Raw genomic sequence first — 288,358 nt, 5'->3', positions numbered from 1 at the left:
AGTGTTTCATTGGGCCATGCTGCCTATCAGCATGTGTTCAGAGAATCCCAGCATTGCACAACTATGGCTTCTGTGGTGGGAATGTTCCATGTAAAAGAATTGATAAAACCTGTCATTATCAGACACCAGGAGGCCTTTATTAGACCCTGAATGCAGATGGTTTCAAGAAATTAGTTGTTCTGTGCGATGCTGGAATTAATTACAATGGTATGTTGATGTCTGAGTTGTTCTAATGTAACAAATGCAACTTTTTTGTTCTTATCTAATTAAAACCAACACGGAATGTCAAATGTGAAAGGTCACACCCTATTCTATCTTTCATGTGGAGTACCACTGTAATAAGAATGATAGATTTGGATCATCATTGTTTGACGTACTTGTAAAGCAGAGTGTCCTGATTCAGAATCACCATTTACTATAAGCCTTAAGCTATACGTACATGTAGTCAGTGGTGGGATTCAGCCAGTTTGCATCACTTCAGCAGAACCAGTAGCTAATTTTTTGTTGCCCAGGCCTAGAATGGACTTCTGGAAGCAGCATCCACACAGAGAACCAGTTGTTCACATATTTGAATCCCACCACTGCATGCAATCTAAATATGGATTTGGAACTGAAATCCATTGATATCTGTAGAATTTATAATCAGGAAAATTTATTTAAAACATTTTAAATAAAATTACTTAAAAAACTTAAAATGTCATCTTAACAACCAAAAATACAAATCATAGCTGATGAAAATGATATTCATGCTGTTAGATATTAAAAAAAATCACTATGTGCTAATACTGGTTTTCAGAGATATGTAACCTTGAATTACAATATATCCTATTCCACAATTACCAGCTAATAGGGCATTTATGATGTCAAGGTTTATAGGGAATTCATAAATTTAAAAAAGTACTTTGAAAAATGTCACTTATATTTTTTTCTGCCCATTTTCATTTAATAGAAAATAAACTACTTTTTCCCCATTTTCAAAGAAAGTTTTTTTTAAAAAATATCTTAGAAGTTGACCAAAGACTTTATGGTAATATCTTGTGTATCACTGACTGTGTCATTTGTCCAATGGATTAGAACTTTACTTCCTAATTTTTTTTCTTAAAACAAAGGGAAGTCATCAGGAAGAATTGTTTTTATGAGCCTTTTTCAGATCCAAAATTAGAAGACGCCAAGGAAGCTACACTGTGATGGAAATAAGTTCCATAAAAAGAAGCAAAACCAGCATCCTCGGACTCCTTTCAATAATAAAAAATCTCAAAAGCACCATAAAAATAATTCATAAGTGCTTTGAATCATTTTGCAGTAGTAAAAAAGTATCTTTGGGACAATTGGAAAACAGATTTTATCACAATATTAGGTGAATAACACATTCTGGATAGTTATCTATCATAGCATAATTGCATTCTATCCAAAGTAATTTCCTATTGCAAAATAGTCAAGATGAAATTGTCCTATAAAAAAGTTGAAGCTGAGCAAAATGTCCTACTGTTAAGAGCGATGGCATGCTGTATTCTCTGGACTCAGCAATTTCACCTTATGGATAATTCTCTCTATATATATCACCATGGCATCATTCTATTGATTACACCATGTCACCTCTTATGGCTGAGATCAACTATGTGGTTATTTGCAGGAGGTTAGAGGATCCATTTTTCTTTTCACAATGTTAAAGCATGTCAGAAATATAGTGGAAATATCTTTTCAACAAATAAGTACAATACATACCAAAAACCTCTTTTCAGTCCAAATATAAAACAGAAAAGAAAAATATTCTAGGTAATTTGCTATATAGTTTAGAAGAAATACAATTTGACCTCAGCAAAATTACAACAGAAAACGTTTGCTACACAGAAATTGTAACTACTTTCAGGCTAACAGATAGTAGGATATATTATCAGATGTGCACATTAAAATGGCAAATATGTGCATGCACTCTCTTAAACACAACAATTCTGTTTGAAAACAAAAGATGAGGTCAGGTATGATAATAAATCATCTCAAATACATAAGGTTATCCATTGTTTAAGGGAATATTAAATATTATAAGGACAGTAAGATTTGCAAGTTCTATTGTATTGATATATTACATGACAAACACTGGCAGGATGATTGGTGGTTGAGAGTGATTTGCACCCAAAGATATGGGCATCTGCAGCAATCTGCAGATGACGAAACACATTGTAACAGGATAATACTTGTTCTCTTATTTTATTTAGGTACCACCTAACTCTAGACTAATTTTGGACAGGTCATAGTATAGAAATACAATAGGAAAAAAAGCTGTAAACAAGGCACAAATCCAGCCAACAGCATAGAACATAAACTGTACAATACATCTAAGCAAGGAAGTCTAGCCATCCTAATGCAGAGACTGTGAGAAATTTGGCACTAGTACTAAAAGAAGAGAATTTGCATGATGATGTATGTTTTAAAATATTCTCCCTTGCCTTCCACTTTGGTACCCATGTCATCAGAAAACACTGAAAGAATAGCTTGAATATATAAATCTTGTTTAATGTACCAATCCACCTCCCAACTATAGAGCATTGCAGCAGTTGACTACATGGTAAGAAGCATAGGGCAGCATAGCTATTAAATGATTGATTGATTGAATGAATGAATGAATGAATGAATGAATGAATGAATGAATGAGTGAGTGAGTGAATGAGCAAGCAAACCTACATAGTGTGTACTCAGCTATGAAGTGAATTAGGTAGGGAAATTATGACCTGGACCACAAATCATGCTGAAGTTTTATTGGTTGTGTAAACATATTAGCAATGTTCATAAGTTATGCTACATCTTATTAGGTAAGGGGCTGATAACATTAAGTTTTGGCAAACCTTTTTTTTCCCTGTGAAAGAAGTTTCTTCTGCTCTTATGTACTTTTATAGCATTTGAAAATGTATTTTGGAACCATTTTGTCAGCTTTCTAAAGTTGATAGTGTCCAATGGAGGAAATGGCCTTCTCTTGGGATGAAAATGAGATAACAGGAAACCAAGGAAGCTGCAGATTGCCAGACAAATCAATGATGGAAAAATAAAGACAGAATATTTACCAAAACTCCTTTTGGCTATTAAGGAGCATTATACTCCACACATACACAAAAATCATGAACATTCTATTTTCTTCTGAAATATCTAAAGCCCAAATTATATTTTATGAAATGAAATGTATACGGTACGGGAAAATGTTGTAGATTTTTTTCAGCAGGGGTGAATTCAGCCAATGAGGGGGGCAAGGTCACCTCAGGGTGTAATGGCTAAGCCAGAACTGAGAGATATGTTCTGCAAGACTTTGGGCTCCTCCACAGCTCCTCCACAGCTATTGTGCCATAAATCTTTTTGCCCAGCTACTTAGCCAACGACTCTGAAAAATGTCATTGGAAATGATCCATGCAACATTTTCTCATCTACAGTGATTAGTAAATAGTTCTCAATTATTCCTGTGGAGGAGGAATATGCCTGGCAAATACCATTTTAATAGAGAGATAATGTGGATTTTTCAGTCATTATTCTTTCCTTTACATTTCACTATAGAAATAATGCTGAAAATTTCCCATAAAAAGACAATATGATTTCACACCCAGCTCCATATTATTTTCCTGTAAATCAGACACATAATACATAATTTATCTCCCTCCCTTTGACGCTGAAAGTATCAATACATTAGGGAGTGTAAGTTATCTGCCTAAATTCTCTATGCAAATTTTGCCCTAGGTAAGCATTTCTTTTTTCTTTTTCTTTTTTCTTTTTTTAAAAAAACACTTATTTACACATAGCCCACTGAGAGTAGCCTAATCAGAATTGACACCAAGGCCCATTTTCTTTTCCTATTTCTATGCAAAATCTTAACTGTTTTTTAGGAATACATTTTGTTATAGAAATGCAGATTCATAAGGCAGACTAGACTTTGTTGTTGACTATTCTCCATGAGACATCTCTAGTACCTCTGCAGCTTCAGCTTCTTTCAAATGAAGGAAGTAATGATATAAGAAAGTTGAGTTTAAGAGGATTCAGGATTGTGTACATTTCAAATGGCAATGCTAAATATTTGTGTTGCATGAATGTAAGTGTAGGTTGGGCTGAGAGAGAATGACTCGCCCAAAGTCACTTAGCTTGTTTTCATGCCTAAGGCAGAAATGACTTAGAAGTCATGGTCTCCTAGTTTCTAGTCTGATGCCTTAACCATAGACTAAACTGGATCACTAATTTTTAATTTGAGTATTGATATTATAATGTTAAAGGGACACGGTGGCTCAGTGCGTTAGGATGCTGAGCTTGTCAATCAGAAAGTCGGCAGTTTGGTGGGTCAAATCCTGAGTGCCGCGTAATAGAGTGAGCGCCTGTTACTCGTCCCAACTTCTGCCAACCTAGCAGTTCGAAAGCACGTAAAAATGCAAGTAGAAAAATAAGGACCACTACAGTGGGAAGGTAACAGCGTTCCATGCGCCTTTGGCATCTAGTCATGCCGGCCACATGACCGTGGAGATGTCCTCAGACAAGCACTGGCTCTTTGGCATTGAAATGGAGATGAACACTGGCCCCTAGAGTTGGAAATGACTAGCATGCATGTGCGAGGGAACCTTTACCTTTTACCTATTATAACGTAGGGGATACGATGGTTCATCAATTAAAGATACTGAGCTTGTCAGCTTTCCAGCTGACAGCTCAAGTTTGATACCCAAGTACTGTGCAATGGGATGAGCTCCCTTTATTTGTCCCAGCTCCTGCCCACCTAGCAGTTTGAAAGCATGAGAATGCAAGGAAATAAATAGGTACCACTTTGGTGGGAAAGTAACAGCATTCCATGTTTCTTGGCATATAGTCATGCTGGTCACATGACCACAGAAATGTCTTTGGACAACACTGTCTCCCTGGGTTAAGAAATGTCGATCAGCACTGCCCCCTAGAGCTGGAAACAACTGGATAGGAGAAATCTTTACCTTTATTATAACGAAGTATTTTTGAGTGTATCTTCTAAACATTTATGTCATGCTTCAACATATAATTTGTGTATATAGTGTTGTTGCTGTCTACCCCCAAATACCAATCTTTATTGTTTGGAAGCTGACCCAACTTTTAAGACTCATCTACCCATGAACCATCAGTCCCAGAACAAGTGCATCCTGGGAAACCAGACTCCCATTTCCTTTAGCATTTGGAAGGAAACAGAAGCATCAGGAAAAATCCAGTCTAATCTGTGGCACATGTTCATCTGAGGGCAAAATCTACATCCTATACACACAGCGTCGCTGGTGAGTTTTAGATTTATCTGTATTTGTTAATTGTTATGCTCATCAGCAACTCAACACTGCTTATTTTGTTTTTTGCGTTCTCATTGTATGTATTTCTATTTTTCCCAGTTTCACCCATTCTGTTCTTTTAATTAAGCATCCAGTTCTATGCACACCATTTGTTTTTTGGAGGATAGGTTGGTTTAGCTGCATATCAAGCTGCACACAGAGTGACATGTAGTGAGGACATGTTATCAGTACAACTGTAAGTATTAAAATGCTTACCACATAACTATTTTCCAGCTTTTATTTTTACTATACTGCTAAAGAAGTGTGCAATTTATATGATAGACCAATTTACTGTGATCAGTTATTCAGGAATTTAAGATTACTCAGATAAAACTTAGTTCTCTTGTAAATCAGCCCACACATTCTGTGTCATCATAGAGTCTCTTAAAATCGCTTAACTTATTCATTTTTTTTTCTCTTAATGTATAGTATGTTCCCAACTTACAACAACCTGTAAAGAAAGAAATATTGTAACTAATTCAAAATCGTCTAATGAGCTTTGTGGTTGAATAGGACTGAATGACTTTCCCATCATAGGCCAATCATAGCCTCAGATACTGTAAGCCATTCCAAGAGTCTCTATGATGACACAATTTGTGGGGTTAATATATGCACAAGTGTCTCCTATCCATAAAATGAATACATTTTTAAGCATACTTGCATTAATTCAACACAAATATTTAGCATATTTTCCATTTAAAAAGTACACTGAGTAATGTGGAAAAATTTCTGGCTTTTAAAAATTGACTTTTAAGAAAACATTTGGAAGATGGAAAGATGTTACAGGAACTGTTAACAGATAAGTTATTAATAAAGAACATGCCTTGCATATAGAGAGGCCTATGTGAAAACCACAGTATCTGGGGGCTTAGACAAGGAAACACTCCAACTAAAGTTCTGGCAAGGAATTATTAATCAGCGCCAGAATTACTGAGTTAGCTAGACCAGTTTATTTTTTTTTATTTTTTTTATTCCATTTATATCCCGCCCTTCTCCAAAGAATCAGGGCGGCTTACAAACTTAGCAGTAGCCTTCATTCTATGTATAAGCCTGCTTATTAGGGCTTTCACACACATCCCAAGCGGCATTATTACAAAGTCAGCTTAATTGCCCCCAACAATCTGGGTCCTCCTTATGACTTCATTTTAAGATGAATCAGTTTTCCAAGGATTTTGTGTTTTTGAAAAAGGTACTTAATTATCACCTGGCATCTGTCAATTCATACTGGCAAATATTCCCCAGATTATTTTAAACAAATTGATTATTGTTACTTTTGTTCAATTGAAAGGGGAAAAATCATAAAGCTAAGCTGACCAAGTCACATTGGGTGAACTTTTGCAGAAGATCCAGGTCTGGTAGACAGCACAGGTCTTTCTCTCTTACCTATTCTTCCCTGAAAATGCTCTCCAGAAAATTTTCTATAAAATAACTAATTTAGGAGACACACAAGTGTTGAGAACATGAACCTTCATCCTAAAATAACTGTGAGTTATAAAATATAAAATGGGGACTGCTTCAAGTGAATGCTTTTCATGTAATGTTTAACTCTGCTTGATAAAAAAAAGTCTGACATCTGTTTCTTTTCTGAAGAAGTCTTGTGATTCCTTTTTTTTCCCTGAGTACAAAACACAACATTGTTTTGTTTGTGCCAAGTGGCAATTCCCACCAGACTCCTTGCCTTTCTGATTTTGGATTCTCAAATACGTTTTAAACTAAGATCATGAAGTGAAAATAGTTATTTTGCAAAAGAACCATTAGCAAAAATTGTATTTATAATAATGTTTCAAGTCCCATATAAATGCCAGAGGCTATCTTAGAAAATAAAATGGTGGGTTTTATGTTTAAGTTCCAACCCAGTGCTTTGTTTGAAATTATGCCCAGTATCTAACAAGAAAAGAAATGAGAAGAAAATAAATAAACCTGGGTTGGCAGAAAGTAAAATAAGTGACTTAAAGAGATTAATGTGACCAAAATGTCTTCCAGTAAATGCATATTAAATGAGATTCCTTCCCATTGAAGCAGCCAGTTTTTAAAGTGCCCTCAACATTCCAAAACATGGCCTGAGATGGTTGGAAATCCCACATACTGTATATTTCATTAAAGGTCGAAGTGAACATTACAGCAGATTTAAGAACTAAACCAGGCATGTCAAACTGCCGGCCTGCGGGCCAGATGAATCATGCTGAAACCACACCCACCCCATTGCCGGCAATAGGGAAAAAGTCCCGATATGTCATGCGATGTCATGTGATGTTACAAATTTGACATGCCTGAACTAGACCATCTCTTCCTTACATTAATTCATTATAATAAATAAGGCCTCGATAACTTTTTTAGGGTGTTGCTATATGTCCTTTTGCATATTATTGCCACATGATAATTTAAACTATTACATTCTCACCACATTTGTATGCATATATATAGTAGGCATATTTAACACCTGCTGAGATTTATACCCAGGTAAGTCTCAGAGTCATATGTGGCAGAGAAGAAGTCCTAACAGCCCCCTTTCCCAGCTGCTAGGTAATTGTAATTTTAACTTTGATGTTTGTGTGTGTGTTTGTGTGTGTGTCTTTGAGACAGTATAGTATTTGGCAACTGCCTGGACTCTTCCCTAAAGTTTTTTTGGCAAGAGTATAGAAGTATTTTTTACAGCCTTCTTCCTATGGTTTAAGGAGCGTGACTAATCCAAGATCATCCAGTGAGTTTTATGTCTGAAATTGGATTAGATCTTATGGTCTCCCAGTTTCCTACTTTGGTGGTTTAACCTACATCTTTCTATGTCTATGGACATTCTCAGTCATCCAGGTCACGATTGTCCCAAAGGTGCTTTTTCAAGAGGCAACTGGATTTTCTTGTTCTTTTTTGAAGATGTTTCTTCAGCTAAATTGTTGAGCTGAAGAAGCTTCTTAGATGAGAAGTGAAGTCTTCAAAGAAAAACAAGGGAGTCCAGCTGCCTCTTGAAAAAGCACCTTTAGGACTTCATCTGTCTAGCAATGACACAAGGAAGAAAATATCAAATTCAAAGGGAATATTCATGTTATGTATGTTTAACTATTTTATTTTTAATTAATCTTAATGTACATTAAATCAAATTTAGTTTTTAATCTTGTCTTTTTCTATATTCTGGGCTGCCACTTTGCTGTAGCCAATAGCCGCCCAAAGGCTGGACAATGAAAATAATTGTATATAGCATTGTTATAACATGCACACACATGCACACACACACATAATTGGCACAATGATCAACTTTCTTTTCACTTTTTTTAAAAAAATATATATATAACAGAACAAAGCACGGAGTTTAAATTCTCAAACTGGAAAAATATATCAGGAAAAGGTGGTGATGCTTAACATAATATTTTCTATATGGATACAAAAGATCCAGCAATCAGCATCTAATTAACCTATGGTGCTTGCTTCTGGAAGAGAATGTAGAAGAAAGCATTAGGTTTATACATGAATTGCATTTACAGTTAATCTGCACAGGATAAATCTATGTAGTATTATGATAATATAAGTATTACATTTCAAGGCTATCACATTTGCTAGCTAGATTGAAAATAAATCGCAGCTTACATATGTTTTTCAGAATTTATTTTAGTATATATTGAGAACATTAAAATGATTGATTCATATCTTTCTTGAAGAACTTTTTTTTCCTTTTTTTGGTCACAAATATTAAGACCTATACTTATAACTAAAGAGTTAAACATAGATATTTCTGTGCCCAAAACAGATTAGGGATTTGTATGAATGCTTTTGAAATTACATTTTATTTTCCAGTTGAATCAAATAGATTCTTTTTTAGCAAATTCTTTTTCTTTTTACATTTTACAATGTTGTGTACCTCGTCACTGATGTTTTGAGCATAAACTTGCTATTATGTCTGAGAAATTTGTAAACAGAGGTAAAAGACTTGGTGGTTAGGAGAAATAGCAGTTGTAGGGATTTAAAGGCTTTTAGATTCCAAAGTAAATACAGCCCCAAAATAAAATAAAATAAAATAAATAAAAATAATAAAATAAAATAAAATAATAAATAAATAAATAAATAAATAAATAAATAAATAAATAAATAAATAAATAAAATAAAATAATAAAATAAAATAAAATAAAATAAAATAATAAAATAAAATAAAATAAAAAAATAAAATAAAAAAATAAAATAAAATAAAATAAAATAATAAAATAAAATACCTTAAAGGCAACACAGAGAAAACCAGTATTATTTTTATCTAGAACTACATGTATTCTGAAGTTATGACAAGGCTCATAACTTCACTATCACTGTTTGTGTCATGCCTTCTTCAGTACTGGTTGGGAAAAAAACAATAAAAGAAAACAAATTTTTTAAGCATTTTAAGCATATTTATTTGTACAGTACTTAGCTGTATGTATAAAGGACTACATCACTGGGCAGGCACATCATATCCATCATATTCCAAATACTAATGAAATATTAGTATACAAATACAAATATTCCCAATATTAATGAAATTGTTTCTAATAAATCATCATCATCCATCATCCGCTTACTTCTGGCAGCTGTTGATTTGAAACATCCTGCATAAAGCAATTGATATGATAAACATTTACCTGAGAGATTCATTTGTGATGCAGCAGAATGAACTTCGACAGAAAATAAGCCTGTAGGTACAATTGCTGATTTCCAGGGAGCCAGAATTTTGCACTATCAAGGTCCTTCCTTCCTTGGATAGAACCAAAGGTATGTTCAGACATAGGCACAAAAACTTTGCTCCTGCAGAGTCACATGCATGTATGCATGTGCATCAATAAGGTTTATCCAGAGCACTCATGAAGTTGAAGACATCTAATAGTCTGTGCAAAGGATGGAAACTTTTCTTTGGTGGAACCCTGTTTAAGGATTATGGGTGGAGCATTTTCTATGAGGCACGTCCTTACTAAATGGAGTTCAACCATAGATGATATTATGCCTTCCCAATATCAAGAGATCTTTCTCTTTAACCTAGTCTTTTAAAATGGTTTTATGGATTCTTTCTGCAGTTTGATTCTCTTGCTCTCATCTAAAGCTAAAGGTAAAGGTTACCCCACACATGCGTGCTAGTCGTTTCCGACTCTAGGGGCCAGTGCTCATCTCCGTTTCAAAGCCGAAGAGCCAGCGTTTATCCGAGGACATCTCCGTGGTTGTGGCGCACGGAACGCTGTTACCTTCCCACCGTAGTGGTCCCTGTTTTTCTACTTGCATTTTTACGTGCTTTCAAATTGCTAGGTTGGCAGAAGCTGGAACGAGTAACAGGCACTCACTCTGTTACGCGGCACTCGGGATTCAACCCGCCCAACTGCCGACCTTCTGATCGACAAGCTCAGCGTCCTAACCCACTGAGCCACCGCATCCCTCCTGCTCTCATCTAGTGATATACAAAATAAGAAGATGTGCTAATTTTAATTTGACTTTCTTATCAAAACAATCTGCCCTGGGGCAAAAATAGTTTTTTTTATTAGTATGTACATTTGAGCCAGAGTTAATTCCTGGTGACTGCCTGTACTAGTTAGTCCCTGCAGTTTTCTTGACAAGATTTCAGAAGTGGTTTCCTATTGCCTCATGGTATAAGAAAATTACTGGCCCAAAATCACCCAACTGTCTTTGTGTCTAATACAAGAGTAGAACACCCTGTTTTTTGCGGGTACCTTAACCACTGCCCCAAACTGGCTACCTATTATTAATTTTTTGTCTTGTTTTATGCTTTCAAATCATTCTAGCAACTTCCTGGATTATTCCCTGCAGTTTTCCTGGCAAGATTTCAAAAGTCATTTTATGGACTACGTTACCTAGCTGGTTTTGTGCCTAATGTGGGACTATTACTAAGTATGTTATCATGCAGCAATGTATATAAAAAGGTAGAAGGTTTTCATGTTAACTTGATGGATTCAGAACAATAGTTTAAACTATTTTTGAAATAACATCATTTCATTAACACTTTCTGTAAGCCCCTTACTATATTTTGTGTGCCAGGATCTTGGATTACTCTTGGAGTCTCAGTGTTTTGGCTCACATTCTTGAACATCTCTCTTTGTCATACACTGAATTCTGTCTCACAACATCTGCCTTCTGCTTCTTTTTATTATTCTGTAATAAAGACAGAGAAGTTTTTTTTCCCCCTTCTCAAGTGCAAACATATACAAGGTTGTACAGATGCATGTACTGTTTTATCAATCCTCTCCCTTGTGGTCTTGATAAAGATGCCCTGAATGTTTAACTAAAACTGTTGTAAAATAATGTAAAGAACATGGAAAAAACTCATTATCTGCTAAATTAATTAATAGCAAATAAGTTTGCTTCAAGGTAGGGGAATACTGTATACTACCTAAAAGACAGAGGGCAAAAGAAATTCATTTAATGGCTCGCTGCAGGCTTCAATCCTGACCACTAGATGGAAGCACTAGACTGTGCTAATAATTCCATGGAAAAATACTTCAAAAGAGAAATAGAAAAAGAATGTACACACACTTGGTGTTCGCTGAACTGATAGCTTTGGCCAAAGACAAACTGCTCCGGTTAGTGGCTGTCACTGTCCATAAGAAAACATTTAGAAGATACGAGGAGATGAGGAAAAACAGAGCCACACTGAAGCCAAGCTATACAGTAGAACTACGAGAGTTGCTTACAAAATCTTAAGACAGAACAAATAATGAAAGCCCATTGCTTTCAACTTATGAACTTGAATCCATCCTTTGAAGGGCCCTTCTCAAAGAGCTCTCAAAGCTCTTATTCAGATAAAAAGGAGTCTGCCCTTTTAAAAAAGCTTTCCAAGTATTAATTTGTAACATACAACTTTTTATAACACTACTCATAAACTAAGTCAGATCTGAATTCATTACAAGGCCATGTGACCCTTTGGTGTAACAAAATGAAATGTCAAGCATTGTTCCCAATATATTTGAAAATGATGTTGTTATGGCCCAATGAATTGTACAAGTGGCTGAGAATTCTCTCTGTTATTTATTATGACATCCCATTCATTTTGTTTTCCTTGTAGTTTCAAGTAAAGAGAAAAGATACGTGGGTGGCATGCACCATTATATTGGAGGTCACTAAATCTATAAGTCACACACAAAGCTATTTTCCTCTCATAATATTAGATCTCCAAATTACCAAATTAAAATTTACACTAAATTCAGGAGATTTAATAGTATGTCAGAATGACCTTAGCAGACAGGGGCAAAGGTGCTGCCTAAAGAATGATCAGGTAAGAGAGGGCATTGCCAGCAGCTGCATAATGGTCAGAGAAGAAACTAAAAAAAAAAATCTCCTGGTTTCAGAGTTGTACTTTCAGACTCACAACATTCTGTAAATGTAGCCTTACAATAAAGTCATATTTCCTGTCTGACCTGCCTCAGAAGGCTGGCATCAGTATCACATAACTTTTCTAGACTTAGATGTTCATGGTACTATTTTGACAGGTGGGCATGGCTAAGATGAACTGTCAAAGAAGAAAAAGAGGCATTTGTTTATCTTGACCTTTGATCTAAATTGAGAAATTGTGAAGATTGTACCCCTGAGTAGTCTAGAAATTATGCTAACAAATTTCAGCAGCACACCACCAAGAAGTAGCATAAAGGGGATTATACGCAATTAATTAGAGCTAACACTTAAAACCTCACTAAGCTTCTCAAACCCTAAACTCCTCAACACTTTCCCATATCAGTGACATTATTGTCCCACCTACAAGTGTCCTAGGTCATAAATATAAATTGAAAACAAGGATGCATAGTCTCAAATAAAAAGGTACCCTGTGCATCCAATTTAGCATGTGTGAGAGAGGTGAACAGTTTAACTAGCAAGGGTCACATGGAATAAGAGCATGGAAGAAACAAGGATTGTTTGTTAAGGATAGATATATAGAAGCTTAGTAAATGGTGGTGCATAAACTAGATTTAGCCTTTTCTTTTCATGAATTTAATTGATTTGCAGAAAATACACATAGTGATCTTCCTCTCTGCTGAAAGAATTCAGCAGCTCTTCTGGAATCATTCTGTTGCACAAGAAGGAAAAAAGCTGGTATATATTGCCAGATTTGGCATACTCAGCATTTATATTTATTTTCAATAGTCGTTTATTGGAAGCAAAAAGCCTTAAAAATATCAAGGCATTGTAGGAGGAAAAAGAAAAAAAAATCCATAATAAAGGGAAAACACAAAAACATTAATATGATCTTAATATTAAAACAGCAATAAACTCCAGCTTATTTTGAAACATAGAATTAAAAACTTTTCCAAAATTCTCTTTTAATAGGGCTCAATTTTGGAAGAAAGAGTACTTCACATTTGGAGTTATCTATATACAGTATCTGACAGCCAGGCCCTTGAACTAAGCTAAGTAACATTAAAAGGTAAAGGTTCCCCTGCACATGTGTGCTAATCGTTTCCAACTCTAGGGGTCAGTGCTCATCTCTGTTTCAAAGCCGAAGAACCAGCGTTTGTCTGAGGACGTCTCCGTGGTCATGTGGCCGGCATGACTAGATGCCAAAGGCGCACAGAACGCTCTTACCTTCCCACCATAGTGGTCTCTATTTTTCTACTTGCATTTTTACATGCTTTCGAACTGCTAGGTTGGCAGAAGCTGGGATGAGTAACAGGTGCTCACTCTGTTACACGGCACTCGGGATTTGACCTGTCAAACTGCCAATCTTCTGATCGACAAGCTCAGCGTCCTAACCCACTGAGCCACCGCGTCCCTTAAGTAACATTATGTAGATACTAATATCTGGGGACTGTCTTTCAAATAACAAGGTCAGTTGTTATTTAAAATTTGAAGAGAGGTGGGCTGCATGGCATTCTCCAGATATTTGATTTACATTCTCATAAGTCCAAGTTGTTGTCCAAGATATCTGTTGTCCATCTTGTTTTCAAACTTTAAAAGACTAATAAAGAATTCTGTGCAGATCTTTTAATGTCAGAATGATATTAATATATTTCCCACAGATGACTTTCCATACTCTAGACCTCTACCAATAAAGAACATACAACATCACAACTTGTTCCACTGAGAGGAAGTTCCTCTTCCTGTCTAGTCTTAGCCTCTTGGTTCTGATTCTGCTCTCTGACACAATAAAGAATAAGTCAATTTCTTCTCCTGTGTGATAGTGATTCAGATATTTGAAGACTTAGTTATCTTTTCTATAAGCTAAAACTATCTAGATATTTTAAGCTTTTATCCTAAGGATTGGTTTCCATACACTTTATCCAGTGATAGCCCTCTTCTGAACTTGCTGGAATCTAATTATTCTATTAATTTATTTAAACAATTTATATGGTCACCCTTTTCTCTAAACTGGAAATGTACAAGGTTAAACCAACAACAGTCATAATTTCCAGAGACACAGCCCAACACCATCATCACCTTCACCATCACCACTACCACTGCCATCATCCAACAGAGCTCACCTAACTATCCAGCCCACACATGTAGGGTACAGCCAGCTCTTAAAGTTTTATAAAAAGTGAACAGATTGGGCTATCTGGAACTTGAGAGGGAAGCTGTTCCATAGGACCACTAGCTGTTTAACCGGTGGGTTTTACTGCCTTTTTTAGAATTGTAGTCCTGAGAGCTATGTTCAGTATTCTCAAAGAGGTTTAACCAGGGCAGGATACTAACAATTACCTCACATGATCTGTTCAAGACAGTATTTGCACTTTTCGCTGCTGCATCACACTGCAGTTCATGTTTAACTTTTGGTTGACAGGGATATATGACTGTGAAATCAGGTCTTCCTATACTACACTTAGGCCTGACATTCTTTTTCCGACTCAGATGTGAGTAGGGAAAGTATAAAGTGTTACACTTCTGCTTTTTGAAGATCATCCTATTCATTTCACCTCACTGCTTAAGTCTGTCTTGATCTTTAATCTTTTACTTTTCATCTAAAGTAATAGCCACCCCTATTACTTTTTGTGACCCTAATTTTATGGTAGCTGCAAACTTTGTAAGATTCCTCTCAGGCAAGCCACTGATAAATGTACAACCAAAATGGACCCATGTTACAGCCTTGTGGCACTTTCTATTCAATATTTCCATTCAGGTTAAAGTGGAACCATTAATGAGCACACATTGGGTACAGTCATTGAAAAGAGCCATGAGTCTAACTGTAGTATCATCTAATCCATATTTTACCATTTTATTTGATAGGGTCTCTTATGAGAGACACTATCAAATATTTTGCTATGGTCCATTTCCATTTGCTGCAATTCTCAGAACCTGAAATGTTTTTCAAGAGCATTTGTGCGAATGTACACTTTCATGTCAGGACCAACTAAAGTTCCAAAGAAATCTGAGATCTGAAACAGTTCCAAGCTTTGAACATGATCTTTCAGAAGAATTGTGCTTCTTTTTAAATCACATTAATTAATGAAACCTAAGCCAGACTTTATGTTACATAAACAGTAAATTGTACACATTACTACATCTAGGACTAATAAATGCATGATATTCATTTTAACTTGAAAGCATGTTTATAAGCCACAAATAGAACATTTTTTCTCAAGCTTTTCCAGGGTAAAGTTGCCCTTATTTCATTTGCAAGTCATATAGATATGTGACCCCCATTTTTTAAAAATGTTATCAATAAATATTTTTTTCAAGAGCCTTGGTAACTTAAGATCCTTGAATACCCCTTAGAGGTATCCAAGTTATTATTGGCCTTTGTTTGCTTGCACAAGTCTAAGTCTATTAATTTCTGACAAGTTACAAACAACTTTACTTTCTGTTTGTCCTCTATTTGCTATAACTTTGATCCTAAAAGTGAAGGAGTACGGACTGTTATTATTTAATATTTGCTTTTTAAAAAAGCCAATTATCTGACAGCATCAGATATCTTTCTGGAAGACAGCGCTATGTCTCCTGTGATGGTATGTGGGAATGACCTTGAGAGATGGGGTGAAGAAACAGAATCAAGGAAAAGGTTAGATAAAAGGCAACTTAACCAGAAGCAGGAATGGGGGTGGTAGAAGTGGCTCAGAAAGGACCCTCCCTAGATTCTTGGGCTCTGAAGTGTAATGTGTAATGGGTGGCAAAATGTATTATCAATCTCCCAAATAGACCAAACAGACCAAATAGGAAAAACAACAAGATGAGCTAAATCTACTTTGTTGTAAGGCTATAATAACAGAATATTGCAAGTTTGAGAGTATAAATCTCCCACTGTCTTTTTTAACCACTTGAATTGTCAGGATGGATCCTTTCTAAATTTCTTTCTCTACCTGTTACTCAGCTGCAGTCTCTTTCCCTTTGTATCTGATCATTCCTGCTTAGGTAGTATCTTTTCCTTCCAAGGTCATCCTCACCTTTCATTTCAAACTTTCAAGATTCTATTAATGTTGTAGAAGTAGTATTTGGCTATGTTTCCATCTGTTCTACTTCCCCAAAGCTCCCTCTGAGTCTAATAAAGTCAAGACTTTTATCTTTAAAAGGGTAATGCTGCTGGTAGTTATTAAGTTCAGCAAAACTATTGATTGCCAATATTAATTGATGGATCCCAATATTGGTTAATTATCTCTCTCTTTCACACACATGCACATATGCATCGGTCATACACTTCTGATCTTTCATAACTGTTCTGCCATTTTAAAAAGTGATAAAAATCCAATTAGTTTGCTGAGCATTACAAATATTTTTTATGCTATAAATTTCTGTGTTAACTTGCTTGACTCCCTATCATGACTTAGTTGTTCACAATTTAGCTGAAAATATACATTTTTTCCAGGGAAAAAATATATGCTTTCTTCAGCACTTTGACTCTTTTGACTTAATTCTCAGAAATAAGTTATGGGAGAAATTGAACTGCTCCACTGATCTAGTGTCTACTAGCTCTAATTATAGAATTTGTAAGAACAATACACTGCAGTTCTTTATGGTCCTTAGGGATATGCCTTATGAGCCATAGTGGCTCAGTGGTTAGAATGCAGTAGTGCAGGCTACTTCTTCTGACTGCCGGCTACCTGCAATTTGGCAGTTCAATTCTCACTGACTCAAGGTGGATTCAGCCTTCCATCCTTCTGAGGTCAGTAAAAATGAGAACCCAGATGGTTGGGGGCAATATTCTGACTTTGTAAACCACTTAGAGAGGGCTGTAAAGCACTGTAAAGTGGTATATAAGTGCTATTGCTATAGACCCCTGCTCCAATTCCAGTTCAAAGAGGGATAAAACAGGGCTGTTTGTTAACTTCTAATCTGTTTAGTTTAGTTTAGTTTTAGTTTTTATTAAATTTTTATACCGCCCTTCTCCCAAGGGACTCAGGGCGGTGAACAGGGCATATGATAAAAGTACAAAACTACAAAAGTTAAAATAGAATTAAATTAATGCCCAAGATAAAACAATAAAATATACAAATATTTATGTTGAATATCTACATAAATCTAATAGTACAAACTCTGTCAGACCAGATTTTTTTTAAAAAAATTCTCCTTCACAAACTAAAAATAATATTTTGGTTTTATTTTGTGCAGATGATGTAACTATTTTCTCTTTGCCTTTAGTGTGTCTAAGAAGGTATCATTTCTGCAGATGAAACAGGCATTATAAATCATGATAAAACAAAAGTATTATATTCAGAAAGACCTATTATCCATCAATATTCATGGACAATAGCTGGTATTAGTCAGTTCAAATCCTTTAAATTTCTTAATGGGCCTTTCTTCTTGCATCTACATTTTAGAAAGATAAATTTATTGATATCTTCAAAAATCCAAAGTCTTGCAAATGCCCTTTTGGTGCAATTTCTTTTTTGAGCTACCTGATCTATGGGGTGTCACTATGGTATAATCTTCTATGAAACTGTTCAGTCCAAATTTCTAAAGATACCCAACTGTGTTTCTAATCTCCTACTCATGGTTAGAAATGATCTGCTGCCATCAGCATAATTACAACACCAAGTCAATGATATCCCTTTGAAGAAACAACATTTTGGGTCATGTCTTATGTGCTAAAATGAATCATTGGCTGTATCCTCTTAAATGATGTTGCTTCTACCTAATTATGACAAACATTTAAATGATACACATTCTTTGATGTGATGACTTCTAGTTATGTCACAACTGTCTCTGTGGAGTTTTTTTTGCAATACATTATGAAACTCTTAAGACTTGTGGATTTCTGAGTTCATTGGGGATTTCTTTTTGGTCCCTGATGTTTAACAATTAATAAGTATTCTAGTATGCTCTTAGTTATTAATTATAGCCAATGGGGTGCCTTGAGGTGACAAAGTTTTCTTAAGCCCCATTGCTGTTAGTAGACATGTATCAAAATATTTGACTGAGCAGTTCATCAAATGGCTTCCACCCATTTGGATCAGTCAAACAGAGAAGCTGGGAGTTACTCTTAAATTCCAGGACTAAATGCTTGGTCATACTATTCTACAAATTAATTTCCAATGGCAGATCCACTGCTAGTTTTCTGTTACAAATGACTCCTTGAGTCTTAGTAATAGAGTGGCAAAGGATCAGGCAGGGAGCAAATTACTAACAGTTCAAGAATAACTTTACTCAAAGGGAAGACTTTTTATTGTTAAAGGAATTTTCCTGTCACTAAAATCCTTGCTCTTTCAATTAGTAATTGTAATTTCTAAGGGAGAATTTACAACATTTTTAAAACTACTTATGGACTTGTGGCTCCATTCCTTAAATTTTGGCTCAAACACCCATTTTGTCCCATTTCCATAAAACAGCTTCTAAACTTTAATGTTTAATTCATCTAAACATTCATTGAAAGTCTGTTAGATTGTATATTTTGTAATTATTTTATCTCCAAAAACACTCTTCTAAACATTCAGTATATGTGTTCTTCTTCTTCAGTATATGCCATCCATTGCAATGTAAAAAATATATTTCAGGCAGAGTCTACTTTTTAATCTCTAGACAAGTGTTAAAAATATTATGTCTCCTTAAGTTACTAATTCACATTTGGAGATGAGATAACAAATCTCAGAACAATTCTCTTTAATAAATGGGAATAAGGGAGGGAGCCACCTGTCTTTTAACGATTACTTCCTGGCATGAAGTTCTCATTTTACACAAGGTGAAAGTAGTTCTGTAAAATGCATCAAGTTGGCAGCTAAGCCTAGGCAGTTTTCTAAAGTAGAGACTAGTGGCATCTAAAATTATCCATCACTATCAATTGTCAGACATTGACAATAGGAGACAATAGGAAATTTTGGCATTATGACATATTCCAGAAATGTACATTACTCACAATGGTAACCTCATATTTAGTTTCTAATGAGATTTAAGCCCATTTGAAAATATAATTCTACTTCATATATAGCTACAATTTTCTCCTTAATACTGTTTTATTGCCTCCTTCTTTTCTACTATTCTTTGGCCTCCTCCTCCTCCTCCTCCTCCTCCTCCTCCTCCTCCTCCTCCTCCTCCTCCTCCTCCTCCTTCTTCTCTCTCTCTCTCTCTCTCTCTCTCTCTCTCTCTCTCTCTCTCTCTCTCTCTCTCTTCTCTCTCTCTCTCTCTCTCTCTCTCTCTCTCTCTCTCTCTCTCTCTCTCTCTGCAAGAATTCTGCCATCAGTGCTTAAAATGCATGATCCATGTTCTTCCAGGAAATTTTACTGAAAATCAAATTAAGTCTATTCAATTATTCTAGAACTACTCCTAATTTAATGGCTTGTGGGCTGAAGCCCAAGTCATTTCATTTCAGCCCAATCTTTACTGAGTCCTGCATCATGTTACCAAATATTTTATGACCTTGTTTTTTAATGTGTTTTCATGCAAAAGATCAGTCAAAATAGAAAATACTGCCTGTTGCCCCTTGAGACATTAAATAATCTAAGAAACAAAGGAATGATAAACTTCATCATAATTATTCAGAAACTCAATAGAATTATAATGCTGCAGTCCAATTTGGCCAACTAAGGTTAGGCACATCTGTCTGTTTGCTACATAACTTTCTCATTTTTAGCGTAACGTTTCTCACCTATGTGTTGTATTAGAATGCAGGTCCTCTTGTAGTCATGAAAATACATATGAACATACACATTTCTGCCTAACACTTTCTTTAATTTAGACAGTTTTGCAACAGACTTCCACAAATTTAAACTTTTGATTGAAATTTTTCTGATGTATATATTTTATACATTATTATCATAAGGTATTTCCATCTGGATGCATTTTTATCAGATAAGTGTATCACAACCTTCATAAAAGTATGAAACTTGAATTACAACTGCCTACCAGTGTGTGTATTAGTTCAGGAAGGGTGAATGTGAACAGTTTGTATTAAAATCTGAAGAAAATGGAGTTTTTTTCTGACCCATTCTCAACTTTATCACAAAACTGGCACATCAAGATTGGCAAACAAGAATTTTAATCTTAATAGCTGAATATATATAATACCACATTTCTATATTAAGCTCCTTTATGCCTAGATTATTAGAACTCCTATATATAATTATGTTTCAGATAATATATTTATTACTCTATGGGTCAAAAATATTAGTATCAGTATTTCTAAGAGCTGCAGGTTCAACAAAGGTGGAAAAATTAATTGGCAAAAAGCAATGCTGTATATAGTAGCTAAGATGTTGAACTTGGCCTAAAGAGGTCTAGGATCAAATCCCTATAGAACAACAAATTCAATAATTCTACTGCATGTTCCTCATCCATATTTCAGCACTGGTTTCAGCAAAAATGGATGATCTTTGGTTGACAACAGAATGAAAAAGGTATCGTATGAGTATTTGTATTTATTGTTATTTCCTATTTTTTTTAAGAAAAATTGTTTTTCTCTGAGATAAATATAGTAGTATCTCCATCACATTGCTAATGGGAAGAAAAGGGATTTAGATATAATAGGTTGCATACAAAAACCAGAAGAATCTATGAAAAAGTCAAAAATGAACCAGGGACTTTCTAGTACACAATTTACATAACACATAAGTCCATCTGCAATGGCTTTTGCTCTGTTATCTTTCTTGGCATGATATTACACAGTAAACATTGTAGTAAACATTGATATTGATCTTAGCTAGGAACTCCTTTTCAACATTTAGTTTACTGACCGGGAATGGTAGCTATTTTTCTTTAGCTCCTAAAGTTGGTTTTAGAACTATGTCTTAACTGTTGCTTAAATTCTATTCTAAAAGATTTTTTGAAGAATAATAAAAGTAAATGTCTAAAGGTTTACTCCCAGAGGAACAAATGAATTTCTATTGGCAGTTCTGGAAAGAGAAAGATGAGATTTTTTGTGATATTTATGAATGCTAGAGCATGAAGGTGAGCAGTTCATATGGAGAATTTGAACCTGACTGATCCCTGAGTACATCCTTGGATCGTGGCACTTCTGCAAATAATAAAAAGAGGCATCTTAAATGTAAACTTTCAGTATTCCCGTCTGCATTGTCACCTCTAATTATTTTTCATATTCTGCAATTTTCAGTTCAAATCTTCTGTTACCCCAAACTACGTTCTGCTTTTTAGTTCATTCATTTAAGTGGACTTTTACTGGATATTCTTGCATTTAATAATTTGTACAGTCTGTGATTACTTTAGATGCAAATGCTCTTCACTTATGGGTTACATAATCTAATAAAAGTTATTGATTATTAACTAAGAATATACAGTAGTGAAATGAGACCCATGAAAAGAACATGGTGTATTTATTCACAAGTTCAAGCATTTTATCTCTAAATAAACATTCTTAATATCTATGTTTTGATCACTACTCATTTCTATGTGCTTGCATACAGTCAAAACACAGTTATTATATCCACTTTGAATTAAATTTAAGCCAGATCTTATAGTTTGTTACCTAAACATGAAGCCTCACTAAATAACTTCTCCTCATCCCCTATTCTGCCTAAAAAAATGAACTTGCCTAGAGTTTAACTCTTGGTAACTGCATTCAGAAGGGCTCTTGGTAGAATAATAAAAGAGGTTTCCTGTTATCTCATTTTATTTTTTATCTACCCAATTTATCCAACAGCCCTGGAAAGATCAGGTGGTCTCCCATACTAAGTACTAACTTAGTTGCAATTTATATTTTTTTATTACTTGGTCTACTTTATGGTCTCACCAAGTTTTGGCTTGCAGGCAAATGGTATTTCTTGAAGATCTTCCAGTGCACCATTCTTGCTTCTTTGCTATGCTGATGTTTGTAGTCAGTCTATGCAATCTTCTTGCAGCAGCAGCTAACTAGTAGCCTTCAGCATCTTTGCAGAGGTGGCATTTCTATTTGTTTTTAAGGCTTGGTCTTGGGCAGCCAGAATTAGCCTGTCTGTTTCTTCCTTCAATTTTTCTGCTTTTAGCCATTGTGGGGTCTTGTTGTTATCTGCCTGATTTGCTATTTTCAATGTACTGGTTTTTTAATACTTTTCTTTCCATGTTTCTTTTCTGTTCTTAATTTTGTTTTTCTTACAGTCCAGTTTGGTCTCTTCAGTACTCAAGAAGCCTTCATGGTATATTAGCTTTAATGCATCTTCTTCACTGTCCTTTGGACATTATTCCAATGCCATTATTTTCTTCTTCAGCTGACTGTTATACTTGCAATATTCTATGCCCACTTATTTTCCCTTGGTAAGTAGAATCTGTCAACATTGCCATATGTATGAAGGGCACAATTCACTTTCTTGTTTTCCTATCCAGGGCTTTTAGTTCTAAAAACTGATCCTTCTAATTTAGTGTTATTTACTTTTCCTATAGTTGCTCTTCAGTTTTGAAATTGACTGTTCTAGATCATCTGACTTTGATTTAGATATGTCATGGATTGGACCTTAGTCTTTCTACATGTAAAGTAGGTGTTTCATTTCTGATCAACATAGGATTGCTTGAATTCACTATCGGCTCAGGAATTATACCTCTGTACCATCTCACTATCTGACTTTATTAAGATATTTATATTCATAAGCATGCTTAAAAAAGAAGTGTTGGTGTAAGTAGGAGTTAAATTAATGAAGGTTATTAGTGTAGAGTGTTTTGCGAGGAAAAAAAGATGGGGGGAAGACAATAATGTCCTAAGGGCTCCTTCTGTTTCCCATAATGTTTAAAACATGTGTAAATGTGTTCATATTCCAAATATAAAATGAACTCTTAATACTAGAAATTTTCTATAATGACTGCTGTCCTTCCACCACAGGTGGGGTGCTATTTAATCATTACATTAACAAAGACAAAAGTCACGCTTCTAGATAGTACAAGCTCTTCCTCAGCTCCCCAAGCATTTGCACTCCTAAGACTGTTCTTGAAACAAGCATAGTTTTCCTTTGTGTCTCCTCATGCTTAAGTGGAACAAGTGCCTTTGCACTCACTGGTTAATTGGAATTACCTACTACAAAAATGCATCTCTTTTTCTTGTCCCTTGGTTCTGGGTAGAGGATAGAAAATCTGTTTGAGTTTCCCAAAGCTGACCCTTTAATTGAGTGAACAAGGATTTTGTAGAGTTTTTTTGTGTTTTGTTTTTAAATAAGCAATTTTGTACTTGCAAGTTTTTAATTTCCCACAAGGCAAAACATTTCCAACTATATACAAATTCTGGCTACAGAAACTGAGAACAAAAACCTCTATACCTTGTAAACAATTCCATGGTGGTTGCTTCTGTGCTGCAAGATAATCTTGGTTTGGGTAATATTAATTCTAGTTGTTAAATCAATTATTAAAGTGATAGGAGACTGCAAATTCTAGTTCTGTCCATTTATATTCAACTTATCTACTTTTCACCCATCTTCCTTGTCCAAGAAGTCTTAAAAATAATAAAAAATAAGCCATTTTTATAATATAAAACAATTTATGATAAAATTGGCTTGTTTTTATTATTTTTAAGACTTATTGGGCAAGGAATATGGGTGCAAAATAGATACATTGAATTTAAATGCACAGATCTAGAATTGGTAGAAGTGCTTTGCAGTCTTCTATCACTTTAATAATGGACTTAACAGCTATAATTAGCATGGACCCAATACTAATTCCCTCTTAACAAAGCCACATATGGCTTATTCACAAGCACGCACACAATGGTGGCTTTGCAACACTTATTGTAGATGTATGCATTCAGACCCTCATAAATTTTAATGTGTCAGTACTGTCAGATTTGCGTCCTTAATGCATTAGATAAAAATATTATTGAAGGAAATGAGCCTATCCTTATAATGAAGATTATGATTTAAAAAGTTGTTGTTGCTAAGAATGGCAAGGTTACAATGAAATTTCAAAATTTGAAATGTTTGCTTCAAGAGCAATGTATCACCTTAGCCCCATTTACATTTAACTAGACTAAAAAGAGGTTATAGTGTTTGGTGCTAATTTAACCTAATTCAGTCAATCTTGTGATGAGATCATGGAAAGTAAAGTAAATGGAGGTATACACCACTATTCGCTTGCAAATCAAACATAAATATATATATATATATATATATATATATATATATATATATATATATATATAATAGTTAACATATCACACACACACACACACACACACACACACACACACACACACACACACACATATATATATATATATATATATATATATATATATATATATATATATATATATATATATATATATATATATGTTTTCTGAGGTTTTCGCGGGTGCCTGTATGTGGATCCTTGGTTTTTCGGGTTTTTCCCCGCGTAGAATTAAAGGTGTAGGCGCAACGTTTCGATGGAATCCCATCCATCATCATCAGGCTTCTGTTTCCTTCTTCTGGGAGAAGCATGTGGCTGTTTGTTCCTCTTTTTTAAACTGCCAGAGGGGGTGTGTTCTGTGGAGGTGTGCTCTGATATATATATATATATATATATATTAAAGGGAACACTTAACACAATGTATTGTATTTAATAGTAGGATGTCTTATCTTGTGTTCCCTTTATTTTTCTGAGCAGTATATATATAAAATGAAACTTTCCTTAATAGACTTTTTCAGTTTTACTTTACTTTACTATGGCCACACAGGGTTGAAGTGCAGAGTGAAAAATGGTCAGAGAGGGATGAATCTGTCCATTTATGATTGCACTGATCCTTCTGCATTTTTAATAATTTTTTAAAAAATATTCCAGTTTAGAAAGATGTTCCTATGAAGCACTTGGGAGGAATCTGAAAATGGCTCTCTTTGATTGGTTGGGTCATTACAATTGTGTTCTACGGATGCATAGGGTTGAATAAGGTGTCCAGGGGAGTTACTGAATTGGTCAGTAATTTTCTATGAGTTATCTCATTATCAATTTATCCTGTATCAATGTAGATTAGTACATATATAGGATTTTTATTTCATTCTAAAAACAAATATTTATTGAAAATATAAAATAAATATTTTGCATAGTTGCAGATACTGTATTAGACTGACAGGTCATGCAAATAATCCAGAAAGAAATGGATGAGACCAAGACAAAATTTTATTTTATCTTTGTCTTAGCCTTTTTGAAAACATAGATTAGAATTCTATGGAAGTTCCTATCAACTGTATCAAAATTTAATATGTATATTAAAAATAAATATAAACTATCTATCTATCTATCTATCTGATTCAGATTTTACTTTTGGGGAATTTTGCAATGTAATTCTCCATTTAAAAACAAAATTATATGTAGGCAAAATTATACTGTATGTGAAAAATACTTTTCAAACTATATGTATGTATATTATATACAAAAATGAAAGGGAAAATGGGAAAAAATATACTCTCTAGAAATTGTTTATTTTCAGTCATATTTTTAATGTACATTTTTTTACATTAATGAATGTGATTAATTTGCAGTAAAACATCTTAATCTAACAGAAAACAAAACTGACAAATATATTTATTTTTGCTTCTTTGTGTTGATAGATATGCGTTTTGAAAATGTACAAGGAATCATAATTATATAAAAATTTACACAGCTAAATTAAAATGATAAACTTTACCTAGAATATGTACAGTGTACTATAAAATCTCTTTGAATTACAGCACTTGATGCCATCCCATGAAGGAGCTCCATATGAACAACTGGCAAGTAGAGTTGCAGATCAAAAGCTTTAGATGTGCTTTTAATCTTTTCACTTAAATTGAGGATAAAAAGTAGAAGAAACCTTTCATCAGTTAAAGGTATAAACTAATTAGGTTCAAAACAGGAGCTGAAAGTTTATGAAGGAGGTTATTTTCAATTTGATAGTTCAAATAAGGCATTATAGAGGCAATTTCGTCCATCAACTACAGTACTGAGGGATAAATGCTAGATTTATCTATAGGTAGCAGCAAACCTCTAAGCAATTAGCATAAATTAGGATTATTCTATTTGCATGTATTTGCCAAACTTTTGGTTTAGCATGCATTTGTTTATAAATCTATTGTTCCCATTTTCTATATTTAAAACATTATCATGAAATTTTATAGAAGAATATATGCCACGTTTTTAAAAAAAGTTTTTTTAAAAAATTATGTTCATAGTTTATGGATATGCAGATATTGAAAGAATGTGAAATTTGGCAGATAACTAATTTTCTGTCTGTACATTCAAGTTGAAATTTGGAATTCAGCTCATTTTAGAATTTGGAAAAGCAGCATTTTCCTGACAATGCCAAACCAGGTGGATCAAAGTTTGCAATAGCATCCACTATGGTTATATGAGAGCCACAACACTTAGAGAAAGCAAAAAAGAAATATGTTGTAAACACATTCAAACTTAAGAAAGGCTAGGCAACGACTGATGCCAATCACCACATCATACTGATCAGCATTTGAGTCAGTTTTCAATGGCAATGAAACTGAAGACAGTGCAGAATCCTTCAGTTATATGCAATCTCTTTCTTCTTCCCCATTCCCCAGTTCTGCTGTGCTGCCTCATCATGTCATGTGTTCAGGGAATATAAGTAAACAACATCTGAAGTGTACTGTATGTCAAGAATATATATTCCCAGGAGGATCATTGAAAGTATTCAAAGGTCATACAATCATATGACTGGAAGGGACCTCTGAGGTCTTCTAATTCAACCGCCTGCTCCTCCTATATAAGGAGTCTTATATAGAGCCATGGTGGCGCAAAGGTTAGAATGCAGTCCTGCAGGCTAATTCTGCTGCTTGCTGACTGCTGTTCAGCAGTTTGATTCTCTCTGGTTCAGTGTTGACCCAGCCTTCCATCCTTTGAAATCGGTAAAATGAGGACCCAGATTAAGGGTAAACCACTTAGAGAGGACTGCATGTACTGTGAAGCAATATATAAATTTAACTGCTATTGCTATTGTTATACCATCCCAGTCAAATGCTTGTCCAGTTTAATTCTGAAAACCTCCAATGACTGAGCACCCAAAATGTGAGGAGGCAAGCTATTCCATTGATTAATTGTTCTCCTTAATTTCCCCCCCCCCCTTATCTCTAGCCTGTCTTTGGCAAGCTTCCATCCATTACTTCTTGTCCTGGCCTTTGGTGCCCTAAAGAAACGTTTTCCCAGTTGCCCAGTTAAAGGAAGTAGACACTTAATAGCAGCAATGTAGGAAAATGCTAAGGTGGATGATCATTTCAGTGACAATGGCTAAGGTATTAATTCATGCTGTAGAGAGGGAAATGGCAAACGGTTCCCTTATTTTAACCAAAATACCCCATCGATAGGAACTATAAAATGATTATGAAATAGTGCTAGATCATGGACTCCTCAGTTCAGATGACAATCAACATATTACAGAGGAAGAGCTAAGGATCTTTTGGACTACTAACAGTGTTTATGATATGATAAATGTCTTTGAGACATTTAGTTGCTGTTGCTGCTATGCAGGAAAAGACAGAATCACAGTGGGACATGAAACAAGAAGTATGATCACAGGAAAGCTCAGTACAGTAAGATGAGATGAAACAACTGCAAATTGACATCTTGGGCATTAGGAAATTAAAATGGATTGAAATTGGACTCTTTCAGGCAAAAGACCACTCTGTTTACTATTCAAGACATAAAAAACAAAGAAAGAATGACATTGCTTTTATGGTAGAGCATATTGCAATAGTCAAGACAGGAGGTGACTTAGACCATGAGTGACCATGAATAGGGATTGTTGATCCAAGAAAGGGTGTAACTAGCACACAACCCAGTTTGCACAAAGGCCTTCCTGGCCACAATTGTCACCTGCTCTTTGAGCAAGAGTCATGAGTCCAGGAGAACCCTCAGATTACATACTGTGTCTGCTTAGGGCAGTGCCACTCCATCCAAGAACAAAGATGGCAATTCTCCATGGACTTAAAAATCCCAAACCCAGAGCCACTTGGTCTTGCCAGGGTTCATTTTCAACCTGTTGCTGCCCATCCAGTCCCTAACAGCCTCCAGACACTTGAAGCTGTTACAGCATTACTTAACTCATCATGGTCTGAGAGATGAGGTGGTAATCTAGGGGTTCTCCTGGATTCATGACTTCTGCTCACAGAGCAGATGGCAGTTGTGGCCAGGATGGCCATTGTGCAAGCTGAGGCCCCACTTGGCTGGGGGCCTCAGTCAAGATGCTTCAGGTGAAAGTGATTGGCGCTGTGACAGAAGGCACACTCATGCTCCACATGCTGCTCATTTTCTCTATTTAAGTGTTGTAATTTTTACTATCTCTGTATTTATAACTGTATTATACTATATATTTCAGTTCTATTACACCGCAAGCTGTCCAGAGTTGCTTTCAATGGTGACATGGATGGCACAATAAACAAACAGACAAATAAATGGTGTATATTGAAATACTTCACAATTTAGGCACCAACATCCAGGATATGTTCCCTACTTGCAAGAACGTCTAGTGCTAGAAAATGAACCTAGACTAACAGAAGATGATAGCAATTTTAAAAACTGGAGGAAGAAAATAGCCAAAAATGCAAAATGCAAGCTCTAGAAATAAAACGGGCAAGGAGCACAATGACTGCAATTAAAATTACAGACCAAATTAAAAACAACAGGCTCAACAAACAGCCTTAGACTTGACAATGGAAATAAATAGATTTCTTTTATCTATCAATTACCAACAGTAAAGAAACAAGCAGCCTATAGACCAGACATGTCAATCTGCCAGCCCATAGGCCGGATGCATCATACTGTAACCACGCCCACCCCATTGCTGACAATGGGGAAAAAGTTGTGATACGTTGTGCGACGTCACATGACATTGCGAATTTGACATGGCTGCTATAGACCAATGACTGGGACTTGATGTAGTCACTGTGAAGTTTTGAAAAAAGATGTTCAGATGTGTTTATCCTACGAAGAATAATATGATTAATCAAAAGTATTCCCTGTTACATCACGTAAAACTAAAAGTTGGACTTGGAAGAAGCAAGGTGCTTTTAAATTTTATTATAGGGGAAAACAATTAAAAATACCTTGTGTATCCAAGAAAACATATAGAATATTAGACAAATGAATTCAGAGTTTTCACATTAGGCTCAAATTATCATAACTTGGGGATATTTTGCAAAGTTATGGGTCTAATAGAGAACTCTCTAATGCTGGGAAAGATGGAAGAAAAGATGATGACTAGTAGCAAGGTGGATAGAGTCAGTTCCATTATTGGCAATGGGTGTATTTTGGAAGATATGAAGGACCAGATTAGGGACAGTGTTGTGGAGAAAATCCATCTAAAAGATTACAGAGTCAACATCAACTTCATAGCACATTTTACATCTATATGTCTAGGTCTAGATCTAGATCTTGATCTTCCTTTCTATATTTCCTCAGTCTAATTTTTTTCCTGGCTTTTTATTAAGTAGGGATAGTGACAATAGACTGGGAAGAAATAGGTGATTTTTGAAGTAGAACTGAATATGATTTTTTTATCCTTTTTACCCTGATCATATGAATAAAATGCAATGAAAGAAACATGTCCCTAAAACCAAGTATTTCAGGATTCATTCTTGGGCAGGAAAGAAAATGTTAGAAAAAAACGAACAGCTTAAATCTGAAAGCTGTTATTGTACTGTATGCTTGCATGCATATGTGTGTCTGTGTGCGTACATGCATAAATATTCACACATTTTCTCCGTCCACAATTTTAAACCAAAGAAAAATGAATAAGGATAGAGACTTCTTGATTATTGCTTTGAGAATTAATTGGAAAACATTCATGGACATTATACAGAACAGGATTGAATTTGAAATGTAATTTATTTATCAGCCTTTTTACATGCAATCAAATAGAATTCATTTTGTATTGTAATCTCTCGTTTTATTCCATCCATAGCTATTATTTTCACAAACTGGCATCTTTAAATACGATTATCACATGTTCCCTTCATTTTAAACATTACAGGCCTTGAGTACAATCTGTTTAACTGTATGAGTGCTAGAATCAAAATAAAGCTTCTTCCTTCTCTCACATGTGAACAATTTGAAGACTATATAAAAGTAATATTTGAAGCCCACCTCATTAAAATATACAGAAATAATACTATTAGTCATTTACAGTAGGTGTTAAAAACAGCCAAATGTATATAGTTTGAACAAGATCCTCCCTCCCTCTCTTCCATTCAAACGTCCTTCCTTCCATCACAAACTCCTATGCAGCCACTTCCAATTTCTTAGCTAATGTGCATAAAATGAAAAAAAAAAATAGGTCACTGATACATGGAGCACCAAATGAGCTTTTTGAAAGGCAACTGGACTTTCTTGGTTTTTTCCTTTGAAAATATTTCACTTCTTGGATGAAAAGTGAAACATTTTCAAAGGAAAAAAAATCGAGAAAGTCCAGTTGCTTAAAAAAACAAAACATGTTTGGGATAAACATGATCTGGATGATTTAGAATCTCCGTAGACACTGATACATGGAGTTACTATAATACTCCAATGACAAAAAAGTCATTTACATGAGTAATTTTTACAGAATTTATTTAAGGAGTAACTTGTGCTATTTTATTCATTTTATTTTATTGTACTCATGGATAAGTGAAGCTTATTTATCTATAGTTTCCACATCTGTTAGAAAGGTAGTTGTTTTAATCCTGTAAATTATGAAAAAAAAGACACACAGCTTGGATTTTTCCATGAACCTGCCAAAGACTTCAGTGAATTCCAATGACTTTCATCATTCCCAGCAGGTTGTCTGCTGGTGAATGGGATTCCCAGGAACAGAAGGAGTGTCAGCACTTTCTTGTTTGTTTTCAATAAATTGTTAACTACACTATACCACTGTGGTTTATTTCCTTGTCTAAACATTGTAAAATGTATATTTGCAGATGTGTATATTTCTGTTTATTGAAATAATGGCGACACCCTCTCCAATTTTAATACTACAATAATATTTGTATCTATGACATAAAATGTACACGTTTTAATATCATTATGACTTGAATATTTAGTATTACCTTTTCTTCGTAAGTATTTTTAGAGATATTATTTCTCTTTTTCCTAAATATACTGTTTAACCCTTTTAATAGATCACGGTAAAATCAAGAAACAAATTAATATGTCTCCTACTTTTTAAAATATATTTGCAAACTCTTTCTGCAGCTTCTGGTTGGTTGACAATCCCAATAAAATCCTTCATATTTGTTTTTTCTTGTTAATGTTTATCAATAAACCTGATTTTAATTTTGTTAGTTGGTTTCCATATTGCTTTTAAATACTTTTTCTGACTTGAATTTGCCTACTGAAATTATTAGCCTGCACTGAATTACCATTTATTTCCCCCAGCATCAAATGAACTAAATACAACCCCTCTCCCAGCTGGCACATACAATCTGTATAATGCAATGTACAACTCTGCCAATTTTGTGAAAAGCTCCTGATTCTCCAAATCACAGCCAGAAAACACTTTTAATAGAAACTCAATGAATTTGCTTTTACAGCAGGGATTTCTCTTGGTATATGAAAAAAAACTGGGGAATTTTTAGATTGGGGAAAAGGTTGTTTTTAGTAATTTAAATTACTAAATTTTATAATTTAGTTTCTTCTGATTTTAAGTAGAGTGAGTAGAAGCAATGGGAGTTTGATGCTCTCTTTGGAAATTCAGAGGAAGAATATTGATGAGGGATCTATCTATCTATCTATCTGTCTGTCTGTCTGTCTGTCTGTCTGTCTGTCTATCTATCTATCTATCTATCTATCTATCTATCTATCTATCTATCTATCTATCTATCTATCTATCTATCTATCTATTATCTCAACGGTTTCTAGTGGTAAAGTGAAAGGAGCCTTGATTGGCTCATTATATTCATTTTGTTTTTCAGTGTTGAAGGTTAGCAAAAGTTGAAACAATCAAATATTATATTTAAATTTATTTTTTTAAGGTTATGGGGATGAAATGGTGCAAAACCTCTGTGTGAAAATGCTACCATTAATAAAGGTATTTTTCTTGACTTGCAAATCTAAGACTTCCTAAGTGCCTGCTGCTGATCCTTTACACAAGATCAGCAGCAGGCAATTTCAGTGGAAGGAAAGGACATTATATTAAAAAAGGGGACAATGAGATCCCTGGCAGATGAGATGTTGAGAACAGGGAGAGCTATAGCATGGTATAAGCCTAGACCACATGCCATTAGGGTTAGAAGAACAAAATCTGAAGCTAATCCCAGGGAAGGGAAAATATCTGAAGCACTTATTCATTTTAGCTCTGCATACTGTACCTACAAACCTGTCTATATAATCATGAGCACCTGAATAAAACGGTCTGAACCAAACAGTTTTATTGAATTCACAAACAAAGAACGTTCTCTTGGAGATCAGAATACCAGCTTGTACTGAGACTTAGAAGAATTACCTTCAGGCAATTTTCAGTAACTATGGAATGAGAAATTCATGTGGATAATGAATGCATGTTGAATTGATTCCTCAAAGATTAGATTCTAGATAAAGATGGAAGGGAAAAGTATGTGAAAGCAGGCATTTGTCCAAAACAGAGAAAAGATACATGAGAAAAGAAATTGTTAAGAATCAATGGTTTTATAGGATATATAATTTTTAAATAAAAAAAGAATTTGGCAGCTGTAAGTGAATGTTTTGGGACTTGAAATCTGGGAAGTAAGAATAGGGAGGGGTTTGCAAAATCTGGATCAAACAGAGTTTGAGCAGAGCAGAGGATAAAGAACTGGAATGGAAAAGAACAGGTGACAATATATCAGAACATCTCATGTGTAAAAGCAGTGTTTATGAAACCAACAGTTGACCTATTTATCTGAACTCTAAGGAAATTTTTCATGGTTCATGATGGAATTTACATCATGATGTTGGCAGACTTATTAAAATCAGGCCTAGACTATTCCATAATTTTTTTTTAAAAAAAATCAAAATTATACATAACTGAAGAAAATAATTTGCACACTAAGGATCTAATAGGTCTCAATTTAGGTATATATTAATGTCAGTTTTCCTTTTTTAAATTTTACTAAATAGGTACAAAAATGATATGCTATGTCATCTAATAGTTATCTTTCATTTTAACAAATAATTGAATACATATACATATGAACGTGCATATATATAATTAACTATTAATTATACATACAAATGGATAGTTAAGGTAAATATAACTTTGACTTGGTGGTGGAAATATATTTTATTATTTCTTTTATTTTATTTATAAAATTTATTTGCCACTCATCTCGTATCCAATGACTTTACATTTTACAACATAAAAACATTGAAAAACATTAAAATCATCCATTGTAAAAAAGCCCACTGATAAAACCATGGAGACAAGATGACAAAGGGAGCCAGACACTCCCAGGGGGTAGGGAAGTGGCATTGAATGTTAGTCAACCACCTCTAGTATGAATCTCCCCCATTGGGTCCCCAAGCCATCTGGCAGAGCAGGTCTTAAGGCTCTTTCAAAACATCAGGAGGATGGGAGCCAATCTCATCTCAGGAGGTAAGATATTCCAGAGGGCAGGAGCCATGGCAGAGAAGATTCTTCTCCTGGATCCCACAGGCAAAATTCCTTGGCTGATGGGATCTGCAGTATGCCCTCTCTACTAATGCAGGTGGGGCAGGCCAGACCCATTGGAGTGAGATGGTTTCTCAAGTAAACTGGACACATGTCATGCAAACCTTTAAAGTGATGACCAACACCTTGAATTGCATCCAGAAGCAGACCACAAATTGTGAAGCAGTGATGTAACATAGGCCACTCTAGCGGCCCTAAAACTGTTTGCACTTTCACATTTTGTGCTAGTTCTAACTTCTGAATGTTCTTCAAGGCTAGCCTCATGTAGAGTGTATTACAATAGTCCAGACATGAAATGACTAGAGCTTCAGTGATTGAGCATAGGGACTACTGATCCAGGAAAGGCCACAACTGGAACACAAATCAAAGTTGTGCAAAGAGTCTCCTAACATGATTGCCACTTGTTCTTTGAGCAGGAATTCTGAGTCCAGCAGAACCATAAAGTTGTGGACTGGGTCTGTCTGGTCACCCCATCCAGAACTACAGATGTTAAAGTCCTGGATAATGAACTCCATGTATCCATCATCACATGGTCTTGCCAGGGTGTAGCCAAAGCCTGTTATCTCTCATTCAGCCTGCCCCCCCTATATCACCAGAGGACAAGATGGCAACCATTGCATCACTTGGGTCACCAGGAGTGATACAGTATACAGAGCTGAATATCATCAGCATACTGATGATATGTCAACCCATGGTGACAGATAATCTCACCCAGTGGCTTCATGTGAAAGAGGAGAGGAGAGGGTAGTGAGCCCTGTGGGCCCACCCCCACAAAACAGCATCCATGGGTTGGATCTCTCACTTCTTATTAACAATTATTTAGACAGTCCCTGGAGAAAGGAGCTGAATCAGTCCAAGATTGTGCTACCCAGACCCCACCCCCATAGCCGGCCCAAAAGGATATCATGACTGATGGTATCAAAAACCACTGAGAGGTTAAGGAGATCATCAGACATCATCAACAAGCATGACCAATGCTTTTCCTGTCCTATAACTGGCCTAAATCCTGACCGAAAGGAATCCAGACAATCAATTTTACCAAGGAAACTCTGAAGCTGTCAGGCCACCATCTTTTTCACAACCTTCCATAAAAGGGAAAACTGGACAGAAATTGTCCAGGCAGGTGGGATTAAATGATGGGTTTTGGAGGAGGGGACAAACCAGGGCCTCCTTAAAAGGAGTAATGTATTAATCACTACTTGAACCCACCTGTTAGTCACTGTTCTAGAGGCTTTCACCATCCAGTAGGAACAAAGAGCTGTCTATCTACTGACAGGTTAGATAAATATAAATAGCTGCCTTATATTATCAACATTTCAGCTCTAGGTTTTGTGGGAAGTTGCCTGGCCCAGAAAAGGAATTATTAAAAGGGCAGAATATATTTCCCTAAAGGATTTTAAAAGCAGAAATCAACCCTGCCCCCAAGTTTCTCTGTCCCAAGCAGAAACCAAGTCTGCAGGAATGCAGATGTGATAATCTTGTCAGTAAACTGGGATTAGGAAGAAAGATCTCTAGAGCCAACATCAGCCACAGCCACAGAGAACCAGGGGACATAATAGGATTAACCCACCACCATCAAGAATACCAGAAAGGCACACCCAGACTCAGGTCAGAATACGTGACACAGGAAATACAAAGCCTGAAACAGGAAATAACTCCAAACAAAAGAGTCCAGGGGGTATAAAACTCACTCCCTACATGTGTTCAGTCCTTTTTCTGATGGAACCATTTTTCTGTCTGGCTTTCCTCTGCAATAAACTGTAACCTTCTTCCTAAAGCAGTCACCATGTTGTTTATCCCCAGCTTGGATGGAACCATGATGAAGACTTTTCTTCCTACAGTTTATATGTACTATAAAGTATTTGAGCAACAGATGTTTAAGTACACAGTATACGATGTTCTAAAAAATGATGTGTCAGGAAAAAAAAGTAAGATCTGTGTTCAGTAACAATCCTACTTAATCTAAGTATAACCAGATTTGATCTTACGAACTTTAATGAGCCACCATAGGAAAGTTTGATTTAACAATTTTTATTAGAGAGTGGAAAAGTCTGGTCATTCTTTCACTATGTTATTATTTCTCATGGATGTACAATATTATGAGACTGAAGTTTATGTTTGCATGACTCTCTAATATCTACTGTCACCTATTCCCAGTGAACCATAAACCTGAATACTTTATTTTAAGAACATTGACAAAAGTTGGGATCATATGAGCAGAAGAGTAATGTCAGGAAGCCAATTTTCTACAAGAAAAAAATTGGGTGGAAAAATAGATATATTTTATTTAGATAAGGGGCACCTTTCTGATGGAGCATGAGAATTAATATGGCATATAATTATTATCTGTCTGTCTGTCTGTCTCTTAGGTCCATCATGCTGAAGGCAGTTCTAGTCCAAAGGCTTGAAGTTGCAATATAAAGGACTTTTGACTAAATTGTTTGTAAGAAATCCATGAATATTAATATTTGATATTATAACAGATTGAAACAGCTTTCTTTGAATAGAAAAAATAAAATACGAAATAATTTTCTGAAAGTGATACTATTGTCGTAATGCAAAATTTTCATTGAACAGGGGATTATCATATAAGATTTTCTTCCTAAGCAAATAATTATATGACTTTCATTGCTCAGGATTCTTTTATATTTTATATTCTTTTACTATTGTTTTTGTCTATATAGGAAAAAGGGTCCAACAGAGTTTAATGAAGAATTTAAAATATTAATAGCCTCTGAGATATTTAAACATACAACTACACTATAATAAAATTTCTCACACTATGCATTTTAATAGATTATTACAATTATAACTATAACTTAAAAAAGCAAAAAGCTGTTTTAAATGCAAGTCAGTAGACAACTAATCACTTTTTAAAAGTAATAATTACATAAATATTTTCTATGGCAAAATTCTATGGCAAAATTTTCAAAATGAATACTGGTTTGTTCTGTAAAATTATGGGTGAATATTACTTCTTTTAGGTATGGATTTTTACAGTGACCAGGCACTCGTGAAAAGTCAGCAGGGGTAATGTTTCATTAATTCCATGACACAGTTCATAGTTCAAACATTTTATGAGGTGAAGCTAGATAATGGAAACATACTGGAGAGGAGGCTTAGTGGCATTATCATGAACGATGCTGTCTTTTGTTCCCAGAAATCTTAGAAGACAGAAGAACTATACAATGGAGACAGGATGGAGAACATAGCATTTTGTCACAGATGGATTTCTTCTCTTAAAACACCTCTCTTTCTCAACATGAATTCAGTTTTTATGATTGAATTCATTATAACTAAGCAAAATCATTAGAGCATCCTCAGCTCCAAAAAAAGAAGTATGAGATTAGCCATGGAAGGTTTAAAAAGAGATACAAAAATAAGTTGCCTAGTAATTAAGCAATCTTGATTATTTTCCTGCTGTCAGTTCATTATTGGGTCAAAATTATTTTTTCTTTGAAATCCATTTGTAAATTAATTTGGCTCTTGTCAGTCTGCCTGTTTACCCATCTGGTTTATGTAATACCCATTGGCGGCAATTAACAAGACAGGAAGCATTGCAAGAACATTTGTCTTCCAAACTTCCTTTTATTGCTGTATGTTTTCTCTCTCCAACAACAAACAAAGCTCACATCAATGTCTGGGTTCAAAATAAAATTTCAGTTCTAAATTCCACTGTGTTGAATTACATTACTCAGAATATAAAGTATGGGGTATATGCAGAATGACATACTTCACAGTGTATTGACAGTCTAATGAAACACAGCATCTTTCTCAGTTTTACATATGTGGTTATTGTAAAGATAAAATAGGAAATGGGAGTGGCAAATAATGAGTACCACTGTTAGCAGTATTAAATCCTTTTGTAGGAATTCGGTGTAATAAAAAATAGTTGGGCAGTGTTGAGCTTCAGGGTTTAATGACCATGATCCAGACAATAGATTTCTTATTGTTTCATTGCCAACTGTGGCTGACATCTTCAGAGGAAAGGTGATCTTCTGTGCCAGAATAATAATATATGCATCCCATAAATATATAAATAACAAAACAAACCTGTTGAAAACTGTGACTTTTGAAATAATAGATAAGTTATGACGAGTCCAACAGATTTCTTAGGCAAATCCTTTTTGCTGTCTAAAGCCCATAAAGACAGATGAAAAGCTATGCAAAAGTACCCAGATCTCTATTAAATAATGGTATGCTTGAATTTCATTTTCAGTGCTACCTTCCTCTCTTATAGCACTTACACATTAAAGTTTATACTACTTGCTATCTCTATCTTTATAAAAACTTCTACCTTTGATTAATTATTGAATCCCTACTGCTGTGGCTTTTACATTCTTCAGTTCTATTTTGGAAGCTTCAGAGCTTGCATGGATAACTGGCTCCACTACAAAATTTGATGGGTCCATATATGAGATTTTGTTTCTTTACACTCATCCTTCTCTTGCAACCTAATTTGCTTTGATAGTAACATAATTCTGTTGTTAGATACCATGAGTAATTTGCTGTATCATCTTCTTCATCATAATGCCTTTACTTTATACGAAACTTCAGAAACATATTTATGAACTATGCTGCCCCCTCCATCACTCAGTCCTGAATTCTGTTGGTTTTTAATGGAGGGAGGGAGGGAGGGAGGGAGGGAGGGAGGGAGGGAGAGAGAGAGAGAGAGAGAGAGAGAGAGAGAGAGAGAGAGAGAGAGAGAGAGAGAGAGAGAGATGTACATTATATGTATATTTTATGGATGTATAACTGAGATTCTAGAAATTTGGAATCAGATTACTCCTGATTCATGAATCACATCTGCACTATTAAGAATTTAAGACAGGTTTAAGAATAGATAGACCATTTCAAGTAACAATTACTTTCCAAAATATCTGTACTTGGATGTTTTGAAGAAAACAATAAAAGTAGAGTTACATATTTTTTTTTAAAAAAGAAGATTTTGACATTTTCTCTTTTTCATTCTGTCCATCCTACCTACAAAAAACAGTGGCATTTATACAAAACATTTTCTGCAAATGGCTTTCATTTTCTCCCATTAACCTATCCCTGATTCCATGGAATTATCTATTGATGATTAGATGAAATTTCTTGGAAAAAAGAAGAAATAATTAAGATTAACCATGTGACTCCAGACAGCCATTCTTTATGAGTAGATCACAGGAAATGCTATTTTACAATTGGCTTTTAAATTGAGTGGCTGGGAGTTGAGGATTTCATCAAGTACACACTTGTAAAACCTTTTAAGAACACAAATCTGCACCAAGTCTCATTTATTAATCACATTTTAGATTTTTTTATTGTATTGCAAAGGTTAAGACCCTTTATATTGGCAATTCATCAGATGAGTTGCCTTTTCCTTAGAGAAAGAGAATTTAAATTTGATTTTGAAAGTTTGGAAACATTATTTTTTGATCATACAGTAAAATGTACTTAAATTTTACTTAAGTAAAATGTACTTTTGCAAAGCTAACACTAGATTAAGGGTCCAGATAGATTTGGAATTATAGATCTGAACTATAGAATAATAATTTTCATGGGGAATGTGATTATTTGAAGGATTATTTAAAAAGTTGAAGGTTGGACACTAGAGGGATCTAGATAATAATAAATTTATTTGATTTACAAAGAAAAGAATGGAACATAAATCTTAAATAGAGGTTTTTGAATATAGGTTTGCAAAAATACTTGATAAGATGGTCAGAGGACTACAGCAACTACCCCAAAGTTAATACCAGGTTATTTAAGTCAAGAAGAGTTAAAAAATCTTGAAAAGTCAAAAAGTGTTAAAATTTTTCATAGTGACTTTTGAAATCAATATATTACACTAGATAGATGATATATGGATGAGAGAGAGAGAGAGAGAGAGAGAGAGAGAGAGAGAGAGAGAGAGAGAGAGAGAGAGAGAGAGAGAGAGAGAGTCAGACAGACAGACATATTTCAAATGATGTCTACTTCAGCTGCAAGGATATATTTGACATAATATTGGAGAAGACATATTTTGCTGACAACATCAAACTCGGAAGCTAAGCTTGGATAATAGCCATAATGGAGAAATTAAGAGCATCTATGCAGATTACAATTTTAAGTAACATATGTTTCCCTTATATATCAGCTAAGCATATTTGGACATTTAAATTATGGTTTCTAAGGGAAAATAAAAATGGAATACATGAAAGGGCTGAAATATAAATCAGAAATATTTCCTAATTGGTGGCAATCAACAGCCTTGATTTCCTTCCTTCCTTCCTTTCTTCCTTCCTTCCTTCCTTCCTTCCTTCCTTCCTTCCTTCCTTCCTTCCTTCCTTCCTTTCTTTCTTTCTTTCTTTCTTTCTTTCTTTCTTTCTTTCTTTCTTTCTTTCTTTCTTTCTTTCCTCCTACTTTAATTTTATTCTTAAAAAAGAATTCATTGCATGTTCTAATTTCATAACTTTACTGTATGATCTAAAGCAGGGGTGTCAAACTGCCGGCCCGTGGGTCAGATGTGCCACGCAGAAGCCCCACCCACCCCATTGCCGGCAATGGCAAAATAGCCCTGATACGTCACACAACATCATGTGACATTGCACGTTTGACATGTCTGATATAAAGTGTATTGCTTATTATTTATGATGTTTATATTCTGCATAGAATTTCATAGTTTTGGAGGAATCAGGGAATTTTAGACGTATTTAATTATCGGATATGGGAAAAAAAACAAAAACAAGTTCATCTTTTCCAAAATGGCAGTGCCTTTCTTGGCTAAAGCTACTTCAGCACTTGAAAGTGTTGGGGTTTTGGAAGTGAATAAGCCATCCAGTTTGAATGACTATTTAATAATTGAGACAACAAAGCGGAGTTGTAATGCTAAACTGCTACAGTATATGACTGTTAAGCCGTATTGGATATGAAGATAGTGAGAGAGGAACTGCTGATAAAACTGGTTGGGAGAATCTGCATTACTTTGGATTACTTTGGTGGAAAGAGTCAGCAGCAAAAAGGCTGGTGGTTGTTCTGTACCAGCCTGCTACCGGCCCTGCAGAAAAGGCAGGGACAACCCCTTTTACAAGAAGGCAAGAGGCTGGAATTATGCCTGCCAAATTTATTGCTACAAAAACAAATAGAACAAGACACGAACCAAGAAACAGGAGCTTTTCAAGCGATTGCCTTCAGCAAACCAGCCCTCCCACGCATTCCCCCTTAAATACAGTTCAGGGCGTGGCTTCTCTCTGCCTCCTTCCGAGGAGCCCCATTGCCTTCCTCTGTTTACTCCTGATTGACTGCCTCCTGCGTCGGGCGTCCTTGAACAGGGCCAGCTGTGGGTCATCTTCATCCACGCTGTCAGGCTCACACAGCTGGGTCTGCGTCGTGACCAGATGAGAGGGGCCTGGCTGAGGGCTCTCATCAAGCTGTCCAATCCCCTCAGCAAGCTCTTCAACACCCCCCTCCTCCTCCTCCTCTGAGTCATCCGACCCAACTGCCAAACCCACAGGCTGACCCTGAATCACAACAGTGGTTTGCATGGAAGTGAGATGTCTGGAGATGTTGTGAGGAGGGAAGGAAATATCTGGTGGTGGAGTCAGTGTTGTGCTCAGCATTTTGGGCAGCAGATGCAGAAGTGGGTGGCAGCTTTTGCAGTAAGGAAGTTTCCTTCCAGCTCTTCAGAAGAGGAGATATTGCAACCAAAAGAGGAAACATGGCAAACATGGAGGACTAACAACTAGGCTAAAAGTTAAATCATATAGAGTGCCACTACCATCTATTTTGTTTGCTATTGCTCGCTTCTTAGAGCCAAAAATGGATTACATGAGGCTAGATTTAATAACAAACTGGGAGGTGAGAAATTGCTGTGTCATCGTTGCAACAGAAACTTGGTTAAAGCACTCTGTTTGCTTTGTGGGGTTGTCAACATTTTGGCTGGAGAAGAGTTTTGCTCTTAGTGGCAAATTCCATGGAGGGGAGGGGGTATCTGTTTTTATATAAATGACAGGTGGTGGTCTCAAGTCTGTGCTCCCCTGATGCGGAGCTTTTGATTATGAAATGTGAACCTTTCTATCTCGTCTAGGAAACTTTCTGTTATCAGTATCACAGCTGTGTATATTTCTCCGTGTGCAGATAGAGATGAGGCCCTGAATGTTCTTTATCATACCATCAGTGACTTACAAACTATTTACTTGAAGGGTGCTTTTATTGTAGTGGGTAATTTTAATCAACTTGATTTGAAAGCTACTCTTCCCCATTCACATCAATTTGTGGACTTTGCAACCAGAGGGGGGAATACACTGGATCTTGATTATTCTAACATCAAGAATGTATTCAAATACCCCCCCACCCTTGCCTGGGCTCTTCTGACCATCTCTCAGTGCTGCTTATTCCAGGATATAAGCCTTTATTACTCAGAGAGAAACCAACAGTGAAGCAGGTGAGGGTTTGGGTGGAGGGCGCTATAGAAGTATTACAAGATTGCTTTGAGGGCACAGATTAGGAATGTTTAAATAAGTGGCAACAGACAACCAACATATATATGTAGAGGAGTATGCCACCATGCTTGCATGTATTCAAAAGTGCATCTGTGTCCTTAAAAATATTGTTATGAGGGCTAATGAAACACCATGGATGACATATGAGGTTCGCAAGATGTTTAAAACACAGAATGTGGCTTTTAAATTTGGTGACATGCTGGCAGTACAGTCAGAGCTAATTTGAAAAGCACCATAAAAAGAGCAAAGCAAGCCCATTGTCAGAAAGTTCAGAACTTTTCTTAGGACCCTACAAACACCAGGTATATGTGGCAAGGCATCCAGGCCGTTACAGTCTATAAGGTGGCTCCATCGTGTTGTAAGGGCAACACAGATATTTTAAATGAGCTGAACAGATTTTTTGAAAGATTTGAGGCCTCATATAGCACCCCTACAAGGAAATCTGTGCCCCATCTTGACGAGCAAGTGCTTAGCTTTGATATTATTTCTGTCCAGAGGACATTGCAGAAAGTTAAAATTTGGAAGGCAGCAGACCCAGATAATAAAGCGTGTTCTGAAGGAATCTCAGGGATTTTTTTTACATTTTATGCTGTTTTTAAATATTGTTAGCTGTCCAGTCATTTGTTTTGAGATGGGTAGCCATATAAATTGATGAGTGAATTATTTAATTATTATTGTTTAATTAAAAATGTTCAGAACAAAGCTGCTAGCTATGGCATCCTCAATTACTAATCTAGAAGAAACATAAAATATAAACTACAATTTATTTTTGGTTGCATCAGAGGCCTTCAATGGATTTGAAGCCTTGGTAAATGGTGTCCCCAAGGAGCAGTAGCTAAGACCATATAAAGCAGACATGTCAAACACAAGGCCCAGGGGCCGGATCTGGCCCGCGAAGTGGTTTCATGTGGCCTGCGAAGCCATTCTGGAAACAGTGAGGGAACGGCCCCCACTGCCTTGGCCCTGGCCCAGAGACCCTCCTTCTGCCAGAGACCCTCAGATCTGTCCCACTCCTGCCCAGGCCCCCATAGGCACCCTTGATGCAAATGATGTAGAGCTGGCCATGCCCACCCAGTAGGCCATGCCCACCCTGGCCATACCTACCCGGCCCCCTGAGGGCAACCGCAATGCTGATGCGGCCCTCAATAAAATTGAGTTTGACACGCCTGATATAAAGTAATTTTATGTAAGGAATCTGTGATTAAACGGAGTAAATAAGAATGATGCTAAGTGTAATGTATTGGGTTTTTTTTGCTTGTACTGATTCACGTGCCTGTTTAAATGCTGCTTAATGGTTATTCAATGGTGTGTCTGTGTAACAGCTATGGACCAAACCAGACTTGTTGTCTCCAGGAATATCATTGGTAGATTTGGGGCGGGAACAGGTTCCTTTAAACCTATTGGCCACCACCTAGTGGGCAACCATATAAGTAGCTGCACAACAGCCACTGTTTCCGTTCTGTTCTGCTTGATAAACTTTTCGCAAAGGAAACTCTCTCGCTCCAAGAAGCTTTGAAAGAGGTCATGGCGGACGAAGCTGCGCCGGGGCCATGAAGGCGTTGCGGCCCACCAAAAGCACATGAAGAAGCCGTCCACCATGAGGATGCCGAGCAATGAGAAGATGTCAGCTCTGACCATGATGTCGACAAGATTCAACAACACCAAGACAAGGAACAGAGACCCCCTTACAAGGCAGTTCCCTTCCTTCGATGTTTGGGCTATGGTGGCCACCACCAACAAGCAGACTGCAGATTCAAAACAGTCATGTGTCGGGCCAGTGGGAAATCCGGCCACATCACAGCCATCTGTAGAGGTCGCCAGAAGGACTGCCAACCAGACGAGCCATTTAGGAGAGGTACCGGGTCACTGGGGCAGCATAGAGTAGGGTTCTGCTCCAGCCACAGGAGTGTCTGCTGCACAGGAGCTCACCATCCCCTTAAAGAAAAACTTTGACTACAAGTCAAGCTGCAAGGCTATCCTTGCAGGATGGAACTGGACACTGGTTCAGCTGTATCCATTATTTCTCTTGAGACTTTCCGGTTCGTGTGCAGCTGCAACAAGAGGTGGGCCAAGCTGTCTGATATTATTTTAACAGACTTCCAGAATTCCCAAGTATCCATCAAGGGCGAGGCCACTTTGACCATCAAATTCAAGGGGTTTTTGGGCCCCCTAGATGTCGTTGTGGTGGAGGGCCAGAGAATAAGCCTCATTGGGCTCAATTGGTTTGATGCACTGGACATTCAAGTAACAGTTTGCACCCTGACTGAGTAGCAGCAGACACTGCATGCCCAAAGGAACCAAGGGGGTTGCAAGTGGGTGATTTGGTGTGGGCTTGGAATTATGGACATGAGGCTTTGTGTGTGCCTGCTAAAATTGTTAAGATCTCAGGACCCCTCTCCTATGAGGTGGTCCTGGAAGGGGGGCAAGTCATTCGCTGACGTATTGATCAGCTGCGATGGCAGTTTGCTGAACAGTCACTAACCAACAGCCACTGTTTCAGTTCTGATCTGCTTGACTCCAATAAAGCATGTTTCTGTTTGGAACCTTCCATCTCGCTTATTGCCTGCAAAGAACCGGCTACACAACACTATGATTCATGATACTACTATCCCTATCTTCTACAGCTCATTTTGTTACTATCCATAACTACTTCATTTCCTTGTCCATCATCAGTATTCACTCTTTGTGTCACAGCTTCTCCTTGCCAGCCTTATTCTTTAATTGTATTAGGAAGACAAGGAAGGTTATTGTCCACTGTATTTTCTGTTTTCATTATTAATTCTGCAAAGGACAGAAGCAGACATTTGAAGTGGAGCTTTAGATCAGATGTGATATCTATTGAGGGAGGGGGGCTGAAGTATTTAATTGGCTGTATTATCACAAAACACAACTAAGGACTAATTAACAGGGGCATGTTTAGTAAAAAAAAAATCCAAGGTGGAGTGTTACTATTCTGAGCAAACAATTAACATTACCACTCTTCCTTTCTATATTTAAATATGTTCCATACGCACATTTGCATGCCAACATCCTTTGTTCCTTTTGACTTATAGCTTTCTTACTGAGATTACTCTCCTGCTAAAAACCTCAGTGAGTTTCCCCATCCTCTGTCACCTTAAATTACCCATTCTAGACCCAATAAAGATATTGTAATACACTTTGACAAAAATGCTCAATTCTAGACTTAGAAAAACCTTTCTTAGCATTGTGGGTGTCTCTGGAAGTTTGGTGTAGGGTTAAGGTAGCAAGCTAGAAACCAGGAAACTGAATTCTAGAACTGCCTTCGACATGAATAGTGGTTAGTGTTAAAAAAAATCAGAAAAAAGATGAAATGGAACTCTCTCTCTCTCTCTCTCTCTCTCTCTCTCTCTCTCTCTCTCTCTCTCTCTCTCTCTCTCTCTCTCTCTCTCTCTCTCCCTCCCTCCCTCCCTCCCTCCCCCTCTCTCTTTTCTCCCAAAGGATTTTGGTTCCTTTTTTTGTCTTTGACATTTCTTCATCACTTCTAATCTCTTTATTTGCTACCAGCACTCACTTCATAATACTTTTATGTATCCCTTTCCCCCACCCCCTGTTTCTTCCCATCTGGCCAAATGAGCTTCTTGTGTTTTCTTAGCTTTGCTTGTTCCTTGTCAAATCTAAACCTTTAATACATGCTTATCCTTTTTACTCAAGGTATTAGGAAATTGTATCTTGAGATCTGACACATTATGTAAATGTGTTAGGGGAAAAAATCCATTAATAATGTCACATATTGCCCCAAAGTAGTTTTGGACAGATTCTGTAAGCATTGCCATTGAGGCAATCATTTCAAATGCTCTTAATGTTTAATGAATGTCAACAATAAGATTACAATGTGACATAGGAACAGGGGAAGACTTAAGGCCACATCAGCTCAAAGCTGATTAGCACTGTGAAGACTATAGAGGTAAGGAACTTCCCAATGCCAAGCAAACTTTGAGACTTGCTAAAAGGAAAGTTTTCAATGTCAGACTTAATTTGCCAGAACTATTTTTCACAAGACAATGGGTTGTATATGTACAACTTATTCCAAGAAATTGCATTACTATAAGACAGATATTCATAAAATTTGCATATTTCTTTACATTGGATGCAGTTACCTCTTAATGGCTATGGCTGCAAAATATTTTTCTTTCTTTCTCTTTCTTTTAAGGTAAGAACTGTTCAACAGTGAAAACAAATGCCTAGCGAAGTAGTGAGTTCCCTTTTACTGGATATGTTCAAGCTGAGGCTAAGCAACCATTTGTTGGAGATATTATTTGGATTCATACTGAACAGGAATTGAACTAGCTGGCTTAAATGATCTGTACAAACTGTGATTCTGTTCTGGAAGCTAAATCTTTGGCCATGTTTCTATAAATTCTAGATAAATGAAAATGATTATTTTGTTACATAATTCAAGACTTGCAATACGTACGCCAACATTAATTTATTTACACAACCTGAAAAGTTTTCTTCACATATGAAAGAGTCTTCCTCTTCCTTCTCTGTCTCATTTTCAGAGTCCTTTAGATAAAAAAAAATCTGCAGAATCTGTTTTATTAATAAATTTCACTTTACTTACCTCACTGGAAGTGTTCACCTCTAAAGATTTAATTACATTTACTTGGAATCTGGTAGACTAGGGTAGCTATAGAACTTTGGAGAATAAAACAGGACACTAAGGCATATTCCTTAGCTGCTAACTTAAAATTAAAGTATGTACTTAGAATTTTAATGGAATTACTTTGGCATTGGGAAAACAAAAACAAAACACTAAAGATCTTGTAAAGTGAAAGCTTATGGGGAAAATTACAGAAATAATATGTGGCCCGGTATAGGCATATTATTGTGTATAATACAGTATACAGTACATGGGCATATAACGCCCAATATCGAAGGGGGACTGATATATCCCCATTCCCAACCTTGGGCAAAGTTTTCCTCAATTTCTTACTGAAAATGAAATGGGATCAGTACAAGTTATACAGCTAGAGATAGTAATCGGCCATGTGCAGTGACTGATTCTTAATGCCATAAAATCAGTGGATTTGGAAATTCTATTGTCTTGATAGTAGAGGCCAGTCTATATAGAATAAAATAACAAACAAAACTATCTTCCTTTGTTATTTTAAAGTATATTTAAGGATACTACTGCTTATGTGTTTTTTTTCTTTATGGACATAGAAACAATGTGTTCTGCAATCTGGTACCCAAGAAGACTTTTAAATTCCTGCACTGATGTTGATCTGAGCTATCCCAAACCTGAGTTATATCAAGCCTTTCTTCAACAAGTGGGAAATGGAAGTATTCAAGAATCAGCATATAGTAAGGAAAACTTTGTTATTCCAAAAGACCTTCAAGACCTAGCTTTGTTATCAGTCCAGAGTTCTTAGGGAATCAAAGACTTGCTTAGATGGTTCCAATATTCAGGAGCCATTCTTATGTTCTTTTTGGCTATGGTTTTTATCTTTGAGTTTTATGATACTTATATTAGTAAACATCTTATTTCATCTCATCATCTCATCTCGTCTCATCTCATCTCATCTCATCTCATCTCATCTCATCTTGCCTTGCCTTGCCCTGCCTCACCTCACCTCACCTCACCTCACCTCACCTCACCTCACCTCACCTCACCTCACACATTAAAAATGAAATTTAGTTGTTTGCTCTCAAGTGTACATATACACAATACACATTTAAAAGATACTATATGCAACATATGCATAGACCTACACACTTGCATATAAGTAACATATAAATTTTAATCACTGTCCATCTTGAAACACCAGAGACTTGATGATTTCCAATGTTCACTTTATTAGGCAAGGAAGACAGAATGAAAGCTAACTCTGAAACTATGGTGGGAAACATATAATTAAAAGAATAAAACTTTCCCTCCCCTCTCTGACAGTTCAGGTCATATTGTCCAATAAATCTTCCAGCAATTAATGTGAGAAGAAACTTTGGTCTGTGAAAACATTATCTCAATGGTTTCAGCTCTCACGTTGATACGGACCACCTGTGAATCCAAACTCTTCCTTCTCCCTCCTCCATAATTGTTGGAAAACTAGCAGCACTACAGTGATCCAAAAGATAGTAAGGTTCATAGCTTGACAATGCAATTAACTATACAGGGGAAAGCTAATTTAAAAGATCAGGAGAAATAAGATCATCTCTATAGTAAGTCATGTTGGTCTTCTTCTTCTTCTTCTTCTTCTTCTTCTTCTTCTTCTTCTTCTTCTTCTTCTTCTTCTTCATTTTCTTCTTCCTCCTCCTCCTCCTCCTCCTCCTCCTCCTCCTCCTCCTCCTCCCAAGGAAAGTAAATATATTATTAATATGTTGTCAGTAATGTTGTTTTTTCCAGCTTTCAAATATATGCTTTAAATATACTAAATGACCTAAGAGTTCATGGGCTTGGGAATGCCCTTAGAATTAGATGACTGAAACAATAAAAGAACCCATACAAAATCAAAATCAATGTCAAACACATCATACTGTGCTTCTCAAGGCTGCCAGATTAGCTGAAAATCCATGCCTTTTGAGTTTTTATGCCTCTATGCTCTTTAGAAATATGAATATAGCTGTTCTGGTGATAACTGCTTGTCAGACATAATTCCTAGGTCTTTGAATACAAACTTGAAATAGGTATTGGTTCTCAATTTCATTTCTGCCAATGATTCCCTCACATGATTAGATATGTCATTCTTGGCTTACTCTACTTCTTCAGCCTTTTCCATATGTATGGTAGGATTAGCAATATTCTTCCCTTTGCAAATTGAGAGATTTATCTGAAAAGTATTGCTTTCATATGGAGAACAGATGGAATGAAGTGAGCAGATGGTTGGTTGTGGACCATGCCAATGCAATCCTATGGCATGCAATTTCTTCTTCTGAACAAGAACAATTTGATGATGGAAAGAATCCAAAGAAGGGAATTGTTTTGACCTGATTAGCCTATCATTGTGTCACACCAGGCTATAAATTGTCCTTGGCTGTAAACAGCAATGAATTTTACTGAAGTACTTGATACGTTTCATAGCAAAGGTGATGGGGGAGAATTTGCCAACTGTGCCATTTTGTTTACAGCAATCAGCCAAGGTTATCACCAGAAACAGACTGATCAAGATGTATGTACCGTGGCTTGCCAATCAATATGTATGGAGACAGGATGTCTTCAGATTGCTTATGAGAACAGTTTGTGTATACTGATTGCTATAATATCTGGCTGCCAATCTGTTAAAGATATTTAGTAATCATAAGACTACAGTATCCCACTTCACAAATAACAGCTCAGAACATTTTTTTTCCTGACTTGACTTTGTACCACCAAATGCTATTTTTCAAGGGAGAAGAGGAATAAATGACAGTTGGGAATACAGTTAAAAGATAAAACAAAGATGTGAACTTTTTCAAACCAAGTAAACAAGATTAGGCTAAGGGTTAAGGAAATAAACATGTACACACAAATATCCTCACACACCTAAAAACAGAATCATAGATAGATGATAGATAGATAGATAGATAGATAGATAGATAGATAGATAGATAGATAGATACATAGATAGATAGATACATAGATAGATCTGCAGTGTTTAAAAATAAACAAAATGATCAGTTGATCTAAAATATAGCACTATAGCTGCAATGAACATTTGAGTTCTTATATTAAATCTTATGTTTTTGGTAATATTCTGAGTGTTAGTTTTAACTCTAAATGGCATAAATTAAAATAACTAAAGGGCCACTGCCTGCCTCATGAAGCAGCTCTTTCAGTCCTGAACACAAACTGTTCTTTGTCTGCCCTTGACTTGGAGACTGTAAAAGTTATTAACAATTTTGTTGTCGTGTTTATTGTTATGTATTGGGCTCAGTTGTAACACCACGTGGTTAGCTGGAGCAGCTAATGGCTCTCCAGCAGCTCAGACTCCCCGTCTCCAGAGCTGCTATTGGCTGCCCCTAGGTGGCAATGGGTTGCTTCAAACCTATTGGCTACCACCTAGGGGCCAGGCTATAACTTGCTGCAGGCTGCAGCCCAATTATCAGTTCAGATCCTGCAAGCAATAAACCATGAGCTTTGTTGAACTCACTTGCCTTGTCTCCTTTCCTGCGCGAAGAACGCACTACACAACACTGATGACAAAGGTGGGATCCTGCTTCTCCAAAAGAGCTGAAGTTCACTAGGGGAGAGGCAGCTCACGTCTGGAGGGAAAAGGCATTTCCCCTCCCTACGGTCGGCTAGCAAGCCACGCTCACAACCACATGCTCAGCGGATTCAGTCCCTGGGCCTTGGAGAAGCAGGATTGAAAACCGCAGGAACCAGCCAAAGACAGAATGCCGAAAGTCAGAAGACTATGCGAATTTGATGTCAAGCATCCAGAGGGATGGCCTTCCTACTTGTCCCAGGTAGAAAACTACCTCCAGGCAAGCCAAGTCACAGAAGATGGGTTGAAGGCTGCCACACTGCTCTGTGTGTGCAGCCCAGCCACATTTGACCTGGCCGAAAACCTCTTCACCCCGATGTTGCTGGAGTCAGTTTCCTACGTGGACCTCAAGAAAAAGCTGGGAGAGCATTTCCAGCTGAAGATGTCGGTGATTGCTTTGCGTTTCAAGTTTGAACAGCGAATGCAGCAGCCCGGTGAAACAGCATCAGAATACATCACGGCCTTGAGGCAGGCTACATGCCTCTGTAAATTTTCCAACGTAGAGGAGCGACTGCGAGACCGGCTTGTCTGCGGCCTATGGAACCAAATGTTCCAGCAAAAACTTTTTGCCAGACCTTCATCGAAGCCCAAGATGAAGTAATGGCAGACGAAGCTGCCGGGGATGCAGTCCAAACGGTCCAGCCCGCCAAAATGACAAAACAAGATGAAACAGTCCACCACGAGGACGCCACATGCTTAGAGGAATCTTTGGAGGAAGAAGATCCTGAAGTCAACAAGCTTCACAAGCAACCCGACACACAGCACTGCAGCAGGAAACAGCAAGAGAACACTTACAAGGCAGTTCTCTTACTTAGATGTAAAGGTTGCGGTGGCAGCCACCAACGCACTGATTGCAGATTCCGGTCAGCCACATGTAGGGCCTGTGGCAAAACAGGCCACATCACAGCAGTTTGCAGAACTCACCAGAGGGATCAGCCACCCAAATACCAGGCGGAAGATCTGACCAGAAGAGGTACCACGGCCCAGGGTCCATTTAGTGTGGGGTTTTGTAGAAGCTGTAGAAGTGTATGCTGCACTGGGGCCCAACACCCCCTCAAACCTAAACTCAAACTGCAGATAGAGCTACAAGGAGTTCCTTGTAAAATGGAGTTGGACTCTGGCTCTGCTATCTCCATTATTTCCCTGGACACCTTCAATTTTGTGTGCAGTCGCAGTAGAAAATGGGCCAAACTAAGGCCCTCCAACATAATTTTAACTGACTTTCAAAATGCTCAAGTCAAAGTTAAGGGGGAAGCCACCTTGGCCGTAAAATTTATATATATATATAAATTTGCTGACATAAAATATTTGTCTTTCTCTGTGCATATACATATGCAGGCATGCATGTACGTCTGAACAATGTCAGAAAATTACTGTTCTCCCTTCTATTTCAATCTTTTAAAAACCTAGGCAAAGAAAGAAATTGGATGAAACTAGAAGTTTAATAGGAATTTAGATGTGTGTGTTTGGGTGTGTGTCTTCACACCTACATGCACCCACCCACCTACCCACACATCATTGTTGAATCCTGATGATTGCATGGACTAGTGCGTACAACTTTTTGGCAAGATTTTCAGAAGCTGTTTGTTATTACCTTTTTCTTAGGATTGAATGATTAGTTCAAAGTTATCCAGCTGACTTTGTATCTCATGTAGAGATAGAACTTACAGCCCCAGTTTCTGGTCTGGTGCCTTAACCTCTACACAAAACTGGCTCTTTCAGTAGGAATATATGCGACTCATATGTAAAATGGCAATCTGATGCAAAAAAATATATTTTTAAGGGAATTTATTAAATTAATTACCACTTATAAGCATGGTAGAACACTTATCTCAGATGCATTGACTAAGACAGAAATGTGAATAATATAGACTTAAATTTAGTTTTGATTGCCCTGTCATGTGCCAATTAAGATTTTAAAAGCAGTGTCAGAAGTCATGAGCTTAAGGAGAAGGATTCATTTTAGGTGCAATTTCCACTACTGAGTATTTTAAGGTTAATCTTGTCATTATGACTTTGTAAAAGAAAAACTATTACCATAGCAACAGTCAACAAATTGGCCTTGGAGCACTATCACTTCACCATCGAGGTCATTGAGGAATAAATTGGCTTTTCAAAATATGAGAAGACTGACCTTCAAATAAAAATTTCAAGGCCTACATAATAGCCATACAAAAGGGAACAAATATGAAAGACACAAATATGAAAATAATTTTCAGTAGTCATTCTATAGGGACGTCCTCTCTGAAAAGGAAAATAACTCATATGACTTCTGCTGGATTTTGTGCTTTCTCTTTTCAAAATAGGAAATACAATCACACAGTCTTGCTTTTATTATTATTGCTTAGATCACTTGTGGAATTCCAGTCCCCAATGTTAAAATTTACTGTTTTCATTTTGTTGGAAATAATGTAATGATAGAATTTCTACTTTGCATGAAGAAGATACTAGGATCAATCCCTAGTACGTCTGAACAATGGGAGATTCTTGAATAAAACCCTCAAGAATCACTGCCAACTTCTGAAATAGTTCTGAATACACTGAAACCACCTTGTGGTTCTTTGAACAAATACTTATTTTGTTTCTATTAATTATTTTTTTTTATCCTTGAAAAATATCTCATGATATTACTGCACGATGGAATGAAGCAGAAACTATTAAAACTGCATTTTTTTTCTTATCAATTTTCCTAAAAACTTGATTAAACAAAATTGCTTTTAAAATTATTTCAAAAGAGTAGAGAATTCAACAGAAATTTTCATGGGTGGAATATGAAGTTTTCAGATCTACTGAGAGATAAGTGGATAAAATCAGTATAAACATTATCTCTGCATATACATCTTTCAGGACTCAGCAGTATCTCTGGTAATCTCTGCTTCAGTTAAAACCCAAGGGGAGGTATATAATAAGAATACTTCTCCCATAAGTTGTTTTCCAGTAGCAACTGTAGACATCATTATGGTAAATCCAATGCTTGCAGAGTCAAATCAGATACATTATCCATCTATTTTTTTTTCTTCTGAAATGCTTTATAGGAAATTTGGCTAGTTCCTGCTCTCCTAATCTTCAAGAATTAGCAAGGTCCACAATGGGAGTCAATGGTGGAAAAGAATGGTCCTTTTTAAAATCAACACTACTGTTACTTCCATTAGGCTATATATACAATTCTGCTTTGAGGTGATTTCATGAAGTATTAAAATAGCATAGTTCTTCTCATTAGACAGATCTCCTTTATACAGTTTTTTTTTATTAAAAAAATTCTTTCTGCATGAAGGATATCACTTTCATTTCACTGAATCCATTCCTAAATCCCAATAGATGTTTAGCTGCATCTCATTCACTTTTCTATGCATATTTGAGATAGTCATCTATGGATTCTTGTTGTCTGATTCTTCCACCTTTGGAGAATGATACATTTTCTGGTATGACTTTCCTTTTAGGACATCCAGATAAACCTGCTGACATCAAGAGGTAAAGAACTGAAAAGGAAGAGCATGCTGATTTGGATCTCTCTTAATGATTATAAAATGGAAAGTGATAAAGTTGGGTTTTCTTCTGAATCTCTTTTAATGCAATTTGTGGAAACTGCTTCATTCTTTAATGGAAACCTGAATAAAATACTTAAATTATTCAATAGAAAACATATGCAATATGTAGCATAGGAAAAGGAATATGTTACTGCTCTACATGTACAATATATTTATTTATTTATCTATCTATTTATTTATTTATTTATTTATTTATTTATTTATTTATTTATTTATTTATTTATTTATTTGGTTTATATACCGCCCTTCTCCCAAAGGACTCAGGGCGGTGTACAGGGCAACAAAAATAAGAATACCGGATACAAGATTTAAAGTTAAATGATTGTGCCCAATGTAGTAGGTTAGTTAAAATAATGTTAAAACCCAAACCCATCAGGCCAGGCCGGCTTGTTCGAATAGATAATGGGATGATCTACAAACATAAAAATGAATTTTCTGGTGTTCAACATGTTCAGAGTGGGATGTACATAGAGAAAGCTTCTCTCTAAAATTTGCTAAAATTTCAGGAAGGATATATAAAAAATGTAATGTTGAGACTAAGTTATTTATAATTCAATGAAACTACAGAAGTGGAGGTTTCTCTTCTCTTATGTAAAATGCACCATTTTCTTAAGCAGATATATTAGCCATAGTTATGTCTATATAACTATGCATAAATGTGCACACATAATATTTACAATCATTAGAGTCCTATATGGAAAACGAAATGCCAGATGTTAAAGCTGGTTTTAGAAAAGTACATTGACACTTTTGAACTTTGATGTCGGAAAGGACTCCAGAGAATACCATGCGTAGCCACAAAAACAAACAAATCAAAGAAATCAAGCCAGAGTTTTCACTGAAAAGAAAAATGACCGGCTTCAAGTTATCCTACTTTGGACACATTATGTGAAGACCTAACTCTCTGGAGAAGACCGTAATGATGGAAGGGGAAGGAGAAAAAAAAAACAAGTGATCAACAGCAAATTGGATGGACTTAACTACAGTGAGACCTGAAAGTTCAGGTTAGGGATGGATTGTCAAGGAAAAAAAAATCTATGTGGTTGTTAAGAGTCAAGATCAACCTGATGGCACACAATCCATCAAAAAGCGCATACACATCCACATTACAATTTTTTGATTTTCATTAATACTGTAGGTTAATACAGGCTACAATTGTAGAAAACATGGTTACGTAAAAATGTATAGGGCTAATAGTCTTGAAATAACAGCAACATAATTGGGTCTGTTCAAAAATTAAAGTCCAGGAAAACATTGGTGTAATTTACAACTTTGTTCATGCTTAGAATCTAATTAAAATTTCATCTTGCTTGATACATATTAACAGTAATATAGGATACATTGCTGGAACTATGATGAAAAATGGATTTAAAAAGCTGTCATTTTGTTTTACCAGGTACTTTTATTCTGAATAGAGTCCCATGATTCACCCAGACATGATAAAGGGTTCTTAGCAGCAGTTTCTCTTTGTCAACATTGTTAATGTTTAGCCCTTGGGTATGTTACAGTAGTTTCCTATCAGATAATTATTCTCTAAATTATTCAGCCAGCTACTGGGTACAGAATGGCAATGTTTTCAAACCTTAATATAATTTTCCATTTATAACCCTCTCTTTATCTCACAGGATCCAAAACAATTTTCCAGGTCTGTACAAGATAAACATTTACAGCTAAAAACAAGTTTTCTCTTTTGGCAGCTACTGGAAACTACCTACCTACAGAACCTGGAGTATAGCAAAGATTCTTTGATTTTATGTTATAAAGACCTCAGGATAGCAATACAAATATACTTTCTAGTATGTGTGCAACTTCCTGAAAATGAGATTTGTTCAGTCACAGGTCTCTTATGTATAAATTCAATCCTGGTATCTAAAAGGTGGATAAAACTCTAATGTAAGAAATGGGATGGCACTGCCAGGCAGTGTTGAAAATACTTGGCTAGATGTATTAGTGGTCTGACTCAGTAGCTGTTCTTATCCAAAACTCTGAAAAGTGTATGCTCAGAGATTATAGAAGAGATCCCAAGAATTGATTCAAATTATATAAGATGTCTCTAAATCAGAGTAAAAGATCTAGTCTAGTCTTGATGTAGTCCAGAATTATATTTCTCATGCTCATAACTCAAATGCTTCTGTTTATGGTTGGATAGATTGATTCCACAATGTGAACACCCACAAGTGTTTAGTGTCATATTGTCTTACATGTAAAATCTGTGGAAGGTATAGGCAGTGTCAGTTTATTAAAAAGTTCTGCAATAGTTGAACAACATGTTTAGTTCTATTTTTAGCATGCATTCCTGCTGGAGCAGTCCAATTCTAAATGAAAATGTAATCAAACATCCTGTTTCTCATATTGTATGACTTGTTGTTGTTGTTGTTAGTTGCAAAGTCGTGTCCGACCCATCGCGACCCCATGGACAATGTTCCTCCAGGCTTTCCTGTCCTCTACCATCTTCTGGAGTCCATTTAAGCTCACGCCTACTGCTTCAGTAACTCCATCCAGCCACCTCATTCTCTGTCGTCCCCTTCTTCTATTGCCCTCAATCTTTCCTAGCATTAGGCTCTTCTCCAGTGAGTCCTTCCTCCTCATTAGGTGGCCAAAGTATTTGAGTTTTAGCTTCAGGATATGGCCTTCTAAAGAGCAGTCAGGGTTGATCTCCTCTAGGACTGACCGGTTTGATCGCCTTGCAGTCCAAGGAATTCGCAGGAGTCTTCTCCAGCACCATAGTTCAAAGGCTTCAATTCTTTGGCGCTCAACCTTTCTTATGGTCCAGCTTTCACTGCCATACATTGCAACTGGGAAGACCATAGCCTTGACTATACGCACTTTTGTTGACAGGGTGATGTCTCTGCTTTTTAGTGTGCTGTCTAGATTTGCCATGGCTTTCCTCCCAAGGAGCAAGCGTCTTTTAATTTCTTGGCTACAGTCCCCATCTGCAGTGATCTTGGAGCCCAGGAAAATAAAATCTGTCACTACCTCCGTTTCTTCCCCATCTATTTGCCAGGAATTGAGAGGGCCAGATGCCATGATCTTGGTTTTGTTAATGTTTAGTTTCAACCCAAGTTTTGCACTCTCCTTCTTCACCCGCAACAAGAGGCTTTTTAATTCTTCTTCACTTTCTGCCATTAGAGTGGTATCATCTGCATATCTTAGGTTGTTGATGTTTCTTCCGGCAATCTTAATTCCAACTTTTGATTAATCTAGCCCTGCCTTTCTCATGATGTGCTCTGCATATAAGTTAAATAGGCAAGCCGACAGTATACAGCCTTGCCAGATTTCTTTCCCAATTTTGAACCAATCAGTGGTTCTGTGTCCAGTTCTCACTGTTGCTTCTTGGCCCGCATATAGGTTTCTCAAGAGACAAATAAGATGTTCTGGTACTCCCATCTCTTTAAGGACTTGCCAGAGTTTGTTATGATCCACACAATCAAAGGCTTTAGCATAGTCAATGAAGCAGAAGTAGATGTTTTTCTGGAACTCTCTAGCTTTCTCCATGATCCAGTGTATGTTGGCAATTTGAGATCAAATTGTATGACTAGTCAGATAGAATTACATATGAACATAAACTTTTGGTTCTCAAAGTACTGTTCAGGTATAAAAGGGTATAAAGATGTGCAACATTCACTTCTGTAAGTGATACACAATGATTAAGCCACAAATTGGTCAGAACTTTCATAAATATGGTTAGCTTGTTTCTATTCATTTGCTCCCTCTCTTAGCTGACACTAATAACATGGTTAGATACATTAGATAAAATGAGATCTGGATCTAGGATTCTGGTCTAGACTAGCTTCAATTCTTATTTTTAAATCCTATGATTTGTCAATAATGTGCAGAAGGAACAAAGCCTTGTTGAGGTAGGCTATTTGAGTGTCTTATAACTTCATCCTAAATAATCCTCACTGTAGAATTGTGCTTTCTGTTGGCAGTGAGATGAATACCTTCCCATATATGTTTTCGTCCATCTGAGTGTGGTCCTCCAATTCCATGCTGCATTTCACAGAGTCTTTGAAAACAATACAGATATGCCAACAAGATGGATGTTTGGCAACACAAGGGCATATCTCTTATGAGCTCCCATTTCCTTTCGCTGCAAATGCCATTCCTGACATTAAAAAAGGGCAATGCAAAGTAAGTAGTGGAGCAGAGACTTTAACTTTTGCCATCTGAAAAGGTCACCTATCTTCTCATTCTCCCCACTTGTGTTTTTTTTTCTCATTCCACAGAGCACTGAACACACAGTTATTTGCTCTCAAAAACATTCCTGTCTTTTGAAGTTAAAATTGCTACCCTACCAATGTGATGGTTATCTGAAAACTGAACTCAGCTACCCATTTCAGAAACTGGAGATAATTCAACCTAATGTCATCAGTTTGTGAAGACTGTGATGGAGAGAGCATCAGGTGGAGAAGACAAAGGAAATAAAAATAATGGCTAAGTAAGAAACAGTCTTCCAACAGTTGATGCTCCAGTATTTCCTTTGTTCCATTTCAATTCTTAACACTCCATCATTCCTTTATTCTCAATCCTTCTTTAGAGCTTTGGAGCAAACAGAAGTCTTGCTGTGTTTAACAAAAAAAAAATCACTAATTTTTTCCTCTTGCAGTCTCCTGCTGCTCTGAAATCATTCAAGTCAGTAATTTAGTGGCCCACATCAATCCCTCCTCTCTCTCTCTCTCTCTCTCTCTCTCTCTCTCATGATAAAGAACAGAAAAAATGTTTCCTTCATAACTGTAGATATGAATTGATGCAAAAGCATGCACTTTCCACAAGTGCCTTGATAAGTTTTACTAATGGAGCATTTCTTCCAGCCTCTATTCATTCAATGGAAAATGAGTCTCATTGTTGGTGTTTTCCATTCTGAAGCTTGAAGAACTTATGAAGGAGCATGAATGTTTGGTCTAAACAATCTTCACACAGGCACAGAAAAAGAAAAGTATGCAGTATTAGCTTCTGAAATAACAGACTATGATAAAGCTTCAAGATTTGTCAGGTTTTTCATGAATATTTGTAGCCTGACATGTTTTTCAGCTTTTTTCTTAAAAGAACAATGAATTATGTCCATCTCTCATGGTTAGAAAACAAAGGCAATCTTCCCTTCCCATAGTAATAGAAACAGCAGACAAAACCAGCAGATTATTTTTTTTTAGTTCAATGGGATCTCATGGATTTACAGGTAAGATATAGTATGTTTCATTAATTTTGAAGCAGACACATGCACATTTTGCATCATGTTTATTCAGTCTTCAGATAATTTTCTAAACATGGGCCACCCAGATTGTCCTTCCTAAGTTTGTTCTATATTTTTGCTGAGTTCTTCTTAAAATATGAAACAAAGAACTGGATTTATTTATTTATTTATTTATTTAATTAAATTTTTATACCGCCCTTCTCCCGAAGGACTCAGGGCGGTGAACAGGACATATCTTAAAACTACAAAAGTACAAAAGTTAAAAAAAGAATTAAATTATTGCCCACAATAAAAACAATAAATATATATATATAAATATTAAAACCCTAAGTAATTCCCCATCAGGTCAGGCCAGCTTGTTCAAATAAATGGGTCTTTAACCCGCGCCGGAAGTTGTTATTAAGTTATTAAGTTATTATTATTAAGTTGTTAAGACTAAATCTGGGCATTGCACAATAAAATAGTAGTATTATTTTCATGGTTTGGAATCTATGCATCTGTTGATGCAATTTAAAACTCCATTTGTTTTTTTCATACCTATTCATGTGCAACTTGTAATGAATTTCCATTACAAATCTGACAAATACCATTACCAACAGTCTTTCCTGTCCTAGTCTGATGCATATGACTTTTTGTTTGTTTGTTTCCAAAGCGAAGATGTCTGCACATTTCTCTTTTTAGCTATCCCACCAATTTGTGTCATCTGTAAATCCTTATAAATATTCTTTCCACATTTTCATCCAAATTATTAATTGATAAGGATGTGCAGAGTACCTCTTGAGCTAACAAGAGCGTGCACAGAAAAAGGGGATACTGAGAGTAGTCAAGTTTATGCAGCAACCACACAAATGCACTGAGGTGTGTTAAAAACTTTACTTGTGGAGTAATACAATAGCACAGTCTAAGATAAAACAGTCCAGGTCATACACAAGTAAAGAGATCATAGCAAATAACAATAGTCCAAGGAGTATCCAATTCAGAGTCTTCTCACCAGACCGTAAGTCAAAACACAGTTCTTCAGGTTTAGCAAACAGTAGCAAACCAACAAACCACAATAATCAGCAAGTAACAACAAACATTACAGAGAGAATAACACAGAGAAATAAGCTATGTCTCTAGCTCCCTCTTATGGCTGTTGGAAAACCAGTGTTGGCCAATCATCACACATTTAAAGTGATACAATATAGTTTCTATTACAACAACACAATCATAGTTTATATATATATTGCCAACCCAACCAGTTAGGCCATAGTCATCTACCTAACATTCTCCCCTTTGGGTAGGACAATATATTGCTCTTTACAACCTTATGCCATAACTTTCACAACAAGCTTTGTGCTTAATTGCACCCTGAGCTTTGGTAAAATGATCTGCAATGTTATCGTCGGTTGCACAGTATTCCAACTGTATTAGTTTATCTTTTACACACTGTCTGACATTTAAGTATCGTAAGAGTATGCATAGATTGTGTTCTGATGGCTGCATTCGTTGCCATCTTGATTGCGGATTGATTATCCTCATAAATGAGGATTGGATTCTCTACAGTTAGTCCCATGTCCCTTAACACTTGTGTATAGCATAGTAGTTCAGTACACAAAATAGACTAACAGGAAAATTCAGCTTCCATTGTGGACAGACTGATATGTTTCTGCCTAATGGATTTCCATTCTATTAGCGAATTACCTAACATTATCACCAAACCTGATTATGATTTCCAAGTAGTTACATCAGTAGCAAAACTTGCATCTGCATAAGCAGTTAAAACCAAATCACGATTAGGTTCCAAATATAATGAGTAATGTATGGTTTGTTTTAGATATCTTAACATCCGCTTCGCTGCCTGCCAGTGCCTAACAGTAGGTTCAGCATTATATCTAGCTAGTTGGTTTACACTATATGAAATATCTGGCCTAGACCAATTACCTAGATATGAGAGACTACCAATCAAAGATTGATACACCAATTTGTCAAATGCAGGACTTGCTACATTAGCATGTTTAAAGTACTGTGACATTGGAGTCTTTGCAGGCTTACAGAGCTCCATGTTGTATCACTTCAGCAGTTGGCTTTCCCTCCTGTGATATCTTGTAACCTTTATCAGTCTTCACAATATCCAGACCTAAATAGTGATTAATTTCTCCTAGGTTTCTAATTCTGAACTTCTTTTGCAATTGTGAAACAATCTTAGTTGCTTCCTGTTCAGCCTTAGTAACAATTGCTATGTCGTCAGTAAATAGCAACAACAAAGAAATTACACCATTATTTTCTTTCTTAAACAAACATGGATCTGCGATGCTGGCAACAAAGCCCATTGCAGCTAACTCATTGACAATACACTTGTTCCATTCATATCCTGATTGTTTCAAGCCATAAAGACTCTTCTTTAGTTTCCAACAATCAGTTGTTCCATTGGTTTTTACACCTAGTGGTTTTGTAAGATAGACAGTGTGTTGTAAGGGCACATGCAGATATGCTGTTTCTACATCTACATGGTTTATTTTGCACTGATTCTTAGCTGCCCAAACCAATGCTGCTCTCAACGTAGTAGCCCTCAGACTAGGTGCAAACACTTCATAATCCTTGTCTGACTGAGCAAATCCTTGAGCAACTAAACATGCCTTATGGGTAACAGTCCCATCTACACCCTTATTCAGTTTATAGACCCACTTGCAACCAATTGCACGCTCTCCTGGTGGAAGTTTAATGTTTTCATATACATTAGATCCTGCAAGGATTTTAACTCCTTCTCCATTGCTGCCTTCCATGCACTCTGATCCTTTGCGGGATACAGTTTAATCTTGTCAAAGTTAGAAGGCTCTATATTCACCTGACACACAATACTAGCTTCATATCTATCAGGTGGACGCCTATCACGAGTCGAGCATTTAGGCAGTACAAGACTTGGTGTTGGACTCTCATCTTCTACCTCATCTACCTCCCCTATCGAGTCCTCCTCTTTAACAGTTACAGAGGGTTCATCATCATGTCTTTTTTCAATATCAGGGGTGTCACTAAACACGAGTGGATCAACACCAACACTTTCCTGCTCTAGTTTACTCCAACCAACATGTTCTAGAAACTTAGCACTAGCACTACAGTACACATTAGTGGTACCTTGTTCCCAAAACCTAAAAGACCTATGGTTGGACTCATAGCCAACAAAAAACAATTGCCTTGCTCTATGTTGTCCCTTTCGCCTCAGTTGCGCTGGAATATGAACCCATGCTGGGGCTCCAAATGTGTGTAAGTAACCTAGATCAGGTTTCCTACCATGCCAGCATGTATATGGTAGTTCACCGTTTGTAGAATTAACCACAACGTTTAAGACGTGGTTAGCATACATTGTTGCCTCTCCCCATAGTTTTCCGGGTAAACCAGAATCAGACAACATTGTTCTAGCCATAGCCTGCAACGTTTGCCCTCTTCGCTCAACAAATGTGTTGTGTTGTGGTCTGTAAGGGGCTGAACGCTTGTGTTCAATGCCAGCTGTCTGTAACATAGCTATGAAACACGTATTGGTAAACTCAGTACCATTATCCGTTACAAGGCAAAGAACCTTACATTTCATATTCCTTTCTGCAAACTTCAGCCAGTTTGAAAAATGCTGAAATGTGTCTGCTTTGGTTTTCATTAAGTAACAAAAACCATAACGCGAATAATGATCCATGATACTCAAGATATAGCAGGCTCCATCAAGACTAGGTTTCATAGGGCCAATGATATCTGCAAACACTACCTCTAAAGGTACAGTGGTCTTAAAACCATTAGTTCTGTTTGCAGGGGTTACCTTGCTTTTCTCTTGGCTACACGCATTACAGTTCAAATACTTTTGACACGGTTTCAGTTTTATCCCTTTAGCCAATTCAACAGTCTTACGTAGCATTTTGAAATTCACATGCCCTAAACGTCTATGAAGCAGATGGATACACTCATCATGTGGCTTTTTGTTATCATAGACTGAACTTGCATTAGCCATAATTGCTGGCTTGTCAGTGAGAACAAATGGATTGTTCTCCAGGTTAGCAGTAACACTAGTACCATTCCTTTCGATAATACATTTATCTCCCCTAAATGTTACTACAAACCCAGCTTTCAACAATGCCTTAATGGATAGCAAGCTAAACCTCAGTTTAGGCACATATAACATGGGTAAATGCTCATTAATACACAAACAGTATGAGGAGTAAAGGATCAAGAATTGATTCTTGTAGTACCCACTTAATACCTCTGTCCAATTTGATGAGGAATCATTGAAGACTACTTTTTGAGTATTATTTTAAAGCCAGTTAGATATCTACTTATGTAGCATCTTCCACTCCATGCTTAACTAGCTTGCTAATCAAAATACTTTTGCAAATGTTTTAATGAAACCAAGAAATATTCCATTAACAGCATTACAATCCTCTATTAAGGAAAAGTTACAAGGTTAACCTGGCAAAGATTACCTCTTGAGAATTCCATGTTGGGTTCTGATAATTACTATAAGGTCTTCAATATCATGCTGATTGATATCTTTTAACTTATACTCATTTTACATCTTTTTACCATAAGTAAAAAAAATGCCTTCAATCTTCTGGTACCTCACCAGTTCTCCTGGAATTTTAAATTTTAAATTGACAATGCTTTGGCATTATCATAGGTTCTTTTGGTATTCTAGCATACAATTCATATGATGCTGAAAATTTAAAGTTATTCAAAGTAAAGAGGTATTTCATTATCATCCTGCCCCTTTTTTCCTGTTCATCACATTTTACTAATAATAATCATAATAGTAAAGTTGGAAGGGACTTGGAGTTCATCTAGTCCAATCCCCTGCTCAGGCAGGAAACCCTGTACCATTTCAGACAAATGGCTGTCCAGTCTCTTCTTAAAAACTTACAGTGTTGGAGCATTCACAGCTTCTGGAGGCAGGTTGTTCCACTGGTTAATTGTTCTTACTGTCAGGAAGTTTCTCCTTAGTTCTAGGTTGCTTCTCTGCTTGATTAGTTTCCATCCATTGCTTCTTGTCCTGTCTTCAGGCGCTTTGGAGAACAGCTTGACTCCCTCTTCTTTGTAGCAGCCCCTGAGATATTGGAACACTGCTATCATGTCCCCCCTCACCCTTCTCTTCATTAAACTAGACATACCCAATTCCAGCAACTGTTCCTTATATGTTTTAGCCTCCAGTCCCTTAATCATCTTTGTTGCTCTTCTCTGTACTCTTTCTAGAATCTCAACATCTTTTTTACATTGTGGTGACCAAAACTTTGATTTGAACTCGTCTAGGCTTACCATTATCATTCCTATCCCACCTATCAGAATATGTACCATTTTGTTGGTGAACACTGAGTTAAAATAGAGAATTAATGGCTCTGCCTCTTCCTTATTACTTCTTTGCCATCTTTATTAAGCAACTTGTATATGATCTCTTCCCTTCCCTCCACCATTTTTCTCATTCTTAGCATTATAGTTTAATTGTGGGGTTTCAGTTTTCCGAAACTGTCTCTACAATTCCAGGGATTCCTATGCTGTTATTTGATGATATAGCTCTTTCTATTTTCTTCATTTTTTTTGCTTCTTGCTTAGTTACATTGGCATCCTCTTCTGCCTTTTATTTTCCATTTATTAAATCTCTAGACAGATAGCTGATTCTCTCATGAACCAAATTAATTCCATCACAAATAAAACTAGAGACTACGGTCATATTCCAGGATTAATAAGATTGAATTAAAAATAAAATAAAATACTTCGTGTTACCCTTTCATGTTCTGGAAAATATGTAAAGATAGCAAATCCGGCCCCTAGAGTCGGAAACGACTAGCACGCATGTGCGGGGGAAGCTTTACCTATATATATATATATATATATATATATATATATATATATATATATATATATATATATATATATATATATGGATCTTTGGTTATTCGGGTTTTTCCCCGCGTAGAACTAAAGGTGTAGGGGCGACGTTTCAACGGAATCCCATCCATCATCATCAGGCTTGTGGCTTCTGCTTCCTTCTTCTGGGAGAAGCATGTGGCTGTTTGTTCCTCTTTTTTAAACTGCCAGAGGGGTGTGTTCTGTGGGTGGAGGTGTGCTCTGATTGGGTGGGGGAGTAAGTGTGTTCTGATTGGGTGGGAGTGTGTTTTGAATGGTGGGTGTGTTCTGATTGGGTGGGGGTGTGTTTTGAGCCCATCCACTCAAAACACATCCCCACCCAATCAGAACACAGCCCCCATTCAAAACACACTCCCACCCAATCAGAACACAGCTAAGCCCCCACCCAATCAGAGCACACCTCCACCCCATCAGAACACAGCCAAGCCTCCACCCACAGAACACACCCCCTCTGGCAGTTTAAAAAAGAAGAAAAAACAGCCACTATCACACACTTCTCCCAGAAGAACGAAGCTGAAGTCACCAGCCTGAGGATGACGGATGAGATTTCGTCGAAACATTGCCCTGATACCTCCAATTCTACATGGGGAAAAACCCGAATGACCAAAGATCTACACACACACACACACACACACACACACACACACACATCTCCTTAGAATTTATGTTCTGTTGTTTTTTTCATTTTGCATTCTTTTCTTTTTAATGAAATGTTTATATTAACTCCTATCCTGACACTTGGTTTTAGCTTCCCAGAGCATAATAATATATTATACAGTCTAGAAATTAATCAAGCAGTAAATATAAGATGTTCTTATTTACTAGCCTACCAAACAATCATACAGCTCAGAATAGTAGGCTATACAAGGTTATTTTCTATATTTTAATCTGCAGAAGCCATTGAATTCATGGTTATGTCTTATACAATAGGAAGAGGAAACTTGGCTTTTCATATTGCAACCTCAGACCCAGGCCATACAGCCAGCACATCCTGCAGTTAAAGTCTTTAGGGACTGCCAGAGATCCCTATGAATGGCCAAATCATTACATTCAAATCTTGCACTTGACCATATACAAAAAAAATCCTTGAAATCTTTCTTCTGTGGTAACTCCGAATCTTAAAAGCTCAAAATAATTTCCTTTTTGTAACTAGTTTTACTGTGCTCCTCAAGGACATTAACAGGAGGAGAGAGAGAGAGAGAGAGAGAGAGAGAGAGAGAGAGAGAGAGAGAGAGAGAGAGAGAGAGAGAGAGAGAGAGAGAGAGAGAGAGAGAGAGAGAATCATGACATAAAGGCCAGCTTCCATTAGACTCCTAATTGTTTTCATTGCTACACTCTTGTGTTATAAAGTACAGTAAGCACAATAAAGGGGAAGGAATAAAATTGCCTTTAGATAGTTAACTTCCAAATTTGTAAACAGTGATTGCTAGTACAGATTTGCCTTTATGTATGCATAAGCACAGACAGATGTCTATTAACCCTGTGTGGTTTGTTTTTGTTGCACAATTAAACCTTTATCCATCTCAAGAACCATGCAAACCACTCTATCTCTCCATTACCTTGATACATTATCTCTTATTGTTACTCAGAAGCCACAACTTGGACAATGTAGATTCTGGGATCCTTTATTGCAGAAAATTCACAATTAGCTATTTGTCACCCAGGAAAAAGCTTCTTATTATTCTACAAGAGAACCAGAAATCAGTGGGAAAAATGAAGAAAATGAGAGAAAGAACAGGTTGCTCATAGTTTGATATAGTGTATAATAATTTGTGTGAATATATAATTGTAAAAGTTCTGTGATCTCTGTGTAGGCATATTGGGCATATTGTGTGGCATATGGATGCCTTTGCCCATGAATAGTATAACTAGATGAGCACCTCACCAGCTGAGAGGTACATATATTTAGAATAATCTTAAGAATCTCCATTGCCTGATAATAACTGTAAAGATTATTTAGTTATTTCACAATTAAATATTTCACACTTCTTCCTATGAAAATAATAGTACATCATTATTTAAAAAAACTTATGAAAAATACATTTTAGAGGAATATAAATGCTAATAAATTTAATATAGATTGAATATTCCTGGGGTATTCTCTAGAACATGTTTGTGTGTTATGTGTGTTTACACATATACATATAAGTACATACTTATTGCTGCAAGGATGGGGAATCATCAAATGAAATAGTCAGAAATTAATGTAAAATAGAAGAAAGCATAAGTTACTTTTAGTTGTTACTTAGAAAAAAGTTGTTGGATGTGATACCAACTTGGGCTTCATACTGTGCACAAATAGAGAGATCTCCTCTTATTCATTAAACAATCCTGATTTTTTCTCCCTGACTTTGGCATGAACCACAAAGAAATCAAACTGTTTTTAAAAGTCACATGGTTCAAAGTTTCAAAGCTGTTGGCACTGTTCTTTTGCCCATAGTAACTCCTAAACCTAGTAAATACATGCTAAGGGCAAAATCATCTCATGCTGAATTTTATTCCTAGAATTGACAAGTAATCCTAGCCATCATATTCCAAGAGGAAAAATATCCACGGTTGAGAAATTGAAAGATAAAAAGGACAAGTAAAAAAAGTGCAAAGAGGGGCACATAACTAAGGCAGAATATCAGCAAATAGCCCATGCCTGCAAAGATGAAGTGAGGAAAGCTAAGGCTCAAAATGAACTAAGGCTTGCGGCCAAAGTAAAAAATAACAAAAAAGCTTATTTCAACATGTAAAAAACAAGAAAAAAATTAAGGAAATGATTGGTCCATTAGTGGAGGAAAGTGGCAAGAAGGTGACGAGCAACAGGGAGAAAGAAGACTTGATTTTTGCATCTGTCTTTACACAAAGGGAAAAAAAAGTCCAACCTATCAAAAACAGTACCATAAAAAACAGATTAGAAACACAGGTTAAGATAGGCAAGAAAATGGTAAGTGAGCACCTGCCCAGCCTAGATGAATTCAAATCACCAGGACCAGATGGATTACACCCCAAGGTTCACAAGGAACTGGCAGATGTGATCTCAGAACCACTGAACTATATTTTTCAAAGATCCTGGAGCACTGGGGACCTACAAGTGGACTACCAGGGGAAAAAATAGATCCAGGAAACTACAGATCTATCAGCCTGACCTCAATACCTGGGAAGATTCTGGAAAAGATAATCAAACAACAAATCAGCAAACACCTAGAGGCAAACAAAGTGATTACTAAAAGCCAACATGGGTTTCTCAAAAACAGATCATGCCAGACAAATCTTATTGCATTCTTGGACCAAGTGACAAGATTAGTGGACCAGAGGAATGCTGTGGATATAATTTACTTGGACTTCAGTAACACATTTGATAAAGTAGATCACAACCTACTACTTGATAAGATAGAAAAATGTGGGTTAGACAGCATCATCACCAGATGGATTCATAGCTGGTTGACCAGCCATACTCGGCATGTGGTCCTCAATGGAACTGCATCTACATGGAGGGAAGTGTGCAGTGGGGTGCCCCAGGGCTCTGTTCTGAGCCCAGTGCTCTTCAACATCTTCATCAACAATTTGGACAAGGGGATGGATGGGGAATTCATCAAATTTGCAGACAACACCAAGCTGGCAGGAACAGCCAACAGTCCAGAAGATAGGCTTAAGGAAAAGAAGGAACTGGACAGACTTGAACACTGGGCGCTATCTAACAAAATGAAATTCAATGGGGAAAAAAGTAAGGTTCTACATTTAGGCAAGAAAAACCAAATATACAGGTATAGTATTGTATAGGTGGTACCTTGCTCAATAGTAACTGTGAGAGGGATCTTTGAGTCCTAGTGGACAATCACTTAAACATGAGCCAGCAGTGTGCTGCAAAAAAAAGCCAACACAGTGCTAGGCTGCATTAACAGAGGGATAGAATCAAGATCACGTGAAGTGTTAATACCACTTTACAATGCCTTGGTAAGGCCACATTTGGAATACTGAATCTAGTTTTGGTCACCATGATGTAAAAAAGATGTCGAGACTCTAGAAAGAGTACAGAGAAGAGCAACAAAGATGATTAGGGGACTGGAAGCTAAAACATATATAACGAACAGTTGCTGGAATTGGGTATGTCTAGTTTAATGAAGAGAAGGATGAAGGGGGACAGATAGCAGTGTTCCAATATCTCAGGAGCTGCCACAAAGAAGAGGGAGTCAAACTGTTCTCCAAAGCACCTGAAGGCAGGACAAGAAGCAATGGATAGAAACTAATCAAGGAGAGAAGCAACCTAGAACTAAGGAGAAACTTCCTGACATTTAGAACAATTAACCAGTGGAACAACCTGCCTCCAGAAGCAGTGAATGCTCCAACACTGGAAGTTTTTAAGAGAGACTTTGTCTGAAATGGTACAGGGTTTCCTGCCTGAGCAGGGGGTTGGACTAGATGATCTACAAGGTCCCTTCCAAATAATAATAATAATAATAATAATAATAATAATAATAATAATAATAATAATAATAATAATAATAATAATAATAATAATAATAATAATATCATCATCAATGGATGTCCATGGCCTTACATGTATTTTGGAGGAATTATAAAGAAAATTAAATGATGAAAGTTTGCATCATGACAACATGGCACTGTTTTGTCATTTTGGTGTCATTGTCAATTAGGAATGGTCAGTTAGGTGTAGTTTCCTGTGTTTTCTGCCTCTGATAGGACACTAAGACCAAGGGAACTGATAACAGATCCTGATACTAGGGTTTTTAGCTGTATAGCTAAGCACTAAGGACAGTAGAGTGATTGCCTGAAACCCTCATTATTAAATGTCTAGATATATCTTTCTTCCAAAGACACAGGACTTTTAAGGCACAATCCTTGCTTTGCACTAACGGATCACTTTCTACATTTTGTCCTGTTCTGTCCGTAATGTTATGGATTGCTTGTGACTTCTGATTTCCTGCTAGCAATTTTAGCTTCATCTCATATTCTCTCTCTCTCTCTCTCTCTCTCTCTCTCTCTCTCTCTCTCTCTCTCTCTCTCTCTCTCTCTCTCTCTCTCTCTCTCTCTCTCTCTCTCTCTCTCCCACCCCTCTTTTGGCTTCCACAATTTTTCTAGTGAAAATCTGAATTGTCAAAGTATTCCTCTAATGTTTTGTTCTTTAGATTTTAATTTTGATGTGTCAGTTTATGTAGCCTGCAATTTTTATCCTTTTATCTTTAATTGTCTTCAACATCTTTTCCTGAAAAAAATGAGTTTTCACATTTAAATAAATGAACAGTTATTACCCAAGCTCAGCAAAATAAACTAATAAACAAAACCCATGAGGCTTCAGTTTTAGATTATATGTGTCGAGTTTCCAATGTATGGGCTTTTCAAGTGACTCTGAGGCATTGTTTACCTTAAAAGTCCTTTATTAGCCTAATACACTGGCAAATGCTTGCTCAAAGGAAGCTGGAATCTGAAATCTCTGCCCCCTTGCACAATATATTAAAACACAATTCTCCACCTTCCTAATTTTGTCATTAATCATATTCTCCATTTAAATAATCAGTTTCCCTTCTGTTAGAAAACCGCCAAGCTTTTATCTTCTTTAATATCAGATGGCCTTGAGGAACAATCCTCCTCTTCCCCCCTCCCAACCTTAATCCAATCTCTTAAAGCAATACACAAGTTTAACATATGAAATGGCTACTCCATCTCTTGTCAAGCAATAACATTCGATGTTAGCAGCATTGACAATATAGTGGTCAGTTCCAGGAACACTTAAATCCAGCTATTCTTTCTAGCCCATACTTGGCTGTGTCATTTCTGCAGCTATACTTTCAGATCATGCTTCCTAATTTGCTGCTTACCCTCATCTGCTGCAAACCCAAACTTGACTTATTGCTTATTTCCTCTTTTTTTAGTGGGTCTATGGATTGATATATGGACTACTTTTATTTGCTTACTTATTTTGGTATCCATAAATGTTAACATATTAAAATCACTCTGGGAAGAGTAATTTGTTTTCTTCCATGAAAGAAATGTACAGCGTCCTGAACCTATTGAATTTTCTGCAGAGGATCTTTTATGTGTTAGTGTTGGTTATCTGTTTTTGGTGTATCTTTCTGTTTTTGAATTTAATCTGCATAGGGAATGATATGCATTTGTATTATCAATGCATCTTCTGCCAGAGTAGCAGAAAATGCATGATGCAGTTTCTCAAACATTTCAATTCTTTCCTTCTCATATGTCACTCATACAATAATGATCAATATAGCAGTTATATGCTGGAAACTAATAACATAACCACTATTTTTTAAGATGGTATGACTGCAGTGGGAATCAAAGATTGCCATGAATACAAATAAGTTAATATGCCTGAAGGCTACATTTTGGGTAATCTTTGATGAATAAGTGATCTCTGCGTTGCCTGGAAGGGAAATATGCAGAGCGTGCTGCTGTGACTGGACTTTGGATGGATTACTTCTGCTCTCTTCAAGGAGCACGACTGATTATTCTCAATAATAAGACCCTAATATGTAGAAGTAGTATTATTCTAAATGAGGAGTGATTATTTGAATCTATTGTTTGAATACTGTAAGACAAAATCCAGCCTGTCATCTTGATCCAACAATCTAAGTTACAAAACTTCTCTGCTATGCAATTTCCTCAAAGTGTGGGGTTAAAATTAATAAAGGTAAAGGTAAAGGTTCCCCCGCACATGCGTGCTAGTCGTTTCCAACTCTAGGGGCCGGTGCTCATCCCCGTTTCAAAGCCGAAGAGCCAGCGCTTGTCCAAGGACGTCTCCGTGGTCATGTGGCTGGCATGACTAGATGCCAAAGGCGAACGGAATGCTGTTACCTTCCCACCGTAGTGGTCCCTATTTTTCTACTTGCATTTTTACCTGCTTTCGAACTGCTAGGTTGGCAGAAGCTGGGACGAGTAACAGGCGCTCACTCTGCTACGCGGCACTCGGGATTCGACCCGCCAAACTGCCGACCTTCTGATCGACAAGCTCAGTGTCCTAACCCACTGAGCCACCGCGTCCCTACTTAAAATTAAATTAGCATATTAATTCTAACCCTAATCCCTCCCAAAAATGTAAATCTAGATTCAGAGGATAAAAAATAGCTCTAGCCATTGGCCAATATACATTTTCTAGGCATGCTATAGGAAAGGTAGAAGTTGATCAACTCCAGGCTCTCTTGAATGAAACTGATTTTTCTAAATCTATTTCAATTACTATCTATATTAGGCACTTGTCCCCTAATATAGATGGTAATTGAAATGCAATTTAAAATGCAGTTTTTGCCCTATAAAGATATAAATAACTTAGGACCATGTTACCTAATTATATTTTTCTACCTGAGTCTTAAGATCGTCTGATGAGATCCTTTTCCAAGTTCCCTCTACGTGGGGAACAGCTTTTTCCATTCTCAAAAAGAATTGACTGGTGCTCAGTTTTGTCACATTTTGGCAGCCTGGGAAGACTTTTTAAAATTTTCCCAGGGTTTAAATTTGATTCTGAATTGGACTGAATGTTTTTTTTTTAATTCTTAGGTTTTGAAGACCTACTGTGCTGCTGCCTACTTTATATGGCATTTTATTTTGCATTGTTAAAATTTCATCATGTATCTTCTTTTAGCAAGATTATATTTTAGTGTGTTTTATTGCAATCTGACCAGACAGCTTTGGCAATTGGGTGATCCTTGGACATGACAATTCTTTGTACAGTTTGCATAGCTTCCTTTGGTTGCTGATTGTTGGTCTGCCTCCCGTTGTGGGTTATTGGTTGTTTGTTTTTGGTTGTTATTCTTTTGTACCAGTTAAGTATACTTTCTATTCATATAATAGAATGTTAAAGGTTTGTTCTTGGATTGAGGAGACCAACGTTCACTTTTCCATGGAGACTGACATCTACAGTATCTTATTTCAAATTTATCTGTACTCTTAGTCAGTTTATAACTTTTTATAAATTAAAATCATCCTTTTAAAGTTAACTCACTGGTGCCATAAAACTTTGTGGATCGAAAGTTCCTAACAGCTGAAAAGCAGTTAACAACCAATTTCAAAAAGTAACCAAAAAAGTGAAGAAGTGCAAAAATCACATAAAGGAAACAAAAGAATAAATATATAACAGCTGTATCGTGTTTCCCATTGCTAATAAATAAAAAATAACAATAAAATCAGACAGAATGGGTTTTTTTTTATGATTTAAGAAAAGAAAAGCCAACTGCTCTGTACAATGCAGTCATTACATTCAGTTAAACAAAAGGCATGTTACTAAGAATATTTATTTATTTACTTAATTACTTATATTGCTGCATTATGTGCTGCTCCAATCCAAGAAGTCTAAAGTGGTTTATTTTTTTTTTTAATTTTAATTCCATTTATATCCCGCCCTTCTCCGAAGACTCAGGGCGGCTTACAAGCTTAGCGGTAGCCTTCATTCTATGTATATGCCTGCTTATTAGGGCTTTCACAGACACCTCCAAGCGGCATTATTACAAAGTCAGCTTAATTGCCCCCAACAATCTGGGTCCTCATTTTACCTACCTCGAAAGGATGGAAGGCTGAGTCAACCTTGAGCCTGGTGGGATGCGAACCTGCACTAATTGCAGGCAGCTGGTGTTACTTAAGGAGGCATTAGCCCACTGCTCCACCAAGGCTCTTGTTTACCCACATCACATGTAAGTTAGGGAAATAAAAGAAATCTATCTTGGATTTATATGGAAGAGGATTTATGAAAGTTGTCAATTCTTCTTGCCCATTCTCTGCCTATCTATGAATGCATGCAGAAATTTAAACAAAACAGTTTTGACTGAAACAATGGTAATAATCTTAAGTAAGTCTTAAAGGACACCTTTGAGGAAAATATATCAAAGGAGCCTCAAAAGAATGGGGGGCTCTGAATGCACTTTAGAGACTGAGTTTTCAATATCATCATAGAAGACTTCAGGAAGAAAAAAACTGATAAACTTGTAAACTGAAGCAACTTTTGGGAACTAAAATGCGCAACATAGACAGCTTTACTAGCCATTGAAGATGAAATATTGGCAAAAGGGTATAGAAAGGGTATTTAGTGATCTTAACATTGATTAGGCAATATTTGCACATGTCAAGGTTAGAAATGGTCAGCATCTGAGAAAGAGTGCTAAGAAGAATTGGATTGGTGTAGGGTATTATCATCACTCACTATGGAGTACCTTTAGTGGGGCTGAAGATATATTTTATTTATTTGTTTATCAAATGTATATGCCAGTTATCTCACAGTGTGTAGCAACACTGACATAGTTTTCAAAATTCTGGATTTAGAAACAGTGTATAAGAGTAAAAGTAAAATAGTGCACACATGGATGTAGCCTAGATCATAATATGGATACATTTACATGTTAAATTTAACTAGGTCTGAGAGTTGAATTTCTGAAAAAAAATCTTACTTGCACATTCAAAACATTGTCCTTCTGGAGGGATGTAAACTGGTTACATCAATATGGAGAGAAGTTCAAAGCAGTAAATTGGGCTTGAAAGGTTGAAATGAAACAGCTTTTGCTATATTCTATGAGTAGGTTGGATAAAGATGGGGAAAAGGGGTTTTTAATCTGGAATGCTGGTTTACCCTACCACTCTTTCAAGCCTTGAACAAAAATTGGTAGAAGCCCCCTCGCTGGATTATCTGATCTTTGTATTTTCTTGCTTAGATAGAAAACGTCTTGATCTTGAGGTGGAGAACATTTCTGAATTAGTCCTTAAAAACTGAGATAAGAATAAGCATAAATTCTGGATCTTTTAAAATTTTATGTATATTTAGGAGTCATTGAGACATAAAAGGAATCTTCAGATAAATGATCCATCTAATCCAGTATAGTCTGCTGGTCAATAGTTTTCAGGTCAATAGTTCTTTTTTATTTTTAGTCAAGAGGTCAAAGGAAGAAGCACGTGTCTTTTGAATGAAAATAATATGCTTTACCTGTATGCCAAGAACCCTTATCTCAACAATACAGTGCACAGAAAGAGGCAAAGTACACAAAAAATGCCACTTAGATACTGTGGCATTTCACTATCTTCCATTGTGAAACATGACAGTAAAGCCAAAAGCCTTCACAGAGTTAAACAAATTTAAGTAGCTGTTTCTTATTTTCTGGCATGTAGAAAATGTCCAGTGTGTTTAGTCATTTGCTCAGCTTTCATATCAAACTCAGGAGTGAATTGCCTCACTTAGTAGAGTTATATTTGGAGGCTGGACATATGTTTCCCATTACATTATTGGGTGTATTTTGACTATTTTTTTTCTCCTATGTTTTGAGTTGTGCTTCTTTCAGTTGGATTGAGAAAGAGTGACTGGCACAACATCATTCACCCAGCTGGTTTCCATGCCTGATGGAAGATTATAACTCGTGGTCTCTCAGTTTCCAGTCTAGCACTTTAACCATAGCAATAAATCTGTGTTCATTTTAAAAGAATTTATCCAATCATTTTATTTCTGTTGGAAATAAAGCACATACAGTTACAGCAAAGAGAAAGATGTTTGTGATGCATGTGATTGAAACAAATACTGTGTTACTCCTATAATGCAGTTGGTGATAGTCTACTGTGACAATTCAAAATATCTGAAAATGTCAAAATGAGAAAGCTCTGTCTTTTCTGAAGTTGCTAAAGACTGAGTTAAATACCTAAGTAACATTATTAGCTACATAAATGAACAATAGCATTTAACGGCTATTTTATTTTCTCATACAAAACTCCAACTGTGAGGTGAGATTACTAAAATAATCCATAGATGCTCAATGAAAATAATCAAGGTTCAACACCTCTCTAATAAAATCAATTTTACATTAAATTGTGCTACCTGTTGCAGAAATCTAGGTCTATAGAAGTGTTTTATTTAGTTAATATATTTAACACTTATAATGTTAAACTTATTGTCTTGTTCACTCAAATGATCTTAAATTTGGTCAGCAAGCAAGAAGAAGCAAAACATCAGATGACTTCTGTGATGCTTTCTTAATTCATTTAATATCTTTCTGAGTAGATTCCTACTTTCAGAGATTGATGTGGGAGAGGATGTTTATAAATACTTCCCCCAGGTTTTGAAATGACCTTGGGAACTGTGCTTAGTCCCCAGTCTGTCAGTATTTAGAAAGTCTGTAAATTTTGAAATGCTACAATTATTTTAAAGCTTGTATATATTATATATTTGCTCTTTCAAGTTCTGTTAAATGCCTTGATTACTCACCAGAATAAAAAGTGGTGATATTAAGTAAATAGTAGAGAAAACTCCAACAGGGTCTCTGCTACTTCACTGTTTTGTTTTGTTTTTAAATTTTCTTATTTCACTTCATTTCCAAGTGGCTTAATTATCTCAGTTCTCAGCAGAAATCAGCTGAAAATACAATTACACAAAACCTTTATGAAACCATAAAAACAATACATAAATAAATACAACAATAACACTAACAATAGGTAAAAGCAAAGAGATAAGTAATAACAAAGAGAAGCCACTCCAAAAATCTGAGAAATCAGTTCTCAGCTAATGAACCTGCAACTGTGCGGAGAAACCCAAAGTACATATTAGCCATAGCAGATCTCCATCCCTTACTGAAAAGAACTATGTGTTCTACTGCAGATTTGAAAGTAAATCACCATCTACCGCTACCTATCCCACCTCAGATATAACAACAGTAGACAATTCCCCTATACTTATCTCAATTCCTCCACACTATCCACCTCTCGTAATCTTAGAGTTTCAGAAGGTTGTAGGTGATACAATAATCATTGGCCTCAATTGAGATGGTTATGAGTCTACATACAGATGGGAGATTGACCAACTGGCCCTGTGGTGCAGCTATAACAATTTGGAGCTGTATAGATGGTAGTGGATTTTATGAGAAGCCCTTCTCTTTTACCACCTCTTACCGTTTGACAGCACAGGAGCAGCTGTAGAGTCCTTCACATTTTTGGGGTTATATAATCTCCCAGGACTTGAAATGGACTCTTAATATTAGAGCCATCATTAAAAGGATCAGCAAAGAAAGTTCTTCAACTCAAGAAATTCAGACTGCCCCAGGAGTTGTTTTACAGAGTTTTACAGAGGAATTATTGAGTCTGTCATATGTACTTCTGTAACTATCTGGCTTGGTACAGCAACAAACAGGACAGGTACATACTCCAGTGGACAGTTAAGACTGCAGAAAGAAAAATTGCAACCAGTCTGCCATACATAGAAGACCTGTATATTGAGCAGGTCAGAAGGAGGACTGAGAAGATATCTGCAGACTCCTCACATCCTGGACATACTATTTTTCCCTGAAAATAAGACCCAACCGGAAAATAAGCTCTAGCATGATTTTTCAGATGCTCGTAATATAAGCTCCATCCCCAAAATAAGCCCCAGTTAAAATCATCAGCCAGACTGACACATTTAGTACCATATTTTCCCAAATATAAGCCCTAACCAGAAAATAAGCCCTAATGCAAAAATTAATATAAGATCCGGTCTTATTTTCATGGAAACATGACAATCTGTTCCAACTTCTCCCCAGATTTTTCCCCTTGAGCCATCACTCTGCTGAACAGCTAATTTTCACAGTGCTGTCTAATATCTTTGTCTAATGTCTCCATGTAGTATGGCTGTAGTATTATCATTGTGTCATTATATTTTTACTACCCCCTCTTGTTGGTATTATTATTAAATATAAATATTATATAAATAAAATTATTCTTATTATTATTATTATTATTAATAATAATAATAATAATAATAATAATAATAATAATAATAATAATATCATTATTCTGTTCCTTTGCATGTACACTGAGAGCTTCTGCACTGGTGTGTATAATCATACTTGGCCAAATAAAATATCCTATCCTATCCTATCCTATTCCATCCCATCCCATCCCATCCCATCCCATCCCATCCCATCCCATCCCATCCCATCCTATCCTATCCTATCCTATCCCATCCTATCCTATCCTATCATTTATTTATCTGGTTAATTAGGATTTTTGGAAAAAGAAAATAATGTATGAATAAAAGACAGCCCACTGCTATTAAAACTCTTTTGTAAAATAGCTTTTTACAACCCAAAGTGTAACTTGTAGGATTAGCAGAACTCGGGTGTAAGAGGTAGAGTAACAGTTCTGGGAGGGAGGGAGGGAGGGAGGGAGGGAGGGAGGAAGGAAGGAAGGAAGGAAGGAAGGAAGGAAGGAAGGAAGGAAGGAAGGAAGGGCATTCTTGGTAAAACTGTGAACAGTCCAGTAATGAAACTAACTACCAAAGAAAGCTGTTTACACTCTTTCATTGAATGTGCTCAAGAAAAGGTTGTTTAGCTATCTGTTGCAGATGCTTTAACACTGATCATTGCACTGAGATTTCAGTTGGATGCATCATAAATGTGTTGTTTTAAGTTAATGATTCTGCTAAAAACATCATTATATTATGTCTGTCAGTTTGAATGAAAGCAGAAAGTTACAATATTACCATACCATTTTTTTCTTCCAAAAAATGAGAAGAGAAAGAGTGGTCCTCCTAATGGATGTTCTCTTATGCCTACAGTACATTTCCTCCTCTCAGATATTTCATTTGCAAAATACCATACCCCCAGTGCTTTTTTTGTAAAAGAAAAAGGTGCCGGAACTCACACATGTCATACAACCCACCTTGCCTACCCTACAAGGTTCCATCCAAAAAAGGTGCCGGAACTCCGTTCTGAGCATTCTATGAGAAAAAAAGCCCTGCATACCCCCATAGTTATATGAAACTATGTAGAAATGACAAAAAAATAAACTTTTTAAAAAATATAAAAACATTTTTATTTTTTTTAAAAAAACAACTTATCTCAGGCTTTAATAGAGAGCTGTGGATGGCAATTTCTTTCTCTTGCTCTATGTGTGTATGCAGGCAACTGCTTATAAGGCTTTTATTCTCAAAATCAAAGAAGGTAGGTGCTGTTATTTGCCTTGGAATGAAGCTACCTGCCTTCACCTCCGAAGTCATAATTATTTTAACTATTGTAGGAATTCTTATACATTGAAAGTTTTTCCTGCTGTGGGCCAAAATACAGGAATGTACTTGTACGGTACCTATGCTGTGCTTCTCTCTTTGTTACCTCCCACCTTCTTCCCAGGCTGAGATAATTAGCTCCAACCTAAGAAAACATCAATATTTTATTTTTAATAAGCTGGGCAGACTCAATTATCCCAGTAGGTAATTCATAAGTAGAATTTTAAAGTGTAGCTAAAACTTTGATGGATACAGAACCAGAGCTATAATGGAGGATTTCTGACAAATGGACTAATGTGTTTTGGCAAGAAAACTATATTCACAGGTAAAACAAACTGCATCACTGATTTCACAGACTGTATGATGGCATAATTGCCAACATACGCTGGATCATGGAGAAAGCTAGGGAGTTCCAGAAAAACATCTACTTCTGCTTCATTGACTATGCTAAAGCCTTTGATTGTGTGGATCATAACAAACTGTGGCAAGTCCTTAAAGAGATGGGTGTACCAGACCAACTTATTTGTCTCTTGAGAAACCTATATGCGGGTCAAGAAGCAACAGTGAGAACTGGACACGGAACCACTGATTGGTTCAAAATTGGGAAAGGAGTCCGGCAAGGATGTATACTGTCGCCCTGCCTATTTAACTTATATGCAGAGCACATCATGAGAAAGGCAGGGCTAGATGAATCAAAAGTTGGAATTAAGATTGCCGGAAGAAATATCAACAACCTGAGATACGCAGATGATACCACTCTAATGGCAGAAAGTGAAGAAGAACTAAAGAGCCTCTTGTTGCGGGTGAAGAAGGAGAGTGCAAAACTTGGGTTGAAACTTAACATTAAGAAAACCAAGATCATGGCATCTGGCCCTCTCAATTCCTGGCAAATAGACGGGGAAGAAATGGAAGTAGTGACAGATTTTATTTTTCTGGGCTTCAAGATCACTGCAGATGGGGACTGTAGCCAAGAAATCAAAAGACGCTTGCTCCTGGGGAGGAAAGCCATGGCAAATCTAGACAGCACACTAAAAAGCAGAGACATTACCCTGTCAACAAAAGTGCGTATAGTCAAGGCTATGGTCTTCCCAGTTGCAATGTATGGCAGTGAAAGTTGGACCATAAGAAAGGCTGAGCGCCAAAGAATTGAGGCCTTTGAACTGTGGTGCTGGAGAAGACTCCTGCGAGTCCCTTGGACCGCAAGGCGATCAAACCGGTCAGTCCTAGAGGAGATCAATCCTGACTGCTCTTTAGAAGGCCAGATCCTGAAGCTAAAACTCAAGTACTTTGGCCACCTAATGAGAAGGAAGGACTCACTGGAGAAGAGCCTAATGCTGGGAAAGATCGAGGGCAATAGAAGAAGGGGACGACAGAGAATGAGGTGGCTGGATGGAGTCACTGAAGCAGTAGGCGTGAGCTTAAATGGACTCCAGAAGATGGTAGAGGACAGGAAGGCCTGGAGGAATGTTGTCCATAGGGTCGCGATGGGTCGGACACGACTTCGCAGCTAACAACAACAACAACAACAATGATGGCATATTGTTATCAGTGCTGAAAGGGTATACCAATATATCAATATGGGAAGCAAAATAAAGAGTATATCTTATTTAGGACCGATGACAACCAGATGCTGTAAGATAAAATAACTAATGATGGCTAACAACACTCCGTTTAAAATTGGCGAAGTATTTTGAAAGTTTTTGGAGAACATCTGGAAAAAAACCCCAGATTTTGTCTGGCTCATAAGGCTGGGAAAAAAATGATTTTAGGATTGTTGTGCAACTAGCTGATTGCTAGAGGCAAGTGAGGAAGTGAGCAGACCAGTCTCTTGCAGGGATAGACTGAATGACGGATTATTTGGGTGAAATCAGCTAGGATGTATTGAAGTAAACAGTTTGAGAGATCACTAAAATTCAATAATGTCTTTTAACATTTAAGGGATACCAATAATTAGGTCCATGCTATTTTCATTTGTTTGATTATTTGCAAGAATCTATTAAGTTTACAGTAGGGACGCGGTGGCTCAGTGGGTTAGGACGCTGAGCTTGTCGATCGGAAGGTCGGCAGTTTGGCGGGTCGAATCCCGAGTGCCGCGTAACAGAGTGAGCGCCTGTTACTCGTCCCAGCTTCTGCCAACCTAGCAGTTCGAAAGCACGTAAAAATGCAAGTAGAAAAATAGGGACCATTACGGTGGGAAGGTAACAGCGTTCCGTGCGCCTTTGGCGTCTAGTCATGCCGGCCACATGACCACGGAGATGTCCTCAGACAAGCGCTGGCTCTTCGGCTTTGAAACGGAGATGAGCACCGGCCCCTAGAGTCGGAAACGACTAGCACGCATGTGCGGGGGAACCTTTACCTTTACCTTTATTAAGTTTACATGAAAAGTAAAGTGATTGCTGTACAGACTATGAAATAATTATCTGTATTAGTTTTAATTATTTGAAAAAAGTGGAAATGATGTACTTTATCAAAGGCCAGTATTGCTTTATGTTGACTTTTCACCTTCATCCACAATGATAATATTTGTTTTCATTGTAGTCAGAGCTCCCTTTTTTGTCATAATCAGTTATGTTATGTCTTTCTCTTAATTCCCTGATATATTTTTTTTGGTCATTCCTGGACCCAAGAATAAGTTCCTTATATGGAACTGTGATGACTCCCCTGGAAGCTTCCCCAGTTATCTATCCAGTTGTCAGCTAGGAGGAAGATGAACTAGTTCCAGGCAATCTGGAGGAGAATTGGTTAATAGGTCCAAGTAGCCATCTGAGAGGGATTTGGCTCAAGTTACAGCTGCAGCAGGATAGCCCTGACGCTTCAGATGAAGAAAGCATGCAGCTGCAGCCAGTCTTCTGCACCTGATCAGTAGGGCATAAAAAGGCAGGAGCAGAGAAGGTCAGCCAGATTACTCTTGAGGAGAAAGCCTTGCCCTTCTTATGGGCTGCATCAGAAGCTGTCTATTTAGTACAGCAGACAGATGGAAGTGATGCTGGGAACAATGTGTCATTTCCTAGTTGTGTGTTTTCTGGTTGTTGTGATTCTTGCATTGTTTTGGATTGACATCTTGCCTTGACTTGGATTGTGTCATGTGAACTCTGGACTTTTCTTGCCTTGTGAACAACCTTATATTGTGGATTTAATTTTGCCTGGTGGGTTTATTTTGTTTGGGAAATTTTCAAGTCACTTGTGGACTCATTGGCCATTGCTTTGTGGACTAGCATTGGTCTGTTTGTGGCTGAACTTAATTGAGACAGTTCTGGGTTTTTGGTGAAGGGAGTTGTGGGAGAATATTAATAAACCCAGTTTTGTGTGTCTGTCTGTGTGTGTGTGTGTGTGTGTGAGTGAGTGAGTGAGTGAGTGAGCGGGACAGCACAGGAACTTATAGAAGATTATTTTGATACATGTATATTTTTTCATGTTACCATACTCAGTTGTCCAAAATTCTCTTGCCTTTGAAATGGCACCTTTCTTATATTTTACAACTTGCAGCTCTAAAGAAATATGTGCTGGTTCTCTTTTACTTCTTTTAAAAACTTTTGGCGTGATACTTTTTTTTCTTGTCCCAGAATAAAAACAAGTTTGTCTTGAATGAATGCACATCCTTCCCCATTTATCTCCTCTTCTTGTACTTTTTTCTCTATTCTTAACTGTGGTAAGTTTTTTTACCTTCAAGAGGCGAACAGAGGATAAATTGTATATAGCTAATATGAGGTAGAAGAAATTTTATTCAATTCAAAGTAAAAAGAAAATATTTCATAACATTTTTATGTATGCGGTATGTTTGCAATGATTTATTTTTAAAGTGGAGAAAGGGTGAGGGTGAATTCTTGTCTCTCACTGTATATATTTCTTTAGTTTCCATACTTCACTTAAATCCCAATGGAAAATATAATGAGAGAACACTTTCCATTAGGCCTGTTTACCTCTTAGGAAGAACTATTGATTCAGCTCTTGAGAAGCTGTTGATGATTTCTCCTTCTCCAGTTTTTTTGTCTGAAATTGACAATATTGAAAAGCCATTTGTACCTGGTTCTATTTAAAGTACAATATATACAGAAACTTGTGTTCACAGAGAAGTCATTATTTCTGCATGAGAATATAATATTTCTGTAGTGGGATTTTTTTTTCCATCCCTTTAGATGATTCTGTGACCATTGTGGAATCTTTGGTACTCTCAAGTGTTTATTTGCTTGCAGACATTTTGTTACCAGTCTAGGTAACATCTTCAGTACTAGAAGAAATTACAGTTTGAAGATGTTACTTGGTTACAGTTCATCCCTGAAGTACATATATTCTCATCTATTGATCTGTGACCATTTTGTAACACAGGTAATTGGATATATTCAAGAGGTTTTTAGTATGCTACTATAATATCTAATAGACAGATTAGAAGGAAAAATCATGTGTCTCACTTACTTTGGCCATGTCATGTGGGGGAACTCACTGGGAAAAGCAATTATGTTTGGAAAAGTTAAGGATAACTGTTAAAGAACATGGTGGCTGGACACCAGACAGTGCATGGAAAAACTCAAAGAAATAGTGCAAGATCAGAAGATGTGGAGAGACCTGGCCCATAGAGTCAGACATGCCTGAACAGATATCATCATCATCATCATCATCATCATCATCATCATCATCATCATCATCATCAATACAGCAACACCATCATCCAGATTATTCCTACATGAATACATGAGTTTATCTAATACATCAGACCAATGCTCAACCTAATGTACATATCTCCATTCTGAATGACATTAAATCTCTACAGTGCCTGGTAAATTTTTCTTCATAATTACTACCACTGGATCAATGCTGAAGATTAAAGTGGAAAACTGTTTATGTGACTCTGAAATCTGGATGGCTCTTACTCCATGATATCCAGGAAGCCTTTAAAGATATAGCTATTTTCCCACATTCTGGGGAACAGAAAAAATTGAATCGATGCTGGATGACTTTTCTTTGGCTATATGTGATTTATGAAGTTATTCATGATTCTTTTTTGTGTTTACTTTTAATTGTAAAGCATCTTGGTTATTCTGATTATTTAGGCCTATAAACTGTATAAATAAACAAATAGTATTATTTTAACTATAGCTGTTATTTATCTGGCAACAAGTTTGGATACCTCCTTTGAATAAGCCAAACTTTCTTCTGCAACAAGTTTAATTTTAAAACAATCTTGTATCTAGAAAGATTAAATGAATGTTTGTATGGCATTTTGGAAATGTGCTTTCAGAAAATGAAAATGGAGATAAAGTGGGCATACTATCCTGTTTTGTACATCCTTATGAGGAAAGGCAACACAAAATAAGCTGAAGGAATATGGCTGTGCATAGTTCAAAAATGATTAGAAAGAAATGCACCAGACTTTACGTGCAAGTGTGAAATTGAGTATGGCTACTTCAACTTGTTAAAGGTAAAGTTAAGACAAATATACATTTTTTCCTAGGCTTGTAAGGAAAGTGTAAGAAGAGAGACTGCTTTAATGAATAATGCAGAAATATAGAGAAGTGTACAGAAGCTCACATGAGGTCTGGAGAACTTGTGATCAATTGTGAAAGTATGCAGAGCCCCAACAGAGAGTTTTTAAATATGTTTTGTAAGTGACTGTATTTGCCATAGGAGACATTTATCAACTAGTTCAACTTTCTCTGTCCACAACATGCTCTTAAAATTTGAAATGTGTCTACTGTTTTTGTTTGTGTGATCTGGCTTGACTTACAGTACAATTTAATATTCATCTACATGAAGTTATTACATATTCACAGTCTGATTTCTAGTAGTTAGATTGGCATCAGAAGGAGAATTGGTCATGCATGTGTTGTTTGGGAACTGTACTGTATGTTTTAAGCAAATAAATTGGAGTATTTGTGACTACTTGGTAGTAGAAAAGAGATACAGGACATTCCAGCTTTGCTATTATCTATATCATCAGGATATTTGCAGCCCATGTATGCCTTAGGGCATTTAGCTTTTGGTTGCTGTACCTCTGCAGAAAGGATGTAAAGCTTTTTTCAGAGATTCTTTGCCAATATTTATCAAAAAAAGATAGGTTACAAAAAACTTAGCAGCTAGATTGTTTTATTCCTTAGAATTCATTTTATGTTCCTGGTTGCTAAGATGGAGTCTTTTTCAATCTCATGTTCACAGAATCCTTGTAAAGATGTAAGGAGACAATTATTGTAATTGATAAAGGAAAAACATCTGGTTGGTTTACATTTTAATTTGCCTACCTTGATAATGACTTTTTTTGGGATTTATAGAAGAACTTTGCTAAAGCTTTAAAGGAGGCTTTGGGAGCAGAAAAATAAAAAATAAATTGAAGAGAGATCAAATCTTACAACATTTAAAAGACACAATATAAAGTTTATATGTTTAACCAAGGTTAACAAAACATATATAAAGGTAAAGGTTCCCCCGCACATGCGTGCTAGTCGTTTCCGACTCTAGGGGCCGGTGCTCATCTCCGTTTCAAAGCCGAAGAGCCAACGCTTGTCCGAGGACGTCTCCATGGTCATGTGGCTGGCATGACTAGACGCCAAAGGCGCATGGAACGCTGTTACCTTCCCACCGTAGTGGTCCCTATTTTTCTACTTGCATTTTTACGTGCTTTCGAACTGCTAGGTTGGCAGAAGCTGGGACGAGTAACAGGCGCTCACACTGTTACGCAGCACTCGGGATTCAACCCACCAAACTGCCGACCTTCTGATCGACAAGCTCAGCGTCCTAACCCACTGAGCCATATATGATTAGAATTTAGAATTTTTTTCTTTAACATAACATAGATCATTGTAAAACAGAATGTTGTCTGGGTAACATTTGTAAAACAATCTTTAACAATTAATTTCTATAATCTATATTCCATCTGTTAATTTCATTTGATTTCCCGTATCCCTAACGTATCGTTCCTCGCAGAGCATTATATTGAAACAATTTTATTTGTTTAAACAACAGTTAAAAATATAGCTTCAATAATCCTATATGTCGTTTTAGTTGCCTTATCATGAATCCTGTCACTATATTTTTTTCAGCTTATTTTCTCCCCAAACAAAAATATTTACAAATAACAATGTTTTTTTTTAACACTCAGCTATATTTACGTTGATGGATTTCATTTTTTCCCCCTTCATGCAGACCCTCTCGTACTTTTATATTTCCCAATCAATGAGTAAAAATATTTTTAAAAAGACAACAAAAAACAAGGACAGCTTATTTCGCCCTCAACATTCTAAATGCTCTTACAGATAACAATCATTTCAACATTCAGCTATATTTACATTTATAAATTTAATTCTGTTTTTTTCCATATAGACCCTCTATGCTTTTATATTTCTTAATAAAGAAACAAAAAAGAGACAAATACAGAGTTAAAAAGAGAAAAAAATAGAGAAAAAGAGGAAGAGATATACATTTCTTCCAATTCAATATACATCCATTCCCTCAATTTCCACTCTTCTCAACCTATGCTAAAAATATATTTAATCTATTTAAGCTTTAAAATTTCTAATCATCTAGTCCTCTAAAACTCATTTAAAACATATCATTTATATTTTATTCCTGTTTAAATCATTTCAACTTAGAAGAATAAAACAAAAAAGGAAAAGGAAAAAAAAAGACACAATTATATTAATTAAGAGGAAGAAAGAGAAAAACAAACAAACAAAAAAGTTTCCCTCTAAGAGTATATATTTTAAAATTTCCCCATTGTTCAACCATATTCAAACAAATGTTTCTTTTTAAAGTATTCTTTCTGGTAAAATCCATCTCTTAAAATATTTCCCATTTGAATTAAGTCATGATTTTTTATTTTATATAGTTCCATCCTCCAGCCTCTTTTCTCAGAGTTACAGTTAATCATCTCTGCTATCTTTTCCTGAGGAAGTTCTTGAAGTGAGGTTAAGTTGAAAATAAATTGGTTCATACTCTCAAGGTTCTTCTGCATTATCTTGTAGTTTAAAGTCATTGTCCTTTGGAAGTGTTGCTGCTTATCTAATGTTTCCTTTTGTAAAGTAAGTGTTTCAATTCTCTCTGCTATGTTTTTCCTGAGAAGTTTCTTGGAGTGAAATTAAGTTGAGAAAAGTTGATTCATACTCTCGAAATTATTCTGAATCTCTATGTAGTTTAAAGTCATTGTCCTTTGAAATTGTTGTCACTCATCGCATGTTTCTTTTAGTAATGTATTCATTGCTTCAACTGTGTTACTGTTTACACAGGTGCATTCTAAGAGTTTAAGAGTTCAAAGACAAAGGAAAAGAAGGAAAAAGAAAAGAAATCCTCATCCACCAGCAGGTGTCAGCATTTACTCATTTATCATGTATTTAGTTGTTTTCCTTCTCCAAGTAGTAAAAAAGTCACCACCAAACAAAAGGGAAGGAACGAAATCTCTCTCCCCCTTTTTCTTTGGAGATCTTATCTTGGGGATTTCTTCTTCAGGAAAAGTAGGAAGGATATAGAAAATCAATATTCTTACCCAGATTCAAGCATGCTGTTTATTATTTGCTTGTTTGATCGCTTTTGACTTCCCATTGGTATTTCAGCTATGACTGGACATGATGTTAGCCAGCCTTTTCTTCTGTTGGTTTTTGGGAGGGTTCTCCTGGGCTATTTGGAAAGACTGCTGTCTCTCCTAGGTCCCTGGAATTTCCTTCCTTCAGTCCACCCCTCCAGGGTGGATTCTGGCCCCTTAGGGTCCCCAACAAAAAAAAAAAAATCAGCTGGAGGATCAAGTTCTCCAACTGCCCCATTGAAACTGGAACAGGAAGTCCTTCTCCCTGCTGTTTAATTTTGGGCTGCTAACATGAGATAACAAGAGGACATCTTCATTTAAAATAAGCTTCTGCATTTTTAAAAGGTTCTGTGTTAACTTCCTCAAAACTGTTTTTTTAGTACTATCACAGCACTAAGAAACTGATTGAAATAATGTCTGAGGTTAAAATTTCACCTTTTCCCCTGTTTTTTTTTAAATTATTATTTTGTCATAAACTTTAAAAAGAAAATCTCTGTTCTATTTCATAATAATAATTCTGTGCCAATCATAGAGCATATCTAAAATTGTATGCCCTTGAAAACCACCCCAAATCAGCTGATACAAAATTCAGCTGCCCACATGCTTTCTGGACATCTCTCCTCTGAGTCGTGTAATGGACACTATCAGGTTTCTGGATGCAATGGAAACCATTACCACCTATAATATCTTTTTTGAAGGTGCATAGGAATGCAAGAGAAATCATGGTGTGTTGGCTTCACAAGACAAACCCCACATTATATTGGAATGCAAGCCCTGCCCCTTTTTTCATGCAACAATGCTTTCATCAGATGACAAAAAAATGAATTTCTATGAACAGCACTGTGTAAACCTACATAGCTCAGGGTCTGGCTGTCTATGAAACCACCTGTCCCTGGCAGTGTGCCTACCTGGACCAAGTGAACAGAGAATGCATATTGAAGGCCAGACCTATCAAACAATAAAATGAGAGAATTTTTTTTTAAAAAAATGAGCATTCTTTGTGGAAGCGTTTTTGTTTTGGAACAGCTTGTCTCCTTAAGGCAACAATGATCCTCCACCCTCATAGCCTTCCAGAAACTTATAAAAATGTGTCCCCACCCCCCAGATTTAACTTTTAAAATTAATGATTGCAAACGGGAATATTGTTTAGTTCTTTCTCTGTTTTAATTTATTTTTGCATTGGCATTCTTAATGCTGCTTCAGCACCCTGCCTAAAGACTTTGAGACTAAAGCAGTTTATAAGTTTCTGAAATAAGTAAGATATTGGAGTTTTCTATTCTCCAGTTCAATCCTCTGAGAATTTATTGATGGGCAACATAATACAAGCACAAAGAAATATTAAGGCAAGTACATGATCACATTTCTTTTCATGCTGGGATAATCAGTTTGTATGTACCTACATACACATCTACATTTGAGATTGATTGATTAAATCAATAAAAAAAAGAATGTTGATGCAGAAAGGGATATTTATTCAATTGTTCTTTGATTTAATATGTGTGCATATATAGTGATGCATATCAATGTTAAAGAAATACTGAATAATGTATATGTGTGTGCATGTATGTATGAATATAAAAACACACAAACACATTCATATATAGATTGAAAAATACAGGAAATTATAGTAAAGAGCATTCTGAACAAACTCTGCAAAAAAGAAAGATATCAGAATGAGATAATTCTATTTCAGACCAAAACAAAACCAGTAATTGAACATTATAAGCTCAAAAATCTGTAAGGAATTTTATATTGGGAAAATATCATGAGCATCTCTTCAATACATTAAATCTTCAAAATAATGTCACAAGTTTAAACCTACAGTTTATGTTTTAAACATGCTTTTGTGGTCTGTTGCTTATCAGAGGGCCTTTGAATATTTTCTTATGATTTTAATCTGGAAATTTTTTATTAGCTAGGACATTTTAATTTTTTGGTCCAACAGAATAAGAGATAATTATGCATATAGGATAAACATTCAAAATATGTGGGTGAATCTGCTATATTTTAATATGAAGGTCTATTGAACATGATTGCAAAGCTGCCTACTTTCACGATTCCTTCCTGGTTTGGTTCCTAGCCATTGCAAGAGGAAAGTGGCATATACAAGCATGAATGGTACAGTATTTTTCAGATATTTGTTCTAAATAAGTAGAACTCCCTAAGACTTGATTGATTGATTATATGTCATTGAGACAGTGTTGGTACGTAGATATCTCCATGACAGTCCATTCCTATCCTGGTCTTTTAGGACTTCCATCAGGGTACCTATTGCTAACTAAATCCATCCACCTCGCTACTAGTCATCCTCTGCTTCTCATCCCTTTGAGCTTTCCCAGCATTAGAACCTTCTCCAGAGAACTAGGTCTTCACATAATGTATCTGAAATAAGATAATTTGAGCCTATTCATTTGTGCCCCTAGTGCTTTTTCTTGGCTGTATTTTGATAGTTTAAGCTAGCTAAAGCTAGCTTTATTTATTTATTTATTGAAGGTGGATTTAATTAATGTATTATGTTACCCCTAACAGCAAGTTATGAACAAATAAAATATGGACAATAATGTAAGAAATAATATATTTTAAAAACAAATTAGCATGTTTTGCAGAATATGTTTCTGAAAAGTGGTTGGATTCTATTCATACTATCACAGCTTTTTTGGAGGAAAATTTAAACTAAATAATGGGGATAGTGAGTTAATTGATACAGTACATCACTGTCCCCGGCAATCTAAGAAAATAGGGGAAGCCAGGCACCACACAAGTTATGCAGCAAGTAAACACAGCGTCAGTCATAAAGGACTCAAATGTCTATACACTAATGCACAGAGTATGAACAGTAAGCAGGGTGAACTAGAAATCCAGGTAAATGAGGGCAGATATGATATTGTTGCCATTACGGAAATATGGTGGGACGAAACCTACCAATGGAACACACAGCTTTAAACTATTTAAAAGAAACAGACTAAACAAAAGAGGAGGAGGAGTTGCTCTTTATATAAGAAATAACCTTATCTCTACAGAAATAGAGCACAACAATGACGAAAACTGTAAACCTGAAAGCATTTGGGTCAATATAAAAGGGGGAAAAATGACATTGCCATGGTGTATACTATAGGCCGCCCAACCAAGCAGAGGAAATAGATGAAGTTTTTGCTAGTCAGCTAACTAAGGTATGTAAGAAGCACATCACAATAGTAATGGGGGACTTTAATTACCCTGATATCAACTGGGAGACAAACTCTGCACCAAGTGGAAGATCAAACAGATTCCTGTCAAACCTAGCAGACAACTTTCTCTCCCAAAAAGTAGAGAAGGGAACTAGGGGATTAGCCATATTGGATTTAATTCTCACTAACAGAGATGAAATGATAGAAGGTGTCGAAGCCACAGGAACCTTGGGGGGAAGTGATCATGCAATATTGGAATTCAACATTCTGGAGGCACAAGCAATAGAACACAGCCAAACTAGAGTCTTGGACTTTAAAAGAGCTAATTTCAATAAACTTAGAGAGACCATGGGAAGAATTCCATGGATGAGAATCCTAAAGGGGAAAACAACTCAAGAAGCTTGGGAAATTTTGAAAAGTGAGATAATAAAGGCCCAGTCTAGTACAATACCAACAAAGAAGAAAAATAACAGCTCTCAAAAGAAACCAGCATGGCTGCATAAAGAACTCTCTGATAAATTGAAAGATAAAAAGGACAAGCATAGGAATTGGAAAGAGGGGCACATAACTAAGTCAGAATATCAGCAAATAGCCCATGCCTGCAAAGATGAAGTGAGGAAAGCTAAGGCTCAAAATGAACTAAGGCTTGCGACCAAAGTCAAAAATAACAAAAAAAGCTTCTTTCAACATATAAAAAACAAGAAAAAAGTTAAGGAAATGATTGGTCCATTAGTGGGGGAAAGTGGCAAGAAGGTGACAAGCAATAGGGAGAAAGCAGAACTATTTAATTTGTTTTTTGCATCTGTCTTTACACAAAGGGAAAAAACAGTCCAACCTACCCAAACCAGTGCCATAAAAAACAGAATAGAAATACAAGTTAAGATAGGCAAGAAAATGGTAAGTGAGCACCTGTCCAGCCTAGATGAGTTCAAATCACCAGGACCAGATGGATTACACCTCAAAGTTCTCAAGGAACTGGCAGATGTGATCTCAGAACCACTGAACTATATTTTTCAAAGATCCTGGAGCACTGGGGAACTACCAGAGGACTGGAAGAGAGCTGATGTAGTTCCCATCTTCAAAAAAGGGGAAAAAATAGATCCAGAAAACTACAGACCTATCAGCCTGACCTCAATACCTGGGAAGATTCTGGAAAAAATAATCAAACAACAAATCAGCGAACACCTTGATGCAAACAAAGTCATCACTAAAAGTCAACATGGGTTTGTCAAAAACAGATCATGCCAGACAAATCTTATTACATTCTTTGACCAAGTGACAAAATTAGTAGACCAGAGAAACGCTGTAGATATAATTTACTTGGACTTCAGTAAGGCATTTGATAAAGTAGATCACAACCTACTACTTGATAAGATAGAAAAATGTGGGTTAGATAGCATTACCACCAGATGGATTTGTAGCTGGCTGACAGGCCATACTCAGCGTGTGGTCCTCAATGGAACCGCATCTACATGGAAGGAAGTGTGTAGTGGGGTGCCCCAGGGCTCTGTTCTGGGCCCAGTGCTCTTCAATATCTTCATTAATGATTTGGATGAGGGGATAGATGGGGAACTCATCAAATTTGCAGACGACACCAAGCTGGCAGGAATAGCCAATACTCCAGAAGATAGGCTTAAAATACAGGAGGATCTGGACAAACACTGGGCGCTATCTAACAAAATGAAATTCAATGGTGAAAAAAGTAAGGTTCTACATTTAGGCAGGAAAAATCAAATGCACAGATATAGTATAGGTGGTACCTTGCTCAATAGTAGTAACTGTGAGAGGGATCTCAGAGTCTTAGTAGACAATCACTTCAATATGAGCCAGCAGTGTGCTGCAGCTGCCAAAAAAGCCAACACAGTGCTAGGCTGCATTAACAGAGGGATAGAATCAAGATCACGTGAAGTACTAATACCACTTTACAATGCTTTGGTAAGGCCACACCTGGAATACTGCATCCAGTTTTGGTCACCACGATGTAAAAAAGATGTCGAGACTCTAAAAAGGGTACAGAGAAGAGCAACCAAGATGATTAGGGGGCTGGAGGCTAAAACATATAGGGAACGGTTGCTGGAATTGGGTATGTGTAGTTTAATGAAGAGAAGGGTGAGGAGTGACATGATAGCAGTGTTCCAATATCTCAGGGGCTGCCACAAAGAAGAGGGAGTCAAGCTATTCTCCAAAGCACCTGAAAGCAGGACAAGAAGCAACGGATGGAAACTAGTCAAGGAGAGAAGCAACCTAGAACTAAGGAGAAACTTCCTGACAGTTAGAACAATTAACCAGTGGAACAACCTGCCTCCAGAGGTGGTGAATGCTCCAACACTGGAGGTTTTTAAGAAGAGACTGGACAGCCATTTGCCTGAAATGGTATAGGGTTTCCTGCCTGAGCAGGGGGTTGGACTAGATGACCTCCAAGGTCCCTTCCAACTTTATATTATTATTATTATTATTATTATTATTATTATTATTATTATTATTATTATTATTATTATTATTATTATTATTATTATTATATTATTATTATTATTATTATTATTATCATCTGGTATCTTCAGATATCATTTTTGAGGAAAGGAGTATGTGCTAATATATGGCACTTGTGTTTGAATTATCTGAAGAAGAATCAAGATATTTTGTAAATATCAGCCAATTGTGTAATATACTGCCACCTAAAACTTCAGAATGTGCAAAACTCTAATCCTTATCTGTGGTGGAAAATAATACAATGACCAGGACTAATATCTCTGCTCTGATATATGTTTAGAGAGAATGCCTGAAGCTGTCTCTATTCAATCAACAGCTCTTAGGCAGACTTCCAAATTGGGGAAACCAACCATTAAGGAAGGAACAGATGCAGAACAATGCCTCCACTCCCAATGCCTGAAGTTAGTCCAGATGTTTGCTGTTATTGAAGGTCACTGAAAGCTGAAAACAACCAGCATAGGGACATTGCCCTCCATCTTCATATAGATGATCAACTAAAGTCCCTGCTAGGAACCAAACAGATTTATATTGGAACAGGTTATCCAAATGATCTCAGCCCTGCATACGAAATAGGTAGCAATTATTTATATTTGAACCTCAAAGTGATCTGTCCATGACAAAGGACAGATGATTGTATCTTCCACATACAGATCATAAAGCCAAGTGCATGGAGATAAAGAACAAATCTAACATTCAACCATCCTTGTGATCAGGAACTGAGGTAACTTGTGATAAGCACATATCATAGAGGCAATGAACTCCTGACCTTTTATACACTACACCTACCCACAAGGAGATTGAAGTGCACCAGTACTAATATAGAATGGGTCTCCATTACACGCTCATAAGTAGGAATTCAGGAAAGATCCCAAAGGGATCTTTGGGAGTAACCAATGCATCAGAAGAACCCCTGTTATTTAATAAAATACTGATGACTGTCATAAACTCTCAGTGATATCCAGTGATAAAATAAATATAAAACCAAAATATTGTACAGTTAAAATAGCAGTTAAAAGAAGAAACCCATTTTGATTTCTGAGTTCAGCTTGAATTCATTGATATTACTGTCATTAACTTAAGGTTGATTGTGATGTGTGATCTGATCATCATCATCTCAAAAGGTTCTGATTAGACTATTACCCAGCTCTCAAACATTTGAAAATTTGCAAAAAATATCTCTTGAAGAATTTAGTTTTATTTCTATACATATTTAACAACTCTCCAGCATGTTGAACTTTAATTTCCAACATTTCTCATGAGTCCAGGGACATTAACAGATTTAGTTCTACCAATTGATAGTAGATTAATTACAGTTTCCTTAATTTTGCAATCAATCTCAGGCTGATTAAGAATCTATTAGAAGCATAAAGCAAATGATTGAAATGGAATGAAGACTATCTTAAATTGCTTTTGGATGACTCCTCCAAGATCATCTCCATGGCTCCCAACAAGTATGTTGGATTGGAGATGCAAGTTAGTAAGAAGGGATTGATCACAATGCTGAAAGTACATCATTCATAGCCTATGGCCTGGGAACAAACTTTCTTAACATATGGGAGCTGATTATGATCAATTTCTAGCAACCAAAAACAGGATCAAGTTCAAGTTCTAAAAGCATACCCAAATATTACTCTTTACCAGCTTGTATATGTTGACATTTCTTTCATACTCCAGAAAGATGGTGAAAAGAGCAGGTGCCATGATGGAGTGTCTTCATAGTTACATGGTTGAACAGAATGTCAAAACAATGCTTGGGCATTGGCACTTAACTCGATTGAGTTTGGACTTGTTTTTGAACCTGGCTTTGGACAAGTTTGGGTTGTTCAGGCCTAAAGGAGTGCTCTGAAGGACAGGACATGCTTGTTGCACTGGCCACACCAACTATGCTGGCTGCACTTTCCATGCCTGTGGATCTAATAGCAGTTATAAAGGTGGCCCTTCTTTGTACTGCATGTTAGTTGCTGCTAGCACCTCTCCCCTGAAAAGAGGCAGATGAGGGGGTATCAACAGCTGTGCTGTAGGGACAGTTGGAGGACCTTGTTTGGCTGCTGGGATGGGTGGGCTAGTATTTTTCTGGCCAGCTGAAATCAAAGACTTGGCATTTTTTCTGGCTGGTTGGCAACTTTGAGGGACTCTGCTGCAGGCCAATGATGGTGATCCTCTGCACATTGCAATGTTGAAGGAATTTCATGGCTGCTGGAAGCTGCATCCTGGCAGCTCTATCTCTGAGAGGTAAATTAAAACACTGAGAGATGGAGGTGCTGGTGCTATGGTGGTATGGGGGGGGGAAGATAACAGTAGAGTGGCAGCTAGGTTGCCTATGATGGTGGATTGTGAATTTTCTCATTCTCCTCTCTGGTTGGGCAAAATTGAAAGGCAGCCCTTGCTCAGTTGGTGAGAGCAGCAGGGGAAAGCAACTAAGAATAAGAATATATTTGTGAATGTGTGTGAATGTGTTTGTGGGTTGAATGGGAGAAGTGGTCACTGAGTACCCTGATAGCACTGAGAGTTCAGTGAAACTAAAGTGCCTTGGAGTACCTGGATTCCCCTCCTTGAGATAGATGGAATTTTTGGAATTGGTGGTCCCTGGACTTGGGAAGTTAGAGGGCTAGATTGGAAGATGGTGTTGCCTTTGAGGGAGCAATAACTTGGGCCAAACTATTATGGTGATGATGAGCATTGAAAGATATGGCAGGAGAAAGGAAGTTCTTGGAGAACAAGGGACTAATGTCTTATACTAGTTTCATGTTACTTAATCTCAGCCCCGTACATGGTCAACAAACCTTAAATGGCTCGGGTTTTTGGCTGCTGCTTCAAAATGCCAAGTCAGTCTGCAAGGCCTCCCTTACTTTTTATTTAATTGTTAATGAGAGGACCAACATGGCATATATTGGTGAGAGCTTGCTGGGTGCAGAAGGAAGGTGGTTCCTTTGAAGATATACCCACCTTTTTTTGAGTGTGGCATCAGCCAAGATGTCAGAGCAAGATGAAAAAGTGGCAATTATCATCTAGGAAACTCTTATATTTTTTTGGGGGGGTTATACCACATGTTGCTAAATATGAGACTATATTCATTAAGTTTGGCTCTTGGAACCAGTTGGCTCTGTTGCTGTTGTACCAGCCTCCCTGCTTCATAGTAACCTTGACTCTGGATTGGCAGTGGAATTACCCAGACTTGGGAGATTTCAATTTGTCTTCTCTAAGTGAGGTCTAAGGCAACTCAGGAGTTCATGGCCACTATGATGGCTATGTGACCTTTCATGGATCCCATCTCTCCAGTTCATGGAAAAATTAATGAAGATGAAATAAGAGATGTCTAGAACATCACTGCTGTTACGGTGGGAAGGTAACAGCATTCTGTGTGCCTTTGGCATCTAGTCATGCCGGCCACATGACCACAGAAGACGTACTCGGACAAGTGCTGGCTCTTCGGCTTTGAAACAGAGATGAGCACCGGCCCCCAGAGTTGGAAACGACTAGCACGCATGTGCGGGGGAACCTTTACCTTTACCTTTAGAACATCACTGGCATTCAACAGGTATTGAACCTGATTGAATATGGATTAAAGCAGCTATTAGGGCCTACCTTGTGGCAGTAAGGAAAGCAAAATATGGATACTTTGTCCTTACTATGTTTGCAGATAGTTGTCCTTCACCTCTGTTTCTGATGACACATGCTCTCTTATAAAGAGGGGGCTCAGAGAAATGCTTGCAGGGGTTGTGGAAAATTGTTCAGCATCTGTCAGACAAATTAACTTGCTGTTAGACACTGATCTTATGGAATTCAGGAAAAGACACTTGGGGAGAAATTTTGCCCAGGAAGCTGGAATAGTTTGATTCTGTTGGGTCTGAAGAACTGGAAAAGACTATGAGGTCATCTTCCTTCTATGCCCTTCCTAGCTTTTTAAAGTAGTCTCTCTCTCTCTCTCTCTCTCTCTCTCTCTCTCTCTCTCTCTCTCTCTCTCTCTCTCTCTCTCTCTCTCTCTCTCTCTGTTATGAGAGTTCTAACAGTTGTAAATTGTCTGAGTGAAGAAACTATTCATTTAATTCTTCAGGAGGTCTTGATTTGCTCCCTTCTCAAGAAGCCATTTCTGGGGCCCACTGTACTGGTCAATTTTCATCCATTATCTTTGCTTCCCCTTTTTGGAAGGTGGTTGAGAAAATAGTTGTGCAACAATTTCAGAGGACCTTGTATGAAGCGAATTATCTAGATTCTTTTCAGTCAAGATTAAGACCCAAGAATGAGATGGAGATGGCATTTGTCATCTTTTTGGATGATCTCTGTCAGAGGTAGGTCTTGTGCATCCATTCTTCCCTACCTGATCTCTTGGTAGTTTTCTTTGGTATCTTTCTGGATCAACCCAAAAGAATGGAGGTTGGCAACATTGTATTGTGCTGCTTTGCCTGTTTTCTTTGAGGTCAATTCTAGTAGGTGTTGACTAGAGGCAACGTATCCTGCCTCGCTCCCTACTATGTGGAGTGCTATAGGTTTTGGTGTCCTCTCTGCTCCTAATCAATAGCTATATGAGACCATTGGGTGAGTTCATCCATCACATGAGATGGGATATCATCAATATGCTGATTGTACACAGTTATATACCTCTAACCCTATTGAATTAAGCTACTTGGCAGATTTGGCAGAAGAGACAAACTATGTGTCGCATTTGCTAAGGACCTTCTCTGCCATGGTGTCTGCTTTATGGAATATACACCTCCCCAAAGACAGACTGGCTCCATCTCTGCTGATTTTCTGGAGATCTCTCAAGTCCTAATTAAGCCATTAGGCCTAGGGCTCCCTGGGGACCAGTGATGTACTGAGGTAGCTCCATTGTTATTAATATCTGATTTTCTCCTTTAGCCCTTATGATTTTTATTTTTTAAAAAATAATAGTATTTACGTGTGTGTGTGTTTGTGTGTGTGTGTATGTATGTATAAAACTGCTTTATGGTCTTGTGGTACATTTTCATGAGTTGGGTGGCTACATACATTTGATGTCTAAATAAATAAACATTAGATGTCAGTACTGATATGCTTCCATCACCAATGACACTGTGATCTCTAATTTTGGGTTGATAGACTACCAATTCAGAAAGTCAGAAAAATGCTAGGCACCAAATATCCATGTGGAGCAAGTACATTGTCAAACAACAACACAAACATAATCAAATAGTCTAAAGGCAATAATGAAATTCTGCTCATTAATTCCTAACACCAATGACAAATAAGAGATTCCACCCTGTGTAGTTTATAACTGCATTACCCACTGACTACCTGCAATATATCTTTATATTCAAAGAACTAACTAGATTAAAAGAATGCAATCTACATAGCTGATAAATAACACAGCCAGACTCCACTTTCAAAGGCAATCAGGCAGTGGCTTTGCAATAAATTAAGAAAAATGGCAAGTACACAAAAATGTATTGAACATGAGGAAACCACTTAACACTTTAGGTTGTGGAGGGGTAGCAAAAGAGAAAATCTGTAAAGGAAGAAAAAAAAAGAATTGGAAAGTAAACTGTACTAGGTATTTTAATAATTACTACCTCTGAAGCTAACATCCACTCAAAGCTGATTATAACCAAATTGTGGGGGCACTTTTAGCAATGACTAGAAGCATGAAATTAGGCACAGCAAGGGTTGTTAAATTGTGCCTAACAAATTTAAATAATACAAATGACTGAAAGAAGGCTATCTTATTACAGCCGATGAATGTTATTTGTCCAATCTAGGCTAAAGGTAGGTAACTTTGTTGTCTTCTTAGGCCACATGTGGAAGCAAGGGAGCTGCACTTATTTATTCATATATGCTGACTTTTACTTAAGGTAAAGGAAAAGGTAAAGGTTCCCCCGCACATGCGTGCTAGTCATTTCCGACTCTAGGGGCCGGTGTTCATCTCCGTTTCAAAGCCGAAGAGCCAGCGGTTGCCCGAGGACGTCTCCGTGGTCATGTGGCTGGCATGGCTAGACACCAAAGGCGCACAGAACACTGTTATCTTCCCACTGTAGTGGTCCCTATTTTTCTACTTGCATTTTACGTGCTTGCGAACTGCTAGGTTGGCAGAAGCTGGGATGAGTAACAGGCGCTCACTCTGTTACGCAGCACTCAGGATTCGACCAGACCTTCTGATCGACAAGCTCAGCGTCCTAACCCACTGAGCCACCGTGTCCCCTTACTTTTACTAATACACACCCAATTTATAGTATACAACCTTTATTCATGTGACACATTTTATATAGGGGAATAACAGTTTAATCCTGGTTCTTTAGAAATCAAGATTTTGCTATCAGCACTACTAATACCAAAGGAGAAAGAAGAATGACTCCACCATTATATACCAGCTTCGTCTCCCCAGGACTGAACCGCCAACCATCTTATTGTTGAGATTTTTAGGAGTTATCACAGAATCTTCCCTGAAAACCTGCTAATAATTTCAAGAGATATTCAGATAACAGCTCCTTTTGTATTTGCCCAGAAATGCTCTCTGATTTCCAGGATGGCTTCAAATATTTTCAGAGTCTGAGAAGCTCTGCTAACAATCATATTTCAAATGCATCAACAAAGAGGGCAAAGTGAAATGGCAAGGAAGAGAATTATAGATACCCATGGTGAGAGATTTGAGATCTAGTTTGGTGTAGTGGTTAAGGCATACAATGCAAAGATTTATGAGTTGTAGTCCCATCTTATTCACAAAGATGACCTTAGATCAGTCTCTCTTTCTCAGCGCTAGGAAGAAAGTAATGGCAAATCACTTCTGAAATCTTGCCAAGAAAACTGAATTGACTACTCTAGGCAATCATCAGGAGTCAACACTGACTGGAAGGCATGCACAACAAAGGCAAATTATTAAGCAATCCTTATCTCTCCCCTTGTGATTTTTGGACAGGCTCCAGTTTATCAGAAATTTAGGCTGACAAATTATCCATAATTTGCTCCTTTTGAATAGTTATGTCAGAAGTGGAAATGAAAATGTCTTCATGAAAATATATTTTACTGTTAAACTACAGTTCTTCCTTTAAATATCCTAAATAAGCATTCATATCCACATTTTGAATACTCATAACTCAAAAGTTTTTAATCTGTCAATTATTAAGCCAAACCAGCCATTTTTATTTCCATTTATGCCTGAAGTCCATTAGGTTTGTTAATGATGTACATGTTGTGTTGTATCCTGCAGAGTTTTAAATGCCTCAAGCAACAGTGTTTTCATGGTGCCTCATGAGAAGTATTATTGTCTAATACATCTCACTGACATGATCAGGACATTTTTTTACCCCAGAGTTAGCCAATACCATATATGCAGTAACTACAGAATATTTTAGTTATGTTTCTGGATATGAGACCAAGTGTGATGTAGAGATGAAGGTGCTGAACTAGAAGTAGGCAGATTTGGATTCTAGTCTTCTCATAGGCATGGAAACCAGCTGGGTGGTTTTTGTACCAAGTGCTGAATTGAAGGCTTAGAGTGGAAAGTTAAAAAAAAAAACAACTATCAAACTTCACTGGATCAACATGGTAATTATAGACCCTTCTGTGGGTAATTATTATGATTCTGTAAAAAGCAATTCATACTGCACTGGAGTATTTATATGACAGACAGCCTACTAGGACTAGATTCCAAATCTCACTATTTCAAGTCCAAGGGTCATGTAAAGTTCATCTTTACATGACACTTGGTCTCATACATGCATCCAGTTACATAACTAAAATGTTTTGTAATTATATATTGGGGACGGGTTTTTCCCCACATAGAATTGAAGGTATAAGAGCAACGTTTCGACGAAATCTCATCCATCATCCTCAGGCTGGTGGCTTCAGCTTCGTTCTTCTGGGAGAAGTGTGTGGTAGTGGCTGTTTGTTCCTCTTTTTTAAACTGCCAGAGGGGGTGTGTTATGTGGGTGGAGGTGTGCTCTGATTGGGTGGGGGGTTAGCTGTGTTCTGATTGGGTGGGGGTGTGTTTTGAATGGGGGCTGTGTTCTGATTGGGTGGGGTGTGTTTTGAGTGGATGGGCTGGTCTCAGTTGCCAGTCTTAGAGCTGAACTGGTGATTTGTGCTGCTTTTGTTCAGCTCCGTGTTTGTGGTGGTGCCATGTTTTTATAGTGGGTGTCAGTTTGCATATTGTGTGGTTTGGAGGGGTTTAAAGTGGCTGATGTTGCAGCTGTAGTTAGGTTTCTGTTTTGTGGTTATGTGTCGTTATCGTTGTGGGTTCGGATTTGCTTTTTGAATGGTTGTGTGGTGGTGTATATATATTTATTATTTAGATTTATATACCACCCTTATATATATTCCTGGAGAATTTAAATTCCAAATATACAGTTAGGAATAAAATCTTATCATTATTAAATGTATGACATATTCTTAGTCTTGCATTTAAGTTAGGCTGCCTAACTTAAATTCTGAATGATAAGCATTAAAAATGATCTTTCTCCCAACTCCATCCCAAAATATCAACTTTGTCATATATGTTACTAAGCTTAAAGTGTACTATTCCCCAAATCTAGGAATTATTTTATTTTATGAAGAATATGGTTTAATGAAGAGAGAAAACTGAATAGAAGATAATAATTTCATATTTTTCCCCACTGAAAATAATTCTTCAATCAGAACAAAACTGCAGAATGACCATTTCAAAGCTTTCACATTGATAGTAATGATTGGAATAAATAAAAGAATGCAAGCTGTGACTTCAAATAACCTTGTCAAAGCCATGGCAGAATGTTGATGGTGTGTAATACAACTAATGACACTATTATCAATTGAACATAATGATACCATTAATGCAATTCGATATTATGGCACATTTTTGAGTCTTGGAAGCCCCAGTGGGTCTGCTATCTTTATCAGCCTGACATCAAACTCCATCAAAATGAACTAGATGGATACCTGCCTAATTTCCACAATGCTTCTCAGCATTTCTATTTCAGCATTGCAGAATTATGAAGCAACATTCAGCTAGGCCTGAAACCAATCATTGTGTGTTTTTATACTGGTATTTATTTGTTGCTGGAGTTAAAAAAGGCCATTGTCAACTATGTAAAACAGTTTCCTCAGTATACGAGGCTGGAAAGTGGAACTGTATTCCCATTACTACTGCTCTTGAGTTTTCTTTCTTGCTGTACTTCTAATCCAGCTATGGAAAACCATATTCTCATTATATGATACTATTTAGAGTGAAAGTAGTATGGAAATACAAGTTCCATATAGTATGTAATTAGAAATAATTATTTGAAGAAAAAAACAAATAAATGGTTTAAAGCAGCATCAAATAATTGGAACAAATATGGGATAAACTGTTCTTAACTCTTTAATATAAGGATACATTCACATGTTGGCTTTTTGAAGAGCCTCTAGGATAACAACAATTCAGGCAATTTATTGTATATTTCTAATGTATTCATGATGCAGTCTTCTCTGTGGTCAAATATCTTTGTTAAATATTGTGCTTTCACCAGTGATGGGATTCAGCCAGTTTGCACCACTTTGGCAGAACCGGTAGCTAATATTTTGTTGCCCAGCCCCAGAATGGACTTTCGGAAGCGGCATCCACACAGAGAACCAGTTCATATTTGAATCCCACCACTGGCTTCCACTATAAAAATTAATGTACTAAAATGTTCAAACTTCTTTTTGTTTGGTTGGTAGAATGCCTATATACATCCAGGTATTTATAAAGCAATTGATATTGTGGCAGTTCAAGGTTATGTATTTTTTTATATGCAAATCTTTTTTCCCATTTATGCCACTTTATGTTTCACACATTTCCATAATAGCAGTTATCTAATTTTTCATGGTTAAGGTTAAGGTTTTCTAAATTATATTATGCACATTAACTTGAGTATCAGCATAACTATTTATCTTTACTCATATAAACATAGAGATATATGGCTTCTTTACTTTTAACCATCATTCAATATATGCATACATTGCTTTCTGGGTGACCAGTGTACTACTGACACCTAGTCAAACTTCAATTTATTATGGTTTGGGCAGTTCAACCTATCAATATCACAATTTAATATTGCTTTTTACAATAGATGAGCCTGAATTATTAGAAACTGAATTGATCTTCAAGGCTAAGTTCTGCTAGACCTAAGTCACATAACAGATTAATTTAGATAATGAATTAATCTTTTTCTTGCTTTACATAATACAATGAGCCATAAACTAGCCATAAACTAACAGACCAAATTTACATGTTCTAAAGCAGAAAAAAAGTTAACACTGATCCATTTAGCCTGCAGCCACCACAGTAGGTCTACATTATGTAACATTACTTTTTCGTTGTAATAGGTGAATATTAAGAATGACTGAGAGCTTGTTCTTTCCATAATTCAGATGAAGTGAGAAGTTCTTAAACTGTGATCCAAAGTCTCTAGATTTGATAACAATATATGGAGCATCCTTATTAAAAAAACCAGTGTACACATATGGAGGGGGAAAAAGACATTTTTATAATGCATCTTTGGATGGAAACAGTCCATATTCCCACATCTTCCATTTTCATTAGATTGGCTTAAGCCTTGTCTTCTTCTCAACCTTATTTCCTATTTAAACATTCACAATTTGGAGTTATGAAAAATGTCAACTGATCAATCATCTTTTTTTTTCTTAAAGTGTTTACAGACCAGCTTGGTATTTTACCACAGGCCTGGAAAAAAATATAGCTTGCCAGATATTGCTGAACTTCAATTCCTATCAGTCATAGTCAGTACAGATAATAATGAGGGATGATAGAAGTTGCAGGTCACACATCCCTGTTTAAGAGGGTGTCATGCTATTGTTTATCATAATTCTTTAATTTACATGTTGACTACTCAGCTTGCTGTTTCATTGGTGCCATATTAGAAGAAGTTCCCCCCCACACATTCTATTCCAGAACATCTGTAAGTGCAATATCTTCTGAAGGAAGTCCATGCTTTTTTATTTTATAAAATAGATTCAATATAATTTGTTGGAAAACTTTGACTGCATTGATTATAGCTCTCTGTATTACCCAAATGTAGTACTTCTTTAGCTACTCTTCTTGGTAATAGAAGTGAGATTTTATATGTATGTATGTATGTATGTATTCTGCTGTATGGCAGTTTTTTCCAACAAATCTTCACATACTCTCTCCTATAATTCCTTTCTCCTTCAATAATTTTCTAATGCAAAGTTGTTCCAACAAAGTACACAGGCATTGCTACTCTACTTTATTCCTGTTGAAAATCAGGATAATACATCTCAACATCTAAGATGGCAAAGGTTGAAAGAGAAAAATAGAGAAAGGCAGTACTGGCTACAAAACATTACTTTGCATTACTTAAATATTAAATGAGCACTTTGTTCCTGTTGCTAGGCAATAGATTGGTCTGTGGACAATGAGAGAGAAAGAGAGAGAAGTAGTCATTGAATACTAGGATATTATTCTGGAATTATTCTCAGGAAGGAAGGTTTTTTCAATTGGCAATCAGTTTTATCTTATGCTTCAAAGAGCTCCCCACATGTGTGGGGTCAGGAGTAAGCAGTCAACCATCAAAACAAAAAAATAAAATTAATAAAAATTAATAACATAGAAAATTATCTAAAAGAAAAACTCAAAATTACCCACACTTCTAAAATGTTTCTGTGCTGATATGTTCCTAGAAAGTCTGAACCTGGTTTCATAACATAAATGAGCATGATTTCAAAAGTTGATTTCAAAGGCATAGGGCAAACTAAAGCTTCAGTCTTTAGAAGCCAGTTAAGGCATTACACTGATCACTCTTTAACAGTGGCTTCTGAGCTTAGCAAAATGCAAGTGATGTCATTGACTATTGATGACTGAACCACTGACAGGTTGTATGGGTTTTGCCATTGATTCCAATGTTAAGGTAAGCTTTAGCTATAGGCATTTGCAGGAGGCATAAGAAGGTGAGCATGAAAAAAATTATAATATTGCAAATTCAAATTCTTGTGTATTTGCATGTGACAAAAAAAACTTGTATCATGATGTTATAACACAGACTTTGTCATTTTGGTATCAGTGTGGTTAGGAACTGATTACATTACTATATCTTTAGTAATGTTTAAATTGCTTGTATCTAAAATTTGGGGAACAATTTCATCAGGACCATAGCACAATCCCAGTAGAAATGGTTCACCCTTGTATTGTCTTAGGCTTGCAGACCATAGATAAATATGGGCAATTTTCAATGGGATTTGTACCACAGCACAGAAATCTGTAACTCTTCCCCATGCATTATTTTCTTCAATAGGGTTGTTCCATGAACCTACATGTAAAGAAACAGACAAAACAGATGCAGTTCCTAAGGTTGAGTTTCAGATACTGTAGTTTGTCCTTAGCATAACTGGGTTCTTTTTTTATTCATTCCAGACACCATTTTATGCATTTCAAAGGAAGGCCTATCAAAATTTCCTGATAGCTGCTATTTTTTCTTCAACAACTCCATAAACAATTCCAACCACCGCAAAGGACCTCTCCAACAATGTTTCCCAATCTTGTAGTTAGGCTAGTATTTTTTTTTCATTATGCCACTGTCAAGACCACCATATGCTTAAAAAAATCATTGATATTTCCCCTAAATTACCAGATGTCCTCCACCCTCTTTACTGTAACAGAGAATTGAGCTGTTATGGTCTTTTTAATGCAAACTGTTAAGAAAACAAATGTCTATACAGATGTGTGACCTATCATTATTACATCAATGTAATGCATTGTTACCATTTCAAAGGCTTGAATGTTCTTTCTCCATAAAGAAAAACAGGATATTCCTTTTGAGCATCAAGTATTGTAAAGAAGTACTGTTGCCACTTACCTAGGAGAAAAGAAACAAAAGAAAACAAGAATGTATTAGAGAACAAAGGATGTCAAAGTGAAGGCATTGTGCTTTTTATTGCATAATTTCCTTTCTTTTTTCTTGAAGTATCTGCCCCATTCTCCCTTCTGATTGTTTGTACACTCATATGAGAGATTTAGCCTTGATTATTTTCTAATTCATAGATTTGCTGCTGCTTGTAATTATTGCAGAAAAGAGAAAAACATATTGTTCCATGTTATTCGATAGTTCACACATTGGGAATGTGTGTTATTACGTAATTTCCTTTCTTTTAGACTGAAGTATTTGCACCAATCTATCTTCAAAATCTGTGTATAATCACAAAATATATTAAGTCTTGATTGTTTCCTATTTCATAGACTTGCTTCTGCTTGTGATTGTTGCAAAAAGAACTAAAATATATTGCCCTGCACCAATGGATATTTCACACTGTGAGATGGATTTTAGATCTAGTTTTCCAGTAATTTTCTTGGATGTTCAGACACTAGTAGCAGTCACAAATATATTTTCTAGCTTAGATTAAAATGCAGGTTATATATCTTCCCAGAGAATTCTTATGTCCAAGTATTGGTGAAAAACTTTTCTATGATATAAGCCTACCTAACCTCTTTTGTTGTTGTTGTTGTTAGCTGTGAAGTCGTGTCCGACCCATCGCGACCAATGTTTGTTTGTTTGTTTTTTCCAGTCTGTCAGCAAAATGCCTTACCTGCTGGCATTTTTTGACCCTGTATACCTTCTTTCTTCCATGGCATTTCCTATAATAATATAAACCCATTTTTTTCTTTAAAATTCTCCATGTTGTTACTGGTGTTATTATTTCATGCACCTCTTCTATGATTCCAAAGCCAAATCTGTTTTCCATTGGAGGGTTTTCCTTACCCTTTTTCTATGCCTGTCATCAAATTCCATTAATATTCATGAAATCAGAATGGCACAACTTTCTATTTTTCCACATCAGTATTAAGTGACTTTCTCATAGATGGTTCAATTTCTAATATCTGGATGTGCAGACAACAGAATTTCAATTCCTCACTCTCCCTATTGCTTCAGAAGAGGTTCTCTAATGCTGGTTTATCATTAGGTATGCAGCAACCCAGAAAGGCTTCCATACGCCTATAGATTAAATGCCAACATAACTACAAGCACTCTGTGACTTTCTGTGTGTAGGCTTACTGGTATAAATAGCCCAGAGAGCATCAGGAACTCCACATATCATACTGCATCAAAGGACTTCCATTTACATTTTTGGAATTGCTCCTTTTCTCATGCTATACCTTTTCAGAAAGTTTTTTTTCTTGCAAAACACTAAAAAATGTAAACAATTATTTTTTTATACAAATATATGGATTGTGGCAGAGAAAATTATTTTTGTGGAAGGGAAGGGAATTGTTTTGTTTGTTAGCATACAGCCTGATTACTCAGAAAGGTGGAACCTGCAAATGCTCAGGTATTGAAGAACTTGGAAGCAACCAGGAAAAAAAAACTGGATTGGTTGCTGTTTCAGTTCTATTCATGTACTTGCATCTATTACTATGACTATTGGGACAAATTGGGGAAAAAATGAAATTTTCATTATGTGCTGAAAAGTTTTGTGAAACAAGTGACTAGTTGTTTGGAAGACTTCACAGGTTCTTCCCTTTTAATCTATACTCCTATGCAATCAATATACGTAATCCTTGATTTTCAACATTTTTTGTGACCATTTGAAGTTACAACAGCATTGGGAAAAGGGACTAATGACCAGTTTCCACACTTACAATCATTGCAGCAGCATCATGATCACATGATTGAAATTTGAGCACTTGACAGCTGGTATGTATTTATGACAATGGTACTGTTACAGCTCATGTCACTTAACAATCTCATGATTCAGTTAATAACTGCAGTAATTTACTTAACAACTATGGCAAAAAAGGTTGTAAATGTGACACAATTCATTTAACAACTGTCTTGCTTAGCAACAGAAATCTGAGACCCATTGTGATTCTAAGTCAAGGACAGAGAGAACCAGGTGCATTTATAGAGTTGTCAATTGCAGATGTTGTCAAAGGAAGAAATCATCAGTATTTGCAATGGCTGTTGTGAGGTAGCCAATAAATAACAGAATAACATAACAGAATTGGAGGGGACCTTGGATCCTTCCAACCCTCTGTTCAGGCAGGAAAAAATACCATTTCAGAGAAATTCTAGTGTTGGAGCACCCACAATTGCCAGGAGAAAAATCAACAACCTAAGATATGCAGATGATACCACTCTAATGGCAGAAAGTGAAGAAGAACTAATGAGCCTCTTGTTACAGGTGAAGAAGGAGAGTGCAAAAGTTGGGTTGAAACTAAACATTAAGAAAACCAAAATCACAGCATCCGGCCCTCTCAATTCCTGGCAAATAGATGGGGAAGAAATGGAGGTAGTGACAGATTTTATTTTCCTGGGCTCCAAGATCACTGCAGATGGGAACTGTAGCCAAGAAATTAAAAGACGCTTGCTCCTGGGGAGTAAAGCCATGGCAAATCTAGACAGCACACTAAAAAGCAGAGACATCACCCTGTCAACAAAAGTGTGTATATTCAAGGCTATGGTCTTCCCAGTTGCAATGTATGGCAGTGAAAGCTGGACCATAAGAAAGGCTGAGCGCCAAAGAATTGAGGCCTTTGAACTCTGGTGCTGGAGAAGACTCCTGCGAGTCCTTTGGACTGCAGGGGGATCAAACCGGTCAGTCCTAGAGGAGATCAACCCTGGCTGCTCTTTTCAAACTTTTCAAATAACTTAAAAAGAATAGCCAGCACCCCAGAAGATAAGCTCAGGATCCAAAAAGATCTTGACAGACATGAACTATGGGTCCTATCCAGCAAAATGAAATTTAATGTGGAGAAAAACAAGGTTTTACACTTAGTCAGGAAAAACCAAAGGTACAAGTACAGATTAGGTAAAACCTGGCTCAAGAACAGTAACTGTGAGGGAGACCTTGGAGTGCTAGTGGATGATCACTTAAATATGAGCCAGCAGTGTGCAGCATCAGCCAAAAAAGGTAATACAGTCCTTGGTTGGATAAACAGAGGTATAGAATCAAAATCATGTGAAGTATTAGTACCACTTTATAAAACCTTAGCAAGCCCACACCAGGAATATAGCATCTAGTTTTGGCCACCACATTACAGAAAAGATGTTGAGACTTCGGAAAAAGTGCAGAGAAGAATGATTAGGGTGGTTAAAGGCCTCTAGACTAAAACACATGAAGAATGATTGCAGGAACTAGCTAGTCTAGAGAAAAGAAGGACTATGGGAGACATAATAGCAATATTCCAGTATTTGAGGGGCTGCCACAAAAAATAGGGGGTCAACTTATTTTCTAAAGCAGCAGAAAGCAAGACAATAAACAATGGATGGAAACTAATCAAGGACAGAAGCAACCTGCTTCTGTCCTTGCTAACAGTGACAACAATTATTCAGTGGAACAGCTTGCCTTCAGAAGTTGTACTGTAGGTGCTTCATCACTGGAGGTTTTTAAGAAGAGACTAGAAAGTCACTTGTCTCAAATTGTATAGGGTCTCCTGCTTGAGCAGGGAGTTGGACTGGAAGACCTCCAAAATCCTTCCCAGCTGTATTCTGATTGATTGAAAATGTGTGACCTTCAGTTCTCAGGATTCCCCAGCCAGCATGCTAATAGTGTAAATTTATATATTACTGATATGTCCTATTTAGCAATATATTCATAACAGAAATAGAGTTGGAAGGGACCTTGGAGGTCTTCTAGTCCAACCCCTGTTCAGGCAGAACACCCTATACCATTTCAGACAAATGTTTGTCCAATATCTTGGAGCACTCATAACTTCTGGAGGCAAATTGTTCTACTAATTAATTGTTCTAATTGTCAGAAAATTTCTCCTTAGTTCTAGGTTGGTTCTCTCATTGATTAGTTTCTATCCATTGCTTTTTGTCCTGCCTACAGGTGCTTTGGAGAAAGGTTGACTCCCTCTTCTTTGTGGCAGCACCTTAGATATTAGAACAATGCTATCATTCACCCTTAGTCCTTCTTTTCCTTAGATTAGACATACCCAATTCTCAGATTGAGATATGATATATTTTATATGCATAGCCACAATGTTTCCATGTCCCTTTCCCACTGAAACATACAATGAATTCCTATATTCATATTTAAATCCAGGTGCTGTTGGTGAATATGACATAAATGGCTAGTAAATATTCTGATTAATTAATCTAGTTTGAAAATGTTATAAAGTCATGGAATGAAAATTAAATGCCCAGAATGAGATTAACAGCCTTTATAGTGGTGTTTGTTCCTTGGGATACATTTGTATTCAGTAGGATTAGATGCCATAATGACCAAAGTGAAGAATACAAGTGTGTAAAAAGATTTTAGAGCTCTAGGAAAGCAAAGTGGTCCACAATTCATTGTTTTCCTATAACACCTTTATTTAATTGAAGGAGAGGCAGTGTAGTGATTCCAGTGTCTGATTTTGAATAGATTTGGAAGATGCCGGGTCAATCCATCCTCAGCCAGGAAAGCTCAATGAAGAATTTTGGATCAATCACTTTTTCCCTGTTTAACCTATCTCAAAGGCTTAGGGTTAACATTGTAGGAAATAATAGGAGGAGGGACATCTATATGTGCCACTTTGAACTCCCAGAAGAAAAGTCTGATATAACAAATATTGCCATCATATTCTGATCTCTGTTATTAAATGAAATATTTCTTTATAATGTGCAACATTCCCCAATCAAATTAATATGATGTCAGAATAATAAATCCACTGGCTTCTTTATTTTTCTAAATATTCACTACAACATACATTTCTCCTATTGAATTATGAGCACTTTCACTATTACTCCTGCATATTTCTATTCATATTTTGAGTGGTATTAGTGTTAAACTGAGTATTTCATATATCAGAAATCCATCTGTTGTAAATAAAGAATTCAGTAAAAAATGAATTCAAATATTAATTATGATTGTATGAAGAAGAAGTAAAGAAGAAAGTACATCATTTTGCCTTTATTGAGTATACTGCCAATCAATATCATGGTATGACCTTGAATCCTAGCACAGTCTGGAGAATGTTTGTATGGGAGAGAGAACGGAAGCACATTTCATTTACTTCCTTTACAACATTTATAATTACATTTAGGCAATGGTGGGATTCAAATACCTGAACAACTGCTTGTCTGCATGAAATGCCACTTCCAGAAGTCCATTCTGAGCCGGGGAGGCCTCCACGGACTTCCAGTGGGGTGTCCTGGGCCTGGGAGGCCTCCCCAGCTCAGAACAAACTTCTGGAAGTGGTGTCCATACACTTCCTGTGGCCTGTTTCTGGCCTTGCAAAAAAGGGCTAGGGCATCAGCCGATTTGCTGAAATCCACAAAAAAATTGCTACCAGTTCTATTGAACCAGAGCAAATGGCTGAATCCCACCACTGCATTTAGGCATATGATTTGTATTGTCTCAACAAGCTTAATTCTGTTTAAACTGAGCCAACATTTTGAATTAGATCAAAGCTGATTCACACATACACAGCAAGAATCTCTTCTCATGAGGTGAATCCTTAATTCTACATACCGTATTTTCCGGCGTATAAGACGCCTGGGCGTATAAGACGACCCCCTACATTTTTTGTTAGATTATAGGGTTTGGGCTACACTCACCGTATAAGACTACCCCTCTTCCAACGCACACCAAATAAAAATTAAAAAATATCAGATTTGATTTTAATATGGTAATTTTAATTCAAATGCTTATGACATGCAGGTGCTTAGTAGGAAAACTGTCACTTATAAACATAAGGCTGTTTGTCATCAAACATGTAAACATAAAACAGTGCAAGTGGATTAAATAATAATAATAATAATAATAATAATAATAATAATAATAATAATAATAATAATAAGAAGAAGAAGAAGAAGAAGAAGAAGAAGAAGAAGAAGAAGAAGAAGAAGAAGAAGAAGAAGAAGAAGAAGAAGAAGAAGAAGAAGAAGAAGTAGTTGTTGGAGGGGACCTTGGAGGTCATCTAGTCCAACCCCCTGCTCAGGCAGGAAACCTTATACCATTTCAGACAAATGGCTGTCCAGTCTCTTCTTAAAATCTTCCAGTGTTGGAGCATTCACCACTTCTGGAGGCAGGTTGTTCCACTGGTTAATTGTTCTAACTGTCAGGAAGTTTCTCCTTAGTTCTAGGTTGCTTCTCTCCTTGACTAGTTTCCATCCATTGCTTCTTGTAGTGCTTTCAGGTGCTTTGGAGAATAGCTTGGCTCCCTCTGCTTTGTGGCAGCCCCTGAGATATTGGAACACTGCTATCATGTCACCCCTCACCCTTCTCTTCGTTAAGCTACACATACCCAATTCCAGCAACCGTTCCCTATTTTCCTAATTCACTTTTTCACTTTTCGTAATTCACTCTAAAGCTTTCCCTGTGCAGAGCCTTAAATAACACCAGCTGCCTGCAATTAGTGCAGGTTCGCAATCCACCAGGCTCAAGGTTGACTCAGCTTTCCATCCTTCCAAGGTAGGTAAAATGAGGACCCAGATTGTTGGGGGCAATAAGCTGACTTTGTAATAATGCTGCTTGGGGTGTGTGTGTGAAAGCCCTAATTAACAGGTATATACACAGAATGAAGGCTATTGCTAAGCACATTGATTTGTGCTTTAAATTGTAAGCCACCCTGAGTCTTCGGAGAAGGGCAGGATATAAATGGGATTTAAAAAAAAAAAAAGACCAAATGGGAGATCCGCTCCAGGTTTTCCAGCCAGCCCGCCCACTTCCTGAGTCAAATGTGTCCTTAGAGCTAAGACGCTGCTCTGGCTGCTGCCTTCCCCACCTGCCTTTCAAGTTGGGATATACTACAGCTGCTCTTCAACTTTAGAAGGAAAGACGCCCAGACCCCAGCCTGTAAAAAACCACAGACTGCAGCTTCTTCTCCAATTGGTCCCGCTTTCCCTGCGCAGACTAAATGGGAGATCCGCTCCAGGTTTTCCAGCCAACCCTGTCCCTAAATTTTCAGCACCCGGCGTATAAGACGACCCCTGACTTTTGAGAAGATTTTCATGGGTTAAAAAGTAGTCTTATATGCCAGAAACTACGGTATTCTTTTAATTCATGAAGTGACTTGCTTCTTAAAGAGAACTATGTCCAAAGGCCTAAATCCATACTTACTTATGCTTTCTAAGTTTGTGCATTGTTTCAGACTCTTTTTTTTTTTACATTCTAGCAAGTGGCCCCAGGCCAGAAACTATATTTTCAGAGAGCTTTGATCTTCTGAAGCTTAGGTTCAGAATGCTAAGGAGCCATATCCTTCTTAAAATTCAGAGACTGCAGACTTGTCATCTTCCAATGAGCATTCTTTCACATTGGCATGACATATGATCAAAAATGTCAAATAAGGAATTGGTTGGAAATTATGAAATACTGTGAGATTCAGGAAACATTTTTAAAAATGTTTATAGTAATTTAAAAACCTCTTGTATTTTTGGAAAAGTCATCCAGGTTTATGTTTAGGTTAGGCCTCCAGGTCGTCTGGCCCAAAAAAAACAACATCATGGTTTAGTTTACAAAGCTGTTTTATGCCTAGTGGACCTGTTTGCTCTCTGGTCTGTCTCCCCTGAAATCCTAGGCAAATTGCATGGAAATCTCCAGTGGAAATAGGAAAGTTATCTAAGTGTAGGGTTAGGCCTCCATAGGTTTGACCCAGAAATAAACATCATAGTTCAATTTAGAGAGTTTCTTTATGCTCACTGGACTTGTTTGCTTTCCATTTTTTTGCATAGAAATTTTGGGCACATAACATGGGAAAACCATATTGGAAATGGAAAAATAATCTAGGGTTAGGTTTAGGTTAGTTCCAGTGAGCTCCAATATCACAGTTCAAATTAGAGACCTCTTTATGCCTAGTGGACTTGCTTGTTCTCCGTTCTGTCTCTGTAAAAATCTTAGGCAAATTGCATGGGAAAACCTCTTAGGAAATGGAAAAGTCATCTAGGCTTAGGGTTAGGCCAGGTGTGTCAAACTGCTGGTCCACGGGCCAGAAATGTCACCAGGAAACTATGCCCACCCCATTGCCAGCAATGACAAAAAAGCTCTGATACATTGCATGATGTCATGTGACCTCACGAGTTTGACATGTCGAAGTTAGGCCATCATGAGTTCTGGCCCAATAAAGCAACATCAGTTTTGAGGGCCCTTTTATGCTTTGTGGAACTGTTTGCTTTCCAGTCAGTTAAGGTTAGGGTTACAATAAAATATCTTCTAATTTAAAATACAATGTCATATGGGCACTTATCTTTTTTTTAAAAAAAATCCAGGAGTAACAGTTTATCTAACACTAAGCTATATGGTTACCTGGAAATTAGTGTTTTAACTGTGTTTCCCTAATACATTCCATATAGTCAGAGGTCTCCTATATCAATTTTTCAGAAGAAAAATTGTTCCATGTTAATTGCCAAGTGGTGTTGGCATAATACAAAAAGCTCCAGAGGATGACATTTCAGCAACTGAATAGCTTTCCTGGTGATATTCACTGGCCACTTTCTCAATGACATTTGTTGAGAAAACATTTCTACTGATGAATATCCTTTTTACAATACAAATACTTTGTAAACCGCCCTGAGTCCTACGGGAAAAGGGCGGTATATAAATTCAATAAACTTAAACTTAAAACTTAACTTTTTGTTTTCAGTACACTTAGAAAAGGTAAACTGAAATATTACTTTTAATAATTATGTTTCACTCAATTCTATAATTTGCATGGTCAACTATTGTTACTTTTCTTCCAATAGGAGCAAATGATAAATCTTCACGTTACTGCTTTTATTTTATTTTAGTTACTTCATTTTAATATTGCCTCTCTTTTTTTGGAGCTTCCCAGAGAACATCTGTTCATGGGCAGGCAAATAAATTAAGAAAATACATTCTAAATAATAATATTAAATAATAGGGCAAAAATAATTGTTTTAACTGACATCTAAAAAGGATGGAAATATTGCTTCTAAGCAGTTCTACCAACTGGGACAATATTTAGGCATAGTTTTTCCCATAAGGAACATAACCGGGCAGGGTCAGGGGCCTCCAGCATAAGCCCAACAAGAGGCCCCTGAATAAGTTCTTAGTTAAGTTTTTTGTGGGGTTAGGGAGGGGGGTGGGAGAAGACTATGGTTGCTCGGCGAAGGGGGGCCTTACAACAACCATAGCACAGGCCAGGCCTATGATCGTTCACGAAAGGGAGGAGCGGGGTGCAGTCCCCGACGAAGCCCAGTGGCGAGCTAACGGACAACCAATTCCCAGGACGGTGGGGAACGGCAGAAGGTGCACAAGCAGAGGGCCGTATCGACACCGGGAGGGTAATCCCCGCTTGCTACAAGCGGTGGGACGCTCTGACCCTCTGTACTTTCCCCAAGGACCCGGGAGCGAAGATGTGCAGCTTCCTGAGCTCAGGCTGGTCTACCTAAATGCCAGGTCCGTTGCTAATAAGGCTCCCCTTGTTTGAGACCTAGTGGAGAGTGAGCACGCGGACCTGGCTTGCATCACGGAAACCTGGCTGGGCCCAGAGGGTGGTGTCCCTCTGGTTGACCTCTGCCCGCCTGGTTTCCGGGTGCTGCACCAGCCTCGGGCCCATGGTAGGGGCGGAGGAGTGGCAGTAATCATCAGGGAGACCCTTAGCCCGCGGGAGACCACCGTTGCTCAGATAGTCGGATGTGAGTCTCTCCTTCTGAGATACGGTCCTGGGGCGCAGTTGGGCCTGCTGCTGGCGTACCTTCCACCTAATCGTGCAGCGGCAGCCCTGCCTAAGCTACTCGATGTCCTCTCGGGGTTGGTGGTTGAATTCCCCAAACTCATGGTTTTGGGCGACTTCAACCTACCGTCCCTAGGAGGATCGTCCGAACTAACTCGGGAGTTCATGGCTTCCATGACAGCCATGGACCTGTCGCAAATAATTTCAGGACTGACTCATGAGGGAGGCTACACCCCCGACTTGGTGTTCTTATCTGGACGGTGGCGTGATGATATTGGTGGGGGCTCCCCAACCGTTATGCCCCTGTCATGGACTGATCATCACCTCCTACGGCTAGACTTCCGCTTTGCCACCCCCCGCCGTGGGTGTGCGGAGCCAACCAGATGGTACCGGCCCAGGCGCCTAATGGACCATGATAGGTTCCAGGCAGCGGTTGGGAACCCACCTGCACTCCCTGCTCACAGCTCGGCGGATGCCTTAGTGGAAGCCTGGGAAATGGCAGCCACAGAGGCACTTGACCGAGTTGTACCCCTGCGGCCCCTGACCCGGCGCAGATCCCAGCGAGCCCCATGGTTCACCGCGGAGCTCTGGGAGATGAAGCGTCGGAGACGGGGCCTAGAGAGCCGTTGGAGATCCAGTCGGTCCGAATCCGACCGGTTGCGACTAAGAATCCACACCAGGTCTTATCTCGCAGTGATAAGGGTGGCGAGATCCAATTACTTCTCCACCCTCATCGCATCCGCAGATAATCGCCCGGCTGCCCTGTTCAGAGTGACTCGCTCCCTTCTGAACCAAGAGGTGAGGGAGGAACTCTTACAGGGTCGAGCCGAGGAATTCGGTCAATATCTGTTGGATAAAATTGCTCGGATTCGAACCGGCCTGGACTCCAACTGGGCAGAGTCTGAGGAACAGGACATGGGCAGTCTTGTCGACGTCATCTGGGAGGAATTTGATCCTGTGACTCCAAAGGAAGTGGACAGGATTATGAGGAGGTTGAGCTCCTCCACATGCTTACTGGACCCGTGCCCTTCCTGGCTGGCTTATGCAGCTCGAAAGGCGACACGAGGCTGGTTTCAGGCGGTCATCTCTGCTTCTCTGAGTGAGGGTCACTTCCCCGCCTCCTTGGACCCAGCCTCATTGAATAACTTTCGTCCAGTCTCCAACCTTCGCTTCCTTGCGAAGGTTGTTGAGAGTGTGGAGGCGCATCAGCTTCCTCAGGTCCTGGATGAAGCAGATTATCTAGACCCGTGCCAATCGGGCTTCAGGCCGGGCTACAGCACGGAGACGGCATTGGTCGCTCTGATGAATGATCTCTGGAGGGCCCGGGACAGGGGCCATTCCTCTGTCCTAGTCTTATTAGACCTTTCGGCGGCTTTCGATACCATCGACCATGGTATCTTACTGCGGCGCCTCAGGGGATTAGGAGTGGGGGGCACGGTTCTGCGGTGGTTCTCCTCCTTTCTCCTGGGACGCTCGCAGTCGGTGTTGGCAGGAGGACAGAGGTCGACCCCGAGGCCTCTCGTTTGTGGAGTCCCTCAGGGGTCGGTTCTCTCGCCTCTCCTGTTCAACATCTACATGAAACCGCTAGGTGAGATCATTCGTGGTTTTGGAGTAGGGTACCATCAGTATGCTGATGACACCCAGCTTTTCATCTCAAACCCAAACAACATCAGTGATGCCCTCGACGTGATGTCCCGTTGCCTGGAAGCGGTTCGGGAATGGATGGGGAGAAACAGGCTTCAACTCAACCCGGACAAGACTGAATGGCTGTACATACCAGCATGCCAGGATACTCAGAGCATTCCATCCCTTAACATCGGGGGTGAGTTATTACCCCCTGTTGATAGGGCCCGCAACCTGGGTGTCCTCCTAGACTCACAGCTATCCTTGGAAGAGCACATAGGAGCTGTGACCAGGGGGGCCTTCACTCGGGTTCGACTGGTGCGCCAACTACGACCTTATCTGGACCTGGATGCCTTACGTACAGTCACCCATGCACTTGTGACCTCTCGCCTTGACTACTGTAACGCTCTCTACATGGGGCTGCCCTTGAGAGCCACTCGGAAGCTTCAACTGGTGCAGAGTGCAGCTGCACGAACACTTTTGGGGGCCTCCCGATACTCCCATATCACACCTCTCCTCCGTGAGCTGCACTGGCTTCCGGTTGCCTTCCGAGTAAAATTCAAGGTGCTAATGATGACATACAAAGCCCTACATGGCATGGGTCCGGATTACCTACGGGAGCACCTTCTGCCAACGTCAACACCCCTCCGTCCTGTGCGCTCCCACAGAGAGGGTCTCCTCAGGGTGCCACCGGTCAAAGAATGCCGGCTGGTGGCCCCCAGGGGGAGGGCATTCTCAGTGGGTGCGCCAACCCTCTGGAACTGCCTGCCTACTGAAATCCGGATGGCCCCCGACCTTCGCAGCTTCCGGCGCGACTTAAAAACTTACTTGTTCCAGCAATCCGGCCTGGGCTGATAGCTCTTGGGGTTTCATTTGTTTTACTATTGTTTAATTGTATACCTACCTTCCTCAGTACACCGCCCCGAGTCCCTCGGGAGAAGGGCGGTATATAAAAACAAACAAATAAATAAATAAATAAATAACCACCTTTCTCTGTTAGTCATCCAAATCACCTCCACAATTAACAGCATTCAAACAGAATCTCTACTTGCAGATATATCAGCCTTTACAATCACACTGTAAAACTCTTTAAGGTCGAATTGGCAAGATTTAAAATATTTCTGGATGAACTGGCAATATTCCCTTTTAATAGCCTAGGAAAGTAAAGATCTAGAGAATCAGCTCTAGAAGAGGGACATTCTTCTGCCTGAATATGTTTGGGAACAAGGAAAGCATGAGGATAGCTTAGATCTGTGCACATCTGCTGCACAAATATGATAAGATTATTGCCTCTGAGACTGTTGCAGGCAGTATTCCAAAATTTATTTGATAAAATGAAAGTATTATCTAAGAAAAGGGAATTGCATACTAAGAATTATCTTTAGGCTACAGTGGATTCCCCAAATTTCTTGGGAGACACTGTACCCCACGCTGACTACAATAATGAGCTCCAGAGGGACTTTTGCTCCTGCTTTGCTTATCATGTTCCTGTGACTACATGTTGAAATTCCTTTTATATATTGTGTGCTTTCTTTGTCTGCCCATTGAGTGGGCTGACAGCTGTTACTAGGCTATCACAACACTTCAGAACAAGTCAGCTAGAAAAAAATCACTTCATTCTGAAGAATGCAATATAACCAAAGAAAACTACATATCCAGCACTGGAAAAAATACAGCACTTGTCCAAAGAATTTGAAATTTGAAACAAATCTGCACACAAGTAGAAAGAAGTGAGTTAGAAATGCTGAAGAAAACACCTTCTTCTTTTATCCTTCCTTCCTTCCTTCCTTCCTTCCTTCCTTCCTTCCTTCCTTCCTTCCTTCCTTCCTTCCTTCCTTCCTTCCTTCCTTCCTTCCTTGCAAATTGTGATAGATGAAACCTAGAGTTTTAAAACAGTGTGAAATGCAATGGCCAATAACAGTGTCTTCAGAAATTAAATATTTAAAACATGTTATAGGATTTAAATGACAAGGCTCTGAGTCATACTTGACTGGATAGTGCAAATACAAAATGAGATGACAACCTCCCCTAAAGATCTATGAAATAAATGAACAGGTGGGGTAGAAGGAAACCAAAGCAGACTACAAACACTTATCCAAGGTCACTGTTATTAATTGCTATTGAATCATATAAAACTTTTGAAGCAGTTTAAACATAGATTTGATAAGCAAGCTTTTTTGTAGATAAGAATCAGAGATGGAGAAGCATCAACCCTCCTATGCCCTTGTATAGTTAGTGATAGATAAAGAAGATTCTTTTAATCTCTGCTTTCAGAAAAACAGTATTAAAAACGCTACATCACTCTGTGACCTGGGTTTTTTATTGGCAAGCACCTGCACAGGATCTGATAAGAAATTGAATATTACCTGAGACTAAGCTCTATTGAACAGAATACAAGGCAGCAGTGCCCACAAATGGAAGTGGATGTACAGAAGGCTGAATAATGAAATAAAAATAATTTATGTGTAATACATTGCAGTTTCAGACATAGATGTCCACAAGGGGGCACAGGCAAAGTTGTGAAACATGCAGCATGAGATTTGATCCAAACTGTATCTCTTATGTAATTCTGTGCAGTCTTGATGTGGAAGAATAAAGGGATGGAGCTTACATCATGATAAACACTTTTTCATTTTGGTATCATTATGACTAGAACAGTTACCTATTTTTTGAAATGGGATCCTGAGTTTGTTGAATGGGCACTGAAATCATTTTTTTCTTCCTATTTCTCCTTAAAGAATCCTTCATTTCCCTGAAGATCTGCTGGGGCACAAACCAGAACAATGTAGCAAGCTATAGGGAAAAAGAATCGGCTAGAAATATCATTTCTTCTCTTTGTAGGAAAAAAATGTGTATTTTGAAAAAAAATGGCTCTTGTTCAAATGGACTATGTCCATTTGCAGAAGGTAACAGCGTTCCGTGCACCTTTGGCATCTAGTCATGCCGGCCACATGACCACGGAGACGTCCTCGGACAAGCGCTGGCTCTTCGGCTTTGAAACGGAGATGAGCACTGGCCCCTAGAGTTGGAAACGACTAGCACGCATGTGCGGGGGAACCTTTACCTTTACCTTTACCTTTACTGTTGGATTTAGCTTACATTATTTTTCTGTAATGAATAGGAATGGACAGATTCCATGAATTGGCTCCACATAGTTCTCCAGGCTAGGTTGGTTGCATTCTGATCCATAAGGACTTTTACTAGATTTCATATATTCATAACAAGAATTTGCATAAATTAGTAATATATAAATTTGTTTAAGCTGTTATACAGAATGTTATATGGGATTTTCCTTTTTTTAGCTGCTTTAAAATTCCTCCACTGATTTTAAACTTAGTTTTCCTCATGTGCACTTTTCAATAAGTATCTATATCTATATCTATATATAGATATCTATATGCAGGTTCGCATCCCACCAGGCTCACGTTTGACTCAGCCTTCCATCCTTCTGAGGTAGGTAAAATGAGGACCCAGATTGTTGGGGGCAATTAAGCTGACTTTGTAATAATGCCGCTTGGGGGGGGGGTATGAAAGCCCTAATAAGCAGGCATATACATAGAATGAAGGCTACTGCTAAGCTTGTAAGCCGCCCTGAGTCTTCGGAGAAGGGCGGGATATAAATGGAATTAAAATAAAAATAAATAAATAAATATTCCCCAAATAAGTATTTATATGACTCACACATACCTTGAGTTCTTCTAATGTAAATACTTCTTGTGCTTTTAATATTCTAATATTCCTTTTCTTTATATGTACTTTTCAAAATATATGTCAATAAACAATGTTGTAAATGAACACTGTAAATAAACACTGCTTTACATAGATTTTTGACCAGGACAAATAAAAAGACAGGTGCTGATAGCATTCATGCATTGCTGAATGCAAGCTGCATCAAAGATGGTTTGATGAATTGATCTCATTCATTCCATACAAATCCATCTTGTCTTTTTTTTGTTTTTAACATCTTTATAGGAAATGTCTATTATACATTGCCTTCTGTTCAAAAAAGCAGTTTTCCTTAGAAATATTTGAGCTCAATATATTTTGGATTTTAAATAATGTATTGTTTTACGTTTGTAAAGGTGATTGTGTATGTTCATACATAATGCAGGCCCTGAAATTACGACTCATAAACTCATAAAATTACTGAATACAGTACTTGCTTTTTCCAATTTACCTTTCCCTCAAATTCTCAATCTATTCTTAAATGAGATTATAGAAAAATGAAATAATAATGTAAGTATGGCCATCATTTAGCAACTATAAAGTCTGACTTTATTGTGATAAAAAAAGTGTGTAATATGCCATGGATCAGAAATGTGTACTGTTTTGTTTTGTTTCAGCTGCCCTTTAATTTGATTCCCTTAATTTCCCAGGAAATCATGTCCATGTTCAACTGACTTTCAGGAGTTCTTATGGAAATTGATGGCTAAAAGGCTGTGTAATGACTTTAGTATTTGTCAGGTTATAAATAATAATAGGTATTTAAATTCAAATTTCAATTGCCTCATTCTTGGCATTCTTTCAGACTGTGAGACACACAAAATGCCAGATCTTCTGGAGAGTGAAGGTATTCTTTTGTGATGAGATTGCTGGCTCCCACTTCTGGGGCAGTCACTTGGGGATTGGTGGAGTAATGACACATCTTTCTAACTGCCTTTACCTATTTCAATAAGCATATCTCAGGATATCTCTGACCTTGATGTCAGAAGATACTGTGGAAAAGGTTGTTATACTGTATATCAGGGGGAAAAAACATATACTTCTAGTTGCTGTGTGCATGTGTGCATGTGTGTATTAGATCACGATATTCTATTCCATATATGCGACATGCTGACCACTCACAATAGATCCTCAAGATCTTTGAAACCTTTTCACGTGATAACACCTAACTGCACAATCCAAATATAGTTGTTGATTTATAGCCACTCATTCAGTTACTGTTTGAAATTATGAAAAGTTGAAGTTATGAAGCTTAAAAAAGTGACTTACAGTCAATCCTTGCATTTACAGCCATCACAATGTTTCCATGATCAAAACTTGGGTGCTTTGGCAACCACCATGTATTTACAATGGTTGCAGGATATGACCCAGTGCCATGCAGCAGCCGCCAAAAAAGCTAATAAAATCCTGGGTTGTATAAACAGTGGCATGAAATCAAGATCACATGAAGTAATAGTACTGTTTTATAAAACCCTATAAGACCATATCTGGAATACTGCAGCCAATTGTGGTCACCCTACTACAAAAAAGATGTTGGGGCTTTGGAAAAAGTTCAGAGAAGAGCAATTTAGATGATCAAAGGTCTGAAGACTAAAACATATGAGGAACGATCGCAGGAACTGTGTATAGCTAGTTCAGAGAAAAGAAGAAACAGGGGTGACATGATAGCAGTATTCCAGTACCTGAGGGGCTTCCAGAAAGAAGGGGAGTTAAATTACTCTCCAAAGCACCAGAGGGTAGGACAAGAAACAATGGTTGGAAACTGATCAAAGAGAGAAGCAACCTGGAATTAAGGAGAAACTTCCTGACAGTGAGGACAATTAACCAGTGGAACAGCTTGCCTCCAGAAATCATGGGTGCTCCATCACTGGAGGTTTTAAAGAAGAGGCTAGACAGTCACTTATCTGGTTCTCCTGTTTGAGCAGGCGGCTGGACTTTCCAGCTCTATTCTATTCTATTCTATCTGAGTATCACCTTATCATCATTTGCAGCCTTCCCCTGATGGCTTCTGACAAGCAAAGTCAATAAAAGAAGCAGGATTCAATTAACAATCATCTGATTTGCTTAGCAATTGCAGCAAGGAAAGCTTGCAAAAAAAAAGGCATGGCTCACTTAATGACCGCACTGCTTAGAAACAGAAGTTCTGACCCCAATTTTGGTCATAAACCGAGAATTACCTATATCAGTGGTTTCTACCTTAGTCTCTGCAACCTTATAAAGATTATGTGCTTATTAGATTTAATATTTTCACACTAATAGAAGAAAGGGAGGGAGGGAGGAAGGGAGGGATGTAGGGTGGTAGGGAAAAAATAAAGAGGCCAAGGGCACAATTTTATGAAAATCGTACTGAAGATAATGAATGCAATGCACATTACATTATTACACTGGGACTATATGTTCACAAATTAAATTAATTGATCAATTATGAAATGATTAATACAGATGGAAACTATATGATCAGATTTTAGTCCCTTAGCCCTGCCATACACTTTATATTTGTAATAACACAGAATACTCTCTTTGGTATAGAATTAATCCAAAATATTGTTCACAAATCTGCATAAGGTTTGGTTCTATCAAACAAACAAAAATGTTCATGTGTGTATAATTAGATGCTATCCACATGAAAAGACTTTATGCAATATCTGAATCAGTGGTGGGATTCAAATATGTGAGCAACAGTTTCTTTGTGTGGCTGCTGCTTCCGGAAGTCCATTCTGGACCTGGGCAACAAAAAATTAGCTACCGGTTCTGCCAAAGTGGTACAAACTGGCTGAATTCCACCACTGAACTGAATAGAAAACCCAGTCCAAGCTATTTACTTTCACTCTAGCATCAGACACACCTGAAGAGTACACTTGCTATATTACATGGGTATGAGAATATGAATAGTAAAAGAATACTGCATGCTAGACACAGGGCTATGTCTTGAGTGAACAGAGCAAAACAGTAAATAAACAAGGAATAATAATACGTTGGTGCCTTGGAAATGAATTTTGTAAAATGCTATTGCTTTACTAAGGCATAGTTATTATATACTATTGTTATTTAAAAATAATAATTTATGTTTTTAACTAGTCTTGACTCTTGGCAACTTCCAGGATATCTCCGTGCAGGTTTCCTAGTAGTATTTTTGGAAGTGATTTGTCCCTGTATTCATTGTAAGGCTGAGAGAAAAATGTTTCACATAAAATTACTTAGCTTTTTGTCTAAGACAGGACTAGAACTCAAAGGTTTCTGGTTGGGTACCTTTTATCTTGTACCACACTGGCTCATACAGTATAGCATTACAATAGATAACACAAAAATATTCAAATTATTAAATTCAAATGACTGACTGGGCATAATACATTCTACACCAGTCAATAAATTTAAACTAATCTTCCAATAAAAATTGTCAGAATTTGAAAACTACAGTATAAAATACAGTACAAAATACAGTATTAGGATTTCTAAATTTGCATTGTTTGGATAAATGTGTAGAGCTAAGCAAGCAACAACTTGTTTTTCTGTCATCTTCAACCGAATTTTGCTGACTCAACAGATTTTAGTCATATTTAAATAATTAAACCAAATTTATTACAGCTTTGTAGATGAATTAAGTCTATAAATCTTTTAAGGTTCATCCTACTTCCTAATAACTCTTTTTATTAGCATGATATAAAACAGTTATTAGCATGATAAAACAGTTTAATGAATTAAGAGAATGAAAAATAAAAATTATACTGTCAAAACTTTTGTAATGAAAAATATCCTTATAATCAGCTGGAGCTTTTCCAGTGCAAACTATGAAAAAGATTAAATCAAATTTTGGAGTGCTAATACTATTTGTGTTTTTAGTCAATAAATTTTGAAAGACTAGTATGAGCTGATAGCAACTTTATTATAAAATATATATTTATTTTAAAAGTTTACCTTTGTTCTAAAGGGACTGTTTAAAAAGTAAAGCACATCACCCAGCAAATATACCTTATGCATACCACATTTGTTGATCTCATTTAGTGATAATAGTAATGCATACTGATATACAGTTGCATACTTATATAACTTTATTACAGTCACTGACCAGAATATACAATTGACAATAGATAGAACAAATTAAAATTGGGGCTACCAAAGAAGTGGAGACTTGCTTAGATGGCTTTGTTGTTGAGCTGGCCATTCTTATCGTTCCTGCACCAATGGTTTGTATCTTTGGTTTTCATGATAATTATTAATATGAATTTTTATATTTGTTATTTTTACATTTCATGGCTTTTTAAAATATTGCTTCCCCCCAAAAAAAATAGTGTGATTATTATACATGTATTATCAAGAAGCATTATCACTTTCAGGGCAACAAATTATTTTTTCTCAGGGCTCCAGTTCACAAATTATTTGAAAACTGGAGGATCATTTGAGGAGCAAATCATCTATCAGATAATCCCCTTCCTTCCATTTTATATTAGCCTGTAGTGATAAAATATTCAATCTATTTAAGAATCTAGGATTGGTTTTTTTTAATTTGTTGATATCTCCAAGAGACCCAATTGCTAAATTCACATTTCAGAGAATATAAAAAAACTAAGATTCAGCCTTTAAGAGAACATAACATGTATATTTTTTTAAAAAAAAATAGAACTGTGCTAAATTTTAATAACTTGCATCTAGTAGGTTCAGAAAGATTCAACATTGAGGCCTTTGAACTATGGTGCTGGAGAAGACTCCTGCGAGTCCCTTGGACTGCAAGGCGATCAAACCGGTCAGTCCTAGAGGAGATCAACCCTGACTGCTCTTTAGAAGGCCAGATCCTGAAGCTAAAACTCAAATACTTTGGCCACCTAATGAGAAGGAAGGACTCACTGGAGAAGAGCCTAATGCTGGGAAAGTTTGAGGGCACTAGAAGAAGGGGACGACAGAGAATGAGGTGGCTGGATGGAGTCACTGAAGCAGTAGGCATGAGCTTAAATGGACTCCAGAAGATAGTAGAGGACAGGAAGGCCTGGAGGAACGTTGTCCATAGGGTCGCGATGGGTCGGACACGACTTCGCAACTAACAACAAATTGTCTAGGAGGGGTTTGACTTATCACTCACAGTCACCTACATTTCAAGGAAGATATAACTGCCCAATTAAATTAAAATAAATAAAATCAGAACCTAGAATAAGCTAGCCAGGTACTTTAAATACTATTTCTACAGTAGTATTCTTGTGCGTTACATTGTACACTTAATAAAATGGAGCAGCAACATTCAAAGAATGATGGCATTCATTGACATTTAGCAATCTGACTGAATATTCCTTTAACTTTTCTCAGTATGAGACCTGCAATCTCTTCCAAGCGTCAAATTGAATGCAATATGAGGTCTTGAAGTGCTTGTAGCTCCGATTCTACCCAGCACAAAGGAATAAAGAATCTTACATGGATCTAGACCAAGTGTGTCCAACATTTTGGCTTGCCTGGGTCACATTGAGTAAAGAGGAATTTTTTGGGCTGCATATAAAATATATAATATAGTAACTATCATTAAAAATCACATGATAATGTTAAAAAATATGATCTTGTGGCGATGCATTACTAGCTGTCCTGGGCTGCATGTGACTTGGAAGCCACAGGTTGGACAGATCTGATTTAGACTGAAGTTGGGCACAAGCAGCCTCTTTAAAGTCTTCACCAAATTGTACACCATGTAAGAAATTGCAATAATAATAATAATAATAATAATAATAATAATAATAATAATAATAAGAAGAAGAAGAAGAAGAAGAAGAAGAAGAAGAAGAAGAAGAAGAAGAAGAAGAAGAAGAAGAAGAAGAAGAAGAAGAAGAAGAAGAAGAAGAAGAAGTTGGAAGGGACCTTGGAGGTCATCTAGTCCAACCCCCTGCTAAGGCAGGAAACCCTATACCATTTCAGGCAAATGGCTGTCCAGTCTCTTCTTAAAAATTTCCAGTGTTGGAGCATTCACCACTTCTGGAGGCAGGTTGTTCCACTGATTAATTGTTCTAATTGTCAGGAAATTTCTCCTTAGTTCTAGGTTGCTTCTCTCCTTCACTAGTTTCCGTCCATTGCTTCTTGTCCTGCTCTCAGGTGCTCTGGAGAACAGCCTGGCTCCCTCTTCTTTGTGGCAGCCCCTGAGATATTGGAACACTGCTATCATGTCACCCCTCACCCTTCTCTTCATTAAACTACACATACCCAATTCCAGCAACCGTTCCCTATATGTTTTAGCCTCCAGTCCCCCAATCATCTTTGTTGCTCTTCTCTGTACTCTTTCTAGAGTCTCGACATTTTTTTACATTGTGGTGACCAAAACTGGATGCAGTATTCCAGATGTGGCCTTACCAAGGCATTGTAAAGTGGTATCAGTACTTCACGTGATCTTGATTCTATCCCGCTGTTAATGCAGCCTAGCACTGTGTCGGCTTTTTTGGCAGCTGCAGCACACTGCTGGCTCATATTTAAGTGATTGTCCACTAGGACTCCGAGATCCCTCTCACAGTTACTACTATCGAGCAAGGTCCCTATACTATACCTGTGCATTTGATTTTTCCTGCCTAAATGCAGAACCTTACTTTTTTCACAATTGAATTTCATTTTGTTAGATAGTGCCCAGTATTCGGGTCTGTCCAGATCCTCCTGTATCTTAAGCCTATCGTCTGGAGTATTGGCTATTCCTGCCAGCTTGGTGTCATCTGCAAATTTGATGAGTTCCCCATCTATCCCCTCATCCAAATCATTGATGAAGATGTTGAAGAGCACTGGGCCCAGAACAGAGCCCTGGGGCACCCCACTACACACTTCCTTCCATGTAGATGCAGTTCCATTGAGGACCACACGCTGAGTACGGCCTGTCAGCCAGCTACGAATCCATCTGGTGGTGATGCTATCTAACCCACATTTTTCTATCTTATCAAGTAGTAGGTTGTGATCTACTTTATCAAATGCCTTACTGAAATCCAAGTAAATTATATCTACAGCATTCCTCTGGTCCACTAGTTTTGTCACTTGGTCAAAGAATGCAATAAGGTTTGTCTGGCACAATCTGTTTTTGACAAACCCATGTTGGCTTTTAGTGATAACTTTGTTCGCATCAAGGTGTTTGCTGATTTGTTGTTTGATTATCATTTCCAGAATCTTCCCAGGTATTGAGGTCAGGCTGATAGGTCTGCAATTTCCTGGATCCATTTTTTCCCCTTTTTTGAAGATGGGAACTACATCAGCTCTCTTCCAGTCCTCTGGTAGTTCGCCAGTGCTCCAGGATCTTTGGAAAATATAGTTCAGTGGTTCTGAGATCATGTCTGCCAGTTCCTTGAGAACCTTGGGGTGTAATCCATCTGGTCCTGGTGATTTGAACTCGTCTAGGCTGGACAGGTGCTCACTTACCATTTTCTTGCCTATCTTAACTTGCGTTTCTATTCTGATTTTTATGGCACTGGTTTTGGTAGGTTGGACTGTTTTTTCCCTTTGTGTAAAGACAGATGCAAAAAACGAGTTAAATAGTTCTGCTTTCTCCCTGCTGCTTGTCACCTTCTTGCCACTTTCCCCCACAAATGGACCAATCATTTCCTTAACTTTTTTTCTTGTTTCCTATATGTTGAAAGAAGCTTTTTTTGTTATTTTTTACTTTGGTCGCAAGCCTTAGTTCATTTTGAGCCTTAGCTTCCCTCACTTCATCTTTGCAGGCATGGGCTGTTTGCTGATATTTTGCCTTAGTTATGTGCCCCTCTTTCCACTTCTTATACTTGTCTAAATTTCTATGATTTTTCCCCCCAGCAATTTCACAATGATGAGGTGATAGTAATTTTACTACTGAAAAAACCCATCGGGAAAGTTTCCTCCAGACCTATTGGAAAAGTACCTATAAAATAACAGCTACTGGAATACTGGAAAATTCAGTATTCAGTCATCTCATGGAAAACAATTTATATCCAGCAGAACAAAAAGGAAATTATAAAAAATCCAGAGGAACAAAAGATCAGCTGCTCATTGACAAAATGGTACTTAAAAATGCAAAATGACAAAAAACAAATTTAAATATGGCATAGATTAATTACAAGAAAGCATTTGACTCATTACCCCAGAGTTGGATTAATGTGTGTTTGGAAAACTTTGGAATCAGCAAAAACATCTGTACATTTTTGAAAGCACATATGCAAAAATGGAAAACAGTTCTAACAGCAAATGGGCAGAACATTGGTGAAATCAACATCAGACAAGGAATCTTCCATGGGGACTCACTTTCACCACTACTGTTCAACATCACATTAATTCCATTGACAATAATATTATGAAACACAAAACTGGGATACCACATCTCAAGCAAGCATGGCAAAATAAACCATCTACTATACATGGATGACTTAAAACTGTATGTGAAAAGCCACACTGAACTTGAATCAATACTCAACACAGTTCAACTGTTTAGCAGCAACATCAGAATGGACTTTGGACTTGGAAAATGTGCTATATTATCCATGCAGTGAGGAAAAATGGGAAAAATAGAAGGAATAGAACTGGGAGATGGAAGTATTGTGAAAGCACTAGCAAAGGATGATGGTTACAAATACCTATGCATATTGGAAGCAGATAACATCTTGAATGGAAAAGTCAAAGAGTCAACACAAAAGGAATACATCAGGAGAGTCCGCAAAATACTAAAATCAAAGCTGAATGCTGGAAATATAATTAAAGCCATTAATACATGGGCAGTCCCAGTGATACGCTACCCAGGTGGAATTATCACCTGGACTTTGGCTGAATTGGAACATCTAGACTGGAAAATGCATAAACTTTTGAATATGCACCACACTCTACATCCATGAAGTGACATCGACAGGTTGTACCTGCCAAGACGAATAGGGGGCAGAGAGCTACTGCAAATCCACCAAACTGTAGAAGAAGAAAAATGAAGTTTGAATGACTATGTAAATCAAAGTACAGAAAAATTGCTACAGGCTGTAAAAACAGAGAGCATTATAAAACTAACAGAAACAAAGGCAGAATATAAGGAAAAACAGCTTGATGACAGATTAAATAGATGGAAAACCAAAGCTTTGCATGGACAGCATTTTAAAAATATTGAAGCAAAATGTGATAACAACTTGACATGGGTATGACTTAAGATGGGAACTGTCAAGAAAGAAACAGAAGGCTTAATACTGGCTGCTCAACAACAAACACTACAAACTAATGCCATGAAAGCGAAGATACAAAAATCTACTGACAATCCAAATTGCTGACTTTGCAATGACAAAGTTGAAACTGTTTCACATTTAATATGTGAGTGCAGCAAAATCCCGCAAACTGATTACAAAGCTAGACATGACCGAGTTGCTAAACTAATCCACTGGGTATTGTGTAAAAAATGTCTGAAAAGTCGTGGGAACATAGGGTGGAAAAAGTTGTCGAGAATGAGAGGGTGAAGATCTTGTGGGACTTCCAAATACAGACAGATCATCATTTGGAACCCAACACACCAGATATCACAGTTATAGAGAACTGAAGCGTACAGTTGATTGGTATCACTGTACCAGCAGATGCCATAGTTGAAGAAAAAGAACTGGAAAAAAATTACGAAATACCGCGACCTGGCCATTGAAACTGTGCAATTATGGATGAAATGTGTAACAGTGATACCCATTGTCATTGGGGCACTGGAAATTATGTCCAAAAACTTTGCAAAATACATCAAGAAATCGCAGCTTCCTGCAATAACTCCAGCAAAGCTACAAAAACTGCGCTACTTGGAACATCTAACATTTTAAGGAGATACCTGATTGATACCTAGGATGCTGTCAGCAACCCATGTCAACCATTAGTGCCAGTCAATTTGAGTGTTCAGTTGATTGAGTTTCATGTTTTATGAATAAGTTTTATAATACTAATAATACTAATAATACTAATAATGGTAATGGTAATGGTAATGGTAAGGCTAATGCTAATGCTAATGCTAATAATAATAATAATAATAATAATAATAATAATAATAATAATAATAATAATAATAATAATAATAATAATAATAATAATAATAATTATTATTATTATTATTATTATTATTATTATTATTATTATTATTATTATTATTATTATTATAAATAATATCTAGTCTAACCTCCTGCTCAGGAAGGAAACCCTATACCATTTCAGACAAATGGCTGTCCAGTCTCTTCTTAAAATCTTCCAGTGTTGGAGCATTCACCGCTTCTGGAGTCAGGTTGTTCCACTGGTTAATTGTTCTAACTGTCAGGAAGTTTCTCCTTAGTTCTAAGTTGCTTCTCTCCTTGACTAGTTTCCATCTGTTGCTTCTTGTCCTGCTTTCAGGTGCTTTGGGGAATAACTTGACTCCTTCTTCTTTGTGGCAACCCCTGAATATTGGAACACTGCTATTATGTCACACCTCATCCTTTTCTTCATTCAACTAGACATACCCAATTCTAGCAACCATTCCTTGTATGTTTTAAAATCCAGTCCCCTGATCGTCTTTGTTGCTCTTCTCTGCACTCTTTCTAGAGTCTCAACATCTTTTTTTACATAAAATATATTTTCCTTACAAATACTGTATCTGGTCATATGATAAATATGTGAAAAATATCCCATTCAAAAATCACTTTCTTTTCTTCTTAGTAAGAATTTTGAAAGCAAGGGTTTTTTTCTTCAGAGGGAAGAAAAGAAACACAGAGAGAGAGAGAGAGAGAGAGAGAGAGAGAGAGAGAGAGAGAATACAAAGAGACTTTCTCTGCACAGCCCAAATACAATCAGCACAATGTGGTTATTGACTATGTGTGATAGGGAACCCTGCATAATAGGAACCTAATTACATGAATCATTACAACCATATTCAGCAGAATATTTATTGGGATTTATTCAATACAAATATACAAATATTTTCTGTATTCATTTGAAAGCTGGAAGCAGTGGAAAAATACAAAAGTGCAAAACTATGATGCATATTTTCCCCATAAAATAACTGAAATAGGCATGTTGCTGTTGTATATCCCTCTCAGTTCACAAAAAATAATGAGTGTTGAGTGAGTTGAGTTTTCTTATTTTTGATAGGTAGCCTTTATTAAACTTTTAATACAAGCAGGCAGAGTGGTAGAAAATGTAAACGCAGCAGAAAAGGCCAGCACCATTAATTCTTACAAAAACTGATACAGTATTATGCAACAATATTCTCAATGGTACTGTCCATAGGGTTTTCCAGACACACTGGAGAAGAGCCTAATGCTGGGAAAGATTGAGGGCAAGAGAAGAAGGAGACGACAGAGAATGAGGTGGCTGGATAGAGTCACTGAAGCAGTAGATGTGAGCTTAAATGGACTCCAGAAGATGGTAGAGGACAGGAGGGCCTGAAGGAACGTTGTCCATGGGGTTGCGATGGGTCGGACATGACTTTGCAGCTAACAACAACATTCTCAATGAAGAATAAAAAGCAACACCATGGCCGACAATGGGAATGCTTACAAAAAAGAATACCTTTGCAAATTAAGGGAAACAACATACATGTCCCTCTTAGGCTAATGTATATTTAGATGCAGAATTTTTATCTTCTTTTTAACCATATTCAAATATATGTTTAATCTTTAAATGTTTCATTTAATAAATCCAATTATTTAATCTTTTAAGTCTGTTCAAAACATTTTTATCCTTTGAAATTTTCTCAATATCAATTACACTTAAGTATCTAAAACATTTCCTTTATATAAATCATCCCAACATTTTATATTTCTCAGGTCAAAATAAAGAAAAACGAAAGAAAAATACTATGTTACTTGAGGGGCTCATCCCTCTTAAACTAAAATTCATTTATATCCAAAAATCTTTCCATTTCTTTAACCATATTCAAACAGATGTCTAATTTTTAAATATTCCCTCTGATAAATCCCATCATCTAATTTCTTAATTCTCACTTTAGCCTTTTTTTTGGCCAAACATTTTTCCTGATCAATATGTTCTGCTGAATCAAAGAGTGTTCCCATAGTCTTGTAGATATTGTTGTAGGTACAAAAAGCAAATCAAGTAAAATGTTTTTATGGGAAGGTTTCGCCCCTTCATATTCATTGTAAATCTTTTCCTTTCTTTCTCTCTTAATTTCTCTTATCATTTTTATCTCTCAAGTTCTCATAGTTCTGACAGCTTTTTGTGATCTTAGAGTGTAAGTTATCTTTACCATGTCCAATGTTTCCTGCAATTTCCCCCCCACCTGCATTATGTCATACTTCGTTCTTTAAATATCTTTCCTTTAGTTTATATTCAGTTGTCTGTTTTATCTGCTTGCTCTCTATTTTTATTTTCTGAGAGGGTTTTTTTTGCTGCAAAGTTAAATTGGAGATGTATTCATTTATATTTTCAAAGTTATTTTTAATATGGTTTGAAATTGGTTTGAAATCATTGTTGTTTGAATTAGTTGCAACATAGCATACATCTGGAAAATGTTTGTTTTTTCTTGGTATATTCTTTCTGCAGATTTCTGGTTTTCCATGATAGCCAAAAAGGTTTTCCTTTCTCTGCATAGTTGAATAAGTATTTGTAATCCAGAGGTCATTTTATAATTCTTACTTTGTAGGTAGCCCATTTTTTTTTTCTTTTTTTGTCACAGCTGTTCTCTGTTATTAAGACATTGAAGGTCACCAAAGCAAGTTATCTTTTCCTGGGCTTTGCCAGTTCCCATATTGGAGCAACTACTGTTCTATATTTTCATCCATGACTGGATGTCAGCACCAGTTTGTTTTTCAATTTTCAAAATAAACAATTGCTTTTCTTCTATTTTCATGATTTAAAGAGAAAGTGTTAACAAATTCCACCAATTTCAAACTTATACAAATTTAGGTCTTATATTCATTTCATTTCAGTATATTTCCATCCCCCATAAAAAGTTTAATTCGCCACTTCCATCTGTAAGAGGATGGGACAAAATTTCTCCCTCCTTCTCACTTTTGGAAACTTTTTACTTCTTCGGTTTTTTTTTTATTCTTTCAGGAAATCAATTATCAAGTAGAAGAGATGCTCTTACCCAGATCCAACCACATTGTTTACAGTCAACTTAAAATAGTGCTTTTGGGCTTCAATTGTTTGTGGATTGGGCTATACTCTGGAGTTAAGCTAGCCTTTTTCCTGCTGGTTTCTGGACGGCTTTCCCCAAATGACTGGACCGACTGCCATCTCTCCGCAGTCGATGGGGCTTCCCTCCTTTTTTTCCACCTCTCCAGGGCGACTTCAGGCTCATTTAGGGTCTCCTATCAGGCAGAAATCGGTCGTAGGATGCAGGGCTCCATGATCCCTCAGCTACTTGCGCTACTGCACAAAACTGGAACCCTCTATGTACCACCTATCTTGCTATCCAGAGAAATTCACTATCCAGATTGGGAATTAAGGATATTTTTCTTTGACATCACTAATTTCTATCTCTAATTAATACATGTAATCTGCCATCTCAGTTTTGCAATTGACTTTAAACTGTAGATCTTATGAATAAAACATTTGGCCTAAATTTTGAATGTTTCTATTCCTTAGTTGTTTCCTGCTTTTTAAATGTCTTACTTGATGAAGAGTCTTTTGTATCAGCTTGATTGAATTGGAAAAAATATGGTATGATACTAAGAATGCTGGACTTTTTACTTTTCTATTGTGAACTTACATGTCCATTTCTTTAAAAGTGATATGGAAATAATTAATCCTGATAAATATTTTAAGATGAAGGAACATCTGTTAAAGCATTCAAATTTCATGCAGTTTTGTAGAACTTCCATGAAGCATGAACCCAATGCATGCAGCAAATTCCATTTATTGTGTAAAATTTCCAGATGCCTTTTTCAGCTTTAGAACTAGTTGTGGTTACAACAATCCTATGTTTGATGCATATTCATCTGACACAATCCAGTCATTTTTGTTGTTGTTGTCAGTTGCAAAGTCATGTCCGACCCATTGCGACCCCATGGACAACATTCCTCCAGGCCTTCCTGTCCTCTACCATCTTCTGGAGTCCATTTAAGCTCACGCCTCCTGCTTCAGTGACTCCATCCAGCCACCTCATTCTCTCTTGTCCCCTTCTTCTCTTGCCCTCAATCTTTCCCAGTATAATCCAGTCATTACTTATCTTTAAACAAAAGTCCAAAATCACTTAACAGAGATTAGTTATAAATTATTTATTAAGGAATCTTAGACTTGTATTCTGACTTGCCAGTTTAGAATATATTTGTGTTCTATGACTAATGGGATGAGAAAAACACAGGATTGAAGATAGACTGCCCTGGAGATTTGTGCATTTGTTTGGCTTTCTATTGGTTTATTCCAGATGAATTTCACTTCACTTCACTTACTAACACTGGTTTAACGTGATTTTTAAAAAATCCAGGACGCAAAACCTATTGCAATGTTCATTTCATTATTTTATCTTTCCTCCCCCTCCCTCCAAATTTTATAGACTTCATAATGAAATCTAGAATGTTATGAACAACTAGCATATGAATTCATGATTAAAAATTATACATGCATATCAATATTTCTTCTGTGCTACTTTGCTAGCTGGAAAAGTACATCTCCCTGGGAAGGAAAGGAGAGGATGGAAGATGTTACTCATATAAAGAGTGGTCAGTTGGAAAACTGACTAGAAAAAAGCTTTTTCCTAAAGTAACATAATTTACAACTAAAATGCAGAAGTAGGCAAATCTATTTCCAGCTGATATTGATCAATACCTTCAGCCAAGGTATTTGAATCCATTAAATCAAAGCTGATTTATTTAAGAAATCCCTATCCCAAAATTCATTGAGAAATTTGGAAGGAGAGAATATTGTAGTGATATTTGTGCATATAGAATGACAGACAAACTAAAAGCATGGCAGCACAGATAACAAAGTATATGAAGGAACCAGAAAAAGGCAGCTGTAGACCATAAAAGTAGCTGCTTAAAGAAAGTACAAGGCATCTCCTTCCTTAATGAATATTTATCACAGGCTGCTGCCTATTATCGTTCAAAGAATTTTTATACAGTTCCCATGGCTTTCATCTGTTTTACGTTATAGCTTATCTAACCATGGAAATTACACGCATCAGGTAAATGTTGATTTACATACAAATTGCCTCTAGTAAACTCGCCTTTAAATAAATAAAAAGTTAGAAATATTTTTCTTATTAATTTGTACTTTGCAGAGGGAGAAAAAATCCTACACATGACAACTGCCAATAATTTAATTCATTTGAGAATATCAAACAATTTATGCGGATTTAACTCTGCAGCTTCCTCTCTCTTTTATTTTCAGTAATTTGCTATTTATCCAAAATAGGTACAAGTGAAGGGTTAGGAAGGAAGGAAGGAAGGAAGGAAGGAAGGAAGGAAGGAAGGAAGGAAGGAAAAAAGAAAGAAAGAAAGAAAGAAAGAAAGAAAGAAAGAAAGAAAGAAAGAAAGAAAGAAAGGAAGGAAGGAAGGAAGGAAGGAAGGAAGGAAAAAAGAAAGGAAGGAAGGAAGGAAGGAAGGAAGGAAGGAAGGAAGGAAGGAAGGAAAGAAGGAAGGAAGGAAAGAAGGAAGGAAGGAAAAAAAGAAAGAAAGAAAGAAAGAAAGAAAGAAAGAAAGAAAGAAAGAAAGAAAGAAAGAAAGAGGAAAAGAAAAAAAAGAAAAGCACCACTTCTCATATTGTTTTCTGATTCTGTCATCCTCTATTTCACATGCATAAAAAGCTAATAAAGCTTTTTCAGGCTACTTGACAGTCTGAAAATATTATATGTAGCTCGATTGTGGTAAAGGAGTATTTCTGTCTATGAGAAGGTATCCAGACTTTTGAGAAAAAGGGGAAATATTCAGTTAGGAACTCTGTCTGAACACAACACAAACACAGTGCCCAAATGCAGAAACTGATGTGAAAACTGTGCAGGGGTTATTTTGTTACTGAAGATGCATTTTTTTTTTAAAAAAAAAGGCAAAGGATTATTGTGATGGGAAAAGCCATGCTACAGATAGTGCTTAAGATGTCTAAATTATAATTTTGAACAAGAATATGGAAATACATTACTCCAAATAATAATTTACTTTGGCACTAGCACCCTCTTGAAGAAAATAACATGATTTGAGGTCCTGCTCCTCCTAACTCACAAGATTGGAGCTGTCACAGTTCTTCTACTCAACTGAACCAATTGGTTTCTGTACATGAACTATAAATGGAAGTCATTTTCCTTAAGGTGAAACTCTATTTGATATGATATACAGTGGAACATATCACCTCATCCAAGTCTGTTTCATACTGTAATAGGTTGATAGGGAGGAAAAGGTCTTGGTCTTTATCTGTAATATTTTGGTTATAATATAGTGCATAATCTGGTTCTTTGCCTAAAAAGCAGTGGTTAGACTCAAGCTTTGCTAATTGATGTCTTTCTAGTAATGTTTCATTTTAGGTTGAAGAAATGATTGACATTACCAAACTAAATTTAAATTTAAACTTAAACCAATTTAAATTTAAATTTAATTTCAATTTAAATAGGGTTGTGGAACACATTTAGGTTTCGTGAACCTAGGTCAGTGTTTCATAACCTCTCATTGAAAATTCTAAAGAATACTAAATAAACTAGGGTTAAAAATGCAGTGGCTTGAATACAATGACACATGTAATCCCTAGATGGTGCCCCAAACTCTGAAACTCTCACCAAATTTCAGGATCTTTATGTTTTCCTCCCAGCTCTTAAGAGTTTTTAGGTAAAGATGCCAAATGCTCATGAGATTTCAAGAAGGTTTGGGTGTTGGATGGCCATATAGACAGTAGACACTGCTGGATCATATTATGAACAAAGACATCTAGAAGGCCTTCAAAGTCTCCCAATTCCTGACATAATGAGTGAGGTGATGGTTTGGACATGTGGTCAAAGCTGATGTAGAATCCATCACAAGGCAGGCACTTGCACTGAGCCCAGGTGATTGGCTGCAGCAAAGATGATCAAAAAAGCAATGGATGGATTGTTTGCATGAAGACATGCAAGCTGTAGGCATATGCCCCCCAGTGATGCTGCAAACCAGACAAAGTGGAGTGTGAAATGCAAAACTGCAGACCCTGCAATATGACAGGAATAATGCAAAGAACAAGAGATTTGGAGGGAAAAGCTTCCCCTTCCCCCAGGAAAAAGGCAAGTATATTTTGTCTCAGTTTTTTATTATACTGTCTTCATTTCATCCATGTCCAATGAAAATTTGTACACCTTTTTATGTACATTGCATTAAACAGAGGACTTTTGTACTGAGCTTCTCTAATATACTTTTTGCATATGATTTTCCTTATTATAAAGCATTTTATGGATACTTTCCCCAATACATACCTTTCTGAGTGCATTCAAATTATATTTGTCTGCATGAACATTAGTACTCTTTTTCCTTTAGCTACAAATTCAGTAAGTATGGAATTGGATAAATCTGCTTGAAAATCCAAACTAAAAAGCTGAACTAATTTCCCTGACATCCCAAATTGCAACTATATTACTATAAAAGGTCCCTTTCACTTCATTTATTTCTCTCAATTTAAACTCTGAAGTTGCTTTTCTTTATTAGAAACAGGACAAGATGTTTTTTAGCTCATTCATTTGTTTCTCATTATCTTTGGCTTCCACTTGGTACCTCAGTTATCTTGAATAACAAAGCCACGTTACAACAGCACACATTCACTTTACAAGAAATAATTGTTACCGCTGTTGTGACATTCCTTGATTAATCCCATGGTGCTGCCCCTACTTTTGGCTTAAAGTAGAAAGCAGTACTTAAAAAAAAGCACTTCTCTATCTCATGTTGATTTGATGTTTAATCAGTTAATCACTGAAGACAAGCTCATATTTTTGCACTAGATCTCACACTTTGCTGTGTCTTACATAGAAATATTGTTGATCATTTCTGGCATTCCTTTAAGGGCTTATTCTAATGCTCTGCTGATAGTTGGCACCTGGACACCACCCCTCTTTTGCTAACATCTGTTCTAAGAGTTGGAAATTCTGAAAGTTGTGATATTAATTTTGGAGGAAAAAAGTTTATTCTCCTTTCTTCTTCTTTCCATCTTTCTGTAAAAGAGGAAGAAGAGGAAATCTTTGCACATTTTGTCTGTATCTTTTGTTCTGTTGAACTTCATTTATATGTCACTTTCACTGGAAAAGATACACAACAATTATGAAAATTCCAAAGAACACTATTTTTTTTACAGACTTATTGTGAGGGAAATTTTCTTTCATAGTTTTTCTAAATTCATTAATTGTGTTTCCTGTGGAAGTCAGAGAAGGGCTGAGTCATGTTTGATAAGCTTCAGAAACTGAAACAAGTTAAAATCAAAATTAATTACTTGCACAGCTGTCTTTTCCAACTTCTAAAGAGTAAATAGTTTTTGTTTGCAAACTAGAATTTATCAGCATAGCCAATGTTTATTTCAAACTAATCACCTTTTTCATATGAAATGGCACATGCACAACACTATCATCATATAAATGTTGTCATATATACCTACACCTAAAAAGTATATAAGTTTCGGGATTTGTGTGAAGATGTTCTCACACAATTGACATTATTTGCTTTCTCATAGATCAGGGGTGTCAAACTGCCAGCCTGTGGGCTGGTTGCATTATGCAGAGGCCGTGCCCAGCCCAGCTCCGGCAATGCAAAAAAAAATATAATCACAATACATTGCAACACATCACATGACGTGCAAGTTTGACGCCCCTTCCATAGATTCCCAGCTTAGCAACTTCTAAGTGGCTACTAAACAATGGCAAAATCAGTCATTTTTCAAGTTGTTCTGCTGATGATGTAAGGGTAATGGCAGTAGCAAAACCAGCAGATGTGGTGCGTGCAGAAAGAATATACTGAATAGTTACGGTAGTCATTGTGGCAGAATATTGGTGAAGGCTGGAAAATTGGAGGCTGGAGAAGGAAATGGTGATGGATAACCACATCCTACAATACATTGTACATCCTCCATATCCTAGAACAGATGTATAAGAACTGCAGCCCAAGGGCTTCATTCATCTGCTATCAATCTTTTCACATCTTATTAAGTCTTTTCCTCTTTTTTGTGTATTTTTTGGCTGAATATTTGGAGATGGAGTGTTAAATGGGTGCATAAAGTGTGCCAGAGGATTTAGGCAGCTGTAACTTCCAAAAACACAGAACCTATGAGGGGTCCTTGGTGCTCTCTGAGCTTGCTTGTTTTTTTTCCCCAGACATTCCATTTCCCAAACTAGGTGACATCATGATGTTACACTACACTGATGATGTTACCTAGTTTGAGTAGTGAAATGTCTGTCAGAAAATAAACAAATTCAGAGAGCATCAAGCACCTCTCATGTCAAGAGAGAGAGAGAGAGAGAGAGAGAGAGAGAGAGAGAGAGAGAGAGAGAGAGAGAGAGAGAGAGAGAGAGAGAGAGAGAGAGAGAGAGAGAGAGAGAGAGAGAGAGAGAGAGAGAGAGAGAGAGAGAGAGAGAGAGAGAGATATGTAAAAATTTACATTTTGGTATTGCAATAAAAATACATAAAACCATCCAAGGTCCAAATACAGCATGTGACAAATTGATACAAAAACATTTCAGTGCAGCAAAGTAAACAGAGCAATTCTAAAACAATTTATCACTCTGCACATGCCATTGAAAAGAAAAAAAACCTCTTCCCACAAATGAGTTAATACTTCCAGAAAGTTACACTCATCACTGGATCAAGCAGGAAAAGATGACAAAAACACTCTTACTTGTAAAAATGTATATGAATGAATGGTCATGGAAAATCTTAATTTCAAAGCCCCTCAGTACATAGCAGATATTGAAGGAATGTAATGAAAGTACATATATTGATTTTATGAAGAAAGGCATCTTAGCAGTGACTGTAGAACTGCTACTATAGTATGAAAAAACAGAAGAGTTCAATCTACTGAGCAGCAGATTGTACAATAAAAAAAGGTTCCTCACACAAATCTATTCAACACCATTTAACTACATATATTTCATAAGAACACTAGGAGTTTTAGGCAAATATTACATTTTTGCCCCCATACACCATGGGGTATTCCTTGGAATCAAATTCAAAGTACTGCATAGCCTTATGCATACACATTCATCTATCCCTTCTATCTCCAAAAACACACACACTCAGACCTTTGCATATTTCACTTCCTTGGAGTACAATAGATATGCCTTTTAGTTGATGGGAATCCTCAGCGCCCAAGGAAAATAATGATACAATAAGGGAGAGTTTCAAGGTTTTGTGTAATCAGAGGGCAAGGTTTCACAGCTGGAACACTGCTTCTAACCAACAATTTTGCTTCTAATGAATATTTATCTGATATTTTAAATATGAAGGTGAAGCAGAAAAAATAATGTTCTTAAGCTTTTAAACAATTGAATGCATTATGCAGATCATTCAAGGTGACTTATGTACACATTCCTTTATTTGCTTGTCAGAATCCTACCAGATTAATACTCAGGCGTTTAAGACTGTATCTCTTACTGGCACCAAGGAAAACAAGTGTACAAGGGACAAAATCTCAACGGATGTTATTTCTGATCCTGTGTGATTTTGGCAGTTCTTAAAAAGTGAGAAATGGGGTTCAATAATCAGTAATCAATAGTTTTAAGGAATGCTGCTTCTATTTAGAAAGCTAAATCTTTAAGAAAGGTGTACAATGTGAACTAGGGTGCCGCAGAATATTCGTGGAGATGAATATAGGACCTGTGTGCAAGAATATCTATACATCCTGTAATGCAATGTGCCCTTTAAATTAAAAATCCCAAGTGGCCATGATGATATGTATAGCTTTGTCATTTGAATGAAGAATGGAAAATATCTAACACAATGGGTGGGTGGGGTCATGACATAATGTAGCATACATGCAGAGGCACATAAATAAACATGATTATCTCTCTCTCTCTCTCCTTATCTACATACCTACCTATCTCAGAACTTAATATGGACCATATGCATATTTTAATTAATTATTTTGCAATATGAAATTTGTTTTTGGAAATATTTTTGTTTTATTTTATCAGCCTTTAAGCTAAAATTGAGGGAATACATGTCTCCTAGTAAGCTCTAAATCTACTTTGACAGGATGTTTGGTTAGATTTGGGCAATCCCAAAGATGTATCCTTGTTGAGCTTACTTGGTAATATGTCTTATTGAATTCTGAGTAGATTAACTTCCAATATAATTGTAGAATCCCTCCTTTCCTGAGAGTAAGATCTTCTAAGAGTAATAATATTTGGTTTTCAATGCTTTTGAGAAGAAACTACTAAGGAGGCTTATGGAATTTTTCAAGTAATAGGGTTACTATATGTCCTAAGTTGCAGTACATGCACAGCTCCAAAGCAAATTTCAAGAGTTATCAAGTTTCCCAAAATGTGGTTTCACTGTTCCTGCCATTGGTCAGCTATCCATACTATACGCATCCCCTTAACTGTTCTCATTATTGCTTCAGAGATCATTTGTTTTCTGCCTTATGCATGTGAATGAAATAGAAGCATTTGGACTGTCAGGTGCGGATGAAGTTCCTCTACTTCACGGGTGTCAAACTTGCCATGTCACGTGACGTATCACAACCCTTTTTGCATTGCTGGCAATGGGGTGGGTGCGGCTTCAGTATGATGAAACTGGTCCCCGGGCCAGCAGTTTGACACCCCTGCTCTAGTTCTAATTAGCACAACAGTGTTGAAAAGTTTGTTGTAGTTATAGATCAGAAGCATCTGGAGGTTGACATATTCTCACTCATGTTTAAAAGACATTCATATTCTAGAGATGATTCTATAGAGTTTCCAATCATTAACTCTTTTCAAGGCATGCTTCATTATCCTGAACGATCAACAAGCAGTTGGCTGACAAATACTTCATTTAATATTTTATTTATGCAGTACTATTTTAAACAGATTTACAAAACACATTCGTTAAATTCTATAATAGTTTTGCCCTAGTAAATATGCCTAGAATTATCAGCTAGATGTTTCTAGCATTTTATGTAATATAATGTGTAGAACTCACATATTTCAAATTCCATCCTTTGTCCATTTCCAGTGATTAGAATAAGAGTACCATGCTTATGACAACTAATCAATTCAAAGCATTATCTTCAAAACAGTGACTGAATCTGGACAAAAGCAATGAAATCAGCAATGCACATTCATGGAGTACTCAGTAAAATCACAGTTAAACTATACTAGTTTCTCCTATCTGAAACTGAGATACTTATGATTAATCAGAACTGATTAAGAAATGGCTTGATTAATTGAGTTCATCTCAAAGAGGACCTTTGTAAAACTCATGATCTGAAAATCCAAAAGTAATTTTTTCTTCAGGAGGTTCTCTGGTCTCTTTCCCTTCTTTAACACAGATAGGCATGGATGTACATGCAATTTTATCCCACAGAATACCCATATCACAAATTTGGTATTTAAGGAATAATTTATATAGTTCTGGTAAGAAATGTGGCTCCTTAAATTACTATTAAAAGATGTAGTATCCTAACACCTGAAGAAAGCAAAGGTATCTCTCATGATGAGGATAAGGCACGTTATTCTGTATGACAGAAACAAAGCATACATCTTATTGTTAAGATAAGCTTTTCATCTGGTGAGCATACTAAACTTTTCTTTGATAATTTCAGGTCAGAGAATCAACCATCCTAAATATACTCCTGAGACATACAGGATTTTTTAAGTAATAACCTGAATTACATGCCAACCAGACCAAGAGTCAGTCCCCTTTCATGCTATAGGTATTATATTGTATTATCCATTAATAAAAGAGCAGCTGTATTCTGCACTACCTGAAGGTTGACCATTACAGAATAAACAGGAGAAGTCCATTAGTGAGATGTGATAAAGGCATATTATAAATAACTATAATCTTGTTTTCTGCTCTAGTACAAACCTCAGCTGGCATACCACAAAAGCTGAGCAAAGACCTTCTTGACCAGAGCCTTTACCAGCTTTTTAAGCAGGAACTGATTATCATGTACTGTACCTGCTTTTTCACAGTGAACAGAATCCTAATGAGAATCAGTTGTTTCTGAATCCTATTCTATTTATTTATTCTATTTATTTAGGTTGAGTCTTAGTTTCTTTTCCCATATCCAGTTGTAACTGACTCCCAACATTAGGACAACATTACTTTTACATCACTGTTTGGCCCAAAATGGAGACTCAGTTTAATGCACAAATTGTAGAATAAGAAGAATAAGATAAAGATAGGCCAGATGGGGGATAAAAATAATTTCTTCAATTATATTTGCTCAGTGATTAAACAAAGAATATTGAATTCATTCCAGAATTAAGATGTTGTTATTTATCATCAATTCCTTTTGTTTCCTTGTAATTTTGGCACATCTTTGTAATAACGTCCATTACAGATAGTCCCTGTTTAGTGACTATCTCATTTAGTGATCATTTGCAGTTATGACAGTCATGAAGAAGTAACTTTGTGAACAATTCTCACATTTATGACCTTTACAAGTCTGTAAAACAAAGGAAATATGAAATAAAATTATCTCAATTGGCATTTCACATACATCCATTTTGCTTAACCTGATTACTAGTCACAATTGTGCTTGCTAAATGAGGACTTCTTATATAGATATAGATATATTATTATTGTGCATCTGAATCACTTCATTGCAAAATGAAATCTTTTCATTGCCACTAACTCTCATTAGCTACCATGCTAGTTTGTCCTATTCATTTTTCCAACTTAGGAGTTTTTTATATCTAAAGAAAAACTAGAACCTGGGTTTCTTCATTTGTAATACACTAGGCCAGTCAGGTATGAATTAAATCATATCCCTGTTCAATATACAGTAGAGGTGACAAATAGATTTAAGGAATTAGATCTGATAGACAGAGTGCCTGAAGAACTATGGACAGAGGTTCGCAACATTGTAAAACAGGTAGCAACCAAAACCATCCCAAAGAAAAAGAAATGCAAGAAAGCAAAATGGCTGTCTGAGGAAGCTTTGCAAATAGCTGAGGAAAGGAGGGAAGCCAAAGGCAAGGGAGAAAAAGAAAGATATGCCCAATTAAATGCAGAATTCCAAAGAATAGCTAGAAGAGATAAGAATGCCTTCTTAAAGGAACAATGCAAAGAAATAGAAGAAAACAATAGAATAGGGAGGACCAGAGATCTTTTCAAGAAAATTGGAGAGATGAAGGGAACGTTTCATGCAAAAATGGGCACGATAAAGGACCAAAATGGCAGGGACCTTACAGAGGCAGAAGAGATTAAGAAGAGGTGGCAAAATTACACAGAACTATACAAGAATGAGCTTAATGTCCCTGATAATCACAATGAGTTGGACACTGACCTCGAGCCAGACATCCTAGAATGTGAAGTGAAGTGGGCCTTAGAAAAGCTGAGCAACAACAAAGCTAGTGGAGGTGACAGTATTCCAGCTGAGCTATTCAAAATCTTAAAAGACGATGCAGTAAAAGTGCTACACTCAATTTGCCAGCAAATTTGGAAAACTCAACAGTGGCCAGAGGATTGGAAAAGATCAGTTTACATTCCAATTCCAAAGAAAGGCAGTGCCAAAGAATGTTCAAACTATCGCACCATTGCACTCATTTCTCATGCTAGTAAAGTTATGCTTAAAATTCTACAAGCTAGACTCCAGCAGTATGTGGATCGAGAACTACCAGAAGTACAGGCAGGATTTCGAAGAGGCAGAGGAACTAGAGATCAAATTGCTAACATACGCTGGATCATGGAGAAAGCTAGAGAGTTCCAGAAAAACATCTACTTCTGCTTCATTGACTATGCTAAAGCCTTTGACTGTGTGGATCATAACAAACTGTGGCAAGTCCTTAAAGAGATGGGCATACCAGACCATCTTATTTGTCTCTTGAGAAACCTATATGCAGGCCAAGAAGCAACAGTGAGAACTGGACACGGAACCACTGATTGGTTCAAAATTGGGAAAGGAGTCCGGCAAGGCTGTATACTGTCGCCTTGCCTATTTAACTTATATGCAGAGCACATCATGAGAAAGGCAGGGCTAGATGAATCAAAAGTTGGAATTAAGATTGCCGGAAGAAACATCAACAACCTAAGATATGCAGATGATACCACTCTAATGGCAGAAAGTGAAGAGGAACTAAAGAGCCTCTTGTTGCGAGTGAAGAAGGAGAGTGCAAATGTTGGGTTGAAACTAAACATTAAGAAAACCAAGATCATGGCATCTGGCCCTCTCAATTCCTGGCAAATAGATGGGGAAGAAATGGAGGTAGTGACAGATTTTATTTTCCTGGGCTCCAAGATCACTGCAGATGGGGACTGTAGCCAAGAAATTAAAAGACGCTTGCTCCTTGGGAGGAAAGCCATGGCAAATCTAGACAGCACACTAAAAAGCAGAGACATCACCCTGTCAACAAAAGTGCGTATAGTCAAGGCTATGGTCTTCCCAGTTGCAATGTATGGCAGTGAAAGCTGGACCATAAGAAAGGCTGAGCGCCAAAGAATTGAAGCCTTTGAACTATGGTGCTGGAGAAGACTCCTGCGAGTCCCTTGGACTGCAAGGCGATCAAACCGGTCAGTCCTAGAGGAGATCAACCCTGACTGCTCTTTAGAAGGCCAGATCCTGAAGCTAAAACTCAAATACTTTGGCCACCTAATGAGAAGGAAGGACTCACTGGAGAAGAGCCTAATGCTGGGAAAGATTGAGGGCAGTAGAAGAAGGGGACGACAGAGAATGAGGTGGCTGGATGGAGTCACTGAAGCAGTAGGCGTGAGCTTAAATGGACTCCAGAAGATGGTAGAGGACAGGAAGGCCTGGAGGAACGTTGTCCATAGGGTCGCGATGGGTCGGACACGACTTCGCAACTAACAACAACAACAACATTAACCAGCATACTACATTTTATTTATTTTACTTTATTTTATTACATTTATATACCGCCCTTTCCCGAAGGACTCAGGGTGGTTTACAGGGTGATTAAAACAAAAAATACAAAAGTTAAAAACAATTTAAAAAATTACATCCGTCCCTGAATAAAGTTGCTGTGATTATATTGCATTATGTTTTATCCTGTTTTGTGATATGCATATGCTACATACCTTAGGACAGAATTTCATTGGAATATATATATATATATATATGGATCTTTGGTCATTCGGGTTTTTTCCCGCGTAGAATTGAAGGTGTAAGAGCAATGTTTCGATGAAATCTCATCCGTCATCCTCAGGCTGGTGGCTTCAGCTTCGTTCTTCTGGGAGAAGTGTGTGGTAGTGGCTGTTTGTTCCTCTTTTTTAAACTGCCAGAGGGGGTGTGTTCTGTGGGTGGAGGTGTGCTACACCTTCAATTATACGCAGGAAAAAACCCGAATGACCAAAGATCCACATACAAACACCCTGACAGCTCATATTTGTGTATTTTTTTTTTGATTGCTTAACAAAGAATTAGGGAAGCTGATATGGCCATTTCAAACTCATTTGTTCTCATCAGTCAGCCACACCCTTCTGAGATTCGAACCTGGGCCAACTGCATCTTAAGCAGTTGTTTTAACCCCTAGGCCACAGGCTCTCTCTCACAGAATTTCATTAATCTTATTTCCTGTTTCAGCCTAACCCAAGGCCATCCACAAGGCTGTAGTCACAATAGTGACAGCTCATATTTGTGTAATTTTTTACACTGCTGTGCCTACTGCCTGTAGATGGCCTTGGGCTAGGCTGAAACAGGAAATAAGATTTGTCCCATGTCTGGGACCAAGCAAGTGCATACTAAATACTTAACAAACATTTAACACACACACACACACATACACACACACACATATAGCAAGGTACATTCAAAAAGCCTTGACAAATACTTAACACACATTTGCCTTGCCTCCTAGCTAATAAAAAGAGAGAAAGAACCTGTGGCTCAGGAAGTTAAAACAACTGCCTAATATATAATCAGCCCAGGTTGAAATCTCAGATAAAGGGTACGACTGACTGATGAGAACATAAAGAGTTCGAAATGATCATTTCAGCCTCCCAAAAATTCTTTATTAGCAATTTGAATAATTTGCACAAATAATGAGCTGTCATAGTTGACTATATCCTGTGGATAAGCCTTGAGACAGGCCAAAGCAGGAATGAAAGAGTTAATTAGCAAGGTACATTCAAAAAGCCTTGACAAATACTTAACACACATTTGCCTTGCCTCCTAGCTAATAAAAAGAGAGAAAGAACCTGTGGCTCAGGAAGTTAAAACAACTGCCTAATATATAATCAGCCCAGGTTCGAATCTCAGATAAAGGGTATGACTGACTGATGAGAACATAAAGAGTTCGAAATGATCATCTCAGCCTCCCTAAAATTCATGGCAGCAGTACTAGACAATATATCTGATCTAATCAAATACATTAAGATTGAAATGCCCAGAATCAGAGACCTCATCAACCTTGGCCTTACCATCTACTTGCAGTTAGATGGACAAATGTACCAACAAATCAGAGGAGCACCCATAGAATCATCACTCTCATGATTCATAGCAGAGACCATAATATAACATCTGGAAACTATATCACTCCCACATACACAAACCAAAGTATGGATCTGGTATCGTATGTAGATAACTTTATCATCATCATCATAAAAAAGAACAACTAGAGAAGACACATGAAACTATCAACAACTTCTTCAAAGGATTAAAGTTCACAGGGTGAAAAGGAAACAACAATACACTATCCTTCCTAGTTATCCTCATCCTCAGAGGCAAGGATGCCAAATTAGAAGAACAACTCTATTGTAAAACCATCCATAGTAACTAAGTGCTTCATTATCAAAGTAAAAATCTGACCTCGCAAGAAAAGCTGTGGAAGAACATTATTTAGTTGAGGACAAACACACAGCAGCAAAACTGAACATCAGGAAAAGGAAGCAGATTATCTATACAACAATCTTCCAACAAAAATGTAAAGCCACACATCTTTATCAAAATGTGTCTGATCACTCAACCTACTCCATCACAACCAAGACAAGCTGTGATTTATTGCCATAAATCAAAAACATATCAGAAACAACCAACGGACTATAAATAACCACATGGCATCACTGTAGCACCCAAACTAATTAAAGCATTCCAGCAACCCTGGAAGAAAAAAAACAGGACTCATCCACACATACAGTATTAGGACTGTAACAATCATTATGTAGGACAAAGAGGCAGAAAACTAGCAGATCACAAGCAGAACACCAGCTAGCAGTCAAAAGACATTATGAAAATTCCTTAACTGGATAACACATGGACAGACTTAACCTGTTCAACTGGGAAACTGTGAACATCCTAGATCAAACTAAGTCCCAAAACATTAGATAATCAGAGATTAATACCAAGATTAATACTAGTCCATCAACCAAGCTGTAAACAACACCCCAATTAAGGAACTATCAGTTCAAATATATAATCAAACAGTAAACAACAACCTAGTCAAGGAACCGTCAAGAGCAATTCTATCAAACACTGACAGGTTAAGCTATTTCTATATAAACAGAGGGCAAATCCCATTCTCTTCTAACAATGATGATGCCATCTGGTTGGGTACTAAAACATCTGCAAGTAAGCAACAAACTCAGAGTATCAAGGACTCATACTTCTACTCTGAGCGACAAATACTCTTCTATTAGCAGAAAGATTGCTTTTGCTTTCTGAAGGATGAAAACTATACTTGCATGGAAATAATGTTAGCTTATGCATAGTTTATACAAAAACAAAGTAGAATGAAAGAACTGAACCATGAAGAAATGCAAGTGTAGTTTGTTATGGTACGATAAAGTTCTGATTGCTTGGAAATGTAGAAGTACCATTGCAGAGACTCTATCAGAGTATCCCCAAAGCCAGCAACTGACAAAACAATCATGACATCAGGGTGTAATTTCTAAATAAAATAGCTAAAATAGACAGGGAAAATGGCCGGATGTTCTTTGCTGAAGATGTTTAAGCAGTCATGGGACGGGGCTGTTGCAGTGTTTCCTTGCATAGCAGATCCTGCATTGAGCCAAGTGTTGGATTAATCTTTGCTAACTCTATGATTCAGGATGCAACATAGGATGAAGCTGTGACAGTTAAAATGTCTTTGGCTTTTAAAGAATAAATTTAGTAAACTTCAAGTACTTAGACTCATATCACTGTGGGAACTTGTTCCCTTTGAATAATGGCATAAGGAAAACAAGCAGTGGCAAGTCCTACCTATACAATTCATTCAGACCCCCTTCACTTTTGTCAATTTTGTTATGCTGCAGCCTGATTCTACAGTTGTTGAAATTCATTTTTTTCTCATTAATCTATATTCAGTACCCCATACTGACAAACTGGAAACAGAATTTTAGAAATGTCTGTACAATTGTTAAAAGTAAAACACTGAAATATCACATTGGCATAAGTATTCAGACCCTTTGTAACAACACGTGAAATTTAGCTCTGGTGCCTCCCATTTTTCTTGATTACTGCTGACATGTCTCTATACCTTCATTGGAGTCCACCTGTGGTAAATTAAATCAATGGGACATGATTTGGAAAGGCAAACAGCTCTCTATAGAAAGTCTCACAGCTTTCAATGTATACTGTAACAGTGTCGTGGTTCCGATAGATGAAACCCATCAAAAGAACTTCAAGGCAAAATTCTTCCTTAAAAAACATTTTATTCAGAAAACAAAGTATCAGCACTACATAGCTGAACCCAAAAATTAAATTCCCTTCCCCACAGTTACAAAATAATAAAGTGCAATTCCCTCCCCCAATAAGCTATCATAAATCACATTCTCCATTTAGCCTAAAATGCTGGCTTTCTCCCCAGCTCCTCAGGCCGCCAAAACATTATCAGCTTGTCCTTGAGTTCCCACAAAGCAGAGTTATCATTACGGCTAGCTGAGCTCAAGTTCTCATCCCAACCCCCTTTACTGCACCTAAATTCTAAATACCAGAAAAATCATGTTAAATGAAAAGAGAAACTGGCTGCATTTTCATCAGTTGTCAGAGCGGGAACATCCAATGTTAGCAGCGTTGACAAACAGAGCAAAAGCCATGAGGTCAAAGGAACTGCCTGCAGAGCTCAGAGACAGGATTATTACAAGGCACAGATCTGGGAAAGGCTACAATAAAATTTGTGCTGCACTGAAGGTTCCTAAGAGCACAGTGGCCTCCATAATTGTCAAATGGAAAAAGTTTGGCACAAGAGCTGGTTACCTGGTCAAACTGAGCAATCAGGGAAGAAGGGCTTAGTAAGAGAGGCGACCAAGAACTCAATGGTAACTCTGACTGTCCTCCAGAAATGTAGAGATGTGATAGAGTTCCAGAAGGACAGCTATCACTGCAGCCCTCCCCTGTTCTGGGGTTTTTTTTGGCTCAGTGGCTAGACAGAAGTCTCTCTTCAGTGCAAAAACATATGAAAGCCCACTTGGAATTTGCAAAAAAGCACCTGAAGGACTCTCAGACTGTGAGGAACAAGATTCTCTGGTCTGATGAAGACTGAACTGTTTGGCCTCAATTCTAAGTGTTATGTCTGGAGAAAACCAGGCACCACTCATAGCCTGCACAATATCATCCCAACACTGAAGCATGGTGGTGGCAGAATCATGTTTTTCAGTAGCAGGGACTGGGAGACTGGTCAGGGTTGAGAGAAAGCTGAATGGAGCAAAGTACAGGGATATCCTCAGTGACCACCTGCTTCACAGCATTCAGGACCTCAGACAGGGCCAAAGGTTCACTTTTTATCATGACAACTATTTTTTTTTTAATTTTAATCCCATTTATATCCCGCCCTTCTCCGAAGACTCAGGGCGGCTTACAATCTAAAGCACAATGTGCTTAGCAATAGCCTTCATTCTATGTATGTGCCTGCTTATTAGGGCTTTCGCCCCCCCCCCCAAGCGGCATTTTTACAAAGTCACCTTATTGCCCCCAAGAATCTGGGTCCTCAACTATCCTAAGCACACAGCCAAGATAACACAGGAGTGGCTTAGGGACAACTCTGTGAATATCCTAGAGTGGTCCAACCAGAGCCCTAACTTGAATCCTATTGAACATCTCTGGAGGGACCTGAGAATCACTGACCACCAATGGTCACCATTCAACCTGACTGAGCTTGAAGGATTTGCAAGGAAGAATGGCAGAAAATCCCTCAATTCAGGTGTGCAAAGTTTGTTGCATCATACCCAAAAAAGACTTGAGGCTGCAATTTATTTTTTATTTATTTATTTATTTATTTATTTATTTATTTATTTATTTATTTATTTATTTATTTATTTATTTATTATTGGGAGTTATATTCTGCCTTATCTCCCGAAAGACTCAGAGTGGCTAACAACAATAAAATACAATAATACAAAAGTTGAAAAGAAATTAAATTAATGGCCCCAGTAGAATAAATTAAAATTAAGTTAAAAATTAAAAACATAATTAAAATCCCTGTCAGTCAAGGTCAGCCTGATGGAAAAGGAGTGTTTTGAGGCCGCGGAGAAAGGACCGGAGATACGGGGCCATCCGAAGCTCAAGGGGGAGTTAGTTCCATAGGGCTGGCACTCCCACAGAGAAGACCCACCCCCTGGGGGTCACCAGCTGACATTGTCTAGCTGACAGCACCCTGAGGAGGCCCTCTCTGTGTGAGCGCACTGGGCGATGGGAAGTCGTTCCCGGCAGCAGACGGTCCCGCAAGTATCCCAGGCCTAAGCCATGTAGGGCTTTAAAGGTAAGTACCAGCACCTTAAATCTCCCCCGGAGGACAACCGGTAACCAATGCAGCTCGCGCAGGAGGGGTGTAATATGGGAGTATCGGGATGCTCCCAACACTACCCCGCGGCTGCATTCTGCACCAGTTGAAGCCTCCGGGTGGTCTTCAAGGGCAGCCCCATGTAGAGAGCATTGCAGTAATCTATACGGGAGGTAACGAGTGTGTGGGTGACTGTACGTAGGGCATCTAAGTCCAGATAGGGCGCAACTTGCACACCAGGCGAACCTGGGCAAATGCCCGCCTGGCCACGACTCCAATATGATCTTCAAAACTGAGTCGTGAATCCAGGAGGATGCCTAAATTGCATCCTCCCATAAATCTCTCCTCCCATAACCAAAGATGGAACCTCTTGGACTAAACGAGATGCCGGTATGTAAAGCCACTCAGTCTTGGCCGGGTTGAGCCAGAGCCTGTTCTTCCCCATCCAGATCTGTACCGCTTCCAGGCAACGGGACATCACATTGAGGGCATCACTGGGTTGGTTTCGGGGTGGAGATGAAAAGCTGGGTATCATCAGCATATTGATTACCTCACCCCGAAACCACAGATGATCTTACCCAGTGGCTTCATATAGATGTTGAACAGGAGGGGCGAGAGTACCAACCCCTGAGGCACCCCACAACTAAGGGGCCTAGGGGCTGACCTCTGCCCCCCTGCCAACACCGTCTGCGAATGGCCCAAGAGGTAGGAGGAGAACCACCGTAAAACGGTGCCTCCCACTCCCAACCCCTCAAAACGTTGCAGCAAGATACCATGGTCGATGGTATCAAAAGCTGCTGAGAGATCTAATAGGACCAGGACAGAGGAATAACCCCTATCTCGGGCCCACCAGAGATCATCCACCAGCATGACCAATGCCATCTCTGTGCTGTACCCAGGCCTGAAACCCGATTGGTACAGATCCAGATACTCAGTTTCCTCCAGGACCAAAGGGAGCTGCCGTGCCACCATGCTCTCAACAACCTTCCCAAGAAAGCGAAGGTTGGAGACAGGACGAAAGTTATTTAAAATAGCTGGATCCAAGGCAGGTTTCTTGAGGAGGGGCCTTACCACTGCCTCTTTCAAGGCAGCAGGGAAGCACCCCTCACTCAATGAAGCATTGATAACTGCTAGGAGCCAGCCTTGTGTAACCTCCCGAGCCACATAAACCAGCCAGGAGGGACACGGGTCCAACAGACACGTGGCGGCACTTAATTTCCCCATGATCCTGTCCACTTCATCCGGAGTCACAGGGTCAAACTCTTCTCAAATGTTCTCGGCCAAAGGTGCTTCAACAAAGTACTGAGTGAAGGGTCTGAATACTTACGCCAATGTGATATTCCAGGGTGGTGTTTTTTTTAATTCATTTATAGACATTTCTAAAATTGTAAAATTTTCACTTTGTCATTATACCATAATGAGTGTAGATTTATGAGGGGAAAAAGAATTTCAATAACTGTAGAATCAAACTGTAACATAACAAAATTGACAAAAATGAAGGGGGTTCTGAATACTTTCTGAATTCACTGTATGTCCCTCTGAATACTTTCAGAATTCACTCTATGTCCCTTTCTTACATGTTCCTCTAATCTCAAAAATATCCCAGAAAAAAAACATTTTAAATAAATTTGAAGGGAAACAAAAATGATTGGGACAAAAGAGTAAAGAGAATGTTAAGAGGGTTGGATAGAAAATGAGATTACCTATTCATAAAAATGGGATAGCAGAGGTGAATAACACAAACTATGAATGACAATATTGCTCCAGACTAAGAAGAGAAAGAAGCAGGTCTAATTTTGCAGTACTACTCTGTTTTGCTCTGTTATGCTTTTCCAATTCAGAACGACATCTCAAATTCTACTTTCCTTGTTGAAAAAGAAAAAAAAAAGTTATATAAACATTATTTTCCCTTACAGGCTCGCTGTATGTTCAGATACAATCAAGCTGGCAGATAAACCAAGACTAAGCAGTCTAAATGAATAACTAGACTATCTTTCCCAAGAAGAGTCCCATGATACAAGATTGTCAAACTTTTACTTCCAAACAGCTTCAAGTGAAGTCACTTTGTTGAGAAATATCTGGCTTTTGGTTTTCGTAATGCACCAGGGTTGTCATTCGGGATATCTGCAGGATCTGCTGTAGATTTGAATAAGCATGTTTTGGCAAGGCAGCCATAGTCAACACAAAGCTGAAGGGAGGTTGCAGGTCAAAATGAGGTTATGCTCTCCTACTAGACAGCAGAGATATTTGACAAAGAATGGACTAGTCAGCTATGTTGAGAATTTTTATATAGAACATGCTGCCAGTTCAATTGTCCCTTCCTTGCCCTTTTGTTATTTACCAAAAAATTGGAAACAGAACAAAAATAACACAAATCAGAAGGAATAAAGTTCAGAATTTCCAATTTGCAATTATCAAACATAGTAGTCTTATATTGAGCACCATAAAGCTGTTTAATAAGCTACCTCTTTTTCATAGACATGTTGAGATAAAGCTGAATTAAAACCATTAGCTCTTAGCTGTGATATTTCTTTGAAAAATTATGAATGTCCTTCAGGTAGAGAGAATAATAGAATAGCATTCTTAAGAGAGTAACATGCCTACAGAGACAGAAGATGAGTCAGAGTACATGCTGCCTGGAATTAGGAACAGTGCCAAAGATCTTAATTACTTGGTTTTTCACATAGAGGTGTCTGATTCATAATGCTTGAATACATTTTAGTGCTATTTCCTCAATAAATTATTATCGGTTCGAAAATGTAAAATGGATTCTCCACATCAGAGAATATTACACTTATTTTTCATCAAATTTATCAAAGTTCAAACAGGAATAACTAAATAATGAATTAAACCACCACAACTGCCTTGGTGGAGCAGTGGGCTAATGTCTCCTTAAGTAACACCAGCTGCCTGCAATTAGTGCAGGTTCGCATCCCACCAGGCTCAAGGTTGACTCAGCCTTCCATCCTTCCGAGGTAGGTAAAATGAGGACCCAGATTGTTGGGGGCAATTAAGCTGACTTTGTAATAATGCCGCTTGGGGGGGGTGTGAAAGCCCTAATAAGCAGGCATATACATAGAATGAAGGCTACTGCTAAGCTTGTAAGCCGCCCTGAGTCTTCGGAGAAGGGCGGGATATAAATGGAATTAAAATAAATAAAAATAAACTATCATAACAACATCTACTATGGGGGACTGTGTAGTTTCCTGAGCTATTGTGTCAACTTCACAATAGGAATTCCCTATAACGTCCTCTACCATCCTCAAATCCTCATTGAGAAGGCCTGTAAAATAGCCTGCTTGTCTACTCAACATAAGAATGTTTGTTACATATTTAAGGAGTTATACAAACATAACTTCTATCTAGATAGAACTGAAAAGAAAATGCAGGGAAATAAATGTGCAGGGAATCTGCAGCTTTAGCAAGATTTGGGCAGAGAAAGCAAACCACTAGAAAAGCCAAAGATCAGAAGCAGTGATTACAGACAATGTTCATGCTCTTTTATAGAAGAGATGGAAGACACATCATTACCAGGGAGATGAATTAAGAGCAAAGGTTACATTTCTAGTGGCAAAAGTTAGGAAGGTCTTTAATTTTCTTTCAAGAACACTTAAAAGCTTGTGAACAAGAATGAATTTTGCCTATAAAAATAAGAGCCAGAGCTGGGTGGGATAAAGGATTATGTAGAATAGGGTAATGAAAGATGTATAGGAAAGGAAGAAGAGAGAAACTGAAGAGGCTGTCAGTGAAAGATATGAAAATTCAAATGATACTGGAAATTAAAGGAGACAGCAGAAGACTAGTAGGGTAGCAGGATCTGGACTTGCAGATTATAGGGCACTACATTTGCCTATTAGGCCAAATGTAATTTGAATACATTTTTCTAGTTCATACAGATAATTTTTCTGATGAAAAATTTAGGAACAGTATTCATATACAGAAAATATAAGAAAAATAAAATGGCCATCTCGTAAAATTAAATTTTAATTAGATTTCCATTTCAGTTCTACCAGATTAAGTTTTTGAAGATTTTTTTAAAAGTTTTAAACAAGATTAAGTCTTGTTTTGGAGCACAATGCCACAAAGCACTACGTAAAAATCATGGTAGGGCTTAGTCTGAAAAAGGTACCCCCCCTCCCATAGTAGGAAGACAATTGCATCCTTTTTTCCATAAAAAACCCAATAGTATAATGTTTAAGATGTTGGCTTGCAACCAAAAAGACACCTCCCTTCCTAGCTACAGAAGTCACAGCAGTACTCTGCACTAGTCTTTCTAAGCCCTCATTCTTCACAGGATATTAATGTGGATCAAAAAAATGTAGAGAGGTCACCTACCTGCATTCTTCCTTGAGCAGTTGGAAGACACAATATAATATACTAAATACTTGCCATAAGGATGGTGACTAGTTTGGTGAGTCTCTTTGGAGAACACTCACATGTACTGAGTTCTTAATAACTGAAATACAGCCACGGTTTGAGATTCCATTATAAAACAGTGTCTATCCAGACTTCCACTGAGAAAGCACTAGGAATTCCCTGATAGTAGCTGAAACTAGGGCAAACTTGTCCATTATAATCAACAGCAACTCTATGAAGTTTAAGATAGAGATTATGCAAAATGCCTGTATCTGCCCTTTTAGCAAGAGATCTCAGGGACTGACTCTGTGTGCAAAACTATTGCTCTCTCACCTAGAAACATTTTGTTGTAGGGATATGTCTTCACCTTAATAGCTGAACTCGGCACATAGCATTTTCTTCCAGCCTTTTCCCTCCAGTAATGTCCACAATGAAGGCACAGATTTTTTTTTTCCCTGAAGCCTTATTGCAAACCTTTGGTCTTTTCAGTTATAAAGGCAGTCATAGTGTGGGTTTAACTCATTTCTAATCAATCTGACTTGTTTAATATATGATTGGGATAGTACTGTTTTATTTTCTGAAAGTATTTTGGCTGGGTGCAAGTGACTGAGGTGCAATTGCCTTGAAGAAAGGCACTATAAAATGTTAATAAAGAAGTTAGTTAAATAGTAGAGCCTGAGACTGAAATTTCACCTTATATACTTGAAAGAAGCAGCTGTGAATGAAGAATGGAGGTTGCTTTTGAAACTGAAATCTGGCAAATATTAAAAATTCAAAGTTCACATTGAATATTCATTTCCAAACTCACTGGAAAAATTGTATTTTCAATCTCCCCTGGAGCATCCTGTTACATAATTTCCATAATATAAAATACTGCTAATAACTAGCTCAATACTTGAAAATTAAGAAACACTTGTTCTGGTTAACATGTTGGAATAGCTCATGCACACTTAGAAATCCTCCTGTGAGAGCTGATTATTATGGGGGGAAAAACACCCTGTCTAAAACAGGATTGAATTTTATCAGCAGTTTAGATGCCAAAGCAGAAATCAAAAGGAAATATGGGACAGAAGGTGCTTTCTGAGTTCTGGGATGACAGAATTCCAAATACTATTAACAAATGAAAAGGTCATCCTTGTAACATAAGTAATTGATATTACATACTGGTAACTGATAAAATTAGTTTTTGTTTAAAAGGAGCTCTGTCACTTTCTTTCCTCACATAGTATTGGATACGGCAAATAATCTTTTGCAGAACAATAATACTAAGGAGGATAAAGGCGTTCTTAGTTCCTACTGCAGCCAAAACACTCAATGCAAGCATCTCAAATTACATGTTCTGAGGGCATAATAAAGGTAGGCAACATGTTGCTTTCTGCTCAAACATATACTTTTTCTGGTGCGTCTCACAAGAATTGATGCAACATCAAGTGCTAGGTATTTTTAATGAATCCACAGTGTGGTTCGAAACTACTTATCTTTCTCTCTACTTCTTTCCAATAGATAGAAGATGATCAATTCCAGTAACAAAATGTTCAGAAGCAGGTAGACAAATTTCTGTACAGGAAGGAATATATAGGTTGGCTATAGAGTGAAAGTATCCTTTCTTTGAAGACTCAGAAACCCTAGATAGTCTAAAATTTAAGTCACTGAGTTGCCAACTGATAAATTTGTTTGATCAACTGCATGGTTTCCAGTCCGTTTCCAGACTGAATTTCCTCACTGCAGAGAGGAGGTATCTGTTAGGTGCCTGATGAATCCAATGAGGTTTCCAAAGGTACTTGGGTTTTTTTCCTGAAACTCTGGCAAATAGTCAGCCAATGTCTTTGTTTTTTCTTGGAATGAGAAAGTGATGGGGACACTGGACTGAATTGCACCTATGCGGAGTTTGTACACATGGATTTCTAGAACACCATTTATCAAGGAACTTCAAGAGATAAAGCAAATCCTTTGTGGTGAGGGGCAGCTTCTGGGAACTTTAAGTGGTATTTCTCAGCTTCTCTTTTGAAATTGGCTTCTCCGGAGAAGCACTCTTAATGATGGAGTTCGAGTGTGCACTTAGTACATTTAAATACTATACAAAAGACCAGGAAGCCCAACAAGATAAATCTGCTCTTCCTAAGAACATTTTTGAGCAATCAAGCTCTTCTTTTCAAAGCAGTGAGATATTTAAATCATGTAACTGTCCCTGAATTCTGAAGGGCATTAACTTTAGCATGCTGCAACAGCAGTTTTGAAAGGCCAATACAAAAGAATTCCATAGGAGTTAGGACTATGGCCCTAGGGACAAGGGGCTATTGAAAGTACAGTTCATGTCCTACTGTATTCTACATTCTATAAGGATTCGTGGGCCTGTCTCACAACAATTCATCTGCCAAACACTGATCTTTTTATATATAATTGCTATTACCGGATCAGTCCAATGCTTTGAATGTAATAAGCTTTGTTATACGGTCTGCAAAACTAGGCAAACTTTGACTGCCCACTGACAATTCACCACTAATTGCAATATATTATCTTGTCTTTTTTATTTTATTTTAATTTTTAATGCTTATTTGTAATGTTGTTCTGTGGCCATAATAAAAATTATTATTATTACTCTTTGGAAGCTTATATTTCCATACTAGGTGACCTTAAAGCTTTTGTTTGCTTAAGGTAGCTTATTTCAATTTATTGCAGGCAAACCCCAGTTGACGAAGAAACGTCCTTTCAACTGAGCCCTTGTTTGCTATCAGGTTTAATATCTAGTTCAAATCTCAGTAGTCTTTTAAAATTACTTTTTGGCTTTTCCTCAGTTTCCTACTATTTCATGTGCTTATTAACCCACATACAAACATACACATAAATATCAATATGGATAAAAATATAGGTATTTTTTTCTAATCAGAAATGGAGTTTCCATTTTTTTGCAACATGGTACTAATGTTTTTTTGCTGATATTTTCCAGATTTGCACCCCTGTTTTTCAATTACTGATTATACTGTATGATTTTATATCAATTATAAATGATAGTGATGTATAATACAATATAACTAATGCCTTATGGTTTGAAGTGTTTGTTAAGGAGAGAAGGTTTGTCATTTGAGAAAATGCAGCTGGAAACCATGAAATAATTCTACTAAATCAGGGGTGTCAAACTGCCGGCCTGTGGACCAGATGCACCCCATTGCCGGCAATGGCAAAAAAGTCGTGATACGTCATGACCACGTCATATGATGTTGCAAGTTTGACACCCTTGTACTAAATGGTTTGTCATTACAACTGCAAGTAATCATAAACAATTCCACATACAAATTGGCTGCATCTCTCTTAATCTTTAATCATTAATGTAGTTCTCAAAAAGATTTTGTTCATAAAAAAACCCAAAATCTATATCTTTTTCCATTCTGAATTAGAAAATCTAAAACTATTTATGAATTGCTTGGCCAAAGATAATATTCTCTTGAAAACAAGGTCCATGGAGCATAAAATTATTCTGAGGTCTCTATGTGCTAATTTCTTCAACTGCATTTCACCGATGAAAATTGAAAGGAAAGAAAAAAAGCTTATATATTCTGTCTTCTCAAAAACACCATAATTAACATAATGGTATGAAAAGTTCTATACGTTTTAACCAAATCTTAAAGATATACTAATTATTTATTTGCTAAATGTAGGATTCTATCTATACTGCTCAAAAAAATAAAGGGAACACAAGATAAGACATCCTACTATTAAATACAGTACATTGTGTTGTTTAAGTGTTCCCTTTATTTTTTTGAGCAGTATATTATCAAACATCTTTAGACATTAGCAGAAAAATACATTCTTTTTCAGATTCAAACAATAAACTATTTTATATTGACTTACATTATTTTCTTCTGTCTCTGTGTCTATATGATTGCCTTAGGAAGAGTTCTCTTTAGAGTAGTGGAAGGCTTGCATAATGTTGCCTCATTGTGTAAATCCCAAAAAATGTATTGCTGTATTTTGCCTTATTTAGGTTATTTCAAACTTAAATCTTAGCAGCAAATTTAAATACAAGATTTTCAAATGACATTTCTCTCAAAAGAACCCAGTTTACCAAGAGAACAATCAGCGATGATATTTTTGACTGCAACAATTGAACATTTTTTAATCAAAAAGCTCCTTCACAATTCGAAATGGCTGGTGTTCTACAAATGTGAAGAACAGGTGGTATCAGCTGAAAAATGTCAAAGAGTATATATACCGGTATATATATATATATATATATATATATATATATATATATATATATATATATATATATATATATATATAGTCTTCAAAACATTACATATAGTCTTAGAATCATCCCATTCACCTACATTTTTTAAGAATAAAATGAAATGTTTTAGTTTTTTGGGGTACAAAAATATAGTTTTTTTCCAGATCCTTTTGATTCAGGTCTGGTCCAATTTGAATAGAAACAGAAGAAACAAAAATCCAAACAAATGCACAGCTACCAGGTGCATTTCCAGTGCAGTCTGAAGTTCCTCTAATATAAAATGATTTGTAATACCAATGTGTCTCTTCCATTTAGAATGCAGTATTTTTTTCCATCTTAAAAAGATGATTTATGTCTCTAAGCTGTTGCTCTTTCATCTGAATATGTGGTTTCTGTGTGAGTACTCATTTCCTTTGCTTCTTCGTCATTTTTTTCAAAGCTGTTACCTATACCATGAATAAAAGTTATGAGGAAGAAAGCAATTCCTTTCTTGACAAGAAAAGGTTTAGAGGATTTTTGCTGATACAATCAAATTTGTGAAGGACTTCCCGCTCAGAATATTTCCATATAAGCCATTATAAATATCTTCAGGTTTATTTTATTTTCTTGGCCAGAGAATTTGCTTCTAAATTGATCACAAGCTTCTCTTTGAAAATATAGTATTGAAAATGCAATCATAATGGAATATAAATGTTTATGTGACACCTATATAGAACTAACCTGCTTGAATTAAACATTTTAAAAGTGAACTTTGATGGTTTAGTTGGTTTGAGGTGTTTTTGAAGGGTGGACTAACATCTGACAGTCTCTCTTGAATGGCCTGCCATGTTTGAGGGTACTTTGCCCTTCAAGGACTGAGCACACCACAGTATAGCAAATCTGTACAAAATACTTTGCAACACATAGCTTCCTCAACAAAAAAGTGGTTGGTCTGGTCAGCTCCACCCTTTTAGACTTTGCAAGGTAATACATATACTGTATACATCTGTCTTTAATAATCAGGCCTTTAAAACTTATTACGTTAATACTCAGTTCTCCAAATATGCAATCCTTGCCTTCTTCCAAATGTTCTTTCTTTAGTTGGGATGAGGTGCTGTTTCAATTTGGTTGTTCCTGTTCTAGTTGCTACAGGGTTCCCAGCAAAGTTTTTCATCAGAATATGCCTCTCACCTTAGTTTTTGGTCCTGGCAATTAAATGAAAATTCAATGTCCCTATTCAATATCTATCAATTTCACCTTTCACCTTCCACTAACGTAATTGTGCATGAGCCACTGAATATGGTTTCCATATAAAGTCAATCACAAGTGGTTGATTATCTTTATGAGTGGCAGGTAGGAGAAGCCTTGATTCATCCTTCCTTGATTCTTTTCAGTATCATGAGGGAATATAGCTGAATACCATCTACTAAATATTCAGCAAACATACATCTGAAAATGACCATATGTCTAGGAAGGCTTCTCTCACCAGTTTTAGTTTTTCAATAGATTCATAATTTTAGGCAATGAGGCTATCTACATAAAAATAAATCTTAATTTTTGTAATGATTTTTAAAATACTTTTTCCCTATCTGTCCAATAGGCACAGTTAAGGGTTTATAAGAGTACAACTGGGGCCTGCCCGTCACTGGGTCCAGATCTGACCCATCAGCCTAATAGGCCCTATACTTTATTCACATTCTTTCAAACACACATATATACTATTAATTCCCGGTTCCCCAAATTGTACTCACCCTTCTTAAATGTAAATTTAAACTCTTCTTTACCTTCATTTCATTTCCCAATTAATGATCTTCCAGTGTTTTTCAAAATAGAAATCATTTCCATATATCTCTTTTTAATTTTTAGAAGAGTTTGGAACTCTGCAGAAGAAAGGGCTATCATGCCTGGAATTTTCATTTTGTCAATGAAACAGAGACTATCTAACAAATCAAGAGTGTCTAGAATTTGGATTGGGAAATGATTATTTTGCCCATGGAATTTTTACAGTGATTATTCTAACACAATATAGTTAATACTGTTGATTGATTTATATAATAGAAATTAAAGATTAAAAGAGAAATCAGGTTGTATGGCTAACAGAGAAATGTTCAATTTCCAGAATATTAAAGGAACTTTGGCCACTTGGTGTGGCAGATCTTGGCTGTTTAGTCATACTAATCACGTAGGCTACACAGCTGTAGAAAAAGAGAAATTAACTCCCAATTAATCTTGGTTTTAATTACAAACATATTTCAATATAGTGCATCAGAGGCAGGCTTGTCATACACATGAAAATTATGAGCAGTGAAGGTTCCTACTATGGACCTCATAATTATGTATTTAAGTAGTTTTTCTTGATGGAAAGCAAAGTAAAATGGTTTCAATTTACACAAAATAGCATAGGGCTATATTCAATTAATGTCCCTCCATTGGCAAAATGCTCTTTGATCTCACTAAAGACAATAAATTTTTAATAATGTCTTCATTCAACTATAGCATTCTGTTTCTCTCCAAATCTGCTTCAGAGATTGTCAAAAACAGAGAATATTATTCTGGTTCCAGTGCACAAATCACCCTTCATTTTGTTCCACTAACTAAAACTTTTCTATGAGAACCTGCAGTCAGTGGAAGATCCAGTAATTGGATACAACATATAAGAATGTAAATTCTCCTTCAATTTATGTTTGAAATGATGTCATCTATTTTTTTAGCAACAATAGGGAAGACATTGGAGATTGAATTTCACAGTTTTGGATTTCCTAGTGCAGGGCTTTTCAACCAGTGGTACGGGTACCACCTGTGGTACATTGGCAACGGGTAGGTGGTACATGACCATCCTAGAAAAGTGGTAGCAGGGGAGGGGAATGAGCTGAATCAGTGGCAGCACTGCACAAACCTGACAGAGAGACGGCTGGAGCTGCAGGGATGTCAGGGCTCAGCAGAAGCATTAGGATCAGTGCTTCTTCAGGGCTGTCAGGGCTCAGCAGAAATGCCAGGATCAGTGCCAGGCTCCAGCTGGAGCTCAGCGCTGATCCTGGTGCTACTGCTCAGCTCAGAATAAGTGCTGATCAACTGGAATGTTGCAGCATCTCCAGGGTCTTGTGATTTACATTCAGATTCTTGGCAACTGATTCATATTTATGATGGTCACAGTGTCCCAGGGTCATGTGAAGTGACCAAAACCTGCTGCAACCACCCAGCAGATGGGGGGGAATAAAAACCTAACACCCCCACCCCACCCCTGCTGCCAATCCTCAACAGAAATGCTCACAACAATGAAAACCTCGGACAGGAGGAAGAGCGCCGCTGGACGTGCAGGCAGGTGTCTTGCTTGGCTGTGGCTTGGGGGCACTTTTTTCAGTGCCATTGTAACTTTGAACAGTCACTAAGTGAACTTTTGTAAGTCGAGGACTACCTGGACTTCATCACTTTTTCCCTTTCTTTTTTTCTTTTGGTCATCAAGTTTTTGACACCTTGCTAGGCGACTGGTGGTAAACAGTGAGGACAATTAACCACTGGTTAATTGACTTCAGAAATTGTGGGTGCTTCATCATGGAGGTTTTTAAGAAGAGGCTAGACAGTCACTTATTTGAAATGTTATGGGTTCTCCTGCTTGAGCAGGGGGCTGGACTAGAAGACCTCCAAGTTCCCTTCCAACTCTATTCTATTCTATAATGAATTTTATTCATTTCTTGAGTTTAGCAAGCACATGCAAGATATTGTGTAAATAAAGAATGGAAGGTAAATGTAAAAGTGATGGTTTCCCTGTCCAGTTGTTTCTGACTAGGGGATGGTGCTCATTTCTGTTCCTTAGCCAAGGGAGCCAGTATTGACCAAAGAGACCTCAGTGGTCATGTGGCCAGCATGACTATATGCCAAGGTGAATGGAATGCTGTTACCTTCCCACCAAGGTGGTTCCTATTTACCTACTCATATTTGCATGCTTTTGAATTGCTAGGTTGGCAGGAGCTGTGGCAAGTAACAGGAGCTCACCCTGTTACGCTGTGCTCTGGTCTTGAACCCAGGCTGTCAACTTTCCAGCTGACAAACTCAGCATCTTGAATTGCTGAGCCATTGTGCCCCATAATAAATGGAAGATGAAAGGGTTTTTTTTTATAAATGTAAATTCATATCTAGCACATTTGATATAGAGATATATAATTATCAACATGTATCTATTTTGTCCCCTTGCAACTCTACTGTTCTGTAATATATTTTAATAATTTAATTCTATGTTTGTCAACATATAATCTATAGGACATCTGTGGTTCCCAAACTGCCTTTTAATAACTCTTGAAATTCACTTTGATCACTGTGCTAAAATTTAGTGGAAAATTTATTACGTGTTTCTGGATTTTAAAGGACAATTTTACTGTTTTAAGCATTCAGATAGATAAAAGGTTACAGCAATCATACCTTTAAAAAGTCTTATCCAATAAAGTCAGTCAAGTTACTGGACTGACACTGAAAAAAATAGCAATAAATAAATAAATAGAAAAATGCACTACTTTCTAGGAAAGGTTTGTCCAGCCATCCTTTACATTTGCATGAAAGCAGTGATGGATTTTACAAAGATAAATTGCTTAGCCTTTATTGTCTCCATAGAAAAAACCCTTCATCTAGAAATCACGTATATTACAAAGCTTTGTAATAATAAATGCAATAAAGAATGGAAAATAAGTGGTTTGAGGAAGACTTTTGTATGTATATCAGCTATAAAGTGCTGTTCTTTAAAAATCTAAAAGTTGTCTTTAACCTTGCTTACATTTCCTAGAATTTTTAAAAATGATTTAATTAATCAACATCTCTGCCTAGAACTTTCAACCTTGCAGTGACAAAGCTCTTAACTGCAATTTCATCTTCTTAGGCATGTACTTATTTATTTTGCTGTGATTTAAGCATGGATTGTACTACACTGAATATCATATGAGATACAAATGTTAGATTGAAAGAATACAGGTGGCATACATTGTACGTAGATTCAAACTGCACCTGCTCCAGAAAAAAAAACCTGACAAAATAGCCACTTTCCCAACTCTGACAGCCTTGAGAAGGTACGATGTGTATCCTGCATTACATCATAAATAAGCACAGGTACAAAACTGTCATTCTTCTCCTCAGTTATATTTGTGTTTCCTATGCAAATGTCATAAATAACTTGTATGAACGATAATTATCCCCAAGCAGTCTGTGTTCTTTTACATAGAACAACTCTCACAAGTATCATGTTGAAGGGTTACTTTATATGTTTATGCCTTCAAGTCACTGTTTACTCCTGGCAACTTTCTCGATGACTTCCTGCAGTTTTCTTGGCCAGATTTCAGAAGTGATTTGCCATTGCCATCTTCTAAAGAATGACTGGTCCAAGGTCACCCAGCTGGGTTAGTGCTTAAGGTAAGTCTAGAATTTATAGTCTCCCTGTTTCCTACCTGGAAACTACATCAAAGTGTTCTTTAGAATTACAGAAAATTACAAAACGTTAAGAAATATACTGTTATAGAACACAGCAAATTCTAAGTTGAATAGGCAACCCAGTAATAAGTTTTTATCCTTTCAGGTCAGATGTTAATTGAACTTAAAACATAAAATAAAATGAAGGAAGAACACAATATTTAGTCTTTTAAATATTTCAAATTCAAATGTGATTATCCTGGCAGAAATGAAAATATAACACACAGGATCATGGGTGGTTGTAAGAACAGTCGTACATATTGCAACACTTTTCATTTAAGATAGAAAATCTGACTAATTAAAATATATTTTACTTTATAGGAGGGTAAAACTTTATCACAGAGGTAAGGTCTTGTAAAATCTTTCAGATGTGCTAAACAAAACAACTATTTGGAATACTTATTAGCAATGTTAGAGATTTAAAGAAAAAAACACACACCAAACAAACAGAATCCCAGCAAGTACCATGGCAATGAAGCTATCTCCAACTTCTATATAATTCAAAAGGAGAAGAAAAATGTTTATTCTGTTCAAAATATTTTGATTTAAGGTTCATTGGCATCATTCCAAAACTTATAATACTTCTGGAGATAAAAGATTTAAAACCTGTTTTAATTTTTTATGACATGTTTGTTGCTTCATTATGGCTTTCTGTCACCCAAGTGAAATCATGTTCCATTAAATATGCAAATGTAAGCAATTTCATTGCCTTTCCCTAGGCAGCTTGGATGTTGTTTTAAAATCCATATACATTATTTTAGTACAATACTGTTAAATACTTTTAAAGGTTTTGACATTGACTTATGAATTAAAATGTAGTCAAGGGTCAAAATACTAAAATACTTAAGAAACTATCATTATTTCCAAGCTAAAATATTATTATTCAATATCGTTGTACAAAATATGTTTTGCATCATGGGACATTATGACTTTTTTTTATTCTAAAATTCCCAAAGCCGTTATATTATCTTGTTTGAACTCTAAAAATCTTTTAAACACAGAAATGAGTTCAAATGATTTAAATACATAAGTAATGCACTTTATCTTACAATGTAGCCCTCCTTAAGAAGAGTTCTGTAAAGAAATTATCTTCTTGTCTATGTGAAAGACAACGATAATCTCTGCTACAGTTTTACTCATAGGCTTTCTGAAAGAAATGTGGAAATGTGGAAACAATACATATATATATATATATATATATATATATATATATATATATATATATATATATATATATATATATATATTCCTATGCTTTTTTAAAAACCAGTTCAATAACTCTCACGATACAAATTTAAATTTACATATTTCCTTTAAATAAGCCTAACATTCTATATTGCTAGTCAAATCTCATTAAAATAGGATATATTAAACAATAATAGTGTAGGTAATACAATGTGACCAGAGGACTAGATAAAATCATAGACAATTATCAAATACTAAAAATTATTATTTTGTATTAGGAAGTGAAGTCAAATCTCACTTCCTTGTGCTCTCCTCCTAAAAGAATTCATGTCTAACAGCTTTCTGAAAGGCATATAGGTCACTAAATTCTCTCTGATTTTTCATCTATGTGGGCAACATTTTGCTACCAATTAAAATCTTAGGAGATCTAAGTGGGAAATGAGATTGAGAACATGCAATGTACATGAGTGTTGCATTTTTAAAATAAGGTTTTAAAATATGTTAAATGTATTTTAAATTTGTGTGTCCTTTATTTCAAAATGAGCCAAAATAGTGCCTCATTCAGTGACCGGACTTTGGGATTACTAGATATATTAATTATAATCAGAAGGTTACAATGAGGTGAACTGGATTATTTTTGCTACTGTGAACGTAGAAAATGTGTAGGTTTTGCAAGAATCATTTGATACATTTTGATGTAGTGATTGGAAAGAACTGAGATGTCACAATCATTCCAATTTCATACAATTCTCTGATCTGAGGATATATCTGATACATTGCATCTACTTGTTTTAAAAAATAAAATACTGAATGATGCAATTAGTGCTAAATGGGAGCAGTTCTTCAACAAAAGTATTTTCATAATTTTCCATTCAACTCTGCCCTCACTATATATATTTTTAGTATCTCAGTAGAAAAGTTTAAATAGGGGACAGGTCAAAGTAAATATACGCTGATTAAGTTTTAAAACAATCTAAACCATCTAAATTGACACTGAATTAAGATTTTGCTGAAAACTAAACAAGTCTAAAATAATAATCTATTACTATTATTCAGACAAAGAAATTCAGATTGATCAATCAAACTATTTCTTTGTTTTAAATTAGTCTCCTTTCTCAAACATACATTTATTTTTTTGCCTCTTCTGAATATGCATATTACAGATTTAGATTTTAGCTACAGCTGAAATAGGTTTGCATAAAAATTCTCCATTTTTTCTGTCACTGTTAAAAAGAATGGATGCAGCTCTTAAAATAGTGGTATATTTTACTGGAAGCATAGAATCCAGAACACAAGAAGGAATTATTCCATTGTATTTTTCTCTGGGCAGGCCCAACTTGGAATACTGTGTCTAGTTCTAGTCACAGTTCTAGCAGTGTTCCAATATCTCAGGGGCTGCCACAAAGAAGAGGGAGTCAAGCTATTCTCCAATGCACCTGAAACCAGGACAAGAAGCAACGGATGGAAACTAGTCAAGGAGAGAAGCAACCTAGAACTAAGGAGAAACTTCCTGACAGTTAGAACAATTAACCAGTGGAACAACCTGCCTCCAGAGGTGGTGAATGCTCCAACACTGGAAGTTTTTAATAAGAGACTGCCCAGCCATTTTTCTGAAATGGTATAGGGTTTCCTGCCTGAGCAGGGGGTTGGACTATTATTATTATTATTATTATTATTACCATTGTTCAAAAATGACATCTTGGAGTAAATTCAGAGGAGTCCTACCAAGACAGTGAGTGGTTTGGAAACCAATCTATATGAGAAACAGTTAAAAGAAATGGGCATTTAGCCCAGAAAAGAAAAAGAAAAAAGAATGGCAGATATAATAACACCTTTCAAACATCTGAAAGGCTGCCACATGCCACAAAAGAGGAAGTCACCTTATTTCCCCTTGTCCAAAAAATGAGACTAGAACCAATGGAGTACAATTATATGGAAGTTGGTTGAAGCTAGATATCAGAATAAATAAATAAATAAATAAATAAATAAATATGCTATAAGCCGTGGAACAGACTGCTTCAGTGGTGACTTCTCCTTCTCTGTAAAGTTTTCAAACACAAATTTCAAACCTGCCTCTCCAGAAGCTGTGAATGCTCCAACACTGGAAGTCTTTAACAAGAGATTGGACAGCCATTTGTCTGAAATGGTGTAGGGTTTCCTGCCTGAGCAGGAGCTTGGACTAGATCAGGGCTTTTCAACCAGTGGTATGGGTGCCACCTGTGGTACATTGGCACCTGACAGGTGGTACGCAACCATCCTAGAAAAGTAGCTGGGGAGGGGAATGAGCTGAACTGGTGGCAGCACCACACAAGCCTGAGTGAGAGATGGCTGGAGCTGCAGGGCTATCAGGGCTCAGTGGAAGGGCCAGGATCAGTGCCAGGCTCCAGCTGGAGCTTGTCGCTGATCCTGGTGCTTCTGAGCCCAGAAGAAGCGCCGATCAGCTGGAATGTTGCAGCATCTCCAGGGTCTTGTGATCTACATTCAGATGCTTGGCAACTGATTCATATTTATGACGGTCACAGTGTCCCAGGATCATGTGAAGTGACCAAAACCTGCTGCAACCACCCAGCAGACGGGGGGGAATAAAAACCAAACACACCCCACCCCACCCCCACTGCCAATTCTCAGCAGAAATGCTCACAACAATGAAAACCTTGGACAGGAGGAAGAGTACTGCTCTGGCGGGCAGGTAGGTGTCTTGCTCAGCTGTGGCTTGGGGGACACTTTTTCCAGTGCCATTGTAACTTGGAACACTCACTAAGCAAACTCTTGTAAGTTGAGGAGTACCTGTACTTCATCACTGTTTTACTTTTTTTTTTGGTCATCAAGTTTTTGACACCTTGCTAGGTGACTGGTGGTACTTGGATGTTGCTATATCCTAAAAGTGGTACAATGGGTGAAAAGGTTGAAAAGCCCTGGACTAGATGACCTCCAAGGTCCCTTCCAACTTTATTATTATTATTATTATTATTATTATTATTATTATTATTATTATTATTATTATTATTATTATTATTATTATTATTATTATTATCACAGTCAGCTACATGTTCAGACTGGATTTGGAATTTTTGTCTACCTATCAAGTCCTTACCAAGGACCTGGGATAGGCAGATGTGGATGTTTGATGGTATTACAGATATTGTTGCAAGATGGAAGCAGTTCCTACTAAGGCCAGCTTTTGCAATTGACTAATGGCAAATTTGTCAATGCCAATGATGTTCAAGTGGTGCTCCAGTTGTTTTGGGATTGCACCCAAGGCACCTATTGCTATTGGTACTACCCTTGCTTGCCTTTGCCACAGTCTTTCTATTTCTATTTGTAGGTCTTTGTATTTTGTTATCTTCTCCAGTTCTTTCTCGTCTATTCTGCTGTCTCCAGGCACTGCCACGTCCACTATCCAGACTTTTTTGTCTTTCTTATCGACAATTGTTAAGTCCGGGGTGTTATGTTGCAGGTTCTTGTCAGTTTGAATTCTGAAGTCCCAGAGCAGTTTAACTTTATCATTTTCTATGACTTTCTCTATTTTATGATCCCACCAGTTCTTGCTTACAGGCAAATGATATTTCTTGCAGATCTTCCAATGCACCATTGTTGCTATGCTGTCATGCCGCTGCTTGTTGTCAGTCTGTGCAATCTTCTTGCAGCAGCTTACCGGGTGGTCCACTGTTTCTTCAGCTTCTTTGCATAGGCTGTCTGTTGCTGTCTTCTCAATTTTGACTTTGTATGCATTTGTCTACAGGCTTGGTCTTGTGCAGCCAGACTTAGTCCCTCGGTCTCTTTCTTCAACTTTCCTGCTCTTAGCCATTGCCAGGTCTTGTTATTATCTTCTGCTTTCCCAGCTATTTTTTAATGTACTGGCCATGTAGTGCTTTATCTTCCCATGCCTCTATTCTGTTCTTCATTTGGTCTTTCTTGTAGGACAGTTTGGTCTCTTTAGTAGTCAGTAAGCCTTCTTGATATACTAATTTCAGTGTATCTTCATCATTGTCCTTCAGATATTCTTCCAAAGCCATTTTTTTCTTCTTCAACCATCTGATGTACTTGCAGCATTCCACGTCCACCTATTTGCCTTGGTAGATAGAGTCTGTCAATGTCACTGCATGGCTGAAGGGCATGATTTATTGTCATTATTTTTCTGGTCATCCTATCCCTTGCTTTTATTTCTGCTTGAGTCCAGTCCACTATTCCAGCTGTGTATCTAATGACTGGAATTGCTCAGGTGTTGGTTGCCTTCATGGTATTTTCTCCATTGAGTTTAGACTTTAAGATCTTCTTCACTCTTCTTCACCTCTAATCTTTTTCTTGATTTCAGTGTGCTTGATGTTGTCAGCTTGAAGGATACCAAAGTATTTGTAGTAATCTTCCTTATCCAGACTTTTAATGTTATTTTTGTGGGGCATCCTGATTCCTTCAGTTTTCACTATTTTTCCTTGTTTGATAGTAAGTGTGGCACATTTGTCCAAGCCAAACTCCATTGCAATATCTTGGCTATATATACGGACAGTGTTCAGCAGTGATTCTATTTCAGATGATGTTTTTCCATACAGCTTCAGATCATCCATGTAAAGGAGGTGGGATAGTCTGGCAGATGTTTTTGATGTTTGATAGCCATGTCCAGAGTTATTGTTGACAGAGGAAACAGTGCAATAACAAATAGTAGTGGTGATAATGAATACCCTTGAAATATTCCTCACTTGGTATTAACCTCTCCCAGTCTCTCACCATTGACCTGCAACTGTGTCTTTCATTGTGCCATCAATCTTTGCACAAATTTTCTGATGTTTCTACTGACTCCTGTTATTTCTAGGCACTTGATTATCCAATCATGTGGCAGAGAGTCAAATGTCTTTTTGTAGTCAATCCACGCCACATTCAGGTTGGTCTTCCTTCTCTTGCAGTTTTCCAAAATCCTTTTATCTATTAGGAGTTGATCTTTTGTTTCTCTGCTGTTGGGGTGGTTTCCTTTCTGCTCAGGTGGAAAGAGATTGTTTCCAACTAGATGCTGTTGTACTGCATCAGCTACCACACCAGTTAGCAATTTGAAAGCTGTTGGTAAGCAGGTAATTGGCCTGTAGTTGCCTGGTGTTGCCCTTTTTGCTGGATTTTTCATTATTAGGTAGGTTTTCCCAGTTGTTAGCCACTTTTCAATTTCTCCTCCTTGTAGTATGTTGTTGAACTGCTTGGCAATGAGTGGGTACTGTATATACAGTAACAGATGTTTCAACCAAAATCCATGCAGTTCATCTTCTCCTGGTGCTGACCAATTTTTGATCTTCCTTGCTCTTTTTTCTACCATTTTTGTTGTTATTACTAGTTATTTCAATTTCTGTTTTATTTGCATCCACCTCTTTTAACCAAGCTGCATCCTTGTTGTGTTTCTTTGGGTTATCCCATATCTGCTTCCAGAAATGCACTGTTTCTTCCTTGTCAGGTATTTCCTTGCAGTTTCTCCATTGATGGATTGGTAGAAACGTTTTTGATTGGATTGAAATTGGAGGTTCTGCTTATAATTTGCTATTCGAGCTTCGAATCTACTGATTTTCCTGGCTATAGCTGTTATTTGCTGCTTTATTATTTCCAGTGCTCCCTTGATCTTCCTTGTTTCTAAGTGGTATTTCTTGATTAGGTATTCTTTGGTCTTCTTGTTCTTCAGCTTCTTTTCTTTCATCTGTTCAAGCTTGCTTGCATGTGATCTTAACTTGCTGATCTTATTTTCTAGTCTAACCTTCCATTTTTGTGGTGCACTGTTTGTTTGTTTTTCGGATTTGTTGATTTTGTATCCCAGGTATTCAGTTATAACTGCAGCTGTGCTGTACATTAGTTGGTTTATTTCTTGCAGTGATTGGTGCTTATACTTGATATTGCAGTACTTGCATCTTTTAATGCTTGTGTTAGCTGTTTCTTTGGAACAAGCTTCAATGCAGGAAGCCTTATTCTGTGGTTTTTGTGCTGTTCTAGATGCTATTATTCTTTTTTTTTTCAATTCTTTTATTTCTTTAGTTAGAGGGTTTTTTTCTTCCTGAGAAAGAGGTGCCTGGTTTCCAAATGAGAACAGTTGTATATCTCTGCTGGATTCCTTCACTGCCAACTATAATAATAATAATGGATGACTTAAAACTGTACGCGAAAAGCCACACTGAACTTGAATCAATCCTCAACACAGTTCAGCTGTTTAGCAGCGACATCAGAATGGACTTTGGACTTGGAAAATGTGCTATGTTATCCATGCAGCGAGGAAAAATGGGAAAAATAGAAGGAATAGAACTGGGAAATGGAAGTATTATGAAAGCACTAGCAAAGGATGACGGTTACAAATACCTAGGCATATTGGAAGCAGATAACATCTTGAATGGAAAAGTCAAAGAGTCAACACAAAAGGAATACATCAGGAGAGTCCACAAAATACTAAAATCAAAGCTGAATAATGGAAATATAATTAATGCCATTAATACATCGGTAGTCCCAGTGATACACTACCCAGCTGGAATTATGAACTGTGTACCTGGTTGATACCTAGGATGCTGGCAGCAACCCGTGTCAACTATTAGTGCCAGTCAATTTGAGTGTTCAGTTGATTGAGTTTCATGTTTTATGAATAAAAGTTTATTATTATTATTATTATTATTATTATTATTATTATTATTATTATTATTATTATTATTATTATTATTAAATTGGATGGTCTCCATTCAGAGATGCTGCAGTGGATTCTGTCCTGTATAGGAGTTTCAACTACATGATCTGCATTTTATCTTCTAATTCTATAATTCTTTGGGATGCAGAGTAAAGCCTGACATTTCTCAAAACAATGGCAGTGTGCTTATGGATTTGCTGTAAAGTCTGACCTTGGAGGCTGTCTAGAGACTTGACATGGTTCTCAGTGATGATAATCAAGCCAGAGCATAATTTTCTCCTATTATTTAGGAGTTTGGTCTAGTGGTCATTTATAATAGTTTTATAACTATTTATAGTAACAATTAAAAGGGACGCAGTGGCTCAGTGGGTTAGGACGCTGAGCTTGTCGATCAGAAGGTTGGCAGTTTGGTGGGTCAAATCCCAAGTGCTGCGTAACAGAGTGAGCACCTGTTACTCGTCCCAGCTTCTGCCAACCTAGCAGTTTGAAAGCACATAAAAATGCAAGTAGAAAAATAGGGACCACTACGATGGGAAGGTAACAGTGTTCTGTGCACCTTTGGCATCTAGTCATGCCAGCCACATGACCACGGAGACGTCCTCGGACAAGTACTGGCTCTTCGGCTTTGAAACAGAGATGAGCACCGCCCCCTATAGTCGGAAACGACTAGCACGCATGTGTGGGGGAACCTTTACCTTTACCTTTATAGTAACAATTATTTATATAGTGACATAATGGTTATTTAGCAGTTTGCTGTAGTCATTATATCGTTTGTCTAAAAACTAAGAGATTGTGAATTTTAGTCCCACCTCAGGCATGAAAGCCATCTGGCCAGTCATTCTCTCTCAGCCCAACTTATCTCACCAGGTTGTTGTGAGGAAAAAATAGGAGAAATAAAACATATTATTTATATTCACTGACTTGAGTTATTTGGATAGATGGTTGCTCCAAAATAATTTTATCCTTAAGAATAAATTCTCCAACATATTATCAATTTTTTTTGATAGAATCTGGGTTTATGAGTGAAGGAACCAGGATGGCCCAATAGTGAGAGAAAATATCAAAATACTGAATATGTATCAAAATTTAGTATATTGAAATTGTATTCTAATTATCTCCTAGAACCTAGAGTTGACATTTCTGCATTAAGAACTAAAATGTGATCTAATGGTTTTAAATCAAACCATGCTTCTTCATTTTCTGAAATTGTTTATTTACTGCAATATATCTCATTTCTATTATTATTATTTTTAAATTCCATTTATATCCTGCCCTTCTCCGAAGACTCAGAGCGGCTTACAAGCTTAGCAGTAGCCTTCATTCTATGCATATGCCTGCTTATTAGGGCTTTCACACACACCCCAAGCAGCATTATTACAAAGTCAGCTTAATTGCCCCCAACAATCTGGGTCCTCATTTTACCTACCTCGGAAGGATGGAAGGCTGAGTCAACCTTGAGCCTGGTGGGACTCAAACCTGCGCTAATTGCAGGCAGCTGGTGTTACGTAAGGAGGCATTAGCCCACTGCTCCACCAAGGCTCTACATGACAATGTAGCCACTTGCAGCACATTCTTGCTTTCTTGTTTTGAAATGTTTATAGATCCTTTTTCCCCTACATTTTATTCCCTCATTTATAGAGAAAATAGCACCAGCTTTGGAAAAAAGAAGGGACAAAAGGACAAAAAAAAATGAAAATAACTAGTACTTTATTCTCTCCACTCCACAAAACAAGTATCTCAAGAAGAGAAAGTCTGTTAACAAGAATTTAATAGAAAACAAAATAATTAATTTTAAATATATTTAAAATGTTAAATGATGGCCACTGAGAAGCAGGGCAAGAGAAAGGAGGAACAAAATATTTCCAGCAACAGCACCTGATATGAGTTCCCTCTGGGGAATTTGATGTGCATATATCTGTCTGTGTGTGGGTTAAAAAAAATCGATCTTCATTGTAGAGCAACCTAGCGAAATCAAAACATTTTGATTAAGCTAATGGCAAAGGGCACTCTCAAAGCTCTTGATACGATGTTCATAATTGCTCAGTTACTTGCAAGGAAGGTGCTATCTGCAGGCATGCTCTCTTCTAAGGCATGGATATTGCTTTAATGAAAGAATCTGCATGCTTCTTTCCCTTGATCATAATGTACCCAATTTTCCTCTTTTGAAGAGCATCAATGTCCTCTTTTCAAAGAAAGATGACTTTCCAAAGGATTTAGATAGAATTTATGCATTTTTTTTTAAAAAATCTGCTCTCTATGCAGATCCCTTTCTAAAAATATTATTGTTGAGTAGTAATATCAAGCTTTCTTCTGTTCTACAATATTTTATGATGAACAAGAATTCTGTCTAAATTCTTTGGAAAGTCATTTCTATTCTTTCAGTAACACCTGCCACCATGATGAGACACCCTAGGACAGGGGTGTCAAACTCAATTTCATTGAGGGCCGCATCAGCATTGTGGTTGCCCTCAGGGGGCCGGGTGGGCATGGCCAGGGTGGGCGTGGCTAGAGTGTGTATGGTCTACTGGGTGGGCGTGGCCAGCTCTACATCGTTCGCATCAAGGGTGCCTATGGGGGCCTGGGCAGGAGTGGGACAGATCTGAGGGTCTCTGGCAGAAGGAGGGTCTCTGGGCCAGGGCCAAGGCAGTGGGGGCCGTTCCCTCACTGTTTCCAGGATGGCTTTGCGGGCCACATGAAACCACTTCACGGGCCGGATCCGGCCCCCGGGCCTTGTGTTTGACATGTCTGCCCTAGGAAGATAAGGGGACTAGAGTGTTAATACTAGCAATTTAAAAATGACAATTTATTGGCATAAGTTACCTATGGCTACCACTCACTGAAAACCTTACGTCAAATGTCCAAAGGTCCTTTTCCAACTGGACTTCCTTGGGGGTTTTTTTCTTGAAAATTTTCACTTCTCATCCAAGAAGCTTCTTTGGTTCTTCGGTTCTTCAGTTAAATTGTCTTTTGGAAAAACACCTTTGAAACAATGATGACCTGGATGATTGAGACCTAGACCTAGACCTTATGTTGAATGATTATACATGTATGTGCCCTTTATGCTAGTTTCATTTTGTTTTTGTTTTTCTTTTTCTTTGTCCCTTTTTCTTTGTTTTGTACTTAATAAAAGCAAAATAAATAACATTTGTATTAATTGTATTGTCATGGATATGTATGAGCAATGTATGAAACCACAAAACTAAAGGAAACGTACCCTTTTCTAACCAAATCCTTATCAGTTGCATTGCATTCAAATTGTCCAATCATTTTTTTTGTGATATCTTTTCTTGATCTCATCTATCATTTCATGTTACCAAAAAGGATATTTCACTCCAGATTACATTTATAGAGAACACTGTACAATTTGCCTTATGTCTAATATCTGCTTCTTTCATTCTCCCCTTTCACTGGAGCGTCAGTCTTTAGGATGCTCTTACATACAGTAATTGCTCATAACAACCTAGATGATAAAAAATCATGTTTTCTGCATATATCAGTATACCCACAAGAATCACAGCTTTTACTAAAAATGGCAACTTCATGCCCAGTTCTCATCCTCACTACATAAGACTAGATGATGATCTCAAGAAACAGTTGAATTTGATTTTAATTGGTAAGATATGTAAGATTTGTAAAGAATTCTGATGTTAGATGAAAAAAAAATATAATTCTTTCATTACATCCTGAAAAAAACATGTGGCTGAAATAGGAGAAGAAAAACAAAACAAAACAAAACAAAACACCAAGCTGTTATAAATGTGAACATATTGTTATGTCATTAGAGGCAATGAAGTTGATCAAGAGTTGGTTTCAGAAAAAGATAAATCTGCACAGCAACTAAGCTATCATCTGCTTAACTGCTTAACTTAGCTGTCTATTATATAGACAGAAGGTAAAAGAGAGGAAGGAGGTGGATATTCATCCATTATTCATCTTTGACCACCAGTCTTCTGTAAAAAGGGACAAGAAGCAATCAAGTCAGAGTGTGTGTGGCTTTCTAAAATTTGACTGAGCATGTTATATCATCATTAACGTTTATGTCCTGACTGAATTGGAAAAGGAAGAGAAAAAAGGGGCAAAAAAAAGTAACCAGTAGAGACAAAATATGGCTATATTATAGCCAAATACTGCTGGAGGGGTGGCACCCAATTAGGATGATTTAGGAAGGCTTCAAGGATAATTTATTCATTTATTTAATTTCCAGTTTCAGCTCAGCCAAATGACCTTATCTACCTCTTTCTAATGCACACATTTAGTACAGAGCCATTGGGCTCTGGGATGAAAAGTAGATTAAAAAAATCAGACTTGTCTAAATACAAAATATGAAATGGGCTTTATGTACCAAAGTTAAATGGCCAAAATCAAAATGTACTTTTCCAGTATCCCAATAATTTGCCTCATAGATAGAAGGATGGTTTAACAGTCTTCAATTTGAGAAGAATTTAGAGACTTAATGGTTGGTAACACTACTAACCTGCCAAATAGAAAAATAAAACAATCTGTGAGGATATCTTTGCTATGTTTTGGAGGATAATTAAAGCTTAAGGCACAAATCAGGCTGTTGTTATAAAGATGCAAACCACATGCTCAGATTTCTAGGCAGGTATTGGCTGATTCAGTTTTGGAAGTGATCAATTTATTGATAAGGTTTTCCTGGCTTTATGTAAATTATTGTATATGAAAACTTGAATGTATCTGTAAAGATAATTTTAAAAATAAATAAATTGGACATGATAAAATTGTCTTTTGGCCTTTGCTTAGAATAACTGTCTCTAATCTATGGTACAGGATAGATAAAATAATATATATTACAAGAAATGTCTTTGCACTTTAAGATAAACAAGGACAAATAAAGTCACTATGAATGATTTGTTTACTCCTGGTTCTACTGGGTATAGATCAGAGTTGGCAAATTTGTGGATACACTCATAACAAAGTTTGATACATGGAGTTATGTTTCTGATTTGTAACTAAATTTCTAATCTTCTTCATTGAAGCTAATGTAATTGTCATGTGTCCTGAAGAAAAACAAAATGAGCTGTAAAGTTTTGTTAAACTGAAAAACAATGTCATTAGCTTTATCCAGAATCTAGTAGTCCTGGATGACTTAATGATTCTGTTAACAAAAAAAAACAAAAAAAAATCACAATATGTTAGGCTTGTTTTATAAGGTAAATGTTTAGGTTTACATTTTCTTATATAGCTTTCAGGATGATGATGATGATATTTTTCAGAGTTGATGAGGGGGAAAAAACAAGTTTGCTATCTCAAAGACTCGATCAAAGGAGCACAAACTTTTCTGCATATTTTATTCAGCATGTATAAATGAGTAAATCAGATTTAACTAGAGTTCTCCATTTTGTGAGATATTTCCAGTGTGACTCCTTTTTTACTCTAGCTCTCAACCTTGTTGAGATGGTTAGTTTAATGTACATAAATATTCCTGCAAACTTAATTCATCAGGATTATTTATTTTTTTGGTACGTTGCAGAATATGGTGAAATGCCAACAAGGAAAAGCAATTTTTAAGTTCTAAGAATATTGAAATGTTTACGTCCAGTGCTAATGCTAGGAAACAAATTCTAACATCATATTCAATGATTCCAAGGGTGATAATTTGTCAGATATTTCCTAGATACTTCCCCAATAATACAATGGGCTATAGAGATTTCAAAAACTGAATTATCTATTTTGTAGTTTGTATTGTGGTTTTCTCACAATAATCTAGTAGTAAGAAACTGTATTTATATCATAAACTGATAACCAGATAACTGCTCAGATTCCACAATAGTTATCTTATTAATCTAACATTATATGATAAAACAAAGAAAAAGTGTTCCTATTACACACTACAACATTTTGTGTAAATTAATGTTTCAATAATATTAGTCATTTTTATTTATTTTTTATTTATTTATTTATTATGGGACTTATATGCCCCCCTATCTCCCAGAGGACTCAGGGCGGCTAACAACAATAAAAAACCAACAGTACAAAAGTTAAGAAAAAAATTAAATAACAGCCCCAAATATTAATTACACAGTTAAAAATTAAAATTTTTAAAAAACCCATCATCAATCCAGGTCAGCCTGATGGAAAAGGAACGTTTTGAGGTTGCGGCGAAAGGACTGGAGGTCTGGGGCCATCCGAAGCTCAAGGGGGAGTTGATTTCAAAGGGCTGGCGCTCCCACAGAGAAGGCCCTCCCCCTGGGGGTTGCCAGCTGACATTGTCTGGCCGATGGCACCCTGAGCAGGCCCTCTCTGTGTGAGTGCACTGGGCGATGGGAAGTCGTCCCCGGCAGCAGACGGTCCTGCAGATATCCCGGGCCTAAGCCATGTAGGGCTTTAAAGGTAAGTACCAGCACCTTAAATCTCACCCGGAAGACAACCGGTAGCCAATGCAGCTCACGTAGGAGGGGTGTAATATGGGAGTATCGGGATGCTCCCATCACTACCCGCGCGGCTGCATTCTGCACCAGCTGGAGCCTCCGGGTGGTCTTCAAAGGCAGCCCCATGTAGAGAGCATTGCAGTAATCTATCCGAGAGTGCATGAGTGATTGTACGTAGGGCATCTCGGTCCAGATAGGGGCGCAACTGGCCACGACTCCAATATGATCTTTAAAACTGAGTCATGAATCCAGGAGGATGCCTAAATTATGCGCCCTATCAACGGGAGGCAACACCTCTCCCCCATAACCAAAGATGGAACCTCTTGGACAAATCGAGATGCCGGTACGTAAAGCCACTCAGTCTTGGCTGGGTTGAGCTAGAGCCTGTTCTTCCCCATCCAAATCTGTACCACTTCCAGGCAACGGGACATCACATCAAGGGCATCATTGGCTTGGTTCGGGGTGGAGATAAAGAGCTGGGTATCATCGGCATATTGATGATACCTCACCCCGAAACCACGGATGATCTCACCCAGCGGCTTCATATAGATGTTGAACAGGAGAGGCGAGAGTACCGACCCCTGAGGCACCCCACAACTAAGGGGCCTAGGGGCTGACCTCTGCCCTCCTGTCAACACCGCCTGTGAACGGCCCGAGAGGTAGGAGGAGAACCACCGTAAAACGGTGCCTCCCACTCCCAAGCCCACCAGGCATGCAATGTAATAAGATTGAATAAATTGAATAATAAATTGAATAATCTTATATTTTGGAATATATAAATTTCTTACAAATTCAATACCCACATATGGACTGCCCCTGACCTTCGTTCTTTTCACCGGGACCTAAAAACCTGGCTCTTTGAGCTATCTGGTCTGGACTGAGGGGTTTAATGTTTTTAAATTGTGATTTAATTTCTGCGGCTAGACTTAATTTTATTTTATTTTAATTTTATATTGGATTGTTTTTAAATTTTGTCTTGTAAACCGCCCTGAGTCCTTTGGGAATAGGGCGGTATGTAAACCGAATAAATAAATAAATAAATAAATAAATAAATAAATAAATAAATAATATATTCTGATTTGAGTAAAAGTGTGGAAAACTGTGTTAACCTTACTCTGATTGAAATTGGATAGGGTTTACAGAGGATAGATGTCGAATAATTACTCTGTGAAAGATTGCTAAAGAATAACAAATGGTAGGGGAAAATATTGCAATTTACTACTTTGCAGCATCTCACTTGAGTTCTCTTTCAAAAGATCCTTCTGAAATTGGGCCCAGAATCAGTCTCCAGCATGGTATAATTAGGCAGGGTTCCCTGGAGCCCATTGTTCCCAAATTAATTGGTCCTAGCTGCTTTCCTTTTCTAATGTCCCTTGCTTTAAAGAATAATAAATACATGAATTCCTGAAGATTATAGAATGGGAACTTAGATTTGGTGTATGCTACATATTTGCTTTTCCTTATGTTATATTTTGTATTTTATATAAAAATATGTTTTAAAATGTTAAAAGTGTGTTTCAGTTTGTTTCTCTTTATTTTCACAAATTACTTTTTAAGAAAATATAAGGTTCGTATTCCTGACCTTTGCAATATATATCCACATCTTATTCAGAAAGTGTCATTTAAATAGCATCTTCTAAATCCTGCTATTTTTTTATTAATTTAATTGTCTCCTAGATCTTAATTAACTGGCCTTTGTTGTAAGTTCTGTGTGTGCTTTCACAAATGTCAGTCTGGAAGCTGGTAATAAATATAAAATAGATGCATAATTTCCCTGTGTTATTTTATATTTTATATAATTCAATCAGTAAATTAGGGAATTTGAAGGTTAATGCAATTCTAACATTTCATTGATTGTTACAAATGCCTCACTCCCATATACCTTAACATGCTCCATTAGAAATATTTTTAGCATTATTATAGTTCAGGTTTGTGTCATCACTTTAAATACAATTTCCATCAAATTTCAACAAAGTAAGGTTTTTGCAATCTTTTATAAAGAATTATTTCAAAATTTCACCCAGTTACTTGTACTGTAATTGAAGCACTCCTTTCATTTTAGCACAACTTTTATAGCTGCCTTTTCCCAGAGCATTAGGCAAAATCTGTGATAATTCCATTAACACTGTCATGTTGAAAAAGGATGGAAAGCACTGATTTATACCAGCTGGAAGCTATCAAAAGGAAAATTAGCAATTTTAAAAAAAGATTTTCCTCTGTGTTTAAAAATATTTTTAATATTTATTGCCTCCTTTTTTTTTGCAGATATAACTACTTTTCTCCTTTCCACCTTAGACTATTTTTCCTTACTGCTGATTAATGTTTAAGGCAACTTGTTAAATCACAAAGATATAAGTCATGATGTCTATGATGTCTATTTGGATCAGTATTTATATATACCAAATAATAAATTAATGCTTGCTAATAATTATTTTCATTTAATAATTAATAAATTAATGCCTGATAATAAATCAAAAGGTATATTTGTTTTCTGGAAAAAGTCATTTCTTTTTCTTTTTCCACTTAAATAATGATATAGGGCAGATGCCCCCAACCTTTTTGGCACCAGGGACTGGTTCCGTGGAGAAAGGTTTTTCCATGGACCAGAGAGGGCATGGTTTTGCATGCTACCTGCATCCCACAAATGGGGCTTCACCTGTTTGCATGGCCCAGTTTCTGGCCTGCCACAGCCTGGTGCAGGTCCATGTACCTGGGGTTGGGGACCCCTGATATAGAGAACCTGCTGCATAATTGGTTTGGCTGATGCTTAAAATGCATCATTGTTGTGAACAAGCAAATGAAATCACAATTCAAAAGAATATGCACAATAGTACAATTGGATAGCTAGCATTCTGGAATTTCCCATTTTCCAAGCTATCACACAGCTTTTTTTTTCAGCTTTTTATTATCCTAAATGAATTTTGACAGCATAGTTTGCCTTTTGCAGAAGTTATATCCAATCCTACAGTTGTATATTCTGTAATTCCTGCAAGTCTCATAGTAGATTCCTGAATGCTAGTACATGCTTTCAAAAAGCGATTTCAAAAGAAGAGCATTGATCTTCGGTGGTCTTTCATTTTGCACAGCCTATCAATGTGTTTTAAATGTACAAAGCAAAAAGACGTACATGGTAAGTTTTAACAAAGCTAGAAGGATGTTACATTGTTACATCCTAGATCTGAAAAAAGACCATCTCTTTCAAACACCCATTCCTTCTCACTGTGTACACAAGAGCAAAAAGGGAAAGAAAATGAAGGATATACAAACACAATATAACACAACCCTTCCTCTACATTGGAAAATGTGTCCTATCTAATTCTATACTGATATTTTTTTTCTTGCATTTTTATAGAGGAAAAAAATACTCCCTCCCCCCCAAAAAATATTGTAAGTCTCCCCAAAGAGAACATATAATTTATATTTCTCTTGCCAAGAAACACTTCTAACACATCTAATAAAAGTTCCATGCCATACAATCAGCATGAAAAATCATAAAATTAGGGAGTGATGATAGAAGAGTTGAACTGGTAATTTGCATATTTTCATTTTCTATTTTTATTTGTCATCTTTCTTTTTTTCATTCTAACCTGGCTATCTAAAATATAGTGTTACCTGTTATAGTAGTGGACCCATTCAGACTCTCTTCTGGGAGAAGATAAAGAAATTGAATATTTTTGTTTATATAGATGTTCCTTATTGAGATGTCTCTTAGGATCTGGGGGGGGGGGGGAGGAGGGGGAAGAGGAAGTCTAACTGCAAGACACAGACTATCATCTAGCAAAGAAGCTACAGCCGTGGGCTCCAGAACAGTTTTCATAGTCAAGGTTTTTTCTATAATTTGTAAATGCCGAAGGACCATTTCATATCCCATACAATAAGGAAAACAAACATCTTTTAACTGATATATTACTTTCATTTTACCCTTAATCTTTGTAATGTATGAGTGGGCATTTAAAAACACTAGGTTTTTACTTGCTTGAAATGCACACATCTAAACATTTGCATGTAAATTTAACATTTTTACAGAATTGTTTTATGATAAGAAGTACCTTGTGTCTCTGAAAACAAAAGAATGTTTGATATAGATCCTTATATATCTCCTGCTACCTGAAGTTAATCACTGAAGCAGGAGCCTTCAACAAAACGATTGCCATCTTTGCAATTCATTGCATATGTTTAAGAGTTTATACAAATAAATGGTTCCAAAGATATTAATACAGGTATTCATCAATCTTGTCATGGCAATTACTGAGTAATTCTTACTCACTCCACACACACACACCCAAAAAAACCCACTTGCCAACAAGGCAAATCAAGTGAAGTTTCCCCCCCCCCTGACTTTCTGAAACAATTATCCTTCTCTGATAAAAAGAAAAGTTTCTCATGTTGCCTAGGAAACAGCACACACTGTTCCTATCAGAAACAAAGCAGAGAAGTTATTCTAACCCAGTTATTCATTTTTACAAATGGAACAGCCTCCAATTTTCATGGTTAGGGGAAAAAAACCCCTTCAACATCTTGCATCTTTTCTGTTCATAGGGTAGTGGCACCTCTAATCTAGGGTGGATTCCTGAATAAGGTTCCAATGCCTTTAAGTTAGATGGAGAAATACTTCCATATGCTCAGCTGTAAGTAGATCTTCTGTCATACAGTCATACACATAGATCGGGATAGAAGAAAGATTGCTGTACTGTGCAGCTCATCTGTTCTATTGTCCCTTTTATTGAAACAAAATTTTGCTCTGACAGATTTATATCCGGATCTTGATTGGAATACCCTGATACAAAATTGCTAACACATTTATTTCCTTTGGTCACAAAAATCAGTCTAGGAAGTACTGTAAAATAAAATCACTCTCTGAGACAGTCCCATATTGCAGTGAGTGTGCAAAGTGCTCTTAGATCTTTCTCTGAAATATTTATCCACCCAATTCATTAATCAAATTCCCCAAAGTACAGTAGAATAGTTTATGGAAACGGCATTTTCAACAACTTGCCCAGGCTGCTGGAGTTAACATCAAACCAGAACTGAAATTTGTAATACTGTTTTGATTTTCCTAGAGATGATTTTGTTAACAAGATGCATCAGAGTAGGAAATAAAGCAAGAATCAGGAAAGTTAACTCACCATTATTATTTTCAAATGACTAGGTAAAAGTAAACAAGGTCAAATCAGAAAAATGTCAATTCTGTTCTTTAGTGTAATCCTAAATATGTCCATACATGGGATTTAGTCAGCTATTCTCCATAATGCGTGCAGTATCGCTTGAACTGCAGAGCCAACTTTCAATTCTCACTTTCATTAAGACTCTTTTTCCATAATTACTGAATCAGAACCACAGACCTGTTTTTTAAAAATTTCTCTTTTGTTCAAAACACTCAGTAATCAGGGAACAGTTATGTAAACAGTATGGATTTTTTTTCCTTCAGTTTTTGAGGCTTCACTTAATGACATGTCCAGTACATATATTATTGTTTGCTTTTCATAAAAAAATTGTGTAAATGCTATTTAAATACTTTGGAACACAACTGAGAACAAACTTTAATTACTATATTGATTGACTAGAGGTGCTTCATTGATGGGATCAGCTTTAACTAGCTGGTTAAGTTAGAAGAAATATTCATTTTCCTTTTTTAATTTTAAGTTACTGGTAATAAAAAATAAAATACTGAGTATAAGATAATTTGTATGGAGCAGTTGCAATAATTAGGCCCTAAATATCTGGTTTAGTGGCCAGGCCTGGGACCCCAGTATTAAGCATCTGGGGGTGCAGATAACTAACAATGTGAATTGGTCTCTCCACACATCATCCTTAGTGAAGGGTGCAAACCAGCATCTGCATTTACTGTATCGGATGAGAACAGCACATCTTTCTCCTTCTGTCCTGGCCACTTTTTACAGAGGCATAATTGAAAGCATTTTAACAAACAGCATCACTGTCTGGTTTGGTGGCAGCAGTGCCTCAGATAGAAAGTCCATACAGAGAAAGGTAAGAAAGCTCGCTCCCTGGTATTCAGGATGCTGCCTATAAGTGCTATGTGCTTAGAGCTCAAAGCATTGTTAAAGACCCCACACACCCACTTTATGGTCTGTTTCTGTGGCTCCCCTCTGGGAGGAGGTTTTGAAGTATTTCTAGCAGGACTACCCAATACTGTAATAGCTTTGTCCCCTATGCCATCCGTCTGGTAAACTCGCAAGATTCATTTTTCTCACCATGCACATGTATACATAACCCAAACTAGACTGTTGTTTCTCTGTGTAATATAATATATATGGACATATGCATAATTCTGTTATTTATTTATTTATTTATTTAATGTATGTATGTATGTATGTATGTATGTATGTATGTATGTATGCCGATTAGTATACCTTTAAAGTGACAATAAAGTTATTATTCTATTCTATTCTAGTGTATAAAGGGACCTGTTTCCTGTTAGCAATTATGAATGTTGCATTTGTTTGACTGCTATGCATTTTAAATTTTGTTTTTTTTAGTTTGATATTTTTTGCCATTTATAGTCACTTGTTATGCTGGATGGCTATATAAACTGATTAATGAAATAGATTTTTAAAAAACCAAATTCTTTCTGTCAACTTTATTTTTTTCTTGTACAATTTAGTACCTTTGGAAAGAGGACAGGGGTTGATCTACATTTGAATTACAGATCATATGGCCCATTCATTTTGGAATTTGACTTTACTGAACTTTTTTACTATGACCTCCAAATTATAATGAATATTTTAACTTTACAACTTTATATAACTTCAGCATTCATGATGTTCCATAAACATTTGTTAGTGGCATTTTAAAAGCACCTGAATATTTCTTTAAAGGAGCCCAATTTATAGCACACTGAGAAAAAAAAAGTATTTATCCAAAATTATGTTTTCCTGTCTCCCATCCCACCTCATGCTTTTAAATCACTATTTCAGAGTTAGAAAAGTATAGAATTCCTGAGAGATTTTCTGTGTAGTTATGTTTTTAAACCATTTGTCTACTTAAGGAAAGAGAAAAATAGCAATTGGAAAAATAAAAGCATGAATTCTTTCAGCATGAAGCCTTTTCACTCAAATGGGATTTTTAGAAGCTGAGTTGTAAACACAGAAGACAAATGAAGAAGCAAAATGTTATTAAAAGGCAAAAATGCAAACAAGCAGCTTTCTACCACTTACTAAATTTATAAAATTCTTCTCTTCTTTTAAATCTCCTGAAGCTTCTGAACTAAAGTCGCTAAAACTGAGCATGAATGCATCAAGTGCTCCATTAACTCAAGCCCTGGTGTGATAACAACTGCCCTGGAGATCTAAAAATAAATAAATAAATAAATAAATAAATAAATAAATAAATAAATAAATAAATAAATAAATAAATAAAAATACACCAAATGGCCTCTTCCTTACTGATATGGTCCCCTGAAAAAGCTGGAATTATCTTTCAGTGAAAGATATCCATTAGTAGGCATACATTCATACTCAGAAAACATGAAATGTTAGCATCAATTTGTGATCAAAGGAACAGATACAATACTAAAGTAATATTGCCCAGTTATGTAAAGTTACTTTATATATATAATGTATAGTATTAAATACGCTAATGTATTCATTATGGTACGGTACAACTATTTCCTAACATATTCATAGCCTTGTGTAACTGAAATTTAAAACAAATATATACTTCATTTAAACTTTGATACAGTCACAGCTCTATAATTCACTTCCAAAATTGTGTTTCCTCCAAAATTGCCACATTTTCTCTTTTGAAAACTTTTGAATGGAAATCTTGCTTCTAGACATTGTTTTTTTTTTAGTTCTATTTTCTTTCTTTTGAATAACTGATAGCTAGCTTTCTTTTTCTGAACTAGCAATGAGTGTTCTTCCACTTCTTTGTTATCATTTTGTATCATCCCTGGCTGAAGATCTCTTCTGAAAAGATTTATAGACAAAATAAAACCATGATATATTACTGAGAGTTTGACTGAAGAATAGGAAGCTATGGAGTGAGTGCTGGCTGTCACACACATATACATTTCTGCCACCTTATGAATATTTCTTCATCCTATGTCAGGCATAAACAATCAAAGTACAATACTGTACTTTATTGCTCAATGCCTATTTCACAATAATCTTCCCAGTCTGGCAGTGTGACACAGGGAAGATTACATAAGGGTGAACGACATTCAAGGGGGATTTGTGTCTATGTAATGATTTCAGACTGATCCTCCTCCTGACTGGAACAGTTTCTCTCCAACAATTCATTGAATTTTATTTAAATATTCTTCTTTGAAGAAAAAGAAAAAATTGAAAGCAATTTCCATTAAACTGAAGAATGTGGGAGAATAGTCTGAATACATTCTCTTCATTTTTATCACTATCTTCAAGGTCATATTGCACCTTAACCCTATTAATATGTCTTCATTATCGGTAAATACATACAAGCATTACCTCTCCTCTCTACTGTTAAGTGTGTTGGAAATAGCTAAAAACTTCTTCAGAAAGTCTTGCTGGCCAAATTCTTTTTTTTTCTTCCTGTAGCAGAATAAAATACTGGCAGGCTAAGAGGTTACACGATCTAGTGGCTAAGAAGAGGGAAGTATGAATGTCAATAAATCAGAGTGCTCTATGATCACCATGGCAACTTAAGCTAAAAGAGTTTCTTACAATGTGAGTATAAATAGGTTGCTTTCCTGATTGTTTAACTTTACATCTACAACTGTTTATAATTTCAAACCAGGTATGTTAAAAGGGTCCTTAAGAAACAATGAAAACTTTCTAGTTGTGTTCACTATTCATTCCTGGATGTAGATACTGAACTCTCCCAAATCCTCAGTATGGTTTGAAGGTATAGCTATTCAACCTGGATTACACAATAATTAAACAACATTAACAGCCCCATGTTTATAAATTATCTTTAAGTTATTATATTTTGGAGAGAATTATTTCATTTTTAACACACACATACACACACAAAATGTTTCATGTTAAACTGACACATTTCTTCTTGGATATATTTTCCTATGGTCTTGCAAAGCAACTTGTGAAAAATACAAAGGGATTAATAGAGCAACATAAAAGCTTATAAATACAAGAAAGAGGATTTTTGCATTAAAATGTGATGATGGCTTTGTGTGTAGAACAAGACAGGAAATGTTAGAAATTATTGGAAAATTCTATCAGAGCTGTACAAAGATTAAGATCACTCAAAAGTAACAACACCCATGAAAGAAGAAATGTCAGATATCCTGGTGAAGGAAGTATCAAGTGCTATAAAATCAATGGAAAATGGCAAAGCTTCAGGAATCAACTGAAATGCTGAAAGCTGGTGGTCACAGTCTATACAAGATACTAACAAAACTATACTCTAGATGCCACAGAGAAGAAAAAATACCAATGCATGAAAAAATGCTGAAGCAATTCTTATAAACAAGAAAGGAGCCCAAGAAGATTTAAAGAACTATCACCCAATAAGCCTTTTTTCAGTCATCTACAAGGTTTTCCCCAAGATAATAGCAAAAAGAATATTGAGAATATTAAATGATGCACAGCTAAAGGAGCAGGCAGGGTTCAGATGACTCAGTATCCCAACAAGCAATAATTAATTCCCACCAGGCTCAAGGTTGACTCAGCCTTCCATCCTTCTGAGGTAGGTAAAATGAGGACCCAGATTGTTGGGGGCAATTAAGCTGACTTTGTAATAATGCCGCTTGGGGTGTGTGTGAAAGCCCTAATAAGCAGGCATATACATAGAATGAAGGCTACTGCTAAGCTTGTAAGCCGCCCTGAGTCTTCGGAGAAGGGCGGGATATAAATGGAATTAAAATAAAAAAAATAATTCAATGTTCAACCAATTGCATTGTTTACAGAAACGTAATACAATCAATATACGAAAAAACAATGGCAACAATTTGCCTTATTTATCTTAAAGTGGAAATCAACATAGAAAGAGATGTATGACAAGGCGATACAACATCACCTATCCTTTTCACAGCCTGCCTTAAAAAAGTATTTCACAAACTAGACTGGGCAAAAGATGGAATAAAAATCAATAGTGCCTATTTAAATCACTTAGGTTTTGCAGATGATGTTTTCTTCTCACAAGACCCAGAAGAACTACAAAAACACATACAAGAGCTACACAAAGCAAAACCATTTGGCTTAAAAATAAATCTGAAAAAAGACAGGTTATGTTTAATAAATTCAGAAAGATTTTTTTTTATATCTGGAGAAGAATTAAATAGACCACTACATATACCTGGCCAATGCATCTCAATGGAAGGTGATATAACAAAGGAAATTGATCGGTGTATTAAATGTGGTTGCAGGCATTCAGCAAGCTAAGCATAATTTTTAAGAACAACCTCTCCCCATGCCTGAAAAAAAAAAGTTTTCAATCAATGTGTGCTACCTGCTCTAACATATGCCAGTGAAACATGGACACTAACCTCACAATCAATGCAAAAGCTACGAGTGGTATAAAGAGCCATGGAAAGATACATGCTCAGCATTACAAGACAAGATAGAATGACCTGCACCTGGATTAGAAAACAAACAAAAGTGTACAATGTCTTTAAAAGAGTGAAAGAACTGAAATGGAAATGGGCTGGTCACATAGCAAGAAGAACTCATGGCAGGTGGACCAAGGCAGCCATAGAATGGATCCCACTTGATAAAAAGCATCCATAAAAAAGACCTAAAAAAAGATGGATTGACGACATCAGCAAGTATTGTCAGCCCAATTGGCAAAAGAAAGCTCAGGACTATATAGGTTGAAAACATGCAGAAGAGGCCTGCATCCTGCAGTGGATAGACAATGGTTATTTGCAGTCAAGAATGAGGCTGCAGACACAAACAGCTATGAAACAATTGGCAGGCCTACCATATCTGGGTAATCCTTAAACAACAAGAAAGAGATTCTTTGTTTCTCTGTGTCATATAATATATGTGGGTATATGCATAATTATGTCTGTATTTATTTATTTCTTTTTGTTATATTTATGTTGTGTATATCAGAGGTGGGAACCCTTTGAGACCTGTTTGAAATGAAATTTCATTTTAATGTATGCTGATTCGTGTACATTCAAAGTGACAATAAAGTTATTATTCTGTTCTGTTCTGTTCTGTTCTGTTCTATTCTATTCTATTTTTCACATATGAAGTTAGTTTTGACATTAATACAAATTGCCATAAGTTTTCCCTTTCTTCTATGGAAGGAATTTGTAACTTCCGGTGAGAAATATAAAGAATCCTAGCAGCTGTTACCAAACCTAGCTAGTTTTGTATACTTTGCAAGGATATGAGTTTAGTAACAGTTAATAAGAAAATAGCAGATTGAAAAGAAAAATCCATGCCCTGTTCACCGCCCTGAGTCCCTCGGGAGAAGGGCGGTATAAAAATTTAATAAACTAAACTAAACTAAACCTTTGAAATCTGTTTTATTCTATGAAGAAACCTCATATTCTATTATGAACCCTCAATAAGAAAATAGCAGACTGAAAAACAAAATCCACCTTTAAAATCTGTTTTATTCCATTATGAACCCTCTTTTCCCAAAATTGTTAATCATTCATACATCAAATATGGAAAAATGATCCACAATTTATTATATTTGCAATAATTTCTTTATAAGATGGTGTACTTAGTTTTGCAATAAAAACTGGGGTGACATGCCATTTCAGCATTGCATCTATCAATTTTCTCTAACCCTCCAGTTGATTCTCCCATTGTTACATGTCAATTGCTCTAATTCAAATATGCATCCATTTATTCATAGCCTTGGCCTTATTCAGTTTCTGAATTTTACTTTAAAAGAAATTTGCAAAAAGGCTTAAATAAATTATGTAAATTTTGTATGATTTTTTGAAAACTCATATTACATCTTCTTTTCATAATTACTTTTCAGTTGTAGTAGTATTAGAGAGCGTACTCTATAACAGGGCTTTTCAACCAGTGGTACGGGTACCACCTGTGGTACTTTGGAACCTGGCAGGTGGTACGCAACCATCCTAGAAAAGTGGTAGCAGGAGAGGGGAATGAGCTACCACTACCTGTACTTCATCACTTTTTTACTTTTTTTTTTTGGTCATCAAATCTTTGACACCTTGCTAGCTGACTGGTGGTACTCGGATGTTGCCATATCCTAAAAGTGGTACAATGGGTGAAAAAGTTGAAAAGCCCTGCCCTATACATTTTGTGAACTAGAAAATAGGGTAGCTAACAACTTCAAGTTGAATTTGCTTGCTTTGCAGTGCAGCAATATTGCTTCATATCTAGCAAAAACAAAGTGCCTGGAAAACAGCAAATCTTTGTAACATCAAAATGCCCCTCATCTTTTATATGTAACATTTAGCATTGTGTCTAAAAGATGTTTTGATAGGTAGCATGCTGATTTAGTCAAGGATAAAGGTAATAAACTCATTCAGGCCTGCCTATGTTTAGAAAATATGAAAAGTTGCACTATTGCAGTAACATATATAACAATAATTATCTTGATATCTGTGCCCTTGCTGAGCTCTTGGTTATGTTTGAAATTTCTCTTCTCCAAACATGCTGCTCCCCTGCCTTAGCTCCCCTGCCTTAGTAATCAATTTGTTTAGACTCTTTAGGATGTGATGTAATGCCTTAAAAAGTGATCTAATTTATATGAGATCAATACCTGACTTCATGCTCTTGATTTTGCTTGCCAGGAATCCAGTGATCACTGCATTCCTTTGGTATCACATAAAAGTGTTATTTGGATTTCTGGTGGCTGGGGAGGCTTACAGAAGACCCACTTGTATATGGCTCTTGGCTAATTAAACCCCTCCATTCTTTGGCACCCCTGCCTCCCGGAGTTAGACTTGAGATGTGTTTAAACAGGATGACCTGGAGTTTTGGAAGTCTTTCTGTCTAGAGGCAAACTGAAGGTTGGCAGGGCAAAACAATTTTGCTGCAAATTATGTAGCACCAAAAACTACACTGGCAAAGCCCCTTGTTTTCTGTAAGTAAAGTTTTCTTCCTCAGATAATTTCTTAAATCTAGTTCATATTGATTTGATATGCTGATAACAAAGTATACTACTGTATACTTTCTATTATGACTTCTAAGAGGCCTTTGTGTGAGTCATTATAAACACAGTTTCATCTGCTTATAGTTTTAATTCATGCTCTTGATTTGTTAGTTTAGGTTCTAAGATTTTATTTGCTTGTCACATATCCTTTGCCAGTGGTTTTAAATCTAAAAATAAAGGAGAAAGAGGACAATGTCATTTTGTTTACACTGTAACACTCTTTTATGATAAAATTCCATTTAAAATCCTATTGGCTTTGTGTTCTTTGTAAATGCTTTGTATCCAGATAAGAAAGTTCATACCAACATTCTATTCTGTTCTGTTCTGTTTTGTTCCTTCCAACCCTTCCAAGTTTCAAAGACTTTCCCTCTGTCTAGGATAAATTTTATTACTTTTGAAAATTTGGCTGATGAATAACTTGCTTGAAATTGTGCTCAGGGCTTAGGTTTAGAGAGGGTTTTTTGCCCCCCAATTTCTCACTTAAAGTGTTTTGGGAGGGTTCTAAGAGGTGAAGAATTTCAGAATTTGTATTCAACAATGCAACTCCATCCCTTTACTCTCTTTATAATGTATATACTCACATACTATAACTTGCTCCAGGAAGTCAGAGAGCCAAATAAGAAATGTTGGCCATCTTTATATGGACTGTGACCCAGGCCTGTGGGCAGCCCATTTCTGGCTTAGGACTATAAGTTAAAAAACAAATTGACCTTCAAAGTTTAATGATAACAAGTACAACTATGGCCCTATAAGAATTCCAACAGCTCTAGGGAGTACATTGATCACTAAAATCCTATTTTATATGTCAGTAAAATTAAAATAACAATGTTAAATAGAATTGATTTCATTCAATTTTTAATTTGATTCAGTTTAATTCAATATGCAAAAATCTATTGCATTTCTTCTAATTTGAAAGCATTTAATCTGTTTTGATACACCCAATCAATTATACAATTTAACTTGAAGTTTCAGTTAGAAGAGTTGATTCAACCAAATTGCCTCCAAATTGAATCGTTCCACAAGTCCAAAGATATGATGGACTAGGTGTTGATGTCTCATTTTTTTGTTATTTCATATTATCTTTCATGTAGGAGCAAAGGCATTTTAAATGACAGTTTAAATTTTATCCTGAAAACCATCATTGTATGGGGCAGAATGGGTTGAGAAAAAGATTGTCTCAAGGGTAGGGGCATGACTAGTCCTAGTTTAGCACCTTAAGCCCTCCAGCACTCTGTTTCTGGAATGGCTCACTCAGGTGCCAGTTCAGACAATGAGGAAGAGCTGGCTCTGGGGACATGTGACAGGGATCAGATGGACGTGGAGGGCTTGGTAGCTGGTTTGGAGGATCAAGGAGAAACTGTGCCAGGAACTTTGGGGCAATCCAAGAGTGAGTGACCAGGTGAATGGCTGGCTGCACAGGCAGAAGGAGAGATAGAGCTGCAGCCAGGTGAGTGCAGTTGGCCAGCCAGCCTTGCAGACTGGAAAAGAGGTTCAACTGTGGCCTCTGCTCAGTAGTGAAGAGGAGAATTTCTGCTCCTATCCAAGGTCACACAGAGCCAAATGGATGGAGGCACAATGGAGGTTGATGAAGTTACTTGTGAGGAGGCAACCTCACTCCTCCTAATGAAGCTCACCAGTCTGCACCTATTTAATTCAGCATTTGGAGCCTGAAGGTTGTCGGAGACAAACATTCATTATCTGTCCATCCATGACAATTCTTGACTCATACCTTGAACAGTTTGAGACCATGTTACAGCTGTTGGGTAGTGAACCCATTGATCCCAAGCTACCTGCATCATGCCTTGAACCTGTTGGTTCATACTGCTGCTATTGTGCCTTGGACCCAATCAAGCCATGTTGCCTTTATAGAATTTTGAACTTATTGGGACTGTGTTGCTTTCACTGGGACTTGAACCCATTGATGCCAACCTGCTAGAGTTACGTTAGCCCTGTTGCACCTTGAATCTCTTGAAACTGTGTTTGCCTTCTCTATGCCAAGATCTCCAAGTATCACAGAACTTTTGTGCTGCCAGTGCACATAAGCGACTATGACCTGATTTCCTCCATTGCATTTGTTACATCTATGGTGTTTGACAATGGACCTGAAAGGACTGCTCACATAGAATTGGGACTCAGGGAATTACTACAGGGTGGGTTGCTTGAAATAAGCATTCTTACTCATGCTGTGTGTGTGTGGACTGGGAAAGGACAGTCTCTCGGGGGCTTCCCAGAACATTCAGAACAAAACAGAACTCTACTTGTGCATTAGATCCATTTCTTAAAGGATCAGAGTCTTACATCTTAATTTGCATGTAGACTGCAATGCATTTAGCATTATTCTTAAAATTTCCCACAGTCTGGCACATTATATTTTCTAAAAACATATTTGACAATAAAATGTCCTTAAATCTGAGGAAAAAAAAACATGAATAAATGTTTTCAATTTTTTTGCAAAAACAGAATAATATAAAATAATGAACTATTTAAATGCACATATATAAAATCACTAACTCACCCATCCCCAACACCTCAAAACAGTAATGGGAGATGTTAAAGAGCATGATAATAATACATTTATCAAAGAGGGATGTCAGAAAACAGGAACTGAAAACATAACTAAATGTTCTAAGAAAAAGAATTATGGTTAGGGTAGTATAGTAAATTTTCCACACACTTGAATCACAAGTATTTGCTGAAATTTATAGTCTTCTGTTTATTACTAAACATACCCCAGGATGGTCTCACATAAAGCAGAGCAGGTTCTAACATTTTTATTGTTATTCTGTATCGTGTTTAGCATTTTAAAGCACACTGAGTGCCATATAGAGATCTGCAAGCAACTCTCATCAGTGATATTTGAAAAATAAACCATATGATAATTATTTAAAACACATTTCATAATCATTGAGCAACAAAAATTCCCCACAGATTGTTTTTTCCCCCCAAGATACATGTTCATATACTTTAAATCTATGTGCCACAGATATTTTGATGTATCACAAGCCTTGCAGAAAAATAATAGTAAAATATTCCTAATTCTGACGTCTTGCACAGTACTTATGATACAGTATGTATTCTTTAAATTTGTGGTAGTGTAGAAATATAAAAAACCCCTAGTTAAAAAGTTGACGGCGGTCTAATTTTCTCTATACTGTAGTTGATTTTTTTAAAATATCTTAGAAATAAAAGTATAAAAATCTTTTGACTCTCCTTCTTCTACTTAAACCCCACAGAATTTTTTTACATTTCTGTTGTGTCAATTGTGAATATATATCTATTTTTTATCCCTCCCATGTTATTTAGCTATTCTCTACTAGTGGGAATAGTACATATTTTTGTCTTTAAAAAGGAACACTTTGACATATTGTCCAAAGAAAAAAAAGAAAAAAAGAAAAGAAAAGAAAAGAAAAAAGAAAAAAAAAATAGATCTGGAGTGGTATGATGGAAAAGTGAGAAAACTGTGGCTATAATAGTTAACTCCAAAGTGCAACTGCTGTTATAAAACTATTAATGGCTGAAAATCTACCTCCTATTGGCTCCTTTCTGACAGCCCACATCAAATATAGTTTATGTGCTAAGGAATTCCAAACACCAAGGAAGCAACGTGATAATGATGTAGTTCCTAAATTCAGTGCTCTTTGGACTATGTTAATTATGTGCCATTACTTTCCTGAGTTTGAAATTTAACTGTATAAAACACACCTATGCCTGGAAACTGACAAGCTCCAATTGAATGGTTGAAGCTTTTGTCCTGCCTTCTCTCAGGTTTTCAAAGCAAGTAAACCTAAATTTCATACATTATTCATTTTCCTACAACAGTATGCCATTGAGCTTTTGTCTGAACTATGAAAATATATCATGCAATCTTTACAATTTATGAATGTGGCACTCCCATAACTCCACATTATGAGCTACAGTGGGCACAATTGAAAGGAATATGGGGATGGAGTGAAAACCAGAGTTGTTTGTGCTACCTACTGTTTTCTCTTTCTTTGTCCTTCCCATCCCAATTTCTCTTGAAATTTGTAGAGTTAGGATAAGTCATTTAGACAACTGAATTCAACCCTTCGTGTCAGTAAGGAATTCAGGTTAAGCAGATAGCTTTCCACACTTTACTTGAATACATTCAAAGAAAGGAAACTCTGATAATTAGTTCCAATTATCAGACCATTAAGAACTCCCTCCTCCACCAACAATATATACAGAGATGCATACAGTATATGTACAGTATACATAAATGTAATTGCACACATACACACATTATTGTGTTTTTTTTTAAAAAAATCTACGTCTTGCATTCTGGGGTGGTGAACAGGTCATACCCTTCTCTATGACATTGTTTCAGATTTGTTCTGTATATTTCTCTTTTAGCCCTTATATTCTCTTTTCTTTTTCATTCCTTCCTTCCATAATAGGTTGCAGAATGATCGGTCAAAACTGAGTGGTTAAACAAACTTGATATTGGACTAAGGCAGTGGTGGGATTCAGGTGGTTCTTACCACTTTGGCAGAACTGGTAGCTAATTTTTTGTTGCCCGGGCATCCACACAGAGAACCGGTTGTTCACATATTTGAATCCCACCACTGGACTAAGGGTCACATTAAATTTGCATCAGTCTTATGAAATTCCCCCAGAGATAAGGATGGCCCAGTAATCTTCAGGAAGTGGTGAATGCTCCAACACTGGAAGTTTTTAAGAAGAGACTGGCCAGCCACTTGTCTGAAATGGTATAGGGTTTCCTGCCTGAGCAGGGGGTTGAACTAGATGACCTCCAAGGTCCCTTCCAACTTATTATTATTAAGGTTGTTTTTTCACAGTACCTGAGATGTTACAAGAGGTTCTCCATGATTGTATGTGATATTTGGCTACTTTATCAGGTCTTAAGTTGTATTTGTTTCAATTGATGTTTAACTTTTACAGATACTTAGTACTTAGTTAATTTGAGTCCTGTTCCACCTTTCCCTTGATTAAGACTATTAGACTAATCTAACTGTCACATTTGCAGTATAGATATGGTTCTGTGGACAGTTTTTGCTGAGTAAAAGAATAAATTGGTCACATTTCAAGTGTATAAATAAAGGAAATAGAGACAAGAGTATGAAACATGAAGTAAACATTTTGAATTAAAGAAAGCAAGCATTTTGCTTCATTAAGTACTACAGAATTTGGGTAAGTTTCTATGGACTTCTTCATCTCTTTAGCCTGGCCTTCTCTAAAGATGTATTAGCAAATTAATGTAAGCAGAGCATAAAGTTGCTGACTGTGATGGTGTGAGTCACCTTGGGCCTCATCAGCATTGCTAAACATTGCCCATAACCTTTCCATTATCACTCCAGGCCTGCACAGCACCAAGACGCAACTGCTCCAATAATTTCAATTACTTTCCCTGACAAATTTTATGTTTCATGTATTTTACTGGCCTGATAATTATGATTTCTCTCATTTCTCGCTATTGAGCTTAATGGGTTCCAGCACGAGTGTGCAGTTTAAGAAATGAAGTTCCACTTGAATTCACAAGTTATTATCTACTTTCGTTAATGGAATTGGAAAAAAGAGAAAGAGTGGGAAAGAGATAAAGGATGGGTAAGAAGGGTGAGGGGGAAAAAAGTCACAATCATACATGGCCATGCAGCAGATGCACAGCCAAATATAGTAAAATAAAAAAGAGCCAAGAAATAAGTCAATGAAAGGATAGGGAAAAAGAAAAGCAAAAAAGGAACAAAACCATAACTTTGTATAAAGATGAAACATAGAAAAGGTGAAAGGGAAAAATATGTAAGAAATCAGAAAGAGGAAAATATTCAGAAAGAGAGACAGAATAATGTAGAAGTATAAAAGCAGAAAAGCCAAACTGAGAAGTTACGTGTAATACATTTGTATTAGTGTGTGTGTGTGTGTGTGTGTGTACATACCTATATGAGTGTGTGCATGTATGTATTTATGTATGTATGCATATATCTATAAATCCAATTCAGATTTATGAAAACACTGACTAATTTGTTAAGTTTAAGCATGGGAAAGCTGTGCTGAAATGTTGACAAAGCATATTTGAAATAGTTTCAGAATTCCTGAATACTGTTGTTGGAATTTAAAATGCACAACCAACTTTTATAAAAATTTAAATATGTGACCTATACATATACATGTTTTTACTTAACATTACTTTTTTAAAATCTCAACATTTTCTCACTCACATTGTAAGTTTTACATATAGAATATCATGACTGGGAGGACAATGAGAATAAATTAGAACTGTTTTTCCTACTAAAGAAAAAAAAACATTTGGACGAATTTTCAGCTTCACCAAGGCAAGAAATCTCTGCAGTGTTCTTTCACTGAAATTATTTCTCCAATAGCTGGACTTTATACAAATAAGTACCCCTAAAGAATTATGGGAGGCTTTGTCCTTAGTCTCACAACTGATTCAATAGCTATTGGTTAACCAGCATCTCTTTTAGCTCTACTAAAAACAACAAGCAAACAATTGTGTGTGAGTGTTAGCAATGTATTCAGTTAAATAAAAGAACCTAAATGTTTTTCTAAGATTTATATTCAGTGAAATTGAAAAATTCCTGATGTGTGAAATTTGGTGAAAATAAGTGGAACAACCATATTTCAGTTTTTAAGCATATGTAAATAAAACTGTATTACAAGTTGGGAAGTCATGGTTTTCTCTATCCATAGCCAATCATATGAAATAAAGAATACAAGAAGGCCAACTGAGAAGAAGCTATATAATACCTCAAATAGATAGCTACTGTATATAAGTCAACTATTTGAATATGCACAGGTTTCCTAATTAAGTGTCACACATCTGTGTGAATATAATCCATATGTTTGATATATGTGTAACAGATGTATATGTAGATCCCATTGGGAATTGGGAACAACAGGCTGAGTTTCACTTCTCAGCATATTTAAAGTATGTGTGCAAATATTATCCGAAAAGTACAAAATATGTCAGCCATTTCTTTTTAGATAACATTTAAAAAGCTTAGTATAGGGACTATGTTTTGTTTAAGCAGAAAGAAAGGGAGAATGGCTGCAGGAATAATCTTGGACAGAAGAAGACTTTTGCTTCACTGTTAGCTTGTTTAAAGACAAACTTTAAGTGAATGCAATAGATTTTGCATTGGATACTTGCAAAAAAAAGATCATCCCCAAAATCATAAAAAGTCCATTGAGTTCAATTCATATTTTCTAATGTCCAAACTTAGGTTTTAATCTTGTCTTCCAGACAAAAACCTTGTCTGTTCAGGGCCTCTGTGTGTGCAAATGCAAATGCAAATGTAAATAATAATAATAATAATAATAATAATAATAATAATAATAATAATAATAATAATAATAATAATAATAATAAAATGTTTTGGGAGGAATTAAATGAAACTGTTCACAAAGATGCCATCCATGTCAGCAGTGGACCTGGTAGTACTCTGTTTTAGGTTGTTCCTACATACCAAATTATTGTATTTTATTGATTCAAATACCAGTTTCATTTCCTATTCTAATGTGGACCAAAGCCCTAATGCAGGAATTCAAAGAAGAAACTTGATTAGGGTTAAGTCCCAATTCTGTATCAACTTAGTTTTTATTTTTTTTCTCCCTTCTGTTCCATAAAGGAAAAAAAAAAACTTATTCACTCTAGGGGGAAAAAATTGGCATGGCACCTGAAGTCTCTGCAGTAGTACATGAAATTTCTGTTCATACATATTGTTTCCCATTATAGCTTCAATAAAGCTGTTGACAGTGACAAGATTCTAGCTGAAAGGCACACACAGAAACACATGCATATTTGGAATTAATAAATGCACAGATTTTTCTATGATAATATTAATGTTCCTAAATCTTTTCTATGATGCTATCTGTACACATTTTTAATTTTATTTTAGTTCTCTTAATAATTTATAATATTTCTAATATATGAAGTGTCAGTTGGATGGGAACATATTTAATTTATGGATCTGTTTATAAGATAATTATGCTTGCGGAAAATTCTGTCACAAATTGAACTTTACAAAGTCAAGTGCCATGTTACTATTCTGGAAAATTAGCTAATTTATATCAAAATAATTTTTGTAAGTTCTTAAACATGATGGTTGCATGACTACCATATAAACTAAATTGCATTTTTTTCCAGAAAAAAAGATGAATTCTTAGGAATATTACAGTTGGTAAGAGAGAAAGAGAGAGACTCAGTATTCAAAAAAACATTTATGCCTTTTAACATATAAGAATACACTTTTATGTTTTTGTATACAGCTTCCTTAATATAATTAGGGAACTACAGTATTGTATATTGCAAACTTTGGAGAAGCATGGAAAATTAAAGTCTAATTATATCAGCTGCATATATCTTGTTTCTTATTGATACAGGAATTCAATAGAACTAAAAAAGGGCTATAATATATCTCATGAACCTTATTTAGCCATAGTTTGTCATAGTTTACTGAATAAACTACAACAAGTTGGGTTTCCACCATCAACTATAGTTTTTAAATTAAGTGACTTGTTGTTGTTGTTACCTGCGAAGTCGTGTCTGACCCATCGTGACCCCATGGACAACGTTCCTCCAGGTCTTTCTGTCCTCTACCATCTTCTGGAGTCCATTTAAGCTCACGCCTACTGCTTCAGTGACTCCATCCAGCCACCTCATTCTCTGTTGTCCCATTCTTCTCTTACCCTCAATTTTTCCCAGCATTAGGCTCTTCTCCAGTGAGTCCTTCCTTCTCATTAGGTGGCCAAAGTATTTGAGTTTCAACTTCAGGATCTGGCCTTCTAAAGAGCAGTCAGGGTTGATCTCCTCTAGGACTGACTGGTTTGAATGCCTTGCAGTTCAAGGGACTCGCAGGAGTCTTCTCCAGCACCAGAGTTCAAAGGCCTCAATTCTTTGGCGCTCAGCCTTTCTTATGGTCCAACTTTCACAGCCATACATTGCAACTGGGAAGACCATAGTTTTGACTAAACACATTTTTGTTGGCAGGGTGACATCTCTGCTTTTTAGTATGCTGTCTAGATTTGCCATAGCTTTCATACCCAGGAGCAAGCATCTTTTAATTTCTTGGCTGCAGTCCCCATCTGCGGTGATCTTGGAGCACAGGAAAATAAAATCTGTCACTACCTCCATTTTTTCCCCATCTATTTGCCAGGAATTGAGAGGGCCAGGTGCCATGATCATGGTTTTCTTAATGTTGAGTTTCAAACCCACTTTTGCACTCTCCTTCTTCACCCGCATCAAGAGATTCTTTAGTTCCTCTTCACTTTCTGCCATTAGAGTGGTATCATCTGCATATCTTAGGTTGTTGATATTTCTCCCAGCAATCTTAATTCCAACTTTTGATTCATCTAGCCCTGCTTTTCTCATGATGTGCTCTGCATATAAGTTAAATAGGCAGGGCGACAGTATATAGCCTTGCCGCACTCCATACCCAATTTCGAACCAATCAGTGGTTCCGTGTCCAGTTCTGGGTTGCTTATTGATCTGCATATAGGTTTATCAAGAGACAAATAAGATGGTCTGGTACTCCCATCTCTTTAAGAACTTGCCACAATTTATTGTAACGCATCTCATATCTCTTTAGTATAATATGTGAGCCCAGTCTATTTCTCTGAATTATCTTAATTCTAAGTATGATGTCACTATAGAATTATATGTAAATCAAACTTATTGTAAGTTACTAGGTTCACAATATTGGTTCATTAGCCATTGCTTCTTGACAGAAAAAGCCAAAGCTTGTGCAATTTTACCTGAATTTTGCCTGCAAGATTAAAAGTGTGGAGGGAAAAGTTGTGCTGTTTGCATAACTTAATATTGATGAAGTGCTAAGATCTGCAGACCTGCTTACAATCCTTTTGCAACTATTTGCATTCAGTGTCTAGAACACTTTAGAAACATCACAATCAGCAGTTTGGCAGCAAAAGCCCCTGTCGACTCTTAATCTTTTTATGAAGAAACTAAGTGCCTGAGGTGAATAGCCTGAATCTTATTATGCCATGTGATCATTCTGGATAAGTCTGTTGTATTATTTCAGTATTTAATGTATTATTATATTAAAAAAATAACCCAGGAAAACATGGCTGACAATGTTGCAAGTGTTCCATTGGTGACTGTTTATTGAAAGAGAATTTCTGAGCAAATAGTGTACACATTCTCAAAATTGTTCTTTAGTTGCCTGTTTGATTTACAGCAAAACAAACCTTTATCTTTCCCTGTGCAAAGATTATCCGGATAAGAAGCAGTGTGAAATGGAACTGATGAAACTTTCCAACAATACTTTTTATATAGCAAGAATATCCTTAACCTGTACTCCAAAGGCTAACAATTTCTTCCATATAATTTGGGTGATCCTTTCAAAAAGATTAAGGCAAGTGAAAGGCAATTTGAACTAGGAAAGAAGGAAGGAAGGAAGGAAGGAAGGAAGGAAGGAAGGAAGGAAGGAAGGAAGGAAGGAAGGAAGGAGGGAAGGAAGATAGATTAGCTAAACTTGAACGATACCTTTTATTAATTTATTGCATCACGAACTGCACTGAGATTAAGCCTGTGCATAAACATGGGGCAAGGATTGGGGAGGGTAGTGTTTCTCTGCCTAGGCATTCTGGTTTCTGTTCAGACCAAAGTTATCTTCAGTTTGCATAAGGTTCATGACTTGTTACTAGAGATAATTACCTCTATTTTGACTCATTGTCTACTATGCCCATTTATGAATATATACTCGAGAGAGACATCAGTTACTTTACTAGTTCAAACTTTCCAAATTCGCTTACTATATTAGCAAAGAGGATATTAACAGTGCTGCAATGAATATAGCTAAGAATTCTATCTGGCCCAGGAAAAAACTTAGTAGAAATTGGTGCTGCCAAGTCAGGCAAAGAGGGCTATAGAAATTAGATTATATGTATCTCTTAAATAACAAGAGACTTGGCTGCAGGATATGGACACATTTAGGAACAGAAGTTACATTTGTATTTTGTTAAATGACTATAAGACAGAACACCATAAATGGACTTTGTAAAGCTTGGCTCCCTTTGTGTACAAAGGAATCTGTAGAAGGGCTCCAGATCCTAGGAGAAGGTTCTGGTACTAGAACAATTTCTTCAGGAAAATGCACTTTTTAACTTTTGTCAGCCCTTTTGTACAGTTTCACTTCCTTGTCTCACTCCTTGTATCAGCATATCCAGCAGATCCTCAGGCAACGTCCTGTTTTTTCAAGGGACTACAATAGAAAATATTAAAGAACTTCATAGGGCTATATATTATGGATGAAAAACGATTTTAGTATTCTGCTCTTATTTGTACTACAAAGTACCAATCAAGTACCTCTCAGATTTTAAGTAAGCATTTGCTGCTAGGTATAATCACGATCAATACTTATTTCTAAACACACATATCATACAGGTATTCATCTGGGAATCACAACTGCTGCTCAGTATAATAAACTTTATTTCTCTCATTGTAATATAAGATACAGTTCATTTTGTGTGTAATGCTTCTTCTATGATGACAGCTCCAATTTTCACATAGATAATCCAACTTAGACTAGACTAGTGAAGTTATCATGATTACACTACCACCTTTTAAAGTACCACTAAGTATAGAAGTAAACCAGTATTTTCTCAGAATATGCTTATGATAAAATAGGTTTATCTTCCTCCCTCCCTCCCTCCCTTCCTTGCCCACTATTAAAAGGACACTTAATTAAAAAAATAGGGATAAAGCATTTTATGAAATGGCTGCTACGCAACTAGTTCTGGATTGCTACTTTGTTCCATTTTCTTTATGAGCTGAACAAATCACAGTACAACAATGTCAGCTTTTAGAATAAAAAAAGAAGATCTGTTAGAGTAAGATGTATGAAAAAAAACCAAAATGGGTGGTACAATTATTCATAAAGTACAAGAGAAATATATAGCATAGAAGTAGGAAAACTTGTGGTGGGGAGCAGTTCTTGATAAAGCATTTCTATAGATAGAACATTATTCTTCGAGGGAAACAAATTATTTCAGAGGCATCTGACTGACAGTCTGTCTCATCAGTTCAGGCATATCCCCTGGAGCTCTCACATTAAGGGGCTGTTTGATTTCATGCAGAGTCTGTGATTAGCTGTGGGAGAACAGAGTTAAAGCCTCTTGGGCAGCAAAGAGAAAAAGTGATTGCTCAAAAACTCCATATACTTTTGATATAAGATAGAAATGGGCAAAGATAAAATAAAGTGATCTATCCATAACATTTGACATATATGTTTGCATTTGAAAATAAATACAAATGGTCTTGTGGCTCTTTAAAGACTAATACATTTACTATGAACTTTTGTGGATCATAGGCTTCATCACTAGATGATCAAAATACCAAAAAAGAAAAGTTATTTTGGCTACTATATGTTACTAATGAAGTTTGCTAACCATGGGCTTGTTGTTGTCTTCTTTGTTTAATTTTCTCTTTTATAACAAGCATGTAATAAAAGTAAATCATACAAGTAGCAATAAAAATAAAATCATACAGGTAGTATGTTTATATAGTGATGATTTAAAAATGATTGAAATACATAAACTAAAAACTTTGAGAATTAGAAGCATGTTATTCTACAGAAACTAGCAAAAGGAGAATGACAGAGATATAGCAAAACTAGTATAAACCCAATGAGAGACATAAATATCAATAAATCAATATAGAAATATTATATTTAAATTATTCCCCTTGAAAAAAGAAATAAATGTTGATGTCATCATCATAAAAAATGTTGAAATAATGAAGAAGGTAATAATAGTGTTGCTTCATTTTGTTTCATGGCATTATTATATTTAATCTATCTTCTCAACTATGTGCTTTTTCAATATAATAATATAAAACCTCCTTAATATTCAGCTCAGGCTGATTGGCAAGGAAAAGAAGGGATGAAAACATCCAGAATTTCATTAGCTAATGCAATACGAATATTTTTGTTGACATGAACTTTTAGGCTTTAATCCAAGAGATCTAACATGTCAGTAAGTTCTATTTATTTTCATGTGTCTAGAATAGCTAAATTTTTCAGTTCATATTTTTAAACAAGATACAGAAATATTTTAAAAGCACAGAATATGCACATTGTTACCACCCAAAGCATGTCCCAAGGTATCAGTCCTACCTTTAATCTCTGACCTTTCTATATTGAAGTAGATTTGATCTATACACGATCAGAAATTTGGATGTATTTGGATTTATAAAATACATGTTTGGGCCATTCAGTGAATATAGTGGCACAGAGAATAGAATGAAGTACTGCAGACTTCCAGTTTTGTGCCATAGCGATGCGGGCGAGGGATTGCAGAGCTCCACACCCCATGGCTGGTTTTACTCTGCCAAGGGACCCTAAATGGGTCTAAAGTCGGCCTGGAGAAGTAACAAAAAAGAACACCCCCCCAATGGATCACGGAAAGATGGAGGTTGATCTGTTTGATCTGTTTCTCCTGTTTCCTCCAACCCAACAGGAGAAAAGCTAGCTGCACATCAATGACTAGCCCAAACTACCAGCAACTGAAGTCCAAAAGCACTAACTAGAACAACCATGTACTTAGAACTGGGTGAGAATATTGATCTTCTCTCTTCTATTTTGTAACTTATTTTCTGGAAAAGATACCCAAGAAGCAAAAAAATCCTCCAAAAGTGAGCAGGGAGGGGACCACACCACCACCCTTGCATAGACAGAAGCAGCAATTTAATTTTTATGGGGGACAGAAATATATTGAAATGAACTTAATAATACTACAGTCTAGATAAATCTGAAAATTATGAAAACTGTTAAGACTTCACATCCGAAAGAGTATTGATGAAATTACAAGAAAATAACTCTTTGCTTTAAAAGTTGGAAAATGAATAGTCACTGACATCTAGTGGAGGATTATAGCAGAGAACAACAGCTGCATTGACTCAGAAATTGGCAAGTCACCCAGAAATAAAGAACAATATGTTCCTTTGAACCTCAGTGGCTTCTTGCCAAATAGAGAACAGCTAGGAACAAAGGGGAAAAAACACACACTGGGCTACCTACTACAGAGTGAGAACTATATTTGTTTTAAAAACTCCTGACCTTCTCGGATTATAAATACTTACTAAGATGTGATTTCTAAGCTCAAGAATTGTTTGCAGAGAAAGAAAAACCTTGACTTTTGGCTAATCTTCTAGGGATAAATTTACTGTAAATATCCTAGGTGGTTAAATATTCTGGATTATAAATTTAACTGGCTGATAATTGTAAGATCCCTGAATAAAAGAACTATTATAAAATACTGCTTTTAGCAGTGCTTTGATAATTGGAAATGCATTGGATTATATATAGGTAAAGGTACAGGTTCCCCCGCACATGCGTGCTAGTTGTTTCCAACTCTAGGGGCCAGTGCTCATCTCCATTTCAAAGCTGAAGAACCAGCGCTTATCCGAGGATGTCTCCGTGGTCATGTGGCTGGCATGACTAGATGCCAGAGGCACACGGAACGCTGTTATATAAGAACTATATAAGATTTGGTTGTTTGGACTTTAAGATTGGCTGGTTTGACAAGGCTAATTACAGAGACTATGGTATCTTCAGGAGACAAGACAAATATTTTCCAGGAGGAAATGTATGCAATGCTGCAACAGATTCAAATGATAATTGTTTCAAATCATGGTGAGATTAAAAACAACTTTGACAACATAAATGAGCACATCTTTATCTTAAACCAACTAAAAAACTCTCAGAAAATGATGACAAAGAATAAACAAACAAACCAGATAACAGAATACAAACTAGAGGACAGCAACCCAAAGAGGGAAGCTATAAATGAAGAAAACTACAGTCTAATACAAACAAAAGAAAACTTGCAAAATTTTGCCACAACAATGGAAATGGAAAAAAAAAATATCTTATTTTTCAGGACTTCAAAATAAACTTGAACTTAGGAGAGAAGTTCTAACAAAATGGATTATAGAGCAGCCAGGAGAATTATTAGAGTTTGGGAGAAAAAAAATGCACATCCTACCTAACTTGTATTTTCTATTCCCAACAACATTCACAAAAATACAGGAAGAATCCCTTGGCAAGCTGAACACGCTGAACACGCTAACTTGGAAAGAAGAAAGTCGGAGTTAGATTCAAGAGATTTGATTCAACTTACCAGGTGGAGTACTATACAATTAAACACTTGTTTGAATATGGTTAAAAATAGATAAATTATGTCTATAAAGGGGCCTTGCAGTAAGAGGGATAAGATATATAAGTAGTATAGTATTCTTTTTTATTTGTTTTTTTAATATATGAACCCAGACAACATGCTGTTTACTAAGCACTAAAGATTGCTACTGTTAAAAATCAATAAAATATATTTAAAAAAAGAATGCAGTACTGCAGGCTATTTCTGCTGATTGCTGACTGCCTGCAGTTTGGCAGTTCGATTCTCACTGACTCAAGGTTGACTCAATCTTCCATCCTTCCGAGGTCAGTAAAAATGAGAACCCAGATTGTTGAGGGCAACATTCTAACTCTGTAAACTGCTTAGAGAGGGCTGTAAAGCACTGTGAAGTGGTATATAAGTCAAAGTGCTATTGCTATGTGATCTAATAAAACAAACCAGGATTGGACCAGGAAATCTCAGGAAGATTGCGAAACAATACTAATACTGCTTGCATTTTTTAAAAATAAAATTATATAAACATGTTTTGAAGTTCATTAGCAGCCAAGTTTTTGATGTAAAGTCTTTGCCTTTTCTATCTGTGTTCAGACTTTATTATTGGACTCAGAAATGTCAGCAGTGAATGGATGGTGATATAGTGGAACAAGGTCTTTAGGGGCATTATTTCTGTAAAAAAAACTATTATTTTCAGTAAAAGCACAACATTGCCTGTTTTGACAAGCATATTACCTATAATTAAAAGAACACAGATTTTACAACAAGGAACATGAACATGTACATTGTCCTTACATAGTGTGAGATATAGTGTACATATAGGAACTGTGACACTTCAGATTTGATGGATCTCATATCAGTCCAGACATCATGGTCGTAGATCAGGGGCAAGGGAGTGGTAACTCAGCCACATCTAGAGTCCCACAGGTTCCCTCAATGCTTAACACTAGTGCTATATGAAGTCCCTTTAAAATATATTGGCTTATTTCCCAAACAAATGAGTTGATAGTCTCCCTTGTTTGTTCAACTGACTGTTTAATAATTAAAACAGTGATAAGCCATTCAAATGACCTACACTGTGATGTCCCTTTTCTATCATGAATTTGTTCTTTAACATATTCATCAATTTATTGTAGGTATTTTAAAAATATATATATAAATGCATATTGGCTTGATTATTATTATTTTGGTTTCATTATTATAGTAGTGATTATATATTTGAAAACTATTAGAAAAGCATTTATCAATTTTGCAGCATATACATGAAATAAATAAGGTACTAACTATTCAGAATTAGATACGAGTGGCAATATCTTTTATGTAAAATAGCAGAGAGCTCTGTCCCCTGCCAAAGGGAGAAAGAGAATTGTCGTGTATACATGCCTGTTTGGATAATTTGCTTTTAACCAAATATGAATTAAAGGCCTGAAATACATCCTGAGCATGAAAGCCACAGACCTTAAATATGCAGCTCAAGGACCAATGTTCATTATAGCATGACCTTGGGCAAGTCACCTAAACCCTCCTGCGCTTCATTTCCCCTGTCTATAAGAACAAGAATGTTATTTACTTACCTGACAGAGGAATTGTGCATTTTAATTTCATTAATGTCTCAAAGTGACCCTGACAACACAAGGTGGTTCTCACTCTTGCTAAGTGTTATTGTCAGCTAAGAAACCTTTACCCAGTGAATAAAAGGAATGCTTTCTCATTGGAATATACTTTTTAAAAACCACTTCAGCAAGCATTATCAGAAATCACCAAGGTAACATTGCATATTTTGAAACATTTTGATTAGATGTCCACTGAAATCAACAGGAAAGGATCATGCTGCAACACCTGCTTTAGTGTCTCAATTCCCAGTCGTGGCATCATGTGGACATCACATGGTTGTGCAAGGTTCAAGGTACATACTTATTGGTTGGAAATCCAGTTCTTTAAGTGCTTGCACTTTTGCCTCCCAATTGCAGGCATAAGCCATGATTGTTTCCATTAATTTGCATTTGCAGATCTCACCATGAAAGATAGAATATATTTTCCACTACCTGTTTCTGAATGTTCCCCTACTTGTCCCTATGTGGAATTACAAAGTTCTCTTTGAATTGGACAATAATATTTGGTTGTGACCCAGCAGCAAATGTGAGCACTTGTGAATTCAAGGTAGAGAAGAGAACACAATAAAACTCTTAAGTACTAAATCTCACACAGTGAGAAACAAGCAGCTATAATTAGAAGTGGCAAATACTCCTTTCTCTCACCCTCTAGTTCAATTTCTGTATTTGAAATGGAAGGGGAGAGTAAGGATCATATCAATTTGCATATCAAGAAACCAGCTAACATTTTCAAACTCACAAAAGGGTGTTTCCGACAGTGGTATGCTCAACACTGTATTAGAGGCACTCTTCTGTTGAATATAAATAGGGTCACAATGTAAATACCTCCAAAGCTTCCTCATTTATCATTGTGTCTTTTGCAAAATATTTCATCATCTTTCCCACATAGCATTTAAAATTATCCTGGCTGAAAGCAAGTCGAGCTGTCCCTAAACTGGAAGGGAAAAATTCTTTTAAGTAAGTAGAATGCTATGAATCCAAATACCAAAATATATTTTGCATATTTTACAAACAGTTTGGGGAAGCTAGATCTATGGCTATCCTTAAAGGAGCATTTAGCCATCCTTTTACCTTTTTTAGAAAGTAATGGATAAAGATTGACAAACAGTTATTATACAGCACTAGAGAAACAAAATTATGTTTCTATTTCATCCAAATAAAAGTGTAGAATTATTCTCAACATGATGAGGAGCTTGACATGCTTACAGTAAGTAGGATATAGCATAACACAGAGACCCAAACCCAGATTTTATATCCATCTTACGTTACAGAAGCATATTTATCTGGTTTGGTACATTTGTTTGCCTTTTCCACATTCTAATTAGTTTAAGGTTTTGTATTCTGTTTATGGAGATATTAATAATTTCAGGATGTTATCATACTTCTTAGTGTGTAATTTTATCCTGTTATACCACTTAGCAAATGAACTCTAGAATTTATTTATTTATTTATTATTGGGATTTATATGCCACCCTATCTCCCGAAGGACTCAGGGTGGCTAACAAAAATAACATTTATTTATTTATTTATTTATTTTTATTTTTATTACATTTATATCCCGCCCTTCTCCGAAGACTCAGGGCGGCTTACAAGCTTAGCAGTAGCCTTCATTCTATGTATATGCCTGCTTATTAGGGCTTTCACACACACCCCCAAGCGGCATTATTGCAAAGTCAGCTTATTGCCCCCAACAATCTGGGTCCTCATTTTACCTACCTTGGAAGGATGGAAGGCTGAGTCAACCTTGAGCCTGGTGGGACGCGAACCTGCACTAATTGCAGGCAGCTGGTGTTACTTAAGGAGGCATTAGCCCACTGCTCCAACATACAATAATACAGAAGTTAAAAGAAAAATTTAATTAATGGCCCTGTAGAATAAATTAAAATTAAAATTAAAATAAGTTAAAAATTAAAGTTATAAATTAAAAACATAATTTAAATCCCTGTCAGTCCAAGCCAGCCTGGTGGAAAAGGAGTGTTTTGAGGCCACAGCGAAAGGACTGGAGATCTGGGGCCATCCGAAGCTCAGGGTTCCATAGGGCTGGTGCTCCTACAGAGAAGGCCCTCCCCCTGGGGGTCGCCATCCGACATTGTCTAGCCGACAGTACCCTGAGGAGGCCTTCTCTGTGTGAGCGCACTGGGCGATGGGAAGTCATTTAGATCATTCTTCTAAAATTGGTGATTTCTGAATATGTGACAAATAATTGGTCATTTAATGGCCAACCATAATAACACCAAAGTCAAAGAAGCTTAATATCTTGTAGAACAGACATTAACTCTTGCTATTATAAACTTTATTTTAATCGCACAGCATAGACCACTATTGCCAATGGTTTCTCTGGTTTGAAATAAAAGCTGTGGTCATCCTCAATGCATTCCATTTTACAGTGCAAAGAAGATCACTGGCAATGAATAGTGGTGCTTTCTGAACAAAAGGCAATTGGCAATATTTTTATAGGAAAAAAAAACATCAGAATGAAGGAGGCATCAAACCTCTTCCCTTATCACAAGTGAAGTTTTCAGTTCCCTTTAGAAAGTCCCCAGAATCTCTCATTCAATGTGAATATATACATGCTTACAAACAGATACACATTTGTGCATCTATGCATGTTTGCTATGAATTTTATATAAATTGACCAATGTTTTACCTATTAAGCTTATCAGGGACTCAAAAAGCAAGATCTTTTTTTTTACAGAAAATTGCAGTATAATCCATAATTTAAAAACTTGCAAACATGGTACATATTATGGCAAAGCAGGCAAAAATATAATACAGAGGGAAGAATTGATTGCCTAGGGGAAAATATAATAAAAGGAAATAAAAGCAGGACACATAAAATGTCTATTAATGGTCAAGTGGATTTTGTTGTTGCAGAATTCAGATAGACGGCTAAATTGAATGTGGGGTTGCTAAAATAAAAACAATTTTAAAAAATTGAGTATGAGATTAGCAGATTCACATTTCACTATCCCATTTCTTTAAAATAATAACTCCTTGTAAAAAAAATCTTTCTTATTTGTGCTTCAGAAACCAGTTTGGAAAACTGGGAATTTATTCTACAAATAAATGAAAATTCAAAACATCATAATATTTTCATGAAACTTCTTATCATTGACTTGAATGTATATGTGCATCTAGCAATCACAGAATTACCAACTGAACTTAGTAAAGAGTGAATTGTCTTAAGGTCTCTTCAAAATAAATATCTATTCCATTGCCTATGGATCAGTGGTAGTTTATTGCTTTTTAAAAATAAATGTAATGAAATATAGTACTTCCATATTTTGCAATTTAAGTGCCATAATCTTGGGTCCCAGACACAAAAGAAAAGTTTTTCATCTTAGTTGTATATAAAAAAGAACAGAGAAAAACAATTTATGAAAAATTTATCCAAATAATTTGACAAAGTCCCTTCACAGATTCAAAACATTATTTTGCTTATGTAGTTTAAGATTTTTTCCACTTGATCTATGAATATTTATGCATAATGAGTTATTGCTGTTTGTGGCTTGACAGATGCACCATAATGTATACCAGTGATGGCAAACCTTTTAGACACCAAGTGCCCAAACTGCAAACCAAAACCCACTTATGTATCATCGGGCACCGAGTGGGCGTGGTCCATTGGGTGGGTGTGGCCAATTGGGTGGGGGTAGGCCCACTGAGTGGGCATGGCTGCAGTGGTAACAACAGACTGGGTGGGACTAAAAAGTTCAATCAATCAATTCCAACTTTGCGAGATTTTTTTTCCTGAGAGAAGTTGAAATTGATTGATTGAACCTTTTTTTGTACACAGTGGTGGAGGCCTAAAGCAAAAAACCCAGCTGAAGGCCTAGGACTGGGGTGATGGTGCATGTGCCCACAGAGAGGGCTCTGCGTGTCACCTGTGGCATGCATCACATAGGTTCACCACCACGGACTTAGGGTTAGGGTTACATCACCATGAACTTGGAGAGCAAAATGGATATTGCCAACAAATTTGGAGTGCTTGGGTATGGTTAGTAGGGCACTTACTTTTCTAGGCTGCCCTATCTATCTTTCCTGGTAAAAAAACATGGGAAAATCCCATTGGAGAAAAATTACACTTAGGGTTAGGTCACCATGAACACGCTGAGCAAAATAGACAATGCCAACAAATTCAGAGTGCTTTGGTGTGGTTAGGAGGGCACTGACTTTTCTAGGCTGCCCTATCTATGTTTCCTGGTAAAATACTGTACGTGGGAAAATCCCATTGGAGGAAAATTACACTTAGGGTTAGGTCACCATGAACTTGCTGAGCAAAATGGACATCACCAACATACTCAGAATACTTGGGTATTGTTAGGAGGGCACTTACTTTTCTAGGCTGCCCTATCTATGTTTCCTGGTAAAATACATGGGAAAATCCCATTGGAAGAAAGTTCCATTTAGGATTAGGGTTAGGTCACCATGAACTCAGAGAGCAAAATGGAGTTCTTGGGTATGGTTAGGAGGGTACTTACTTTTCTAGGCTGCCCTATCTATGTTTCCTGGGAAAATCCCATTCAAGGAAAATTCTACTTATGTTCAGGGTTAGGTCACCATTAACCTGGAGAGCAAAATAGACATCTCCAACAAATTCAGAGTGCTTGGGTATGGTTAGGAGGACACTGACTTTCTAGCCTGCTCTATCTATCTTTCCTGGTAAAATACATGGGAAAATCGCATTGGAGGAAAATTCCACTTAGGGCAGTGATGGCGAAACTTTTAGAGACCGAGTGCCCAAACTGCAACTCAAAACCCACTTATGTATCGTTGGGTGCCGGGTGGGCATGGCCCATTGGGTGGGTGTGTCCAATTGGGTGGGCATGGCCCATTGGGTGGGCGTGGCTGTGGTGGTAATGGCAGACTGGGTAGGACTAAAAAGTTTAATCAATCAATTCCAACTTTGTGAGATTTTTTTTCCCCGCAAGAACTTGAAATTGATTGAATGAACCATTTTTATTTTTTTTTTGCACACAGGGGCAGAGGCCTAAAGCAAAAAGGTTTTATAAAACCCATCTGAAGGCCTAGGACTGGGGCAATGGCGCATTTGCCCACAGAGAAGGCTGTGTGTGCCACCAGTTCACCACCACGGCTGTATACTATTATAAATAATGCATCATTGATAAATGTAAACACTATGATTATGAATTGGAATCACATTTTGACAATGCACTTTGTTTCATTTTTTCTCTCTTAGGCAAGTAACTTTTGTCAAACTCTCTTGATTTTTTGAGAGATGTTAACAACTTAAATTTAGGGGGTAGACATATGTCAGTAGTACATTTGTACCCACTGATACTCCTATAAATAATAAATTAAAAACACAATAGGACAATAAAGGAAAATTTAACCACTATTCCTTAAGAACTGCTATTCATCAGAATCTTTGATTGATGGATAAATTATGATATTGTTAGGTGCAAGAGTGAATCAGACACAGTCACTTTGGTTGTACCTGAACAGCAGTTCTTCAGAAAAACAGAATCCATTTTAATGGAACCAGATTTTTAAAATGTAAATAGATATAGTATAGCAAAAGAACGGGCTGGATTTTAGTATAAAGGCAAGTGAAATTTGAAAAAAAACACAGATGTTTGACTTTTTGTTTGGCATCCGACAAGGGATATGACTTTTCATTCATAGCAAAATACTATGGGAAGAGTTGTTGTTGTTGTTGTTAGTTGTGAAGTCGTGTCCGACCCATCGCGACCCTATGGACAATGTTCCTCCAGGCCTTCCTGTCCTCTACCATCTTCTGGAGTCCATCTAAGCTCATGCCTACTGCTTCGATGACTCCATCCAGCCACCTCATTCTCTGTCGTCCCCTTCTTCTCTTGCCCTCAATCTTTCCCAGCATTAGGCTCTTCTCCAGTGAGTCCTTCCTTCTCATTAGGTGGCCAAAGTATTTGAGTTTTAGCTTCAGGATCTGGCCTTCTAAAGAGCAGTCAGGGTTGATCTCCTCTAGGACTGACCGGTTTGATCGCCTTGCAGTCCAAGGAACTCGCAGGAGTCTTCTCCAGCACCATAGTTCAAAGGCTTCAATTCTTTGGTGCTCAGCCTTTCTTATGGTCCAGCTTTCACTGCCATACATTGCAACTGGGAAGACCATAGCCTTGACTATACGCACTTTTGTTGACAGGGTGATGTCTCTGCTTTTTAGTGTGCTGTCTAGATTTGCCATGGCTTTCCTCCCAAGGAGCAAGCGTCTTTTAATTTCTTGGCTACAGTCCCCATCTGCAGTGATCTTGGAGCCCAGGAAAATAAAATCTGTCACTACCTCCATTTCTTCCCCATCTATTTGCCAGGAATTGAGAGGGAAAGGGATGGGAAGAGTACATGATCATAATATATATTCTGTCTACATACCAAGCCTTGATATTTTACACAGAATATATCTGTCTCCATGTCTTATGAAAACAGCCACTGATCTGAAAACATTCCTTTTTTATCTTATTCTTATATTCTTTGGGGATCCAAATGTGGACCTATGGATGTCATTCTTCAAATCACTATTTTATTGAAGCCTTCTTATCTTATAATTCCTGAGCAAACACCATGGGATGAAAGAAATTCAAGAATTATGTGAAGTTCAGTTCTGCCTCAAGGATCTAATCTTTAATTTCTATCTTCAAATATACTGATTGGATGACCCCAAACATAACATACATTTCTGCTATATATTCTGGTTTTTTTAATGTAGAGTTTATGTGCTTGGATCATGGAATGGTGATTTAAGAAAGCAGAAAGAAGTCCCTCCCTGCCACCCAGATTTCAAAAGACAATAACAAAGGCTTATTTCTCCATGTTAAGTGACATAAATAATCATAAAAAACTCCAAGGAAAACATCATAACAAAGCCCTATCAAGCATCCTGATGATCCACAGCAATGAACAAACTACCAGGGTATTAGGACAATGATTCAAATTAAAATCCACAGAGCACATTTTAGCAACCTACCAAAATTGTTCTTGTAGCTTTCTAGCAAACTGTTTTTTTATTTTATTTGTCTACAAGTGATTAACCACATCGGTAATGAAAGCCATGTTTGCTAGAAATTTCTTTTAAAGGACTAGGCATTTTCACATGCAGATGACAAATATAATAATTTATGTCAGCTAATCAAAGCAGAGAGGAAAACAGGCAGTGCTTATACTTTGAAATAAACTGGCTCTTATGAGCCCTGAGAATTTGCCGTAGATGTCTTCCTCCCACTCCAAGTCAGAATATGAAAAATTTATTTAATAATAAAACAGTCAAACTTTGCAGTTGTCTCCCACTATTTTGAGATCTCAAAGGGAATTTATACAATTTTAGAGATAAAGCTTTATCGCATCTCTGCCAGTCCAATATTATTGCCCTCTGTTTATAAATGGAAAGAGAAGCAATAAACCACTGAACTGAGATTTAGTCAGAAGAAGCATCTGATGATTGAAAAGAAGTATTTAGAGAGCATTGCCCTATGCACTATCAATTCCTTATAGACGGGTAGAAATACAGTACCAAGAGAAGGTAAAACAAAAGAAAAGATCTGGTTCTCCTGAAATACTGATAGTCCTCCATGTTTTCCTTCATCCTTAGCTTCACTGATTGGGTTTAATAGAAATTGCAACAACAATCCCAAAGATCCTAGGTTTTGGTACAACTAACAATAATTGTTTCTTAGACTTTGTTAAAAGAGACATTAACTCTTATATGACCTCACTTTCATTTCTTGTTGGCTAGAATAATTATATTTGTTATAGGATGTATATTTCAAAAATGTTTACTTTTTCCTCTGTTGCAAAACATATGTTTACAAAATTACTTTCAGGATCTCATAAATACTGGTAAATTCTGTTCCAAAACAACCAAGGTCTTAGCTTTTCGAATCCTTTCCTACAATCAGAGGAAATCAGAAGAGCAATATTTCCTTCAAAGAGGAAAAATATTCAGTTTTAAGTTTCTGTCATTTTCTTTTTTCCCCACTTGTCCATCCTGTTTCTCCTGTATTTCTCCTGTATTTAATTATTTAAAGAAAATATTCACCAAACATTTATATATGCTTTATTTGGGCATACAGTTCAATAGACAAACATATTTTTATCTACAATTTATGAGGAGTGCAATGCTTGTAAAGAAATTTCCTTAGTATATGCATACATTCCTTTGAATGTATGAATTTTTGTGTACTTTCCCCCAGTATGAATTAAATTTTCCCTTTGCTTCCCTAATGAATACTCAAATATCTCCATTTGCCTAAAACACAGTATAACACAGAGTAGGAATGGCAACTGAAATTTTTGTATTTGTAACAGACAGATTTTGTGGGATAGCTATCAGCCTAAGCAATGGTGCCTAAGGAATTTTCAATTCATGGTTCTTCCATTTCTACCATGTCAGTAGCACACAGGACTCATTCAGGGTGAATAATATTCTCCCAAAGACTTTCTAAAAGTATATTTTCATTTTGACAAGAACTATAAAGTAGTTGTTTTGAAAGAATGGGGGGATTATAAAACATACACTATATTTTTTCAAAATAATGGAGACATGAACGGATCAATGTTTAAACATATTAAATGCACTAGGCAATGCTAATTTTAAACATTTTTTTATTTTTCATACATCATGCCATATTTTGCTTTTCCTGATTAACAAAAAAGGCCAGAAGGTGGGCTAATGGGTTTCCCCTTGCTAGTGCTGTTTTAGAATTAAAGTTAAAATGTAATTGTTTTTGACATCTGAGGAGATGGAACAATGGGGAAAAATACTTAAAATTATTTCTGTAAATGCCTCTAAGGTAAGAAAATACCCCTGATCTGTAACTCAAGCCAAAGAAATGAAAAACAAAGGAGATGCTCAGACTGTATATTCCTTGCATAGATAAAAAGGATTTGGCATACGCATAAACATCTCTTAAAGGCCTGAAGATAATGACATATGGCAGTGTATGAATCCAATCTCTGTGGCATATAAACCATGGCTTTATGAATCTAGCCAATTGCAACATATTCAAAAACATGCTTGGTAACTATTATAAATGATATTAATAATAGTGTTTTATATATATTCTGCTGTTTCTAAATTTAATGTAGGTGGTCCTTGTCTTACGACCACAACTGAGGCCAAATTTTCTGTTGCTAAGCAAGACAGTTAAGTCAGTTTTGTGCCATTTTACTACCTTTCTTGCCATAGTTGTTGCAATTGTTAAGTTAGTAACATGGTTGTAAAGTGAATCTAGCTTCCCCATTGACTTTGCTTGTGAGATGTTTGCAAAAGGTGATCACATGATCCAGGGAGACTGCAACCAAATTTTGATCATGTGACCAGGGGGATGCAACAGTCATGTGAAAAACAGTCATAAGTCACTTATTTTAGTGACATTGTAATTTGAATGGTCACTAAACAAACTGTTGTAAGTCAAGGACTACTTGCCTTTGTATACTTTTTAGTTCAGAATCAAGTTATTGTCTTTTCTAATTATTAAATGTATTTGCAACACCTGTATTTGCATCGTGTTGGATCGTTAATGAGCATGCTATATTTTAGCGAGTGGGCTACATATACACAAGTTGTATGTTTAGTTCATGATTAAATGTGTTTTGTACAGCCAAGAACTAGATGGAGTAAACCATGGATCAGTTAATCATCAATTAAATATATAATTATATCTTGCATATGTTACCATTCATATTACCTGACAATTTTACCTGAATACATTTAATTTAGAAAAATCTGCAGAGATAAAACTTCAAATTGCACAAATGCCCCCTCCCCATAATTAGAGAAATAAAAGCTAATCTGTTTTTAAAAGATTCTTTATAAATTAAATTAAAATAAGTTATGTGTGAATCAGATCAAGAGTAGAACTGCTGCTATGTAATTGTCTAATTGACTGCCACATCACAACTTTCAACCTTCCCAGCCTGCTTCTGACAAACAAAATCAATTTGGGAAGCTGAATTTTCTTAAAACTTTGTGGTCCACTTAATGATCATGGTAAATAGATTGTAAAATTGGGTCTGGTCGTTTAATGACCATGTCACTTGAAATTCTACTCCCAATTATGGATGTAAGTCATGAACTGTGAGTTACACATTAATGGCAAAAATACTAAAGAAAGTAAATAAACTTATTTACCTTGGTAGACAGATTACTAAAGATAGAAAATGTTTAAGACATACAAATGCTGGTAGGAAGATAGTAAGTACATGAAAAATAATAACATAATCATATGTTACCCAACTGTTAATGACTCTGACAATAATCACACAAAGATATTACAACAAAATCAACAAAAGATAAAAGTGAACATAATGAAATGAGGGGTCTGTCAGGTTCAAGCAACCAAGAATGACACAAGGAATTACTTTAGAATAGTTTCTTGTTGTTTGCCTATAGACAGGAATCTTACCAGACTGAAGCATTTATCTAATATACTGTAACTATTGCAAGATATCCCTTGCAATTTTTGCCTTTGCCCTTTTCCTGCATACTAAAGATGCTAAGATTCTTTATCTCTGCTCCCTGGGAAAGAGATTCTCCCTATTCCAATTCTTGACTACTGCCACCATAGGACTCACTTTCCTAGTCAAACATCTGCTTGAAGAGACATGTTACTGTTCAAAGAACAGTAGAAAGGAATGAATCTTGAAGGAAGTATAAAATGCTGTATATGTAAGTACATGCTTCTGATCACTTTGTTAAATGAAACTGAGAGTTATCTTTATCCAGATAAAGATAAAATATAATATGAATGCAGTGAGAATGAATTATCTAAGAAGTATGAGTGATAAAACAAGATTGGATTAAGAAGAAATAAATATTGAATGAATGTAGATTTAATAAAAATTGATACTATGGCAATAAAAGTGGTATGAAACAAATACGTTGAGATGCTTTAGGGAGATAGAAAAAAATGAATTAGTATGAAATTATAAAACAAGCCTATGAGAAAAAGAAGAAGTAGGTCATGAAAAAGGGAAAGATAGACAATCATGGTTGGATAGAGATGATAAAATCATAAAAAAGAGCAGTGACAGGAAAAGCTGTTGCATCAAGTGGTATGTGGTTACAATCAAAGCAAGGATTAATTGAATAATAGAAGAGTCTTAAGACATAAAGTGAAGGTTGTTGATGAAAACTATTTAGATGCCATGCCTTTGGCTTACTCCACTTATATACTTTGAATAACATTGATTACACTGAAAGGAAATAATCAATATATGTAATCCTCATAAAACATGATAAATTACATTTGCTTTCAAAATACTAGGAATGAGTGATATTGATATTTTCTAGAATTGCATGTTTTTAGAGAAAGTAATAGCATATTAATATCTAATAGAATAGAATAAATATTATAACAGATGGACATCAATCAAATACAACAATATTCACTTTTATCACTACTACTTCATTTGCACTGTCTGTGCTCTTATCCTGTAATGACATCTGCAAAATATAAAGTTGATTATTTATGTATTTATCATGTTTAAATGAAACACAAATCATAGAAAGACTTGGAAGGAGTATTTAGGGCACTGTTTGTGACCACCTGTTCCATGAAATTAAAGCAGCCATGACAGATGGCTGTCCAGTGTCTGCTTAAACATAATGAAAGTGAGTTTAACATCTCCCTTGATAATTCCTTCAACTGCCAAGCTCTTACTCTTAGAAAATGTTTCCTAACAATTAATCAAAATGTCCTTCCTGTAAATTAAAATAATATGTTACTTCTTGTACTGTGAGTTGACAGGAGAACAAGAAAAATTCTTCTATGTGGCATTCATTGATGAGTGTCATAATTTGTCAAGGCTTAATATTCTTCAAGTTCCTCAAACTTTCTTCATACTTTCTAGTTTTGACCCCTTCTTTTCAGCTGTTCCCAAGTCTCAGTACCTTTTAAAATATGCTCCAAAGTACATATACTGTATAACAGTTGAGATAATAAATAGCCAATGGATAATAATGAACTTAACAGTTGCCCTAGGGTTTCTCTTTGGATCAGAAGGTGACAAAACTGATAGTATCCTAAAACTAGAGTTTTAGTTCAGATGTAGAACTTAGAAGGGGCATTTGGTTAAATTCTTGTCGAAACACAATTCTTCTCCTCTTAAGATTAAACAGACAGAAAAATGGGCGGTGCTTTGGTGTTTGGTTCTTGGGCCATATCAAAGTTTTCCAAGATTCAAGAAGGAAAGTATCAAGCACAAACATAGAAGTCATGGTGGCACAATTGTTAGAATGCAGTGTTGCAGGCTAACTCTGTCCAAAGCCAGGAGATCAATCCTGACCACCTCAAGGTTTACTCAGTCTTCCATCCTTTTGAAGTCCGTAAAAGGAGGATCCAGATTGGGCCAATAGGCTGAAATTTGTGAAACACTCAGAGACTGCTGTAAGCAATGTGGAGTAGTATATAAGTCTAAGTGGTATTGTTATACGTACTTCTATATCAATTGTATCCATTATACCCAACTAGTCATGGAATGAAGACATGCCTCCCAACAACTTTTAGCGAATATGCTGAAAAGCCTTACTTTTCAGTCATTGTAGAGGCATAATTCATCATTCATTCTTAGCTATTCACCTTCTAAAGTAGGCTTTGCTGTCATTTCCTGATACGAGTTTTGGCATATGAATAATGTATAATGCCTCATTCATGATATTAGTAATATTGGTGATCAAGGCTTAGTACCTGCTAGTTCCTGTTGACTAGGTGAGGCTACATGTGCATATTTCCTTCTTTCTAGTCATTGCTCTTTATCACCATATTCACCTGAATTTCAGGAGAAAACCTACATTGCTTTCTTATTGCTTTCTGCTTTTCCAATAATATATTTTGTATGACTAAATGTCTATGGAGATTCTCAGTCATCCAGGTCATGGTTGTCCCAAAGTTGCTTTTTCAAAAGGCAACTGGACTTTGTTTTTCCTTGAAGATGTTGAAGACATTTCACTTCCCATCCATGAAGCTTCTTTAGTTCTGTTGCCTTTTGAAAATGCACTTTTGTATGACTAAGTTTTCTCCTGTTTTAAGTACTTTTGGAGGGTTAGCAAGGCCAACATATATGGTTATTTGAGTTGTACACTGAACAATAGCTCCACATCTGATGAAGCACAAGCAAAAAACAGGAAAGTTTTAACACAGGCTGCAAAAATATAGAAGGAACAGGCTGATAAAAAGCAATCTCCCTAGAAGTAGTTTCATGTGGAGGAGAAGGCTTAGGTTTCCACTAAATATCTAAGATATCTAAGATCAGTGGACTGCAAGGATACTTTCCTTGCAGTACAAAACAAGCAAGCAAAATGGTAATAGAAGGTTACATGGATGGATCAATCAACAGGATGCATGGCTTGAGCTGAAAAATTGAATACTTTTACTAAATAGGGTAGTAGATAAAGCAATATGCATATTCAATCTCCACTTTCTTTTTAAAATGGTTCCCTCTGCTATGTTTTGTTTTCTAACACAGTGCAATGGTATTTTGAATGTATCTACTGCCTCTTGTTTCTAGGAGGTGCCTCAGGGGGTTTAAATCTCTGCTAGTAATAGCTTTCAGCTTAAACTGACCTTTTCTTTTTCTTTTTCTTCTTTTTTCTAGCTAGCAAAAATGGGATACACTTTTATTATTTTGGCCTTCTTTCTAACTCTTTGACTTAATGGGAGAAAAGTTAAGGGAGAAGAAAAAAAATGGCAGCAAAATCAGTGAAAGCATTCACTGCTGCATTTATTCTAGACTAAATTACTTGGAGGGATAGACTTAAGTGTGGTAGAGTGATTGGTGAGGGAAATTACTTCCTCTACAAAAAATAAATTACATGTGAATTACAGGAATTGTAGATTAATTTCTGTAAACTAGAAGCTATAATGCTGTAGATAAAATCTAAAATTACAATTGCCCTTACTCTAGCCATATTGTTGAAGACCATTGATAAATGCTTTTTGAGTAAGAATTTCAAGTTAGCTGTAGTCCATACTTTAGGGCTCTTAAAATGTTATTCTACTTTGAGTCCAATGAATAAAGAAAAATAGAATTGTGCTCCAAAGATATTTAGAATGCCACATGTTGCCTACTTCGCCTAACCCAAGGACTCTTTTCTTTTCAGCCTCCTCAATTCTCCTGAATTATGTCACATAGAAGACTTAAAAACAAACAACAATCATGTCAATGTACTCATTTTTGTGTGTGTTTTAGAGTCAAGTAATAATATATGGGAGAAGTCACAACCACCCCAATAAGACTTTTAACACATGTTGAATGATTGTTTCAATTTAGTTTCAAACTGAAATAAGCCCACATGATCACTAATATCACATTGATGTTGAATAGTTCACCACAGGCAATTGGAGTAACTTTCTCAGTGCTTTGATAAATTTAATAGCCACCACATTTCAGTTTAAATTAAAGGAGCTTTCTTGGGGCAGGAGACAAAACAGAAACTGATCTTTCAGAACTGTCATGGATAGGTTTCATAAAGGGGAAGGAAGGAAGGAAGGAAGGAAGGAAGGAAGGAAGGAAGGAAGGAAGGAAAGAAGAAAGGAAGGAAGGAAGGAAGGAAGGAAGGAAGGAAGGAAGGAAGGAAGGAAGGAAGGGGAAAAGGAAAAGGAAGAGGAAAAGGAAGAGGAAGAGGAAGAGGAAGAAAGAAAGAAAGAAAGAAAGAAAGAAAGAAAGAAAGAAAGAAAGAAAGAAAGAAAGAAAGAGAGCTATTTTTGTTATTTAAGTGTTTGACTGGAATAGCCAAACCTCTTTCAGGGTGAATAAGAAGATTATAACCCATTCCTACTTCAAATGGAAACAGTAATTGAGAATGCAATTGAACAGAATGACACATATATCTTCAGAAAGTAAAGCAGACCTATGACCATATTATTCCACTCTGTTGGAAATGCATAATTGGTTCTCCTGTGACATTATCTCCATTTTATCATGAGGATGCTTCAATGAGACTACCTGAAACAGAATTATTGGTGCTTTTTATTTCTCTATGACATTTTATGGGGTTGAGTGGGAGGAAACCTGATTGCACACATTCACTTTTAAACTCCAAACATATTTTGCAAGTCTTTAAATTATATCACATCATTATTTTAATTTTATGGAAGGACACAATGATGCATGAAGTAGTTTGATAACAAAACCCCCCAAACAACAGAATTATTTGTTCCAGTAAGAAAAATGCCAGCATTTTTTTAGACATGAAGCTTTCTCATTAGATAACTTCATAACATTATTCACATTTTGATGAAATAATGAAATGACACTACTTAGGGAAATATTGCTGAATGAAATGATTAATACAATTTCATCTAATACATTCCAGCTTTTATAAGGCGAGAATAGAGAAGGACCTATTTGAACGTTACATGGCAACAACTTGCCTCACTAGACAATAAATTTTGGCCTACAGAGAGGAGAACCATAGGACCTGTAAACTGAATGCACACAGATAGCTAATAAATAGTTGGTACACAAACACAAGATCTGATATGGGTGACACAGATGCAAATTTATCATATGATTTAAAATACAGAATGTTTGGATGAACTTTAAGGACACACAGTGGTCTAGGGGTTAAGGTACTGGGCTTGTTGACCAGAAGGTTGGCAGGCTGAGACCCAATCATTGTGTGATGGAGTCAGCTCTTGTTCTTGCCTCAGCTCCTGCCAACCTAGCATTTGGAAAGCATGCAAATGCAAGCAGATAAACATATACCACTTGGGTGGGAAGATAACAGCATTCCATGCACCTTGGAATATAATCATGCTGACCATGTGACTGCAAAAGCATCTTTGGACAATGTTGGCTTCTTCAGTTAAGAAACGAACATGGGCATCACCCCCTAAGTCAGACATGACTGAAAAGGGAAAACCTTTTATGCTAGAGATCTACATTTTATGATGATCTTTACATCTTGAAGAACCTTTTATGCTAGAGATCTACATTTTATGATGATCTTTATATCTTGAAGAATATTCAGATATGCTACTGTGTTCCCTATTTCATTATTTTAAGAATAGCAATGAGAAGCTAAAGTATACATTTGGTTATAAAATTCAAAATTTTTTGAAAGGAAGTCATCTACACAAAAATAGAAGTAAATTTCCACATGTATTTAATAATCTTTACTTTCTTAAGGACATTGTGCCTACAACCACCAGTGATAATATGTTTGGGTTTAAGACACGCAAGTCCTGGTATTCTTCTTCAAAACTCCAAGGTTAAGCAAGGAAGTTATAAATATATTCAAATTAAATGACTTACAAACTTCCATATGATTAGAAACTTTGTTAAGGCTGGTCTGCTGATTGTAAATTTAAAAGTGCACAGCAGGGGTTACTGCTGAATTTGGAAAGAATGGCCCAAGTGCCAGCAATGCTGGGGGAGAGGAGTATTAGCTCTTACATATGCAAAATGAACAATCTTTTCCAAATTATGAGAGATGGTAGGTAGAGACATAAGGATCAATAGAAGAGATCATAAAAATAAGAAAAAAATGGGCTTTTAAAAAGGCATATGATCCATTTAACACAAAACCATAGAAATTTAGTAGCATATGCTACCACCATATATTTTTTAAGGTCTGATGGAACAGACCTTTTTGCTTGGTTTAGACATTTTCTCTGCCATTCCAATCTCCCCCCTGATGTTTTTTATGGAGGCAATATTTACAGCCAAGGCAACGCTGAGTAAGATGCAGTGATTATAGCTGATTTTATCACAGCCATATTACTTAGCTGCAAGGTGAAGCACTGTGCTAAAATGGATCATGAATCCCCAAAATTGACTATCTGTCACCTTTATAATCCTGATGGAAAGGCATGTCAGATCAAGTCTGACAACTTTCTATGCAAACGAGAGCATAACAGCAATGCTTGCTCTCCTTAAACTATTTGTCTGAAGAAGAAAGAATAGAATAAGGGTGGAATGTTTACAAAACAACAACAACAAATTTACACAAGGAAAGCTATACTCATAGAGGAAACACATTGCCCAAGGAACAATGGTATTTACAAGTCTGGTAACAGGGATAAAATAAGTCTGAAATTTAATAATAAGTTTGAAATTTCAAAAAAATTACAATTATATCATCTATCTATCTATCTATCTATCTATCTATCTATCTATCTATGTACTCTCAAATCAGTGTTGATTCCTTGAAACTGCCTGGAGCAACCCCTGCAGGTTTTTTGGCAAGATTTCAGAAGTGGATTGTTATTACCCACTTTATAGGACTGAGACAAGTGGCTTTGTGCCTCAAGTGGGACTAGAACTCATAGCCTTAACTACTACACCAAGCTGTACCAATATTTCCCCCCATATAGACAGTTCTGCAATTTACTTTCTCCTGCTGACATTAGTATTTTCAATTTTATGTAGGGAGCATAAAGGATCCTAGAAGGTATTCATTATTTAGAATATGAAATATAAGGGAAAAGGAAGTTGATTCATGTGCACTATTGTTGATGCTGTTTGACAGTGGATTTCTAATATTTCAAAAATCAATTGTTCTATCATTGCCAGAGTTGTTAAATCTAGGAACTGAACCTGTGACCTTATAAATACAGAACTGGTGTTGTTCCTGAGCTATAGCTTTCCTCACTAAGCTTTTACTATTAAAAAAAGAAAAAGAAATGTTTTACCAAGATCTTTGGAAGTTTTTTTTCCCCTTTAAAACTTGTCTAGACTTAAAATCCATTGGGAAATAAGCAAACATGAACACTTTCCTGAGATATTTTAGCAATATAACCTAAACTATTTTAACAATCCTACAAGTACCAACAAGTAAGTTTCTGCTTTATCTAAAATGGACTAAATGTATGATAGAGATTAAAATGATTGTAATTTAATCTGTAAATAACATTGCTATTGAAATTTACAGCACTCAGGACCCCATATTTGAAAGAATAATTTAATATAATCACTGAGTCTGACCTTGAAAGAACAATTCACAGTAGTATACTAGCTACTCTTCTACAGCCAAGGCAACACTGTATAGTATAGTATGTAATTATTAAAGGTTGCATTAAAGATAGGGAATTTTTGATTTCACCAAATTTCAGCTGGTTTGGGTGACTAAAATCAGCTTAAGTCCTTCCTTCCTTCCTTCCTTCCTTCCTTCCTTCCTTCCTTCCTTCCTTCCTTCCTTCCTTCCTCTTTCCCTCCCTCCCTCCCTCCCTCTTTTTCTCTATAATAAAACAAAATAATGAAATTCTAAATGGCAGATCTTTTTTATACCTGATATAACAATAAAACAATTCCTTATTTCAGTTAAATATAGATTTTGATCTTTCTTCCTATGGATTCTTCCTATGCATTATGATGACTATCATTGCTAATGGTCAGCTTATTAAATAGCAGATGAATATACTCCTCATATACTGTAACTAAAAACATATTTATTTATACATGGGGCATGTTTCTCCTGTTGCAAATCTGTAAATGTTGAGAAACAAGTAATACAAATCCTAGGGTGTGCTAATTTTCCAAAGCATAATATAATTTTCTTGAACAAGAAATATTTTTTTTAAAAAATAAAATTTGTCATAGTGACAAACAAATATGCAATTAATTATGCAATTAATGAAAAGCTGATGGGATTAATTCTTAGTCTAGCTTTCAACCAATTTCTTCTTGGAGATTTCCTTGTCTTAGACAGATGAAGAAGTCTAAAAAGAAAGATCCTAAAACTAGATTAATGACTACTGAAATACCAGCAACTTCAAAGCAATGACCCAAGAGGTTAATGCATCCCATTTGCTTTATTAAGAGTGACAGACGGGAGTGAATAAGGGCCATTTACTTTAATGTGCTGAATGTATGGCTGTAAACTGGTGTTTATTGCTTATGATCTTGCTTCTGAATTGAGTCAACAGGAACCCTAAACTGTCTTATTCCATACTTAAACACAAATGAATGCATTTAGATAACCCTTCAAACTGTGATTCAAAAAATAAGGAATAGGCAACAACAGTTCTTAAATGTATGCTACTTTCTCTCCTCCATTCCAAAGTAGGAAAATATCAGAGCCTTTGCTTCTAAATGTGATAATCCATGACAAGTAATGTGTTGGAAGCCATGAAAGATATAAGGTTTAAGTTTCCATGAGGCAGCAAAACTAAATAAAATGATAACTTTTTTTAACCCGCACTTTCCTTGGTAACTATTTCATGGAAAAAAATCCTAGTTAAACCTCTTAGTGGATAATAACAGCTTTAATTGCCAAAATATACTCTGTATGGTATAATCTTATCAATGTCTCACAACTCCCCCTTGGAGCAAAGTTGCTTGATCTACTGTCTTGTAGTATCCCAGTTATCTGCTGGTAAAACTCTAGCCCCTCAGGCACCCAATGGTTGCATTTTATTCCTTTGTTGATCAAAGATTCAAAATATTTTCCACTAGAGACTTTGCAACACGGTATTTCTCTTGCATAACATAAACTGTGGATGTTTTGCTCATTCTCTACATGGATTAACAGCCAATTCTATCACTTGGAAGAACAACAGCAGCAGATTCAGCCATTTTTATGAAAAGAGATTCTGAAATTCTCCTTATATGATAATCTCAATGGCACTGTGCAGGAAAACATGTTTTCATCAATATCTTACTGCCCCAAAGAAGAGATGCAATCAAATGCATAGGAAAGTTAGCACCAATTTTCTGATTTGCTATTTTGATGCAAGAACTGAAGATAAAAATTGATGGCAAAAATTGTTATAAGGTAAACTGAATACAATGCAAAAAGGGGTATTCAGTTATATTGTCCTGGCCAGAATCATTTTTTTTTTTAAAAAAGTGGACTATAGGATAAAATTAATAGGAATACTTATTAAACACCTAGGTTATTTTATGTCACATTCGTCATGTTTTATTTTATATTTTATTACTATTTTTCCATACCATTTATGAATACAGTAATGAATGCTTCTAAATTCTTATTAAAACTGTTCTCCCGAGTTACATCTACTTGGCTTATTGGGACAGGCAAGAGAGGCAGGATATGGGGCCCATCTACAAAAAAAGTATAAACTGGTGGGATCCAGGAACAGAGCCTTTTCTGCTGTGGTGACTGTATTATATGTAAATAGTTCCATTTAATGTATTAACTCTAATTCTCTAAAACTATAACTGGCCATCGTCGCCGGGGTTAAAAAATTTCATGACTACCTGTATGGTAGACCTTTCACTATCTTCACAGACCACAAGCCCCTGTTAGGCATATTTACCTGGGACAAAACAACCCCTCAAATATTATCCCCTAGAATCCTGCGCTGGTCCACCTTTTTATCAGCATACTCCTACAAATTGGTATACAAGCCAGGCAGGGAACTAGGACATGCAGACTGTTTAAGCAGGCTTCCTATACAATACCAGGACCCAGACCCAGCCCCCGCTGGCAACATACTTGCTATCGCTGAATTACCAGAATGCCCCCTCACAGCAAAAATCATTGCTGACAACACCGCTAAGGATAAAACTCTTAGCAGGGTCCTGCGATGGGTCACAACAGGATGGCCACATAAGTGCCCAGAGGAAATGTTTTTACCAAACAATTAGAACTAACATCACACTTAGGCTGCCTATTATGGGGAAACAGGGTGGTGATACCACACAAAAACATACAACAAACATTAAAAACCCTTCACGAAGGACACCCGGGAATGGTAAAAATGAAGCTACTTGCTAGAAGCTATGTGTGGTGGCCAGGGATCAATAAGGACATAGAAGAACACGTAGGGGGATGCTACACTTGCCAATTAACCAGAAGAGAGCCGCCCCACGCCCCAGTCCACAAATGGGAAACTACAAAAAACCCATGGTCCCGCATCCATCTAGATTTCGCGGGACCAATACGAGGGCAGAATTTCTTAATAATTGTTGATAGTTATTCTAAATGGCTCGAGGTGATACCCCTCAATAAAATTACAACGAACTCCACTATACAAGCACTTAGAAAAGTTTTCGCAACACATGGCCTTCCTGACATCATAGTTTCTGATAATGGCCCACAATTCACTTCTCGTGAATTTCAGATGTTCGCTTCGAGGAACTGTATTAGACTGGTGACGTCAGCGCCATTCCACCCATCGACTAATGGCATGGCAGAAATAATGGTAAGGTCCACCAAAGAGGCACTTAAAAAATTTATAAAAGGAAACTGGCACCGGCGACTCAGCCAATTCCTCCTGGCCCAACACACCACACCTGGCACCACCACAGGGAAAACACCAGCGGAGCTACGGTGGGGCAGGAGGCTAATAACAAGGTTAGATCGATTGCACCCAGATAGAACATCAAATGACCAAGAACCACCAACACCATCACCACGAACCTTTTCACCGGGCCAAACCATCTGGGCCAGGAGTTACACCGGCAACCAAAAATGGATACAAGGGGTCATAATAAAACAAACAGGACCCATCTCATACTTAATTCATTCAGACACACAAGGACAACTGTGGCGACACGTCGATCAGCTACGGAACCGCAAACCACAAAACACACCCCCACCAACCCAACAACCCTTTATACCCCCCTTCATGCCAGACGACCCGCCCCCAACTTCCGACGAGGCTAGACCACAACTACCGCAGGAGGAAGGGGAGCCTGAAAATGAGATACCCCCTCGACGATCCAGCCGAACGAAGAAAGCACCTGCCTACCTACAGGACTATGAATGGGGAGGCAGCAACAAACAAACACACGGGGGTGAAAACGATCTGGGGGAAGGGTAAGGGGTGTATTATATGTAAATAGTTCCATTTAATGTATTAACTCTAATTCTCTAAAACTATAACGTGAGGTAAAGTGTTTGACAGCCGAACACGCGGGAGTTTTGACAGCTGTCAAAACTCCCGACTATACGCAGGCGCAACCGGTTGACAGCTCTCAGCTGTCAAAGCAACACAAGCCGCCCAGCCACGAGGAACCGAGCTGTCAGACGTTCCGCGAAGCTGATTGGAGTGGAAAGCAAAGCGGGAAAAGACCAGCCGCTGATTGGACCAGACGACCGGTTACAGAGTATAAAAAGCCGAACGTCTCTGTTATCTGTTGCTTTGTTCTAAATAAATCTGTTGAAGTTACCAGCTGTCTTGAGTGGTCTGTCCAGCCACTTCAGTGACCACCTGGAATTCAGATTGGGTCTGACCCAGCCAGGCTTTTAGAAGGTCCTGGAGACATGGCTTTGCCACTATGCTTGGGGGTCTGGCAATAGTGGGGAACTTTTATATTAGCTTTGTTGATGAAAGGATGGATTTTGCATTGAGCGAAGCTGGAAAGAAGGTGACCAACAGCAGGGAAAAAGCAGAAGTGTTTACTTCATTCTTTGCATGTGTCTTTACGTTAACAAAAAACAAAACCAGTCTGGTCTATCAAAAACAGTATCGTAAAAGACAGATTAGGAATACAAATCAAAAAAGCAAGAAATATAAAACTACATCTATTCATTCTAGATAAGTTCAAATCACCAGATGGGTTACATCCTGGAGTTTTGACAAAACTTGCAAATATGATCTTGGAACCACTCAGCCATATCTTTCAAGATCCTAGATTATCAGTGAACTACCAGATGACTGGAAAATGGATGATATAGTTCCATCTTTGAAAAAGGGGAAAAATGGATCCAGGAAAGTAGGCCAGGGGTCTTCAAACTTGGCCCTTTTATGACTTGTGGAGTTCAACTGCCAGAATTCCTCAGCCAGGCATGAGGAATTCTGGGAGTTGAAGTCCACAAATCATAAAAGGACCAAGTTTGAAAATCCCTGCTATATGCCAGTCAGCCTGACATCAATACCTGGGAAGATCCTAGAAAAGATAATCAAGCAATGAATCTGTGAGTACCTAAAAGCAAGCAAAGTTATAACCAGCAGCAAACATGGGTTTGTCAAAAACAGATCATACCAGACAAATCTTATTGTATTCTTTGACAAAGTAACTAAATTAGTGGACCAGTGAAATGTTGTACAATTTATAATTATAGTTTACTTGGACTTTAGTAAGGCATTTGACAAAGTAGATCACAACCTGCTACTTGGTAAGGTAGAAAAATGTGGGTTAGGCAGCACCTCTACCAGATGGATTCATAATTGGCTGACCAACAGCATTCAATATGTACTAACTACTTACTGGAACTACATCTACATAGAGGGAAGCATGTAGTTAGGTATCTCAGGGTTCTGTCATAGGCCCAGTATTCTTCAACATTTTCATAAATGATTTAGATGAAGGGATAGAAGGGGAAGTCATCAAATTTGCAAATGACACCAAGTTGGAAGGAATAGCCAACACTTTAAAAGATAGGGTCAAGATCCAGACTTGAACACTGGGATCTATCCAACAAAATACAATTCAATGGTGAGATAGGTAAGGTTTTACAATATACTTAGGTAAGAAGAAACAAATGCACAGGTATAGAATGGTATCTGGCTCAATAGCGGTAACTGTGAGAGGGATCTAGGATTCCTAGTAGACAACCACTTAAATATGAGCCAGAAGTATGCTGCAGCTGCCAAAAAAAGTGAATACAGTCATCAACAGAGAGACAGAATCAGTGTTAATACTGCTTTATAATGCTTTGGTAAGACCATACTTGGAATAATACTGCATCCAGTTCTGGTACACCACAATACAAAAAAGTTGTTGAGACTCCAGAGAAAGTGCAGGAAACAGCAACAGAGATGATTAGGGGACTGGAAGATAACACATATGAAGAACAATTGCAGGAACTGAATATGTCTTCTGTATTCAAATGAAGAAAAGGTCTAGAGATGACAGCATAGCAGACTTCCGATATTTCAAAACTTTTACAGAGAGGAAAGGTTGAACCTATTCTCCAAAGCCCCTGAAGGCAAGACAAGAAGTAATGGATGGAAACTTATCAAGGCAAAACATACCTAGAACTTAGGAGAAATTTTCTGACAGTGAGAACAATTAATCAGTGAAATGATTTGTCTCCAGAAGTTGTGGTTGCTCCATCAGTAGAGACTTTTAAGAGGAGCTGGCATGCCATTTGTGTGAAATGGTACAGGGTCTCCTTCTTGAGAAGACCTTCAAGGTCCCTTCCAATTCTGTTATTCTGTTATTTGTTTTTATTCTGTTACTTTTATTTTAAAGTGATTACTGATGTTTTATGTAACTGAATATTGGTAACTACACTTTATTGTTGGTTTTAATTGTTGTGTGTCACCTAGAGCTACTTATATGAGATGGGCAGCCAATCAAATCAAATCAGAAAGACTGAATGAAAATTAGCTGAAGTACACCATCTAAATTCAAAATGTATCACTATTCTTATCATGGAAAGAACAACGCTGTGCTTGTGTAACTGAAACGTAGTGATTTCTCCTTTTTCTAATCTTGAGGGTTGAAAATCTTCCTTCCTTCCTTCCTTCCTTCCTTCCTTCCTTCCTTCCTTCCTTCCTTCCTTCCTTCCTTCCTTCCTTCCTTCCTTCCTTTCTCCCTCCCTCCCTCCCTCCCTCCCTCCCTCCCTCTGGCTACTGAACCTAGAAATCTGAAACTTGTTCTGTGCAGAAGGCTGAGCACTGAGAGCCCCAAATACAACAAACATCTTAGTTACAAGCATCATTTAAATGTCAGCAGGCTTTATTTGCAAACACCTGGTAAATGCTTCCTAATCAAAAGGCTGGAAAGCCACTGAAGATTAGATAAAACCACAGGAGACCTATATCTAATATAGCTATTGGTGGTGAAGAATCAGTAAAGAAAAACAACAAAAATCCTTTATAATCACAAAAGTACTGAATACACAGATTGAGATTTTTAAGCATTAAGCATCAAGGTTCCCTTTTTAGAGGCCATTCTTGTCACCTTTACTTTTTCTCTCATTTACATTTTAAATTAATGAAAAGCAAAATACTTCATTCTTAGTGAAGTTAAGAGTAGGGAAATTTAGTAACTACCAGCCAACAACATTGCACTGTAAAAATATTTGGGCACATTCATATTAATAGTTATGATCCAGTCCCACTGGGTCAAGTACTGAGACTGAAAGAACATCTCTGATGACATTCATGCTAATTTTTCTACAGGTTTATTGATTGTATTAAATCTCTTATTTTTCAATCAAACAATACTTTACCAATGAAGGTGGCTCAGGATTGAAATGAAGAGTCCTTAGTGCTCTCTGAGCTTGCTTGTTTTCCTGCAGACATTTCATTACCCTAACTAGGTAACATCACCAGTGTTAAAATGGAGTGCTGTTTGCTGTCAGTTTATATTCTGGTGTCTTGCCTGTCTGGGTGGGTGGAGGCAGTCTTACGAAATCTTTGGTTGGGCTATTTACTAATGGCTTTGTGGCAGTTTCTTGATTGGGGTATTGCTTCCTTCATTGTTGGTGTGGAGGTGATCTTGGAGTTAATCTAATCTTTGGGGCTGGTTGATTTTCTCTTTTTCATAGTGCCAGGTTTCTAGAAATTCCCTGGTATTTTTGACCCAGCAACCCCAAAACCCCATCTACAACATACAATGTAAGTAAGAACTGCAACAACCACTATGTAGGACAAACAGGCAGAAAACTGGCAGATGACATCCATGAACGCCAACTGGCAGTCAAAAGGCATGATGGAAATTCTTTAATTTCACAACATATAGACAGAGTTAACCATAGTTTCAATTGGGAAAATATGACAATCCTAAAGGTAAAGGTAAAGGGTCCCCCGCACATGTGTGCTAGTCGTTTCCAACTCTAGGGGCCGGTGCTCATCTCCGTTTCAAACCAAAGAGCTAGCGCTTTTCTGAGGATGTCTCCATGGTCATGTGGCCGGCATGACTGGACGCCAAAGGCACACAGAACGCTGTTACCTTCCCACCGTAGTGGTCCCTATTTTTCTACTTGCATTTTTATGTGCTTTCGAACTGCTAGGTTGGCAGAAGCTGGGACGAGTAACAGGCACTCACTCTGTTACGCGGCACTTGGGATTTGACCCACCAAACTGCTGACCTTCTGATCGACAGGCTCAGCATCCTAACCCACTGAGCCACCACGTCCCTAGACCAGGCCATATCCAAAGATGCCAGGGAATTTCTAGAAAACTGGCCCTCTAACAAATCAGCCATCAATAAATGCATAGACATCTATAGATTATGCAAAAGAGACAATCAACCAGCCCCAAAGAGAAAAAGACTCCAGCACCTCTCCACCAGTAATCAACACTCAGATTAGCATAGATTAACTCCAAGGCCACCTTCAGACCAACAATCAGGTAAGCAATACTCCAGTCAAGAAACTGCCACAGAGCCATTAGTAAATAGCCCAACCAAAGAATCCCTAAGACTGCCTCCACCCACCCAGACAGGCAAGACACCAGAATATAAAATGACAGCAAGCAGCACTCCTTACTAGCACTGATGATGTTACCTAGTTAGCGAACACCAAGAACCCTTCAAACAATATTTTTCTTGAAAAGCTTACTTGTGTCAAACTAAAACCTAGCATCCATTTTCATGTAGATTGCTTTTTATTTTAAGACTTAAAAAAAACTTTGAACATTGGTTGGCATTTCATCATTACAAGTCTGTTTTAAATCAAAACAAAAAGTTCTTAAGAGCTTCAAACTGACTCATTGATGTCATCCTATTTATTCTGCTTCATTAATTTCTGATTATTTATTCTGTCAGTGTAAACAGATATTACGGTGTCATTTTATTCTGTAACTTGGTTCATATGGTTCCCATGGTGCATTGTGACTTTTATAAAATGCAAATTCATATACATCAGCCATTGACGTTGTTTACCTTAAAGATGGCTTGTTTCACTCTTCAGAGCAATCTGGAGCAAATGCTGATATTCAACGGAAGTTGTTATATTTAATAAAAAAATAATATGTTGCAGAAAAATACATAAAAATACAAAGTTCTGCAATGCAGTGTTTAGACTAATAAAAGACTAAGCAAGACTATGTTAGTAAGCTAAGCTAAGCTAAGCTAAGCTAGTAATATTACAGGGGGGAAAAAGAAAATAATTTTAGTTCTAATGCAGAACCTGTGGTTGTTCAGGTATTGCTGAGTTATAATTCCCTTTGCTATAGATCAGGATGCAATAGGAAGGTGATAGTTCCTTAAGCCTGCTCTAAAAATACAATAAAACCAGTCAGATTGATGACAGCCCTACTTCAGAATTGTATATGTGCATAAATCTTTGAACCTAACCGGGAAGAGTAGTAAATTTAAAGTGTAAACAAGGCAGAAGATGTAATCATATTTGCTTACATTGTCTATTGTTTTTCATCGTACCAAATCTGAATTTCAAAATTCCAGAGATTGGAGACAAATTAGTAGGTTCTATTTCTGCCTAAGTTTACCAAGGTAGCTTCAGGACTAAAGGGGAACAGATACTCATAGTCTCCCTAATGCCTTAACTACCACCCCAAACTGGTACAAGCCCTCTCACCCAATTCTCTCTCTCTTCCTTTCTCTCTCCTTTTTAATATGGATTTATTATCATTTGCTATGTTTGATTATTAGTTTTCAATTTGAAAACTGAAAGGTGGGAATTGTATGTTGTTTAGAGTCAGTTTTTCTAGATAAGGTCATTAGCATTGTTAAATAAATAAATAAATAAATGGTTGTAGATCTGCATTTAAATTGGCTGTTTTTAACCAGTCTAGTTAACAGCGTTCCGTGCGCCTTTGGCGTTTAGTCATGCCAGCCACATGACCACGGAGACATCCTCGGACAAGCGCTGGCTCTTCGGCTTTGAAATGGAGATGAGCACCGGCCCCTAGAGTCGGAAACGACTAGCACACACGTGCGGGGGAACCTTTACCTTTACCTTTTTAACCAGTCTAGTTAATGTACATCATACATTTTCTCAGTTGACTCATACTTCTTTCATATTTAGTTTGTCCTTAATTGCACAAAATTAATCCTATGGTCACATTGGTAAATGCTTTAATGAAAACAATAAATCTCATTTTCCATCTACCTCTTCACAAATTTAATCCTGCCTGTGGACCTTTATAAGCCTTAATTCTGCTCCTCCATTTACAAATCTTGCACTGAGCTGAAGATTGACCTGAAACAGAATAATGTGTATTATTACTGTTCACAAGTATCTACCTATTTGGTATGAACCAAGAACCCAAAGCGTATCCTAAATCCCTTCTTTGTTCTTTGTTCTAATTGTGAAATTTGAAGATCAGAACAGGGAGTTTCTCTTAACAGTTCACTCATCTGGTATTTCACAGGAGAAGGGGAACATATAAGGTATACTTTTGCTACTGTGACCAGTGGCAGACTGACCTGAGATAGGAAGACACTGTTCTTGGGGCAGAAAAGAAAAGAAAAAAAGAAAAGAAAAGAAAAGAAAAGAAATATGGTAAGGTAAGGTAAGGTAAGGTGAGGTGAGGTAGCTGAGGTGAGGTGAGGTGAGGCAAGGTGAGATGAGACAAGACGAGGCAAGACGAGATGAGGTAAGATAAAATAAGATCTGGTAGATGGCCCAAACAAAGAGAGAAATGCAGAGCTGAGAATACCCAGGCATAAAAACACAAGGAGATTTAATCAAAAAAAAAGTGGAGTTTTGAACAGAGATTGGGAACATATTCCCAGTAGAGCTTCTTGAGGAATAGATTTTTTTTTAAAAAAATGTACCCTGTATCTTCACCTTGATTCAACTATTTCCTCTCTGCCCTCTGCTATTTTCAACCATTACTACTCTTAATAAGGTACTGAATGTTTTGAATTTTGTACAATAATTTTCCTCTAATAAATTTGAAAATAAACACTTGTTTTTTAAAAAAAACACTCAGTGAAATGCTCATGGATGAGTGGCAGAGTTTGTTTATCCATTGATTGGGATGGCCAAATAACATTTCTATTTCTTATTATCCAACAACAGTACTTCTCTAGGGCTCTGAAAATTTCCTGACTTCCCTGCAATTATGGATATTTCTTGCAGGAGCCTTTTATAGATCAGAAAATATGTGTAGCAAAGCAAATTAAAATTTTTATACATCAATAATATGATTGTGGAAATGTAAGGTCAAAACCACTGTTGAAAGAAAGTCTTCATCAGGGCCCAGTCCAAGCTGGAAATAAACAAAAATGGAGACTGCTTTAGAAAGAAGGTTGTAGTTTATTGGAGGAAAGCCAGACAGAAGCTTGGCTCTGGGAAAGCTGCCCATATGGTGCTGGGAGTGGTGGGTTTTTATACCTTCTTGGGCTTTTGTATTTGGAGTTCCTGTTGCTGTGGCATGAACTTTGACCTGAGGTTTTGAGTGTGTCCTTTTCGATATTAGTGGGTTAATCCTATTATGTCCCAATGGTCATACCCTGCTTCTCTGTTGCTGTGGCTGATGGCTTACTTCCTATGTTGGGTTTTTTTGGGTGAGGGTTTGTTGATTATAGGGATCTTTTGTCTTTCTAATCCCATCTGCTCCAAGCTTCCTGGCTCCAATCTTTCTGAAAGAATTATCACATCTGCATTTCTACAGACCTGGTTTTTGCTTGGGGCAGAGAGACTTGGGGAGGGAGGGGGGTTCTGCCTAAGATTTTCCATTATTCCTTTGGGGAAATACAATATTCTGCCTTTTTAATATTCCCCCCAATATTTCTTTCTCTAGGGTGGGCTGACTTCCCACACCACTATCAGGAGATATATTAAAAATTGCTAAAGCCTCTGATTTTTTTTTTATTTGTATTTATTTACACTGCACAGGTCAATCCAATTAGCCAATTCTAAGCAGTACATAACTGCGATTCAAATAGATACAAATCATATTAAAAGGAAAATAATATCCACTTGGAAATAACATTTAGGCAATCAGAGAATGGTAGTGTAATTTTTTTATTTTGTACAATCTCCTATACAAATAAGACAGTAGACAATCAGGATATTATAGGAAAAAAACTAGCTTTGGTCTCTGCCTTGTTTAGTGCTGGTCTTCAACATATAGCATCAAGCAGCCCTGTTGAATTTCACCAAAGTAAATAAGTCTCTCTAATCACCAAAGATCAAAAGTTCTGTCTTCCTCTGCCTCTGCTAACATGTCTTATATTATCTCACATTCACACTTCTTACTAGTGTAAAGACACTTTTCACTTTACTTTTCAAGCTTATTAGGTTCCTCAGTTGTATTGCTCTGATGTTTTTCCCCTTGCAAAAGTGCACTCTTCCCATTTGCTCTCCCCAAAATTCATTTGCTCTCTGCTAATGAAACCTCTGCGTCACTAACAAAGCAGAAAATAAAAAAGGTAAATAGTAGTCTCCAGAAACAATTTGTTGGTGGACGCTGTATTGTTGAACAGTGTCTAGGGGAATTTTCTCCCCAGCAAGTGGGGGGTGAAAGAAAGGAGAACAGGAGGGTTACAAAAGCAATTAGTAGAGCCAGGGAGAAAATAGTAATTATGCTCATACCAAAGACAAATAGGCAGACAGCTGCATCTGTGATCTCCACAAAGCACTTCAGTACAGAAGCCACCTGACTAAGAAGAACTACCAATATCAGAGGGTCATAAAAGTAAATGTATGTCTATATTTCACATTTAACCATTTAGGAACCACAGTATTAAGAGCATCTCTTCCTTTAAGAGGAGAGAAAAGACAGAACCAGAGATTCTTAAAATATGCCATATTATTTACAAGATTGCTACACAGATTTTTCCAGAAGAAAAATAAATGATGTCCTGATGGAATACTTTTCCTCAATCTCTATAATTAAGCCCTACAAAATGAGGTCATTTCAGTTAAGTCTTATCGGTTCATTTGAAATTTGAAGGCTAAGCAAGAAAAAAAAGTGAGGAATATAATATCAACTTGAAAAAGAAGTAAAAATTAGACGTCTCTATATTCAAAGATTAAATACTGTAGACTCACTAAGTTATTACTCAGAAAGATGTTACAGATTCATAGAAATCACAGATTCTTAAGAAGAGCAGTTCTGCACCAATTAAAATGTATTTCAAATCCTTATGTCATGACATTAAATGCTGTACTTAATTCAGCTTCAGAACTGGGATGCTAATCCAAGCTCCAAAAGGCATTTTAAATACAGCCACCTTCTGCTAAACCCTTTCTTGAGATTTAACAGCTATAATTTATACTGTTCTTATTACTAAGTTGGGAAAGCACTATCAATAATAATAATGGCAACAATAAAAATCAATTTGCACATATTTAACCTGCAATAGCTACCTTATTATACTTAGAAATCTCTTCCTTGGCAAAATGAAGTACTAATTGTAGTGTTGTGGGACTATGCTAGCTGCTTTACAGTAATACACAAACACATATGTAGACACACATTTAGTATACATGTTGAAGCTACTGTGAAGAGTGTGGCAACAAAGAGCAAAACTAGACTCCAGTTGGAGCAATTATTCACGGGAATGAGGAATGACATTAAAAGGCTAGTTATCACCTCTGCATGGGCAGCTTCTTAAACTTCTTAATAATTCTATAACAATAGTATGAAATCACATATTGTGTCATAAGGTAATTGCATAATGTCTGAATTAATTTCCTAATGATAATAGCAACATCACTTAGGCTTATATACCACTTCACAGTGCTTTACAGCCCTCCCTAAGCAGTTTACAGCGTCAGCATATTGTCCCCAACTATCTGGGTCCTCAGTTTAGCGACCTCAAAAGGATGGAAGGCTGAGTCAACCTTGAGCCATTGAGAATTGTACTGCCAAACCTCTGGCAGCCGGCAGTCAGCAGAAGTAGCCTGAAATACTGCATTCTAACCACTGTGCCACCACAGTTCCAATTGGTTGCTCCAATTTATGCTGAAGAAACTTGCATCTATTTCTTAACCTGTAAGTCTGTCAATAGTCAACGGGATTTTTGCATATTCATGCTATTGAAATATTAGCCATAATATGATAGATCCATGACATATATCCCTTGAATACAATTAGTTAATCAACAGTTGGCCAGAATAGTTGTGAAGACTTGGCCCCCTCACCAAGCCTTAACAGCAAGGCTATTATGATTGTCCGTCTAGATCACAGGACCCCAACCTGTGGGCCACTGGACTTTATGTGTGAGATTAGACAGTGTGTGCATGACCATGTGCGGGCACAGTGTCACTCACATAAGTGTTGCCACAAGCATCATAGGCATTTGCAGCCCCATTCCCACAAGCAATGGATGTTTGTGAATGTGCATGCATGCACGTGCACATTTACCCCTCCCATAAAACCATCCCTTCTCCCCCCTCCCACCTGCTCTGGGCCGCAAACCCCCAAAAGTTGGGGAATTCTGTTCTAGATGACTGATTATTTTAATTGTGTGATTTTAGTGTTGTTGTTTTTTTAAAAAAAATCAGTCCATATCTACACTTGAACATTGACTAAAAAGAATCCAGATAAACTACTTCTATTAGGAGGTTCATTGTTGCCTCTCAAATGCAATCTAAATAACTTCTCTAAAGGGAAATGGAAAATGCTAAGAAGGTTGGAGAAAGACAATAGTTGTCTAATTCAATTAAATCCCAAGAGACTCTCTTAAGGACAAGACATATGCAGCCTATTTCATAGTTTAAAAGGGGAACACCCCCCTCCCCAGATAGGATAAGAAGATTCCCTTTATTTTTGAGCATTTTTTCCACTGAGCTAATTTATTACTTGGATTTGGGGGGAAAATAATTCTTAAATTATAGTGGGGTTCATGTATTGTGCTTACATTATTGAAGCATTCTTCATTATTAGACATTGGGGTGGATTTATCCCGGTTGTCTGTGACCAGCCTAGCCCAGATTGGATTGCTAACTGTTGTGAGAGAACTGTTATGGCTCTTGTATCTGTTGCCGGCTCGGGTGAGAGTAGAGCTGGCTTGGCTTGGCTTAACGGATTTGATTCGCCTTCCTGAGTTAATAACACCAATGATATTATCTAACATCTTTATACTTTGACCATCTAGCTGCTTATAATAGCCCAATGCGGACATTTCAGCATATGGTTCGTTTACATTATTCTAATGCAGACTTATATGCCCTCAGGAGGGTCCCCGCTTCCTGGGTATGACCTATCACCCTGTGTTCTATCTCTCTTAAGGATGGGGCCAATTGTTGGGACCCTGAGACGTGGTTGGACATAGATAGCGGCTGTTGGCTGAATCAGATTAAGAAGCCCCTACTATGTTTTTAGCCAGTTGTTTTAGGGGGTTAGGGAGGGGGGGATGGTAGGGGGGGAGGGATAAGGGTATCTTATCAACCGGCTGTCAGTCCAGGCTGGAGATGGTTCCCGGCGAGAGGGGCTTGGGGTTGGGGACCTCTGGTTCTTCCGGTTGTGGGGTGGGGTTTCAAATCCCCACGATGATTGAGAATGGTAGCAGGCAGCTGCACGGAGGGCCATATCAACACCTGGGATCACGCCCCCGCTGTCTCCAAGCGGTGGCGTGCTCCGACCCTCTGGTTGATACCCGTATATCCGGGGGTGAGGGAGATCGGGCCCCTGAGCTCAGGCTGGTGTATTTTAATGCCAGATCCATTGTTAATAAACCTCCCCCCATCCGAGATTTGATCGAGGAGGAACGCGCGGATCTGGCATGCATTACAGAAACCTGGTTGGGCTCAGAGGGAGGTGTCCCTCTGACTGAGCTCTGCCCCCCAGGTTTCTGTGTGCTGCACTGGCCGCGGGCTCAGGGCAGGGGTGGGGGTGTGGCGATGGTTATACAGGAGACCTTATACCCGCAGGAGACCACTGTCATACAGATTGGCAGGAGTGAGTCACTCCTCCTGAGGTGTGGCTCTGGGGCTCAGTTGGGCTTGTTGCTGACATACCTGGCACCCAGCTGTGTTGCAACAGCCCTGCCTGGGCTTCTCGACACCCTTTCAGGGCTGGTGGTTGAATTTCCCAGACTTATTGTTCTGGGCGATGAGGACGGTGAAGTCTAATTACTTCACTGGCCTCATTGCGTCTGCAGATAATCACCCGGCCGCCCTGTTTAGGGTGACTCGCTCCCTCCTTAATCAGGAGGTGAGGGAGGAGCCCTTACAGGGGCGGGCCAAGGAGTTTAGTCAGCATCTAGCAGACAAAATTGCTCAGATTCGGGCTGGTTTGGACTCTGACTGGGCAGAGTCTGATGTAGAGGAATCGAGCGGTCTTGAGAGTAGTATTATCTGGACTGAATTTGATCCTGTGACTCCTGATGAGGTGGACAGGATTATGGGGAGGCTGAGCTCTACCACCTGTTTATTGGACCCATGCCCCTCCTGGCTGGTTTATTCAGCTTGGGAGGAGACACGAGGCTGGTTCCAGGCAGTGATATCTGCTTCTTTGAGGGAGGGTGTTTTCCCTGCCGCCTTGAAGGAGGCGGTGGTGAGACCCCTTCTCAAGAAGCCTGCCCTGGACAGGAATGAATGGAATGAATGAAGCGATGTTGGCCAGTGTAATAGAACAAACACACACACACACACACACACACACACACACACAAACACACATTGTGTGTGTAGCATATGTGCATGGGTATATATATTTTCTTTTGAGAAGGGGCATCAGAATTCATTTTTTAATGTGTGCCAGTGTGTTCACAGAAAAAAGTGACAATAAAGGTTATCTTGTCTTATTAGTCATGCTAGGTAAAAGCCCAGGAAGCTGTCATTCAGCTACATCTGGAAGGTCATGAGGTTTTCCCCAGTACCCCAAACTTTCCATGTTAGAAATGCTTAGTTAGAGGTTGGATTTGCAATCACATTATATGGCTGCTGTAAGAGTAAGACTTACTTCAGTAGAGAATTGAAAATAATTAACTTTGTAGTCCAATTCTGTGATTCTTTGAACATGAGAGACTTTGCAGAGCTGCATAGCATAGTAATATGCATTTTTACTTGTAAATTACTTAAGACAAATTACTGAAGTAGATTCCTACTTATTTCATACAGAGCTTCAAAAAATAAACAAGCCATATAAATTCTTAACGGGTGGCAACCCATTCAAAACCCCTGGCAGATAACTGCATCAGCTAATAACCAGCAAGCAAGTCTCAGCTTTATAGCATTTTCACACTTAATTGGAGTTATAATTTATCACATCTAGAGAGCATCCTTCACTAGAAAGATCCATTTTGGGCAAGAAATTCATTTAGCAAAAATAAAAAAATAGGCTTAGCCACAGAAAAACCTAATTAAAAGGGAAAGAGAGAGAGAAATATCCTCCAAAATTTCAAATTAGTTTCTAGTTAGTATCTCTAATATTCCCCAACTGCTGCAAGCTTATTAAAAATGCTGTACAATCCGGATACTGACTTGTGGATATCAAATATATAACAATCTTACTAAATCATGATGTTGTAGAACTGAAAAAAAATCAGAAATTGTCAATCAATTTTCCTATGGGAGAGGTTGTAATAGTTGGGACTTTTTATTTTAGAAATGTTAAGTGGGATTTTATAAGTGCTTATAGAATAATGCTTAATGTGGAATATGACACAGTTCAGAAATGAGTTTATGTCCAGTTTTAATATGACATAGTCAAGTCAGTTGATTCAGAGGACTACATAAAAAGACTAAAATGCATTACCATGGAAGACCTTAAATAAATCTCCAGCTGCACCATTTTGATGGCAGTAATATGTAAAGATGGGCAAAACTTTATTGCACATGATACGTTTAGTGAAAAATTAAGTGCAATTTGATTTCTAGAAGCAACCTAGAGTCACTTGTGTCAACGCTGCTAATATTGGATGTTCTTGCTTTGACAACAGATGGAAATGTAGCCATCTTTTCTCTATTGCTTTTAGAGTTTGTTGATGTTGGGAGGGGGAATGTGGATGAGAGTCCAGCTAGTCATAACAATAATAAGTCAGCCATGAAAACTCAAGGTTATTAGGTCCAGAGCTGATAGAAATTTGGCGGGCAGGAGAGATGGGAAGAAAGCCCGCACTTCAAATTAATTGGGGAATGTGATTTATGACTGTTAATCGGAGGAAAGAACTGTGCTTTGCTAAGTTGTGCCAGGGGAGGGGAATTCAGTTTTTGGCTTCAACTATGTAGTGCCGATACTTTGTTTGTCGAATAAAAGGTTCTTTAAGGAAAACAATGCCTCAAAGTTCTTTTAAAGAGATTCATCTGTGAGAACCATGACAACTTCTTGAGATGGGTGGCTTTGATAAACTCCAAAGCACGGCAGGTAGTTGCGTGGCTGATGTTTTTCTGTTGCTCCGATTGAACTGGTGCTGTTTGATGTCACTTGTGGGTAGAGATTAAGGATTTGGGATTTTGGCATTTGACTGCCAGCTGGTGTTTTTGGATCCTGTTTTTTAATTGACATGATGTTTGTCCCATTTAGAATTGGTTACAGTGGTTACAGTTGGTTTTGTAGATTACATTGTTTCTTTCGTCCTTCTGTATACAAATCCTTAATCTCTACCCACACCGACACCAAACAGCACCACTTTGATTGAAGCAACAGAAAAATCATTATCCACTCTACTACCCACCACACTTGTGAGTTTATTGAAGCCTGGCACTCCACAAGCAATTCCATCAACAGACACATTGACTTAAAACCAGCCTATGAATCCCTCAGAATCCAAATCAACCACACAGCCAACTAGAGATGGCACCGACCCTCAACCAACCCAATCAAGCCTCCCCACCAGCAATTTTCCTTCCAAAGACCCTGACCTGATGTAACCTCCCCATTACAAGACCCAGTGCTTTTTTTGTAAAAGAAAAAGGTGCCGGAACTCACACATGTCATACAACCCGCCTTGCCTACCCTACAAGGTTCCATTCCAAAAAGGTGCCAGAACTCCGTTCTGAGCGTTCTATGAGAAAAAAAAGCCCTGACAAGACCTATTACAAGACCCTCACTAGAAACACCATACCTGAAGCCCTTATAAACAGAAGAACACTGACATTGACATCTCCTAAACTCCACTGAAGATGTTACTTAGCCTGGTAATAAAATGTTTAGGAAACCAACCCACAAGCTCTGAGAACAAACCTTCACCATCAGGATCTCTCAATCTTGAGATGAGGTTATGCAGAAATAGTAGCACACTCTAGTGTTTAATTATATGACAACTTACTCATAAGTGTAAACAGTGTTCACTGGTGAGCCATATATCTTTGTGCTGGCAACTTTTTTTTTCTGCCTCAGTTCATGTTCTTGTTGTTCTAACCAAAATATATGAACATTTCTTTTTTTTTTATTGAAAAGTTTTAAGATACAATTTTCCTTTAAAAACCCCCCCTTCCCCCTCCCTCCTCCCCCCCTCCCTCCCCCCCTCCCCCCCTCCCTCCACCCCCCCCTCCCTCCCCCCTCCCCCCTCCCCCCCCCGACTTCCCAGAGCTAAATACAAGGTATATATATATATAAAAAGCAAACATAAACAACCATATACTAACAACTATAAATTCTAAAATCCATCACTCTCTAGCTTATATAGGATAAGACAAACCTTAGCAATATTAAATATATATAAAAAACTAAAATAAAAAAAGAAACACTCTCTAGCTTGTATAAAGTAAAACAAACCTTAATAGTATTAAATATATATTAAAAACAAAAAAAAAAACGAGAAAAAAAAACCCAAGATAGAAAGAGAAAAAGAAAAAGAAAAAAAAAAGGAAAAAAGAGTTATTCAAATACTACATAATACTTCTCCACCCTATACTTATCCTAAATACACTCCATCCATTTTATCCATTCCATGATATAACGTTCTTACAAATAATCTTTCAAATTAACCAAAATCTTCGCCACCTCAACCAAATCAGAAAACTTTAAAGTCAACTCTTCTATAATCGGCCGTTCCTCTTCCAGTACCACATCTATAATTATTCCAAACAAAAAAAAAGGTTGCGAACAAAACTTTAACCTCCATTTGAGAATCTTCTGTATATTCCACCAAACTTTAATCCAAAAAAGCTCACCCTTTCCACAAAACCACCACATATAAAAATATATTGCGTCTACACCCAAACCTTTTCCCACCTCCCATACTTGACAATAAATACATCGTAAAAATTCCATAGACTTCTGCAAATCCTGCTATTTTCTCTTCTTAAATCGTTTTGCAGCAGCACGCGTCACCCTCTGTTCTATAAAATCATCCGACGAGGTTATATCTTGATCTCCTCCAACACCGTTGTCTTCTATCTGACCATCTTCGGCCTCTTGATGCACTCCTTCTCCGGATCCCTTTTCAGCTTCCAGAAGTGTTAATGGCGTTGCATTTAAAACATTATTGTAGAAATCACGCGCTTGCATCACAGTAACCAGACGGTACTTTTTACCTTCGTGCGTCACCATCAACCCAACTGGGATCTCCCATCTGAACCTTATATCTCGTTGCTTGAGCTCTTGCACAAGAAATGTAAAATCCTTCCTTCTCCTTAGAATCTTTGGAGGAATTTCTTTTAAGACCAAAACTTCTTGATTAGCAATCACAACTTTAGTATCATAAGCAGCTCGTATAACTTCATCTCTAGTTTCCCTTTTTGCAAAATATACCACCACATCTCTAGGCAACTTTCTCTGTCCAGCAATCCATGAATTCACACGAAACACTTTATCCATGCCTCCTTTTATTTCAGATGCTGGCTGTTTCAATACTACTTCAAAAGCCTCAGAAACCAGCTGCTTTAGATCTTCCTTAATATTCTCCTTTAAACCTCTAATTCTAATAGCAAACTGCATCTGGTAATATTGAGCAAGACTCAGTTCCTTTTCCATTTTATGTTCATTCTCCAATACTTTTGCTTCTAATATAGCATTCTTTTGAGTCAAATCTTCTAGCTTTTCCTCCAATTCTTCCACACAACGAGCCACTTTACACACTGAAGACAAGATGTCTACCTTCATCACTCTGAACTTCTGTTCCATCCTCTCCTCCATTCTCTCCTCCAATTTCTCCAATTTCTCCTCCATCTGTGCAAATCTATCATTGATTGATTCCAAAATTACCTTGGTATGTTTTTCAAGAGCATCTTGTAAGTCCTTTGATGTCAATACATCAGGAGGATGCAGCGCCTGCAGTAATGATTGTTGCACCGGAGAAGTTCCAGCACTCTGAAGAGTTTTAGGGGGTGGTTTAGCCGCCATCTTTTACCAATTGTGACGCACTTTCACTTCAGATTTATAATCCAAAAAAGTCCATCAAGCTGGAGAGTAAAATATAATAATCCTCTTCACCTTTTCCTCTTGTATCGCTCTGCCTGCTCCTTTAATCCATAGTCATTCCTTCAGGCAGGGGTGGTCGCAGACGCCTGGCTCTGCTCCAAGAAATCAGGAGCAGAGGCGCTGGCCAGCTGGGAGCAACCCAGGCTACGGGGGAGTTCAATCCTTCAGCCGCCCAAGCCATAAGCTCAGGCGGCCCTGGAGAACTCTACCCCTACCTGGGAGCTCACCCCCTCCTCTTCTCCCGAGGAGGGGGCTTCAAATTCGCCCGAACAGCTGATCGGCGCTGTTTCGGGCGAAAATAACTCAGCTGAGCCGCGGGCAGCCCGGGAAGGCTGTCTCCGGCGCCGCGCCGCCACCGGAAGTCCAAAATATATGAACATTTCAGCTAGAAGACTATTCACCAGTATACACAATCATTCCCAAATGTCCTGCAAAAATTCTATCCTTGTCAGCTAAAATGTCAGCAGCAAATCTATGTACACCTTCATGCAGCTTAATCTTTTCTTTATTCATATGAATAAAACGCCGCTGAATTAATAACATCACTATGATTATATGGAAGGCAATTGTTTTGACCAACAACTCATGTCTGAGAAATGATTTAATAAAATATTTATTGGCATCATTATTACGATCCCATTAAAGTAAAAGAGGAAAAAAGGGATCAGTTTCAATGGTAATTGAGATCTAGTCCTAACTGAAATTAAATCAAAACTCCCTATTCCCTGACCATTGGCCATACTGCCAATGATAAGAGTTGTCATCAAAACTATTTGAAGAGGGGGGGGAAAGGCTAGATTATCCTGGGAAACAGATTTGAACTTTTTGGAGTCAAAGTTTCCTAGAAATAATTATTTATTTGTTGCTATGTGAACATTCTGTTTTAGAATAATAGAGCAAATAATTAACTGTTTCTGTTTTTATTTTTATTTTTTTAAAAAAATACAGTTCTGAGTCACCAGATGGCAATTTTCTTTGCACACTTAGTCCACCAAACAAACATATGAGAGAAGAAATCTATGAAAAATTCACCCATTCTTTCTTAAATTACTCTACAATTCTGATCTTTGAAAGAGCACCATGTTCATCTCTCAAAAACTGCTCTTTCATTCAGAATAATCACCTTTGGATAGTCTGTCACAGATTGGGAATTATTGTAATTTTACAATTCTAACTAGACTCCTCAAATACACTAAAGAAAAAGAAAAATAGGCATTCAGCCCACTTCTGTAAGGAATCACAAACCTAGTTTTTTCTATTTTAAAAATGCAATTATTGTCTAAAAGTAAAAAAAAAATACTAATGCCTCCCAGGATTCTAACATACATCAGCATACAATGCCACACTTATGTGATACTTCTCTTCTAGCAAAATGAAGTGGATGCTTACATCTCTTTGAAGAAATGTTTATTCTTATACTTACCCAGAGTTCCTCTCAAAATGTAGAGAACTCCAGGAATTTAAACCATAAAGAAAATCAGGAAGTTAATTATGTCCTAAACTGCTACCCCACCGCCTCCCCCCAAAATACCCTTCAAGAACCATAACCTGTTGCTCTATGAAATGTCTTATAAAATGTTTTTATTAAAAACATACCGTAAATGAATAAATAAAAACCGATGAAAGTGTAATTTTCCTCCACCCTCCTGCCTTCTCTTCAGGTTTGTTAATAAGGAGCTCTAGAGTTATTACTTCCTCATCAAATATTCCATTACAACTGCCAGGCCTAAAAAGAGACGTGTCATTTGCACAAGCTCTCACCAAGCTTCAGCCACCTTTTCAGTCAGTGTCATGGTGGAACTGGGATTGTGTCATAAGTAGAAATGAGGCTGGGACCTGTTTAATATATAATTAGCAATAAGAGGAGTTTGGAAGGCATTTGAATAATACATTCTGTGACCAGTCAAAAGAGGACAGAGAGACCAATCTGAGACCAATCCTTAGAATAAAGAACCTTTGCCCAGTTCTAACTTACCATACATTTTTCTCTGGATAGTCTTACTTCAGCTCTTACAGTCTTTACAAAAGTTACCACCACGACAATTAATTACATTCAGAGTTATAATAGTTGTGTTTAAATTTAGTTTCATAAGTTGAAATTAATTTATATACATTCTGATCTTGTTCTTGTTCCTATAACATTCATTTTAAATATCAAATAGAACTCTAGACCTTAAAAATGGATCCATATTCATATGCTAGAAAAAGAACAACCAAACAGAAACATAAAAATTATCAGACAAGTGATTATCCTTATAAATGTTCTGTAGAAAAAATAGTCAATTGCAAATAAGATGCAACAATGATGGATTCTTACAAATATTATTCCTATAAATAAGGATGTACGCCAGGGCTGTACTTGAGCCCAACTTTAACATCTACCTTAACAACTTGGGCTCATTTTTAAATAGTGTCAAGAACCATTTCCCTTCCCTTGACCATAGAAGACTATGCTTGTTGTTGTATGCTGTTAACAGGGCTTTATTTCCCCTTTTAAGATTGGGCCTCAAAAGCCTCTTAATAGCCTTTGTTGAATATTACCAGTACAAATCTAAAAGTTTGAGAATACATTTAAGAGTCTTAAATAGCTGATTTGGGATCCTCCAACTGAGGAAAAAACAATACAGCTGGAAAGGAAAGAACTTTGGCATTTGTGTAACTGTATTGTTCAAGCATTACATTTGGGAAGCTATTGTCATATATCTATTTCCTGTAATAGTTTGAGATCGGTTTTCAACCTAGTCAGTTCTTTATCCCATTCATGTCTTATGTACAGTCAAAAACACATCACCTGTAAACATCTGGTCAGATTAATAACACTCACTTGAGTCCCTCTTTAGAATGATATGAAATCTACTCTTCTTTTCATTAACTCTTAGGCAGAGAGATAAAGATGCTACTGTATATTATGTTATGTCCTCATTTTATGAGCTTTTACAGAATCCACTCCATCTTGGAGTCAGGTGTGGAGGAATTTCTCTAATTTTGCAGTGTATACATTCTGTGTAGTTTGTTTTCTACTTACATTGACCACCAGAAGGCAGTACACAACAAGTTTAATGCTACTTGATTTTTTGCCAGTGATATACTGCTTAGTCACAAATCTTACAATGGGTTCCCGAGTTCCATCCCCAGTTGAGCATTTAGTTCAATTATATGTTTTATCTTTTTTTCCATAAAATGCCATTAGTCAACATAAATAATCAAAATATGTAAAAACATATGTAAAGAGCCTATAAAAAACATATCATTGCAATTTTCCCAGTTAATCAAAGGAGTCAGAAGGGGGAAGGGTTCAGGCTGCAGGTTGAAGTGTTGATGATGCCAAGAATATTATCCACTTCCTTAGGTATAATAAGCTCAAAATAATCTCAGATAGCATCACAAAAATCCTTGCTTACTATATTGGGGTCTTTCCATTTGGCAACCAGAGTATAAACAAGTAACATTTTGATTTTCTACACAGTTTTCCATAAAATATATATTTTGTGTGCATTGTGTATGCAAATTTTTTGAATATGCATATTTTTGTATGTAGCTTCCCTAAATATACTCTTTTTTTTCAACCAAAAATATTTAGAAACAGATGTTAAATTCATCTTCAGAATTCATCACATCAAGATATGCTGTTTTGAAGGATCATCACATTCCTCTTGCAAAGAAATTAATGGCAGGGTTTTTTCTCCCCCCCAACTTCCATGCTTGATAAGACTGTGTAATGCTCTAAATTGAAAAAGAAAAGGCTGCTTCAGCAGCTATGTGTGTGCCTACACAGAACCTTTGAGCAATTCCTTAAAGTATCTAATCTCCATACTTGGAACTTTTCAATTTTTCCTGAAAATGGACATGTTTGGCTTAAGGAGCTGCCAACAGGAGGCGAGTAAATGCTCATAAATGCTCCAGATCTGAAGCACAGATTTCCTCTTTGCATCTAAAATGCTTAATATATTTATTCATGTGCATATTGTTTCATTTTCAACAATGAAAATGTGGAATAATAAATAAGAAAATTAAACTAAATAGTTAAAGACATTTTTGCCTTATAAGGCAGAGCTCCTCAACCATCCAGCTTTGCAGGCTGGGGGTGGGGGAATGGATGGTTCTGTGCAAGTGGTTGCTGCACATGTGTGCAGCTTCATTTGTGCAATTGACAAGCATGTGTGCCTGCCACTCATACAAATGAACTATGCACGCACCTTCCACTTCTGCAGCCCATTTCCAAATGGCTCATGATCCAGTAGTGGGCCCAGCCCAGGTGACTGGGGACCCCTGTTATAAGGGCTATAACAGATATAAATTCAGACATCCAATAACTATAGTCCAAAGCAAGCATCAAAACTTTCAAATTTCAAATAGTCTCAATATTCACACAAATCATTTAACATGAAAGCTAAAAGCAATATATATATATATGTGGGGGTCATACAAGAGCTTTTGTGGGTCATACATGCTACTTTCTGATCTTTTTTGTCTATATGTGTGCGTATGTATATGATTCTTGATTATGATTAGAATGCAAAGTGAATTTAAAAGAATCTTAGAAATGTACAATTGTGTGAATGAATATATCATCTTTAGATGAGTATTCAGCTACCATTACAGCTGAATAATAAACAAATAAAAAAGGGTAGATAACATTCTGTTTAAAAAGAATTGTTTGGCAGATTATTAGAATTAGGTAAGAACAAGAATCCAAATCTTTATCTCATAGATTAAACAACTATTTAATTGTTGGTAATTTGGATTGCCCTATTGGGGCTCCCACCCTACTTTTTTTTTTTAGCTCTCATGTTAGTTGATTTACAGGTGAAACTCAAAAAATTAGAATATTGTGCAAAAGTTCATTTATTTCAGTAATGCAACTTAAAAGGGGAAACTAATATATGAGATAGACTCATTACATGCAAAACAAGATAGTTCAAGCCATGATTTGTTATTTATTTATTTATTTGTTTTTATAAACCGCCCTTCTCCTGAGGGACTCGGGGCGGTGTACAGAATAAGGTAGGTATACAGATTGAACAATAGTGAATAAACAATAGTAAAAACAAACTGGGACCCCAATTAGAGCTATCAGAGCTATCAGGCCAGGCCGGACTGCTGGAACAGGTAAGTTTTTAAGTCGCGCTGGAAGGTGCGGAGGTCGGGAGCCATCCGGATTTCGGTTGGCAAGCAGTTCCAGAGGGCTGGCGCACCCACTGAGAATGCCCTCCTCCTGGGGGCCACCAGCCGACATTCCTTGAGCGGTGGCACCCTGAGGAGGCCCTCTCTGTGGGAGCGCACAGGACGGTGGGGTGCTGACATTGGCAGAAGGTGCTCCCGTAGGTAGTCCGGACCCATGCCATGTAGGGCTTTGTATGTCATTGTTAGCACCTTGAACTTCACACGGAAGGCAACTGGAAGCCAGTGCAGCGCACGGAGGAGAGGTGTGATATGGGAGTATCGGGAGGCTCCCAAGAGTGTCCGTGCCGCTGCACTTTGCACCAGTTGAAGCTTCCGAGTGGATCTCAAGGGCAGCCCCATGTAGAGAGCGTTACAGTAGTCTAGGCGAGAGGTCACAAGGGCATGGGTGACTGTACGTAAGGCATCCAGGTCCAGATAAGGCCGTAATTGGCGAACTAGTCGAACCCGGGAGAAGGCCCCCTTGGTCACAGCTCCTATGTGATCTTCCAGGGAGAGCTGCGAGTCTAGGAGGACACCCAGGTTGCGGGCCCTATCAACAGGGGGTAGTAACTTGTCCCCGATGTTAAGGGATGGGATGTTCTGAGTATCCTGGCTTGCCGGTACGTACAGCCATTCAGTCTTGTCCGGGTTCAGTTGAAGCCTGTTCCTCCCCATCCAATCCCGGACCGCTTTCAGGCAGTGGGACATCACGTCGAGGGCATCACTGATGTTGTTTGGAGTTGAGATGAAAAGCTGGGTGTCATCAGCATACTGATGGTACCCTACTCCAAAGCTGCGAATGATCTCACCCAGCGGTTTCATGTAGATGTTGAACAGGAGAGGCGAGAGGACCGACCCCTGAGGGACTCCGCAAGCGAGAGGCCTCGGGGTCGACCTCTGTCCCCCTGCCAGCACCGACTGCGAGCGACCCTGGAGAAAGGAGGAGAACCAACGCAGAACTGTGCCTCCCACTCCCAGTCCCCTGAGGCGTCGCAGCAAGATACCATGGTCGATGGTATCGAAAGCCGCCGAGAGGTCTAATAAGACTAGGACAGAGGAATGGCCCCTGTCCCGGGCTCTCCAGAGATCATTTATCAGAGCGACCAATGCCGTCTCCGTGCTGTAGCCCGGCCTGAAGCCCGATTGGTACGGGTCTAGATAAACCGCTTCATCCAGGATCTGAGGAAGTTGGTGCGCCACCACGCTCTCAACAACCTTCGCAAGGAAGCGAAGATTGGAGACTGGATGAAAGTTATTCAATGAGGATGGGTCCAAGGTGGGCTTCTTGAGGAGAGGTCTCACCACCGCCTCTTTCAAGGCGGTGGGGAAGTGACCCTCACTCAGAGAAGCAGAGATGACCGCCAGGAACCAGCCTCGTGTCCCCTCTCGAGCTGCATAAGCCAGCCAGGAAGGGCACGGGTCCAGTAAGCATGTGGAGGAGCTCAACCTCCTCATAATCCTGTCCACTTCCTTAGGAGTCACAGGATCAAATTCCTCCCAGATGACATCGACAAGACTGTCCATGTCTTGTTCTTCCAGCTCAGCCCAGTTATAATTGTGATGATTATGGCGTACAGCTCATGAAAACCTCAAATCCACAATCTCAGAAAATTAGAATATTACATGCAATCAATAAAACAAGGAGTGTACATAGAACAATATCGGACCTCTGAAAAGTATAAGCATGCATATGTACTCAGTACTTGGTTTGGGCCCCTTTTGCAGCAATTATTGCCTCAATGTGGTGTGGCATGGAAGCTATCAGCCTGTGGCACTGCTGAGGTGTTATGGAAGACCAGGATGCTTCAATAGTGGCCTTCAGCTCTTCTGCATTGTTCGGTCTCATGTCTCTCATCTTTCTCTTGGCAATGCCCCATATGGGGTTCAGGTCAGGTGAGTTTGCTGGCCAATCAAGCACAGTAATCCCACAGTCATTGAACCAGGTTTTGGTGCTTTTGGCAGTGTGGGCAGGTGCCAAGTCCTGCTGGAAAATGAAGTCAGCATCCCCATAAAGCTCGTCTGCGGAAGGAAGCATGAAGTGCTCCAAAATCTCCTGGTAGATAGCTGCATTGACGCTGGACTTAATGAAGCACAGTGGACCAACACCAGCAGATGACATGGCTCCCCAAATCAACACAGACTGTGGAAGCTTCGCACTGGACTTCAAGCATCTTGCAGTGTGTGCCTCTCCATTCTTCCTCCAGACTCTGGGTCCTTGGTTTCCAAATGAGATGCAAAAGTTGCTCTCATCAGAAAAGAGGACTTTGGACCACTGAGCAACAGACCAGGTCTGTTTTTCTTTAGCCCAGGTAAGACGCTTCTGATGTTTGTTGTTCAGGAGCGGCTTGACAACAGGAATACGACATTTGAAGCCCATGTCCAGGATCCGTCTGTGTGTGGTGGCTCTTGATGCACTGATTCCAGCCTCAGTCCACTCCTTGTGAAAGTCCCCAACACTTTTGAATGGCCTTTTCCTGACAATCCTCTCCAGGCTGCGGTCATCCCTGCTGCTTGTGCACCTTTTTCTTCCACAGTTTTCCCTTCCACATAACTTTCTATTAATGTGCTTTGATACAGCACTTTGGGAACATCCAACTTCTTTTGCAATTACCTTTTGAGGCTTTCCCTCCTTATGGAGGGTGTCAATGATGGCTTTTGGCACAACTGTCAGGTCAGCAGTCTTCCCCATGATTGAGATTCCTACTGAACCAGACTAAGAGACCATTTAAAGGCTCAGGAACCCTTTGCAGGTGTTATGGCTTAATTAGCTGATTAGAGTGGGACTCTTTGAGCCTAGAATATTGCACCTTTTCACAATATTCTAATTTTCTGAGAATGTGGATTTGGGGTTTTCATGAGCTGTATGCCATAATCATCACAATTGTGACAAACCACGGCTTGAACTATCTTGCTTTGCATGTAATGAGTCTATCTGATATATTAGTTTCCCCTTTTAAGTTGCATTACTGAAATAAATGAACTTTTGCATGATATTCTAATTTTTCAAGTTTCACCTGTATGTGAATGCTGAGACTACCTGGAAGTTGGGGTTTTAATGTCTGCTTTGGGGCTTAGTTCTTAGATTCTGAACAACCAAGCATAGAAATAATAAATACCTAGCTGCTAATTTTCATAGTTCTGCAGTCTCAACACAAGTACACCTGTAAAAATGACTTTTTGGTCTGTACAAATGTAGCAAAAGAAAATTTCTGTAACATCTGTGATGGATGAGTTCCTTAATTTATCCTACTCTTCATGCAAAGACAGTGATGCAGATAGTGAAAAGTAATTTCCTGCTTAGAGGAGATTATGGCCACCACTTCAAGAGCTGCAATGTTATCAGTTGTCAAATCAAGATGTTGTTTTCATGTTTCAACATCTACATGACTCAGGACATGGGTATCTTTGGGACCTCTTGCTCTCAGTGACATCTATCTATCCAGTAAGATCTGAAAGTGACATTTTAAGGGAAACTCACCTTTGGTGTCCATGTAGGTGATTTTTGTATAGTTTCCCCCTCCCCACTTCTATGGAATATCAATTACTCTTATCTCTACCTTTACACACAACATTAGTCCTTCTCCTATCATGTTGGGTTTTAGAAGGTCACTTCGAAACAGTGGCGAACTATAGGGACCAAAATAATTATGAGACCTGAAAGAAGATATATCTCCCCTTCAATTACATGTTTATTTATATTGTTGCCATGGCTGAAAAGGATGGATCATACTATTGTGTCTTCCCACATGTATAATCTTCCTTACTGATACTTCTTAGAATTGGTTCTGACTAAGTGGCATGGAATCTTCAATAATAAATAAAGTCAAAAAATAAATATAGGTTTAACAGGGAAATCAATAAATGCAAAGGAAATCCTAGTCGCTTATCGTGGCAAATATATATCACCTCTAAATAAAAGCTGCCAAGTCTCCAGTATCTGTTGCTGGGAGGAACAAAGTCTTTGGTTTTAATTCTCATATTTTGGCTTTTCCCAGAAATATTTGCTGGTTTGAGAATATTGCAGACATTTTCTTATAGATGCTTTAGACTCAACTGACTACACAATGATTCCTTCTATAAAATCTACTTGATTTCTGGGAGGAAAAGGGGTGACAATGAAATTAAATGTAATTTGCTATATCCTGGCATGATGAAGTCTAGCATTCATAATATGGGCATTCTGGAGATATGTGCTCTTTCACCTCAAAATATGCCCCAGCTGCCCACTCTTATAGAGAGAGTGCAGAGTGCTTTCCCCCTTGACAGTTAACTGCTTTCAGCATTTTTCTCAAAGGCTTCAGTATCAGACTTTTGATGTGCCCAGACTAGTCATGTGCTAATTTCCCTTCACTCATCTCAATTTACACTTTTCAGTCTTTCCCTGGTTGTATAGTATTCGAGGTGGGGGGGGGGAAATCAGAGCGCTTGCAATAAGATCACAAATCTCCCATCACTTGAATAATGTCCTGAAACCCTCTGACTATTTCATTTCTCTTCTCCAGTATTTAAATTGCTCTCACACAACTGAAGAAGAACCAGATACAAGAGCAGGATTTTTCTGCCAATCTAGCTAAAAGAGAGCTGCCCCACATTTTCCTAAGTCTAAAGCACGTTGCATTCCTCTCAGGTCATCTCATTCTGTCTCAAAATTGTATCCTACCAGTTGGTTGTGTGGGGCAGGGGATGGGGCAGAAAATTGAAAAGGGACCTGTATCATTTTTCCGATATTTTACATAAATTAATAATAGAGGAAAAGAAATGGAAGGGAGGGCCAGTAAGCAATTGTTATGCATAAGAAGTATCAGTAGGGCCCAAAATTAGTTTAGAGCAACATTTAAAGTAAGAGAGATCTGATATTGTGTTCCATTAATCTTGTTTTGCACATTTCCCACTGATCCTACCATAAGAATGTAAATGTAGATAAATAATTACATTTACATTAAATATGAATATTAAATACAATGTTTAATGTGTGTTGGCAGCAAAACAGATATTTAGATAAATAAATGAAAAATAAAAATAAAAAAAGAAAGTTCTGTCTTAGGCCCAGTATTCTTCAACATCCTCATAAATGATTTAGATGCAAGGACATAAGGAGAATGTCAGGGCCCACTTCAAAACCTCATTTCAAGAAAGCAGAACTCGTGGAAGCAGTTTCTACCAAAAGGATCTTTTATTAGTCAGGGTTTCCCACTCAAATCGATAGGTAAAAAAGTGTCCCAAGCAAAACCCCACCCATAGTTCATCCACTCAGTTCAAATGGCCCAATCCCCAGGCGTCAGGATCCTTGTGGGAAAAGGGAGATAACATCAGCCCATTTCTGGTTGTAGCTGCCACATTTAGGCGGCTCTTCCCACCTTCTCCTGGGAGCGTAGAGATAAACCAGTCGCAGGAGGTTGCATTCCTTTCTTTCCCTCCCTCTGCTAGCTGCCATTAAAGGATGGGAAAGTTCACAGAAGAATAATGCAGGAAAGCAAAATGTTACTTTGTAGTGATAGAGGAAACCAAGGCAATACCCCTCAAGCACTCCCCCCCTAGGAGTATGGCAGAACCCAGAGTGAGAAGAGAGTAAGATTTAAGTCAGGAGGAAAGAGGAGGAAAAGGAGATAAAGGGAAGAGGGGGAGAACAGGAAGGGGAACCTATTGATATGGGTTCTGACAGAGAATTAATCAAATTTGCAGACAACATCAAGTGGAGGGAATAGCCAACGTTTTAGAGGATATACTCTAGATCTAGAAAGATCCTAAAAAAAATTGAGGGTCTTTCCAACAAAATGGGGTCTGTCAAAAAATGCAATTCAGTGGGGAGAAAAGTAAGGTTTTACATTTAGGCAAGAAAAAGCAAAAGCAAAGATATAGAATAGCTTTCACCTGGCTCAACAACAGTAATTGTGAGAGGGATCTAGGAGTCCTAGTGGACTCATACTGAAGTATGAGCTAGCAGTGTGCTTCAGCTGCCAAAAAAAGCCAATGCAGTCGTAGGCTGCATCAACAGAGGAATAGTATCAAGATCATGTGAAGTATTAGTTTTGCTTTATACTGCCTTGGTAAGACCACACCTAGAATACCACATCCAGTTCTGGTCAGCATGATGCAAAAATGAAGTTGACACTCAGGGGTGTCAAACTCAATTTCATTGAGCGCCACATCAGCATTGTGGTTGCCCTCAAGGGGCCGGGTGGGTATGGCCAGTGTGGGCGTGGCCTACTGGGTGGGCGTGGCTAGAGTGCATATGGCCTACTGGGTGGGCATGGCCAGCTCTACATCGTTCGCATCAAGGGTGCCTATGGGGGCCTGGGCAGGAGTGGGACAGATCTGAGGGTCCCTGGCAGAAGGAGGGTCTCTGGGCCAGGGCCAAGGCAGTGGGGGCCATTCCGTACTGTTTCCAGGATGGCTTCGCGGGCCACATGAAACCACTTCACGGGCCGCATCCGGCCCCCGGGCCTTGTGTTTGACATGTCTGCTTTATAAGATGTCCCCAAAAGATGATTAGGGGTCTGGAGACTAAAACATATAATGAATGGTTGCAGGATCTGGGTACCTCTCATCTAATGAATGAAAGATAGGGCAGTGGTGGGATTCAAATATGTGAACAACTGGTTCTCTGTATGGATGCTGCTTCTGGGCTGGGGCAACAAAAAATTACCTACTGAACTGGCTGAATCCCACCACTGGACTAGGGGGTGATATGATAGCACTCTTCCAATATTTAAGAGGCTGTCACAAAGAGAGTGAAAATGTATGCTCCAAAATACCTGAGGGCAAGACAAGAAGTAACAGGTCGAAATTATCGAAGAGAAAAGCAACCTGGAACTAAAGAGAAATTTATGGACAGTGAAAACAATTAATCTGGGAACAGTTTGCCTCCAGAAGTTGTGGGTGCTCCATCTCTAAAGGTTTTTAAGAAGCAATTGGACAGCCATTTGTTCAGAATAGTATAGGATCTTTTCTTGGGCAGGGGTTGGACTAGAAACCTCTAAACTCTGTTATTATGCATTCTACAAAAGGGAGGGAGAGAAATTCTGTATTATTTTAATGAAGAGGATCCTAACAAACTGTTTGAAATGTTTCACCTAGGGATGGAATTCAGCTAGTAGATGAGCAGGAAATTCTTATCATATATCTGTCAATCTGAGGGTGAAATTCTAATTATTAATGGTAAATTATTTAAATAATGATATTAAAACATAATTTTAACAGATATTTCCCCAGGGTTGTGTACATGGCATAGTCACAAAGGTCAGTGATGCAAATAAAATCAGTAACATTAAAAAAAATAGGTGGAACTTTGAATGCACTATTGTGGCTGCCATCTTTACTCTTTTGATCATAAGCTATGGACATACCTGCTCCTGCTTACCTCATATTGCTCTCTCCCATTCTATAGGAAGAATTTGAATTGTAAATACCATCAGGTTTATACAGTACTACCAGTGGTAGGATTCAAATATGTGAACAACTGGTTCTTTGTGTGGATGCTCCTTCCAGAATTCCATTCTGGGCCTGGACAACAAAAAATTAGCTACCGGTTCTGCCAAAGTGGTGTGAACTGGCTGAATTTCACCACTGAGTACTACCTATCTTGACCTGCACAGATTGAAATCCAAAATTCTATTTTTTTTTTCATAATCATTATAATTTACAAATGTAAAGACATAAGCTAATCTGTAGATAACATACAGTATATTGAAAGAAGCAAGACAGATAATGATGTTCAATTAATTAAAAGTGAAAAAGGAATGACTGCTATGTTTGTTCTTATTTTCTTTCACATTTTACATGTATTTTATGAAATGTGATACAGTTCATTCTGATTAAAGTGTAGGAATATGTATTATAAATATATTAGGGAAAATTTAATTAAAAATACAAAATGATAACTTGTGGTTCAGATCTATCTATCTGTCTCGTCTATCTATCTATCAGGTGTTATGTCAATAATACTGTAGATCACCTTCTAAAGAAAACGATTGGAGATCTGCAACATTTTTAACTGACATGCAGAGCAAATACAGTTCCCAGCCCAACGTACCAAGAGTTCCAAAGAACAAAAAAATAATGGTGAAAAGATAGATGAAGGGGCGTTTTCAGACAAAATATGTGACTTTTTGTCTCTCAACTTTCTTCACACTTCTTCCAGGATATGCCAGATCTGGGATATCTGCTATCTACTATTGCTCAGGGCCATGGTTTCATTTGAAACACTACACCAAGATTCTTGCAGGAAATAGCAATATGTACTGAAAAGGTCAGCTACAGCTATTCCTTGCAATTTTCTTGGCAATATTTTGGAAATGGTTTACCTTTTCCTGTTTTCTAAGGCTCACAGAGACTAGCCCACAGCCTCCCAATTTCTAGCCCTGTACCTTAACTACCAACTGGTATAATTCATACCCTGGGCACGAACACTTTATATTAATTCTACTATTTTTGAAGAATATATAGAGTAGATTATGTGGAATACAAATCCATAAAATTAGTCCACCAAATACTGATATTGCCAAGAAAACTGCAAGGACTGGTGTAAGCAGTCACCAGGAGTGAACAATGAACCAATGAACCAATAAAAAAATCCTGAAATTATTAACTTGTACGTTTAATTTAGATTTATTAAAATCCCATTGCTTTTCAGTGGGGAGGGCAGGGCAGATGTCAATTCCTCTAAAGAAGGAATGAATAATGTACAACTGCTGTATGATGGAATCTTAAAATATATAATTTAAAAAAGTAAAAAAAAAACCTCTTGTTTCAATCAGTTAATTTTAATTTTTAATTTAATTTTATTAGATTTATATACCGCCCTTTCCTGAAGGACTCAGGGCGGTTTACAGGGTGTGTAAAATCAAACCAATACAAAATACAAAAGTTAAAAAACAATTAAAAAGATTAAATTATCCCTGAAAATAAAAACCCCAGTTAAAAATTCTCAGCTTGGGCCGGAGAGCTCAAAGAGCCAAGTCTTCAGGTCCCGGCGGAATGAACGAAGGTCAGGGGCATAAAATAAAAACCCTCATTACAGTATTTCAGTATTTCAAAAATACAGACATATATTTGAAAGGTTTCTGCATTCCCTTACCTTGATTAGACTTTCAATATACTCCTTTGCCCCCGTCTTATACAGAACATTTGTGCAATTACCTAATGAATTCTATCTATAGCCCTCTGTAGTCGATGGTAAACTTTCTGCAAATTAAATTACATTGCATTAAATCATATTGCATCCAGTAATGCAGGCTTATTTCTTAACCTTATCTCCTCTGCTCAAAACTTCCCCATGTTATATGATTTTCTTGTGAGAAACTCTTTGAAGCTACAGATGAGGTTAGCTAGCAACCAATCCAACTTATATTTTCAGGCATGTAAAGAAAGTCTGATGGTGAGGCTTTATGCATCTAGTCACTGACCCATTCAATCTAAACCAATAAAGGCTCAGATGGGTTGGGTTTTATGAGGATTCTTACCTTGATGTTTGGAAAGGATGGAAACTTCTGAGGTATTTTGTGAGCTAAAGCTCTTCATTCTCAATATGGTTCTCACAGTTCCTTTCTTTCCTCATTAAACTTTTCCAATTAAACAATACAATGCCTTTTATTTTGTGTAGAAACTGGTTGTAACAGTTGGTGAAAGTATTTATTCACAGGATAAAAAGACTATGCAACCATGATTAATTTCATAGCTCAAAATGCTGCAATTACCTAATGAGCAAAAATGCTGCAATTACTATCATAAGTGCAAATAGCTGTATGGAATGATTACTAGATTTGTTGCCTATCAGTTAGTGAACATGTTCTCTGTGAACAATTCGACATTTACACCAATTACAGTCTTCATCAGAGGTGTCTGTTGAGAAATTGGAGATGATCTTGAGAAAGATAGAAAAGAATAATTAAAGAAACTTAACATAAAAGATTCCGTAGACCAGAGATTGAAATAATCACGAGAAAGAAACTTAAAATAATCCCACTTCATTTTGTTTAGTAGTACAAGGGACAGAGAGAAACTTGGCAGGCTTTCAGCATTCTGATACAAATCCATAATAAACTAGCATGCAAGGAATCTATGCAGCAACTTTTTTTTAACCCTTGCTTACCTTAAATGGCTGACAATGTCTAAGGATATTATAATATTGGCCATATTTATTTCAGTTCTCTTCCAAATGATCCCAAGCATGATATTTGCCTTTCTAACAGCAGATGAAGACTTGATTGATATTTTCATTCAATCCACGATGGCTCTGATATTAGCACCACAATACATTAGTAGGTATATTATTGTCTTGAAACTTTCAAATACTTCTATCTTCTTCCTAAGATATGTGCCTACCACCTCCCTGAACCCTGATGTATCAATCCATGGACCCACAAAGTTATTAAGAGAGTGATAATAAAGCAAATTCTTGAGCTACAGTAGCTAGCCAGAAAAAAAATATAAGCTTGTTATATTTTTTTCTAGGCAGCAAGAACTAGGGCTCAGCAATAAGCTGGCAAACAGTCATTTCCATTTGATAAAGCTTACTAGGTATGCAGTTATCATTTATGCAGGCAGTGCCTATTTTTCTGCATTCCCAACTGTAATTGGTTCATTATAATAAACATAGTCTCCATTATCAGAAAACAAATTCAGGATGATATATTGAATACATAATTCTGCAAAAAAAATCATGATTCTGGAGAGATTATTAAAACACACAAAAAAGAGAGGTTTTTTTTTCCTTCTGTAGCCCCTCTTCTTTGCCTCCTCCCCCCTTTTCTACTTCAACAAGAAACAAGACATAAATGAATGTCTGCATGCTAGAATACCCATAAAATCAGCAGTTAACAAGTGTTCTAGTCTGGCCTCTAAGTGATTTCCTCCTTGCAGCTGGGGCCAGAAAGCTTAAATGCATCTGTGCCCCTTCTCTTAGGATTATTTCAGAATATGCATCCCTCCTTTCCCTAAATGTGTGATATCCCTTTCCCTGTAGCTTTCTGAAAAGCTACGATATTCATTGGAAACAGCACATTAATTGTTGATTGAGCACTACATGCTGAGGCTATTCTAGTTGTTTTATAGTACAAGAGAAATATAACAATATTACAATATTATTTGCCTAAATTTCATAATTTTCTTTAGGATAAACCCAGTCATTATCCACAATCAACTATCAGGATTAGTTTTTCTTTTCTCAGAAACTAATTACTATAGACACATTTTTTATGTGTGTCTACATTTTCATTATGGGGACGCGGTGGCTCAGTGGGTTAGGACTCTGAGGTTGTCGATCAGAAGGTCGGCAGTTTGGCAGGTCAAATCCCGAGTGCCGCGTAGCAGAGTGAGCGCCTGTTACTCGTCCCAGCTTCTGCCAACCTAGCAGTTCGAAAGCACATAAAAATGCAAGTAGAAAAATAGGGACCACTATGGTGGGAAGGTAACAGCGTTCCATGTGCCTTGGGCATCTAGTCATGCCAGCCACATGACCACGGAGTCGTCCTTGGACAAGCGCTGGCTCTTCGGCTTTGAAACGGAGATGAGCACCGGCCCCTAGAGTCGGAAACGACTAGCACGCATGTGCGGGGGAACCTTTACCTTTTTTTTACATTTTCATTAACACGAACTGATACACCAACCAAGCAACCAACCATGTGCATTTCAAGAGGGGAATTTTCCTGCTTCTTATACAGGGTTGCTTCAGAATGCAGGCATATATACTTAAAAAAATCCACCATGGCCTCATTATATCTATGTAACTAGATATCAAAAACAAGATAAGGACTATATTGTCCTATAGGCAAGAGCCTGAATTACAAATAGGTCTCTTAAGCCTGAAGCTCATTGTTACATTATCAATCATCTCATCTTTCCTTCATCATTGTTGCTGTAGCTGCTGCTCTTGCTATTCTACCAAAGAGTGATGCTCCAGGCAGCTAACAACAACAACAACAACAACAACAACAACAATAATCATCATCATCATCATCATCATCATCATCATCATCATCATCATCATCTTTAAGCAAAATAAGTAAAACAGTTGAAGCATAATTAATATAACCTGATGGTTACATACATAAAGACTGACGTGAAATGCACTAACACAATACAAAACAGGACAATTAAATGTGTCTTGACTTTTTCAAAAAAAACAGTGAGAAATGGGTCTATAAGAGCAATGGCTATCTAAAGACTTGATCAGGGCTTGGCTATGCTAACAGAGAATGGGATAATTCTCACTCCATTATAAAGGGTATGGTAAAAAAATGTAGAATTTAAGCTGAGGACTTCTGTTTATAGTCTTTGCAGTAGCTGTTTTCCATAGTTGTTAAGACTTTTATAGTGCCTGCAATCAAAATATTAGAATTGTGTCCTTTCATCTTTCAACTTTTTCCAATTTAAGCCACCATAACACCATAACTTTTTCCAATTTAAGTCACCATAACAAGTGTAACATGTGCAGCTGTGCTTTGTCTCCTAACTTGATAAATAAGATGTTAATCCTGGAAAATTTATGACACTTCTTATTTAATATAAATTATATATCTCTTCAAAGGCTAGCAAATTTATTATAGGTCACTGCTATGTAGAATTTATGATTGCCTTTTTTATCTAAAGTGAGTCCAACTCTGCCTCAGAACAGTGGTAACAAGATACAGCATGGATTTTCCATTTCTGATGTTTAAGACTTTTGACATTCTTTTCTTTGGCAACATTTACAATTGTGTTTATAACATAACCCCCCATACAATCGACAGCTTTAAATCTAAGAATATTTATGGAATGTAGGGAAAGGTTCAGCAAAAGCAGCACCGCTATGCCAATCTCCCTTGTCTGAAATTCCAGCTCTAGCTTCCTACACTAAATTCAGTGGCACTTGAAGAACCATTTCTGGAAGACTTCCTATTTTAGAAACCAGAAAATGGGTGTTCCGTATATTTTAAAGGCCTTGGGCATTGCAGAAATTGAAAAAGCTTTAAATGGGATATTAGAATAGTTAGAACTTGTTTTCATTACCTGCTTAAAATTATCCTGAATGAAATAAACTCTTTATCAACAGTAGTCTTGCAGAAGAGAAGTGCCTTAGAACTTCTAAAAGCAACTAAAATGAAATGTATGATTATTACAGGAGAAAATTGAACAAAATAGTCAGGTTCTTTAAAATGCTATCACTTTATTTTATTTTTTCCATGCAGCTTCTAACATCAGCTAGTTTTGGAGTTTTTCATGGTTAATGACACTTTTTTCCAAAATTAGATGCTCGGGGAAAACTATTTTAAAATGGCTCCTAGTTTTCCTTTTTCCTTTGAGTTTAATGCTGACCGAGTTTACTTGTGGCAAATATTTAATAAAATTATGTCATTTTAAATGTGAAACACAGAAAATACTTTTCAACAGCAAGTTTGGAGTTTTATATAATCAAATGAGGAAACATGTAATAGAATTACAGAACAATTACACAATAGCTCATTAAATAATATTGCATTCAAATGCAGCCCTTTTTCTTCAGTTCATTTGTTTGTTAATTATATTTACACTGTCCAACTCAGGACTGATTCTGAGTGTGGTGCAGATATATTTATTTTTTAAAAGCATACTTTATAAACCTCGTAAAGTATTTTTAAAAATAACAGATAAAAGTGAACATGTAAAAAGTAAAAATGAAAAGTAGGGGAGACAAAATAACTGAGCAGAAACTGCATACCAGATGGACAACCTATCCAAGCCTGGGGTAAAAAGCTGGTTTTTAGAGCTTCTTTAAAGGCTTTCATGACTGATGCTATTCCAGAAAGCAGGCAGCATGACAGAGTAAGTTTGTTTCTTAGTTCCCACCAAGTGAAAATGCTTCTTGGAAGGGAGCTGTCAGGGAGATGTCTTATAAGTGAATCCAGTTTCAAATATCTGCTTCTTCAACATTTAACCTTCTTTTATATCACTCCAAACAAAAGAATATATTTTGGAGGAGGTCTTCTTACTCTCTACTTTATCCATCTTTAGATTTTTTTAAAAAAAATAATGATTATCTATATTAGCCATGTGTTTTAAATAGGTAAAGATGTTAAATATTTTTTTAAAAAAAATTGCCTGTGTGTCTGTTAGTACTGAAGCAACTATCATTGGGAATGCACAGTGTATATTTGTTCCTTCCTTCTCCTCCATTCTCCATTAACAGTTGATAGGATGATAAGATGATCATACGGCACTTGAGGATAAAACAGCTCATGATGGCATAGCTTTCATGATTTTAAACCTCTTTGTAACATTATAGCTAATGTTGCACTTCGATGAAGAAGCCAGCGCATCTTACTCAAAGAATGCATTTGCTGACAAACATCATCAGTAAGTACCCATCTCTGAGATAATGTACTCTTCAGCACATTATAATTCCAAAAGAATCATACTGGATAAAATGGCTAATATATATCAACCTAAGATTTCAGGAAAGCTATAACTGGTGTTTTCAGAAGAAGCATCCAAGCAACTAAAATGGATAGGTCTTTTATCGAAGGAAGGAAGCACTAAATACTTAAAATTATACCTATCTGACGGTAATTCCTGATAGTAAGGACTACAAATATTAAGTGTTAAAAAGTGAAGCTTTATGATATGGTCAGAAGTAAAATAACATACTAATATTTACTCTTGGTTTATAAAGCAATTTTATTTTACCAGATACTTTCCTAATCTTTATTTCAATTAACCTCAATTAACCTGATAAAGGTAACTGTTATGATATACAATGAATACTTAACATTAGAAATTTATCACATGAACTAATATTAAGAAATCATTAGTCAGTAAAATGGGATTCATATAAATTGAAAGGCAATAGCACTAACCTTAAGTATCTGAAGCTCAAATAAAGAGAATGAAAATACAGAAGAGAAAAATATAGAGGAGATCAATGGTGAAAAAAGTAAGGTTCTATATTTAGGCAAGAAAAACCAAATGTACAGGTATAGTATAGGGGATACCTTGCTCAATAGTAGTAACTGTGACAGGGATCTCAGAGTCCTAGTGGACAATCACTTCAATATGAGCCAGCAGTGTGCTGCAGCTGCCAAAAAAGCCAACACAGTGCTAGGCTGCATTAACAGAGGGATGGAATCACGTGAAGTACTAATACCACTTTACAATGTCTTGATAAGGCCACACATGGAATATTGCATCCAGTTTGGGTCACCACAATGTAAAAAAGATGTTGAGACTCTAGAAAGAGTACAGAGAAGAGCAACAAAGATGACTAGGGGACTGGAAGCTAAAACATATATAAGGAACGGTTGCTGGAATTGGGTATGTCTAGTTTAATGAAGAGAAGGATGAAGGGGGACAGATAGCAGTGTCCCAATATCTCAGGGGCTGCTACAAAGAAGAGGGAGTCAAGCTGTTCTCCAAAGCGCCCAAAGGCAGGACAAGAAGCAATGGATAGAAACTAATCAAGGAGAAAAGCAACCTAGAACTAAGGAGAAACTTCCTGACAGTTAGAACAATCAACCAGTGGAACAACCTGCCTCCAGAAGTGGTGAATGCTCCAACACTGGAAGTATTTAAGAAGAAACTGGACAGCCATTTGTCTGAAATGGTATAGGGTTTCCTGCCCGAGTAGGGGCTTGGACTAGATTACCTCCAAGGTGCCTTCCAACTTTACTATTATGATTATATTAAAAAAAACCAGTATGAAGGTTCCTGAAATGTCATCCCATGCAAGATTTGTCTGATGCAAGATATCTACTCTTACATCATTTTTGATAAGAAGCCTTCTGGAATTTTCTTTATAGCAAGCAAACAAGGAAATAATTAAATACTTTATTGGTGTCATATTGCAAAGGTCTCTCTCTCTGTGTGTGTATGCATGAGAGTGGAAATCCAGAGTGATATATTAATTAGCATATTGAACTAGAATCAAGGAGATCCAGGTTTTAGCTCTCCTTCAGGCCTTTAGCCATGAGAGCCAACTGGGTGTCTTTGGTTCACTCACTGTATCTCAACCCAGTCTGTACTTGCCCAGCATATTAGATTGTGGTCTTTAATGTTCAGTGAACAGATTTTCATCCTGCCTGCAATGGCTTGATTCAAGATGATAATGATGATTATATTCATGTGTGCATATGAGCCTAATGCTGGGAAAGATTGAGGACAATAGAAGGGGATGACAGAGAATGAGGTGTCTGGATGGAGTCACTGAAGCAGTAGGCGTGAGCTTAAATGAACTCCAGAAGATGGTAGAGGACAGGAAGGCCTGGAGGAACGTTGTCCATAGGGTTGCGATGGGTCAGACATGACTTTGCAGCTAAGAAAACAACAACAACATGTATGTGTATTGATATATTAATGTTAATACTTTGTATGTTATTACATATTACAAAGCTACTGGAGTACCATATATTTATTTATTTTCAGCTCATAATTTCCTTTAGAATGGAGAACAGTGCTAGTAATTAATTACTTATACAAACATTAACATGTTAATCCTTCTTTGGAGCATATATGGAGAAGAAGTGAAAATGTGTTGGGTACCAGATAAAAGTAGTCTGAGCAGTAGCACCAAGGCCCCCAAACTGCTTTTGTGAACAAAAGCCATTTTTCTTTTTACATTTTTGCCAAACCCATTTTCATTCATGATGAAATCATTTGACAATGCAAAAATTAGAAGAGAATTCCCCAGTCCAGGTATGCAAGCAATGATAATGATTATGTCCAGGTATGCAAGCAATGATAATGATTATGAATGATGGAAGCAGAAGTCAATGGAAAGGCTTAGAGTAGAAGATACAGTCTTAGACATTGAACTAGCAATTGCTCATCAAAGCTCTATGGCTGACCAACAATGTTGTGCTAATAGGTGCTAATTGGACAACACCCAACAAATGGAATTAACCTTTACTGTCATCATCTGGTCCAGGTGATGAAAGTGGGGATGGAGCCTTAATCACCATTTGCCTTGTTACCTGACTTGCTATCTCCTTCCCTAAACTTCATTTCACATTTTGCTTCAAGAAATGACTCCAATATGTATTTTCAGCAAGCAATCCATCTTATAATAAAACCAACACCCATAAACATTAGACAAAGGTTGGCTAGCATATCTGCTTGGATTGCATAGTTAAGGAGAGTGCCCACTGAGCCACTTCCGTGATTTCCTGTTCAGATAGACTGGGTTCCAGCAGTGACAGATCCTAGCCAAATATTGACTGCTAGAAGGACATTCAAATAAGGAATATATCTTTGAGCCATACATTTTTTCCTTTTGTCAGTCAAAAGAACAAGCCCTCAATCTCCTATTTTGCAATCCTTTGTTCACGCCAGGAGAAAAGGATAAAATATTCCAACTAGCACTTTATCTCTTTCTACCATCTTCTTATTCCTAGGTGGGCATACCTGAAATTATTTTTTTCCTAATTTCCTATTCAAACTAATGTCCAACATTTGAATAATTCCCCTGATTTTGATGCAGTGGACTCATTCATGGAACAGCTTGTACATCAAGGGATTGTTTTGTCCTTTCTTTCCGTACATTTTTGCATAACTCTGGAAACCTGTTGCTATTTTAATACCAATATTTTTAATGAGTCGTCTGTGCATTATTCTCCACACTAAACCCCTGAGCTACAGCTTTGATTCTGAAATTAATTATTTAAAAGAGGACATTTTGAGTTTATAGTCTATGTCAGATGTCTGACCTTTGAGCAGAGGTGTAGTTCACACAATAATACAACACTTATCTTAAAGTCTCTACTACTATCTTATTTTATTATGGTTATTTCATAGCTTCTTTTATAATTTGTCTCATTTACTTATGTTTTGGATTCCCACCCCCTACAGATTATAAAGTATGTTCTATGGAACTATGCTTTATCATAAACCTTAAGTAACTCTTGACATTTCTTAGATATTTTGTCTGAGTAGGGATGAATATATATATATACTGAAAAAGGACCTGGTGGTTACCAAGGTTACACATATAGAAGTCAAATTTTTTTAATGCTATTGAGATTACAGAGCCTTGGTGGAGCAGTGGGCTAATGCCTCCTTAAGTAACACCAGCTGCCTGCAATTAGTGCAGGTTCGAGTCCCACCAGGCTCAAGGTTGACTCAGCCTTCCATCCTTCCGAGGTAGGTAAAATGAGGACCCAGATTGTTGGGGGCAATAAGCTGACTTTGTAATAATGCCGCTTGGGGGGGGCGAAAGCCCTAATAAGCAGGCATATACATAGAATGAAGGCTATTGCTAAGCACATTGATTTGTGCTTTAGATTGTAAGCCACCCTGAGTCTTCGGAGAAGGGCGGGATATAAATGGGATTTTAAAAAAAAGATATCTTTGGAAGTTTTGTTTAAAAAAATATTAGGAGAATTTGATGTTGACTCTAAATCAGCTGTAGAGTTTTATTTATGTGTGTGCACATACCTAGATGCTATGCATAAACTAAAATGTTTATTTTTGCAGTGCTATAAATAGTATTAAAGAAATAATTTGAGTCTTATTTGTTTTAGGCAAGAAGAAGAAGAAGAAGAAGAAGAAGAAGAAGAAGAAGAAGAAGAAGAAGAAGAAGAAGAAGAAGAAGAAGAAGAAGAAGAAGAAGAAGAAGAAGAAGAAGAAGAAGAAGAAGAAGTAGAAGAAGAAGAAGAAGAAGAAGAGGAGGAGGAGGAGGAGGAGGAGGAGGAGGAGGAGGAGGAGGAGGAGGAGGAGGAGGAGGAGATCTTTAAAGACTTTGTTTATTCTCACATGTGAAGAAACCTTGTTTGGATAAAGTAATTTAATTTTTGCTCATTTTTACTTTTGGGTTTTGGCTGCCTTCCAGTGAACCAACACGGCTATGTATGATGTAAAACAGTTAGAAGTAACATTTCTAGCAGCTTTCTTGGGATAAGCATAAGAGGCCAAGAAATAATAAGAACCAGCAGACAACATGTCTTAGTATTTTTTAGAGGCAGGAACACCTCTTTCTAATGATTAAATTAAAGAACAAGTAAACCAAGTCCTTCTATAATTTCCTCCCTCCCCCCAACTCCCAATAAATTATTCTTGTAATTGACAATGCTTTAGGGGGAAAAAAAAGATTGTTCGCATGCTGGAAGAGGATATTATATGTGAACATAATCGATTGTGATTGTTTTTTAAGTATAATTGGTCCTATAAATTCAGTAGTGTCTTGCTTCAGTTACATGATGTATTAGAGACATATTAAATTGCAGCAGAATAAGATGATTGGTTTTTTGGCTACCTTGTTAGAATGAATATGAAGTCATATTTATATTTCTATTCTGGTTAAATCTCAACATTAAAGATGATCCAATATCCTGGGCACATATTACTAATGAGTGTGTGAGTGGTTGTTATAGTGGATTTAAATGCATAATTCTAAAAGTAATATGTTGGTTTTCGTATAATTTGGGACATGGAAATATGTGGAATTTTCCAGTATGCCAGTATATTTATTTTCTGCAAGACCTGACAAAATTAATTCAGCCTTCCAGATTGTGCTGTTCCTCCCCCTGCCCTGTTTTATTTATTTATTTTGTAAGTTCACATTTCTTCTTTCCAAGCAAAATGCATGTCAATGTTGACCTTTATGAAAAAGTGCTTCCTCAACTCATCATTTTCCAAGTGGTTTGCCTTTGTTTCCCATAATTCTTTAGCTGACAATGCTAGGAATTATGAGGGTTATGACCAGCACTAATAGATAGAGACAACCAAAGTAACACACAATGGAGTGAGGTCCCATTACTTGCCTCAGCTCCTGCTCACCTAACAGTTCAAAAATGTGCAAATGCAAGTAGTTTAATGGGAAAGCTACTGCATTCTGTATTTTCATGCTGGCCACATGATGATGGAAATGTCTCTCATACAACTCAGGCTTCCTTGGCTGAGAATTGGAGATAAATACCATTCCCTTGAGTCAGCCACGACTGGACATAGGGAACCTTTAGCCATTTTATTGCACTAAAAATACTCCATCAGAGTTATATCTGTCTGGTAATCACTTTCAAGAAAAACCTTTCCTTCCTTCCTTCCTTCCTTCCTTCCTTCCTTCCTTCCTTCCTTCCTTCCTTCCTTCCTTCCTTCCTCCATGTATATACTGCCAGTATCACCTGACAATTTCTGTTCTCTATCACAACAACACATACATCAAGGAGAAGTATTTAGAATTTATGAATAAAACACATATCCCTCTAGATACTTCAGGATTTATGTTCAATATTTGGATGACTGTGGAAACAGAAAGAAGTAGAAAGGGATCAGCTTTCATCATATCTCTGATCTCCCCATTAAGCAATATTAATGAAATAGTAGACATTTTAACAGATATTGCTTTTAAATAATAACAGAAAAAGAAAAAAAAAAGAAAAAAAACATGAAGAAAATTATAATGCAAATACAGTACTTTCCAAAAGTGGATAAAAACACATAAAAATATTTAAAAGTGCAAAAAATATTTTAAAAGTATACTATATAATTATAGTAGTTAACAATTACAATTCTATATATAATTACCTAAAGTAAATATTTTTCAAGTGCATACATACTAATTTCTAGTCCAAAATAATATTTATTTAAAAACAATATAATTTTATTTTTTTGTTTACTACATGAACATGTTTCTCAATCTTGACAAATAACTTCCAATGATAAAAATGCAACATTGAAATAGAAATCATCATTACCAACAAACCAAAATAGTACCTTAAGGGCCAACTATATCATCCGATCCATAATATGAGGGTCCCTCTCCATCCATTTCAAGGATCTGCATAGGAGGCAAGTTTTAATGTCTTTCAGAAAGAAAGAAAAACTAATTAGGGTGGGTGCCAACCTAATTTTGGGAGGTATGTTGTTTAAAAAATGACAAGACAGTTCATTGTGGTTATGGCATTGCAACTGATATTTATAGAACTCGTACGTTTTCTAATCTGAGTATAGACTCTTCCATGAAGTGTTCTTAGCTGTTGAAGAGAAATGCAAAATATTCTTCACTGAATCTAGCAACCCACTTTTCACTGAACAAGCATCTCAAGTTCAAGGAACTGAATGTATACAGGCTAGAAGACAGAAGGGAAAGGGGGGACATGATTGAAACCTTTAAAAATATTAACCTGTGAATAAGGCTCTAGAAAGCAGTATTTTTTAATAATAAGCAAAAATCAAGAACGTGTGGGCATACCTCAAACTGACAGGAGAGAAGTTCTAAAGTAATATTCAAAAGTATTACTTCATAAAAGAATAATGGAAGCTTGGAACCAATTTCCAGTCAGGTAACAGGTCAATAATCAGTGAGTTTAAACATGCTTAGAATAAATACAAGTCTATCATCTGACAAAGATCAAAATATAAAAATAAGATGATCTCTGTAACAACTTCAAACATCCACATCTGCCTATCCCAGTTCCTTGGAAAGGACTCAATAGGTATACAAAATGCCAAATCCAATCTGAACATCTGGCTGACTATGCAACAAACCAAAAATAAAAATAAATAAAAGAAAAAATAAGTAAAAGAAAAAGAAAACAAGAACAATAAGAAGAAAAGCTCAAAGGGCAAACCCGATGAACCACTAGGTTTGATTTTAAAGTGTAAATTACAGTCAAATACTCATTTTTTTTGCGTGAAAACAGTAACATAGTTTATTCTCTTCAGTTTAACCTCCAAAATACTCAGCTTTCATTCTTTTCTGAAAGAGTACTTAAGGGATTAATCAGGGAAATGACTTCAGCATTCATATCTGGCAGAGTTCTGATAGAATGCTATGTTTGATAACTGATACATGAGGCAAGAGTTCAGAGTATAAGGAAGAACCTCAGAGTGGCTCTCTTTTTCTATTTCTTAGCTTCTGTAATTAACTCTTACTGTAATCCCCCAAAGCCAGAAGCTCCGTGGGTCAGAAGGATGGAGAACAGCGAAAGGCAAAAGGATACAGAAGGCAGACAGTATCACTTTCCAGTGGCTAGATTTTACACAGGCTGCTCTATTACAAGAAGAGATGGGAAAAAAAATCAATAACAAGTAGGGTGATTGTTGTTGGTTTGTGGTTTGCCTCCCATAAACCATAATCAATATTTACTGGAGCAGTAAAATACTTAGGAAACTATGGCTCCACTGTGATGAAGGAACAAGGAAGAGAAAATGGGCATTTAAGGTCTTTGGAGGGAAATGGCAGCTTCTTAATGATCATTTGCATGCTCTCGGGTTTCTTTCTTCATTTATTCAGAGAGACTTCATTAGTGTTGAAATCACAGAATGCGGAGTTAGGAATCCCCAGTCTAGAGAGACTCTGAGTTAGTATATTTAGTGGCTAGACAGTTCAATTCCTTGGTTAAATATCTGCCTGCTGAAAATTTCTAATATTCAAAGCAGAGAAGTTGAAACCATCTTTATGGCTTCACTTTCTCATTTTTGTTGTGATATACAATGCTTTAGAATTCCTCTCTCCAATTCAGATTTACTGTTTTAAATGCTCCTTTAAAGGAAACCAAAAAATAGTTGCATGTTTATGAACATAATGCATGAGCACTGCCCATGTCCCTACAGAGAATTAAGAGTAGACACAGGATATGCAGACAAATTATAAGCATTATTAACTTACCTTCCCAATATAAATGAAAACATTTTCTTTCCAAAGCATAATAAAAAACATAATACTATGCATGATGAGAATGGCATGCATAGGAAAGCTAGAAGAATCCTGAAGATTAGAGTAATCTATTCTATATATCCTTAAACTCACTAAAGTCAACTATTAATGATAGTTTCTATTTCATTGTAGAAATAAAGTGCACTTTGTCCTATTACATTCAAAGATCCAGCAAGGCCATGAAATACATTTATTTCTCTAGGCAGACATTCCCTTACATCCAAAACTTTATCTAAAAATCGCAAAAGGACGCAGCTTTTAGTAGATTTTGGAGGGCTTGAAGATAATGAGTCTGGGCAAAGAAAAGTAAGATCGAAGAATTAAAGTAGAAATAGAACTCAGACTGAAAAGGAAGATACCGCAGAAGATTTTTTTTTGTGCTAATTCCTTCTTTCTGCCAAGTGTGTTTTCTCTGTCTGCCTGTTATATTGGAAGAGGAGGTCAGAGCAGAGCACAAATGCTTCAGAAAAGCAAAGCAAGGAAAGAGCAGGCCAGCATTGTTGACTCTTCAAGTTTCTCTCTAATCTCTTTGTAGTTACAAAGAGTCCTACTGTGCAGGTGGTAATGTAGCAGCAATGCTTTTCCCCCCTCTGTGCTCACTTGTTACAAGAAGAAGCTACAAGCACGAGAGGAAGACAGTGCTAGAGGGCAGAACTGCACCAGCTATAACGTATCCTATCCATATGCACGTCCTTTTGAATCTCAAAAACTCATCAAGAAAAGGGAGGAAATTTTTCAATTTTAAGAAATTATAATGGTTAAACACACATACACACAAACACACAAAATGACATTTCTCCCTGCAGGCATATTACAAGCAGAGTGGTAAAGCATGCTTAAAAACAAATGAAATTTTATTGCCTTATCAAAGCATTAAATACTGGTTTGATTAAAGTGAAGACAAAATGGTTGCTGCCATCCTGTTGCTGAACAATCAATTATTTGCCATATCCTCAGTCTCGTCTCCTTGTCTTTCCTTCTCTTCCTCAGCTGGATTCTCACTTCCTTTGCTCTTGCTATTATTTCCTTTCCCCTTCCAGCGGCATGCAGAATTCTTCTGCAATTCCTGCTGGGAATGAATATGAGTATTTGCTCTCGGCAGAACTAATGTAGGATGAATATTAATGAGAAAGAAGTCTGCTAAGTGCTCCTTATAAAAAAAATGTGATAGGTTTTTTTTTTCTAAAAATGCAAAGCCTTTGGGATCAGCAGAGGTTGGTTAGTGACTGTACATGAAATTTCCAGGGAAGGGAATGTTGTTGAAGGGAATGTTGTTTATGCAACAAATTGGGCTACATTAATCCTGCAAGAAGCATTAGATTCTTAAATGTCTTTTCTGCTTCTCAAAAAGCACTAAAATCACTCACCTGTTACTGTTGAAATATGATAATTCAGTATCAATTTCAACAGGGGTTATTGGTGTTATTAGGGTAACAGATTTAGTTCAGGACATATTGAATAGCAACACAAGAAATTGCAGATTTACCTGTAGGGCTTATTAAAATCTGCTGAAAGACAACTTTCCACATTTATATATGGCTCATTTCTGATTTCTGCCAAACTCTTATGCCAGAAAAGATCTTCATAATGCTTTAGACCAAGGGTGTCAAACTCGCAATGTCACGTGATGTGTCATGACGTATCACAACTTTTTTTCCATTGCCGGCAATGGAGTGGGCACAGTTTCAGCATGACACATCTGGCCCACGGGCCGGCAGTTTAACACCCTGCTTTAGACCAATTCAGAATGCCAAATTTCCTTTCTTTATGATAACCTAAAATAACAAGTGACAAAAGCTTTGTAAGTTTTCATTTATCATTGATTTTTATATCTCCCAGAGAGTATACTATTACATTTGCAGTATATATATGTGTGTGTGTTAACTGTTTGTTAAGTATATATACTTACAAGCATATATATATGCTTGTTAACTATTTAGATTACCTTGCTAGGCCCCAAACATGGGACAAATCTTTATTTTCTGTTTCAGCCTAACTGAAGGCCATCAACAGGCAGTAGTCACAACAGTGACAGCTCATATTTGTGTAAATTTTTAGATTGCTAACAAAGAATTAAAGGGAGACTGATATGCATTTCAAACGTATTTGTTTTCATCAGTCAGCCCATCCACTCAAAACACACTCCCACCCAATCAGAACACAGCTACCCCCCACCCAATCAGAGCACACCTCCACCCACAGACCACACCCCCTCTGGCAGTTTAAAAAAAAAAACCAGCCACTACCACACACTTCTCCCAGAAGAATGAAGCTGAAGCCACCAGCCTGAGGATGACTTAAATGGATTTTAGGAATGGTGGTAGAGGGAGATCAGATTCATACAGAGTCTTCCCCCTTTAATAGGAGGTTGTCAGTAGCCAGGTCAAGGTTTTCTTTCTGATGAAAGGTTTAATGTGATATTTATAAAAGTTATTCTTCCATCTTGTGCTGATAAATTCATTTTCAACATAAATCCATCCTCATCCGTTCAGCTAAAATGTCAGCACAAAGCAGCAGTTTTAAAGGAATCAATATGTATGGACCCATGAAAACCATAAAAAGGTTGAACTGAGTCTAAAGTTAGGAGTTGAGAGAACTATGAAGTTACCCCACAAACACTCAAAGAATCCAGAGATTCATAGCAGTTGACTATGTGATTACCCCGGAGTCTTATACAGACAGAAAACAAATGTATTAACAAATTTATTGTCAAAGAAGTCTCCTCTCTGTCTGCATATGACCCTAGCAGATTTGGCTTTTGCAGACTGTACTTAATGGGTTTGTGTTGGTTCATTATGATGTAACTATGTAAATTCCAGTTTAACTTACCTTACCTTCAGAAAATGTCATTGCCAGCCAGTCCATCCTTGGACCATAGAATGGCTTATGTTTTATGTTCAATAAAACTTAAAAAAGTAATCTAAAGAATGTTGAAATGGACATAAAATTACACAAGAGTAGATGTCTGTCCTTCTGTATAAAAATACCAGCCAAAGGTATGGTGTGTGAGTATGTGTGTACAGTATACACATTCATGTACAATCAATCCCCTACTCCCTGCCTTCTGTTCTTTTATAGCAGGTGAAATATGCATGATGATGGTGGCTTTGCTTCACGTCCCAGCATCCTGTTTATGTTCTCAAAGGGTTTCTCTTGGCATTCAGGCTAATTTCCACAGTGTGCGTGTTCTCACTCACTGCTGAAGAACTGGCACAGGCACAAATAGAGAATTAAACAAAAAGTCCTCTCTACCCAGGGAATCTGGAAAGCTGCTTGTCCTCAGTTGCACCAGGCATGGTTTTCTGTCTCAGAATCAAGTAACTTCTTCACCTTAAAAATAATTTAAGATTCTTTTTTCTTTCTTTTTTTAGGAATGCTTTCTTCTGAATTATGAAAAATACTACCATTAACATCCAGCTAAATCGTTGAAACCAGAGGACTGGATGGTTGTACATAATGAGATTTGTTTATCTTATCTGTTTCATCGTTCGTCAATACTTTTGTTCCTTTTCCAGAAAGCAGAAGGCAGAAATATGTTAATCAAAGTACGTTATGTTATGATTGTAACAAGAGGCACATAACCAGTGTTCGTGGAAGGGCAGAAAAACATTGGAGAACAGAGTTGTTTATGCCAGCATATATGGTAGTCTTGAAAAAATAATCCATTTGATTCCTTTATGTGATGTTTGTGGGAGGCAAACGTTATTGTATCATTTGCCTCAGATAACAAAACAAGCATATAGACTGTACCCATAATACTGGATTAGAACTGTGTGACTTCGTGTCTGTCACTATTTTTCAGATCAATCTACTCTGTGGCACTGATGTTAATATATAATTAGGAAAGAACTTCCTTGAAATAAAGAGGAAGCAGTAAACCAACTAAATCTGACACCATTGCAGAGCAGAAGCTAAGCTCAGAAGCTGGAACTGAGGGGATATCACAATGCCCCAAAGAAGGAATGTCAGGAGGATTAGGAGGATTTGTAGCTGCAAGATATTGGGAGTGTCATTACTTACCAGAGTTGGTAAGTCTCAAGTACACTTCAGATTTAATATTTCTTAGATCAGCCTTCCCAACTAATGTATTATGGTTAGACATTTCTGGATCTAGAGATAGATTACATTCTGGAAGGTGGAAGACATCTGACAGTCACCAGTTTGGAGAAATTTCTTCTACAACTTATCATGTCTGAGCCTACATTGTTTCTTATAAAGCAGGTCCCCCTCACATAGTGAGAACTCTCAACGACTGCTTCTCATAAAAGTTCATTAACTCAGAGCCTGTGACAAATCTTTTCCAGCTGTGCTTTGGAAAATGTCATAAGAAACCCTCATGTGTTACTCTCAATGTGTGACAACATTCAGAAGTAGCTTCCTCTCAGGAATAAAACTGCCAGAAGGAGAATCTGCTAGTAAATAACTCAGTAGATTCCCAACAGGCAGATGGCATGGTCATGGCAAATGAGAGGAGGGGTAAAATAACCAAGTCAATTACGATTAATGCAGTGTGGTAAAAGTATTAGTTCTGGAGCTGTAGGTCTGTGTATTAGAGCTGGAAAGTGGAATGAAAGAAGGGAATGATGTATACTTAGCAAGCAAAGCAGGAATATTGGCTCTCTGTTTTTCTACCGTTCTCATTATTTCCTATGGTTCCTTTCACCCCACATTCCAACTTGAGGGATTTGGGGCAAATGAGAGATATGCGACAGCCAGGAGAATACGCAGCATGGAAAATATAAAAAATTGCATTCTCCTAGTAGCTTACATCTCCTCCTGTACTTTCAGTAATGTATTTATTGCAAGTTTTCTAGTGCTGGGAAAGTTAAAAAAATATTCCCTGAAATCAACACCCTTTGTCTTTAAATCATCCTTGTTATTCTCCCTTTTTTCTCTGTCAGCAATCCAGTCATTAAAACAAAATTAATACAAAATTAGTATTAATGAATAATTATCATCGGGAAAGAGCTTTTATTTGTGGTTCCCATTTTACTCATATATATATACATATACACACACACACACACACACACATACACACACACACAAATTTTATAAATTTATAAAAAATAAATTTTATAATGATTGAGTTTAATCCTGCAAAACAAGTGTCATTGCTGCAAACATTGACATGTTTTTGCACTGACAATATAAGAGACAGCCTGTTATTTTAATTGCTTCATTTGGGAGGGAGGAATCACCTGGAAGTTGTGATAAGATTTCAAAAAGCCATGTATAGAATGGGAAGTGAACCCTCATATGTAAAACTAATTGGATAATGTGATTTATGACATGTAGATAAGGGTGGGGATTTTGTGTGTGTTATGATGGGTTTGGGGGAAGGAGATTTCAGATTCTGGCATCCCTCCATGAGTGCCAATGTTTTGTTTCATTACTAAGTCTTTTTAGATAAATAATATGCCTGCAATCTGTTTTATTTGTCTCATTCATCGGAACCATGACATCATGCCAGAATCTCTTTTTTTCAAAGGGGGGTCCTGAACCCCCATGACTGTCTCCAGTAAGAGAGATAAGCTGGCAAAGATTCAGGGAAGAATCCTCAAAATGGAGAGTGAAAGCCTGGTTGCTGGTGAAACTTCTGAATAAATAGTTTTCTGTGGGAAGATGAATTTGGGCCGATCTCCAAACAGAAGCAGATAAATGAGCTTATCTCATCGTCAAGCTGAAACCAGTCCAGTAGAGAATACAGAGACCAGACTGTGTGGCAAGAAGCAGAATGGGGAGGAGATGTCATATCGTCCACCACTGAGAATCTGGGTGAGTGGAAAACCCTGTCTGCAGATCAGACTGCCTGCCAGACCCAGGAGTTCCCTGCCAAGCCCTCCAGACCCATAGAGACAGAGGACCCCAGACTGAGGCCTCTGCAGCAATGGGAGGTTGGAAAGCTCCCACAAGTGAAAGACCAACAACCTCTGAACTTGCCCCAGCTAATAGAAGCCTTGCAACAACTAGGGGTGGTGCAGAAGCCTGGAGATCAGGAGCTGGTGGGAGGACAACAGCAAGGGTGGCAGCAGCAGGACCCAAATGTGCAACCCCTGAACGTACAACAGGACCAGTGGGGCCAGCAGCAGTGGGGGCCCTGGCAGCCATTAAATAAAAAATCCAGAGTGGGGCCAGCAGCAACTGGAGACACAGCAATAGCAGTGGGGCCCCCAGCAACCACTAATGAGCCCACCCTTCAGAGCAACCTTTGATGGGAACCCAGAGAAACTGATTTTCTTCCTCAACCACGTACGGTCTCATTTGAATAGCTGGGGCAATCTCTACCTGGACCCAGGTGCTATGGTCGATGTGATTGCATCCAGCCTAGAGGGAGAAGCATCCAAATAGTTGAACAATTTATATAACAAACAGGCCCCTGAATTGGAGGACCCCCACCTTTTCCTCCTGTGGCTAAGGGATAGATTTGAGGACGCATCTGTTGTCCTCAGAGCAGAAGAGCAAATCCATAAGATAAAGCAAGCTGGCCGGCCTGCCCTGGAGGATGTGTGGGAGTTTCAAAAGCTGGCCGGTCGGATAGAGAGATGGCCTGAGCAATCCAAAATTCATCTTTTTAGAGAAGGGTTAGATGACTACCTTTCTCTGGCATGTATCTACCAAGATGTGCCTGACCAACTGCATAATTGGTACCAGGCAGCAGTGAAATTAGATGTTCAGCTTGCCCACTATAAGAAGCCTCTCCTACCTGAACCCGACCCACGGTCAGAACAACCTGAATGGCAATCACCTCCATGAAGATCTCCAACTACTGTAATAGCTGAAAGACCCAGGCTACCTATAGACCCGGCAATTAAGTGTTTTTGATGTGGACAGCAGGGACATCAAGCAGCAAAATGCCCGGTCCCCTTCCCCCAACAGCAAAACAGACCAGGACTAGCAGTGAGAAAGAGGCCTGCACAGTGGCTAAAGGGAGAGAAATCCAACTGGCTGACATAGGAACCTGTTATCCAGGTCACATCCCCTGCATCGGAGGACACCGGAACTCAGACTGGATCCACCCCCGTTCTACCCTCTTTTGACAGTGATGATGAAGGGGAGAATGACCTGATGGTGAGTCAACACATCCTACCCTTTTTATTACCTGCTAAACTCATAATCCCTAAGTCAGGGGCACAAGTAGACCTGAAAGTGCTAGTTGATACTGGCTGCTCCCGATGCATCATTAGCCTGTCATGTGCCTTAAGATTGGCCATACAGGCTAAGCCGCTCTCCAAACCTGTGAGGTTTGAGCAAGCTGATGGCTCCCTAATGGGAGGGACTTTAATAACGCAATTAACAGAGCCCTTATGCCTGGAAATAGGTGAGCAGTGGGAGTTTATTCGCTTCCTGGTAGCTCCAAAGATGTCTGAGACTGTGATCCTAGGACTAGCCTGGCTAGACAAATGGAAGCCATTTACCTGGTGGGAAAAAGGAATGAGAACTGTGAGATTACCCATAGGGCCCAATCCCCCCATTGATTCAACAGATGTTACAGGGGATTGACCTCCTCCCCTTTGCTGATGCGGCCTACAATAATTCTGTTCACAGCAGCACTGGCTACATGCCTTTCAGAGTAGCCACAGGAAAAGAGTTCAGCCCGATGCCTGACTATCTTCAGTTGCCCTCTGCTTCCCAGACATTTGATCAATGGGTGAGGGACGGGAAGAGGTTTGGAGAAACACAAAAATGACGTTAAAAAGACTTCAGGGACTTATAAAAAAACAAGCTGATAAAAAGAGGGCTCCCCAAAAAACATTCCAAGTGGGGAAGAAAGTTTATCTGTCAACTAAATATTTACATCTCAAATTACCCAGCAAGGAAATTGGGACTGAAATTCTTGGGGCCTTTCCCCATTGTGAAAATCATCAACCTGGTCACAGTAAAATTGAAACTCCCCAAACCTTTGGGAAAAATTCACCTGGTGTTCCATTGTAATTTACTGAAACCTTTTTGAGCCTCCACTTTAAGACCTCCCCCTAAGAAAGCACCTGGATCCCTCATAGTAGTGGGTCAGACCCATTATGAAGTGAAACATATTCTTGACTCTAGAATCTTTAAGGGAAAATTGCAGTACCTAGTACAATGGAAGGGATACCCATTGTCTGAAGTCATTTGGATGAAATCTAGTGATGTGAAAACTGACAGACTTATCAAAAAGTTTTATGAGAAACACCCCAACAAACCAAAAGCCAGCTCCTAACTTGTGTTTGTTTACATTACAGGATCTGTTCTTTTGTAAGGAGGGCTGGATGTCAATGCTGCAAACATAGACATGTTTTTACACTGACAATATAAGAGCCAGCCTGTTATTTTAATTGCTTCATTTGGAAGGGAGGAATCATCCGGAAGTTGTGATAAAATTGCAAAAAGCCGTGTACAGAATGGGAAGTGAACCCTCATATGTAAAACTAATTGGATAATGTGATTTATGACATGTAGATAAGGGCAGGGATTGTGTGTGTGTTATGATGGGTTTGAAGGGGAGGAGATTTCAGATTCTGGCACCCTCCATGAGTGCTGATGTTTCGTTTCATTACTAAGACTTTTTAGATAAATAATATGCCTGCAATCAGTTTGATTTGTCTCATTCATCGGAACCATGACATCAAGCACATGTGCTTTAAGATACGAGTGTTGTCTATAATGGCAATATGTAGGAATGTTTTGAGTCATATTACTGTAGGCTCTCTAAATTTATCTCTTCTTAAATCTGGATTAAAAAGTTGTTGGAAGGTTCACTTTTTTTAGACTACCTCCAGTGACTTCTCTTTAGTACTTCTCTTACTACCTTTATTTCTCTAACGTACTGTAATAAGGCTCATTTCTTTTCTTTTTACAACAATGTCCATTGTCCTCTAGATTTTTCCAGAGACCCTATCTTCCTGCTTTTTAACAGGTCACGTCCCTTCCCTAATCACTGATATACCAGCAAGATTTCTGATTGTGCCTGGCTTTCATGGAGGATTTTTTACTGGGAGACAATGAGATTAGAATGAGATGTGCACCTTCTCCCAGGTACATGACTGACAGAATTATATTCTTCCTGCTGGTGATTTCTTAACAAGAATGTATTTTTTTTCTCACAAACAGCTATAGTGCATGAAAGACTACTGATTTTTCTTTGCCTTGCTTTAAGTAAATAACCACATTATTAATGTTTATGCTGATGTAAGAATTCTTCTCATAACTTACTGAAAGTGGAAACTCTCTGGTTCTGTTTGGAACCAAGTCAGTTAAAGACTGAGTCAAAGTATGTATGTATGCAGAAAATGGCTTAAATCAATAACTAGATTAGCTATGAGATATGTGTGTGCCAATGCATATGTATCTCTTAGAATTGTTCCCAGAAATAAAGCTGATATATCCAATTATCATTGAACAGAATTTCCCAAAGTACCTTTTGCTCATGCTAACACATGAGGATAGGCAGATGGCAAGGCACTTACTAATTTCAGTGCAGCTCAACAGAAAGGGCCTAACTGGCATCTCCGCTTCTTTTGAAAAAATGAAGCAGATATTTCCAGTCTTGAAATTCAGAAATATTTCTTCTGATGATTCATTCTACAGAAACAAAATGAGGATCAGCATATACCCTGCAGGTATTTTGAAAAGAAGGCATAGCAAAAAGAGTGGGGCCATACATAGCAAGGAGTCACCAACCTATCACCCAAATAAACTTTCCCATTAAGGATGTACTGGTTTATGGGAAGATGAAAAAATAAGATGGACCTATGGATATCATAAAGTGAAATAGGAATTTAAGCAAACTGATTGAACATCTAACTTACACCAACCAATTTGCAAGGACCAATGTATTTTCCAAGGTCCATTCTAGCAGCAAAGCTCTGCTGTGGAAAAATCCTGGATCCCAAACAGCTGAACTTGAATCAGTTTCATTTAAGCTCCTTCTCCAAGGATTAATATGTCTCAGGGCTCATCCTAATATCTTGCTACCCATGGCATGAAATGACAACTAATCATGTATTACAGCAATGGCTGTATAATATTGCTTTTGTCTCATCCCCATTCAACATTGACAGCTTTAACACTATCATTGACAATCTCCATTCCAGTTTAAAGTACTGTTTTACTTCTTCTGCCACAGGTCATGCAATGATCCTGATCTAGGACACTTAATTGATGATGTTAGTGGGGGAAAAAATATAGAGATGGGATGGGATGGGATGGGATCTGATCCTATAGGCAATTTAGATTGCTTCAGACATGCTTTATCCCTTCTGATCAATGGGTAGAGCTCTCCATGGCCTTTTTATTTTCAACTGATCTTCAATCAGGTACCTAGTTTCTTTGAAAAGGGTTTCAGAAAGGCATTGTGTTGTCTCTTTATATACACAGATGTAGCATTATATC

The sequence above is a fragment of the Vipera ursinii genome, assembly GCF_947247035.1.
Source record: "Vipera ursinii genome assembly, chromosome: 4".
Classification (NCBI taxonomy): domain Eukaryota; kingdom Metazoa; phylum Chordata; class Lepidosauria; order Squamata; family Viperidae; genus Vipera; species Vipera ursinii.
This window is presented reverse-complemented; position numbering follows the sequence as displayed.